Source organism: Chelonia mydas, chromosome 8 (assembly GCF_015237465.2).
Source record: "Chelonia mydas isolate rCheMyd1 chromosome 8, rCheMyd1.pri.v2, whole genome shotgun sequence".
Taxonomy (NCBI): domain Eukaryota; kingdom Metazoa; phylum Chordata; order Testudines; family Cheloniidae; genus Chelonia; species Chelonia mydas.
Genome location: NC_057854.1, coordinates 87,005,897 through 87,230,950, shown reverse-complemented (window position 1 = coordinate 87,230,950; position 225,054 = coordinate 87,005,897). Strand labels below are relative to the sequence as shown.

Here is a 225,054-nt window from a genome sequence, read left to right as displayed (position 1 = left end):
GGGTCGGGCTCCAGTTGGCGCTTACCTCCAGCAGCTCCTGGAAGCAGCAGCACGTCCCCCCACTGGCTCCTACGTGGAGTCGCAGCCAGGCAGCTCCCACTGGATGCAGTTCTGGGCCCATAGGAGCTGTGGAGGTGGTGTTTGGGGTTGGGGCAGCATGTGGAGCCCCATGGCTGCCTCTGTGTGTAGGAACCAGAGAGGGGACATGCTGCTGCTTCCGGGAGCTGCGCAGAGCCATAGCTGGAGCACCAGAGTGGGGCAAGCCCTAGACCCTGCTCCCTGGCCGGAGTTCGAGGGCCAAATTAAAATGTCTGAAGGGCCAGATGCGGTCCCTGGACCGTAGTTTGCACACCCCTGCTTTTGGGGCATCATGCTGCATATTGCCTCAAGAATGCCTCTAATGCAAATAATTTTTTGCAAGAGGGAAAAGGACAGCATTCACCCGGACATTGCTGAAGTTCCCTAGGAATAGGCTTGTGGGCAGCACATTAAAGCTGCTGCTTCACTAAGAGACACAGCATGCAAATAAAATTTTCTCTTTAAAGCACAAAAATGTTTACAGTATGGAGCCTTCTTTTCATTTTCAATCCAATGCGGTTTGTTTATCAAGATTCACCATTCATATTAACCAGCTTTGCTTATGTGTATTACACTGTTAAAAGTTTTCAGCCTTTATCAAAATGTCAAAGTACTTTACAACAGTACCATTACCCTCATTTAAATAGAAGGGGAAACTGAGGCATAGAAAAGTTAATTGACATGCCTAAGGCCACACAACAAATCTATTGTACAGCCAGGACTAGGAGATCAATTCACTAATACCCTACACCTCCTGTAGCCATTTACACCAGTGCAGAATACACAGGGGGTGTAAAATGCCACCTTCTGATTTACTAGCATTTTAAGACTGACTTTAGTCTGGTACAAATGCCTGCACAAGGTGCAAGGCAATGGTGATCTTACCAGGGCACTAGACCATGTTGCTATAGGATCTAGCTTGTTCAGTAACAAAGTCAGAAAGATGCAAATTCCCTTTTGAGCGCACCTGTGATGGAGTGGACTAGGCCCAAAGGCCCCCAGCTGGAGGCCTCAGGGTTCTGCCACACCCATCGCAGGGAAGGGGCAGTGGAGGGATCCTCCAAGCAGGCTAGAATGGCTGCAGGGGAAGCTGGCAATCAGGGCCCAGGAGGGCCATATAAAAGGAGCTGCAGTGGAGCATAGTAGTTAATTGCTGCTTGGAGCAGAAGAAGGACTGCAGGACTGGCTGTCTGGAAGAGCAGTGGGCCCATGAATGGTTTGCTAGTGGGGACTGGGGGAGCATTGAGGGAGCTCCTGGCTGGTTGCTAGAACTGTGTAGGGGCTGAGCCTGGGGAGGGCTGCTGGAAAATAGTGCCTCTAGGAAGGAATCCTTGGAGATACAGCCCCATGTCAGGGCTGGATTACTTAAAGACCAGAGCCCAGGGAGGGTGAGAGAGAGACAGGCTCCAGTGGACCATCTACCCCAGAAGGGGTTTGTGCTGGTTAACAAGCAGACAGTGTGACTTGGCTGGAGTGCTGTGTCACTGACAAACCAACCTGAGAACCACCAAAAGGCCTCATCAGAACTAAAGAACGCAGATATGCCCAGCCAGAAGGGGGCATCCATGAGGGATGGGTGCCAACCCTGTTATAGCACCTCTGTGTAGTCACATCTTAACTACAAGAACTAAATGGTAAAATTATAAACAGCAGCATATATAATAAAGAAAAGCAGATCATTATGATTGACTTATAACAAAAAGTCATTAGTTTACTGAGAGGAAATAACTTCCTTCTAATGCACACAGTCAAGAACTAATTGTTTTAAATGGAGGTGCAAGCTGGGTGACCTCAGATGATATGATGGAATCTTCCCTAGTGAAGGGCAGTTTTTGTACCATCCTAATTACATAGGTTGGAAACTGTTACAATTAAAGCGCTACAACCCTTTAGTGCTGATGCAGTTAAACTGTCATAGCTTATCCCATACATTTGAAAGCACCTTTATATCTGTGTACGGCACCTTTAAATGGGCATAACTAAAGGTGGTACTGAATTAACTATTTGGGTAAAAAAGCACACCCCCTAACCAAAACATTTAAATCAAAACAAAAACTGAATTTGGGCTAGGCCTTAGGAGCACCAAGCTTTATTTTAAAAAAAAAATATACTGATAAAGAGAAGACAGTACTAAGGGTGAGACCCCTTCCCCTCCCCAACCTCAGCTCTTCTTTATTCCAGGTTAATTGGTGGAGTGGTATAAAGGAATCCTGAAAATCCTGATTCCAGCCAGGGAAGGATTGCCTTAGCACAAGGAATGCAGAGCACAGCCCCACAGTTGCCTTTCAAGCCCTGCTCTGGTCCCAAGAACTGTAAAGCAGCCTCGGGGTGGGGAGCCATAGATATGGTTTAACGCCACCGTTAGGCCTTCCTTGCCCTGGGTTGTGAGTTAGTGGAGCAGAGTGGAATCGTGCCCTGATCCTGCACCTAGACAGAACCCCATTCACTTCAGTAGGACAGTGGCTCGAAAGGGGCCCACATGGAGCTGCTTGTAGGGATGAGGCATTGGAAATGAAAAATGTCTGCTTTCTGATTGTCCTCCAGGTCAGACACATGTCAGCAGCTGGTATGGAATCAGGCCCCACTCCTGCAAGTTACAACATTGAATTCAGGGAGATTCCACACAGATATAGGAGTCTACACACATGAAGCCCTATGGACATCAGAGTTATAATGTGCAGGATTGGGACCATTGATTGTTTAGGGGAAATAACTCATGTATATAAATATTTAAAAAAAACAGAAGCAAGCAGATACATGTATAGAAATTCATGTACTTTGAAAGCCGAGTGGGAGAGAGGGGAGCAAATCCTGGTCAAATTTGGGACTGGATTACCTAGATACTGTCATTTTAAAACCATTACCCATTTTAGCTGAGACATGTGTTCCCCAGTTAGGTTCATTTCTAGTCATGTCTTGTACTAAGAACCAGAGACCATTTTAGATGCCCACTCCTCTGGAAGGTAGCTGGTCTTCTCTGTCAGCAGTATATGTCATTATTTACAATATATCCCATTTCACAAGATGTTATAGATATTGCCAGTAAAGTTGTGCTTTAGAGGCAAAATTCATCTGACGTGTTTAGGGACATCTTATAAATTAGGTTCTTGTCTCCCCATTCAACAGGAGCAAATACCCCTGTATAAGCAAACTAGATTCCAAAGGGCGATTACACATGTGATATATAACAGGAAGTACCTAATTTTCATGGAGATGCCCTCCACTGCTGTTCAATTTCTGGCTTCTGAGTCCTAATGGATCAGGATATGTTATGCTTGTGGATCGCAGCTGTACAGCACAGTACATTTCTCCCTCCTGCACTGAAAGACCTCATCTGACAGTCCTTTGGGGTCATTCAGTTAAAGAAACACTACCCAATAAATCCAGCTCTGCAAATCTGAAGGAAACCATAAATCAAATATTGCAGATGGAGATGGTCCTACGGACACAATTTGGCTGTGGTGCCCTCTTGGAAGTCATAACAGTGGGACTGACAGGGGCAGCAATAAATTAAGTTTCTCTTTTTAAAAGAAAATAGAGGATGGAAGGGAGTCAGGAAGAATCGTGGGAGCTTCATGGGCGAGGGAGGGGCAAGTGGTGAGATGAAAAGAACTGAGCCTGCTAACTGATTCTCACTGCTCCTCTAAAGATACAGTTAGACTTGCCCTGCCTGTAGATAAATGGCTTCTGTCTGGTCGCTTTGGTGAAGACTTTGACCCCTTAAGGAGGTTATAGTCTGATGCGAAAAGACTTCTGAATTCTAAATGTTTGTTATAACAAAAAAAATCTGAATGCTAGAACTAAATTGATTTTAAAAGGGTTAATTTGTGTGAGCTGCAGACAAGAATTGCTCAGTAACTGTTAAGGAAGCTGTAGTTTTGTTTTTGTTTTTAAATTTAGTATGCTTTGTGCTAACAGCTGTATCTTATCCCCACCCTCCCTGCTGTGGGAGGCACTACAGAACTAATTCATGCAGGACTTCATCAAACCAGTAGCTATGTTGTTTGAGAGTGTTACAGGCGACCATGGTAGCAGAGTGTTGCAAAGTATAACCAGTAGCCGATCTAATCAGGAAAGGGATTGCAACATTTTCCTACTGCAAGGTCTCTTTTTATTTCAGTTTTTGAGTAGCAGTAAAGAATGTGGCTTGCATCCCACCTCTATGTAAAGGCAAAGAGTCTTTAAATGTAGTTCTAAGACACACTGTATTGATTTCTAAAGTCACACACATGAAAACAAAAAAAGTTATATGGTAAATGTATGTCTTGAAAACCCATCTGACATCAGGTACTAGCATCAGCCTCAAGAGCTTCAGGAAAACAAACTGGCTCTTGTAAGTCAGGGAAGTAATACCAAAAGGCATTAGAAAACTTGGCTAACCCATTGGATTACAAGCCCTTAATGCACATGCATTACAACTTTTTTTCTAAAGCCCCTAGAGAAAGAGGGATTTCCCTTAATTATAAGCTTTGCATTCTGGCTTTTTCTGTTGGCAGCTCCTAAAAAGCATGATTTCCCCCTTTCCTATCATAGCTGAAACACACTGCTTCTTTCCCTTTATTCACCTCAGGGCCGCGGTCACATGTCTCTAACCAAGTTTAAGGGCTTTTTTGTCTTGTTTTAAAGACTTCTTATGAGTTATCTCTCTGAATCTAACTCAGATAAATGTTCAAACCAAGCAAACTCAAAAGAAGAGGGGAAAAAATAATAGATTTTCCCAACATCCCTTGGGACCACCTGGTGGGCTCTTTAAAAGAGTGAAGGAGGCACATGCCTGAAACTTGGGAGGGGAGGGGAGGGGGGTCCTTCCAAGCTGCCAAAACTTCAGTGCAGCTAGTGTCTGTCGCAGGTAAGAAAAATTATCTTGGATTTCACTCCTCTTGTTTTTATTGTATGGCTTGCTTTTTAGTTCAGAATGTGTACTTTCTACCAGAACTGTTGGAAGTAATAACACTTCTTTTGTGTATCACTTTCCGTTTCTGAAAGGTTTTACAAACATCAGCTAACTAATCCCCCAGTGTGCCTGGGGATAGTCAAGTATTATCAGCCCCACTTTTTAGAAAGGGAAGCTTTGACTCTCCATGCCTTTGTTGCTTGTGTCTATGGTAACAGCTGGGGCTAGAACTCAGGTCTTTCTGGCAACCAGTCCTGTGCTCAGGTTACTATGTCATGTTTCTACCCATAGTTTCTTCTATTTATCAAATCTTTATTATATTTCTAGTTCGAGAAAGGTGTGTGTGAATGAGAGAAAGTGGTGTGAATGAAAAGGGCAAAACAAAATAGAACCACTGTTTTTCCACCCACCCACAACTCAGCAAGTATGTTTAGTTTCCTTTACACACTCAGGGCAATGGTTTTATAATGCTGACATGATAGTCGGGGAAGAAGTTCTGGCTCTTTTTTAAAGACTAGATAGGAAAATGGTTCAGATATTTTTGAGGTAGAAAGTAGGGAAATATTATTCTTTATTATAAAAACAGTTTTAAAACATTCTACAGTCTGAATCAGAGAGTTGAAATCTGGCATGGAAGTAGTTTTTTGGAATGTGGTTTTCTTCTAAATTCAGTGTGCAGTTAAGGCAGTCAGTGGTGCAGGGGAGTCTGAGGTTTATCCAGCAGCACCTTGGAAAAGTGAACTGAAGTTGGCATGAGTTGAGGGAAGATCTCTTTGCATGTCCTGCCCTCAGTCTAATGGTTGAGGGGGGTCCTCTTGTGGACCTCTAAGTTTTGCAGAAGAAGCAAGAGATGAGCTGACTATATTGAGGAAGGAGGGTCTTGGGATACTATTGATAGTGAGAATGGACTTCAGTGGAAAACATTTGTGCCTTTATGTGCTGGGATCAGAGAAGTTTGAATAGCACCAAACTCTTGGTTCATGTGGAGGAAAAAAAACCCAACTTATGTAGGGTTTAGAGTTTTCCATGCAAATCCACTTTCAGTTTCAATGGCCCTTACGCTTGGGCCCCAGTCTTCTTCCCCCTAAACTTCTGTCGCTGCAGACCTGCTTAAGAACACAGGAGGTTCTTGCTTTTTGATAGCAAGCCAGTGATTGAGGTTGCTGTTGTTGTTTGGTGCTTGTAAGCTTGCTCTGAAGTTTGGACCTCTGAAAGCAGGTGATCTATAGCTCCTAATTCTCTCAAGATAGAGGCTGATTTCTGTACAACCGCACCCAAGGACCTATGTATGTACTCAAGTATCCAGCCTGGGCTGCCACACCTTTGCTGCTGCTCTTGTTAGAGCTAGCTACAACAAAGCTAGCTCAGATATGTCTGATTGCAGAGTGGACCTACTCTTAGGAGGCCTGCAAATGTGTGGGGCAAGGCCTTTCAGGGGTGACTAGCAAAATAATTTCACTTTCTGGAATTTCACTTTCCTGGGGGTGGAGGAGAAGAAATTCCATTAAAAATGTTGAGTGTCTGAAGGTTGCACATTTAAGTGCACTAAATACCAGGAATGAAAAAGTTAGTTACACATTTACTCGTTTCATCTGAGAAACAGAAACTACATCGGTAGGTAGAAGTGGCTTCAAATTATATTGTACCAGAAGAGAACTATAATTATTATTTGTATGTCAATGATCTTTGGAGGCCTTAATGAGGACTGAGGTCCCAGAGTGCTGTGCTTTGTAAATCATATAGAATGTCATTGTCCCTGTCCTAAACCCCAATCCTGCAAGAGGGGCTGACCATTCTCACAGCAGGATTGAGATCTTATGAACAGTACATACCTTTATTCATATGAGCAAAGCTGCTCATGTGCATAGGTGTCTGGTTAAGATGCAAGAAGTGAGAGTAACAGAACGGGGGAGGGTGCAGAAAGATGAGGGTAGCAGTAATAAGATTATGCAGTTATTTATGGACCAGCAATGTGCACAGCCTGAGTCTATGAAATAATTAGCTTTCTTTACTGTTTAATTAAGCCTTTGCTTGTTTCAATTGTTTTTAAATCTCTGCATATTTCTATTTTTAAATAACTTTGTCAGTGAGCGAATATAATAAAAATCTTAAGCACAATTATCAATAAACAGAAATCAGATATTGGGCTGATTAAGGGACACAGCTGGCCCTTGTCACTTTAAATATATATCCTTTAAGGATAATATCCACTTACCCTCTCCTGCTAGAGGAGCAGTGAGGAATTCAGAAGAACTCAGCACCCCAGGTGTGGCTACTCGTTTTGGTGCCTATAGGGGAGATTAGGTCTCTTGAAACTTTAGCTATCAGTCAAGAAGTAAGAAGATGACTGAGCAAATAATAGCCAGAGAGTCTGAACAAGGGAGCTTCTGGTGGGACCTCCATGTGGTCTCAGCTATTTAAGTGCTATGGTTATGGCTTCTGTACACTGTAAGTTTCTAGCAGTCTTTTGTCTGCAGGGGCAGGGCCATTTTGTGCCGCAGGGCTTGAGTGTACTGCTGGCATGTACTGTAGAGAGGGGGAGGCGTTGGAGTTGTGCTCTCTTTGGAGACTTTATTTTATTCATTCTTGTTTGGTTTGTTTCTTTTAATCTCAAAATAGGTCACTCAGATGCAAAATATACGGTTGTTCATTATCCATGGGGGAAAACCTAGCCCTTCAGGCTGCAACTAAGGTATGCCAGAAACTTCAGGGAATTAATGGAGCAGCTGCGTCCTGAATAGGAACTTTGTGTGTGTAACAAAGTGACAGTAAAGGGGGAATTGGAAGAACTTTCTATGTCAGGGATCAGCTTTGTGTAGGTTTATGATGATAGTATAAAACATCACAGCTCTGCATAAGAGAAATGAATGTTGTGAAGTGTAATTGAACAATTCAGTTAATATTTGTGTGCTCTGCTTGGAAGTCAATTAGCTCATTGTACTGACATACAGGGATGAACCAGAGACACCAGAGACTGGTGTCTGTCAGGTTTCATTTTCATAAGCTCTTAGAAGATACCCAGCTTCTATCATTTACATACAAAAGGGGGTGAATTTCAAATACACTGTGAAACATTATTTGTACTTCAGACCCCAGAAGCTCGAAAAGGTCACGCTAATCAAATCCGACACCAGTTAGGCAGGCTGGGTGGCTCAGTTGATTTACATTATATAGCCTTTACTGTTTTATGTTCAAACATGGCAGCATTTCTAGATTGTAGAAGTGTATTTTGAAGAGCTGTGTTTCCAATCGACTGTCTAATCAACATCTCCCTGGCTCTGTAGTTTGAAGATAGACTTGGATAAAAGGGTTCTAGTGAGGATGTTTTTTCTAGCACAGACAATAACAAATTAGTTCATATTACAGAAATCATTTGAAACAAGCTATTTTTTTTGAAGTACCACTTTAGTCAATGGTTTTATACCAACCTAGATAGTTTCTTTTTAATTCTTATAGTGAAATGTAAATCTCATGATCCACAGCACACTAAATGCCAAACTAAAGTCCCTTGCCTACAGTAATTTATAACCCCAGGCAAATTAATACTAGTCTGCAGAGTAGTACACATATCAGAATGCACAAATGGTCACTAATCGTGAGAAATCTGTTTTCCAAGCAAATGGGGAGGAATCATGAAATCTGCTTAATTACAGCTTCTCATGTCTAATTAGACATTCAGCACGTAAGGCCTCTTTCATAAAGGTTCTGATTTTTGTTTAAACTAGCATAAATGTATGAGCTTATTTTTAGTAAACATTTAAGTTATGGGTTCATGAAATGGTTCTCAAACCTTGAATGCTAATATGTAAACAATTAGTTGGCTACCTAGTTATTTCCATTAATATTATGAGATTTATTTTTGCCATATCCTGACTGGGGATGAAACTGACGGACTTAAGCTTTATTTAGCAAATCCCTCTCCATTCAGAATCTAAAGCTCCTTGTACTTGGCAGTCAGTGTCCAGAAGGTACCTTGTCTATGAAGCCATATGGGGAGAACCACTGGGAGCAAATAGAATAGGAGGAGCCAGGCATGCACAGGCTACAACAGGGGCCTGTCACGTGTACCTAAAGCATGATTTTATTTTCAGATATGAGTAATGTATTTTTATGACTCATTTTCTTATTTTGCAGTCAGTCAAGCTTAGGCTGCTTATATATAAGCTGCAAAAGTATTTCCTTAAGGGTCCAAATGAAAATTCAAGCACTTCTACTATCCAAATGTTAGTAAATACAGTTTTAAAATATTGTGAAATCCTGACTTGACAATAATTACAGCTAAGCTACTTTAAAAGGGTGGCATGCTGGCAGGGCATGCTCTGTGCAGGATCTTTGGGTTTGGATTTGGGTTCAGTCCATCAGAGACTGGATTTATTAACTTTATGGGCATTTCAGGAGGAGGCAGGTGGATGGGGTTGTTAATGGGCTTCCTTGTTTAAGGGGTTAATTTGGGGCAATCTGATGAATGAGTTAGTTTTAAATTTTGTTATGAATTATTGTCTTAAGTTTTGTAGAGCACCCCAAGTGCAGGAGGATGTTTAGCTAATCTGACTCATGCATGGATTTTAATAGTATTTATTTTAAAAAAAAATTGTCAAAGAGCAGATTAAAAAAGTAAAAATTTGGTTGAAGCTATTTTACACAGACGGGCACTCATTCAGTGTTGTGTACTGCATGTTAGGTCCTGATCCTGTGAGATGCTGCACATCTGCAACTACAAGTAGAGTGAACATGAATTGCAGGTGCTTGGTACCTCTTGGGATCTGTCCCTAGCCATTTGTTTCAAGGGTTTGGCACTGATTGTCCTTGGTGTTTAAAAATCCATACAATAATATTTTGCTCTTATTCAGTGCTTTTCATCCATAGTTCTTAAAGCACTTTACAAAGGAGGTCAGTGTGATTATCCCCATTTTGCAGGTGAGGAAACTGAGGCACAGAGAAGGGAAGTCACTTCCCTGAGGTCATCTAGCAAAGCAATGATAGAGCCAGGAACTGCCCCAAGGTCTCCTGCGTCCCTATCCACTAGGCTACACTGTCTCCTCTGTAAACTAATATTGGCATTGCATTCTGCTAAAATAATAAGACTGATTCTGTCACCTTCCAGTGCCCTCCTTAAACTAATGTAATAAATGCCAAAGTAATATGGAGACCACTGTAACTTTCAGAAATAAAATTCTGACACATTCTCCCAGGCTGCTTCTATAACTCTACTGACAGTAAATATAATGTATTGGCCTATTACCCAGCATGGGAGACAGGTTTGCAGTAAAAGTCATGCCTGTTTTTACTTGTTTAGAAATATTGATAGGAATATAAATCCTGCAAAATAAGGTACCATGTGTTTTATAGAGAGAGCAATAGGATATATATTGTAGGACTGAATTTTCCAAATTGGAAATATAGTCACACAACACTGAAACATCACTTGTGCTAAATGGTGTTCGTTTAAAACAGCTGTAATTATTTCAAAGGTTAAGAATTTAACAGTTTGGCTCTGCAGACAGGTTTAACATTTTCTGTCCTGTTAAACTAAGTGGAGTTGTATGGAACCTATACCAGGGACGTCCCACTGGTTTTTAACTAGATCAGTTTAATTTTTTTGCAGTCTGTATAGTGCATGGAGAGTTAATTTGCATATTTTAAAAATAAATGCAAATACCTTTTTAGTGCTTACTGAAGTGCTCAGGTATTTATACAGACAACTATGTAGATGTTAGGGGGTGTGTGTGTGTGTAAATCAAGATAAATGAAGGTAGGTAAATAATAGAAAAACGGATTTGGTATGGTGTGTTGGTTGCACACAGCATAAGTGAATTAATGAACTACTGCAGTGGTTCTCAGACTTTTATACTGGTGACCCCTTTCACACAGCAAGCCTCTGAGTGTGACCCCCCCCTTATACATCAAAACCACTTTTTTATATATTTAACACCATTATAAATGCTGGAGGCAAAGCAGGGTTTGGGGTGGAGGCTGACAGCTCGCGACCCCCCCCATGTAATAACCTCACGACCCCCTGAGGGGTCCCGACCCCCAGTTGAGAGCCCCTGAACTACTGGCATTTTCTGAACCCTTTTGGAAAAATACAGGTACCCATGATGATAAGGTACCCATGGGTAATTTTACTTACGATAATGAGCTGATAGTCAGACAACACACCTGGCATAATGGGGTGGCCTGTTCAGAGGAAAGGTGTTAGGTCACATATGCTGCATACACAGTAAACTGATGTAACCAGATGAAAGGCCATGAATGCTGGATGCAGTGAGCTGACCTGTTTTAGGAAAAGGCCACGTAGGTTTCAGGCACAGTGGGCCAACCTATTTAGGGGAATGGCTGCCGAGGCTAACCTTCTAACAGCCCTTTTTTTGAATGCTCTCCTCACCTGCTTAAATACCCCCAAAGCTTGTAAAAGTGTTATCTAAGTGTGTCCCAGCTGTACAGGTACACCACCTTGGAATGGACATGGATACAGAACAGCTATCAAAGCACATGCAAGGCTATTCTTACCTGCTCACATGGTGTATTGCCCATGGCTTTTTTTTTTTCTTTTTAAAGAACACTTAGTTGTAGCATTAGTCTTCCAAGTTCAAAGCCAATCTTTGACATTTCCTTCTCACCCTTCCTCATATTTAACTGGCTGCCTTGATAGCATCTTAATTGCTTTCCCATTTTAATTATTATATAGAACCAAAAAACATTAAATAAAGCAGCCGGGGTAACTTTAGACCGCACTGAACTCCTGTAGCATTTCCAAAGGCAGCATCAGCGGAAGCTAGATACTGTAAGAAATGAGATGCGAGAGCCATAAGCTCTTCAGGGCAGGGATGGTGTCTTTGTATGTCTCTTTACAGTGTCTAGTGAAATGGGGTCTCAACTCGGATTGGGGTCTTTGGATGCTGGTGCAGTATAAGTTCAGTATTATTTAATATGCTCGTTATGATGTTTGTGTACTTGTGATGCTTTCATAAAATGCAGTGCTCAATAGTTCCCAATTATCAGTGCTGTAGTATAATCCTATGATACACTGGGCTATGATCAGAATGTCTTTGTATGGGAGTCTAAAGCTCACAACCTCCTAAAAGATTGTAGTTACTCTACCCCTCTCCATTTGTTCATTTAAAGCATGTCTATCCTGCAATAAAAGATCCATCACGTGGCTGCGGCTGGCTTGGGTCAGCTGACTCAGCTTCACAGGGCTCAGGATGCAGGGGCTAAAATTGTGGTGTAGACATTTGAGATCGGGTTGGAGCCTGGACGTTGAGACCTAGTGAGGGATTTGTGTCTCAGAACCCAGCTCCAGCCCAAACCCAAACGGCTACACTGCAATTTTTAGCCCCACAGCCCAAGTCAATTGACCCAGGCTTTGAGACTTGGTGTTGCAGGTTTTTTTTTACTGTGGTGTAGATGTACCATTTCTATGTCTCTGAAAGACTAACTTCAACATGGGTGTTTCTGCAGCCACATGTGTTGCCAGTAACCACAAGTGTGTACTCCAGAAGGTGATAAATGATGATTGAAGTGCTGCAGTGATGGGCAAAGTATGCATTATCTGTTCATCCCAAGAAGCACTTGTGATGCTCTTAAATGCACAGATATCTTTTTGTAGAATCATAGGTTTATAAAAGCAGCTGTGCCTTTGAACTGAAAAGAGAATAAAATGGGCACATTTAACAGGGGGCAAGAGAATGACAAGTGCAGTGTGACATGTTTACCAGAACCTAAAATATAAATGGATTTTCAAAAGCTGGCCAGACTCCTTTCCTTTCCTGAGCCCTTGGTGATGCTACCGTCCGCTTACAAAGTGTGGTGAATTCAGTGCAAACTGGTGAGCCCTGTGAAAGTTTTATTTAACTGGGGTTCATGTGGACATTTTCTATGGCATCCTCTTTTCTTCCTTTGAAGCATGAGTTCCAACAAATTCAAAACGAAACAGTCAAAATTGCTGAGTCAAGCCAGGCTTTGATACTTGATCATAAACCAGCCAAGTTTATGCAAAAACATATGCAAACACTTCGATAAACTTCATCTGAGTTGGTAACAAAACCTGAAAGTGGGTGAACCTGATGTGAGGTTTGGGTTTGGTTGTCAATGTTTCATACAGCCACAGCGCTGAGTGATTCTCTGTTCCTGGGGCTGGGTACCCATCATAGAATATCAGGGTTGGAAGGGACCTCAGGAGGTCATCTAGTCCAACCCCCGGCTCAAAGCAGGACCAATCCCCAACTAAATCGTCCCAGCCAGGGCTTTGTCAAGCCTGACCTCAAAAACCTCTAAGGAAGGAGATTCCACCACCTCTCTAGGTAACCCATTCCAGTGCTTCACCACCCTCCTAGTGAAAAAGTTTTTCCTAATATCCAACCTCAACCTCCCCCACTACAACTTGAGACCATTACTCCTTGTTCTGTCATCAGCTACCACTGAGAACAGTCTAGATCCATCCTCTTTGGAACCCCCTTTCAGGTAGTTGAAAGCAGCTATCAAATCCCCCCTCATTCTTCTCTTCTGCAGACTAAACAATCCCAGTTCCCTCAGCTTTTCCTCATAAGTCATGTGCTCCAGCACCCTAATCATTTTTGTTGCCCTCCGCTGGACGCTTTCCAATTTTTCCACATCCTCCTTGTAGTGTGGGACCAAAAACTGGACACAGTACTCCAGATGAGGCCTCACCAATGTCGAATAGAGGGGAACGATCACATCCCTTGATCTGCTGGCAGTGCTCCTACTTATACAGCCCAAAATGCCGTTAGCCTTTTTGGCAACAAGGGCACACCATTGACTCATATCTAGCTTCTCATCCATTGGAACCCCCTAGTCCTTTTCTGCAGAACTGCTGCCTAACCATTCGGTCCCTAGTCTGTAGCAGTGCATGGGATTCTTCTGTCCTAAACGCAGGACTCTGCACTGGTTGAACCTCATCAGATTTCTTTTGGCCCAATCCTCCAATTTGTCTAGGACACTCTGGACCCTATCCCTACCCTCCAGTTTATCTACCACTCCTCTCAATTTAGTGACATTTGCAAACTTGCTGAGGGTGCAATCCACACCATCCTCCAGATCATTAATGAAGATATTGAAGAAAACCAGCCCCAGGACTGACCCTTGGGGCACTCCGCTTGATACTGGCTGCCCAACTAGACATGGAGCCATTGATCACTACCTGTTGAGCCCGATGATCTAGCCAGCTTTCTATCCACCTTATAGTCCATTCATCTAGCCCATACTTCTTTAACTTGCTGGCAAGAATACTGAGGGAGACCATATCAAAAGCTTTGCTAAAGTCAAGGAATAACATGTCCACTGCTTTTCGCTCATCCACAGAGCCAGTTATCTCGTCATAGAAAGCAATTAGGTTAGTCAGGCATGACTAGCCCTTGGTGAATCCATGCTGACTGTTCCTGATCACTTTCCTCTCCTCTAAGTGCTTCAGAATTGATTCCTTGAGGACCTGCTCCATGACTTTTCCAGGGACTGAGGTGAAGCTGACTGGCCTGTAGTTCACTGGATCCTCCTCCTTTTTCTCTGTTGTCTTTTATTGCCAAGTTTATTCTCTCAACTCTCTGCATATTTTGTATTTACTCTTTGTAATATTCTTTAAATGTAGCAGGATTCCTGGAGAAAGTATTAGAAAATGGAGGTTTTAGGTTTATTCGAGGTTGAGTTCATTGTCCAATCAATTCTTTAGGGTGAGAGGTTAAAGATTTCTGAGCTTTTACAGAGAATTTGAATTTTGATTTTAGTTTTAAAAAATAGTTGATTAAATTTAAATTTTGTAGGTGTTTTGGTGAGTGAATAAAGTAGAAATGAGTGGCAGGATGGCCTTCTGGTTCGGACACTGGGCTGGGTGCCAGGAGATCTGGGTTCACTACTTTGTCTTTGCCACAAATTTTCTGTATGACCTTGGGCGTACAGAAAATTGACCAAAATTGAACCAAACTGTAAACCCTGTATATAATGGAAAGCACTTCAAGCCAGAGGTGTGGTACCATGCCCAGCACCCCTAGCTGCAGTACCTATATGCTCAGGAATGGGGAAATTAAGTGACATTGGGCAGTCACTTAATCTTTCTGTTTCTCAGTTTCCTTTCAATAAAATAGGGATAATACTTCCTTTCTCCTCACCCCTCCGTCTGTCTTGACTACTTAGATTGTAAGCTTGTGGGGTATACAAATAACTGTGCCACTCCTCTTTCCTTTAGGTCAATGTTTCCACACTGCTCAGTGGATCACTTGCTGGTAATCTGCAGGTGCTAACTCCTTATCTCCATCTGCTACACGGCATTCATAGACAGCTAAATATATTCGGCATTCGTAGACCGCTTTCCTAATATTCCTTGATTTGTGCTGTGGTTGCTGCAGAGTTGTCATTTGTTTAATGGAAGGGGAATGCTCTCCCTATTAAAGTGTGGTCAAAAGTTTTGGGAGCCGCCTCTTTAGGTTTCTGTCTAGGGGTTGGGAGGGCAGCTTTTCTGTCTGTAAAAGTCAAGGAAATCGTCACCAGCTGAGGCAAGTGGAGAGAGGTCCCAAAGCAAGCCATTCAGGTATGCATATAAGACCTGGAAGATCTTTACTGTTATAAACTGTCTTTTTTTCTTCTACCTGTTTGTTTTTCATGTGTTTTTTTCCCTCCTTTTATAATGAACCCTGTGTTCATTAAATACAAAGACCCACCTTGTTGGTGAAATTCTAAGAGAGCAACTCAGAACACTTGCACCTACTGGGGCTGCACTGTATCAGGCAGATGGCATGGCCTAGGGGTATCTTGGAGTTGGTCAGGCATGCTGAGACTCCCTCTCCCAATCCATCCCTTATTTAAACAACTTTTGGCATTTACAGTCATTGTCCTCTCTTAACCTGAGACACTTAGCCTCAGTCAGTTTATTTAGTTAAGGCCCAGGTTCTGTCCCAAAGACCTTGCATTCTAAGACCTTAATTCTGTAACATGCTTCCTGTGGGCAGACCTCTGCACCAGAGCAGATTAATTATGCAGCACTGGGCCAAAATCTTTGCCTATCAGTGGAAGGAAATGGCAAGTACTAATGCTCCAGGTGAAGACGTGAGAGATTTCTCCCTTTTGCTGCAGTTGTGGAAATGGCATATTTGGCACTAAGGGTATGTCTTCACTACCCGCCAGATCAGCGGGCAGTGATCGATCCAGCGGGGTTTGATTTATTGCGTCTAGTCTAGACGTGATAAATCGACTCCCTGAGCGCTCTCCTGTTGACTCCTGTACTCCAGTGCCGCGAGAGGCGCAGGTGGAGTCGACGGGGGAGTAGCAGCAGTCGACTCACCGTGGTGGAGACACCATGGTAAGTCGATCCAAGTACGTCGACTTCAGTTATGTTATTCATGTAGCTGAAGTTGTGTAACTTAGATTTCCCCTCCCCTCCCCAGCCGCCCCCCCCTCCAGTTTAGACCAGGGCTTAGTGTGGGGGAATTGGAAGCATTTTCTTATTAGCAAAAATTCCTTTTTTTTTTTTTTTTTTTTTGGGAAGGGGAGCACATACTGTGTCAGATACACATCATTAGGTGTGTCAAGAATATAACCTGTATAGTACCAGTAACATGTCTGATAACTGCTCTACAAGTGTTAAATCTCTCAATCATCTCTTCGAGTGTGTGCCTTTTTTTTTTTTTGGAAAGGTTAAATACTCTCCTGACCCATCTGACTTGATTTAAAATTGCATCGCAGAAAACTACTACGGAGACATTAAAGCAATGCACACCATGACCAGAGAAAACCTGGGATAAGGATTGACTCAGGTACTGGAGTGATGGGTGCCATAAAAAATCCAGAGGTAGCTATAAATGACAGAGACATTCATGAGAGGTAGCAGTTTGCTTCTCGAACAGAGAATGCTTTCCCAGTTCCCAGTATCAGACTCAAGTGGCATCCTGTAGAAGGACAATTTCAGAATGCTTGGCAGGGAAAAAAATAAAAGCTGCTTGTTTGAGCATTTCACACACACTACTATAATTAAGAGATGACTCTGATAACTGCTGAAGCTAATACAGGTTGTGCTTCTGTTTTTAGGGGAGGAATACAGGTTGCGCATGCTGAATGGCTGCAATCTGTTGTCCGTAGCTTTGTTTTTTCCCTCCCCCGACCTCACCCCTGAAATTCTCATGCATTTCCAGCCTGATCTGAGAGCCCCACTCCCTTGTGTGGGTCTTTTGTTTCCTCTTTTTAATGGCAATTCCCTGCCCTTTGGCTCTGAGGCTCTTCATGCGAAATTAATTCCAAGGCTATCTTGAAGGCGGTCTGGATGAAATTTCTTCTGCATCATCCTTTTGGGGATAATTGTTTATGATGTGACGTCAGTCCAATTGATTTTCTCTTGAATGGCTGAGAGAGAAGAGGGATCAGCAGACACTAACGTGAAGCAAAGCTACAGCCTCTGTTTCAGAGAGATACAGAAACTGACATTCTGAATGCACTGCTAGTATTAGAATGTAATTGCTACTGAATGGAGGGAGCCATACAATGCTAGTAAAATCTGATTATTTATTCAGACTTGATTTTTTTTTAGCAGTCTTGTTTATGTGCACATTTCACGGCAGAGCCCTCTCTTAATCTGACAGTGGCTGATAATTAATCTTGTTCACCCAGCTGCTGCAATAGGATTATAAAGAGGGGAAGTGCGTCACAAGGTACAAAAAGGGGTTATGCGTTTGGTGAAAGTGTGGGGGAAAATAGGAAACGGGTTCTTGTGTTCTGGAGGGGTATTGTGTCAGGAGATGCAAGCATGCTACCATGTGACGAGGTACAGAGCTGGAGGGATTGGCTGAGACGCTGGCAGCCGTGTGAGCCAAGCCAGCTCTCTTTCTCTCCCTTTCTCTTTCAGCATCCTTCTGTGATCCTGTAGGTGATATGGATACAGCAGCATCCATGGCCTGTTTTTTGCCTTAGCATTCTTTTTCGTTTTGCTCTGGCTGATGTACAAATCAGGGATCTAAAGCATTTATTTTAAGGACTTACCTTAAGCATCTGGTAACTGGAATCGTATTTTCCTGTATTTTTTCAGGCTCCTTGGAAATTGAGGAATGCAATTCTGCCACCATGATGGAAGGTAGGTTATTTTCTGAGTGTGTCTTGCAGTATTCCTAGAGTTTTAAACGCATTAATGGGGGGGGGGGGGCAGGAAAATGTACTGTGTGGGTATGTGTGTGTGAAGGAATTTGTATATGTTTCTCCTAAAAACCGTCTGGAAGCTTTTCAGAACTGGCATGTTGCAAATGATGATATAATATACAGCATGTTTAGATTATTGCAGTCAAATCCTCAGTACTGTGTGTGGTGTTCAAGGTGTGCACATTTCTATTTAACCTGATCCTCTCAGGGTGATAAAACAGAAGCATTCACAATGGTTCATAGTAGCGTAGAAACGTCCCGATCACAAAATAAATGTGAAAATGGGGTATTTTGCATTAAGCTCATTTGATTAAGTGTTAATTCATCACTTACATGGAAATTCACTCTCTGAATTTGACATTGACACAAGGCTGGTCATTGAAAATGTTGCCCAGGCCAGATTCTGTAGGTTTTCTTTAAGATTTATCAGGATAGGATTTTGTTTGCCCACAATCTAGTATTGAGGGTATGCAGCTGAATTGTTTGAGGGGGACCAAATGCATTTGAACTCAAGGTGATATTTGCCAGGAAGTGTCTCTGGATTGAAGATGCAGGCTTTTTAAAATGATTTTATTTATTTATTTATTTGAGACTCGGAAAGAAATGAAAGGGCTGCAAGGGAAATGTGGCCTGCTGGGGCACATAAGATACTTATAGGAATGTCGTAAGGATGCAAATCTGGGCACATATGGCAAAAGCCTCCTGTTGTTTCTTGAACATATTTCAACCAGTCATTTTTTGCTCAACCATATAGAAAGCTGTTTTTATGCTTTATTGAGCAAGATACTAGGAAAAGGAACTATAAAACAATGGAGTAGATAGTTCGTGGTCATTAAAATCAGATTCTTCTTAATCACTTTACAGTCCGTTGGATAAAGACAGGAAGGGACCACCTCCGATACTGTAATGTGACCAGGAGACATATCGGCAGCTGTACTGAGACTGCAGTTCTTCTGGTTTTCACACCATACAATGGTGTAAAAATACTGCCCTCTCTAAAGATGACAGGCAGGATTTTGAATCTAGAATAGGTTTAACTATAAAGATTACAATCTGCTATGGTACGCATATCAACTATGAAAATAGTTGTGCAGTTATCCTGCATATTGAACAAGGATCTTGAGGATTGATTTTTAAATATTTACTTTGAAATTTACAGAAATTGGATGCTATAGTGCATATTGATTTGCACATAATAATTATTTTGTTCCATAACTTTTTGGGGGGGTATTTAGCTATTAAAAGAATTAAGGTTATTGCTGTCTGATTCTTTAACTTTAAAATATAGATACAAACTAGTATCAGGTATAATTTTCAAAAAAATAGTCTTTAATGGCCTGAGGCTCAAATCCTTTCCATTAATTCTAATTAATCAATGGGTCGTTGGGTTTTTTGTTTGTGTTTTTGGGGGGTGGGGGGAAGAGGTGTTTGGTAGCGAGACACTTAGGCTGTTACAGGATTGAAAGAAACAGAATTGGCCCCGTCAGCACTGGTTCTCCACTTATGAGGTAACTCCCTTCTCTTTGTGTGTCAGTATATTTATGGCTGCATCTGTAATTTTCACTCCATACATCTGAAGAAGTGGGGTTTTTACCCACGAAAGCTTATGCTCAAATAATCCGTTAGTCTTTAAGGTGCCACCGGACTCCTTGTAGATTAAATTTAGATCATTTGCTGTTTACAACATATGTATTTCACAAAAGTGTGGCTTAATTTCAAGAAGAATTCATAGAAATAAATGGAAGTTGTTCAGTTTTACTACTTTCATAGATATTAAGGTCAGAAGGGACCATTATGATCATCTAGTCTGACCTCCTGCACAATGCAGGCCACCGAATCTCACCCACCCACTCCTGCAATAAACCTCTCACCTATGTCTGAGCTATTGAAGTCCTCATATCATTGTTTAAAGACTTTTCTTGTACTGTTTAGCAAATCTCGTGATTGTCTTTTCCCCCTGGGTATTTATCTAGTGAATTATATGGTTGAAGTGTGTTCTCTGGAGATGATACACTAATGTAACCCTTTGATTCCCCTTGCAGTGTAGTCTACTGTGTCATCACAGACTGTCAGTTTGGTCCATTCTGATAAGCTTATCAACATGCTGCCTAAACTAAAGTGAGGAATTAAATGAAGGCCTGTATTGAGTTTTATGGACAGCATTAGTATGGATTTAAAAGATGCATCCTACAGAGGTTGCTACTTTGTGCCTTACAGAGAAAAGAGAAATTAAATGGTAAATATTAAGGGGCTTTTGTTGACTCTGTTAAGAGAAGAAAATAACCTTTTATAAAACATTTCTGCATTTAAAAAAAAAAGGGAATTAAAAATACAGGTTTCCTATGTTGGCTGTTTGTGACTCCTTATGAGATTGCTTACTGTGTTTTTCAATTATCTTAATGCTTCAGGGACTCAAGAAAGGAAGCAAGACAATAGAATTAGTGGATAAAATCATTAACAAGTTTGATTAATTTTTAATAGTTTAAAACGAGTTCTGTTTAAGGACTACAACAACAATACAATCAACACCTAATTCTGAAGACCATCATGTTGCAAAGACTCATGTCTTGGTACCAGAACATTCTTAAAGTGTCACTGTCCGGTGAAACTTGACCTGAAATTTAGGTTTTATAAAAACCTACGACCAAGCTGTTTCCTTAAACTACAACTTTTAAAAAAGGTCTCTTAAGTCCTCTGCAGTGTTTGTCACCATGACATTGAGATACTGTGCTAGTGCCTGAGAACCTGAAAGAGAATTTAACTAGAAAGAAAAGTGAAATTTACTAATCTATTTTCATTATCCAAAGTGGGAAAGGGGCCGAGAATGAATGTGGGTCACCACTAGCTAATAGCCCCTAGATTTAAACATCTGGGAGCCTAATATTCTTGATGGATGTTCCTGGGCGGATGTTTTCCTCTACCAGTAAGATAGAACCTAATTCTATTGACCTTTTTTGGTACTGTGTCAGACTCCTCTTCTGACTCTTGAGTGGGTGGCTTGCTGGATTTTTTTTTTAAACAGGCAAAAGTTGTATTTCTATATTTTTAAATCATATTTATTAAATTCTTGTGTGTGTGCCTGACATGTAATAGGGTACATTTGCTATATCTAAAAATACCTGAGGAAAGGCACGTATATTTCATAGTATGCTTAAAAATCATAATGAGCATCTTAAAAAGCAGCCAAAAAATCCCAACATGGTAGCTGCCTTCAGAGAACAGTGGATTCTGAACATATGCCATAGAATGTCTAGGATAAAAGAAGTAAATCGGACTGAAGAAGAGCTCTTTGTGGCTCGAAAGCTTGTCTCACTCACCCACAGAATTTCCAATAAAAGATATTACCTCACCCACCTTGTGTCTTTAATACCCTGGGACCTACACGGCTACAAATACACTGCATACAGAAGTAAATCAGTCTTGAATTTCACAATAATTAATCATAGATTCATAGGACTGGAAGGGACCTCGGGAGGTCATCTAGTCCAGTCCCCTGCACTCATGGCAGGACTAAGTATTATCTAGACCATCCCTGATAGGTGTTTGTCTAACCTGCTCTTAAAAATCTCCAATGATGGAGATTCCACAACCTCCTTAGGCAATTTATTCCAGTGCTTAACCACCCTGACAGTTTGCTTAACCACCCTGACAGTTAGGAAGTGCATATATATTGTTTAACTTGTATATTGCCTTAGTGCCTACTGGAGGCCAACCAGGCACTGTACAAACATGTAGGAAAGGACAGTCTCTTTCTCAAAGAGCATATAATTTCCTGTAGTTTTAAAACGTTGAGAGAAAACACACCTGTAACAGAATTGTATCATGCGACACAACTAGGACTTGCATTCAAATGACTAAAAAACAGATATGAAATTCCACCTTCTCAACAGTCTTTGGTATAATGGCTTGTTCTAGAGATTTGGATCTTCACACTGAGTTGTCAAGTAATTCTGGGCCTGATCCTGTAACCCTTACTCAAATAATCTGATTGGTTGGCATAACAGAGGTAAATTGTGTGCTCCCTTTTCTCCTAATACAAGAATAAACAGAATTAACCCGTGGAATTCTCTGCCACAAGATATTATTGAAGCTAATAGCTCAGTAGGGTTCCAGAAGGATTAGGCATTTATATGGATAATGAACACATCCACAGTTACATTAGACTGGATAATATTTTTTATAAGAGATAGAAAACTTCGTTCTTAGGAGCTGGTTTATTCCCTGATCTGCCGGGAGTTAGCGAAAAACTTCCCCTCTGGACATGTTGTTCCATAATTGTCTACTGCAGACTTTCTTGCACCTTCCTGTGGCGTCTGCCACTGGCCACGGTCAGAAATAAGATAACTAGAGTAGATGGATGGATCCAGTATTGCAAATCCATTGTTCCATTGACTTCAATGTGTTGCATTGAACTCTATTATTGTCATGCTGAATATACAGAATTAGGACTGCAGGTAATTGGTAGTGGTTAGTAAAGTCTCCCCTTACCAAGAGGAGAAGCAAGAATGATGCTTTCACTATATTCTTAGACATTGATGCTTTATTGTTCCATACATGAATTTCTCAGTACTAGCAATCCTAAGCCTTCTTACATGGAAGTGTTTTTAATGTGCGTTTTTTTGTCTTATGTAGTTTTCTGAGCACAGCCACTGGTAGGTTTGGGATGATGATTGATGCAAAAAGTTCACTTGTAGTTATGCATAGTAAGATATAAAAGGAATTTTTCTAGCTTGCGAGTGCACAATTGATAGGATCTGCAGTATCAGTCTCTAAAATTTCATAAATACATATTTAATAGTAATGTTGTACACTAACAAAACATAGAGTGCCGAATGTAGCCTCAGACAAACCAAAAGATCCATCACCCCTTGATTATGGGAACGTTTGGAAGTGGATCTGTATCCGGAATTTGTTTCATGCTCATTCATAATAGCATTGAAAAACAATTCTGTTCACAACTATTATATCTGTATTTTAGCACCTTACTGTTGATACAGAATATTGTATGTTACTCCTAGGTCTTTTACAAAGATATTAGAGAATCACACTATACTTTTAGGGTTATGCATTCCAAGCAAAATCTTTGTTCCATGTTAATGTGACATTGAATCTGTGTGACCTCTCTAAACTACTGCTGGGTTTTTGTAAATGTACTGGCTGTTTAAAACAGCCTTGTAAACAATATTAACATTTTGACTGCTTGTGAGCATGTGGTCTATGTTGTTTCCCAAATGGTTTGATCAGTCACTATCCAAATTAATAATTAACCATCGTCTGCAATTGATAATTTGGTCCATCGTCTGTTCTTTTGGAAGGGATGGTTAAGAGATGTATTGTTTTCACTTCCATGCAATGAAGATGCTGCATTTCTAGGTAGATACCACACCAACTTGAAATGTAGGTATGTATGGCTCTTTTAGTCATCGCATCCCTAGGGTCAACTGTGTTCAACAAAATATATCCAGGATGGTCTCCAACACAACGGACAAACTAGATTAGATTAAATAACCATGAGATTAATTATTTAATGTCCAATCTGAATCGGAGCATCCCCATCTTGGGATGTCTTGATGTTCTGAGTGGGTCTGATATTAAGAGGCACTAGGCTTGAGCCAGGCATTTGGTGTGAGGGGATGGCTAGTTGTGATATTCTGTATCAGGCCCAACTATGTACAGTCTTGGGGAAATAACATAAATTTCCCTATATAAAATAATTCTGCTTCTAGGGGTTACCCAAGTGAAGTAAACTGATTTTCCCATAGCTTGTAAGGAAAAGGAAAAGCCAACTTGCAGGTCCTCTCTTACATAGATAGTTGAATCCTTTCACTGTGTTTTCTGTTCCTCTCCAAATCAAAGTATTGACCCTTCTAGCTAGACCAGTAGCTTGGCAGATAGTCAACCTACTATGGTAGGGGGAACACGTTGATTCATAAGCAGCATTATTCACCACATTGGCAGAGAATGTGAGCTGCTTTTGATGTGGGATGGAGCAGTTCTGTTTGGATCCTCATTTCCACTCTTCCCTCCAGCCCCCATGCATGTACGCACCCCACTGGCCTTCGCTGCAAGGATAGTGTAGTGCATGTAACTCATGGCTGCGGGGGGTGAAATGGATGATTTGGCTACAGAGTCATGAAGAACCCTCAGATAGCTTTTAAATCCCACAAGCCCTGTCAGAATACACAACTGAGACCCTGATTTTTCTAAGCGTTGCCCACCTGCAACTCCCCTTCACTTCATTGGAAGCAGCTAATCCCCAGCACTTCTGGAGATTATGGGCAAGGTGGTCACACACAATTAATGAACACTTCTGAAAACATTTGGCCTTAAGTTGTGTGACTGTTACAGTTCTCCTGTCACTTACAGTTTTTTAGTCTATGTGCATAAAATCTTCCTGGTGGGTCTAGGGCAGGGGTGGGCAAACGTTTTGGTCCGAGGGCCACATCTAAGTATGGAAATTGTATGGCGGACCATGAATACTCACGAAATTGGGGGTTGGGGTGCAGGAGGAGGTGAAGGCTCTTGAGTGGGGCTAGAAACAAGGAGTTCAGGATGTGGGAGAGGGCTCTGGACTGGGGTGGGGGTTGGCATGCGGGGTGGGGGTGAGGGCTCCAGCTGGGGGTGGGGCTGGGGATGAGGGGTTGGGGGTGCAGGACCGTGCTCTGGGCTGGGACCAAAGGGCTCAGAGGGCAGGAGTGGGATCAGGGCTAGGGCTAGGGCAGGGGTTGGGGTGCAGGAGAGGGTCAAGGGTGCAGGCTCCGGGTGGTGCTTACCTCAAGCAGCTCCCAGAAGCAGCGGCATGTCCCCCCTCCAGCTCCTACGTGGAAGTGCAGCCAGGGAGCTCTGTGCATTGCTCCGTCCACATGCTCTGTGCATTGCACCGCCCCTGCAGCTCCCATTGGCTGGGAACCCCGGCCAATGGGAGCTGCACAGGTGGCACTTGGGGCGAGGAGTGTAGGAGCTGGAGGTGGGACATGCCGCCGCTTCCGGGAGCGGCGTGGAGCGGGGAAAGCCCCTGACCCTGCTCCCCAGCAAAAGCTTGAGGGCCGGATTAAAATGTCTGAAGGGCTGGATGTGGCCCCCGGGCCGTAGTTTGCCCACCCCAGTCTAGGGTTATCTTCTCCCCAGCAAAACATTATATTTGTTATATTTCAAAGGCTTCAGAAGAACATTCATGAGGAAGGGATTAAAGTAGGTCCGGGCAGGTATGGGCTCACCAGAGAACAGGGGGATAACTTCCAGGACAGGAGGAGAAATTCATCCCCAATTCTAACCTTGTTAATTCTGCAGCTACCTTGATATTTATCATAGTTGTTCAGATAGGTGAATGTATAATAATAAATCTGACTGACTGTTAAAAATATCAAACAGTGGGTCAAAAATGGATCTGGGACTGGCAGTTCAGGAAAGATACATCTCTTGCTGGTTAAATTCGGTATTTGTGCCAACATGCTGCCAATTTATATACCTAGGTTGATGATTTAATGATTTAAACCCCAAAATATTAAGACAGCAAAATCTCTTCAGTATGCATTGCACCTAAAGAATGGATATGGTGACAGAAGCAAGCGGAATGCAGCAAAATCCATTGTTTGTCCTTCAGGCAAGACAGCATTGTGCAAAGCGAAGGTAATGCAGCTGACAGTATGTAGTCAAAATGGATAGTATCTCTCTTGTAGTGTATTCTCTTGTCCAGCCAAAATGGGGCTGTTACCAGTGATGAGCTGGCAAAAGGTGAAGAACCAGTTCCTTCAGTCGCTCCGGGTCTTCGGAGGCACTGAAGGACCTGCCGCCGAAGTGCTGCAGACGACGAGGAGCGACTGAAGGATCCGCCGCCGAAGTTCCGGAGTGCTGCCGGGTGAGTAAAAATTAAAAAGAGAGTCTCAAGGGGAGCCTTCCCAGCTGAGAGCTCAGGCGGGCCGGACAGGATGGTCCCGCGGGCCAGAGTTTGCCCACCTCTTTAACAACTGGTTCTAAACCGGATTCAAAATTTAACAACCGGTTCGCGTGAACTGGTGCGAACTGGCTCCAGCTCACCACTGGCTGTTACCATATCTTTATTTTCTATCCTTTGTACAGCATGTCGCATGTTGTTAATTTTAACCACCAATCGTCAATTTTAAAGGCTTTGTGTCCTTCTAAAGCCTGAGGGGTTGACTACTGTTAGAGGTTGGGTAATGGACTTGATTGTCCAGTTTTGAGCAGTGTCCTTATATATAACTGAGGCTGGCCTAGACTATACTTGATTCTATTCACAGCCAAATAAGATGGAAACAGTATGACTGGTAAAATTCATTTGGAGGGATCTAGATTCTTTATAATAGCATTCAACACTATAGTATCTGAGCAGCTCAAATACGCTGATGAATCTAGTCTCTCAATACTCCTGTTGTGAAGTAGTAAAGTTTTAGTACCATTTCATCATTGGGGAACTGAAGCTCAGAGATTGTGACTAGCTCAAAATTACACGGGAAGCTTGTGGCAGAGTCGGGAATTGAACTCTGATTGCCTGAGTCCCAGACCAGTGCCTTTACCCTATCCAAGACTAGCTTCCTGAATGCTTACAGCTAATTTAAAAATGAAATGACCACTGATTTTGGATTCCCTCATTTTAGTATTCCTGACTTGAGTTTCAGATGTTCTGAGCCTTATTGGCTCCCATCGACTTTAGCTGGCATTGTGGGGCTTAGCACTTCCGAAGATCAGGTCCAGAATATCTTAAATTAGATGCCCATAAACTGGCATCCCCAAAATTAGTGGCCCCTCTTGAAAATGTTGCCCTTTCATGGATTAGGTGAAAATCCAGATATAGGACTTCCCATGTCATTTCAACACTCTGGCCAACTTAATCTGAAAGCCAGGTAGAATAATTTGGTCTTGTTTCCTTCTTTGAATTTCCTCTCTGCACCGTTATCTGCCTCCCTGGCAACTTATTCCAGGTTGTACCGATGTAGAACTATGTGAAGTACGATCTTGGTAAGATGGTGTAAAATTTTTAATGAAAGATTTGCTGTGCCTATTGATTTGTATTTGTGTAACAAGACAAGGGGCCCTGCAAGCCTAGCATGAAGTCAAAGAATGAAGGAAAAACAGCTCATTTCCTCCATAGTGATGAAACCGGTCAGATGCTCCAGTAAAATGGCATTTCAGAGGGAGTAATTTCCAAATACAAAGCATTTGATCTTCACAGTAGATTCCCTATTGATCGGGGTGCTGGAACTAGCGGTTTTGGGGGTGCTGCTGCACCCCTTGGCTTGAAGTAGTAATAACAAACACCAAGTATATGATTTCCATGGTTTCCACCGTCAGCACCCCCCTATAAAAATTGTTCCAGCATCCCTGCTATTGATCATAATACTTGAACACATCTGCAGTGAAGAGATAAAGATAGAAATGAAAACTCTGTTTTGCATTTGCTTTAGTCTATTGTTGAGAGAGTTACATTTTGTATAATGTGAGCAAAATCACAAACTACCTCACTTTTAAATAGTGGGACACACAAAAGCTGCTACCTACAAACATTCTTGCCGACTTATGGACACTTAGGAAAATGACGCGGTTTGCTGTGTTTTGTTATTAAGAGAAGTACCATTTTCAGAAGAGGACATTTTCTGGGATTTCTCATATTGCCAGTCAGTTGGAGTCTTGTAACACTATAAAAATGTATTCAGGATTTTCAGTGGTGGTGCTGTGCATACAGGAAAGGTAGACATATGGCAGTGCTCAACAATGGTACAGATAACAAAATATATGCAGGCTTATAAGGACCATTTTGTTTGATAGTTGGGCCCAACCAGAACTCTGCTTTTGGGCATGTCTGGTTTGGATCCAAGCTTTAGGGTTTGGGTTTCTCTGCAGAGTTTGAAGGCTCCTGCATGCTCTCAAATTTCTTTGGCCTGATTTCAATTTTAGTCACTTTGAATATGTTACTGCTCAAAATGATTATTTTTTCCTATTTATTTTAATCATGTGAAAAGTATAAAGAGTCAAGTAAAGGTGGATATTTAAAAAGTGAATGTGTATAAAAACAATGTGGACATGTACCATAGTAGGTGTAGAGTAGTAGTAGTATACAGCTCTAGTTTGAGTTAAGCTGTATCTTACTATTTCACACTAATGTCTGGGATTCCTAGTCTCCAATTTCAAATATTAAATAAACATAGAAAAGCAAGCATAATGCATCTCCAAAACACGTTTGGTTCATTTATTTTGATTAACTGCAGTTTGGTTTTAATTATTTAGGGAGACATTTTGAAAGGCACAATGTCAGCTATGGGACTAGCTCCCTTTGAAAGTCAGTGGAAATTGAAATTCAACTAACTCCTTTGTGTGCCTTTGGAAATTGCTAGTTTTGTCCTACCTCTCAGCTAAGATTTAATAGCAGATTCTGTAATAAACTCATATTACTAATATAAAATGAATTATTTTTGCAAAATAATCTCCATCAGCATAGGGTGAAGTATAAGGGAGCAATTTCTTGAGCGCAGGGCTCATAGAGCATATGAATTGGTAAAGTGCCTCTATACTCTAATCATACAGATCCAGGAATAAAAACAAAATAACTTCAGCCATCTTTTCTATCTTTAGGACGATGCTGCCTGAAAATCTTTCAATTTCTCTGCAGTACGTCTTTCAAATCTTTTTGCAGACTTTCATTTTATTAGACCAATATATTTGAATTTCAACAAATGGAATAACAGCAACCAAACCACGTTACTGATCTGATATTTTGTTTTTGTTAGTTGAATATATTAATGGCATTCCATTTCACCCAGTTTGCTTAGTAATCTATTGAGCATATGCCTCTATTTCCTTTATGATTACATGTTTAATTTTACGGACGTTCAATCACTGGCTGATTTTTGTTTAATACTAGGCTGCCCTGGCTTGAGTATGCATTTTGTGGAATGGTTACAGGTTTTTTTGTTTGTTTTTGGGGTTTTTTTTGCATTTAAAGCCTCACAATACTAACAGGATGGCATTTCTTTTAATTTGAATGTGTTTTACAGATGCTAAGAACAGCTATTATAATAAAGTCCTATTTTAAACTAATGTATTTAGAAAAAAGGAAGGGAGCAGGAACCAAATGCATCACAAAGGTTTTTTTTTATTGATATAAATTGGCACAACTCTACTAAACTCAACAGAGCTGCACCAATTTACAGCAGCAGAAAATTTGGTCTATTATCTACAGACCTGGAATTATAGAGATCCTGGCCCAAACATGGGAATGCACTTAAGCATGTTGGCATGTTTTCCTGAATTGAAGCTCCTGTCTGTAAATTCTGGTCTAATTTATTGATGTAAATTGACTTGCTTCCAATGGTGTTACTCCAGATTTAAACTAATGAGAGATCAGAATCTGGAACCCTCTTTGACAGACATTTTATTTACTGAAGCGCACATGGCCATTCAGAGAAGTTCTATCTGAGAAATGCAAATACAGTATGCGGTGTTGCTGTAGGCTCCAGGCATGCAGTTCTTGTACCCTAACTGCTGGTGGAATGCACATATTTTTTGTACTGAAAAGTGGCATGCACCATAATCTCTAAAATGCACAATGCACACCACTTATGTGCATGTGGAACTAAAAGGCTGAAATGAACACACAATCACTTATAGGATCACATTCTAGTTTTGCAAAACCACCCCTATTTTGCTCATTAAACCTCATTTGTGGCTTCTTGTTGTGACAGCTTTGTGTATTCCTCATTAAGGAACATTTTCGGTGTTGATGTGCACATAATCCCTTTTCCTGCAGTGTAGGCTGTGGCTAGAAAGATTGTTTAATTTGAGTGATTATGAAATTCTAGACCAGTTCATAGATCCTTTTTAGTAGATGTTTAACTGCGGTATTGTCAAGGTATGGATTTCAGTGCAATTGTTTTCAGCAATCTGTGTGATTGATTGCTCTATGAATGTTCCAAGTGAAGAATGGCAGAAGATAACAAATTGTTTCCAAAAATTAGGAAACTCAGAAGGGGTGGGGTGACCTCTAGATTTGAATCCAATTCAGGTTTCACTGGCTAATGCTCTATGGCAGCGGTTCTCCAACTTTTTTTAGCAACCCGAGGACCCCCATTTTAATTTAAAAAAAAAAAAAAAAAATTCTGGACCCCCAAGACCCTTACTCAGCCCCAGACCCTGCCCCCACTCCACCCCTTCCCCCAAAGCCTCCCCCTGCCCCTCCTCTTCCCTGCCTCTTTCCTCTTCCTCCCCCAAGTGTGCCCCATTCCCGCTCCTCCCCCTCCCTCCGAGCACCTCCTGCACGCTGCTGTACAGCTGTTTCCCAGCCTGCAGAAGGCACTGGGAGGAGTTGATCAGTGGGCCAGCAGCTCTGGACATGATTCTGCCCCCTCCCCCGAGCGCGCCCCGTCCCCGCTCCTCCCACTCCTTCCCAGTGCCTCCTTCATGCCGCTGAACAGCTGTCCCCTGGCGTGCAGGAAGAGTTGACGGAGGGGGAGGAGTTGATCAGTGGGCCCCTGGAGTATCCTTGCAGACCCCCAGGGGTCAAACACTGCTCTATGGAAAGTGGCAGACACATCAAAATGGATCCTGTTACCAAAGTAATTAATATTTTTTATTAGCTTGTATTCTATAAAAGGGCACAAATATCCAGATCCAGAAATCTTTGGGGGAAATACAGATGCAGACCCATATCCCAACTTTCTGTCTGTCCCCATGCCTGTAAAGGACTAATGTATGAAATCTGAACTCCAGGGAGTTTAAATATGAATCTTTGTAGTTCAGGCTGAGTTTTCCCTTCTTTCCTATAGCGTCTCTGTATAAAATTCATGTCACTAAGTTTTCATACACACCTTTTTCTGCAGTAGCTTGCCTGATCAGAACTGTAACTTGTCATATGTTTTAGAAGCTCAGGTTCTTTCTGCCCTCACTGATTTAATTTTGTACAGTTAGGGACATGTATCAGGGGTGTGTACCAGGTGATCCTGTTATCAGAAAGAGAAATAAAGCCCCCTCCCCCTTTTTTTAGCATGTTCAGCCTTAACTTTTAAGGCTTGAGTTAATTTGATTGTTTCATAAAGGCCCTGATATCCATAGCGTGTTGTCAAATGCTAGAGCTTCTCACTAGAGTTGTGTGAAACCTGCCGGGATACAGTTCACTAAATACGCTCCTGTGTGTTCATTTGGAGGCTTTAAGTTTAAGACTGGTTGCAAAGCAAGCGGACATTCCGACACTCTTCCCATTTCCCAAATAGACCCTGGAGCCCCTCTATCATCTACACAATGGCCTCCCCCTCTTCCCAACTACCTCTTGGGTTTGTTGAGCCTTCCCTGGGTTTTCTAGGGGCCTGAGCACTATCTAAATGCTCTCCTGCCTTTTCTTTTTTTGGAGGGGTGGGGCTGCTAGGTGAGGTCACTTGTCTCCCTATTCCCTTATCTCAAGGCCCTTCCTGGCAGGGGCTAGGAAACATCCTGACCTCCCTAGTGGGGAAGAGAGCTTTTCCTCTAAGCCATAAAGAAATGTATTGCTCCATAAGGCCTGGTGAATCTTTAGGCCTCACTTACAATCACTCAATAGAATTATAAGGCCCCAATTCCATGGTTGCTATGGTGCTACCAGGCCTTGTGGCTCAGTTAAGACCATGACAGTGGGAGAAGACAGCCAGCTTTCTTCTTCCACTGATCTTTGGGGGAACAAGACTTGAAGCCATGGTCTGACCGCAGAAGGCCCGTAGGGGTGAAGGAGCAATGGCTTTCCCTAATGACTCTCTGAAAATAAACGGTGTGGGAGAGCAGCCAACTGGTACGTCCAAAGATTCAGGTTGAGGGGCACTGCACCAAATAGAGCAGAGGAAAGGGAAGAAAGCTACAGGGCATTCCCTCCCAGCGGTAAGAATAAATAGGGGTTGGAGGTCTTGAATGCTGGGGGTGGGAGGAAAAATGGGTTTTAGTGATATCTGTGACATTCCCAACTCTGCCAATTTCCTTCACTCCCAAGATTGGCAAAACGTGCTGGACCTGGAATTTAGGGTCTAAGTTCTGTACGAAGGTCTCTCTCAACAATACAGACAACTTGACAGAAATGACCAGAGTTAGAACTAACTGATGGGAAGGAAAGAAGCAGCAGCAAACGAAAAGTGACAAAGAATTTCTAAAAGCTCTGACACTTTGGGATTTACATTCTTTTTTAATAGAAGTACAGTCTGAGGTGGTGAGTGACTGGGAGATACTTTGAGGGTTAGGGTTTTTTTTTTTTTTTTGCTTCTCTTTTAAACCTCAAATTAATAGGAACAATGTGGAGGGGTGGGGGGGGGGGCGAGGGAAAATGTGAACAAACATCTGCTATAAACCTCTAAATGTTTCAAAGATTGCTCTGTTTTTTTTCATTTTGCAATTTATCCCAGATCCATTTTATGCTCAGTAACTGCCGGTTTCCATTATCCTCCGCAAAGTGGCTGTTAAGACTTCTGATAAAGCCTTTGGTGGCATGGTGTTTTTTCTGAAGAAAAAGCCATCTTGCAAAGGATAACATTTGACAATTTTAAAAAATAATCAGAGATTATTACTGCTTAGGCCCACAGCAGTCAGAAAAATTATTGCTATTAAGGGCAACTCTTTTTGTAGATGAGTTTTATTGAGAAAAATACTCTTAAATCCTAAACCTACATGCTGTAGGGAACTTAAAAAATCAGCTTCAGAATTAAGCTTCATCAAGCGTGGGATGTGTTGCGAATGTGTTCTGAGCACGGTTTGAAATAGGCTGAATTAAGGAAGAACAGCATCCTGTTCAGAAGGAATATGGAAGTCATTTAAAAATTGTGTGAGTGCAGCATTTCACATCTTTTTCTCCCACACCCATTTGCAGTTGTCAAGCAGGCAGATTTAGGATTTAGCATCCTGACCAAGGAACCTTTAAAATTATGATCTGTAGACGCAGGATGTGGACTCATTAAGCATGCACACTGATATGCTGTTCAATAAATAATACACATGCACGCAGTTAAAGCATGCCATTCATGTATAAATGTGGTGTTCAGTTTTGTGATTTTCCTAAAACAACTTTGAACATTACATCTAATGTAACACAATTCATATAAATTTTATGGTTTCTATACATAAATATTTAATTACTTTAACCATGTTCCATTCAGTGTAATTTTCAGTTGTTCTAATATTCGGTTTCTTCTGAGTGTCTTCACCCCACCCTCCTACCACCATACCACTCTCTCCGTTATAATAATTGAGAGAGTCTTCCTGGATAAATAGTCTTGTTCATAAATAGTCTTCCTGGATATTTTTGACAGTCTCACCTCCAGCTTTTATATCACCTGAAAGTAAAGATAGACTGTGGCATCATGTGACAGTGCTAATAAAACATTGAAGCCTTTCCAGAAGCATTCAAAAATCATGCTGTGGCATGGCTGGCAGAATTGTGTATGGAATTGAAAGGTGGCCTCTGGATATTTTATTCTCTCTCTGCTGATGAAGACTGAGCCTCTGATAAGCTCTACAGAGGAGCCGGTAGACACTCCTCTCTAGTTCTGCTTTGCTCATTACCAGCATGTAATAATGGATGTGTAGGTGGCTTTAGAGATGTGGTAAGAAGTTTTTTTTTTCCCTCTGTCTTCTTAGCTATTCTTAAATGCCTGATTTAATACACCCATTGAAATAACCAGAGTTTTCATCCTGAAAGTTTTACTCGGTGCAAAACTTTCAATGTATTAAAATGGGATGAAGTTGATGTGGGAAGAAAAATAGTGACCACCTTATATTGTGGAAAAATCTCTGGCAGTGGCAGAAGCCCCAGCCCTTGCATTCCTTAAATCTAAACTGGAAAAAGAAGATTCTGTGAGGATCTGTGATGACAGGGTGATGAAATGCACAGTTGGGTGAAACTTCTGGCTGAAACTTGTTTTGCCAAAAATGCAGATTCAGGCTGACTGAGACATCTGATAAATTTCTGTTGATTTCAGTAAATTTCCAGTTAAATAAATTCACAAAACAAGAGGAGGAGGAGGAGGAGGTGCTCCTCCTCTTATAGACAGGCCAGTGGTTAGAGCACTCAACTGGGATGTGGGATGTCCCTGTCCAAAGTGAGGATTTGAACCTGGATGGTTAGTATCCTAGCCATTGGGCTCTTGGGTATAAGGTCAGCTCCTCCTCCTTGGTTTTGTGCATGTAGCCCTTCAATTTCTACTTTCATTCACTGTTGTTAATAAAGGGTTAATGCCCCTAATGAAAAAATTCAGACTTCTCAGTTTGTGGAAGAAATTCAGTTTCTGGCTGACCCAAAACAAACAAACTTCTCAGAACTGCCAAAAACTCGGTTATTCACACAGCACTAAAGAGGATAGACAAGAAGATAACTTAACAGGTCTCTTCTGTCTCTAGCTTTTATAACTTGTCTCCCTTTTATGTCTTCAGTCCATTAATGTGACTGATCAATAAATAAATAAATTCCCTAAGCATGAATTCTTAAGAAATTTTTATTAAAAATTCTTTCAGATTAAAACAATTCCTCTAACAATTGTTCTGAGTAGAGCCTTGTCCTGTCAAAGGCAAGGAAGGGGCCAGCTGTATCTATAACACACTGATTTGGGATTTTCACTTGCATGTTCCTTATCCGTCTCTAAATTGTGGGATCTAAAACTCACTTCAGACTGCTATCTGAAGTAAAGGAAAACCCAGGAAAAGCTCTGTATAGTTTATTTGGCTGGTGTATGGTGGCAAGATTCAAGCACTGCTTCTTTTTTAGAAAGTAACAGTCACAACAATTAAAAAGAGAGCAGGGCAAATAATTCATACCAGTTCATTCCAGTTTTGTTCAAAATTATTTGGGAAATGATTTCTGTGAATTATTCATACTGCTTAGGTGTTCACAGAAGTTTGTTGCAAATATTGAGTATTTGCACCTTTTTGATACCCACGGGTCAAAACGGCATATTTCTGTTCCCTGCTTGGATGAGTCTCTCTCTCTCTCTCTCTCTCTCTCTCTCTCTCTCTCTCTCTCTCTCTCATATATTTCTGGGGTGGATCTGACAATTGTTCTGCAACGTTTGCTTAACATTTAGTAGTTTTGGTGAATGTTCTTTACAGCAAATTAACTAGCACACTAATATAAAGTAAACATACAGGGGGCGTGAATGCAATAAAAGAAAAATGATTTTTAAAAAAATTATGGATTTTTTTTTTAGTTGTAGTTTTTCTCTCAGCTTTGGCTAAAATCTTGTTACAGAACATGAAAAAGTGGCTTCTTTTGCATTAAATATACAGCATCACATTGTATAATTCTACAATGCGATTATATAATGTAATAATTTGCATTTATAAATTTCCTTTCATCTCAGTATCTCAAATCACTTTAAAAGTTGGTAAGTATTCCTACTCTACTGGTGGGGACATGGAAGCATAAAGAGATTTATTAACTGTTCTGAGGCTACGGAGGTATTTAGTAGAGTCTGGAACAGAATCCCAGTCTTTTGACTCCCAGTCTCCTGCGCTATTAGTTAACTTAAGTTTAAAGCATCAGTGTTATTAGGGAATTGGTATTTGAATTTGATGATGGTGGAAGAGGGGCCACTCAAAAGGCTTCCGAGGGGAGGAGGGACAGGCCCACACCACACTGTCTTGCAGGAAGATACAGAAGAGCAGAATTTTGAGTAGAATATTCCATTACGTTATAGTGTAAATAGTGTTCAGTCATCACAGAAATAATGAATAGCCCTGAGAGAAAGCTTACTAGTGGCCTACCAGTGTAACACTGTCCCCTAAGGACTAAACCCTTTTAGAATAACAATGTTAAGCCCAGATTTTAAGGCTATTTGGGCATCTGTGCGCTCAGTGTTGCAATGCTTAACTGATTTGAATATGAGATTTAGGCTCTTAAAAGGGATTTAGCCTCCTAAATCAGGTAGGTGTTGCAACACTGAGCACAGCAACACCTAATTAGCTTTAAAAATCTGAGCCTTAATGTCTTGATAACTCACTACTTCCTTTAGTCTATAACCACCCAAGTTTATTGGTCTTCAGGCTGTGCTTCAAGGTACATGTCTTGCTCATATGGAGATGGTGTGGAATGCTGGGTGTTTGTTTGGGAGTCAAATGTTTCTGCTCATGTTGTTGCTGGATTATTTGACTTGCTCTTGGGGTAACTGACAGGTTTGTTGTTTTACATATATTTTCAAAACTTTTTTTTGTCAAGGGCAACCATAGTTATCAGATGGGCTCTATTATTGTAGAAAACTAAGAGTCTAAATAGAAATGTGTGACCTCTGTTGCTACAGAAGGGTGAATGGCACATGGATGTGGAGTCAATGCTTCATATATCTATATATTTATTTCACTTTATAATAACTATAAAAAGTCCCAACCTCTGGGCACCCTTGACAATATACATGCACTTAAATAAACAGAACTGCCCCTGGCAGCAACAACAACTTCAATCTTACAGTGAGATTCCACCCAGAGTTGACTTTCTCTAGTGCAATGGTTGGCCCACATGCGGCCCACAAAAAAAGTCCCTGATTAGAAACTGGTCAGAAACAAGATGGTGAAGGAGCCATGGAAAGATTTGGATGGAGGGCACTTCAAAAATTCTGTTTTTATCATGCGTTATTTTTTCAATTCTACTCTGTAATTTTTTTTTTGGCTTTTCACCTTCACAGCCCAGCATAAAATGCCGTTTATATGTACAAAACCTTTGATCCTTAGAAAATAGTCCACAAACCCTGTTAACCCAAATACAGTTCAATTACAAATGTTCATCAGCATAATAGTACAATTTTTTTGTTTTGTTTTAACGTAGGTTTATTTTAATAAAACCCACATTTCTTTATTGCCGTGAGACTACAGGGAGCATCATAGACATTTCTGCTGTATCTAGCACAGAAATTGATTTTACAGGGCAAGGGTGTAAAATAAAAGAGAGAGTCTGTTAGACCTTGTGACTAGCCAAGGATTCCAAGTTTAACAGAAAGAAATAGTACATAAGAACGGCCATCCTGGGTCAGACCAAAGCTCCGTCTGGCCCAGTATCCGGTCTTCCGACAGCATGCTCCAGAGGAAATTAACAGAACATGTAATCATCAAGTGATCCATTCCGTGTCACTCATTCCCAGCTTCTGGCAAATGGAGGTTAGGGACACCATCCCTGCCAATCCTGACTAATAACCATTGATGGACATATCCTCTATGAACTTATCTACTACTTTTTTGAATCCTGTTATAGTCTTGAAAAATATTGAAGTATTTGTATAGTATAAATACTAAGACTTCTAAAATAACCAGTTCTGCGTTCATGATACACTGTGAAATTATCCAATCTATTTTTAATCAATAATTTTTAAGGCTATTCATTGCTTGGTCTGCAGTACATGTATGTAAAGGTGAATGTGTTGGGTTTGTTTGTTTTTTTAAGCAGTCATATCCCTTAAAGCTATGCCATAACAAAAGAGTTACTTTTGGTTATGAGTACTGTGGAGAAGATTACAAGGACACTATTGTGTAACCCCAGAAGTAATGTTAAATCCATTGAAAAAGAAATGAAAGGTTTGCAGCATTCTTTTAAGGAGTTATTGGCATTCAGAGTATAATGTGCGTGGGTGTCTGATATATTGTGTGCAGCAAACCGCTCCTCAGAAAACAGGCCAAATAAAAAAAATTGTGTTGCAGCTCTTCAGCAATCTGCTGAGATGGCGCACAACTCAGTTCCCAGAACTGCCTCCCAACAGAAATGTGACCTGCTAAAATCTCAGCTGAGTATTAGTGATTGTTTCCTGTTAGCCAGGGGGGCGGGGGAATATCAGCTTTGTCCAGTTAGGGTAGAGCAAAGTTAGGCTGACGTTTTCTCACTTGGAAAGCTCCTTGTCTTTTCTTTAACATAAATCTGAAATTTTTTAGAACTTGATCCTTTCCTCTGAAACATGGATGTGCATTGTTGTGCACCTAAATCAGCTGCATCACAGCTGATATACCAAGCAATGCGGTGATAGCATTTGTACCTGACGTTTTACAGGTACTTAACCTTGGGTGGGGGGCAGAGAAGCCGTGCCTAGCGGTTAAAATAAAGGACAGAGAGCCAGAACTCCTTGGTCCCATCCCTTCTGTTTTTTCTGTTTAACTCTGGAGTATTGGCAAGTCACTTAGTATCACCTTTGCCTCAGTTTCCCAAGCTATAAAGTGATCTCACAGAGATGTTGTGTGTTTAACATTTATAAAGTTTTGAGACCTTCACAGGAAAGGTGCTACATTGCTATTCGGTATTGTCTCAAGTGGTTAATTAGTCAACAGGGAAGAACAATAAAGTCAGTCTTGACCAGGAGCTATTTAAAGGAGAGAGATTGTGTTCTATACTATTACTGTTCTGGGCACCTTTCTAAATAATAACACACAACCTTTGAAAAAGGCATTTGATCTCTTTTATGCCAGCAGTGAATTAAATTGACAAACTTTATCTAAGTCCAACTTATTTTCCGTAACGATTGGGTCACTTCTTTCTCTTGCAAAAAACAGGCAGGGGAAATCCCTTGGTGGTTGTGTGTACATACTGTAAAACTTTATATTTAAATAAAAATCTAATCTGCATTGAAATCTGGTAGTGAGCATTTGATATAATTACATTATTGAAGTCAATGAATAAAAGATGGGAAACAATTTATATTCTTATATTAAATGTTCTTTCTTTATTTAATGCATTAAAACATGAAATTAATTGCAGCCCCTCTATTGTTCACATAGGCTGCTGCTCTTCTTAATTCTCTGCTAAATCTTATAGTAAGAAACAAAAAATCAGATAAGCACTGGTTCCCCACTCCAGCTTAGATCTGCTTCCTCTAGGGACCTTTAAAAACAGATGGTAATATGGTCTTCAGTCAAAATATAGCAAAGGACAAGTATAAATCTTCAATGTGTAATTCAAATGTGTTTGATTACATTAAGATCCCAAGCTTTCATAGATTTTAGTCAAGTGAATCCAATTCAGCTCCTCTGAAAACAAGAAAAATGCTACCCCCTGATGCCAGCCCTGCACTTGTGACCCCGTGACCCCCGATTGAGAAACACTGATTTAGATGAGTTGACATACCCCCCTGGAAGACCTCTGCGTACCCCTGGGGGTACATGTATCCCTGGTTGAGAACCACTAGTTTAGGGGGTAGGGAAGCATTTTAATCCTAGAAAGCAGAACAGACACTACCAGCATGGATAAAAATCAATGATTTAAAAATTAATCCATTTTTATTGAAATTAAATTAGCTTTATTCTTTTAAAAAAAACATTTTAAAATTACATTTGAAATTGGAACTTATGTTTGGGCCTATACTTACTACAATCCATTAAAACTACTTAATATTTTTGTATTAAATTTAAGTAGTACATGTTTGGCTACTTTTTAAAGAAAGTCAAACCTCTGAATTGGTGGAAGTTACTGGCTAAGTACCTGGAACCAGAACTTGCTGAAGTGTTAAATCAGCTTTTGACAGCAGTAACCACTTCAGCAGATGCAGAGAGATTTATTCTACATTTTATTCTACAGTTCTCTGAAAACATCCACTCAATGTGCAGCAGCAGTCAAAAAAGCTAACAATGTTGGGAATCATTAAGAAAGGAATAGATAATAAGATAGAAAATATCATATTGCCTCTATATAAATCCATGGCACGCCCACATCTTGAATACTGTGTGCAGATGACCCCATCTAAAAAAAGATATATTAGAATTAGAAAAGGTTCAGAAAAGAGCAACAAAAATTATTAGGGGTATGGAACGGTTGCCGTATGAGGAGAGATTAATAAGACTCGGTCTTTTCAGCTTGGAAAAGAGACGACGGGTTGGGGGGGAATCTGATAGAGGGCTATTAAAATCAATACTGGTATGGAGAAAGTATATAAGGAAGCGTTATTTACTTCTCATAACATAAGAACTAGGGGTCACCACATGAAATTAATAGGCAGCAGGTTTAAAACAAACAAAAGGAAGTATTTTTTTCACACAATGCACAGTCATCCTGTGGAACTCTTTTGCCAGAGGATGTTGTGAAGGCCAAGATTATAATGGGGTTCAAAAAAGAACTAGATGAATTCATGGAGGATAAGTCCATCAGTGGCTATTAGCCAGGATGGACAGGGATGGTGTCCCTAGCCTCTGTTTGCCAGAAGCTGGGAATTAGCAACAGGGAATGGATCACATGATGATTACCTGTTCTGTTCATTCCCCCTGGGGCACGTGGCATTGGCTACTGTCAGAAGACAGGATACTGGGCTAGATGGACCTTTGGTCTGACCCAGTATGGCTGTTCTTATGTTCAGTTTACTTAACTATCTCAATTCAAACTTGTTCGTTTGAAGTTAAGAAACAAATTGGAAGCTGAAAAAGCAGGAAGCCTTGTTTTCCTCTCCAATCTATGAATTAAAAATTTAGGTGTGAGAAGACAAGAGCTACTTGTTTCTGGTCACCATGTCTTTCAAGATTTTAGAACTATCAGCTCAATTCACTAACGACAGATAACACTTCCTTTTGTTTAATACATCAGTTAGTTTGAGTGTGAAACGTGTGTTTATTTTTATATAGAGAATATTTTATTTACTAAAATACAATTGTTTTTGTGCATTTTAATTGAATTTGTATTTCCATCAGAATGAAGCTTGACTCAAATCGTCTAGTAAATAAGAAATGTGTCATTCACATTTTCTAAAATAATAAATTTAAAAAATCAGAATCTAAATAAATGTAAGTTAAGCCATAAAATTGTTTAAGTAAATGTGTGAATTTAGTGAATCCTTCTGGAGAGCAAAAGGAAGCACCAAATTTAGTGTAAAGGCGACATTTAATTGCAAAGTAACATGTTTTAATGATTCCCAACTAATGATAATCAACCTTTCCTTATTAATATATCTAAAGTACAAATGCAAAACATGATTAAAATTGATGATGTAAATCAGTCCACCCTGATACCAAAGTACTGTGGTCTAAACCTGCCAGCTGTGGAGTGTTGAGTGACTATCTGCTAAAATTCAGTCCAGGGATGGACCCAAAGTGGTGAGGCACCAGCAGTTTGTGTGTGCTTCCCAGACTCAGAAATGGCATTTCTGCCTAATCAGAGTTCATAGATAAGAGAACACAAAATATTCAGTCTTATTTCCACTCCCAAATGCAGACACAATCCATTCACAAAACCCTCATGATGCCTTTTGGCACTAGTGCAAGTGGCATGTTGTCTTGAAAAGAGTAACATCTAGAGGAAAATATCCGAGTGGGATGGTTGAGCCTGTGCCACTTTTCATTTGGAAAGAGTTGCTTAAGATTTAGTTGTAGGACCACACCTTCCTTCCCCTTCCCCCGCCCCTTGGTTAGCAACTGATACACTAGAAGCTTCCTTTTCCTCCCCCCACAAATGGATATGCAGTCTTGGTTGATCCAGTACGAAAGTAAATTTTAAGGGGGTGGCTTGGTGTCTTGCATATTAAATCTGCAGCCTCTCAGCTCACACCTCCAGTGGAGATGCTAGTTGGCACTAATATTGAGGTTTTGTGATGTGGATCACTGGCCATTGGGAATTGGACTAAGACAACCTACTTGCTTCATGTAGACTGCCATAAAGCTGTATGGAACAGCTCTTCGTTCTGACCTGATTTGGTTTTGAAACATTGACCTAGTTCCATTAGCTATCTGGGTCCTCTCTCACCCTCCAAATCCAGGTTTGTTATAAATTGTGTTATCCTAGTTTACGCCCTATAGAAAATGATTGTTTAGACGTTTCATGGTCTCCCATTTCTTCTGCTTTTTTGCTCTGTCATGCACATCCTAACCATTGATTTGAATTAATGTAATACTTATAACAGACATTCGCCTCTGTAATAAACTAGCTTTATATGTGGAGGAACATAAACGTTTCAGTGTAATTTTTAAAATCTTAGAGACAAAATAATGTAGACGCTAACACATGTTATCTAACAATTGTTAAATATTCTTTGTGTGCCATATAAAAAAATCCCAGAATATGAACATTTTCAATATTCTCTGTAAATGCTATATAAATTAAAAAGAAAAAAGATGAGTTCATAATGCATGTAGAGTGCAAATGAAACTATCATAGTTCCATTTGCATGCATTATGGACTATCTAGATAGTACATCTTAAATATTTTAATGTAAAGTTAGGGTTGACAATTTATACAAAAATCACAGTGAGAGGCCCACACCAAATTAACTCTCTTCTGTGCATATATGCCTTATAATAGGTATTTTACCATATAGTCATGTAATGTGTATGTAGTGGCACAGCATGCTCATTCGGTAACATTGAATGCATTACTCAGATACATGCATTCACACGGGGCGTGCACAAGGGGAGCCAAGCAGGGCCCATGGCAGGGGCACAGAGATCCTCCAGCCCCGAGGCCATGGGTGGGGCACAGAACGCGCCCCTCCAAAAGCGGTCAAATTTAAATTCTTGTGCATGCTCCTGCATTCACATATACAAAAGTTCTTGGTGTTAAAGCTTGTTTTGTGGAGACATCTCTCCCATTTCCTCCAGCACCACTTAAACCCTTGTTGTTTTGGTGTGAGGGTTGTCTTTGTTGAGATGGTTCTCTGGCTGTTTTGCTGCAGTCAAAAGGTGATGAACTTTTCCAGTGGCCCTGCTATGAAGCACTAAAGGATAAGCAATTCAGGTGCATGAAACTGTGCTGGGTATCTGTGGGCATCACTACTTGTAAACATTTAGAAAAGAGCTGCTTCAGCAGTTAAGGGCTCAGATCCTGCCCCCAAAATGGTGTGCAAGGAGTTACTTGGACTGGATTAGACCTTCAAAACTTCTGGCTCGGTTTGATGAATAGACGAAGGTTTTTACTTCCATTCTTATTTTCTGAGTGAACCAATGTCCCTACTTGTAATGCATAGATGCAATGTAAGGAGTTAAGTCTCATATCTTCACTGAATATATCCTATCCTGATTTCTTAGCACTTAAATAGTTTACCTTCACTTTGTACCAATGAATGCTTTGTGCTTTTGTTTTGAAAAGGAAAGCAGAGAGATGGGGGAGAGGGAGGGTAGAAAATGCATAACCCCAAGCTGGCTCTTTACCACTGACAAGTTCCTGACTCATCTCTCCCCTGAAGGTGCCAAACCATTCTAAATCTGAAAAGTGAATGATGAAAAATAGACTGACTGTGATAAATGTAATAAAGAGATGGGGGTAGAAGTGTAAGCAAAGCTGCATAATGAGTGCTATGGGAAACTGAGTAACAGCTGATGTCTGGGGTATACAAGATTAATGTATTTCTCATTATTATTTTTTCCTTTGTAGTCTCCCACATGGTACAGACAAGGCTCCTGTCAAGGTTCCTTTCCCACTCTGAACTCTAGGATACAGATGTTGGGACCTGCATTAAAAACCCCCTAAGCTTATTTTTACCAGCTTAGGTTAAAGCTTCCCCAAGGTACAAACTGTTTTGCCCCTGGACTTTATTGCTGCCACCACCAAGCGTCTAACAAATATATAACCGGGAAAGAGCCCGCTTGGAAATGTCTTTTCCCCCAAAAAATCCTCCCAAATCCTACACCCCCTTTCCTGGGGAAGGCTTGATAAAAATCCTCACCAATTTGCATATGTGAACACAGACCCAAACTCTTAGATCTTAAGAACAATGAAAAAGCAATCAGGTTCTTAAAAGAAGAATTTTAATTGAAGAAAAATTAAAAGAATCACCTCTGTAAAATCAGGATGGTAAATACCTTACAGGGTAATCAGATTCAAAACATAGAGAATCCCTCTAGGCAAAACCTTAAGTTAGAAAAAGACATAAAAATCGGAATATACATTCCATTCAGCACAACTTATTTTATCAGTCATTTAAACAAAACAGAATCTAATGCATATCTAACTAGATTGCTTATTAGCCCTTTACAGGCGTTCTGACCTGCATTCCTGCTCTGGTCCCGGCAAAAGCAACACACAGACTGAGAGAACCTTTGTTTCTCCCCCCTCCAGCTTTGAAAGTATCTTGTCTCCTCATTGGTCATTTTGGTCAGGTGCCAGCGAGGTTATCCTAGCTTCTTAACTCTTTACAGGTGAAAGGGTTTTTCCTCTGGCCAGGAGGGATTGGTTCCCTTTATATTTATGACAGCTCCATTTTGTATAGGCTGTGAGCTCAGATAAGATCTGACACAATCCGTGGTGCTATGGCTTCAGAAAAGTGATCTTGTTCTAGTTTTTGTTGGGGGAGCAATTGAATTAATAGATTCTAAGGTCAGAAGAGACTTCTGTGATCATCTTGTCTGACCTCCTGCGTGGGGTTTCCCTGAATGAATTCTGCGTCAAGTCTAAAAGTTGTGTTTGAGCTAGAACAGTTTTTAGAAAAACATCCGTTCTTGATTTTAAAACGTCCAGTGATGGAAGTCCACCACAACATTTGGTAAGGTGTTCCATTGGTTAATTAGCCTCACTGTTGAATGTATGTGTGAAGACGATAAGGAGTACAGATTCCTTGTGATGAAGCTAAACATAATGGTTTAATGATTAAGTTTACTGTCTAGACAGTGATTTTATTGTTGCCTAATATCAAGTATATAATACTGCAAAAACCAGGAAAAGACACATTATGCCATGAGCCCATTCCACTGTAGATGTTTTTAAGGTTCTGCAAGTCACATTTATTTTTAAAATTACTTTTTGCACATTTTGGTACACCTTAAAGCAATTAACTTCCTTCGGGTGAGCCCTATAGACCTCACAAGAGCTTTCTCTCATTCTAAAAATATATCAGGAGACCCAAGGCATTGTGACCTCAGTGCTACTTGATCTGCGTCCAGGGCAAAAGCAGGATTAATTGATCTTAGGTGGCTTGTTAATGGTCCTGAAGTTTTTCATGATGGAAAATGCCTGCAGCTAGTTTTTATGGGAAACAGTACATAATGGAACAACTGACCAACAAATGAGGTTTAAATTTAAGTGTGGAGGCCAGAAAGTCCTATTCAAATGTTTGCAGATTTTACTGAGGGAAGTTACCAGAAGTGTTCTAAAACACCAATAGGTTATGGCCAGTCCTGGAGAGTGAGTGATCCTTACTATCAGTTACACAGATACACATGTTGCCCCAGTGGTCTGCTACACTGGCTGGTTCCCCGTTGAATACAGAGTCAAGTTCAAGATCCTCGTTATCATCTGTAACACTCTCCATAGTACTAGTCTAGGCCATCTAAGCGCTTGGCTATACTTCCAGATGTAGAGCGCTTTGAGTTAAATCAGCCTTCGCAGAGCGCAGTAGGGAAAGTGCTGCAGTCTGTTCACACTGACAGCTTCAAGCACACTGGCGTGGCCACATTTGTGGCACTTGCAGTGGCATTGGGCATGGTGCATTATGGGCAGCTATCCCAGCATGCAAGTGACTGCAACGTGCTTTTCAAATGGGGGGGTGACAGGGAGTGTGTTGTGTGTATGTGGGGGGGGAGAGAGTTGGTTTTGGGGGGGCCGAGAGCATGTCAGCATGTTGTCTTGTAAGTTCAGACAGCAGCAGACCTCCCTGCCCCGCCCCCCCCCCCGGTGCCCCTCTCTCTCTCGCACAGTATTCCACACTAATGGTTGCTTTGTCTCAGAGCAGATAAGCATGTCGGCTGTCAGAAATGGAGCTTTCAAAGGGCAAATCCGCATTCCTACAGTGATTCAAAAACAATGACAAGAGTGGCCACTTGACTTAAGGGAATTATAGGACATTTCTGGAGGCTGATCAGAGCTCAATAATGCATCACCTTGTCCACACTGGCGCCACGGCGCTCCAGCGGGGGCGCAGCAAACATTATTCCGAGGTGCAGTACCAGCCGCGCTGTTGCCGTGGAGTCCGAGTGCTCTACTTGCCTTGCCAGTGTGGACGGGTAGTGAGCTCGTGCGCCCGGGGCTCCTTTATTATGCTGTAACTCACAAGTGTAGCCAGGCCCTAAGAGACTACTTCTCTGAGCCCATTGTTTCCTGGGACAGCTAAGGAAACTATCCTCAGGAACTATCCATTTGTGTGAGACTGGGGACACTACTTTACTGGTAGCTCGTCCTTCAGAAGCAGGTTAGAATGGCCATGGATCTCTCTGCTTTCCAAACAAAGTGTTAAACAGCCTGCTTTAGCTTTCCCACAATGATCAATATAAACAATAACAAAAAAGAGAGGATGCGGCAGAGCATGGGAAATGGGGAGAAAAAGAAGGAAATTCCTACCACCAGGAAAGGAGAGAGGAAACTGGAGCACATGAGCAGCTTTATGCTTTGCTTAAATTAATCTTTACTAAAGACGAGTACTGTACAATGTCCACACACACATGCACATACAGTATATCACATCAGAAATGGACTCCCTCATAAAACTGCAGTAAACTTTTAGAAAATCAATGTACCTTTCTGAATACTCCTTATTTTTTTTCTCTAAAATGTAGCACAAGCCACTGATTTTTAGCTCTTTGTTAGGTATTGGGAAAGAACAAATATGTCTCAACCTTAATTTTCTTGGGATTTGCTGTATCTATTAGCCAGAGCAATGTTTGCTTTAACTGTTAGCAAGAGCAACGTTTATTCTTGCGACCTACTCTCTAAAAATTCACTAACACATGAAAAATCTCAGTTTGAATATCAAGTCTACAGCCTATTTGATGACTGTATAAACTAATCAGGCAGCGGGATGTGTGAATTTCACAGGGAAGACTTGCTTTTAAAAAACATCACATTTAGTATTTTTGAAAGGTGCCAAATTGAGAGGCTTGGAGATCACATTCCTTCTACTGGTTGAGCAATTATAAGCTTCCTCTCACTGTCCCATTAATGTGCCGGTATCCTGCATGGGTCACCTGTAAAAATACGGGAGTTAATTCAGTTCCTTCCAGTCTTTGACCTCTCAGATGAGACCGTGAGCCAGGGTGTGACTTATGATCCTTTTTGTGATAAGAGCACTTTTTTCAGTAGTTATAAGATTGAAACCAGTAATCCATTTCATGCAGGGACATCTTTCAACTGATTTTTTCTTCTTCTTCCTTTCCCTTTCTGTCTCCACCCCCCACCTTCTTCTCCTCCCCTTCCCCCCCAAATATGACTTTGGCTTTACTTTGCCCTCAGATCTGAACTGCTGAATCTGATATCTGGAATAACCTATGCATTAGGGAGCAGCCAGCAACTTCACTGCTAAACTGCCTAGTTTTTTCAATCCTTCAAGGAGCACAGTATTCCAGATCTGCATGTTTTCCACATTTAGACTTCCACATAGATTACTAAGACGGAAAAATCAGCATGGAGTGACAAAATAAAGTAAAGTTATTAAAGCACACAACTTTTCTTGTGCTATTGTTTGAAACAGGTGGACTTGGAAGAGTCCCATAATGCTTGTATTCAGTGACTCTTGCTAATAACATGCTCTGTCTTCTTCAGCTCTGTAGTCGACATGAAGTCATCTGTTTGGATTTTTTAATATTTTTCTATCCATTACAAAAATCCAAAAGCTTTCATTTCAACCAGCTTTAATTAAACATATGCTTCAATCAAGTTATGTGATGTGGCACAGTGGTTGCCTGAGATATCAGTTGAAGAGAAAAAACAACAAAGAGTCCTTGTGGCACTTTAGAGACTAACAGATTTATTTGTGCATAAGCTTTCGTGGGCTATAACCCACTTCATCCGATGCATGGAGTGAAAAACGCAGTAAGCAGTATATATATTACAGTACATGAAAAGATGGGAGTTGCCTTACCAAGTGGGGGGTCGGTGTAACAAGGCCAATTCTCAACAGTTGACAAGAAGTGTGGGTATCAGCAGAGGGAAGACTACTTTTTGTAGTGACCCACTCCCAGTCTTTATTAAGGCTTAATTTGATAGTATCCAGTTTGCAAATTAATCCAGTTCTGCAGTTTCTTGTTGGAGTCTGTTTTTGATGTTTTTTTTGTTGAAGAATTGCCACTTTTAAGTCTGTTGTTGTCATGTCTTTTCAAATTCACTAATGAAAATTGCAGGATTCCCATTCTAAGGTGAAAAAAGAAGAGGTAAGGAAAGCAGCAACGCTCACTTAACTTTGCATCTTCCAGCTGTTGCCCTGACTTTCCCAATCTTCCTAAATTTTCCACATTTTAAATTACAGTATATCCTAGCAATGTATCGTGTAACTTAAAAGAGAAAGTGGTGAGATTAAATTTGGTAAAACCAGTATATAACATCCTCTACTAGCAACTTGGTAAACACAAGTCAAATTTCAAAAAGGTCTAAGGCCCTTCTTCAGATGTGATTTAGGAGCCTGACGCTCACTGAAAGTCAGTGGGACTTAAGATCCTAAGTCAGAAAAATGTGACCCTGGTTCAATTTAATGTAAACAAATGCCCTGACTTAGATCATACAAACTGTATTGCTACATATGAGCACGTTTTTATCAGTATTTACTGATTTCATGCCTCCTCTCTAATTCTAGGTTTTGTGGTAGATTCTAATAATCAAAGTGCAGAACTACCCGTTAGCTAAGGGCTTTATGAAAATCTGAGATGTGGGGTGTTTTTGTTTTTTTGGGGTTTTTTTTTTACTCTTTTGTTTTCTTAATTTCTTTAAGTACACAATAATTAAAAATTCCCCAACCCCCTACACGTTTCTCACTGCTCTCTTCATGTCGTCTGTCTGCTCCTGACTCAGCACCCACATCTTTCATGCTTCCCCTTGAACAGTTTCCCTCTCCCAGTGTACCAGGTTCCTTCCCTCTATTTTTTTCAACTCCCTCCTGAAAATCCACTTCTTCCCCAACGCCTGCTCAGGTTAGAACTTGACAGCCTATTGCCATCCTATTTCAAAACAAAAATTATAATTTAACCTGAACAACCTCAGTCTCTTCTTTGATTCTTAGACTGTAAGCTCTAGCTACGGCACTGGTTCAGTACTTACTCAAGAACACTTGCACCTCTGTGGTCACTCAGTAACAGACTTAAAGGTGGCAATTTTGCAACAGAAAAGCTTCAAAAACAGACTCCAGTGAGAAACCGCTGAGCTTGAATTAATATGCAAACTAGATACTATTAACTTGGGTTTGAATAGAGACTGGGAGTGGCTGGGTCATTACACACATTGAATCTATTTCCCCATGTTAAGTATCCTCACACCTTCTTGTCAACTGTCTAAATGGGCCATCTTTATTATCACTACAAAAGTGGTTTTTTTTCTCCTGCTGATAATAGCACATCTTAATTAATTAGCCTTTTACAGTTGGTATGGCTACTTCCACCTTTTCATGTTCTCTGTATGTATATATTATATCTTCTTACTATATGTTCCATTCTGTGCATCTGATGAAATGGGCTGTAGCCCACGAAAGCTTATGCTCAATTAATTTGTTAGTCTCAAAAGGAAGAGTGCCTAGAGAGAGATGGTGAGCGTATGTAGCTCTCATTTAATTCAGTGAGAGGGCTCATCAAATTTCAGGATCAGGCCTTAACAGCACCACTTCCTGCTGCACCTGAGGCCTTATTGCTCCCAGCTCCTATGGGATATGAAGAAGTCCCATTAACCACAAGTAGTAATGCACATTAGTTGTATCCTGCAATGGGACAAAAGGACCCCTAGGCTCTCATTTAAGGAGTCTCATTTAAGTTTTGCCATGCCCTGACCCTGCTTAGTTCATGAAATTTGAAAGGTTACGATCTTAAGTGAAAATTGCATGTCTGTCTCTTCTCCATCTTTGTTGCCAAAAGACAAATTGGGGACATTATGTGATAGCGCTGCTTAGTGATTCATATTCAGACAGGCTTAACTTCTTTGAGAATTGCAGTTTTATTCTCACACTTACCAGTAGATTAATAATGAAATTCCACTTCCTTCATTACCAAAAGTAGCCTTCATTCTCAAGCCATATGTACAGCTGAGTCACATCTGAAGTATTGATCATATACATTACTACTTGAAGCTAAAAATTAAAAGTCATTAATATGCCAACAAATTGCATAGTCATGTTGGTCCAATTCTCAGCAAGTGGGCATTGGTGCCATAGTTTTTACTGAAGAGAAATTTTTCAAACTAAAGAGCCTGCTGACTTTCAGGCTTCTTAAGAAAAAGGTGTTCAGCTTCTTTGACTAAAGAGACTCCACAGGTGAAAAGTGGGCAAGCAACGAACACCCCAGATCTCTCCAGGCAATGCAGCTTCCTGCATCCCAAACCAAATCTGAATACTTGACTGGCCAGCATTGCTTCATTCTTGTACTGCATGGACCTTCAGAGATGCTGTACACATTTGAGCTATACATTCAAATGTTTTCAGCTCTCATCTTGCCAGCATTTTATAAAACTGTTGATCAAAAGTAAGTGATCCCTACAGGGGAGAAAGATGGTGGAGGTGTGTAAAGCTCAAATTGTTGATTGCTGTTATGCCACGTAGTTATACTTGCTGCAGTCTTTCCACTAGATGGTAGTCAATAACATAATAAAAGTTTTTAAGGGTTCCCCCGCATTGGTGTAACATTTTATAGCTATCAAAGTAGTAAAGGTGTTTGCAAGAGTGAGTCTAAAGGTAAGTAGAAGACTGTGGCTTCAGATACCATGGTGATGGGCATGGGATGAATAGAACAGGAATAGTGGTCAACAAGAATAACCCACAATGAAAAATAAATTACCACAGTATGACTTGTTTTGGAAATTTTCCCCTTTAGATTCCCTGTTGGGAGGTGCCTTGTAGAATTCTACTGCAGTAAGTGATAGGGCAACCCTGAAAGATATACACTTCTATGGCTTTAATTTTTTGCTGGTAGCTAATCCCAATCTTTCAAGGTGCTCCATGGCGTCAACTTCCGCTGAAATGAGAATGGTTAATGTCAGATAAAATGTAAGTTGACGTCACTGAGCATGCTGGACCTTCCTTCCCTCTACCTTCTCCCCCCTCCCCCCAGGCTTTAGCCTTGAGGATGGATGTCACAAATATATGACTGCAGTGTTAGTTTTGTTCTCGTCTTTTTCTTTGTCAAAGAACAATGGTCTAGATTTTCCTTTAATACTTGTTACATTTTTATAGACTGCCTCTATATATAAGAATCAATAGATAAATTGTAAAAACTGTGCCCTTTTTTTTTTAACGTTTAAGAGTTTTTAAAGCTGACTGAAAGGGGTAAAATTCAAGAGTCCTCCTCTGAATGCTCATCAGTTGATTTACAGCTGGTATAGGTAGTGCACCCAGTCTTGAATAATTCAGGTGATGGAATCAGGAAATCAGGTAGAAACGCTCAGGTTAGTCAAACCATGATACTTAATGTCACATCTTCTCAGTGCTTGTCATCACAGATCAAGTGGAAAAATCCTTGTTGCTTGATCAGGGAAAATCTAGAAGTCTTGGCACATACCCGAACAAATTTCACAAGTATGAGTGCTCTGGTGGGCATATGGAGGAAGCCTATGTAGGTGATGAATTGTTGCACTTACTGGGACAAGGAGTTTGAATATGTTGTGGGAAAGAATATAAAATAAGTCTAAATGTGGTAAGAAAAGGAAACTTTGAGAATGAAGGGAAAATTGAACAGCCAGTCAAGTCAAATGAGACCTTTTTAAAGTAGCTCCTCAAGGGGATAACCAAGGTAATTATTGACAGAGAAGATAGACACTGGTAAAAAGAAATGTAATGAATTATTTATTTCAGTCTTCACAGAGGAAGGTAGACAGCAAATGCCAGACCTATTTTCTTCTTCCTTGACTAGGACATATATCAGAGGAAACCAGGATCATGCCAAAACAAATGGGAAAATATTTGAAAATTCTGAAGCCTGATAAATTCAATTCAGAGACATCTCTGAATTCTTACAAGTGACAAAACAAATTGGCAGGTACTGGGGTTACCATTAAAAAGCCCACATTTGCCAACAGTTACCCCACAATGGCAGCTGAGACTCTAACATTTTTAATTATACTTAGAATATAAAATAACTGTGGCAACAGTGGTGGCAACTGTATGTTGATTGGCACTGTAGATCTTTTAATGAGCAGTGTATCCTTGAAATCTGAAAATGTACTGAATGACGCTAAGGCAGGTTGACTTAAAAAGCAATTTGCCCATAGGGAATATCCAGGAACTACAAACCGATCAGTTTGGCTTCAGCAATGATGAAAGAAACTGGAAGAACTCATTAAGTGCAGAACAGAGGAATCAGCTGCATGTAGTGATTTAATACAGTTTTGTTGAACTGTAGTTTCCATAACACAATATCTGTTGCTGGTGAACCACAGGAAAGGCAAATAGTTTAGTAAGACAGAGAACATGCCTCTACAATTACATAACACTTCTTGAGAGTGTAACAAAAGAGCTGATGAGGGGAGGGGGAGCAATGAACATAGTGCACCTAAACTTATAAAAGCTGAAGCATTACACAAGGTCAGTGAGACAGACTGGAATAAAGAGTGAGCTGCTTGAGTGGAGAAAACTACAGACAGCTGGATGTATAAGGTAGCGACTACGTGTGACTAGAGAAGCAGACTGAGCTGGTCAATAGCTAATATAGTGCTACAAATGTTAGGATGAATTTTTGGTTTGTTGGAGTCATTTAGAAGAAACATCATGAAAAAAGGTAAAGAAATTTGATGATTGTCTCTAAATGGTGGAGAAGGGAGGGTAAGCGTAGTAGTAATCACAGTGATAGTACTTGTCACTTCTGTAGGACCTTTCTCCCCCATGGACTCCGAACACCTTGTTAACATTAATTAAATCTTCACAAGTTCAACACTCCATGAACTAGGTAAGCATTATTAACTCCAGTTTGGGGAAAAGGAGGCACAGGTAAAACCCACGGCAGAGCTGGAAATAGAGCCTAAGTCTCCTGACATTCTGTTTTCTAATCACTAACCTCGGGGCGGCGAAGTCATTATTTAAGCATTTCAGTGTTGTATAAGGTGATAGGGTTCAGAACTCTTCAGAACAAGTTGTGGGGGGGGGGGGGGGGGGAAGCACTCTTCATGTGGTACTGATACACTGAACTGGGAGAGAATCCAGGAGATAAGAGGCTAAAACTAGTTTGATGGCTTTGGTGTATGTTTTAACCCGAAATAATTTAAAATATGGAAGTAAACCCAATCAAATAGCTTAGATAAGTAATATTCCAGATTTGTATTTTCATATTTCAGCCTCCCTCCCCCATCCCATTCTGGCATCTGTGTACTGATTTTTTTATGAAAATGGTGGATTTTTTTGGTTAGAGGATGGTGATTGGGGGAAAAGACTAATTTGATAGCAATTATATGTTATATATAAAAAGAAAAGGAGGACTTGTGGCACCTTAGAGACTAACAAATGTATTTGAGCATAAGCTTTCGTGAGCTACAGCTACTCTGAAACCTGTCATGTTATATATAGTATGTACTTAGGCCCTGGTCACGCAAAGAGATCTGCTTACAAGACTGGGGCTATGCACAGTATATGTCAAATGATATATTCAGGTTGCATGTATGTCTGTGCACACTCACACACTCATGCACACAATATCTTCCAAGTGCATTGCTCAGGTAGAATTCTGAAGACTGCTCAAAAACTTCTGCCCATGCAGTCAAGCCCTGATCTGTGGTTTTAGATGAATTCTTGACTGTTGATCCATATTTCTTGTCTATGTGCACTAGAAAATGTAACTGAGATCACACACTCATTCCAGTGTTTTTAAATCATCTTTCTTTCTCTTACCCTCATTGTGTAACATCTGCAGTTATACTTGTAAATGAGTTCAGTTATAAATTAATGACTGTATGAAGTTGCCATGTTCGCTGTTTTAGATCCTCATCGTATTTTTTCAGCTAATAATAAGCCTACTGAAGACGTCTGGTTACATGATTTGATCCAAGGGTTGATATCAATCCATAATGTGCCATGTCTTTGAAAACTACTGAATGTGTACATCATTGTGCTATTTAAATTAAATTATAAAACATAAAGAGAAACTCATAAAAATTGAGGGCTGCAGTAACTTAATTACTGAGACCTTGGCTTTCCACCCTTAGACCCTGAATTAGGACGACCAGCCGGGCTGTCTTCCTTGCTACAGTATTTGAAAGTCTGCTTCCAAAGTGAATAGGACATGTCCACTTTTTTCAGACATAATATGTTTGTTAATCTAGAGCCTAAACTTGCACTGGGTGTAGAATATGTCATGATGCAGTCCTTTTCTGTGCTGACCTATAAAATGCAGGTTTATTAGACTGCAGTTAAGGTTATTTCCTAGATGCTCAACAGGGTGTTTGTGGTTTTTGTTTCATTTTCACCATTATCTTTCTTTAAATATGATATAACTCTTGATTGAGTGGAGTTTTGATTGAGTCTTTCTTTTTGGTTTAGCAAACTAAATATTTTTCAGCAAAGCAAGCTAAAAACAAACCTAAAGACTTGTGGTTTACAATAACAATAATAGGTGTTACTTCAAATGATTTGCACATGTCCATTCCACTCTAGGTGTTTGTGTGCTTCAGCTGCCAGAGAGTTTTTACCCTTAGTGGTATCCATCGGGGTGGCTCGAGTACCCTCTGCTGTCTCACGCACACCATGCAGTCACAAAGGAACGAGCGGCCCCCCTCCCGAGTTCCTTTCTACTGCCCATAATGGTGGTGGTAGCTCCCTATCCTTGCTTCTGCAAGTCTTCGCTTAAAACCTGTAAACGGTACCTGTGTATAGTTAGTGTAGTTGAGTGGCTGGTTGTTGGTTAGTAAATATAAACAAACAAAATCAGTTGTATTTTGTGGGGAGGTGGGTGGTTCTGGCACCCAATTTGGATACTGCCCCGGTACCAGAGATATGTCACTCCCTCTTGGTTTCAAGCCCTGCCACCCATGTGGTAAGGCAGTGCCTAATAGTGACCCTCAGCCTCACTGCTTTAAGTGCTTGGGGGAGGCTCATGTGAGTGACAAGTGTGGCATCTGAAACGGCTTTAAGCCTCCTTCTAAAAAAGACAGGGCAGCTAGATTAAAATAACTGCCGATTCCATCAGCAGAATGTCCTCCATCTGAGCCATCTGCTTTGGTCCCAGTACAGAGTACCATTGGGTCAATAAGTAGTGCACCTCTAGCAGTTCTGGTCCCAGGAGGCAGATCGGCATCACCAACACCAAAGAAGAGACATCGGAAAACAGACTTGATCCTGGGATTGTCAAAAGACACACGGAGAGTGAGCTCCTCTGAAGACTCAGAATGATGTTCAAAGAAGCAGCACTACTCAGAGCACTCCTGTAAACAGCAGAGTTCATTCAGTCCAGAGCTCAGTGCGGGCCTGTTGAGACTGGCTCCCAAAGCACCTTGGTCAGCATTTCCTCGCACCACGGTACTGCACGAGGGTACCAGTTAGGCCAGTAGTGTGTAAGGGAATGCCACAAATGGTCTCCCCAGCTCCCCTTTCTTCGGAGACTGAGCCTTCTTCACTTCTACTGACCGGTTCGGCGCTGCCATGGTCAGAAGGAGAGTGTTTCTTCAGGAGACTGTGAAGTGGGATCCTGTGTATACTGACCTAGCTGGTCCCACCAGGGGGATATGTCACCTGCCCACCCTGGCTTCAGCCTCAGTTCTAGCAGGGCTCTGTTAGAAAGAACTCTCTGGTTACACATATTAGGGGGCTTGGACCCTATGGGGCTTCTCCCTCAATCAGAAGTGCCCCCACAGCCAACTCAGCTGGCTTCATCTACTGGCCATCAGGAGCGTCGATGCCACAAACACCGTGGTAGAAAGCCCAGCACCAAGCAGAGTCAGGATCCTTCTAATGAACAGCCACAAGAGAAGCAGAAACTGGACCAGCCCCCAGTCCTGTTAGTATCCTTTTACCCGGATCACACAGTTGTGGTGGAGCCTATTTCTCTACCTCTGATGATTTTAAGACTCATCAGGAGTTGAGGAGAATGGCTAGAGCCCTATACCTCCACCTGGAGTTGTCTGGGAAAATCCATTCTGACATTTGTGGTTCCAGCTAGAATAGTTTCATTTTAATTGGGAGAGCTATCTTAGAGCCTACCCCTCTAGCAAATCCCAGTTTCCCTGCTTCTGACTGCATGAAGGGTGGAGAGATTATACTATGTCCCCTCCCAGGGGTTTGAGCACCTATATAACCATCCTCCTCCAGGCTCTCTTGTAGTGGCAGCAGCCAATGAAAAGGAACATTAGAGGCACCAAGGATTAATCCCCAAAAATAACAGGACAAGAAGCTGGACTTCTTGGGGAACAAGCTTTATTCCACAGGTGGGTTACAGGTTCATATTGCAAACCTGGAAGGTTTTATGGGGAGATACAATTTCACTTTGTGGGATACAGTTTTGAAGGTCAAACACAAGCTCCCAGATCAGGTGAAACAGAAGTTCCATTATTTTGTAGAGGAGGTTGCCAGAATGGGTCTTGATGCAGTGGATTCTGCAGCACACAACACAGCCTCTGCTATCACTATGAGGTGCTCATCCTAGTTACATTATTTTGGCCTCCCTCCGAAGGTGCAACAGACAGTCCAGGACTTACCTCTTGAAGGGCCATCGCTCTTCTCAGAAAAGACAGACGAGATTCTGCATAGTATCAAAGACTCTAGAGCAACCATTAAATCTCGTGGCATTTACACTCTAGTAGTAAAGCAGAAGACGTTCTGCCCTTATTAGTCCGAGCACTTTCAAGGGGTTTGCTCCTCAACCCCAAGACCTGCCAAGGAGAAAAAGCAGAGGCTACAAATGAGCAGCACCACTACCCTCTGCTTCCACAGCTGGCAGTTCATCAAGGCAGGCAGCGTCTTCCAAGAACTCATTTTGATGGAGAGGTAGAGAGCAGTCTACCAGTTCCAAGAGTTTTTCTTTTTCCAATTTTTGAAAACTGTCTGTCCCACTTCTGTTGTGCTTGGGCCCAGGTCACAATAGATCAGTGGGGTCTAAGCACAATGGAAATGGGATATGCACTTAATTTTTTATCATCCCTCCCCCCCGCCCCATCTCCCTTCCCTGTCCCTGTTCTGGGATCCCTTTCATGAGACAATATTACTGCAAGAGATGCAACACAGCTCCTACAAGAAGAAGGGAGAAGAGGTCCTTTCTTTGTTCGGAGGAAAGAGAATTTACTCCAGATACGTCCTGATCCTGAAGGCAAAAGAGGGTCTCAGGCATATTTTAGATCTAAGGTAGTTAAATAAGTTCCTTTAAAAAAAAAAAAAATCTGAATTCTGGGTAGTCAGTCTAGCTTCCATTATTCCTTCCCTGGAGCCAGGGAACTGGTATGCTACTCTTCACTTAAAGTGCTACTTTCACATTCATCAGAGCCACAGAAAATTTCTTGTTTCACTGTCAGTGACTGCCATTTTCATTTCAGTCCTCCCCTTTGGTCTCTCAGCTGCCTCAGGTGTTTTTACAAAGTGTGTGTCAGTGGTAACAACATTCCTCTGGTGGTTAGAGGTCAATGTATTTCCTTACCTGGATGACTGGCTGATAAGAGGTTGAGCCATGTTTCAGGTGGTGGTCAGCATTCACGTAATCTGATCCACCTTTGATGCACTAGGACTCGTGATACCAGAACAGAAAAATAGAGTTTATTAGCGTGGTCCTGGACTTGACAATGGCTAAGGCCTTACTATCTCAGGCAAGGAGTCATGCAATGTGTAGCCTCATTCTGGACTTAAAGGCTTGTCCTCTTACCACGGTGAGAAACTGTTTAAGGCTTCTGGGACACATGGCATGCACTTATGTGGTCCAGTACACCAGACTGTATCCCAGACTTCTTCAGGGGCTGGGTGGCAGAGATGTATTCTCCAAGAAGGCACCACATAGACATGTTAGTGCATGTACCAAGTCACATCTTATCCTCCCTAGATTGGTGGATAAACCTGACCAATGTCTGCAAGAGAGTTTTTTGCCCCTCTACCTACCTGGGGTGGAGGATTTCACCTGGGACCCCTGCGTACGAAAGGTCCCTGGTCTCTCCCAGGTCTCAGTCTACACATAGCCCACAAATCCCTGATGTTTAGCTTGGATGGGGTTCTTTCCTCGCATCAGGGAAAGGGGAGTATTGGTGCTGACCCACAATACGAACACCATGTTTTATGTAAACAAGCAGAGAGGAACCTGGTCCTTGCTACTGTTTCAGGAAGCAATCCTGCTCTGGGACTTCCGCATTAGCAACTCTATACTTCTGAAAGCAGTCCACCACTTGAAGCTCAGAATATGCTTGCAGATCATCTGAGTAGGTTATTGATGGATCACCACAAGTGATCCCTTTGTCCAGGCATATCAAGGCCTATTTTTTAGCTGTGAGGAGCTCCCCAAGTGGATCTTGAGCACACACCATTCTTACTATACTACCAAACGTAGATAGCTGTCAAAAATGTATCTAATTCTATATTTTAACCTTCCCCTAGAATGAGGAAGGTAAAGGTAAATGAGACAATTGTTTAACAGAAGGTTTAATGTTAATTTGTTCTGACTAACTGCTGTTAATATAGTATTTATGTAGTGTTCAGGGGAGTCTGAGATTCACAAAGATTGCACCACTTGGAGAGGGGGTATTGTAGTGGCTTTAAGCCACCTTTTGCATCCTCCCAGTCATGGGCTGCTTTGGGAACAGAAGTGGCCCTGGGCCTAACTTAAATAGCTTCCTTTGAGCCATAGTATGGGCCACAGCACCCGCTCTACACCAAGGCTGTAAAAGAGTCCTCAGGATGAAACCTTATGGTTATTTTCCTCAGTGCCTGCACCAGGGCGTAGTCTTCCCCTGGCTGGAATTGGGACTTTTAGGTCCCCCTTATGCTGCTCCCAGCCTTTTTTGTATGGCATAAAGAAACCAGAGCAAAGATAAGGATCTCAGTCATCTTTTCCAGACACATCTGCTAAATTATTTTTACTTACGTTGCATGATGGGGCTAGCCCAGAAGATGCTCTCTGTTTTGAGTTCTAGTGTCTTGCTGCCAAAGGTTAACAGTTGATTCTTTCTTCAAATTTTTAAACTCTTTGAAAGTGTGGGTGGGTCCACGGATGCCATTGTGAAAGCTGAATGCTAATGAAAAGTCCTGGCTGGCATTTCTAGAGAGTGACTCCTCTGTTTATATACCACAGTGATCAGCACAGCCGGTCAGAGTGCAAGCATCCACAGGCTGTTCCACTGATGCATTTCAGACCGACATGTGATGGGCCACTTCTAAGAGAGAGTGGGTAACCCATCCTCTGTGGCCATTCAGATTCTTTGTCCCTGTGCTGAGAGAGCTGTTAACAAATATAGGGGGAAAAGCCATGATATAATTTATCATTTTCACTTTCTCAGTAAAGATACTGTATAAAAAGAAACCTAAAGAACATTAACCCCTCTTGGTCTTGGTGCTGAGGGGTTGAATGTTTTGCTTCTGATGTCAAGAGGGCAAATTTCCAGGCCTTGAAACTGATCATGTTTCTTGTAGGAACACACAAAAGAATAAGATTCATATGATGATACTCATAAACCTGAAAGCGGAGCTGTTTGTTGGCTTATCAGTCATCAACAGTGACTTGAGATCACCTGCTGAAAATAATGCCCCTCAGTCTCTACCCTATAAAGCAGGTCAAAGAAAACCCTAGCTTTATAGCAGGACCTTCAAATAAAGCTCACCCAGACCCCCAAAATAAAAAAAAACAAAACTAGAAAAGCAATATATTCAGAACATAGTTACTGAAATTATAGAATAGTCTTATAAAAATGATCTGAGATCTTAATTGCAAGTAGGTGTTTTGGTCATGGAACTGCTATGTACTAATATTTGAATAATGATCTGTAATGATGGTATGAATATTGTAATTGACCTGATCAGTGAGGTAAAGTTGCTGTATGACTCCAGAGGGTTATTAGAATTTCCTATGTGAACGTACTGTAGGGTTCCCAACCTCCAGGAATTACAGATTAATCTTTAATTAGAGATTATGTCATGATGAAATCTCTAGGAATCCCTCCAACCAGAATTGGCAACCCTAATGTATTGATCTAATTTAACAGGGGGCTGTGGGAAATGCAATCAGGAAAGCCATACAAGTTATAGAGAGGCAACCCCAAGCACATGCTTAAAGAACAGTGGAGCAAGCCATTAGTTTCAAGGATCCTGTTCCAACCAGCTGCAAACCTAGTTTGCCAGGCTTGGAGGCTAGAGAGCAAAAGAAGATTAAAGACTTAAAGTCTCTCAGAGGCGGAAAAGGAGGCTTCACTTATCAGGAACTGTCTGGTGAGACAGACAACAGAGAGTGAGAGGCTCTCGGAGGAAATCTAAAGAAGTCAATCCTTCCCAGATCCAAGGAATGATAAGCCTTAGGGAAAAGCTTAGGGGTGCTGGGGGTATGGCAGCACCCCCCTGGCTTGAAGTGGTGTCTATCATGTACAGGGTTTACAGTTTGGTTCAATGGCTTTCAGCACCCCCACTATAAAAATTGTTCCACCAGCACTGGAAAAGCTAGATATGTGTACAGTTGTTTTCATCGTTTTTTAAGATGTTTTCTCTGAAATGTCACCATGCCTCAGGGGGTCACAGCTGAGAATACCAGAATACTGGACTAAATGCTGAGAAAAAAGGCAGACTCACCCCAAACTGATGGTTATTCATCATTAGATATGTCAAGCCAGTAACAAAAGTAAACTTCTTTCTTACCACACTACTTAACAAGAAGTCAGAGATGCAGTCTCCTTAGACACTCCAGCCTTCATCTCACCATCAATGAAAAATCAGTTTAACTATATAGAGGGTCCTTCTAATATAAAGAGATCAGCCACTTCGCCAGGTCAATATAAAACTCAGATTTTACCCTATAATCACGCAGCTGCCAATCCTTTAGTAACGCAAAGCTAAAGGTTTATTAATAAAAGAAAAGAAGTTAAAAATGGTTAATAGATCATATACATACAATAATTACAAAGTTCTTATCAGGTTTGTAGCAGTGATGTTATAGACTGCTGGCTTGTAGTCTCTCAGGTAACTTCTAAAAGATTGGAAGGTCCGCAGCCCGTAGTTCAATATGCTCCTTTTAGTTGTAAATCCACAGTCTGGAAAATTAGGGTCGGAAAGAGGAGAAATGGAGACATGTCAGAGTTCTTTTATATCCTTTGCCATGTGCCTGGAAATTCACTGGGTCAAACACAGCTCACAGCCTCTGTTTGTGGAAAGTTACTGCTCTAAGATGGAGTACAGGGTCACAAGAGCATACCACATGTCCTTACAGGCTTTGATGACTCTCAGAGGCAGTCATTGCCCATATCTGTGCTGAGCCATCCGCAGGAAGGCTTCTCTGGGCAGAATGAGTTTCTCCTATGGCCTGTGGTTAGTGTGAAGTGTTTTTAATGGGCCATCCAGATTGAATAGTCCATTCACAAGGTGCTGGCTAGACTGGCTGTAAACTACCTTGTGGGAGTTACCCCAGGAACAAACATTTTGAGATACAGGTATATAGTCAATATTCATAACTTTGGATACAGTGATGATACATAGCTTTAAAGAGTATAATCTTATTTAGCACTTCATAACTTTTCCATGGACACCTTACATGACATACCTTATACAAGAGTTGTTGCAGTTGTCTAACAGTGGCAATATCAATGATATACGTGGTCACATTTCAATCATACAGCATCACAAATGCCTTCACTCTAAGTAAGGAATACTTTAAGGAGGCTGTTTGATCACTCTGTTAACTACTGTCATTACTCTCGGAGTGAATAGAATTGCAGGATCTGGACATAAGTCAGACTTGCTGAGATAAATTACAGTTGATACTAGAGCTGTGCAAATAAGTGCATTTTCAGTTTGCTGGCCAAACTGGAAAAGCTCCTCTTAACCCCAATAAATAAATAAAAAATTCAGCTCAAATGAATAGTTCATTTTCAAGGTTTTGACTTTTTTTAAAGTAAATTTGAAGTAAAAAATGTCAAAACAAATCAGATTTTTGGAGAATTGTTTGAGGGTCGTTTGTTTTTTTGAGTTAAAGAATTTGGTGAATTCAGTACCAATTTATGAAATGGTTCAGTTGACTTGAATATACATTTTTTTGGTGAGAAGTTTTTTCTGAAACATTTTGCCCAGCTCTTGTTTATGTACAAGGAACTGCAACCTAGGGCCTGGTCTAACAATGGGAGAATCACATGATTCTACCCTGAGAGACAGTTGAATGCTAGAGGCCTGAGTTCGAGAAAGGTGGCGCACTCAGAGACCAGGGGAGGTCAGAAGTTCAATTAAGCTAGTAACTGTGACAGTATGCACATGGCAACATTAAATTGACCTACCTCTGTCACCACTGAAATAGAAACCCTAATTTAAACAGTTGGGTTAACAAGCTGTGTATGGTTTGAAGAACACATGCATAACTGGAAAATAAACCGACAAAAGCAAGTTCCTTCCTCACCGTCAAGCAATGTTTCTTTGAATATCAAAGCCCAAACATAGGCTACAAAATGAAAGATATGAGATGAAGGTCACAGGAAAAATAGTGCAGGAAGCTTTAAATGATGTAGAATTAACTTTCTATTACTCCCAGATAACACTAGCTATAAACTTGCTTTCACAAATAAGTATTCTTATAGATTCTTTTTTATTTTTTTTATTCAAATAACAAATACACATAAAAACTGCCAAATAAGAAGATATGGATTTAAAAAAAAATATGTACCAGTAAAGATTTAAACCTCCTCATGCTAGTGTATCTCAGTACTGCCATTATGGGGCTGTTACTGCTCTTAAATTAGCTCTGCTGGAGAGAGAGAATTAAAATCAATGTCCTGATGCTGGCTTAGTGAACGTGGTACTTGGTAAAGAAAGGTGAGGAGTAGGTGCCCTGCTTTAGACAAATATGACTTTAAGTGTCTGTGTAGCTGAACTTTTAGTTTCTCTGAACTGGGGAATTCAGATCCTTGTTTCTCTGTATCAGGATCCCTCCACTCTCATATATCCTTCATTCCCTTCTCTTGTGTCCCTTTTCTGCCACCCAAGTGCCTTCTCACTTGCCACCACCTTTTCTGTCTTAGCAGTCAGTTCCTCACCGCTGTCTACAAGCACCCTCCCAGAACTGCAGCATTTCCAGTGTATCGGGGATGGTGTTTTGCCAAACTTATAAAAATGGACACAGCCTTTTTCTTTTAATTTGATGCATTATAAGGATGAATTTTTAGGAACTGTTTAACTCTACAATTCTTCAGCACCTCAAGCAATTAGGAAATGAGATTGGAGACTTTCAAAATAAAATATAGAACTATATTACTGTCCATATATTTCAACCTCTCAAATGACTATCTGTCTTTTCAAAGACAGATATGACATTCCAACAATTATCCTCCCAGTAAAGCCAGGGCTTGGGTGAGTTAATCTCAGAATGTGTAATCCAAAATGAATCACTATTTTAGCCTTCTTCCAAATGGGAAGATCATAATGCAGACTCCCATTGGACCTCCTTCATTATATTTTTTTAATTCCCCTGAATTGCAAGTGGGACAGACTGACCCTGTTCACTGGAATTCCTAGGGTTCCCCTTCCCAGTAGCTGACCATATTCCCTGGGACACTTGACATGAGCAGAAGAGGAGCCTGTGGGCAGCAAATATCTGTAGATGACCTACCTCCACTGCATGTTTGTATTTTTCTCTTTTCTGCAACGGTCATTAATGAAAAGAGCTAGTCTTCAGTTTCTCCTGCTACCAGTCTCAAGCATTGTTACTTTACCATATCTAAAAAGGTTGCTTGTCTGCTGTGAAGGTTTGAACCAAATAACGGTGCCAGAAGCAGGTGACAGTTTAGTGCTGCAGCAGAAAACCACATGGCCTGAGGCCTTACCTCAGTCAGGAATAACTGATTAAGTAACCTCGAAGTGACATAATCAGTAGAATGGAAGGTGAGTAGCTTAAAATACCTTCATATAGCTAATCTGTATGATAGCTTTGGCATAGGCTTTGAAAAGGGAGCCACCTCCCTGCCTGCTGGACCTGCCTTCAAGGTAACCATGCGTCGAAACAGGTGTCTGTAGCAAAGTGGGTAAAATGAAAGCCCTACATTGTGTGTCATTACAGATAAGACCTATTTGGGAGGAGGGACTTTAATGGGTCTTGCATTTTCTATAGAACAAATAAGATCTTAATGTCAGGATAAACATTAAATTGTTGTGAGGGGAAGGAGGCACAGACTGTAGCCTGTAAGGATTTGACAGGAGATTTCAAATTAAAAATAGCTAGTTTGTGACCAGAAATAACATAAAATGGGGAGGGAGAATCAAACAAATATGGATTTGTCTCAGCATGCTGTCTCCTGAACAGGTTGTCAAGTAAGGGTGGGGGGAAGGCATTAAAAACATGTGCTATAAAAATAAAGTTTAATTAGAGAACATGCTTCAACAATGGACATTTCTTCAGGCTGTGAAGACACTGTCTCCAATGCCATTTTCTGTTTTAGTCTTTCATTTCGTAAAACTTTTTTGCTAACCTTTATCATTTTATGCAGACTTTAAGATAGTGAACCCATTATATAACTGAGCAGAACACTTATTTGGTAAAGTCAGTCATTGAGGTCTATCTTGACTAAGAATACAGATCACTTTGCTAAAATTTTTTTTCTTTCCAACCTTTAATGCATAGGGGGTAAAGTTATGCTTTGCAGTGAGATCCTTGTAGGTCTCATCTAGATATTAACATACTCCATTATGAAAGAAGTTGTCCTAAAACCAAAAACCAGATACGGTATAAACAGTGCCTTACACTGAACAAATGTACAAAATCAAGGAAATTGAGTTGAGGTTGCCAAAGCAACTGTAACAGTTTCCTTTATCCAACTGTGCCTGTGTTCGGCATCATACCTGGTGTATGTAAGATCACCCTGACGTGAGAATCTCTGCAGCCCTACCTAATCAAACCCTTACGTAATATTGTCATTACAGAAAGATGCAATAAACATGTCTCAGAATGACTGACCCAGACCCAGAAGTAATTTTCTATGTTTAATGGTGGTATTATTTTTTAAAAATACAACTATAGGTACCCACCCTGTAGAGAACAATCACAACATAAAAGGACTGCCCATAAATATATAGGTTGTATCCCATATGCTCCCCAACGAAGAGTGGGAGAAGGGGAAAAGAGCTTTGCAGTGTGCCTATAACATTAACAAATCTGGACCCACAGCAGGTGCAATTTCCAAAACTGATGACCCATCACAGGCAGTCCCCTACCAGCAGCTTCTTCTCCTTTAGATACGGGGCCAAAATGTTTTGTATTCAGAATAGTTGTAATTATTTGCAAAATATATTAATTCCTCTATAACTTTCTAGTCCTATGTAAAGAGGTGTGTTTATGAGAGCCTCTTCTTCCTCTCTTTTTTTGAAAAGCTCTCTCATGCCCACGTTCCTACCTTAGGCAAAACCTACCAGTGTGTGGTTTCCAGAAGCAGTAAAGAGATTTATTTTTCCTTTCACAGTAGAGAACACCTGTCACAGAAGTTTCACAGTTAGTAGGATCAATAGGCATATTCTCAAGCTCTACTGAATTACTCCTCAGAAAGGTGTTCTTCATTGTACTGCGTATGAAATGAAGTTCTACTTGCTGGCCTTTCTGTTCTTGTAAACAGATGCCTATTCTATTCATTATTAGTAACTAGGGTGACCAGATAGCAAGTGTGAAAAATTGGGACAGGACTGGGGGGTAATAGAACCATAGGGTTAGAAGGGACCACAAGGGTCATCTAGTCTAACCCCCCTGGCAATATGCAGGATTTGTTGTGTCTAAACCATCCAAGAGACAGATGACTATCCAGCCTCCTTTTGAAAACCTCCAGTGAAGGAGCTTCCACAACTTCCCTAGGCGGTCTTTTCCATTGTCCTACGGTTAGGAAGTTTCCCCTGAGATTTAATCTAAATCGGCCATGCTGTAGTTTGAACCCATTGTCTCTTGTTCTGCCCTCTGTGGCGGGAGAGAACAACTTTTTCTCCATGTTTTTTATGGCAGCCTTTCAAGTATTTGAAGACTGCTTGTATGTCCCCCCTTAATCTCCTCTTTTCCAAACTAAACATACCCAGTTCCTTCAGCCTTTGCTCAAGGGCTTGCATTCCATCCCTTTGATCACCTTTGTCACTCACCTCTGGATCATTTCCAGTTTCTCTACATCATATCTATACATTGGTGACCAAAACTGAACACAGTACTCCAGCTGAGGCCTAACCAGTGCTGAGTAGAGTGGTACTATCACCTCCTGTGACTTGCATGCTATGCCTCTGTTATTGTAACCTAAAGTTGCTTTTTTTTTTTTTTTGCAACAGCATTGCATTGATGACACGTTGCGGTTATGATCCATCACAACTCCCAGATCCTCTCAGCAGTGCAGCTTGCCAAGCCAGTTATCACCCGTTCTGCATTTGTACATTTGTCTTTGTTGAATTTCATTTTGTTGTCTATAACCCAGTTCTCCAATTTATCCATATCCCTTTGAATTTTAGCTCTATCCGCCAAAGTGTTTCCAGCCCCCGGCCAGCTTTGTGTCATCTGCAAACTTGATCAGGATGCTCTCTATTCCTACATCCAGGTCATTAATAAAGATGTTAAATAACACCAGACCCAGAACAGATCCCTGTGGAATCCCCCTCGAGACTTCCTTCCAATCTGACATCATTCCATTTAATAGTTACTCTTTTTTTGCATCCGATGAAGTGAGCTGTAGCTCACTAAAGCTTATGCTCAAATAAATTTGTTAGTCTCTAAGGTGCCACAAGTCCTCCTTTTCTTTTTTTGTGGTGGTTTAACCAATTATGTATCCATTTGATGGTGGTTCTGCAAGCCTATATTTCTCCAGCTTCCTTATCAGACTGTCATGTGGGACTGTGTCAAAAGCCTTGCTAAAGTCCAGGTATGTTATGTCCACTGCATTCCCCCATCCACCAAATCAGTTACTCTGTCAAAGAATGAAATGAAGCTGGTTTGGCATGATTGATTCTTAGTAAATCCATGCTGGCTACTTAGTGCACTGTTGGAGACCTGGATTCAAAACCTGATATAGGGGTGGTTGTTTTCTTAAAAAAACCAACCCCCCCCCCCCAAAAAAAAAAAAAACACCACATGTAGTATCATAGTACCTATTGTTGCTGCTTTTGTTTCACAAAATGACTACAAAATATTTTATTTACCCCAAGGGTAACTTAATAAAATCAGGGTGCCAATGTCCTCCCTATGTGCTAAGCAACTGTCTCAATGGGGGCCCCCCAAAAGTCCCCTCTCTCACACACAAATATTGAAGGACTTTATGGATCAAATAAAGCCTTTCCTTGTGCCCTGAAGGCTGACAAACTCATTCTGTTGGATTAGAAGGTGCAAATTCCATAGATGAGATCCTTCAATTTAAGAAATCCTGCCACCATTCCTGGAAATCTGGGTTGTGGGCATCAGCAGCAAAAGGCCCTGAGCACATTTTAACTTCCATGGTGGGGCACTGAGGATAAGGCAGTCTCTCAAATGCCTGGCAAAATCCATGCTCCATTGAGTCAATGGCAAAATGTCCACAGACTTCTGTAGGTGCCAGGATTTCAAACCAGAGTTCTAGACCTTTCAAGTTAGCACAAAACTTAGTGGCTCATATAGAGTAGTACTAAAGGTGTGGTAAATGCTGTTTCCTGTAATTGGTAATGATGCTGTGTTTTTAAAATGTTGAAACTAGGCAGATTTTAATACCACTACAGTTCTTGAAATCTGTCACCAAGAGGGTACTAAGAGAGTAACTTAATGTTTCATTTTGAGGATAAAAACCAAGCCCAGTGCTAGCCCATGTGATTTTGACATTATGCAGAGAAAACTAGTGTTTAGACATACTTACTGAAACTTGTAACAGAAACTATCAACAAGTGCAGAATGTTTCAGGAAATATTGAAATGAATTGCAACTCAAGGACACATTCAAAGTAAGCAGAGTAGAGAAACATAAAGCATTAATCATATGAGTTGAAAACGAGCACTTTGGCTTGTAGAATAAACATAATAAAAGCATTCCTTGGCTGGCTCTGTGCGTTGTCCTCTGCACTAATTTTGTCATTTCAAATACTTAAAAGATTAGATAAATTGAATTTGCTTCCGCAGAATTATTGTCAGTCCTTTCCTTACAGAAGAACATTATGTGACACACACAGAATATTTGATAACTGGATATGAAGGAAACAGTATCAAGAAGGGTAAATAAGATGCTAGAGTCTTTGTCTATCTGACTGTAGCCAGGAGAAAAACATTTTATACAAAGAAAAGAGCAAGTGGAATTTTACTAAGGTTTAGGATTTCTCCTGCATGCCATTCATTTCAATATTTGCACAAAAGGACCTGACCAACGGCCATTTTTTAGTTCTCGGTTTTGTCAGCTATAACATTATTCTTAATTCTCATAGGTAAAATACCACAAATATGCGCAGTGTTTTACAGTAGAAACTAAAAGAAAATGTTCATGCCCCAAAGGGGAGTTAGTGTAGTGAACTTTACCAAGATTGAGGGGGGAGGGGAAAAAAAAAAGAGGTAGCGTGCCTAAAGTTAGGTTCCTAGATCTATAGTCAAGCATATAAATATGTGACCAGGTTTTCAAAGGGAACTGTAGGATGCTCCGCATTTTTGAAATGTGGCCTCATATTTATATGCCTGAATGTGGAATTAGGGGCCTACATTTCAGGTCTGATCTTTTAAAATCTTAGCCTATCCATCTAAGAGACCTGGCAGTAGTATGCAATGGGAAGTACAACTGGCTGTGTCCAGTTATGGCACATGCAGTGTGGGCTGTGACTTTACTACAGTTCAGGTCTGTTTGTTGGAACCCGGGTTGTGCCACTGTGTGTATGTTAGGGTTGCCACCTCTGAGATTCAAATAACCGGGACGTCTGGGACAATCCTGAGCCCATAAAACTGGACAGCTGACCGTGTAGACTGAGCACCCTTACAGATTTTCCCAGGACATCTTCCTCAAAAAAGGGATGATACTGGGAAAACCTGGAGAGGTGGCAACCCTTGTGTGGGTGTGTGTTACCTCAGTGTCTGGTAAATCTCTCGATATGAAGTCAGCAACATTTATTAGAATAATCCTGTAGTTATGGCACAGGACTGGGAATCACGAGATCTCCATTAAATTTCCAGCTCTGCCACAGATTTCCTGTGTGACCTTGGGCAAGTCATTTGAACTGTGTACCAGTTTATCTTCTGTAAAATGGGAATAATAGTTGTATACCTCACAGGAATACTGAGAGGTGCTTGGACACTATGATTGTGGAGACTCTCAAGTACCTAAACAAGTTGACAGTCTGAGTTAAGACATGAGGAGGAAGGGTGGTGAGTATTGGTGTAGAAACAGAAAAGACAAGAGTTTACAGCAATAGGACTGTGTGATTGCTTAAGCTGGTAATAATACCATTCAGAGTTGTATACGATTTAACTTTTTGTGTGAATTAATTTTGAAGTCCTCTATTCTTTTGTGAACATGATTCTGCATATGCACAAATGACTGATTTATTTTTGCTGACAATGTTTCAGAACTATTTTACTACCCAGCAAAGCGGGGTATAATTATGTCCCCATTCATTATGTGCTGTTGGATTTAGCTTCAGTTACTTAGTTCCCAAAGGTGATCATTATCATGTCATTTCCTATTTACTGGCAATAGCTTAGGTATTTTTATTATTGCTGATGGGAATGAATTAGTGTTGAATAGCATTCTGCTACTGTGGGGTCCAAACATTTTTCATGATGTCAACCTAATTTTCTCTGGGGCAATCTCTGTATCAATACATGCCCTCCTATTTGCCATCCCATAACATTCTCGTGCAACTATAGCAATTACTTAGAAAAGTAAAGTTAGGGGGAAGCAGAGAATATATTTATCTGTATTTTAAGGCATCTTAGAGGCTGGAAGTAAGGAGGAAGAGCTAACTCCATGTGACCAGCTGCTTCTCCTTTTGACTACAGTTTGTGAATCTCTGCTCTTCTCCATACTGATTAATACTGATGCATGTATGCACTGTGTACGATACCATAGAAAATATACCAGTTATGTAATTGTCTAAAATTGTTACAATATGAATAAAAATAAATATGCAATTTCCATATTATATCTTAGTTAAATATAACTAGTACTTAATTAGTGGAATACCCAGCATTTCAGTCTTTCCTGATTAAAAATACCAATCCTCAATGAATGTTTCCATACTAACACATTGCATTATCCTCACATAAATTTGTCCATTTTGCATTAATGTAGTGAAATGTTTGAATTTAATTCCTGAATCTTTAAAAAAAAAATCTGCTTTTTAAAAAAATCAATTATGAAAACTGGTGGAGAGTTTTGATTGAAATTGACTTCTAGTGGGAAACGAAAATGTTTTTGTTTTCAATAAATGTTAAGTATAGACCTGATGTACTCTGGATTTAATTAGTGTTAGCAACTACAAATAATAAAAGGAAAAAGGCAATTGGTATAGGGATCAGTTTTCAAAACAATTAACCTCTATACTGAGCTGTTTTACACACTAAGGGGTATGGATAATTTTCATAAAAGGATATGTGTTGTCTCTACATCTAAGCCAGCATAGGTATATTGGAGTAGAAAAGAAACAGGTCTGTTAGGATGATTCCTTTTGATGCTACTGGATCTAGGCAAAACCTTATAATTCCCTCGCTCGCTAACTAAACTCAGTTTGTGCTGTCTGGAGTCACCAAACGAGGTCTCTGAGTTGTGGCATAGACTAAGCAATCATATCCATGACCACTGATTGCACTACAGGTTTGACCAGCAATGTACTTCATCAGGGCCTGAATGATACATAGATAGTGACTTCCAGCTGAGACCACATTTAACATGGGTCAGGCTCATCTGGCCAAGGAGAAAGATCTCCTTGGCCCGACTAGTAGATCAGCTAATTTTGAAGCTTGACCTAATGCAGGAGTGTGCAGCTGCCAGGTGGGGGATTCAGCTAATTGGCAGTCTGCTTTAGTACCTAGCCATCACTTTAAAAGCTGCTGCCTGAAGATTAAAGTGGTCTCAGGAAGTGTCAAGTCTGTCATTGCCCAAGGATGGAATTTCATTACTTAGTATTTTTTTTTAAAAAATGTTTGGGACTGGGACAGCTCATTAAAATACATTTACGGTGCCAGGACTTCCTTTGTGAAAGGCAGGAAGCATTTCAATATGAGATGATAGAAGCAGGGTCAATGCCCAGGTGAAAAGATAGTCCTGCAGTGCTGAGTGCCTTTTTCAACCTGCATAGAGAGGCCCATTGGGGATAGACTGTCACCAGTGACCTAGCAGAGGCTGGCATCTCATGGTATTCGCAAGCATCAGGACTGCCCAAGCCATGAGTTATAAACTCGAAATAAACCCATGACATGTATTTTCAGCCTGAAATGCCCCAAAATCTATTCCCAGTGCACGTCTGCAACATGATCATTGCAGCGCCATTGGGAGTAGCAGTCAGCTCTGAAAAGAGTAAGACATTCACAGGCAAATACTCCAAGGTGGTGATATCACAGCTACCACTTTGTAGAACATTGCTTGTGCTGTCACCAGGCACGTTATCCCGTTTCTCCTAGCAACAAAAATAATCCACATCAGCAGAGTTGTCAGTTATTGCCTTGATCTGTGACTGGGTGTTTCAGACTGGTTAAAAGTTAGTCTTCTGCCCTTGCTGCCTCTGTGATGTCTGATACCACTCTGCATAATGCTACTGGGCAAAGGGCATAGACTGTATCTTTAAGTACTAAATAGGGGCAAAGCAAATTTAATGTCCCATAAAAGAGAAGTGTCAGTGCAAAAGTTGACGAAGCACTACTAGTTGCTCTAGGGGTTTTTTTATGTGCCAAATGCAAATTTATATAAAAGGCTAAGTGTGGGACATCACTGCATATCATTAATATCTTAGAATTGGAACTGGGACTCCGTACATGTATGATACCTTTAAAGGTGAGTCAAATAAACATGACAGTGATGTGGAAGAAACACCTGTTTTAGCCTAATGATCTTAGAGAAAATATTCAGGAACAGTACATCTTTCCATGAAGATTACCCCTGTAATGCAGAAGAGGTCAGTATTTGCATGGATTAGCTGTTTTGTAATTCCTGACTGGTGTATTAAAGCAGCCACTGCTGAGCTTTATTTCTGCATTTAAACTTCCAAACTAACTTTTTTATCTTTTGAATCAGGCTTGAAATTCTTTGTTGGGGATCAAGTCTGGCTTAAGGATATTTCAGGTCTCTAGTGAAGTTATTCTTGTGGGGAGGTGAGGCTGTCCCTCAGTTTCTTTCCCTTTTTCTTTCTACCCTTTCTTTTCTGGAGCTGGTACCATGTGTTACGATCCTAAGCTAATGAAGGAACTCATCAGTGTGCTCAGACATCCCACGTACTTGGTGATGTTCTCTATCTTGAGGGTGACCCTCTGCCCACAACTACAGGTTTTGCAGGTCCCAAAAGCTTGCTCCATTCACGATGGTTAATTCCCTGTGTTCTCCATCATACCTTCTTTTAGGCTTTGTGTTCTAATCCCCATCACCATTAACACTATACTGAGAGGTTAAGTTTCTTGAGATAATATAAAATATACAATTAAAAAGTTCTTTATTCTAAGTATTTTTTAGTCTTCCCAGGCTTCTGGAGACTTCTGATACACATTGGGTATGTTCATCTCACACATCACATTTATTAGCATAAGCACTCAAGGACACTAATTTAATTCACATATTAGCAACATAGCTAGATTCTCAAAAGAGCACAGTACATTGGGTGCTGAGATCTTCTGAAAATCTATCCAGAAGTGTTGCCATGGGAACAATTGGGTGTTAGTACTTTTGAAAATCTGGCCCATAAAACTATAGAAAAGGCGTTTCAGATAACCATCTGTTTCGATGTGGTCTTTGCTAACCACCACTCACCCCATCAGTGGCCTATTTGCAAATGTAAAAGTAACAGATGGTAGGTATTTAGGTATCTTAAGTCTTTAATTCAGTGTGTTTCATCTTCTTAAAAACAATAATTTGGGCTATCACCCCTTTTGATCTTTTCATCTCTTCCCATCTATTCTCTTCCTCCCTTTACCTGCACATGCTTCCCTACTCCATAATCGCTGGTTCCCTTTTCATGCTGCCTGTTTTTCTCTCTCCTGCTGCTCTGGTCCTCCTGGTGACTCCTGGCTCCTGGTCCTCTGTGACTCTCGATCATGGATGCCACCCCCAGCCATGCTGGTGGGATGGTGGCTCAGAGTACAAACTCCTGTAAAAACAGCTGTAAACAAGGGAGAGCAGTTGGCACTAAATGACATACCAGATCTTGGTGAACCACGAGCAAGTGCTCCATGTATCACCAGATGCCCATGGGCCCCAGTACGAGAACCACTAGTTTAACAAATCCGTGGACATCAAGCATAGGTGCTGAGTTTTTCTTTTCCTCAGAGGGGCTCCACCCCTGCTCCGCCCCAAGGCCCCACGCTCGCTCTGCCTCTTTCTGTCCCGCTTCGTCCCTGCCCACTTGCTGCTCTCCGCCCTTCCGCAAGCCCCTCCCCCAGCCACCAAACAGCTGATCGGGGTGCTGCCAAACAGCTGTGGCTGGTGGATGCTAAGCACCCACTATTTTTTTTTCCCGTGGGTGCTCCAGCCCCGGAGCACCATGGAGTCGGCGCCTATGCCACGAAGAACTTCATAGTTGTAACTACTGCGTATCCTAGTGAGTCAGAACTTTAGATATACAGGTCACCAACCACATGAGCTAAAGGAAAATCTCTTCTAGAATGTATGATCTGTAAGAGACAGCTGAACAATTCTGATGCTAGCCTTGCCATTATTCTCATCACAGAATGGATGAGTATTCTTTTGCCTGTTCTTAAACACCAGTTCATATACAAGTAAATCATATTAAATAGGGAGGTTATATCACATATTACTTACTGACTTCACAATAGGCATAAGGGACTGAAGGACAAAAGGCCTCAACTTGCACAGTCAAGCTATGAATCTCACATTTTAGCAAATTAATTTTGAGGAATGTGCCTGAGAGCCAGATGGCCACATTTGTAAGACAGTGGGTTGAAAAATACCAGCTTAACCTGCTAACAGTAGTGGACAAAATCTTGCAGTCCTTCAAAACTCTTGTTTGAAGTTTTGAGATTTTGTGTAAGGACTCAATGGGGACCTTGTGTTTGGCCCATAGAAAATAGGAGAGATTTTGTTAGATCTGAAAAGTACTTTGAGATATGACATCATATAAATAATGTAGGGAGTGAAATTCAGACTGGGTGATCTATATGGCCTTCTATAGCCCTCCTTATCTATGGATCAAATCTGGAAACCCTAAAACTGCTTTTGCTCCATCCTGACTCAGAACTCATTGAAGTCAATGAGAATTAGTACTAAGTAAGAATACACTAATGATTTCAGGATTTGGCTAAGTGCATTTATGACCACACTTCACAGCTGCTATTATTTTTGGTGCTTGGAATGGGCTGTTTATATTTTGGAAAGATTGCCATTCATTTGCCTTAAGGTAAAGATTACCATCACAGCAGAAATACTGAATGGCTCCTGTTTTGAATGATGGAGACTAAGATGTGTGCAATAAGCTAGATTCCAGAAGGGAGCCTGGCATGCAATTGTTTCATGCTGAGATGTTTGAATACATTAGAAGGGTGTTTTACTTACAGTTAGATAGAAAGGACCACTTGAGGTGTAAGTTTCTCTGCAACAGGTTTGACTAGCATTTCAGTGCTCCAAACCAGCACTTGTAACTGCTTTCTCTGCTTCACCCCTCAATCCTCTGGTAGCAGTTGCTGTTACAGCACCCTTTTTCCAGCAAGATGAGCAGATTGCACAGGCACTGCTTTGTAGATAATCCATCAGGGAATATTCAAGGAGAAAGGTGAAGGAGCACTTTGTGTCCAGGGGTGGAATGAGGGGTATCATTGTAGCAACAGAAGTCTGAGTACAAGAAGGTAGAAATTTCTCCCTACCTAAAGTATCCTTCATACAATGTGGCAGGTTGGATACACAAACTTGTTTTTTTTTCCTTGATGGCTAATTTACATTCTATAATACTTATAATACAAGTATCTACTGTACACAGTGCTTAATTTGTGCCAGGGCTTGCCGGGGCTCAGCCCCAACATCTCTCGGCTTGGCAGTTCATAGTCCCGGCACCTCTGGGCTTTCTGTGGCAGTTATAAATGTAAAAAAAAATTACTTGAGCCCCAGCACCTCTTGCATTACAAATTAAGCACTGACCATACAGAATGATATATAGTATATTTGTCTATTGGCAAGGCTGAAATGGTAATTGCATATGGATGTTTTTGCTTCCAAGTGGCTTAAAAAAAAAAAAAAAAGCAGACCCACCTCCACACAGCCCCTTCGACGCACATACAGTTGTATAAAATGTTCCTCCGGATATTTAAAAAGCATGATGTTGGTAGAAGTATTGTGTGCTCTTCTGAAGTTTTGACACAAGCTAGTCTGAGCATTTTACTCCTTAAAATGTATTTCAGTGGTCTAATAATCTGTCTTGGTGTACTGCATTTTTTAATGAAATTGTCTTAAAACCAAAAATTAATATGGATGATTAAAACTATTGACCATAATTACTGAGTGACGTGATGTTCAATAAATATGGAATAAAGTAATAGATATTTTTAGATGAACTGGTAAAAGGTATGAGCGTATGTATTAGTTATAAAACCCTATCTGTTTTTAATTACAGCTGCTAATGGAGCAGGTGACCTTTATTCATGTTTTATTTTAGCATGATATTAATATCTCCCTCTGAGTCATCTTCATTTTGTTCACAGGATTGAAAAAGCGTACCAGGAAGGCCTTTGGAATACGGAAGAAGGAAAAGGACACTGATTCCACGTAAGTCTGTGCAATACAACTTAATGCATTTGTGAGTGGCTGAAATGTTTATACCAGGACATTATAGAAGAGCTACATACACTTGACACATGTAGCATACATTACTATTCAAAACTGGCAGTGCAATATTCAACAATACACTTTAAAATATTTCCCTTAGCTAAAGGACAATGTTGGCACAAGAACAAATGGGTATAATCTGGCCATGAATAAATTTAGGCTGGAAATTAGAAGAAGGTTTGAGGTTCCAGAACAGCCTTTCACTAGGAATAGTGGGGTAAAGCAACCTAACTAACTTGAAGGTAGACCTGGACAAATTTATGAACAAGGATTATATGGCAGGATTGCCTGCAATAGGAAGAGACTCAAGGACCCAGGAGATCCTTTCTAATCCTGTGTCCTATGTTCATTTTAATCTAGTAGCCAAACGAATGTGATCCTTGTTCCCCGTCTAATGTTGTAGGGACAATTTAGTTTCATGCGCGTTTCCAAACTGTGGTGGTGATGGTGTTCAAATTAGAGAAATATTACTGCTGTGAGTGTCTCTGTCTAAACCACCAATTTGCATGTGGTCTGCTGAGAATCCTCTTTTGATGCACCATCCATTTAAATATGCTGTTTTAACAGGTCAAGGCCAGTCTTTGGAGTAGTAAAACACTCAACTGGCTTTGTGTTTATGTGCTTTCAGAAGTAGTTATGGCTCAGGGAGAGAATCAAGGTGATGTTTCATTGCTGGGAGTAGATGATGATCATGCATAATAGGATTACCAATTCTTAAGGGTTCTCACTGTTAAACTGGCTTGTTCTAAGTACTGTTTTACTTTCATGGAAAACATTCAATTTCTGCAGTCACTGCGAGGAAGAGGCATATATTTTAGTGTACTCTTTTTCAAGTATATGATTTTGTCCTACTGCTGCAGCATGCTGTGGGGTTCTTTGGTAAGGGATATACCATTATAATAAGTGTATTTTGGAAAAGTTTTAATTGAAAACATACCTTGTCCAGCTACAATCATAAAAGAAAGAGCAACAGAAGAAGACTACAGAAAATGTCACGTGCTGTACAATTGAGCGTACAGCAACCTCTGGAGGAGTGATATACATATGGAAGAAAGGATGGGTGGGTGGGGGTAGGGAATTAAGGCTTCTCAGTTGTGTTTAGCTTTTGACAACGCAGAAATCCATATATTTTTTCCAAGAAAAAATATGCCACATAAGGTTGCCACCTCTGAGATACAAAAAAATAAGGAACACCTGGGATATTCCTGAGCCCATAAAATTGGACAGTTGGCCATGTGTACTGAACATCCTTACAGACTTCCCAGGATAATCACCTCAAAAAAGGGATGATCCTGGGAAAACCTGGACAGGTGACAACACTAATACCAAAGTCATGTGGTTGCTAAATTATCTAATACCGATGTGACTGTCACTGGAGCTCTGTGAACATATCCAGCATTTCCTGGACAGATTGTGCTTTTGACTACACCATCCTCCCTCTGACTTCCACCTAGTGAGGACCATTTTAATCTGCAGTTGAGGCGCCATAGGAACCCTGTTGCTGATGTCTGCCCAGCAGATGCAGTGATTCAATGCATCCCTAGCTACCCTGGCTATGTCCCCTTTTTAGCCACTGTCATCTCTTTAGGTGGTGCTGACCAGCTTCCTTTCCCTTTGATGAAAGGGAGGTTATGTATAATTAGCGCCCTTTGACCAGTCTGTCCAGAAGACAGTTTACAGAATCTAGCCCTTGTTTGCAACAGAAGTTCTATAGGTAATTAGCGGGCTCTGTGCCGCTGCTGGTGTTGCCAGTTCTCCACTTCTGCTTGATGTTGCTGTGTCTTTGAGATGCACATCAAAATGTGGCTAGTTGAAGGATTTTGCTGCCATAGGCAAAGTGGAGAATAATATGTTGTTTCCAATTACATTTTGATGCCGTAGGCAATGGCCTCTTCTGCCTTCAAAAAGAGGTGAAATTCCCGTACATCTTCATCGGTAACCTGAAAATGCCTGTGCAAGCTGTTAATCCCTGGAAATACACACCTGAAGCAAAGCGAAAAGGCCTGTGTTTTAAAAAAAAATGAAAGAAAATTGGGCCATTGCATCAGCAAAATGGTAACAACTGTTATATTGCAACCTTTGCTTGTGAATGGGTTGCTTAGCAACAGGTACCACAGACTTAAACTACTACTTGAACTCGTTGAAATTGCCTAGGGAACAGCATGTGAGCCCCTGAGCTGTCTCAAATAACAGCTGTCAGGCAGGTGAGGCAAGTTGAGAAGAGATGGGATGAAAGCAAAGAGATGGGGAGGTAGATGACGATAGTGAGAAGGGGAAGGGAACAGACAGATGGGAAAAAGCAAGTAGCCATGAGGTGGTAGAGATGGATTGGAATGGGTAGACCAGAAATAAAAGGAAAAGGCAGTGAATAAAAAGTGGATTGGAGTCAGAAATAAGAAAATAATATGAAAAATGGTAGAGGGGTGGTTTAAAAACACAGAGAACCTAAAAAACAAAACCTGGAGTAATTTAATAAGAGAACATGAGATGCATACTTAAATGCCTATTTGTCAGCCAGCCAGACAACAAGACAGCTAAAGACACCCACGTAGGTCATGTGCAGTTTCATTTATAATTTATCATAAAGATAGAGGAAACAAAGACCATAAATATTTTTGCTTAAAGAAAATCAGTGAAACAACATCTAGTTACTACCTTGTATCTAACCAGTTGCACAACATAATTCGAGCAATTCATTTCAAATGATGTGTTTTTATAGAGGCTGTAGGAACGCTGATGAAAGAGTTAAGATAACGAATCCTGAGGAGGATGTTTTTGATAATGAACTGGTAGGAGAGACTATATTAGGGAAAACACTTTAATTAGCAAGCTACGGAGGTGGCTTATCTTCCTGCTTTGATGGGGTGGGTGGGGTGATTTTTTTTCCTTTTATGGGGTGGGGAGGAGGATGAGGGTGCCATAGCATTGACATTAGTAGGATGGAAACAATGGCAACCATAAGCAGTAATTTTGCTAATTGTGTCCATTGTAAAACTTAGTAGTGCTAATACTTGAGCAAAAGGAGAATACTCATTAGCTTGCAGCTGCAGAACCACAAATATCTGCTTCCTTGGCCTCCAACCACTAGAAGATGTGGGACTACATATTTTGTCATTCACTACTCCCCACTCCCTCCCTTCCTTTGGGTTTGTCTTCCAGTCTAGCCTTTATTTCATTACGTATGCATGAGGCCCTGCCCTCAATAGAATCTACCCCAAGATGAGATCCTACAAGTGTTCTCACACTCTGCCTTTCCTTTTCGTGAGTTGGCTGACTCCCGTGCATGGAGCAGTAGGAATGTACTACTGCCATTGTGGCAGTTATTGTGTAGAAAGAATAGTAAATATGGCAGGCGACCAGCTTGGCTTAACATTGAAATCCTTGCTGATCTTAAACACAAAAAAGAAGCTTACAAGAAGTGGAAGATAGGACAAATAACCAGGGAAGAGTATAAAAATATTGCTCGGGCATACAGGAGTGAAATCAGGAAGGCCAAATCACACCTGGAGTTGCAGCTAGCAAGAGATGTTAAGAGTAACAAGAAGGGTTTCTTCAGGTATGTTAGCAACAAGAAGAAAGTCAAGGAAAGTGGGCCCCTTACTGAATGAGGGAGGCAACCTAGTGACAGAGGATGTGGAAAAAGCTAATGTACTCAACGCTTTTTTTGCTTCTGTCTTCACGAACAAGGTCAGCTCCAATGGAGAGGAGGTGACCAGCCCTCTGAGGAGAAAGAAGTGGTTCGGGACTATTTAGAAAAGCTGGACGAGCACAAGTCCATGGGGCCGGATGTGCTGCATCCGAGAGTGCTAAAGAAGTTGGTGGATGTGATTGCAGAGCCATTGGCCATTATCTTTGAAAACTCATGGCGATCCGGGGAAGTCCCGGACGACTGGAAAAAGGCTAATGTAGTGCCCATTTTTAAAAAAAGGAAGGAGGAGGATCCTGGGAACTACAGGCCAGTCAGCCTCACCTCAGTCCCTGGAAAAATCATGGAGCAGGTCCTCAAGGAATCAATTCTAAAGCACTTAGAGGAGAGGAGAGGAAAGTGATCAGGAACAGTCAGCATGGACTCACCAAGGGCAAGTCATGCCTGACTAATCAAATTGCCTTCTATGATGAGATAACTGGCTCTGTGGATGAGGGGAAAGCAGTGGATGTCTTGTTCCTTGTCTTTAGCAAAGCTTTTGACACCGTCTCCCACAGTATTCTTGCCAGCAAGTTAAAGAAGTATGGGCTGGATGAATGGACTATAAGGTGGATAGAAAGCTGGCTAGATTGTCGGGCTCAACGGGTAGTGATCAATGGCTCCATGTCTAGTTGGCAGCTGGTATCAAGTGGAGTGCCCCAAGGGTCGGTCCTCGGGCCAGTTTTGTTCAATATCTTCATTAATTATCTGGAGGATGGTGTGGATTGCACCCTCAGCAAGTTTGCAGATGACACTAAACGGGGAGGAGAGGTAGATACGCTGGAGGGTAGGGATAGGATACAGAGGGCCCTAGACAAATTAGAGGATTGGGCCAAAAGAAATCTGATGAGGTTCAACAAGGACAAATGCAGAGTCCTGCACTTAGGACGGAAGAATCCCATGCACCGCTACAGACTAGGGACCGAATGGCTCGGCAGCAGTTCTGCAGAAAAGGACCTAGGGGTTACAGTGGACGAGAAGCTGGATATGAGTCAACAGTGTGCCCTTGTTGCCAAGAAGGCCAATGGCATTTTGGGATGTATAAGTAGGGGCATTGCCAGCAGATCGAGGGATGTGATCGTTCCCCTCTATTCAACATTGGTGAGGCCTCATCTGGAGTATTGTGTCCAGTTTTGGTCCCCACACTACAAGAAGGATGTGGAAAAACTGGAAAGAGTCCAGCGGAGGGCAACAAAAATGATTAGGGGACTGGAACACATGACTTATGAGGAGTGGTTGCGGGAACTGGGATTGTTTAGTCTGCGGAAGAGAAGAATGAGGGGGGATTTGATAGCTGCTTTCAACTACCTGAAAGGGGGGTTCCAAAGAGGATGGATCTAGACTGTTCTCAGTGGTAGCAGATGACAGAACGAGGAGTAATGGTCTCCAGTTGCAGTGGGGGAGGTTTAGGTTGGATATTAGGAAAAACTTTTTCACTAGGAGGGTGGTGAAACACTGGAATGCGTTACCTAGGGAGGTGGTGGAATCTCCTTCCTTAGAAGTTTTTAAGGTCAGGCTTGACAAAGCCCTGGCTGGGATGATTTAGTTGGGGATTGGTCCTGCTTTGAGCAGGGGGTTGGACTAGATGACCTCCTGAGGTCCCTTCCAACCCTGATATTCTATGATTCTATGATTGGAATTTAAAAAAAACATGCTTATTGTAAGTGTAATGAGTGCTTTTTGGATCACAGTGCAGAGACAGCATAGAATGGGAGTGGAAGACACACTTATTTGTTGGGCTCATTGTAACGGGCCTGGCACCCACCTCTCGCAAGTGCCCCCTTCTGATTGGGCATGTCTGCGTTCTTTTAGTCTGGAGACCCCTTTCGGTGGTTCTCAGGTGGGTTTTCAGTGACTCAGCCCTCCGGCCGAGTCACACTGTCTAAACATTAGCCATCACAAACTCCTTCTGGAGTGTAAAATAGTCCACAGGGGCCTATCTCAGTACCCCTGTGGTGGTTTCTCTGTCTAGCCCTCCTTGGGCTTTAGTCTTTAAGTAGTCCACCCCTGATATGGGGCTGTATCCCCAGGGCTTCCTGGAGACACTATCTTTCTGTAGCCCTTCCCAGGCTTAGTCCTTACTCAATCCCTAGCAGCCAGCCAGGAGCCTCTTGGTCCCCCGGTCCCTGCCAGCAGCATTAGCTGTCCATAGTCCTGCTGCTGTTCCAGGCAGCCAGGCCTGCAGTCCATTCTTCTCCGCCTCCATGCAGCAACTAACTGCTGCTCTGTTTTGCAGCTCCTTTTATATGGCCCTCCTGGGCCCTGATTGGCTGCTTCTTCTGCAGCCACTCTAGCCTGCTTGGAGGAACTCTCCCCTGCTCCTTTCCTGGGATGGGTGTGACAGAACCCTGAGGCCTCCAGCAAGGGGCCTTTGGGCCTAGTCCAGCCCGTCACACTCATGCAGTTCTAGACACTATGGTACATTCTCTACTTCTACTTGTGCACTGGTAGCTGTTACTGAAAAACATAATAGTTTGACAGAAATTTTAAGGCAAGGAGAAGGGCTCTCTATTTATAGAGTCAGTAACAGGCCTTCTATACTTAGTCATACACTCACTATTAAGGACTGTCATATTTGAAGACCCAAACTCTATCTAGCTAGGGTCTTACATTGGTGCCCATCACCATAGTGTCTGAGCTCCTGAGTAAAAAACAACGACGACAGAGTCAGTAGTGAGATCAAGTATTCCTTACAGACATTAACTAACAGGTTGAGTCTCTCCGTCTGAAGAGTCTAATTATGTCTGTAACTACTTTGAAAACATACAGAATCAGCCATGGGCTTTGGGTTTGAACAACTCAAGCAAAGTCAGTGAAAACTTGGATGAAGATGCCAACTCAAAATAGGCAACTTTAGTATTAACTAAGTTCAGCAGTGCTTTAGTAATCCAATTTGCTTTATCGTGCTAGTTTTCTCTGTAATTATAATCAAGGATTAATAGAATGAAATTTATATTTATAGCTGGATTTATTATAAAAGAATCTTGTTAACATTTCTTAAATTTAACTGTGGATTGCGAACTGATAATTAGTTCAGTCTGCAGGAGCACAGGTAACAGTGCACCAGGGGACAAAGAGCAGGTGGCTTGACGGTGGCTGCATATGCTGAAATAAGGAGGAAAGTGAAGATGTCAATCAACTCCAAAGTTTCCAAAAGGGAATGAAGCCATAAAAAAGAACAAACTCAATAAAGTAGAGGTGTGGAGAGGAAACTGAACAGATTGCAATATTTTAAGCTGAGGGCAGAAGGGAGACAGGAATCTATTGGCTGTATTGACATTGAATTCTGCTGTTGGTGTCGCCTATTATTTTATTGAAAGTGAATTTTGTAATGTTGTATTACACCACTGTGGGTTCGGCTCTGGCGGCTACAGTTTCAAGTTTAACAGAGTGCTCCTTGCTCCAGGGTTAAACTCTCTAGGAACACATAAAGACCAAAAGTAGTGACCACACATACATTCACAAGTACAAGGTCTAGACTGTTTTACAAGTTTCATTAAAGTTATGATCAGCTAAGTATACAGAAATTCTATACAGACCTATGCACAACTTACAAATATGGTTATACTCGCATCCTTAACAACAGTATTAGGGTCTGATGGGTCTCTCATGGCTTGATCATCAGTAGAGGGATGGTTCCTGCTGGAGTCTCTCATAGGAAAACTGAGCTCCCTGTCCTGGGCATCCCCTTTTTATAATGTGATTCTGTCTATACCTACATTCTGCGCATGTCCACAAAAGCACCAACCCTCTTTTGTCTTATTGGTTTGTGTCCCTGGAATCTTAAGGGACCTCAATTTTTATAGGCTGTGTAAATTCCCTTTATTCTCATTAGCATTGACACACAACCTGTATTCTGTTGTTAAGACACATGTTGGAGACAGATGTACCTTTACAGTATTTTTATGATCTAATATTAATCTTCTGGGTAATTTTTTGCAATCTTACCAGTTGGTACCTCTTTTCTCAGAATCCTAGAGCATCGGGTTATTTTCTGGTCACTTGTGTCATCATTTCTTGTCTCCAAGGCCCAAAATAGCTAAGCTAAAGTCTTGCAGGCCTCAACCTACAGGTTCTTGCATTTCAGCTTGTCTTACTCATGTCTGATACTTTGATCAGTATTTAGAGGAACCATCGTATACTTTTATAATCCTTCAAATTAACTCTAATTAACATACAATAAATATATGTAATATAACATGTTAATCATAACATCACACAAATAAATAATAAACTAAAATAATTGGCTACATTAGGCAGGAAGAGATGTAATTTGGAAGAACATACAGGAATTGTCCATTGGAAGAAGCTGCAGCAACAGCACTGATTCTCTTACCATAGCCACATCCCAAGAACACCTATGCACATGTCAGCAATCAGTCATGATGCAGCTGTCACAGTTTCAGGATAATTGCATTTGTGTTTTCCCCCTTCGTGGTCCCTGAATGGTACCTACTTACAGATTTCCAGTTCCCAGCCATCACCTCTCTTGGGGGCAGACCCAGGCCTCACTCCCTCCTCACCAGAGGTTTTAAGACTACACAGCTCCCTGGCCTGCACTAAACAGAACAGTGCCTGTGCTTTGCTTTCTCTGAAGGCTAGACTGATCTATTGCCTGCAGTTGTAAGTTGCCACACACCTCCTTCTAAGCAAGCACATTTATTTTTAAGGTAAAAACATTACAGAGAAAATATATTAAAACAATAAAAGAACCTACATGCCTGCTAAAAAGTTTAGCAGAGGTCACCCCAACCTCTCGTAGTTTTCAGTCCTCCAAAAACCACCACTGGATTTTTCCCCATAATTACAAGTTCGTATCTTGATACTTTGTTCGTATCAGAACAAAGGCTGGGAAGAGCAGCCGTTTCTTTATACAGATTAGGTTTATCGGATTATCAGCAGACAAAGAGCCTCTCCTCAGAGCATAGCTTCAGAAGGCTGGGTTTTCGCATAACCCATAGTTAGGTAATTTTCATTAACCTCTCCCTAGGGATTCCCCAGGAAATCCACTTAACACTTATTGTCCCAAAAGTCTATACTTGTCTGGCACATTTTCAGTATAGTCTTTTGAACTCCCAGTTTTGTCATTGGTCTCATCTACCCCCTAGAGAGGCTACATACAATCCTGACCCACAATTAAATTTGTTTTATACAATAAGAGTTTTCAAGGATACTGCAGAAAATTGCCATATCTGTCTCAGCATCCAGCGAAGGTACTGATGCACAGTGAGCTTACATAGAGGTCCAGAATTAATATGAATGGGACAAGTGAATTCCTGGAGAAGAGGAATTCTGAAATAGCACAGATGTAATCCAGAGGAATTTGCAAAGCCTCCACATTCAAGAGTTTTAAGCTAAAGCAGAGAATGCAAAGGAGATGGTCACAGACCCAGGAATCCAATGGGGTGCCTTTGAGGCCATCAGGTCAGAGATCTTTGGAAACCAGCACAGATCAAGAGAGCAGATGAAAAACCTACAGCAGATGGGAACATTTGCTTGAATGAGTGAAGGGAAATTGAATTAGAGGGAATTCTGAGACCAGGAAAAAACTCTAAAGTTACTTACTCAGTTGATAAAATAAGCTACTTGTCTAATATTGATATGCATAGTGTTAATCATCCTGAGCTAATTTGAAAGTCAAATTTGTTTTAATTGTAAATGGGGAATCATCATCAAATGTGTGTGTTTCTAGCGAAGTCCTGCAGGGATTGGTTCTTGGTCCTACACTATTTAACATTTTTATCAAGGACATGGAAGAAAACCTAAAATCATGACTGATAAAGTTTGCAGTTGACACAGAAGTTGGAGTGGTAAATAATGAAGAGGACAGGTCACTGATACAGACAGATCTGGATTGCTTGGTAACCTGGGCACAAGCACACAATATGCAGTCCACTAATACCTCGGAAGGAGGAAGAATTGAGCCATCTCTGCCGGGATTCAAACATATGGTTCTAGGGAGTCTAAATATTCCCTACCCAAAACCAAAATCACTAAGCTTAAGGAACACGTGTGGAATATGGAATCTTATATTACGTCTGCTGCTTTAGAAAAATATTTTGGGAACCTCATGTAATGAGTAAGATTTAAATATTAAATCATAGACTAAGAAAAGGCAAATACACAATAATTATGGAGTGGTTCAATGAAGGACATTGGTGTGTTTAATTATACTTGAGTTGGCAGTAGCTGCCTGTAGATTTTCTACAATGTCATAAGTCTTGACCATCAGTCTTTGGAACATCTGTAGCACTAGATGAGACGGAAGGATGTGGAGGGCGTGGGAGAGGGAAGAGTGGGGGCTGGATTTAATAATTACTTATCATTTCACTCAACACTTTATCATATTTATATAATGCTAAATAAACATGACTGCCATATCTCTAGCTGTTCCATGCTTGCTATAGCTTAAGGCCCAGTTCTGCAAACATTCTTAAGCATAGTCCTTTATATGGTAACTAGTCCTGCTGACTTCAGTGCAGCTACTACTACTCAGAAGAAAGGACTCTGTCCAGTAGAAAGTATTTGCAGGATTGGGCCCTAAATTGTCAATGTATTTTCTATTTCTACTGTGTCTTCTAAAAGAACATACAACACGTCTCACGTAAGGTTTGAGATTGTTTTGGGAGAAATGAATATCAGAATGTGAATGTAAAGAGCAAACACTGAAAACAGAAGTCCACATTTCTCCATCAGAAGGGTACGGTGTACAAATCCCATGGAAGAGATATTGAGACCTTTGAAAATGTTACCACCACAGCAGTCCTGTGGTTCTTATCAGCAATTGGAAGGTGGGTGACAGTAGCTGACCATAAAAACCACAGCTCGTGTGAATTAGCTGAGAAAATTGTTTACAAAGGTTAAACAGAAAAGGCTGAATTAGACTGTTTTTTGACTAATATGTATTTTATCTTTGTTGTAGAGGATCACCAGACAGGGACGGAATTGTAAGTACTGAACTCTTCTTATAAAATTATTCTTAATGGCATTCAGTCTGCGTCTGTCGAAAAGCATTGTCCTCTGCAAATCAGCATAAGGAAGGTCTTACACTTTCTCTCTATTTCCATTTAATGTAGTAAATACATTAAAAATTCTCTTTATGAGAGAGCTGTTTGTTTAAATCAGAGGAATTCAGTCTGGGAAGATTGTTTATTTGTCAAAAATAAGCAGTCAATATAGTTGCAGTGCCAAAATCATCTCTGTTGTACGTACAGCCACTTTATAAATCCTGTATAAAAATAGTTCAAAGGTAATGTTAAATAAAATCAAGAATTTGAAAGCTGCCTTTTTATTATGAATGTTTACTTTTTATGGGAAAATGTTGTACAGCATTTTCTGCACAATGGATTAATAATCTGAAAGGTTATGAAGAAATTTGTGACAAGTTTGACTATTTTCTGTGCAATTTTTATTTTCTATATTAAATTGAAAATAGGAGAGTGGTTACTTTTAAATTATGGCTGCTTTAACTTATGGTTTTAGGAATGAATGTCCCTACTAAAATTGGATTTTAGAGGGGTCTTGATTCCTAAATTTCAAGTTTGCAAAGAAGTATGTTGGGTTCAGACATTGATTTTACTGTAATTTGTTTTTAAAAGAGATTTTGTACTCAGATTTAAAAAGCTCATGCCTCAAATAAAAATCATGAACGTATTCAGAAGGAAAACTGGTGCAGCTGGGAAACTGTTTGTAGTTACTCTGCATCATACTCAGAGCTCTGGAGTGGAAACTAAAGCAGTCATTAAAAACATCATATGTGTCTCCCGTAAAATCACACAAAAATTGGAATGCCTAATTACTGCTTTAAGAGGCACAAGTCTTTGTCATCTGACCCAAGATCCTTAGCTTCGTGATAACCCTGCACTCATAGAGCCCTTTGTCGTTAATTCTTAAGAAATGTCAAGAAATGAAGTTCAGAATACTAAACTTTGGGTAACACTTTAATCAAGGCTCTATTCATCAGAAAGAAAAGAAAAATGTAGCTTTGCAGATTACATGAAACTGTGGAATGTACAAATCTGTCTTCCCTAGTCTTCAGCCTCTACTTCTCCTCTTCTGCTCCTTTTCCTTTCCTTTCCTGTCTGCCCTTGGACTCTTCCTCCTCTCCTCTGCTTTCTGTTCTGCTGCTCTCAGACTCTGTTTCTTCTGTCTTTTCTATGTCAGCTGCAGTCAGGTGTTTGCCTTATCTCTTCTCTGTGTGCAGTACTCCTCATGTTTCAAATGCAGTGGTACTTTCCTTTTCTCCATCTGCAATTTCTTAGACCTCCTGTAAATGTGACACACTTACCCAAAGGTCATGATATGTGGGGGAATTCTGTTCATCTTTGTGTCACGTATACAGACATAACCACACTGCGCTTCTTGAAGCAAGAAAAAAGTGTAAGGTGGATACCCCCCGTATACGGAGTCTAAGAATGAAGAGTTACCTAACAGATTAAAGACCTTCTGAAACCAATGACAAAATTACTGTTGATTTCAGTGGTAGCAGGATTGGGTGCCAAAGCTGTGGGTAGCTTGTCAGACCACATCATGGCTTTTTTTGTTGTTGATGCTAAAGAGTAGCAGAAGTAGCAAATTTTGTTGTTAGATCTAGTACTACAGGCACTCTTCAATAGCAAACTGTTACCAGTTTTATTGTCAGTGATAACAAGTCATTGAGCTAGAGAGAGATTGAGAGAGCAAGCATGAAAATGACTCTGTAGCCTCCTGATTAGAGCCCTCACCCTGGATCCAGTCCCCCGGTCCAATGACTCTTTACTTATTTATCCACAGTGGAATGGCTTCAACGTAAGAGACTGAGGGAGCCCCACATAATCCATAGGACACTCACCTGAGAGGTGGCAGATCCCTGTTCAAATCCGTTCTCCCCCTCAGGTGGAAGGGGGACTTGAACCAGTGGTCTAACGCACCCCAGGTTTGCAGTGGCGGATTAGCTGCAGGGCCAGGAGGGTCTGTGCCCAGGGTCCCACCCAAAATGAGCAACCCCACGCCCCATCCTGCTCTGCCTACCCAGCGCTTCTGCAAGGGAGCAGGGGAAGCGTGCGACCCCACTCCCCAGAAGGAGTGTTGGGCTGGGGGCGGGGCAGAGCAAACTCCCACACCCTGATCCCATTTCCCCGGCAGGAGTGCTGGGGGACAGCCGCGGGGACTGCAGGCAAAAGGGGTGAGGAGGGGCTCCCCACTTGCTGTGGCCCAGGGCCCCACAAACCCCTAATCTGCCTGTGCAGATTTATAAACTAATGATTGGGCTAAAAGTTATAAGCACGGTCCTTCTTCTCCCTCTTTCCCTGCCCCCAGCCTTTTTGCATGAGCTCTCTGATAAGCAGCCTCTGAACACTCCTAGTGGATTGGGTCCGGCAAGTGAGTTAGGCAAAGGAACACCTTTCTTCTCTGGTTTGTGCATCACATTGGGACCTAGAGAGAGTACATGTGCAGAGGCAGAAACATAGGCACCTAGTAGGGCCGCCAACTTTCTAATCGCAGAAAACCCCACCCCCTACCCTGAGGCTCCGCCCCTGCCCCGCAGCCCTCCCCCACTCACTCTGTCCCCTTTCCCTCTGTCGCTTGCTCTCCCCCACCCTCGTTCACTCGCTCATTTTCACTGGGCTGGGGCAGGGGATTGGGGTGTGTGGGCTGCGGGTGCAGGCTCCAGGGTGAAGCTGGGGATGAGGTACTTGGGGGTGTAGAAGGGAGCTCTGGACTGGGGCAGAGGGATTTGGAGTGTGTGTGTGGGATGTGGGATTTGGCTTGCAGCTGGGGGTGCAGGCAGTGTGGCAGGGGGCTCAGGGCTGGGGCAGGGGGTTGGGGTTGTGGGCTCCGGGCGGCATTTACCTCAGACAGCTCCTGGGAAGCGGCCAGCATGTCTCTCCAGCTCCTAGGGGGAGGGGCGGCCACAGGGGCTGTGCAGTTCCTGGCCAATGGGAGCTGCGGAGCCGGTGCTCAGGGCAGGGATAGTATGCAGAGCTCCAGTGGCCACCCCCTAAGTGGAAAAGAAATGTCGTAGCTTCCCGGGAGCTGCACAGATCTGGGTAGGAAGCCTGCCTGTGCCACCAACTGGACTTTTAATGGCCTGGTCAGCGGTGCTGACCAGAGCCACCAGGGTCTCTTTTTGACCAGGTGTTCCAGTCGAAAACCAGACACGTGGCAACCCCTAGCACCTAGGGAATTTTTACTGCGAAAACTTAAGCACCGAGCAAGTTTAGGAGGCTACAGGGTTTGACAGAAGCTGAGTGGGCATATTGTGAATCCAAGTGAGACCTGATGCTGGAACTTAGGCACCTAAAGTGACAGTTATTCACGTAAATCCTGTTGTGAATCTAACCCTTTGTGTAACCTCCTACAGTAGCTGTCTTCACGGTACGGTCTTGAAATCCCAAACTACAGAATCCCAACCATTCTGACTGTATCAGTTGTTGGCATGTGCTGATCCTTTTTTATAGAGCAGAAGTTCTCGAGTTGTGGTCCGTGGACAGTTGGGTGGCCAGATGGTGCTGACATCCCCTTCCCATTTCTAGCTGCTAACATGCATTAATAGACAGACATAGTGTAGTAAATCCCTTCCTAATATGACCTTTCCCTGCAAGCAACTGCTGTAGTTGCCACAGGAGTGATATGGTGATTGTGAATGGGAAAGAAGGTAGTCTGTGGATCAAGTAGAGCAGAGGTGTCCATGAGACAGTCAAAAAGGGATGTTTATGAAGAAGGAGTACACATTATGAAAAGTGTGAGCTCTCCTGATACACTACCTGATTCTTCCTGCTCATTTTACAGATTCAGGGGCTAATCCTGTGGAATCAGGCCCTTTAAGTGCTTGCTGAACCAGGAATACGATCTGATGCGTCCTTGAGATACGAAATACCATAAAGCCTCTGTAGCCCAATATCCGCCAACCCTATTGTCTGGTGAATAGAGCCCTGGTATGAGTCCCAATGTTTCCTTTACATTTAAAGGAACCAAATTTGGCCAACCCTCTTTGTTTCACTGTATAGTATGTTTACTAACACCATGTCATTCTTTGTATGTTTAAAACCCTCCCAATACTTTAACACTTTTTCTACAAAACCAAAATCCATTCCAGCTTCCCAGTCCTCATCCTCATGAGCCACCCTTCAATAACAAACCAGAGTGTGCACGTGAAGGAGGAAAAAAAATTTCGGTAAGGAAACAGATTTCAGTTTAAAGCTTCCAAAGGGTTATAAAAACAGTGAGTAAAACATGTTTTTAAAAATTGTTGAAGAAATTAGGAAAAATACCTTTCAGACTCCTATATAGTGAGAGAATTCTGATATGTTAGCTATAAAGACAAATTTACTACTAAAAATGTTAAGATTAACAACTATGCAGAGCACATTCAAAGCTCAGTTTGTATTTGGCTCTAAAATAAGGTACTCAGTTCTGAATTTAGGTGCTTTGATACTATAGTGATGAGCATGGTATAAAAATAGAAGGACTTAGGGCTTGTCTACATGAGCAGTTTGCACCAAGTTGGGGTGTGACTCTACCCCCACCCCCCCTGGCCTGCCATGGACTATCTGCATGGACCCTCTGGACACATTAATAGTTTGTTGATGTGCTTTGATTAGTCCTGTTTCAAAGGGGGTTAGTGCAAAAGGCATTAGAGAACTGTTAATGTGCCTCAGCTGGTTTGCAGGAGGCTAGTGCAGGGGAGCGTCACACACAGCAGCTTGCTGTGAACTAAATGTTCATGTAGACAAGCCCCTAGGTGATTTGTGGCCTGGTCCAGCTCCAACTAAAATCAATGGGAGTCTTTCCACTATTTGAGTGGAGGTTGGATTGGGCCCTTAAATTTGGGTATTTGAGTGCCCTGGTGCTACTGTTAACCCAGTTCCATTCTGGGTGCTGTCTAATTTAGTTGCCTGAGTTTGAAAACTGGGCCTATATTAAGTATATAAATTAGAGGATTGTTTAAACCTATTTAGTGCCTTAAGAGTAGCCTGACATGTTTAGCATGCATAAGTATGGTTAGTTTGACGTCTCTCAGATTGGTAAACAGCTTGTTGATTTGAAAAGAGATTGCTGCACGTATAGTACATTTTAATTGTAGAGACTTCATTGGCATGTTTTATTGTGTGGTGAACAGACTTTGCTTTAAGATGAACCTAACCATAGTGACATCAGTAATGCAGTGCAATTCCTGTCTGAACATTATAGTGGTCTTCATCTGCGCTGCTCTGTGGAAAGGTGCATTAGTGTTTCTTTTATAAACTTCTTTGGGTAAACGTTTTATAACTTGGCAATTAAAATTTACATTGAGAGTACAAGTTCTCAAGCTAAGGACAGAACTCTACCCAGCTATCGGTTTTTGCTTTTGCTAATTAACGGATATTGACAAGAGAGCCATTTTCGCCCCGGGTGGGGTTTGTGGGGGTGTGTGTGGTAAATAATAGCAGAGTTTGACCCTAGATCAATCTGAGCCTCTTTAGACTTTCAGCACACACCTCAGGTGGACAATTAGTCACTTTTGCTGCACCATTTGGCACCATTTCTGCACTGAATACAGTTTACTGCCTATAAGAAAGCAACATTGCTTTCTGCAGAAACCGATAACACCTGTTAGCGTATCATGATTTCTTTTTCCAGAAAAGACTAAAGCAGTGGATGATGACTAAGCAAGGAGGCTCATTGTATAAAACACTACTTATGACCAGGCTTTCTACATGTACACATACATATATGTAACCCCACAGCTACCTCCATTACAACCTGAAGAAAGCTATGTGTACTCAATAAGTGAAGGTGTTGTGGAAATCTGTCCAATACTTGGTGGCGATGAACCTATAGCACTATAAATGTACTGAAGTGTCTCAGCACAGCACAATGAATTCATAATTTTGCTTCCCTTCCTCACAGGATGATGGGGATTTCAATGAATGGTTGTTTATAAAGTGCACTGAAATAGGGATGTGGAAGAGTCTACAGAAATGCAAAGTATCATTTATTTGGTGGGCTATGGATTTTGAATTGCCCTATTTATAACCAAAAATCAGTCTTTTACATGATTTTAAAATTTGTATTGTTTGTGTGAAATAGCTGCTTAGGGACATCACAATCATCTGACCGTACTGACCAGTTTCTTTAGAGGGTTTCTAGTCTGGCCATTCTGTGACAGATTTCAGTAGTTTGCTCCAGATAGACATTGTGTGATTCTTAGCTCTTCAATTTAAAAATTGTAAATTTGTTCTCAAATGTATTACAGAAGAAAAGTAATGGAGCTCCAAATGGATTTTATGCAGAGATTGACTGGGAAAGATACGTAAGTATCTGGATGATCCCCTCCCTCCGTTTTTAATAGATGTCAGTGCTATGTGATGGGAAATTCCTATACCTTCATATGCTGCAGGATTATGTCAGTCTGGTAGACTTGATTGTTTTCACTGATCCAAGTGTGTTTGCTTCATATACAGAATCCTCATCTTCACTTCACTCTCTCCACTTCAGAATGAAGATCACATCCTGGAGTATTCACAACTCCAGCCTGGTTCAAATGTTACCATGTATTTCAGGCAAAGACTCCGTTTTCCTTTCCACATACTTTATGTGGAAACGACTGTTACTAGAGCAAGCTGAGGGTGCGAGGGATGTCATGTTGCAAGGCACACTTCCCTCAGAAATTTTTTGCTTGTTGTTACGAGTTACTCCTAAGATTAGTGGAACTGGCAGTGACTAATGAAAACAATATTATCTCCAGTTTTTTGTTTGTTGACATGACTTTGACAGTGCTTCATGTGCAGTCAATTTAACTATAGGTCGTTTCCCCTGTTTGTATATCGTGCAGCAACAGGGGTGAGAGAAAAACCTGCAATAAAAATAGAAAAATGGAATTGTAAAACCACAAAAATTGATATGAGGGAACTAATCCATTTTTTCATGCTGTGTGTCTATTTAAGTGATAGAGTAAATCTTACTGTTGAATCAAAATTGGCAATTGTAAGAACGACATCACTGTGGAGAAAAAAAATGAATTCAGCTATTTTATCACCCTGCAAATGTGTAGTTGAAACCTAACCTTACTCTGAAATATATTTTATATCTGCATGTTAATTAGATTGTGTAAAATTATCTAGATACTGGATAGCTCAAATTACCCATTAAGTACCAATTACCCTGAGTAATAAGGAAAGGTCTGTTTGAGACTGATTATACCATCAATATGGAATATGTCAGAGTTAATTGGAAAAAAAAAATTTCAGTTGAACATTGAGAGCATTTACCTGCCAAGAAGCTAATGGTTCAAAACTATGTTAAATGTAGCACTAATAACTTTTGCCTTCACTGCCTATGGATCTGATTCTATAGCCTGTTCCACAGGCTCAAAGGCCTGCAGGGTCGAATGCTCTTCTGGAGCGTATGGGCCCTAGAACGATTGTGTTTCTGAACTACATGGCTTCTTATTTTTGGTGCCTGCCTTCCATTGTTTCCATCCCTCTTCCCAGCACTTTTTACCTGCCTAATTCTGTGGACCATAGTTGCAGTAGTTTCTGCAGCAACCCAGCAGAGACTGTTAAAATCCTGTGCAATTCCTACAATCCTGCCTTTCTTTTCTCTCCAAACCCTTACACTTGCCAGGTCAGCTCTGTGCAGTGGACTTGATTGACACTGCCAGAGTTAACAACAATATCACTTACCTTGTCATGGTAGGGTAGTTTATAGATATTAACCAGTGCAGCTGCAGCCATGTTAAGCCTCCTATAAACAAAGGCTTCTCTTCAGCTTGCTCTACTTTTTCTAATTTTGGGTAAAGCTCACTATTTAATCAGCCCAGTGTTTCCTTTGACATATCCTCCTGATAGAAGAAATCGCTTAAGTTGCTCTTCAGTGAAATGTTTAACAAGAACTTAATTACTTTGCTTTGTTTATGCCCCACCCAGAATTCACCTGAACTTGATGAAGAGGGATACAGCATCAGACCAGAAGAACCAGGCTATATCCTTTATTGTTAGCCTTACATCTCAGTTTGCAAACTGTAATATGATCATGGGTTCATGGAGTGGTCACTGAAATTTTTCCCTTATTTTTCTGTACACTATTATTCCTCAGCTAAAAGTGAAGCCCAGTGGAGAATCACCTGATACAGAACTGCCTTGTTTTATTCATAAGAAATTAACAGAAAGGAGTAAGTGGATAGGAAGCACACTGAGAAATAATTACGTTCAGTGCATGCCACTAAAACAGATGTGATTATAATGCTTGCAGTGAATCAAAGCAGATTTCTAGCCCTTTTCTCTGGGTTGGCAGAAACTAGAAGGGTTGCAGAAGCAGTGTGTTCATTCACTGGAGGAAAGAAGCAGTTTCCATCTCTCTGCAAAACGCCTTTGGCCTTGTAAGAGAGAATTAAAACTAGAGGAGCTGAACAAATGTTACATTTATGAGTCTTGAAAAGTAGGAATCCTCATCTAATGGTCAGAACCCAGATCTCTAGATTCTCAATCCTGTTTTCAGCACTGCCATAGACTCACTTAGGCAAGTCACCTAACTGTTCTTTAGTTTCTCCATCTATAAAATGGGGGTGCTACTATTTTGCTTCTCAACGAACTAGTGACACTGAGTGTTTATAAACCATGTTGTGAAGTTAATATAGAAATGTGCAAAGTATTGTATTTAATCTCAAGCTTGTTTATGCTGATCTAATCGCTGAGTAATTGTTGACAATGTTCCTTTCATCCATTTAAATGAATGTAAGCAGGAGCAAGAGGAGACATCTTGTTTTTGTAAAAGCAAATCGAAGCAGAAATGAATTTGCCTTTTGAAAATCACCATCCATATACAATGACGTGTAAGAGGCTTTGAAAGTGTAGATACATATTTTATTTAAAATACATTTGTCTAGGGCAGGGGTGGGCAAACTTTTTGGCCTGAGGGCCACATCGAGGTTGCGAAATGGTATGGAGGGCCAGGGAGGGAAGGCTGTGCCTCCACAAACAGCCTGGCCCCCATCCCTAACTGCCCTCCCCCAGAACCCCACCCCCTGACCCCCCAGGACCTCACCCTCTAGCCAACCCCCCCTGCTCCCTGTCTCCTGACTGCCCCACCCCAAACCTCCCCCCATCCAACCGCCCCCTGTCTCCTGACTGCCCCCTGGGTCCTCCTGCCCCTTATCCAACCTCCCTCCCCCCTGCCCCCTTACCATGCCGGCAGCAGGACAGGCTTTTTAGAAAGCCTGGGAGGTGGGCGGGCACATGCGGTGGTGTGCCTGCAGGGGAGGGAGGACAGCAGGGGAGGGGCTGGGGGCTAGCTTCCCTGGATGGGTGCTCAGGGGCTGGGCAGGGCGGTACTGCGGGCCGTAGTTTGCCCACCTCTGGTCTAGGGTGTGATAGGCACCATGGAAAACCCTTAAGATAGCTATAAATTTTATTTACTTGGTACAGAGGAGCCATAACATTTTAGATATTCTCAAAATGTAGAACAATATATACACACTGGCCCATCTCCTCCACTGTGACTCTCAGAGCACAGGTATGAGGTGTGCATATGAAGGAGGCTTAAAGCTCACAGGTGGTCTCCCTTTATCCTCCTCCTGCTGGTCAGGATCTCTGTATTTTGTTTGAACAGACTGAAGAACTCTCTCTTATCCCAGGATGTAACACACAGCTGAGGATTGGCACAATGAAGGGATATTGTGGGTATGTCCCCTTTCCTCCAACCACACCCTCTATCCCTGTTGCAGGGAAAGTTAGTGGAGTAAGATTTGGTGCTACTACACCCTTTGCACTGGGGTGATCTCCCTTACTGGCTTTGCTAACTTTATAGGTCATCTGTGTCAATGGTGCGATACAAACCAGCCATGCTGCAGACAAGAATCTGGCCTGTGCAGTGAGCTGCCTTTAGTAAGTAGACCGTGGGAAAATAGGCTCATAACTTCCTCCTCTGCTGCCACTGAAACTTCCTGGTTGCGTATTCGTGTATAGAGTGTAAACTGGTACAGTGCTGAGTGGTGGGAAAAGAGTACTCCTAAATTAATGCTATCCCACAGTGCAGTTTTATCTACTTTTATGAGCAGTCAGCAATTTACATCCATGCTATTGTGTGTGTGTGTATGTGTGTATATATGTATATTATGTATCTGTTATATACAAATATGACAAAATGGAATAGAAGTGACAGGATTGGCAAAAGTGTGTGACCTCTGTTACCCATTTTTGCAGATGTACAGTTGGGGTAAAATTTTCAAAAACACCTAAATCCCATTTTCCAAAGTGACTTAGGAAGCTAAATCTTACTGGAAAATCAGAGGGATTTAGGCTTCTAAGCACCTATGTCACTTTAGAACATGGGCCTAAGGCACTTTTTGAAAACTTGACTTTAGGAGTTTGAAAGGATGGGGAGGGAGGTGGTATTTTGCCTCCACTATGTATAAAGAGCCTACCTCTGAGCAGAACAAAAAATTCTTTAACTGTGATCTACCTACCAAAGGAAAGCACTTTTATTCCTCAAGCGAATCAGAAGAAGAAGAAGAGTCACACAAGAAATTTAACATTAAGATTAAGCCTTTGCAGGCTAAAGACATTCTTAAAAGTGCAGCAACTGTAGATGAATTGAAAGCATCAATAGGCAACATCGCACTTTCTCCATCTCCAGTGGTGAGTGCCCTGTGTTTTAATCTTTTACAAAGTTGGGAGAACAATAACATCCTATCCTGATTAATTGTTAGTAGTCAGCAAGTCTGTTAATTGAGCGTCAAACTGATTCATAGTTAAATACAATTTTTTTGCACGTTGTCTAGTTTAGACACCATTTCTTAGTTTAGTCACCCAGCAGCCACGAATAGCTCTTGGAGATTCAGTGTCATGATTTTTAATAGATATTTTTAGTTCAGAATGTGCTGAAATATCATAAAGTTTCCTGAATGTGTTAAAATACTATGAAGAGTCTTATAACTTCTTGATGTACTCCTTTATTTTAGTGAGTTTCACACATCTCCAAATGATCAAAACCCAACATGTATACTTTTTTCTTATTTTCTTATTTAAAAAAATTAGTATTTGCTATTACAGTAGAATCTGCACAATGCAAACTCCAGTTATCTGAAACTGCCATTATCCAAAACAGGGTCATGTTCTCCTCATATCTGTTAATTGCGTGGAAATTTCCCTCCGATATCAAAATATTCCCTCCGATATTATTAGGGTCTGATACTGCCAATCTTACATTGGGCAGTACCGCACAGTGAGTCACCTTATTGAAATCAATGGGATGGATAATTCATGTAAAAAATTACTACTCAATATGGGTAAGGGTTGGAGAATTGGGCCCTCAGTATTCTCATGACATTTGAGTAACTGAGATTGTCTCTTGTTGGAGTCTGTATGCATCCGATGAAGTGAGCTGTAGTTCACGAAAGCTTATGCTCTAATAAATTTGTTCGTCTCTAAGGTGCCACAAGTACTCCTGTTCTTTTTACGGATTCAGACTAACATGACTGCTACTCTGAAACTTGAGATTGTACTGTAATAGCAGTAAGACAATAAGGCGAAACTCCTCTGAAGTTGTCGATGCTACAAAATGTAAAAATGGCAAAAGTAAGATCAGAATTAGGCCTCGTGTATTTCCCTGCTTTTACCTTCCTTCTTTCGTCCTCACGTATTAATTTTAATTTGTTTCATTTTCTGCTGTACATAAAAATCCATCAGAACTACCTCTTGTTCTGATCTGTTACTTTCCAGATCACAATAACACCTACACATCTTTGTAATAACACTGATATACAATGTTACATGTGCATCCTTAATGAAGAAATAAATCCAGATTTCTAAAAGGAAGGACCATATTTCATTAAACCCTTCCTCTTTTTCATTCCATTAGCACGTATCTTTTTCAAGGCTTACCAAGATCTCTGACTTGCTATCCCAATCTATTCAGCTGTGCAAAGCTCTGTGATTTCTCTCTATAGGTAAAGCTTTTTGTTTTTTGTTTTGTTTTTGAAGTTGCATGGATTTGCAAGTCTGGCATCTTGCTTTGAGTTTGGGCTGAGAATACACCCCAAAAACTCAAAGTGAAAATGAACTAAAACTGCAGTCTTCCCCACCCCCCTTATTTTAGGCCAGTGCAACATCACTAAGTTATGTGAGTGTCTAAGTAAAGCCACCCTGAAGTGGGGAGTTTTACATCTGGGTTGAAACCCAAACGCTGGTGATAACCTGCCTGTGTGGTGTCTCTATGGAAATTTTACTTTGATAATTGGCCCATTTAGTGATTTTTAAATGCTTTCTCCTCATTGTGACCAAGTTGCTTCCTGGAGTTTCACATTCAAAGCCCAGAACCTGTATTAAAGTTCCTAGGATCATGCAACATCATCTAAACCAAATCTGTTCGTGATTCTCTTTACCACATCACAGCCACAGTAATCCAATGTGCATATATCTGTGTGTATCTATCTATAGACAAAGATATCATTTTGTGGGGAGAGGAGAAATACTGGAAAATTTAAAAAAATAGAGATAGCACTAAAAATATACCAAAGGGATCAATTGTGCACTGTCAGGTGCAGAGATAAGGGCGAAAAGATCTAATAGGCTTCTTCAATGTCTGATATCTGCTTCTGGGATTAAAATAGTTATCCTCATCTTAAGCAGCAGAAACTACTGCTATTCTTCACAAATAGCAGGTGCACTATGTAGAATTTGAAATCTGTAAATTGGAGCAGTTAGCCCACAATGCATCCCCCATTCTGAGGTCCTTCACCCTCACTAATAACTCATATCTCCATAATTCATGACTGGCAGATGTGTGGTACTAACTCATCAAGTAATTCTGTACTTTGGTCATCTAATTGCCCTAAAGCTTATGAATTTTGGGTTGATCTCATGCTGAAGAATATTAATGACCATGAAATATGTTTGCAGGTAAATGAAGATAAGAGAGTATCAAAATTTGGTCGGTTCTTGGCAAACACATTTTTCTTAGCTGTTACCCTGTTTTAATAATTTTGAAAGAAAACTTCCATGAAGTAACATAAAAGGAATTCGGCCCATGTGGCCACTTGCTGTCTTGTGCCTTGTGTTCCTGAAATTGAAATAAGAAAAAAAACAACTAAATCCCACAGACCTGCACACTCTACTAAATACACTGCAAGGTCAAAGCCTATTTTCACTTACAAATTAAATGAGAATATCTGTTTCCTAGTTTCTGTGATTCTTTTGCCACCCAATGGAAGTTTTGCCTTTGACTGATATGGAGCTGGATTTAGTCCCTTTGCAAACACATTCATGTTTGTTAATTTGCTGCTGCATGAAGCTCTTCCCTTTTGCATGCAAACGTGTCAGAGTTTGGTTTGTGGCTAGTCTTTGTTCTAGTGAGCTGACTTGTACAGTTATGAAGTCGTAAAGATGCTGCAGCTGGCCTGGAGGCAGGACAGCAGCGTATTCTGTTGCTGTGTGCGGAAGCTAGGCTCTAGAGTCAATTTGGGACTCTCATTTCCTGGGCTGTGGGAGCTGTGGGGACTGTAAATCATGCAGACTGATGGCTTTATTGTTCTGTGAAGCATGTGGCTTCCTGATCCACTGACACTGCCTGGAGGAAGTTAGACTTGAGGCTAGTTGCTGCAGTGCTGATCACAGAAGGGAAATATGTGAATTAGAAAGAAACATTAGGCAGAGATGAAATGGGAGAGAGAAAGATACTAAGAGCCTGATCCTCAGCTACTGTAAATCAGCATAGCTCTATTCAGTTCAATGGAGTTACACTAGTTCACATCAGCTGGAGGATCGGACCCTAAATATTAACATTAAATTAACTGGATTATATGTGGTCTGTCTGAAATGAAGAATCACTCATGGAGTTATCTAAGATAAAGGCATAGGTCCAGACTTGTGGACACTCCCAAAATACATGCAGCAGAAGTCAAGGAGCAGTGTGCACAGCTGGCATAAAACACTCCTTTGTGCTGCTCTGATTCTGGTGCTATTTTTAGCAGCTACCACCATATGTTGTGTTAAACTAGCCTGATCTTACGTATATTGGCCTATAAGAACCATGAAGGGGTGAATACTTGGGCCAGGACTGGATAGCAGATATGTGTTCTAACTATGTCCCCCTTTCCTGATACACTGAAAAAGGAAGGCATGTGTCATGTAAACCCTGCGTTGGATGTACCCCACTGCAGGATCAACCCTGCACACTGGTGATCTTCCCTGGCTCGCTTACTCAATTTCTGCAATCTTAGTACAGTGACAACTTGGCACAAAGCAGACATAGTGCACCTGGGCATCTGGCCCATATAGCTGAAGCCAATGTCACCAGCATTGAAGCAATGATCCTCACACACCAAATTTGCTGGGGTGGACATTGTGTGCGGATGCCAGACGCTCGCCTTCCAAAACAAGCCCTCTATTCTCAGCTCACCCTGGTCAGAGATCCTGTGGTGATCAGAGGACATGCTACAAAGACACGCTGAAAGTGTATCTCAAGAAAACTGATGCGAATATCACAAGATGGGAGGAGCAAGCCACCAACTGACCTCAATGGTGCCACATCCTTCATCAGGCACTTCAAGGAGAAGTGCCTTGCCCTCCAAGCTGAAAAAAGAGAGCGAGAGAGAGGAGGAAGGAAAAAAGAAAGAACTTTCTCCCAGCAGGCAGCTGACCCACCAGGAAATGCCTGTACCTACTGCAGGTGGATCTGTGGTTCCAGGACCGGGCTCCTGAGTCCTCTCAGAACCCATCTGTAAATCTCAAATTGAGAGATCGCTGATGATGACGACCTGGGGATCTGGTCCATGTACTAGAGCCCCTTCTGGTTCAATAACTAGGTACACTTCCTTGAGAATGTAGCTTTATTTACGAGATCATATTGACACAAGCATAGGAGCTGATGCACCCCCTAGCATGAAGTGGTTTCTATCATATACAGGGTTTACAGTTTGGTTCAATGGCTCTCAGCACCCCCACTATAAAAATTTGTTTCAGCCCCCCTGAACACAAGTGCATTTCCACAATACAAAAGCACAAAGTGAAAGGATTTTAGCCTGCAGTCAACCAAACTATCTTCCTTTTAATCTCCCGCTACAACTTGTCTGCTTCACTCCCATGGGAAAACACGATATCGAATTCTGTCAGTGCAATTCAGGGAAAAAAACACTGTCAAGTTAAAAATGCATGTATTTTAAAAGTTTCCTTAACAAGGTTTGTTTGTTTTTTAATAGTTAACTTAGAGCAGTGTGGCCTAGTGGATTGAGTTCTGGAGTGAGACTTATGAGACCTGGGTTCTATTCCTGACTCTGCTACTGGCCTGTTGGGTGACCTTGTGCCTCAGTTTCCCCATCTGTAAAATGAGAATAATGATACTGCTCTCCTTTGTAAAGTGCTTTAAGATCCACGGATGAAAAGCCTTCTATAAGAGCTGAACCTGTAGCACTGCATCCTTGTACAAATGGATAAAACCCGTATAGTGACTAAACAAAAGTAAACGAACTAGTCTATTTTCCTTGTCATAGAACCATAGGGTTAGAAGGGACTGCGAGGGTCATCTAGCCTAACCCCCCTGACAAGACGCAAGATGTGTTGTGTCTAAACCATCCAAGACAGATGGCTACCCAACCTCCTCCTTTTGAAAACCTCCAGTGAAGGAGCTTCTACAATCTCCCTTGCTCCAAACTCTTAAAGGGACAGGATGCAGGTTGATATCCTCCTGACAGGATGTCAGGGTGGTATTTACTGTCAGGATGGTATTTACCTGCATCCTGTCCCTTTTAGCATTTGGAGCTCTGCTGAAATGGTCTAAGGGGGTACAGTGGGAAAGCAGGAAGTGGTCCCAGGAGGGTGACCCCCTCTGAATTGGGAGGGTAACAAATGCACTTTTCCCTGTTTGTGCAGCTTGTTTACTTTTTGGATTTCCCTCAGTTTGGACAATGAAAATAGACTGGTTAGTTTACTTTTGTTTAGTCACTGTAAGGATTTCATCCATTTTCACACCCCCGTTTCCATTGGAATTTAAAAACCAAAGTAATGGAATGCTCTGGGCTTAAGTTTTGTGAAAGCTGTTGTTCATCTCCTCTCTTCCCAAAAATTGTTTTTTCAACCAAATTTGGCCTGACAGTGTCTCTTCTGTTTGTGAAAGCAGTGTTATAACTGATCATGCAATATTTCTGATTCTTGTACCCCTTGTCCAGCTCACATGCAGAAATGAAGCAGACTGCAGTAAAAAGGAGCCATATCTTTCCCCCTGTATGTTAATCCTTTGTCTGCATGTAGGGCAAGGTTGTGAGCAACAGTCTGAAACAAGCCTCAAAATGAAATGGCACACATGGTTCTTGTTAGTACAATTCTAATCGTTCCATTCTCTCATAGAAACAAATAAACTTATGTACTTTGGTCACATTAGGTGTAGAGATGGAAATAACCTTGAGAAATTTCTTATGGAAGGGATAGTGAAAGGTGGTCATGGCAGGGGACAACCAGTGAATGGTGTGTGGCAAATGACTGGAAGGTGAGCTGCTGAGTGCTCAAAGTTAGCAATGGATGTTGAAGGCTTCCTAAAATTCTGCTACGGTGTCACCGATATTCAGACATGAATAAACGGATTTACTTTACTAATTCTTAGCAACATTACATTTGTTTCTCATATAGCTATCCTTTGCCCATAGGTGTGTGCCCTATCTCACTCAAAACCCATTAAGTTAATTACCTTAACCATGGTTCTAATATTTTCTTTTCAAAAAGATGGATAGTGTCTAGAAGGATGATGGGAGATGCCCGTGTTTACGTGCTTCCTACTCTTGCCTCCCTTGATCCTTTGGGGCAAAAGTTATGACACTTCAATTTAAAGATGTCTGAAAGAATAATTAGACTTTTCTAGAAACATAAATATAATCTATAGAAATAAAAAGAACTGTGCAGTTACTAGGGAAGGAAGATGGAAAGTGACTTGCCACGTTTTTCATAATAAAAAATAAAACTGCAGCTACTCAAGTAGTTCTAAGACTGTTAAATATGCTGCTTTGTGGTGAGAATCACAGATTTTAACAGTGGAGTGGTGTCCTGTCAAAGTCAACTGTATCCTTACAGAGAGGCCAAACAAAACCTTCCTTGGCTGAACGTAGCAGAGATTAAACCTCTGCAGTTATTTGGTGAGAGAACAGCTGAGAGCCTCCTGTTAAATTTTAATCACTCTGTTTTGTCAGATTACCAGAGGAACTGTTCTATTTGAATGTATGATCGCTCAATTCTGTTTTGTTAGAATCTCTCAGTACATAAATAAGGTCAGATAGATGCTTTTTTTCTAGCTTGCTTGAATACACCTATTCTTTCCTGTTTAGAAGTAGTTTAATTTGTTTCTTTACTTGTTGGGGTAGTTCATGATGATGGTGCAACCTGACGACATCAGATGCACCAGAGTTTTACATCCCCAGCCTCCTTCCATTTTTTTTTTTTTTACTGGCAATCCCAGTTTTGTGCTATTTGTACAATGGAAAGTCCAGCCCCAAGTAGGAAGGGTTTTTTAGTGATCTTAAGCAATGTTTGTTTATGCTAAAATGAGTATATTTTATAGTACAAGTTAGGGTCCTGACCTAAGTTTATGCATGCATGCTTGAAAATGATAGAATTCTGATTCCATACTTCAACAACTAAATAAAAGTTCAGAAGTGTTGAGCTCTCACAGATTTTATAGACGACCATGGGATGTGCCGGCGTTCCCCACCTCTGAAAATCATGTCACTTTTATTTAGGTTCCATGGCCTTTTGTCCAAATGTAGAGGAAAAATGACCTGAATAAATCACTTTTTTCTGAACCTAACATCCTGGTAATATTTAGGAAAACCGGGACTAGTCAGGGGTAACTCAATAAAGGTATAATACATTTTTACAGGAATTGTATTAACTTTTTGAAACTGTCAAAATCATTAGAAAACTTCTGAAATCATTATTTTCAATTGCATTGGAATCTTCAGATCTTTGTAAATGAACTGTCTTTGCTAGAGAGAACTTGTTAATAAGCCCAATGTGCTCATATGTTCTCAATGAAAGAAAAATTCACCATTCACTGTAAAAGTTAGCTTCTTGATTTATAAATTAAAACTCAACCATAGGCAGTATTTCTTCTATTCCTTGCACAACTGACCTCTGAACTTCAAGGTGATAAAAAGGTGACCTTTTTGGTGCTGTAATATAACCACTCATAAAACCTAACAGCTCTGGTTGCCTTTGCCAGAGTGGCCACCAATCAGATACACCCAGGCTGGAAGACAATACCTCATTTAGAGAGATGAGGGTTTTTTCAAAGTGTAATTATGTTTCATAGCTGCTGCAGTGGCCATAGTCATGGCAGCACATACAGCAGGTTCAGTTGTTTCCAGTAAAGATTTATTTATGACAAATAAATAAATGTGTATTTTATGAAAGGTTGGGGGAACTTAGAGTGCATTCTCTGATTTCCTCCATGGAGTGGCCATACAGATAAGTTCCTCATGGGTTAATAACTGACTGACAGACAAGAAATAAAGGGTAGGAATAAATGCTCATTTTTCAGAATGGAGAGAGAGAAATAGTGGTGTCCCCCCAGGAATCTGTACTGGGACCAGTGCTGTTCAACATATTAATAAATGATCTGGAAAAAGGGGTATGCAGTGAGGTGGCAAAATTTGCAGATGATACAAATTACTCAGGATAGTTTAAGTCCAAAGCAGACCGCAAGCAGGGCCGCCCAGAGGATTCAGGGGGCCTGGGGTCTTCGGCGGCGGGGGTCCTTCCACTCCAGGTCTTCGGGGCACTTTGCCGAAGACATGGAACGGAAGGACCCCTCGCCGCCGAATTGCCGCTGAAGACCCAGAGCGGAAGAAGCAGCGGCGGGTCCTTCACTCCAGGTGTGTTCGGCAGCACTGAAGGACCCGCCGCCAAAATCTCTTGTGGGGGCCCCTGAAAACTCTCGTGGGGGACCCTGTGGGGCCCGGGGCCTGGGGCAAATTGCCCCACTTGCTTCCCCCTCCCCCCCGGGCAGCCCTGACCACAAGGAATTACAACGGGATCTCTCAAAACTGGGTGACTGGGCAACAAAATGGCAAATGAAATTCACTGTTGATAAGTGCAAAGTAATGCACATTGGAAAACAATACATACAAAATGAGGGGATCTAAATTAGTTGTACCATTCAAGAAAGAGATCTTGGAAGAATAAGTTCATGGAGGATAGGTCCATCAATTGCTATAGTCAAGATGGTCAGGGATGCAATCCCATGCTCTGTGTGTCCCTAGCCTCTGACTGCCAGAATCTGAGAGTGGACAACTGGAGATGGCACTAATTGCCATGTACTGTTCGTTGCCTCTGAAGCACCTGGCACTGGCAATTGTTGGAAGACAGGAGACTGAGCTAGATGGACCATTGTTCTAAAGTTTGTGAGCAGCACCATTTAAATCTCTCTTTCTAACTAGCATAGCAGCTGAAGCTCACTATGGGATAGGATTCGGAAGACTGCTGAAAAAGTGGGAAGTTTTTTTAAAAATGGAAGAGCTTCTGATAAAACAGAGGCAATTGTGGTCACCTCCCTTGAGTCACATGGGGCTCTATTTCTCCATCCCCTGCCTAAAATGCTAGAGTACTGAGCTTAGGTGCAATATTTTTCTAGAAGCCTGCAACTTTCTGAGATTGGATCCTTTCATTATTCTTGCATTTGTCAAAGCTTGTAGAGTATGGCACTTTATTTTCCTGTCATATAAACCCTTTTAAGAATTTAAACTTTTAATTGAAAAGTAGCTTTGAGTATAGTTAGAAATAGCCAGCTATGCCAATATCCTGCAATCATTTCTGTAAATGGCTTAAATAAAAGTGCTGTGTTGTTCTATGCTATTTTTCACTGTAATCTTATGTCTACCTGAATAATATTCAGACTGTATAAAATATTACCACTTTGCTGTCCGTTTAACAGGTAGGCTTTTAATGCTGCTTTTCATAGATGTAGATCTTTTGTTTCTCCATGTGGTAATTATTTTTAGAAAATATCTTATTTTCTCATTTTCTTTTTTTATTTTGGCTGCATTCTTTTAGAGGAAAAGTCCGGTAAGAAATCATTTGCTCTTTTTCTACCTTTTCATAACTTTTTTTTTTTAACAGAATACTTTGCTTTGGTGTTTTTCTGTTTCCATTTTTCACTTGTCTGTAGAACTGAAATGTAAAATGCAAATACTGTGTATCATTGTTTACAAGTGATGGCATCTATTCTTTCTCCTGTGGATTTAATTCAAAGGTATTTTTTAAATGAGCTAGGTTTCGCTTCCATTAAATTTAATTATTTTCCCCTTTGGCTTGCATGAGAAGAGGAAAGTTTGAGGGTGTTTTTTGCCCAAAGATTTATGGGATGAAATCCTGTTCCCAGTGTAGCCAATGAAAGTTTTCCCATCAACTTGGGTGGACCAGGATTTCACCCATGGTATGTTTAATGCACATTACATTGCATGTCCAGTTATCAGATGATGCAGAAACCAATAGTTCTATAGCATAACCTTTGCTGCTATAGTAACATTAACAATATGAATGTATTCTTGCCAAAGAGTTGGTTATAAATGTTCATGCCATAACATTGTGCAGGCCTACACAGAGTTTTGAACACTAAATGAGTTTTGTGGTCTGAGCACCAGATCTCAAGAGAGGAACTTCTAAATTCTAGTCTCATCTCTTATAATTACTCCTCCTGTTGCCTTGGCCAAGTCACTTGAACTTTCTGCCTCAATTGCCATCTGTAAAACAATGATTTTCCTGACAGTCGGGAGTCTTGTGAGGTTTTGTTGGCTAATGTTTGGACTGAGAAGGGGGTTGTAAAATAAGCTGAGTGATAAGTTGTAGTTATTTAGGCATATTAGCTATATGTTCTGAAGCTGAACTCCCCTTTCTTCACTCTGCTACCTTACAGTACCTCTTATTAAAGTTTTCTTGTGGTATATGGTAAATATTTTTTTCTTCCAAAATAGTTTTGAATAGATTTGAAGTGAAACAAGTGGACTTTTACTTTATCATTAAAAGAAACCAAATGTTGAAGAAATTTTACAAAGTACCTTGATTTTTAATATGGAAGAAAATACTACCTTGATCAAATAAATAGATTATAAGAGGACTTGCTAACTAAGAAGAACAATATGCAAATTGACCTTGTAATTATAGAAAAAAAAATGTAGGGCCAGGTCCTTAACTCACCTAACTCAGTAGCGCTCCACTGAAGTTGGTGGAGCTATTGCATGTTACACTGGCTTTGGTTCTGGTCTATAAACTTCCCACTATAACAAAAATACCTTTTTAATTCATTTTCTCTATACCACTGCAACTTCAATTTGAAGTTAATTAGTAAATTTTATGAGGCGCTTTTCTGCAGTGCATCTGTATTGCAGGTGGTATTGGATCTCGATGTGGCTTTTGTTTCCTCTTCCAGAAATATGGAACTTCTTGATCTTAGCTGTCTGCATAACAATTCACAAATAACAGTCAAGTTTTATTAGAAAATCTAAATCAGAATTTGAATGCTCTCCTGGCTTTTAAAAAAACACTCATACCTTTAATTATCTAAGGTACTTTTGTTTACCCAGTGGCCAATGGACTTTGTCACTGGTCTGTTGAATTTCACATAATTTTTTTCCTGCTTTACTTATTTCCTTTGCTGGGCAGTATAGACAGCTGCATTCATGTACATAAAATGGCCTACCTGCTGCAAAATGAGAGATGACTTGTCCCATGGTAGGCTAGATGAGCTAACCAAAGATACAGAGGTCTGGTCTAGTCTTCATTGTGCACATAACTCCCATAAACCTTAATGGAAGTAATACATGCAGAACAAGGGGAGAATATGGATCAGGGCAAAGACCAAAATATGAGATGGCACTGGGATAATGGGGAGTGGAGGGCTAGGGGGCTGGAGAATATGAGAGATATGCAATTAAGGTTTCAGTTGAATCTGACTGTTTGTTATGTAAAACTACTGAAGTGCTCTGTTTTTTAAACAATTAAAATTCTTCTCAAACTTACACAAATACATACAATTAAAAGCCTCATTGGATTAATAAATTTATCACATCTACTCCATTAATGAAACATTCTTTATCTGATCAGATTCCTGGATTCAATAGAAAAAGGACTAACCTAGCAAAGACTATCTTGAGTGGAACTGTCAACTATTCATTAACAAATATCACAGAGCTGAGGGAAAAGTCCGGAAAACATCAGCTGAACAGTCCTGTATTTATTGTACATCAAACTGACGGTGGAGCTTTGAGAAACAACAGGAGTATGCCCATGGCAGTTGTGATTTTGACATGTCTGACTGACAGCATGTAAAGTTCCAAAACCCGACACCATCTGTCTGCAGAACACCTAGATAACTGAAACACAACTCTGAGATATGTCATGAGTAACTTCAATTTTGAATGACACATACATGGTGATAGTAAGTTGCAGTTGTTTATTACAGGAAAAAGATTACCAGTTGGCTACACCAAAGGAAAAAACAAAAAAATCCTCAAAGGCAGATTAGGAGGTTCCTTGGAAAACTGTGGAAAAACAACATGCATCCCTTCATTTACTTTCTTTGTGACTTTGACATGACTGGCCATGATGGCACATGTACCATGGCTTTTCCAATTTTCTTTTTTTCACAAGAATCTCAAACACTGAGAAATGTGAACATCTCAAATCCCTGACCTTATCTGGCAGAGAGGTTGTAAGAACTTGTATGGTTCTTGATTTGGAACATCACCAGTTGCTTCTAAAACCTTATATGAATGTAATTGTTCTTGATTACAGATTATACATCCCTGAAAAATTCCCCCTCCATTTCCGATGTGACATTTGACATTAAGAATGTGTGTGTGTATTGGCAGGGAAAAGGGAGATGTCCTTGCCCCAGTTCAGTAACTGTCAATTACTATTTGCAGTAAATACACCACAATTCAGCTTAGTATTTTCTTCAAAAATGGATAGTACTTTGGTATCAAATTCGTTAACCCAAAGACACTGTCTCTTTCAGGTATTTGTGCAGGTGTGAGAAGAATATTAATGGTTTTGAAGAATATGTAGTACCTTACTCTCAACTTCGTCACTGATTTCATGAAACTTAGTTTTATCCATACTTTTTAACTTATCTCTGCTGTAACACACACATGCTGTATATGTATATACATTCAATTATATACAAGCGCACACAATGGGCCATATGTTCAGCCTTTCTCTGGTTGCTTTGCTTTGCTTTGCTCTGACAGCACAGAGCAGCCCAAAACCCTGCCAATCCAGCCCTCTGTGGATTCTTCCAGCATAGGAGGAACCCCTATGTAGTAGCTCTAGGAGATGTGAACAGGAACACCAGTGTGCTCTCATGGTTCCCAGCTACTGGTACAGCACTTAGGAGTCATAGGCAGCTAGAAGCAATTTAAAGGATATCTGAGGTTGCTGGAGTTTCTAACCCCAGGATCAGGGAGCTGCAGAGTACCTTAAAGCAGACCCCACCTCCCACCCACTGCACCAAGCTTGTCAGCTGCAGCTGAAGATCTATGCCGGCATCTTCTTTATTGCTTGTATCAGCATGTAAAGTTATAGCGATACCAAAGCGAATCCAAGCCAAAGAAATAACATCCTGTGTTGTCCAAACATGGTCCGTGAAACTAGTAACATAGCTGATGGGTGCACACATAGAAGGTTCTCATTGGGACTTAGTGTCCTTTTAAATAAGGAAGGGATTTTCATAGAAACGTAGAAGTTAATCATAAAAAAGTAGGACTCGAAGGGACCTCAGTAGGTCATGTAGTCCAGTCCCTGCACTTAAGGCAGGACTACATAATAACTAGACCATTCCTGACAGGTTTGTCTAACTTGTTCTTAAAAATCTCCGGTGATGGAGATTCTACAACCTCTCTAGGGCTTTCATATTCATTGGAAGACACTTAGGAGAGAATACTGATAACTCCATGAATATGCACAGCTTTCTACCTCATTATACCTCTGAAGCATACACCAAGGTGTTGGCTTATTATATTCTTTTCTTGTTCTGCTACTGAGTTACCTTCTTCTGTACAGTAGTAAGGACACAGGAGTACCCAGAACCACAAGTTCAGACTTTTTTTGGCTGGGGATGGGGGGTGGGGGTAATTGCTACCTCATAATCCTTTCTTCTTGTGCTCCACCTCTGGCTGAGTATTCTCACTCACTCTTTTTACATTGGCTCACATTAACAAGTATTTTTCCTTATCGATAATACAGTCGTCATTTTGCTGGTACAGCATGTTCTCAAACCCCGTGATTTTCATTTCAATGAACTGAAAATTTCCAAGGAAATATTTTCTCTTTCTGTTAATGGCAATTATTCCTCTCCTGAAAATAACCTTTTGTAGAGCTTTTTTTTTTTTAACCTCATTGTTACCCTGGCATTCAAAACCAACTGCCTCTCAGTCCAGTTCTGTTTCTCAAATGTATATATAATGTACTCATCACCATGGTATTTAGGTGCCGTCTATTTGAAATAGTTGCTGGTCTATTGCAGTTTCTTTATCCTCACAAGATTTGGGTTTGAAGAATCTCTTCCCAGGGGAGGTCTGTGGCTGGTTTTCGGCAGTGTTCTCAAAGTTTAAAGACGCCTCCGGGTGAGATTACACCCTGCATAGATTGCATAACCCATTAAACTGCATTGTAGAGGTGGGTGAGAATTGAGGTGTCTTTAAAACATGTGGGCTCCATTTGACACCTGACTTAGCACCCAAAAATACTTAATTTCTTTTAACAAAAGGCTTCCTGTAGCCTGGTAAATTAAATATATATTTTAAATGGTGCTTCAAATATTTTGGGTTTATGCTTATATTAATATATCTTTTTTAAATCCTGGGTTTTTCCCCTCCTCATGGAAGGGTCCTGTGAGCTCCAATGATGCCTCCTCCCTGACTTTTCCTCTTGAAGAAACTGTCATCTTTCAATTATCTATCAAATTGCTTTGTAGCATTTTGTGATTTACAAATGTGGATTAAAATTAAACCAGCCAACTGCTGTTCGCTTTGAATCTGACCTGGGCCTTGACTCCAGGTGTCTTGAGGTGGAAGGCTAGTGCCCCAAGCTAGATAATTTTTATAACTTATTTTAAACTTAGTACTTCAGTGGATTGTTAGTCAGAGATTTGAACTGTGACATACAAGTCCCTCTAACTCTATCTTATTAGTCTCATGGTGTAAGAGAAGCTAAAGTGGCTGAAAATTGTGCAGACACAATTCCAGGTGCTACAGGAACAAGGAACAAAATAAGCTTATTCCTATAGAGATCACTAGGACACCCTTCGTTGTTTATGGTAGATATTTTTACTGTAAAAAAGCAACATGACCTGGTGCTTAGTTCCTGGGACTTTGAGCTTGGGACTACTGAGTTCTAATAGCAGCTCATCATGACTCTGGGCTAATCACGTGCCCCCAGTCCTGCAGTGAGCTCCAGTGGCTCTAATATTGGTAATACCTAGCATTCTTACATCTCAGCTCAGAGGGAATTAAGGTTGCTCAGCACCTAAGAGTCATGTCCTTAATCCTCTATCTCTTTTTATTTTCTTCATCTGTAAAACTTGGATAAGAATATGGTACCTCCTTCCCAGATGCACTGAGCATTGACTGTGAAGCATTTTGAAAAATGTAATATTTAAAACACTCTTGAGGCTTAATATATAAAACATGTTGAGTATTCGCTATCCCCTGTAGCCCTAATATTACTATCTCAGAGAGAGAGAGAGAGAGATCTATATGTCTGGACTGTACCTATCCTAGAGCATTGGCTTCTTGGGACAAGGACAATCTGGAATGCGTTGTACACACCAGTGTTCAGTTCTCACTCTCCCTCTCTCTCTGTAGTTGTGATGACCCCCAACAATAATTAAAATACTGCATTTGATCGTTTTAATTTGCCTCTTCCTGAAAAATTATCCATTGACTTAGCTTTATTTTATGGCATGATCCTAAAGAACTGAGGAATTATTACAAAGACAGAACAAGAGGAAGGGAACTTGATCTTGAGATCAGATGCATACATGTTAAGTCTCCACAGGTTGGATACCATCTCTCAGGCTTCCTCAAGAAATCTTCTGTGTTTTCTCCCATGGTTTTTCTCTTGAAACTGTTTATGTGGGTGGGTTCAGACAACTCTTCTCCATTGTGCACTCTCCCAGCACTCTCCCTCTGCTCTTCACAAGCTGGTCATATTGTGAGGAGTATGGTAGCTGAGAACAGAGGAGCCTGGAGGACAACATGAGCCATGCAAACCAGCCCATCTGCTTGCCCAGTACTCCTGAGAGAGGAAAGGTGCTTGTAAGGGGGTTTCTAACTTCAGAACTGAGTTGTGAGGAGGGGAGAGCTCCAGTGCCACAGGAATGAGGGGAGGGAGAAGATGCTTGTAGAGATGCCTGAGGGATGTACTTATTACATCTAAAGTTGGGTACTTCAGGCACCCTAACAGACATCTTCCATCCCACTGTGATTCTGGAGCCTAATGTTTATGTAGTTTACCCCCAAAATTCCTGACAGCCTTGTAACTCTCTAAAAAGGGTATATAAAGCAGGTTCAATGTCATCACCATTAATGAGCAAACCCCAAATTCGGGTAGGAGTGGGGGTGTGGGAGTTCACTTTTCAAAACACTGTATCTATTTAATTAGAAAAATCTCATATTACCCAAGTCTGTTTACTGATCTGTCATTCTCTGACTAGGTGTCTGTTCTCTCTTCCTTCTTGCTGATCACAGAGGCGCAGCCCGGTAAGAACTCTTACAATTTTGTAGTCCTTACATTTGTTGTGAAAATGGCTGACTGGTTGTTGGGGTCTGGTTTATTTAGCCTTAAATCATTTTTTCCCTAGGTATCTGTAGTGAAGTAAATGAAAGTAAACTTTATTTGGTGTAAGGTTTTTTGTTTTTTGTTTGTTTTTAAACCTTCTGAATGATGTATCAGAGAGAAGTCAATATACATTTTCTTTGTTCAAATACATATGTATTTGTATTAGTCACTCAGGGTTCAGTCCAGCAGCGGTGTGAATGAGTTATAGTTATGAGAGCAGGCCTGAGCCATCAGTGCTTTGTTATTGGGCTGCTGAGCATGGTGTAGTGTTGTTCTTGCAGTCCAAAAGGGTGAAGAAAACCGAAGGGAGAAGGTGCTTCAGGCTAATGGCAAGAACACTGTGCCCAGCACACACGCTAAAGCATTGAGCATCTTGTTGTGGGAGATGTTCCATGAGACCCTTCTGAGGTGTTCTCCCATGGCTGCCCCTGCCCTGTTGCTTAAGAGCTGGCCTTAAAAGAACACAGGAATAGGTGCTACCCCAATAGGTGGTTGGAATAAATTAAAATCCTGAAAATGGCTGCCATTCATATCAATTGCATTTAAGTACCTATTCCTCAACCATGCCCTATCCTTGTCTCCCCTGCCATTCTGTCCCCATCCCCCACAACTCCATTGCTCACGTCAGTGGAATTAGAGGTTTGCTGACCTTACTGAACACTGTCCAGGGTAGCTAGACCACTGCCCTCCTCACTTTTCTCAGTAGTGCTCTGTAGACTTCTGGATAAACCTCTGCTCTATGCAATTCCACTGCTCTGCCTGATGGCTGAATGGGACCAGCAGCCCTCAAGGCAAATGTGAATGAACTTGTAGAAAACATGATGTTGGAGGGAGAAAATATGCCCTTCCCTCAAAATCAGAAACTTTCCTAGAGCAGCTACTCCCCCATCATGCATGGGGAAAAAAGGCTTCTCCTTTGTGTCGTGAAGGTAAGGGAAACCCTTGCATTAAGAAATGTCACATAGAGCTGTGGCATAGGTAATTTACTAGGTTATTACCACATAACATTGCACCATGGTAACTGCATTAGGAACAACCATAAGCATGATAACTTTGCTGTATTGTCTCATGTTGTTGTTGACAAATAACCACCCGTCACCTCTGATGTCCCCGTCCCCCTCCACCGGAGATGGGTATTACAAATACATACTGCATCTTCTTTTCCCCTTCTCTTTTTTAGAGGTCGGTCTGTTGTATATCTGATTTTTTTTTTCTCCTGTTTTAACAATTTCTACTTCTAAGCGTCTTCTGGATTCTTACTAGTTCACAAGCAGCCTGAATTGTTCCCTAGGTCTTTCACTAGCTTGCCAGTGTGTTTAAAGTGTGTGTGCGTGTGTGTATGTGTGTGTGTATATATATATATATACACACACACACATACACACTATATGACACGGTTTAAAATACTGAAAGTAGGTCACTTGATTTAGACCAATTTATAGACCATCAAAGTTCAGGATTTTTTAAAGGATTCATCGCAATTAAAAAATGACTAATCAATTTGCAATCAAGTCAGCTGTAAACACAACATTCCCAGGTAATGGGTTTATCTGGCTCGAAATCCTTTTAATTATTTATCTCTGTCCTCCTCAAATCAGGAGCAAAACTGATTCCATAACGTGTACATGTGTGTCATAAAGGTAATTACCAGTATGGATGGTGGATTGGAGTCAAATTTTATTTACTCCTTAGTATTGATGCTTGTCTTCTCAATCAAATTGAGATGTCAGCTTTTGTTACCTGTTTTACATATAAATTATGCTCACCTGGTCCTAAACCTTAGTGTTTGTTTCTAATTCCAGGGCGCAATTAAAAGGAATTTATCCAGTAAGTATATTTTTTTTGGCTTGCAGGAACAGATAGTGTCTCAAGAAGATTGATTCTCTCATGAACTTTAAAGAAGGCAAATTTACTTCAAAACATGCTTCTCTATGTAGTTTTCAAAGTACACTTAAATTTTCATTTCCCAAAGAGTAACTCTTAAAGGAGAACTCTAGGTACTGTATTAATGGTTGAGTCCTTGAAATGGATTCGGGATGCAGTGCATGTGCCATTGAACTGCAGTACGTAGTGTTCCACCATTCAAGAATGTGTTGCTTATAAAATTAACTTAGTCCAGAGGTGGGCAAACTATGGCCTGCGGGCCACATCTGGCCCATGGGACTGTCTGGCTCCTAAGCTCCCGGCCGGGGAGGCTAGCTCCCGGCTCCTCCCCTACTGTTCCCCCTCCTCTGCAGCTATGCTGCCGTGTGGGCAGCACTCTGGGCGGCGGGGCTGCACGCTTATGCTGGGCCGGGCAGCGTGGCTGCCAGACATGCCGCTCTGAGCGGCATGGTAAGGGGGCTGGGGCCGGGGCCAGGGGGTTGATGGGACAGGGGGTCCCGGGGGATAGTCAGGGGACAGGGAGCAGGGGGTGGTTGGATAGGGCAGAGGTTCTGGGTGGGGAGGGGATGGGGAACAGTGGTGGCGGTTAGGGGCGGGGGTCCTGGGAGGGGGTCAAGGAGACAAGGAGCGGGGGGGGGGGGTTGGATGGGTGGGGGGTTCTGAGGGGGGCAGTCAGGGGGTGGGAAGTGGGAGGGGTTGGATGGGGCGGAGGCCAGGCTGTTTGGGGAGGCACAGTCTTCCCTACCTGGCCCTCCATACAGTTTCACACCCCAATGTGGTCCTCTGGCCAAAAAGTTTGCCCACCCCTGACTTAGTCTATTAATGTGATATGATGCCTCTAAAGTCAAAAGGCATATGGAGCATTCTAAGTTGGGGGTACACAACCCTGTTCAACAGACTGTTTCTTAAACTGTCATATAGTCCCAACCACACAATTTTTAATAAGGAGGAATGAAGAAGGCAAAGCTAGTGCTTATGCCTTTGTACTCTCAAGTCAGAAAAATTAGGTAGCACACAACTAGATTCTGCTTTCTCTGCAGACAGCTATACAATGGGCTTGGTATTGGCAACTTGCTGAATACATATATTTGTATATCAAGAGATTAATATATTTGTACGTATTGAGGAGCTGAATTACACTTCTTCACCTTATTATGGGTTGAGATCACACAGCCTCTTACTTCTGTGTCAGTGACCAAGTTTAATTTTTAGTATGAAGTGCATGCTAGTTTCATGTAGTTGATGTGACCCACATCTTTGAGTAGTTCATGTGAAAAATTGAGATACAGAACTCAAGTGAAAACTAATCTAAACAGAACTATCATATGTAACAGGTGAAGAGATAGCAAGACCTAGGCGTTCAACACCAACTCCAGAACTTGTAAGGTCAGTATGAAAGAAATTGTAAATTAATCTAGATATTGCACAAATATTAGTCTGGGATCCTTGCACCAAAGGTAGAGATGAGCAGTTAACTTATTACCTAACCCACAACTACTTTGGGAGTGGATACCCTGTTAGTTTTGTACATGAAAATCTGTAAAACTATCTAGATTTGATACCATTCTTGGTAGCAACTTCAGGAAAAAAGCATTTCTTAAAAACACCATCACTTCATCTTACTTCCTGGAACCAATCATAATTTTAAGAATGATGTAAAAAAGTGGAAGTGCCCTCCATGATGTAAACTAAATTTTATCAATATATTCTCCTGCCTACTGGGTCAAGATGACTCAGGGTATGTCTACACTACGAAATTAGGTCGAATTTATAGACGTCGTTTTTTTAGAAATCGTTTTTATATATTCGAGTGTGTGTGTCCCCACAGAAAATGCTCTAAGTGCATTAACTCGGCGGAGTGCTTCCACAGTACCGAGGCAAGCATTGACTTCCGGAGTGTTGCACTGTGGGTAGCTATCCCACAGTTCCCGCATTCTCCGCTGCCCATTGGAATTCTGGGTTGAGATCCCAATGCCTAATGGGGCTAAAACATTGTTGCGGGTGGTTCTGGGTACCTATCGTCAGGCCCCCGTTCCCTCCCTCCCTCCGTGAAAGCAGCAGCAGACAATCATTTCGCGCCTTTTTTCTTGAGTTACCTGTGCAGACGCCATACCACGGCAAGCATGGAGCCCGCTCAGGTAACCGTAACCGTATGTCTCCTGGGTGCTGGCAGATGTGGTACTGCATTGCTACACAGCAGCAGCAACCCCTTGCCTTGTGGCAGCAGACGGTGCAGTAGCACTGGTAGTTGTCATCGTCATGTCCGAGGTGCTCCTGGCTGCGTCGGCCAGGAGCGCCTGGGCAGACATGGGTACAGGACTACATTAGAAGTGACTTGACCAGGTCATTCTCTTTAGTCCTGCAGTCAGTCCTATTGAACCATCTTATGGTGAGCAGGCAGGCGATACGGATTGCTAGCAGTCCTACTGTACCATCTTCTGCCAGGCAGGCAAGAGATGAGGATGGCTAGCAATCCTACTGCACCACCATCTGCCGAGCAGCCATGAGATGTGGATGGCTTGCAGTCCTTCTGCACCGTCTGCTGCCAGCCAAAGATGTAAAAGATAGATGGAGTGGATCAAAACAAGAAATAGACCAGATTTTTTTTGTACTCATTTGCCTCCTCCCCCGTCTAGGGGACTCATTCCTCTAGGTCACACTGCAGTCACTCACAGAGAAGGTGCAGCAAGGTAAATCCAGCCATGTATCAATCAGAGGTCAGACCAACCTGCTTGTTCCAATAAGAACAATAACTTAGGTGCACCATTTCTTATTGGAACCCTCCGTGAAGTCCTGCCTGAAATACTCATTGATGTAAAGCCACCCCCTTTGTTAATTTTAATTCCCTATAAGCCAACCCTGTAAGCCATGTCGTCAGTCGCCCTCCATCAGAGCAACGGCAGACAATCATTCCGCGCCTTTTTTCTGTGCGGATGCCATACCAAGGCAAGCATGGAGGCCGCTCAGCTCACTTTGGCAATTAGGAGCACATTAAACGCCACATGCATTATCCAGCAGTATATGCAGCACCAGAACCTGGCAGAGCGATACCGGGCGAGGAGGCGACGTCAGCGCGGTCACGTGAGTGATCAGGACATGGACACAGATTTCTCTCAAAGCATGGGCCCTGCCAATGCATGCATCATGGTGCTAATGGGGCAGGTTCATGCTGTGGAATGCCGATTCTGGTCTCGGGAAACAAGCACAGACTGGTGGGACCGCATAGTGTTGCAGGTCTGGGACGATTCCCAGTGGCTGCGAAACTTTCGCATGCGTAAGGGCACTTTCATGGAACTTTGTGACTTGCTTTCCCCTGCCCTGAAGCGCATGAATACCAAGATGAGAGCAGCCCTCACAGTTGAGAAGCGAGTGGCGATAGCCCTGTGGAAGCTTGCAACGCCAGACAGCTACCGGTCAGTTGGGAATCAATTTGGAGTGGGCAAATCTACTGTGGGGGCTGCTGTGATGCAAGTAGCCAATGCAATCAAAGATCTGCTGATATCAAGGGTAGTGACCCTGGGAAATGTGCAGGTCATAGTGGATGGCTTTGCTGCAATGGGATTCCCTAACTGTGGTGAGGCCATAGACGGAACCCATATCCCTATCTTGGCACCGGAGCACCAAGCCGGCGAGTACATAAACCGCAAGGGGTACTTTTCAATAGTGCTGCAAGCTCTGGTGGATCACAAGGGACGTTTCACCAACATCAACGTGGGATGGCCGGGAAAGGTACATGACGCTTGCATCTTCAGGAACTCTCATCTGTTTCAAAAGCTGCGGGAAGGGATTTACTTCCCAGACCAGAAAATAACTGTTGGGGATGTTGAAATGCCTATAGTTATCCTTGGGGACCCAGCCTACCCCTTAATGCCATGGCTCATGAAGCCGTACACAGGCAGCCTGGACAGTAGTCAGGAGCTGTTCAACTACAGGCTGAACAAGTGCAGAATGGTGGTAGAATGTGCATTTGGACGTTTAAAGGCGCGCTGGCCTTAGACGTCAGCGAAACCAATATTCCCACTGTTATTACTGCATGCTGTGCACTCCACAATATCTATGAGAGTAAGGGGGAGACGTTTATGGCGGGGTGGGAGGTTGAGGCAAATCTCCTGGCTGCTGGTTACGCGCAGCCAGACACCAGGGCAGTTAGAAGAGCACAGGAGGGCGTGGTACGCATCAGAGAAGCTTTGAAACCCAGTTTCATGACTGGCCAGGCTACGGTGTGAAAGTTCTGTTTGTTTCTCCTTGATGAAACCCCCCGCCCCTTGGTTCACTCTACTTCCCTGTAAGCTAACCACCCTCCCCTCCTCCCTTCGATCACCACTTGGAGAGGCAATAAAGTCATTGTTGCTTCACATTCATGCATTCTTTATTCATTCATCACACAAATAGGGGGATGACTACCAAGGTAGCCCAGGAGGGGTGGTGGAGGAGGGAATGAAAATGCCACACAGCACTTTAAAAGTTTACAACTTTAAAATTTATTGAATGCCAGCCTTCTTTTTTTTTTGGGCAATCCTCTATGGTGGAGTGGCTGGTTGGCCGGAGGCCCCCCCACCGCGTTCTTGGGCATCTGGGTCAGGAAGCTATGGAACTTGGGGAGGAGGGTGGTTGGTTACACAGGGGGTGTAGAGGCAGTCTGTGCTCCAGCTGCCTTTGCTGCAGCTCAACCATACACTGGAGCATACTGGTTTGATCCTCCAGCAGCCTCAGCATTGAATCCTGCCTCCTCTCATCACGCTGCCGCCACATTTGAGCTTCAGCCCTGTCTTCAGCCCGCCACTTACTCTCTTCAGCCCGCCACCTCTCCTCCCGGTCATTTTATGCTTTCCTGCACTCTGACATTATTTGGCTCCACGCATTCGTCTGTGCTGTGTCAGTGTGGGAGGACAGCGTGAGCTCAGAGAACATTTCATCACGAGTGCGTTTTTTTTTTCTTTCTAATCTTCACTAGCCTCTGGGAAGGAGAAGATCCTGTGATTATTGAAACACATGCAGCTGGTGGAGAAAAAAAAAGGGACAGCAGTATTTAAAAAGACACATTTTATAAAACAGTGGCTACACTCTTTCAGGGTAAACCTTGCTGTTAACATTACATACATAGCACATGTGCGTTCGTTACAACGTCGCATTTTGCCTCCCCCCACCGCGTGGCTACCCCCTCAACCTTCCCCCCTCCCCGTGGCTAACAGCGGGGAACATTTCTGTTCAGTCACAGGCAAACAGCCCAGCAGGAACGGGCACCTCTGAGTGTCGCCTGAAGAAAAGCACCCTATTTCAACAAGGTGACCATGAATGATATCTCACTCTCCTGAGGATAACACAGAGAGATAAAGAACGGATGTTGTTTGAACGCCAGTAAACATGCACTGAAATGCTTTGTTGTACAATGATTCCCGATTACGTGTTACTGGCCTGGAGTGGTAAAGTGTCCTACCGTGGAGGACGCAATAAGGCTGCCCTCCCCAGAAACCTTTTGCAAAGGCTTTGGGACTACATCCAGGAGAGCCGCGAATGCCAGGGCAAATTAATCCTTTCACATGCTTGCTTTTAAACCATGTATAGTATTTTAAAAGGTACACTCACCAGAGGTCCCTCCTCCGCCTGCCAGGTCCGGGAGGCAGCCTTGGGTGGGTTCGGGGGGTACTGGCTCCAGGTCCAGGGTGAGAAACAGTTCCTGGCTGTCAGGAAAACCGGTTTCTCCACTTGCTTGCTGTGAGCTATCTACAACCTCATCATCATCATCATCATCTTCGTCCCCAAAACCTACTTCCGTGTTGCCTCCATCTCCATTGAAGGAATCAAACAACACGGCTGGGGTAGTGGTGGCTGAACCCCCTAAAATGGCATGCAGCTCATCATAGAAGCTGCATGTTTTGGGCTCTGACCTGGAGCGGCCGTTCGCCTCTCTGGTTTTCTGGTAGGCTTGCCTCAGCTCCTTAAGTTTCACGCGGCACTGCTTCGGGTCCCTGTTATGGCCTCTGTCCTTCATGCCCTGGGAGATTTTGACAAAGGTTTTGGCATTTTGAAAACTGGAATGTAGTTCTGATAGCACGGATTCCTCTCCCCATACAGTGATCAGATCCCGTACCTCCCGTTCAGTCCATGCTGGAGCTCTTTTGCAATTCTGGGACTCCATCATGGTCACCTCTGCTGATGAGCTCTGCATGGTTACCTGCAGCTTGCCACGCTGGCCAAACAGGAAATGAGATTCAAAAGTTCGTGGTTCTTTTCCTGTCTACCTGGCCAGTGCATCTGAGTTGAGAGTGCTGTCCAGAGCGGTAACAATGGAGCACTCTGGGATAGCTCCCGGAGGCCAATACCGTCGAATTGTGTCTACAGTACCCCAAATTCGACCCAGCAAGGCCAATTTAAGCGCTAATCCACTTGTCAGGGGTGGAGTAAGGAAATCGATTTTAAGAGCCCTTTAAGTCGAAAAAAGGGCTTCATCGTGTGGACGGGTGCAGGTTTACATCGATTTAACGCTGCTAAATTCGACCTAAAGTCCTAGTGTAGACCAGGGCTCAGTGCCTGCCTGAAGAGTTCACTGTGTGCTTTAAGACTGATAAGAAAGCTTTATTTATCTCTACTTAGCTCCTGACCTGTGACAACTTAGCTGTCTGGTTATCACTAGCACAGCCACCTTCCATTTCACAAGTGGCTTTGCTGTATTTCACTGATGGGTGTCTAGTGTGTAATCAGACTTTTGCCTGTCTTGTTTGTAATCCATTTACCAAGCTATATTATTTGGGACCTTTGGTTGAAAGGTCAATCAAATGTTATGTAAATGTCAGTAATGGTATTTATTCATGATGCTTCCTCTCATGCTCACTATAACAACTTTGTAAGGCTATCAGATGCCACAGTGATAGGCACTATATCAAAATCTTAATAGACAGAGAAGCATACCAACAGCGAATGCAGAAATAAAGACCTGTTGAGGCCATTTATATTAGTTTTCTTTATTCATGTTGGGATGATGCCATGATATTATAAAACAATCAGGTCTCTTCTCATCTTTGGAATAAAGCTATGGAATGAAACAGAAAAAAGATAGCCAAGCCAAACATTTAATGTTAAACATCCCCCTCAGGGTTATGTTCTGCCACTGATGTGCAAGTAATTCATATCCAGAGTAATACTTGTTTGTATTAACAGGAGTTATCTATGTTATCTGTCTATATTAGTGCCTAGCTCCTTGTTTAGTATCTAAGCAATCTAATGGGTCCATGGCACTAGCAAAGATCCTTGTCACCTGAACTAAAGAAGAATCTTCACATTGGCTGTGTCTGCAGTGCAACTATGGGGGGGAGGGGTGTGAATCGCAGCACACATCGAAATGCTGCAATGCTCTGTAACTGCCCTGTGTGGACACTGCAGGCATGAACTAAAAGGTACCTAGTTTGCATTAGCATAGTCCTCTTCAAACTGGACAACTTTAACGCGAACCAGGTACTTTTTAGTTTGTGCCAGCAGCATCCACCTGGGTCAGTTACAGCACTTTGGTGTATGCTGCACCTCACACCCCTGTAGTCCGACAGGGCAGTACAGACAAGTTCTCGGTAAACCTAAGGGTTTTCTTCTTCCCTGTGGGTCAGCCACTAGCAGGCTGTTTAGTCGGACACTTGATCAATGCTGGCAGTATCTCCAGTAGAGAGTGTGGTATGCATACACGCTATAAAACTTTAATACCACAGGTAGCACTGAGAGGCTAACACCGCAGAACCTCTTTATCTTTTAAGCCCATTTACAGTTTGTTCCTTCCATTTCTTATGCTAATATTTGTATTATCCTGCAGCAAAAAAGCCCCAGATGATCCTTCAGCCCTTGCCCCACTGTTTGGCCCACCACTGGAGTCAGCATTTGAGGAACAAAAGTTGGAAGGTATAAAAATCGACAGGGGGTGGGTTGCTTGCTTGTTTGTTTACTAGCCTGGCCATTTTTAAAAAATGGGAACGTTAGTTTGAAATAAGCCTTTTTAAAAAATAAGTTCTATAATAAGGTCTAATGTGCAACAAGTCTACTTGATCACTCTCCCGGCCATTGAGACATTGCACCCTGGCTAACTCCTTCCTGTGCAATATATAGAAACTGGCACAGTCTGCAGATTATAAACTGATGATAAACATTTAACTAGCAGTTCCAGAGCATGCAAAATAATTACCCTCTCACAAAATAAAATTTAATCAATGATCAGTTTTGTAAGTAACTTACACTTCTGATACAAACCAAACCATAGTCACAGGGGATATCATATGCTCCTGGTGTAGGTCCTTCAATCCAATATAAACAGAACCACGGGGGGATATAATTTTCTGGAGTATCTCTCTGTTGAATAAAGAAAAGGAGTACTTGTGGCACCTTAGAGACTAACAAATTTATTTGAGCATAAGCTTTCGTGAGCTACAGCTTACTTCATTGGTGAGCTGTATCTCACGAAAGCTTATGCTCAAATAAATTTGTTAGTCTCTAAGGTGCCACAAGTACTCCTTTTCTTTTTGCGAATACAGACTAACGTGGTTGCTACTCTGAAACCTCTCTGTTGAATATGTAACATCCTGGCATTTTCTCTGTGAATGTGATTTTCTATGTTGGGCAGATAGACCAGGCTTTTGAAACCCTTTTAAAAGGAACATCAGCTCCGGCCAGACAATGAGTCAGGGAAAAACATGTGCCAATCCAAGTACTGATGGAATGTTTGTATCTTCTGTCTGGTAGAAACTGGTACTGATAATTAATTAGTGGATTCTATAATTGAAATTAAATATTTTGTATTGCTTTGGTGTATGTGATTTATGTTTGTGTTCTTAGCTCCTTTAGATCAGACAGAGATATGGGGCTCTGTCCAGCCAGTGAATTCCAGTTTAGACTCTCCAAAGCTACCAAGACCTTTTCCAACTGGAAGTAAGTTAAGTGTGGATTATCAGTCTGAAAAATTTATCTGGGCTATGGTATACTATGAGATTCTCTAACACTGTAATCATGTGGCAAGTTAGTTTATTTTTACTGGACTGACTTTAACTGCAACATACTAGAATGGAAAAAGGAGACATTCGTTTAATAATGTATTGGATGGATGGCTTTCAGAACAAAGGAGACAATGCACTTCATCCCTGGGGAGAGACATTACATGCAGAGGATTATCTGAATTGGCAAGGCTAAATTTGACTCTGTTTATCTGAAGGAAGAGAGAGATCTAGGAACAAATACAGCATATGATAAATACTATAGCGCCAGCTTATCTCAAAAAAAGATCCCGCTATCCTAAATTGGATTCACAGTTATATCTCCAGAGGAAATCATAGAAATGTAGGACTGGAAGAGCCCTTGAGGTCATCTACTCCAGCCTGCTACACTGAGGGAGGACCAAATATACCTAGATATCCCTGACAAATGTTTGTCTAACCTGTTCTTGAAAACCTCCAGTGATGGGGATACCTCAAGCTCCCCTGGAAACCTATTCCAGTATTTACCTGTCCTCAATAGTTTGAAAGATTCTTCCTAATATCTAACCTAAATCTCCCTTGCTTCAGATTAAGCCCATTACTTCTTGTCCTACTTTCAGTGGACATGGAGAACAATTGATCGTCGTCTTCTTTGTAACAGCTCTTCATGTATTCAAAGATTGTTATCAGGGCCATCCTCAGTTGTCTTTTCTCAAGACTAAACATGCCCTGTTGTTGTTTTTTTTTAACCTGTCCTCATAGGTCATATTTTCTAAACCTTTTATCATTTTTGTTGCTCTCCTCTGAGCGCTCTGATTTTTTTCCACATCTTTCTTAAAGTGTGGTGCCCAGAACTGGACATTGTACTCCAGCTGACGTCTCATCGGTGCTGAGTAGAGCAGGACAATTGCCTCTTGTCTTATATATGACACTCCTGTTAATACACCCCAGAATTATGATATCCTTTTAGTAACTGCATCACACTGTTGTATCATAATCCATTTGTAATCCACTGTAACTCCCAGATCCCTTTCAGCAGAACTACTGCCTAGCCAGTTATTCCCCATTTTGTAGTTGTGCATTTGATTTTTTCTTCCTAAGTGTAGTACTTTGCACTTGCCTTTATTGAAGTTCACCTTGATACAGATAGTGGTGATGCACACTAATTGTCCTATAATCATCATTTAATTATGCAAGGATTTTAAAATAATCTACCCTGATAAAAAGTCATAGTCATTATCTCTGTACTGAATCTTGGGACACGTGTGCAATTAATCTTTATCAACTCTGCACCTTCAATGGCATTAAAAAGAAGACACCCTGAACAGGAGGAACCTACAAAGAATCAAACACACCATGTTTTATGAGCTTAATGCATCTCTTGAATTTATATTCTTTCCTCTGACCTGTTTTTCAGCACCTCCACCACTTCCACCAAAAAACATTCCAGCTACACCACCTAGGACTGGTTCTCCCTTAACAGTTGGAATAGGTAAGAATGAGGCATTACGTTTATTAGCTCATGAAATAATACTGCATAAGATATATACCGTGCATAACTGAGCATGGTCCTGTAACCACTGACTCCAGAAGCCCCCCACCGACTTCAGTGCAATTTATGCACGTGTAAATGCTTACAGAATCAGGTCCATTCTGAGGAAATCTGCATAACGACCACGTATTTGAACGTACTTGTATATGTTTAACTCACATGCATTTTATGTCTCCTTTTTATTTTCGATGTTTTGACATCTATTGTGTTCAAAATTATACCACCTAAGTCCTCCATACAGAGCCCGTGATTTTTTGCAATGATTTTGTCATCTTTACTATCTATTGGTTTATTTCCTCTCCCACTTTTTGGTACTGAGCCATTTTAGTAAAGAAATGTGACACTAGTTCCAAAGTTATACCTGAAACTGTTATAGTAGCTCTTTAAATTGGCTTTTAACTTTCATTTTGAATGTTTTTTAAGGTTCAATTCTTATGAAATATGGGTGTAAAACTAATGTTTCTTTTTCTAAGAGCAATTCAGGGTCTGATCCGGTCATTCTTGCACCCCAAACTCCTGTTGCTTTTCAAGGGGAGGCTTGGGTGCGAAGTTGGGATTTAATTTAGAATTAGAAAATCTCAGTGCTGTTCATGCAGAGGTATGCCAGAGAGCTATGTTAACTCTAATACTTGTAAAGATCTATGCTGGAAGAAAGCTAGGCTATGTGGAATGCAACAGGAGCAAATGAGGTACTTATAGCATATGTTGCTAGCAGGCACAAATTTATCAACTAACATCAGAACTGTATGTTTAAATAAAGAAATGCAATCGTTCTTTGATACAGATGCATTGTATGAAAAACAATAGTTACATTATGCAACATGAACATACAATGCAAATGTGGTATATTATTGAGCCATTTAGTCATATAGAATCTCTATGCAATGAACTTAGTGCTCTATTCATCAATATCTTTATTCATACTCGCGTACCTTCATTTTTCCATTTTATATATATGCAGTCTGATGGCAGTTGTCTACCTGCATAAAATAGCATTCATCAACAAGAGCAAATGAAATACGCAGCCATGTGTGACAATATATAGGCTGGCTTTTGGCTTGCAGCATATTTCAGTATGTATATCAACTGTGGTAAAACAGAAAGGTCTCTTTTTAAAATTGAACATTTTACACCCTAAAATACAGCATGAGTTCTCTATGACAACAGAGCCGGAAGATGGTTTTCTAAAATCTAAGAATATGCAATAGATGTACACAGGAGGATATGTAGTCATAATAGTAGTGGTGTAGTGGGTATAGCTGGAGACTCTTTGGTTCGACCATCTTTTGCCACTGACTGTGTGACTTTGGACAGATCACTGTGTTAATCGGTGTACCTCTTCATTAAATAGGTATTACACAACCTCCCTGTGATGTGGTTAGGCTTGCTTAACTTTGAGATCTTCCATAAAAGATGCTATACTGTGTAAGTGTCCAGTCTGATCATCAGTATTCCACAGTAAGGACAGACAAAAATATGAGTACTAGAGGAATATGTGAGGTTTGTTTCCACTGGCTGCAATACAGCTGGGTTGATGAATTCTATTTCCATATTGGTTACAAGGCTACATTTGCTCAAAAATTAACAACAAATGGTGCGTGATGATTCAGTTCATGAGTAAAGCCTTTAAAAAACCTTGTATCCACAGTAGGTTACAGCTGAAACACGTACACGCTATATGCTACAATATACTGCATGTACATTGCCAGTATATTTTATAAGTGTTCCAAAATAGTATATGTGCATGTATAAATATGCAGATTATCTCAGGTAAATCTCCGGTTCCTGTGCTGTGTGTGTATTTTTAATATTTAGTAATAACTCACAATCTTAAGTTATTTAGACCATACATAATGAACATCACTAGCCAATTATATATTTCAGTAGGATGCAGATATAATGTAAAGTAATATACAAGAAAGGTGTATATATATGGTATATAGTGCATGCTTTTTTCATATAATGTATATATTTTAATCCATATATGTTTTTGTACATTGTGCATAACCGTATTATGTAGATATTTTCATGCACATGAACTATGTCCCCAAAAGCTGGTAAGAAAACATGCTTTTTAAGTATCTCTGCTGGAATGTAGCTGACTTTGCAAGCCCCATATAAATGTAGAGTATAGTGCAACTTCAGCTATACCATCAATATTAAAGTTTAAAATAAACTACTTTGACCACAGGAAGTGACCAGACAGCAACAGAGGTCAAAAGTGACAAACTACCATCAATCAATGACTTGGACAGCATTTTTGGCCCAGTATTATCCCCCAAGTCTGTTGCTGTTAACGCAGAAGATAAGTGGGTCAATTTTTCCGATCAGTCCCCGGAAAACATAACAGCAGAGTTGACTTCAAGGGAAAAAGTGGTGTCCCCACCTGTGGCATCAGAAATCCCAGCTGAATCTCCAGCTGTTGAAACCTCCCGCAATGTTCCATCACCTCTCAATTTAGAAGAGGTTCAGAAGAAAATTTCTGAGCAAACCCACGTTAAAGATGATAACTTAGAATCAACAGCATCTCCTAAAGATTTTGGGTTGGGACAGAGAGCTACACCACCTCCCCCTCCACCACCTACCTACAGAACAGTGGTGTCATCACCTGGACCCAGCCCCATCAGTGGCACAGGAAGCACCAGTGGTATGTCTTATAGCTTGAGTGTGCTTCAGTGTGCCCATGAATGCCTTTTTGCTGCAGTGTGAACACAACCTTTTAGCTGCTCTTAGTTGGCTTTTAAGCATCAGTCATTCCCTTTTGTTTGATTGTACTGTGCCCCCAGTGGCGTATTCTTTTCATCTAATGCTCTTGTGGTCCAAGTCGAGCTTGTACCCTAGATATCATGTTTCCTTTTACCCTGTCATTGTTGAGTGTCTGACATTAGAGGGGGAGTTGTGACTCCGCAAATCAGACTCCAAGGTGTAAATCTCGACAGCTTTTCACCAAAGATCATGGTTATTGCCTTAAATAAGTACACGTGCTCAACAGTTTGAACTTCTCTCCCAGATATCCACCTGTGATACATGTGTATTTGCAGGGCCCCAAGCTGCTGGCAGCCCCAGAATTTGGCACAGTTGCCAGCCTGCCATAATATCCTCCAGGAACTGCAAAATGAACAAAAATAGTGGAAAAACAGACAAATCTTCGCCGACTTTTCAGAAAACAAAACTGTCACTTTTAAGTAAAGCAGGAAATTCTTTGAATTCACTGTCAGTTCACATGACCGCACATGTGCAACCAAGTCACCTTAAAGGCTAACAAAGCCAAATAAACAGAAGCACTGCAGATATAAGTTGTAATGCAACAAATTCAGTATATCTCTACTTCACCATTCTGAGAATGTCCTTGAGAATCCTAGATTGTGCGAGGCTGAACTAGGCTTTGATAAATGGCTTTTTAAAGTAAACACTGTAGAGTAAAACATGGATTTGTTTGAAGTTTGCTGGTTGATTGACTTCACCAGTTTAATTCTAAATTGGTATATGTCCTTTAGGTCAAATGACCTCGTTGGAGGTTGGTTTTCCCAGTGTCTTTCATGTCATTCTGAAGAGTGGTACAACTTGATCACTTTATTTTTAATGACTAAAGGCTTGTCTACATGGGGAAATTTACTGGCAGAACTATACTGGTATAATTATACTGCTGTAATTATACCAGTACCTGTCTCCACATGGACATAGCACTATAAGCTAAGCCAGCAAAAGGCACTCTTTTCTTGGAATAAGAATATCCACCTGGGAAGTTAAAGCAGTATAACTATAGAGGTATAATTATACCAGTGTAGTTCTGCTGATCAACTTCCCCATGTAGACAAGCCCTAAGCAAGATAGAAGTTACTGGTATTTGGAGAAAAAGAATCCCATGTTTTAAAGTGAGCACTGATGCTAGTGTTGAACGTGTTATTTTAAAATTCTTTGTTTGCATTCGTGCATTTCCCAATTAAAACAGATATTTTCTGATTACTTTAACTAGGCCATGGTTTTCATTTTATGTATAAGCATTTCTGTGGTGCTCAGCATTGTAGTGTCTGAGGAAATGAAAAACTGGAGAATGCTCCCAAGTTAGATTTTTCATCCTTTTCGCATTCTCATCTTCATGTGGCAGAATGTAGCTCTCAGTGAAATCCCCCAGGTGGGGAAGGGTGGGGTTTTTTTGTTTAAACTAATCCTGACTTCTGCCTTAGAGGTGAGCATTTCAGTGGTGGGTAAAGTGATTTTTCTGTGCTGGGTTTGTAAAGTGCTCTGTACTGTAAGGTACTGATCACACTTGATGTCTGTTGGAGTTGAGGGTGCTCCGCACTTTGTAAGAGAGGGACCCTAGATACTGATGATATTTTTGTTTAGCACCAGCTGTTTCCTGAGTTCTGTACAATGCACAAAAATACAGATGCTCCCTGCTCTGAAGTGTTTGCACTCTAAAAGCAGGCACACAGAAGATGGAGCACATTAGAAAATTCCTAGGTGGGGCTACCTCCTGTAATAATTATAAACCCCTTATAAACACTGGAGAAGAATTGGATTTTTAGGATGGATTTCCCTGAGGAGAGGGGGTGGCTTGGGGGACTGGGATAAAGAGGATGTTCCACACATTGGGGGGAGGGCACAGCATGGAACATACTATGCAGATAGAAGTGAGAGAAACTTAAAACCATTGTCATTTAACAGTACCCAGTGATGACCATACTACTATGGGGTAAGGTGGAATTCTGAACATGCTGTATATATGGTCATTAAACGAGGTCTTCCTTCATTTTGCTGTGTTTTTGAAGATCCATCCTCTTTTCCCTGATAGCTGTGTGTTGGCTTTTGTGTGTGTGTTTAACTGACCACTGATCTTGTAGCATGTGATCAGTCAGCATATGTCTGACCTCCTTGATAATGCTGCTGTGGGAAGCCACCCTACAAGAATGTGGGATGCAGAATGCCTTGCGTGACTTTTAAAGGGCCAGCAGTTGGGAAGATTACCATAGGTGGAGGGCAAGTTTGACAGTTTGGGTTTGTATAAGTCCCTTCCCTACTCATTTCAGCCACATCCTTGTGTTCTCCTGACCTGTGCTATAATAAATATCTCTCCAGACTCAGAACAGGCCTTTCTGCCACTTCATTCCAAATCCTTTGGTGATATTCTTTTCAGTTACCTGGTCTGCTAGGCTCCCAGTTAGCTGGGCATTCAGGTTCCACTTGCTTTGGGATGTTCTCAGATCAGAGCTGTCCCGAATGTGTTGTCTTTCTATTCCTGGGAAGTCCTGGAAGCTGTAGTATTTGAATACAGCAGCAGGGACTGCTGGTTCTGCTCAAACACAAAAATGGAAGCCTGTTGGGGGGTCATAAGAGGAAAAGATGGAGAGGTCCTGGCCTCAGCCATCTAAACCTTAAAAAAAAAAAAATCAGGATGGGGGGGAGGTTGGGGACAGGGATTTGGCTTCTGATCCTTATTTGAGGCGCATGATTGGGTTGGTTCTTTTTGTTGCAAATTAGTTGGCTAGTCTCTAATTTTTAACCCTTTCAGTAGCTCATTAAGGAAACACACATACATGCTTATCCATGTCTGTTATGCATATCTATTTTTTAGTTTCTCCTTCTGCTTTACTTTTAAGTAGAGTGATGTTAGTTGGATATGTTCCAGAGCTATAAAATGGTTTGATGGCAGAACATTTTTTTTAAGGTAAAGAATTCTGTAGTTCTTCAGCTATAATTGGATTTTGCAAATGTGGGATTACATTCAGTTACAAGTTGATTAGTGGAATTCTGCTGCATATACTTGGTTCAGAAAGTGGTATAGAAGTGCAGTGGAATTCAAGGGATCCTGAATGTTTCAAGAACAAATATCGTCCATTTTAAAATTCTTACATCTAGAACATCAACAGTTGTTGCTTCTCTAACTACTTAAAACATTAATATGGATAAATACAAGTTATAATCCTGTTCCGTTAGAATTTCTGCAGTCCTGTTAGATAATTTCCATTAAATAATTCCCTTCTTGTAGGGCAATAAGTTTTTTGGGTTTTTTTAATGGGCTGAAGTGGAAAATTTTCAAACACAGGTGCCTCAAATTAGTCTCCTAAATCCAATTTTAGGCTCCTAAATACAAGTGGCTTAATTTTCCAAAGTACTGAAAGTGGTGTCCAAGATTTTAAAAAAGCAGAACCTAACCTTTGACCCAAGATTTTGTGTAACATGGGGCAAATTTTTCATTTCATTTTCAAATGTCCATGTTTTTAAACCAAGCCAGTGTTAGATTCTTACGGCAAATGATTCTGTTTTAAATGGAAAAATGAAAAACCAAGTACCCCATCCTAGTATATAGTTAGAAAATTAGACAGTACAATGCCAAACAGAATGTGCTTTCAAGTATTCTGTACAACTTGTTAACAACAGTCCTGAAAGAACCAATGTATATATCCTTACTCTTAGGTCTTTTCTATTTAGAGGTATTGGTAAATCTTGTTTAGGGGTTGAAGGAGTTTTAAAGATATTTTTTGCACAATACACTATAAAATGTACTTTTGTAGAATATCAGTTATTGCTGAACTTATCCCGGTATGTTAAATTTTCTTTGTTACCTCAAAATAGTATGTCCAGTGTTCTGTTAAGTACCCAGTCCCATTCCTTTTCATTAAGTTGCAGCAAGTTGATCTTCACAGCAAGGTGACAGGGATCAATGACAGAATGAAACATTTGAGCTTCGCAGTTAGCTACTTAAAATTTGTCTTTTATGGTAACTATATTTTTTAAATAATTTTTTAAAATGGATTCTTTAAGGCTCCCCAGAGACCTTATAACGTTCTGCCCTTTCCCCATTCTGGTCCTCACTCTTGTTTAATGATTGGATGCCATCTTACAATAATAGGCAATGAAATTAAAATTAAAAGAATTGTGCAAAGTTTGTCCCCATCATTGTAAACCACTTCTGCCAAGGACTCTTTGTTTTGTTTTGTTTTGAAGCCATTCAGGTATTCATTCAGAGTCCGTTATCTTAAATGTCGTCTTTGTTAACCTCAGCCTCTGTATCAGCTGCATAACCAGGATTGGATAGAACCTCATTGTAATTTTGTAACAAAGATCATAAAGGAACAAATCCAAAGTAAAACTTGAATATATCATGTATTCAGCATCAAGTATTGAGTCCAATCTTACAAACCATTACTGCTCACCACAGTGCCTACTGCAGTTATTTCTATCCCCTTCATACTACTGCACTTACAATGAGAAAAATGAATCTCTCCAGCTATAAAACAGGATAAATTCTTCCCAGTCAGTTATGTTCTGGCCACCGTACTAGCAAATAATGCTGGCTGAAAACATTTTTTTAAAGCTGTTTCCCCTCCCACTCACTCACCCTCTCAGTGGTTTGGACAGTGCTATTGTTTTAAATGTTCAGTGAATTCTAAGAAAATGTCTCTCTCTCCTGTCTTGCATTTACAGTCTTTCATGTAAATCCATGAAGATGTCTGAAATAACAAATGTCTTGTACCAATGATAATGCTTGAGAAAAGCAGGCCTACTGCACAGTACATATAAAAATAGTTTCCTTACTACAGGAAATATATTAATAAATGTCAATTACTGAAAGTTATTTTTCCCTCATCCAAAAAACATGTGATTGTATCAACATTATGAATTTAAAACATTCAGAGGTAGAGAAGAGAGACTTGCATACAAATAACCAGAAGAGAAATCAGGGGCTAAGGGAAGAGATTGTGAAAGTTAAACTGAAAAAATATTGTAAAGCTATCAGTAGTTGCCTCTCATAGTAATTCGCTGCAATAAACAGAAGTACAAAGTAACCACTTGCTACCAAACTGTCAGCATGTAATTTACAGACATGATACTGGTGTTCAAGAGAGAAGATTTAAAACTTCTGATACTTTAAATATAAAAATAAAATTTTTCACCATGGAGCCAATTTTAGCCTCTGATTTTGTGTTCAGAAAATCACACCAACAAAGTCTGCATTACCATGTATACGTGCAAATTTAGAGCTTGGTATGAAGTCAGCTCAAACCAGAACTTTCATACTGTAATTCCACAGCAGATCATTGAGTTTTGGGTTTTACTATGGCCTTCTTGCTTATCAGCTGTAACTTACTCTTCCACACTGCCACGATTATAGATTGACTTGCAATGCGGTAGCTGTGAATGTGAGTTGGAAGCTGGATCAGTGTTTGTTTGCTTGATAGCACGCAGTGCGCTGTGCGGAGTTCGGTGTTGAGAGAGCAGTTTGAGTTTAATCTTGTATTTATAGCCTGTGTTTATTGCAGGTTCTTCATCTCCGGCTCGTCCAGCGACTCCACTGGCTGCCTGCAGCAGCACCACCCCACCGCCTCCTCCGCCTCGGCCCCCATCTCGGCCAAAACTGCCTCCAGGGAAGCCTGGAGTTGGCGATGTGGTATGTTCGCCCTCTTCATAACCCCTAATGAGAAAGGGATCTCAGAATGAATCAGGAATTTCCTGTTTGTTTGTTTCCAGTCTGATAAAACAAGTTAATAGAACTGAGCAAGTAATTCATAGCAAATAAATGAGTCTGCAAATGGTCCCTGACCAGTTCAGTTTTCTATAATTTATTCATCATTGGAAATTACACACGGGAGAATTTCTGTGAATGATTCTTGATCTGCTGATGGCTTGCTAACAGTTCACTGTGAGTATTCAGTATGTGCAGTATGAGCTGTTCGCTAGTTTTGATTGGACGCAGTCGACTGCCCGTTCCCTGATTTGGATAAACCCCAACTCTTAGAATCAGGATTTTTGGTGCAAATTCTCATGTTTATCAATTCAAGATTCACTTTCCTCACCTATTTTCTAACATTGCCTTAAAATATGCTAGTTGTTGAAACATTCCTGCCACTAAATTTGTTCACTAGACTGGTTGCAGAAAGCCGAAACAAAAGGGACACCAGTGCAGCTAAAGTGAATTATTTTTGAGTTAATATTTTTTCCAGTTAATTATTGAGTCCCACAGGTTAAAAACCAAGAGTATCCTGCAGCAAAGTGTAGATTTAAATAATGGAAGATGGCACAGTCGTGCACACATTTTACATGTCCTAAAACTTCCTTTCATCTGAAAATCCTCAGGAATAATGATGTGATTATAACAGGTTGTGGCTCTTGTGCCAACAGAATTAGCAAGTATTCTAGTTTGCAGGGACTTAGTATCGTTCTACAGTAGTTTGCTTAAGTGTCTTGTCATAGGAACACTGGGAAATCCTGCTTGGCTGGTGCGGAGGGGAAAGATGTGTTCTAGTCTTGGTGGTATATCACACCACAATAATTATCCTGTGTCCCCATTTTTAAATGCTGTATAAATAAGAACAAAATGTATCATTAAAATGGTATGATTAGTAATACTGTAAAATATCGCTACGAACCTTCTGTATATTAATGCATTGTGGAATTAAGGCCCATTCCTGAAAGCACTATGCACGTAGAACTCTTAGTACTGTTTAGAACTCTACTAGCCAGTGAGAGTTTTGCCTGCAGAAGGATTCCAGAATCATGCCCTGAAAAAATAATTTTCTTTCTTTCTTTGGATTTATATGTATATCTTTTCATCACAGTGGGTTGGCTCCTCTAGGACCTAATGCACACTTACTGCTTCAAGTGGGTTATCACAAGGTTTAATGTGTGTGAATCCAGCCACAAGTGGCAACTCATTAAATATTTATTTTGTGTGATATTTACCCATAACATACCATCCATCCTGCGTTTTCTAGTCTTAAATTGCCATCTTGTAGTTACATGGTGTTGCAGGGTCTGAAGCAAACGCTGGGCCTTCCGTGTCTAGAATTCTCTCCTCTCGCTCCTGTTTGTTTTAAAATTTTATAGCACTGTCAAGTTTTTGAAAATTGTAAAAATATTTTATGGCCCGAGAGGATAAAACAGACTTAGACTTGCAAGACAGAATTTTACACCGATTTTCCGAGACCCTATCTTCTTTAAAGCCTCATTTGTATTAAAGGTGTGACACCCATTAAGATCCACATTATTTACTGTGCGTGACACAAGGATCCCAGAAGAAGATATTAAGATTACTGGTGTATATAAAGCCTTATGTCCTGTGTTCAGAGGCATCTGTTTATATTTGGTGTAAATGTTACAATATGTATATTTTTAATCTTGCGTTATTTTGTGTTTTTCTACAGTCCAGGCCTTTTAGCCCTCCTATTCACTCATCCAGTCCTCCTCCGGTAGCACCTTTAGCCCGTGCTGAAAGTACTTCTTCCATATCATCCACCAATTCCTTGAGTGCAGCCACTACTCCCACAGTTGGTAAAAACCACAGGTTTCTTTTGTAATCTTTTATAGAGTTGAATGGCTTTTTTAAAAACTTGAGTTTCTGAAACCCTCTACTTTGTTATATCATTTTCTAAATTTTTGCTTTCATGTTCATATTCTTTTAAAGCAGTTTAAGTGAAAGAGTAATCCAGGTATGAAATATTAAACGGATACCCAGCATATACATGAGTTTTCTTGTTCTGTTGGATATAAAAGTGTGTTAAGAGTATGGGTATTTGGTAACAGTAGAAGATATCACCAATGAAGTATGGTTTTAGTATTAATCGATATCTATAAACTTAGTCAAAAGAAGAATGGGAACATTTTTCTTTTCCTTTTTGGCGGGAGGTGGGTTACGGGGAGCCAAGATTTGAAATTGGATGGTGGCATCCTGGAAACAATTACTCCTAAACTGTGTCGAGTTTTCAATGTGATATTTGCCTTTAAACTAATAGATAGCAAAACTTTGGGGTCTTGCAAAAGCTTTAGAACTTTTCAAAACAATTAGGGTTTCTGATACATCTTACAACTTGGAAAAATGGTGCAGTTTCCTTCTAGAGGAAACTAAAACACTCTTTAAAAACTTGATTCACTTGCTAAGTAGATAAGGTAACATTTTCTGTAGTGGGAAAAAATAAATACAAAAAATATTGTAAGGCTGACAGCTCCTAGGTTTGGATGTTTTGAGTCATGGCTTTCTTCCTGTGGGGCTCCTCCCGTCTCTTTCTCGATACAGGAAACTCTTTTATTCTCTCTGTCTCTGCCTCTTTCTCATTTACGAGGTTTTTTGCTCCGTATCCTCTTATGGACTCTTATCTGCTGCAGACTCCAGGTCTCTTTTTTTCCCCTCTCTCTCTCATATTCCCTCTGTCTTCATCAAGACACCTCTCTCTCGCTTCTGTAGATCTTCAGTCCCTTCTTTGTTCCAGGTGTTCTCCTCATTTTCCATTGTTTTTGCCCCTTATCTCTGTCCCACTGTCATCGCTGTTTCTGACTGAACTACGTCTCACCAGTTTTCCTACCGCTTGCTGCTTACATTCTCCATTTTCTTTCAGGACCATTTTCAGTTCAATTACTATATGGGATTTGCTTCGTGGGGGAAGGGGACTTGCACTACCACTGAAATTGTTTTTCCTGGCTAGTCTGAAATAACCAGTGTAGCTCTCCCACATGGAAGCCAATTTGCTATTGTTAAATGTTCAAACCCAGGACATCTGAAAATCAAAATTAATTAACTCAAGTGTGTGTGTTGTCCCCACTTTGATATTGAATGGCATTACGTTTGGAGATCCTTGAAGTATAGTATTAACAAACAGGCTTTATTCCTAATACAAAGAGAGGATTTTAGGAATTGTTTTTGTTTGTTGAAAATGGAGGTGGTTTGAGTCTGAAACCTAGATTCAACCTTTCTTCTCAAACGTGAAGAAAGTCTAGATCTGAATGTTTGCAGTTTGCATCTGTCTCTGGCTAAAACCCAAGGGCATTTTCATTTCTTTATGTATTGTTTGCTGTAGCTTTGATTTATTAGGTCTCCGTTCTACCATTTTTTCATTTTCCAGTTGCCTTCTTTACGTTTGTATCCTCTGTTCCCATTTCCAGGTGGTCACCATTACAGCAGTAGCATGTCCCTGAAATAAATGCATTTCAACCAGTCCAAATTAGGATGTATTTTCCTCTAATGCACAGAGGACTGTGTTCATCAAGGATCTATACTCTGTATTTGCTAAATGTCATGAGGACTAAATGGCAAAAAATGTGAGATTTGTAATTCTCATATAACATCTCTGAAATTGGTATTCATTAACATAGGTTTTCATTTAATATTTGGATCCTTATCAGTGAGCACACTTTGAAAATAGAATAGCAGATAGCATAAAGAAAGCAAGTGTAAATAAAGAACACGCTGATTTGTGTTTCAGATATGCTGTGAAAAGTTTGAATGAAATTTAGATGAGTCTCCAGGCAGGTCTAACTGTTGAGATAAATATGCCATGTTTTGCCAACACTTCAGCATTCGTGTTATGACTGGATTGAACAATCTTTTCCAATGTAAGAAAAATAAAAATGCTTCCCCTCCTTAATCATGTTGAATTCCTTTCTACCTATTTAATTTCCTGGACATATATATTTTGTCAGTGGAAGGAAAATCTCTCTACTTCTCTCATATATGATTTTCATTCCATTCCTTCAGTCGGTATAGAATGTACCAGGAGGAGAACACAAGACAATGTTGCAAAAATACTTCCTTTAAGGTTCTATCACAAAAAAGCAGCTACTGGTATTTAGTTACCCTTTTCATTGTTGGATTGTACTTTTGGGGGATGAAAGCAATACTAGTTGAGGTGAAGGTTACAGCTTTAAGCATCAGATCAAGGTTATTGGGGTAGAACTTTGGTATAAGTGAATTACTCTGAGTGATAGGTGAACTGCAAAAGGTTCAGAGGTTTGATCAGAGCAGCATCCAAAAAGGAGATGCTTATTATAATAATCACTGAACTATCTAAACTTCTTTTGTTTAATTGCTAATCTCACAAGAAGTAGGTAGCTTTTGTCTGAATAAGGGGTTTAAGATCTGATCTTCCTAATTATACTGAGATAGTTCCCACGTCAAGATAATAAATTAAATTGTTCTTGTGCAGTAGGAGCACACAGTACAATTACCTTAAAAATGAGAGAGCCTGCACAGCTGCATATCACAAGATCTATGGAATGTTCTATGCGTGCCATCTTGAATTTGTTCCTTCAGGAAATTAATCCCTGCGGCTGCTGCTTAAGCTTTTAAAGTGTTGGGTTTTTTCAGTTTTATTGGATGTAGGCAATGCTTCCAATAAACAATATTTAAATTGCTTTGAAGATGCACCCTTCTAAAAGCTACCTAAGTGACCCTGGTCACCGACACTTCATCTGGAGCAAATTGAAAATTGTGGCTCCTATATTGCCCTACAAAATTCCACTATGTCTTGTAGGATTTCCACCCTTTTGAAGAGGTAACAGTGCAGGGAAGCTGCTTCCTTTTTGGTAAAGCAAGTGCAGAAGGTACAGTTCTATCATGACTCTTCCCTCCCTTGCCCCTCCCATTTTTTCTAATGGCCCCTGTGTTACGTTGAATCTCTAATTTGAAAGAAGTAATATTTTTGCATGAGGAAGTATACATACTAGAAAGGGCAAGTCTAATTCCTTCCAGAGGGGCTCACTCAGCCAGTCGCAGTATATCTCTATATACCATGGCATCATTACAGGGTTCCTATTTTAACACAGATGAGTTATTACTGAATAAATTCTTCAATGCACTAGCCACAGACAGGCTTTTCTTTAGCATCAGGAATGAATGTCTTCTCCCTTCATCTTTTTAGTAAACAAGTGTATTTATTGTAGCCGTTAACAGGACAGCCATGCACTCCATTTCACATTCTAGTTCCTCTGTGTCCATATGAACCCTCTTCCTGAGTAGTGTTGGAGTGTGGGAGCATATTCCTCAGATATATCTTTGTTTTGCCGAAGTCCCCCTTCATTTGTCCATGTCACAAGCCACATGGGAGTGCTTACTGCTTTCTCCCAGAAGCAGAGTGGTTCTGAGGGGTGATTGAAATGACCAGTTGATTTAGAATCGAAATGTATCCTTGTCATGTTACCTGGAAGTGTGCACAGATGTTAGCAGAGAAGGCAGAGGTAGGCGGTTTTTTGAGAGGTATCAGCAGTTCCAAAGCATTGGCAAACTTTCATGGATTATTGTGTTATCGTTTCATATAGAGGTAATTCAAGTGCCACTCAGAAACCAACAGCAACCCACCCCATGTGTAGTGGGGCGGCTGCCCCACTCCCACAGAATTGGGGTTAAAGGCAGCCCTGGAGAGGGCTGCGGCTGGGAAATGGAGTGAGAACAGCTGGGGGAAGCTGTGGGGAAGCAGCCACAGCTGTGGCCAGCTCAATTAGGGCCCAGCTGGCCCTATAAGAGGTCTGAGGGCCAGAAGCTGGAGAAGCTGCTGAGGAACATACAGTACCTGAAATGGAGCAGCGCTGGGGAAGGGCAGAGGGAGCTGGGGAGCTCCAGCCTGGTAAAACCTCAGGCTGCAGGCCTTGGTGAAGGCCTACAAAGGTACTGGGGCTGCAGAGGGGCAGCCCAGAGGTAGGCAAAGGCAGCAGGTCCTGACCCCTTGCCAATGATGAGTGGCCACTAGACTGCAGTCTGCCCCAGTGAGCGGGGGCTAGATGATGACTGGCAGTAGCCACTGAGGCAAGGTGGGTCTAGAGGGTTGGGGGTTCCCTGGGAGGGGAGACCCAGAGTGGGGGTCCTGCTGGGGCAGAACCCCAGGGAAAAAGGCACCAGGGTCCAGGAGGGACACGGGGCCAGCGGCAGGCGAGACACCGGCCTGCAGAGGGTGCTCCAGTGCTGGTGAAGAGCTAATTCCCTGGACTACCAGCAGGAGGCGCCGCATCAGAGAGCATTGCCCCGCTACACCGGGATTCCCCAATGTAATAGAAAGGTTAATGTGTGACTCTCTCTATGTCCACTGAATATGCCATTGGCTGCTTCCATTTTAACCTGATGTTGATTTTTTGCTACAAATTAATGGGGACAGAGGCCGCGGGTAGGCCTATGCTAAAGCAAATAAAGTTGTATGTTTTTGCTGCCAAAAGAGTGTTGAATAAGAACATAAGAATGGCCATACTGGGTCATATGAATGGTCCGTCTAACCCAGTATCCTGTCTTCCGATAGTGGACACTGTCGGACGCTTCAGAGAGAATGAACAGAGCAGAGCAATTATCAAGTGATTGTCCAGTCCCAGCTTGTGGCAGTCAGAGGTTTAGGGATGTCCAGAGCATAAGCTTGCGTCCCTGACCATCTTGGCTAATAGCCATTGATGGACCTATGCCTATCCTCCATGAGCTTATCTAATTATTGTTTTTTAGCCCGGTTGTACTTTTGGCCTTCACAACTTCCCCTGGCAATGAGGTCCACAGGTTGACTGTGTATTGTGTGAAGTAGTACTTCCTTTAAGCTGCGGCAGAGAGGCAAGCAAACAGTGGTTGGCTTAAGGCAGCTTTGTGTCATTAAAAGAAAAGAGCAGTAGTTGTGGAACATTCGTAGCTCAGAGCCTACATTAGCAGTGACTCATAGTCAAAACTACATCTGACCACTCCTGAACTAGCCTCTTAGAAGGGGATCTCTGTACTTACATTTGACAACCCCACAGGTTTACCTTGTGGCACAGTAAGTGGTCTTGTCTTTTTTTTATATTTTTTTGAATTTTTTTAAGCGTATTGGACTTGCATTGTGTTGAGGCACAGATGTACTGGCTGCTCTTTAGACTTATATAGTCATAAAAAAGACATTCCCTGATCATTTGTCTGTCCATTTGAAATATGTATCTGTGCCTCAAGTCCAAATATAGTAATGAACAGAGCTTTTAACTATCTCCACTGTGCTGTTAGAGATTTGTTTCCGAGTTGCAAAGATTATACCATTTGATGGACCTTATCCAAAAGAATATTGAACAGAATGATTTTATTTGTCTGTTCTTGTGATTTGGTTTTCTTTCTTTGTTGTTGCTTCTGCAGTTTGAATAACACAAGAAAAAGACTCCATCATTTTTATTTCAGTGACCTTCAAATTATTTTTCTCATTTAAATTCTTATGTTTTGTTGATATAGTACACTGCTTGATTTCATTTGGGATTTGTGTTTTCATTCTTTTGTCTTTTACGTTTCTTTTGCTCATGGTATCAGAAGATGATGCTTTTATTGACAAACTGCCCTCGTTTGAAAGGCGCTGTGAAACGCCTGCAGGTACTGTATTAGCAGAGTGGTTTCAAGAAATCAGGATTAAAACTCCCAAGCCATTGTCTCATAAAAATGCCTATAAAACTTACGGACATGCTTTCTCCTCAACCACCATGAATGTCCAGTGCATATGACACAGGTTTTAAAATGGAACTTGTACCACAAAAAATAGCAGCACATTGCATGACAGTTTCTCAGTGACCAAAAAGATTGAGAGAGGGGATATGCTACTGCTTTGTGAATTTAAATTGAAGGAATAAATTTAACTGCTCAAAAATACATTTTCTAATTATTTCAAAAGTACGTAATATCTATGATGTTTGTTCTCCAATCTTCTCAAGTTTCTTCTCTACTTTCAAGGTGGTGTGAGTCCAGGTAAATTGGTAATTCTGGAGGGAAGGGGACAAAATTCAGTTAGACACCTTCTACTCCAGGTGCTCCACCTGGAATTTTATGTCCTAAAATACAATTTTAAAAAATACATACATTTTACAATAAAAATATTTTTAACACCAACAGACAATGCAAAGTACAGCATCCTGCCCAATACAGTTTGCTAATCCTATTTAAGCACCATAGAGACACCACTGGAGATGAAGAGCATAATGCAAGTGACGAAGTTTGTCAAAACAAGTGCAGTTAAATATACTAACCCAGCCTGCATGAACAGGAAGCCTCTTCTACTCCATTCATAGGCAACTACTATCAAGCGGGCAAAAACACCCCTCCATCTAGTCTTCCATAGCTTGCTTTTTGCTTTCTGTTTTCTAAACCAAAAAACAGAGTTAAACACCATCCCCCTTTTCCTTGCACGTTAACGGCTTGCAGTGCCTCTTCCCTCCCCCATAGTGAGATAAGTTACCTGCTCTGTGACTCACACTGTGTCCTTCTCTCTCCCTCTCCTTAACCTTTCCCATCCCGCTTCAACTCCTGGCCATACAGAGAATGAACAGCCTTCCCTCGTTTGGTTTGACAGAGGAAAGTTTTATTTGACTTTTGAAGGTAAGTAGTACATAGCATATCAGCTTGTAACTTACTCCCCTTTGCTCTTACTATTTAAGTCCTACGGTTTACTTCAAAAGTTCCCTTCTAACTTTTTGTATGAAAATGCTATGGCTACTTAGATGACATCATATCACAAGTTCAACAAGGATCATTTAAATTTGATTTGTACATTTGTCTCCCTTCAATTAATTTTTTTAAAGGACAAAAAGAGACTATTCTTATGTAAATCATGAATATATTCTACAGAACAAAATCACTTATATTGCCAAGGAACTTGACTCTGTCAACCAGGGCTTCTTTTTACACTCTTCTGCAAACCACTTGGTACACTAAATGTATCGCTACACAATATGATAACTGAAACCTAAATTACTATTTTATTTTCTATTGGCCTTTACCCTCTTCTGGGTGATTTAACTAGCATTAGCCCACTGCCCATTTTAAACTTCCTAGAAAACCTGTGACATACTTAAGGTATATTGGAGAGTAATGTGAAAATAACATCTGTATGATTATCTTGAGGGTACTACTTATCATTTTGTAAAAGTAGGAAATCAGGAAATGTGCCCTACAGCTGCTGTACAAAATTCATCAGCATCTGCATAATCCCAGCATTGTATCTAATTAATTTTCAGTCAGTCTATAAAATTGAGTTATCCTTCTGAATTAGTGAGCTGTCCAATTAGTCTGTTCACTTTGAATTACACGTAACCTTTACCAACTCTTGTATTATAGTGGAGTCTGTAAAGTCTGTTCCTTATAAATTCTTGTTTTCAGGGATTTATTTAAGTCAATTTTAAAAACTCACTTGAGGCTAAAAATGCAATCATCTATCCTGGAAACAAATTAAAACACAATCTGTTTGACCTTTAAGTTTTAAGTGTGTGCAAAAGAAAAAAAGTCCACTTTACTGTCTGGGTGGTTTACGTGAGTTTATTGCTAATAAGAATTACCAGGTTGACAGCACTGGAGACTGAAGTCGTCTGTGTATAAAGAGAATAGGCACCGTGGGCAAAAGTAGTGCAAGCTGCCCCTCCCCACTCGGACCTCGAACTTGACCTAGGGGGACTAACTTTAAGAGGTGAAAGAGTAATTGAGTCTCCATGCCCATTCAGTGTTTAGCCTGCCATTAGAGATGACTAGACAAATCTGATCGTGGCTTAGTGAATTGGGCACCTGTCTAATAGAGATTGGACTGAGACCATCAATTTTCCCATAGGCAGCAGATTAGCTATCAAATGGTGGTAACTGTAGGACGCTAGCAACTTAGACAGATGGTGTATCTATGGCTAATTTGAATAGAACAGGAGTGAGTAATCTTCTAGGCCATCCAGTTCCTCCGCTTTTTGATATTTAAAAAGTTTTGGCTGAGTTATTAACATTGGAAAATCAGCTGCTGTTTACCCATCGTGCCTGTTTTACAGTAAGGCTATAAAATACCTGTACTACAAGTCTTATGGTCTATTTGCCTACTTGGATGAGGGGAGTCTTAGTGCTTTTAAATTGTGCTGCAGAGATGTGAAGCTTATGTTGTGGTGTTTCGGGAAGTATATAGATTATATTTTAACATTACTTCTTGAGCTAGAATGTGGGTCAGGCAGATGGGCAAGGAGGGATAAAATCTGATTCCTAACTTATGGCAAGCTTCTCAAAATTTCCAGGGTTTTAAAATAAAATTTATATAGTACTTATACACAGTATTTGGGAGGAGTTATAGTCCTCTCTCAGCATTTTAGAGGTGGGTATATTCTATCCAGGACTGAGTCCAATTCAGGAGCTGTAAGGCAGGCAAAGGGTGGTAGACAGACAATGGACAGTGCTTCAATAACCTCAATAAATCAATTTGGTTTTAAATAAAAACATGAGTATCATTCTTACAATCTTTTCATCTGAATATCCATTGGAAGATGCCAAGGTTAAACTCCCTTAGGGTTTTACAAAATCTGTGATGGAATTATTTCTTTCCTTCTTGTCATTGACTTTATCCCAAAGGTTGTCGTATCAGTGGATCTGTGAGATCTGGCATCTTATTCTACAGTTGTTTCCAACTGTTTGGATTAGAAGATATCCAGAGTGAAGATGTGCCAAGTCTTGTTTCTTAATTTAGAATCCTTGAAAAAAGGATAATAAGGAGGAGGCAAATCATAGGAGTCTCATCACTGTCTTGCTATCTGAAGTCTTCTATGATTGTGCTTATGTTTACTGCTAGTTGCTTCTTTGGATGCCCTAATTCTTAAACAGATCTTTTCATCATCAAGGAGCCAGGTGATTTGGGGGACTTACTACTTTTTTTGTTTGTAGATAACTTAGAAAGTTTTCCTCTGAATCAGAACCAAAAAAGCATTCTTTTTCTTTTCCCTCTAGTAAAAGTTTCCCAAACAGAAAACTCTTTGGCTTCTGTGTGTACTATTTCAGGTTTCTTCTATAATAACTCTATTATGGGTAAACAATCCTAGAATCTGCTTTCATCACTCAGCATTTAGATTGTTGAACACATCAGCTGGCTTTCAGCATCTTCTGTGATTAGAGTTATAGCTGCCAAGAATTTCCTTTGAGCTGCTAATATCTTGAATAATCTGACATGGCTCAACTGAGGTAAAGTGCCCATATTCCATCTCCTACCAGATATTTTTCTTAGGCTTCATTTAATGAAGTTGTTGCCAATATAATGCCAAACTGGTTCTGAAACAAGGAGGGTGTCTTGGAACAGAGTATTCAAGAACTGGGGTATGGGTTACCCTCTTGACTAAGATCAAGTGCAGTATACAATCACTAGACCACTGGTAAAAATTCGGGCAGACTGATTATCAAATATTTGTAACAGATCATCCCTAAATTGCACAGAAAAAGGTTTTTGATAATTGTGATCTCTTAGCTTTGATGTTTAATGACATTCTTACTCTAGGTAACAGTTCTGTACTGGGAAAGGGAATGGACACAATACCCTGATGGGACTTTCTTGATTGATTTCTATGATAAAAACAGTTACTCTCTTCTCTTATATGAAGACTGACTACAAAGTTCTAAGGTGTATATTCTACCATTATCATTATTTATTTAATCCCAATTAGTTTATTTTCCCCCACTTTCATTCTTAACCTTCAGTATTGCAACAGTTTTTATAATCTGATTTTTGTGTGCTTTCTTATACTATTCCAACAGACTTTTTCTTTCAATGAATTTTTACAAGTTAAACATAAAATTGTAAAAACAAAGAATATTATTGCTGTCACAAATACTATATATGTGGATCAGTGTAATCTCCTAATTGGTTTATGGAGACCACATCATCTGTTTTTTCCCTTAATAGTACAAAAGCAAGGGGATAGCCAGTGAAATGGAAAGGCCATGCATTTAAACCTGCATTTACACAAATCTAAAGCCAGAATGTTAAAACCACCGTCAACTGACAGGGTTTAGGAAGAAATTTCCCTGTGGGCAGGTTATTTCATAATTGTCCATAACAGGAGTATCTGGCATCTTCTTTCAAAGCATTTGGTATTGGCCGCTGTTGTAGAAAGGATACCAAGCTAGGTGTACTAAGTTAGAGAGTGAAGAAGAAAATCCTGTACCTAGCTCCCTCTTTGGATAGACATGTCTGCAGATGCAAGAGAATTACATATTCCTTCAAAAGTTAATTGTTTCTAACATTCATTAAATTGGCTCAGCAATCCCCAGATTAGAATGCAATACATGACTCAGCCAAGTATGTTGGGCCATCTCATTTTGAGATAATACATTGGCCATTGTAGACACAGCGGATGTGTAGGCTTGAAGATTCACATTTTGAAAAGCATGGCAGAGTTCTATTGTTAGACGTTAAGTACTGCCGCCAATCCTATACACACACAACCATTCAGTTACTCAGGTAGTCATGTCTGGTGGAGCTGTTCTGACCAGTTGACAGTTTGCTGAATATCAGCTGCCTCTGTTCAGAATAGTCAGATCGTGTTTACTGAGAGAAATTTCCCTCTGTTTCATCGACAAAGCTAGATGTGGCCCGGTCATGGAGTTGGGTTTCACTGGGATTCGTGTCTGGAGGAGACAATTGGGATTTCTTCTCTGGAGTGATTTGGCAGATTTCCTCACCTTGGTTCTGAATGTGCTGGGGGGAACCATAGTCTGTGGCCTGTGAGGTGGACCTATACTCCTTGTGGCTTGTGAAAGCAAGTGAGGTATTGGATCCACTGATGTTAAACAGAGTTGGCTTTCTCAATCTGTGTGAGGAAGAAGTGAGCTTTGGTTCCCCAGATATCCTCAGAAGGCCTTCAGCAGGTAGGCCCTAAGATTCTGCTCTGTCTCCTGGACTCTTGTTCAGTTTCCTATCAGCAATCCCCTTCCTCAAAGAGAAGGTGTTGGTGGCATGGATGGAGGGGCTTTGTAGGTATGATAGTACTACCTTAGGCAGTATTGTATTTTGCCAGAGATTCTCTGCTGGTTGTCAATAGGAAAAGCATGTACAAATGGTATACCCATCCCCCCCAGTCCTTGATTCACTCCTTCTCAAACTAATAGGGTGGCAATGTCTCAGCAGCAGCTGACCCACCCTTGTTCACCCCACCCCTGTTCTACATGCAGATCCCCAATGGGTAATCTGGACCTTTTTGTATATCTTGATGAGTACATGCTAGAAAAATTGTGAGACAATAATACAGGTTGTTTGAAATGAATACAGTTGAATAAAGCAATTGCACTTCTACATATTATAACTCTAATTTTGCAATATTCCTTTATCTATCCTTAAGTTTTGGAGTCCAGATTTATTTTTGGATTTGACCTATGAGTTGTTCTACAATGGTATAAAAGGAGATCTACAGCATTTGGAATTTGTTAGCACTATTAACTCAGTGAATGATACACCAGAAAAATGGATTTCTTGCTAAAGATGAAGTCAGCTACTGTAGATTTGGGAATCGGGTGATATATGGAAGGGTTCTGCATGATTTTGTTCTGATGTTATGCCATCTCAATGTTTGTTCAAAGTTGACTATATTGAACTATCCCGTCTGGGGACAGTATATATTCAAAAGTATGTATTCCAGTATTCCAGCAATTGCAAGCAGTGGTGCGGCTCAGTCATTCTTACCTATGTGTCATGAAAACCCATTTTCACTACCACTTACAATGTAGCTACCAAAGTTGCAGTTGTTGAAGGTTTGAATGCTTCTTTTTGCTAGTGTAGACAAGACTACGGGAACAGAGAGAGGGAGAGAGAAGAAACATGTCCGATTCTTTTGGAACTTGTATGGTGCTGGTATACTCATTGGATGAGTGTTGACTAGATAGGGAACATGACCTTCTGATTAAGGCTCAGGAATTGGTGTTGGGACATCTGGGTTCTGTTTCTGCCTGTGTCATGGATTTCTTGTGTGACCTTGGCCTAGTCATCTGAGCATCAGTTTCCTTATTGTAGAAAGTGAAATAACAATATTTAACCCTCAGAACACCTCTGTGAGGTAGTTAACTCATTAATGTTTGTAAAGTGCTTGGAGACCTGTTATATCAATTTAGACGGAATATATTAGTCCCAAAAGTTAAAGGTGTCAATATGACCCTGTCACTGTCCAACATTAAACAGTGTTAAACAAGTTTCAGGGTTTGGTACATAGGGACTTTAGCCTGCTTAGTTCCATGGGAAACACACCACTACAAAATCTTTGTGACCCTTTATTAAAGATACAAAAAAGAAGGAAAAACAATTAAAGCTTTTGAAATGTAAAGTATTAAATAGGACTTTCATTTTAATAGCAGCCCTTGTTCCTTTAGATCAGGGGTCGGTAACCTTTCAGAAGTGGTGTGCCGAGTCTTCATTTATTCACTTTAATTTAAGATTTCGTGTGCCAGTAATACATTTTAACATTTTTTAGAAGGTCTCTCTCTATAAGTCTATATATTATATAACTCAGCTATTGTCATATGTAAAGTAAACAAGGTTTTCAAAATGTTTAAGAAACTTCATTTAAAATTAAATTAAAATGCTGATCTTATGCCGCCAGCCCGCTCAGCCCGCTGCCATCCTGGGGTTCTGTTCACCTAGGCTGGCAGCAGGCTGAGCGGGGCCTGCGGCCGGGACCCTGGCTGGCAAGGGGTTGGCAGCCAGAACCCCAGACTGGCAGCAGGGAGTGGGGCTGGGACCGGCGACCAGCGCCCCAGACCGGCAGTGGGCTGAGCGGCTTAGCCTGCTGCCACTCAGCCCGCTGACGGTCTGGGGTCCCAGCCCTGCCCACATAGAGTGGGTACCTACCTTCTCCCTGGTTCTAGCCCATTCTCTTCCTCTGCTCTGCACTGAGCTGAGGATGGGAGTGCACTGAGCACAGGGGTGGGGGTGAAGGAGCAGGCTGGGGGTTGGGGTGCAGGGTCTGGCCAGGAGCTAGAATGAGGGAGGGGGGTCATGGTTGGGGCAGGAGGTTTGGGGGTGGAGCGCTTACCTGGGAAGCTCCCATTTGGTGCAAGGGGTGCAGGTGGGAATGTGGGGGGGTGGGGAGGTGCAGGAGCTCCCGTATGGTGCTCAGGGTGGGGGGTGGGAATGTTAGGGGTGCAGGAGTCAGGGCAATGGGTGGGGGGGGCTGGGTATGTGTGGAGGGTGCTGGAGTCAGGGCTGGGGTTGTGGGGGGGTGCAGGGGTCGGGAGGAGGCTAGTGTGTGGGGCGTGCAGAGGTCAGGGCAGAGCGCTGGGTGTGTGTGAGGGGGTGGAAGGGTCAGGGCTGGGGGTGTGTGGCAGGGTGCAGGGGTCAGGGCAGAGGGCTGGGTGTGTGGGCTGGGGTCATGGGGGTGCTCCCAGCCTGAGCGGCTCACAGTAGGGGGCTGGAGGGGATATGCCCTGATTTCACCCCACGGCCCCGTCCCCATCTCGTCTCTGCCTCCTCCCTGGAGCAGCAAGTGCGCTGCGGCTCCGCTTCTCCCCCTCCCTCGCAAGGGCCATCAGCTGATCAGCAGCAGGGAGGGAGAGGAGGAGGGGCAGGAACCCAGCAGGCTGGGGGAAGAGGCGGGGGAGGAGGAACTTGCTTGCTCTGCTGCAGCAACCGGCAGGACCAAGTTTCTTCACCCTGCACCGGAGAAAAGTGGGCTGGGGCGGGCAGGATTTTTAATGGCACGCTGCTGCCTGCCAGGGTCCCGGCCTGGGTTCGGCAGCGGGCTGAGCGGGGCCGGCGGCTGGGACCCAGCAGGCAGCAGCGTGCCATTAAAAATTGGCTCACGTGCCACAGGTTGCTGACCCCTGCTTTAGATGGAGAGAATGTTTAGAAGGGGAGAAGGGGAACCTCGTCTGACAGTCTCTTCGATGACCATAAAGATGGTCCTTTCGGGGAAAAGAGAAAAGTTAGTTGAGCTGGGCTGGAGCTGTTGCTGTTGTTAAAGACCAGTCCTGTTTCCTAGAAGGCAAAATAAGACAAAACACCCAAAAGGGAAAAGAAAAGAACAACAAAGATAGAAGCTGTATTTTCTGTCTCTGGTGTTGACTCTCACTTGCAGCCTTGCTTCTGGAAAAACCCAGACTGTGCACACAGTCTGATCAGCTAGTCTGAGACCTGGCAAGCTTGGGCTGGCGTCGGGCTATTCAAGATGTTGCGTTTAGCTGTCTTTCCTGTTCACAGGCTTACAGCAATGTCCCCCCCCCAAAACCCAAACAAACAAAAACAATTTTGGCCAGCTAATCCCTACTCTTATTAGAAAGAAGGAAACAAGAGAGAGATAAGAACTAGGGAAGGAAGAGACAAAGTCTCACATCCAGATGGTGTTTGGGATTGAGCTGGTGAAGGTGGCAGTGCCATCTGGCTCTTGCTCTGGTCTGGTCTGGTCAAGACCTCTCTCAGGATTAGAATGAAGAAGGTCCAGGGTCCCAGCAGATGGTGGGGGTGAAGTTCACTGCTTCCCCTTCTTTCAGTCTACCAGTGTCATGATAGCCTCTGTGCATTCGTATTTTCCCCCCTCCAACTTTCCCTTTTTTTTAAGAACCCCAAAAGGTACTGATGGGCATAATAGTCTGTCCCCTTGTTATTTTGTCCACCAATTAGGCCTGATTTCTAACACACCAGTTTTGGTTCATTAATTTCCAGTCCCACACTTTCCTTGTTTACCATGATCTTAACACGGTCCTTGAGTTACATCAGTAGGCTGTTTTGGTTGGATTAATTCAGTCTTTCTGTGTTCCTTTATCGATCGACATGTGATGTTATACTTTATAAACTGGTGCTCATTTTTTACAGCTGAGCTCACAATTAGGTAAATTTGTTGGCCCAATTATCACAACAGATGCTTAGATGAAAGGTGCTGTGTTGTGTAAGTACAAAGTTTTATTATTTCGTATCCAAGGTAGTTAGACCAGCTGTCGTTTTTAAATGTTTATTTCTCCCTGAGTGCTACAGAAAGTTTGTAATAGTTTTGTTATGAAACTGGCATGCTAACTTGCAGATATACACCAGCATTTTTTAAAGCAACATTTACTACTGGCAGCATTTTATGCTAAGATGTGTAGCATCTACCACCACTGCTGTGATAAAATCAAATACCATGGCATGGTAAGTGCTTGTTTTGTGGTGCCTGCCATGCTGCCATCAGTCTAACGTGGTTTCATTCCAGGAAGCAATATATCTAAATAAAGATTTTTTTTTATCACTTCCACATATGAAGTATAGCATCAAAACAGGGAAAGAGGATGAATGTTAAAATAGATTGCATTGGTTGGATAAGACAATTGGCAAAACACCAGATTTGGCTTTTGTCTAATATAAAACCTAGTTTAACCTGGCCTAAAAACCCAGATGCATCATTTCCTCTGTGTACCCAAGGGATGGTTAGAGATGCATTAAAGTCTAGAGTTACACTCAAGTTCAGGATTTTTTAAAAAGCAATTGGATAACCTAGCAAGTTGTTTCAAGAGATTGGAAACTGATCTACCAAACTGATGGTGCTTAATATGACTTACATCACTAATTTTCCTTTGTAAGTTACCATGTATTCCATGGATTACTGAAAAATGTAGCAAGGTAACATAGGCAGAGTTTTATCATTTGGGCAGTAAGCTGAAGCAAAGCCACAAAAGGCAATAAATAAAAATGCAGTTTTGATACAGACGTGACAAAATCAATGCTTGGATCATCATCTGCGCAAAAAAATTATATAAAAAAATCAACAAAGGTGTTGGATACCTCTATGTTAAAGGAGAAAGAATAGACTAGACTTTTTTTAAAAAGTAGCAGTAATTCATCATTCACAGTGGAGGTTTTTAATTGGGGAAGGTGCACCATGAATTTAAAAACAGGTACTTTCTGTCCTCCTTGAATTTATAGCAATAAAATGAAAAACTACACTGTTATTTAGTACAATAGATGGGTCTTTGATAAAATTAAATGGTTAAATCATATTAAGAGAATTAAAGGAGGCACTGAACTTGAAAAATTCACAGGCTACATTTGCTGCTATATAGATTCAATTTATACTGTTTCTTAATCCATTAATTTTTTAAAATTTGCCTATTTTAATAAATCTCAATGACCCAAATGCTGGTCCAGAATAAGGCAATATCTCATTATGGTATTTCACTTGATATTCTCTGTGCAATGACTATAATCTACCCTATCTAGGTCATTTAATTTAGTATGCATAGGTTCAATTGCTATGCTGCTTCTCAGAGAATTGATAAGGAAAGCCAAGGGACAAAAGAGAAATCTACAGCCAGCAGTTAAGAACAATAAGAAGGAGATTTTAAAATATATTAGGAACAAAAAGAATCCTGACAATGTTATTGGTCCATTACTAGACGGAAATGGTAGAACTATCAATAATAATGCAGAAAGGGAAGAAATGTGCAATAAATGTTTCTGTTCTGTATCTGGGGAAAAAACAGAGACCATAGTCTCATCATATGGTGAAGACAGCACTCTTTCCATTCCACTAGTCTCTCTAGAGGATATTAAACATAAGCTACTAAAAGTGGACATTTTTTAAATCACCAGGTCCAGATAACTTGTATCCAAGAGTTTTAAAAGAGCTGGCTGAGGAGCTGGCTGGAGCTTAATGTTGATTTTCCATAAGCCTTGGAGCACTGGTGATGTTCCAAAAGGGCAAACAGGATGACCCAGATAATCAAATATCAGAGGGGTAGCCATGTTAGTCTGTATCCACAAAAACAACAAGGAGTCCGGTGGCACCTTAAAGACTAACAGATTTATTTGGGCATAAGCTTTCATGGGTAAAAGTGGGGTTTTTACCCATGAAAGCTTATGCCCAAATAAATCTGCCAGATAATCAAGTCAGCCTGATATCCATTCCGGGCAAGATAATGGAGTGTCTGAAACAGGACTCAGTTAATAAGAATATAAGGGAGAGTAATGTAATGAATGCAAATCAACATGAGTTTATGGATATATTTTTTATGACATTCAAAGTTTGGTTGATAAAGCTAAAATACTGTATTATTGACATAATATACTGTAAGGCAATTGACTTGGTACCACACAACATTTTGAGTTAAAAATTAGAATGAAATAAAATTAACATGACACACATTAAATAGATTAAAAACTAGCTAACTGTTAGGTCTCAAAATGTAACTGTAAATGGGGAATCATCATCAAGCAGGTGTTTCCACTGGGGGGCCCACAGGGATTGGTTCTTAGCCCTATTTAACATTCTTATCAATGAACTGGAAGAAAACATAAAATCATCACTGATAAAGTTTGCAGATGACACAAAAATTGGTGGAGTGGTAAATAATGAAGAAGACACGTCACTGATTCAGAGCGATCTGTCGTCTGGATAGCTTAAGTAAACTGGGCACAAGCAACCGATACGTGTTTTAATATAGCGAAATGTACACATCTAGGAAAAAATAACACAGGCTATGCTTACAGGATGGGGGATTCTATCCTCAGAAGCAATGACTGAAAAAGATTTGGGGGTCATCCTGGATAATCAGCTGAACATAAGCTCCCAAAGTGATGTTATGTCCAAAAGACCTAATGTGATCCTGGGATGTATAAACAGGGGCATCTCAAGTAGGGGCAGAGAAATTATTTTACCTCTGCATTGGCACTCATGTGATTGCTGTTGAAATATTGTGTCCAGCTCTAGTGCCCACAATTCAAATAGGATTTTGATAAATTGGAGAGGGTTCAGAGCCGCGGGAATGATTACAAGATGAGAAAGAAGCTTTACAGTGATTGACTCAAGGAGCTCAATCTGTTTATTTTAACAAAGAAAAGGCTAAGGAGTGACTTGATAGCAGTCTATAAGTGTCTACATGGGTGATGGGCTCTTCAACCTACCAGAGAAAAATATAACACTATCCAATGTTTGGAAGTTGAATCAAGCCAAATTCAGACTGGAAATAAGTCATAATTTTTAACAGTGTGAGTAATTAGCCATTGGAACAATTTACCAAGTGTCATGGAGTATTCTCCATCACCAACAATTTTTCAATCAATATTGGATGATTTTCTAAAAGATATATTCTAAGAATTATTTTGGGGAAGTTCTAGGGCCTCTGTTGTACTAGACTAGATCACAGTGGTCCCTTCTTGCCTTGGAATCTATGACAAGAAATTAAACGTAATGCTATGAAGTCCTACTAAAAATGGAGATTTTTCATCTTCATTGTCAGATCATCCTGCCAAAATGAAAAGTTTATAAAATGTGGACCCTGAAGCAACAATTAAAATCTCTGTAAGGGACGCCACAGTACGTATATTAGCTCGGCCTTCCCGTTAGCCCCCAGTACATGAGTGCATGACTGATGTTAGTGCTGAAAAAATAAGTTAGAGCATCATTAAATTTGAACCTTCTTACATAAAAGCTGTTAGGTATCTCAAGTCATTAACAGAAAAATCTTATAGATTTGTATACAAACTAGTAACTTTTAAAATAATCCAAAATAAGAACCTTGAATCCTAAACCCATTCTGTGAATCTAAAATCTGATGGAACTTATTTTCTTGTTCCTGTTCAGATGCACTTGAATTCAAAAAAGGGGACTGTTGTTCTGAAGAGTATTGAGCAGATAATTGTGGAAATATGAGAGGAGCTGATTTTTATGTGACTTTCACTCTTCAAGATGAGTAAAGTCTCATAAACTCATAAAACTGTGTGGAAATCTCGTGAGGTTGGCTGAAATCTTGGGAAAACACCTCATGAGATTTTGGCACCATCAAACCTGAGTCCTCGTTCTGATTTGGTTTCAGACCCAGGACCCTAGCCTAATTTAGATGCAGTCAATGGGATTTGACCTCTTAAGTGCCTAACCATTTTTGAAAATGAGATTTAGGCTCCTAAATCAGTTAGGTGTTGCAACAATGAGTACAGCAATGCCTATGTATTTTTAAAATCTGGGCTTCCCTGCTCAGTCCACCCTGATTTTTAAACCAAATGTTTGGGAACACTGTTGAGGGCCCAGTCCAGCAAATAGTAACAGGAACGAGCAGTACTCCTTTAAAGGGACAATTCATATGCATAAGGGATTGCAGGATTGAGCCCCTAAAGCAGGAAAATGTTTCCAACTATTTTGTGACAAGTGACTTGTGACAAGACCCAATTTGAGGATTCTCTGTGCCTCCATCTACAGTAGATGAGGTCCCTGAGTGCAGGGACAGAGAACTTGGCAGCTAAAAGGCTTTGTTTCACCTTTAAGGAAAATGCATCTTCTCTGGAGAATAAAGTTTAGAAAAAGAAAAGACATACACTGTCTACCTATTAAGGTAATTATGTATGTCTCCGCACTTTAGTCTCTTATAGATGTATACAGAATGCAATATATAACCTGGAATGATTAAACAACTGAGGTGTGCCAACAGTTGGTTGATAGAGAAGATTATCAGTGAAGGAGGACCAAAGTATCCCTCCTGTCCATAAAAGAAACACATACATGCTTTCTGCAACCTGGATTTACCTATGGCATGGTGTGACTCACTTAGATTCCTTTAGATAAACAAAGCGACTTTTGGTTCTTCTAACCACACTAGGAAGAACATCCTCTATGATGTGATAGACCCCGGCCAGTTGGGTGTAGCAGAAGGGAGTTATACTGGCCACTGGATTAACAGTTTTCTGTTCCCTGACTGACCAGAGCAGGGGCTGCTCCAGACTAATGAGAACGCCTGACTCCAATTAACCTGCAAAGAGTCAGGTGAGGCCATTAAGCTAATATGACCACCTGACTCTAATTAAGGCCCCTCTGATCATATAAAAGGGCTCACTCCAGTCAGGCAGAGAGGAGTCAGGGAGCCAGAGGAGAGGAAGTGTGGCTGAAGGGCTGGTTAATGAAGACACCCTCAAGTCATTAGTAAGGGAGCCCTAAGGTAAGGGTGAAGAAGGAAGAAACAGAAGAGCTGTGGGGAAGCGGCCCAGGGAAATGTAGCAACTCTGGCAGTAAAAGGTTGGCTGCCAACAGCTGCTACCATTAGGGTCCCTGGGCCGGAACCCGGAGTAGAGGGCAGGCCTGGGTTCCCCGCAACCCACCACTACAGAAACATCTCCTGGGACGGGAAAACAGGCCCCTGTCAGGACAAAAGGCTAAACTGTTTTGGCATGAGGTCGTAGGAGCAACAGAGACTGTGGGAATTCTCTCACCAACCTCCATTGCTGGCTTATGATGAAAAGGGCTCAGTAGACTGTATCCCTGTCCCTAGAGAGAGAAGGGCTACGTGGAGGGTCATAGTGAGCCTCTGAAGCTAGCATAAACCACCTGGAAGCGCGGGACCCATGGGGACAAGGTCAGAGCTCTGCCACAACAAGTACATTGTTCCCCAACTATCCTGACTATCGTCCAGTCTGCTCAAGTAAATGTCAGAGACTCCTATTGCAGAGTTTATGTGGAAAGCAGTTCTCGTTAATTATAGTATGTGATTATATAATCTCCTCCTGCACTGCAATTTACTAATGCCTCTAGGACAGAGGTGGGCAAACTATGGCCCGTGGGACACATCCAGCCCGCAGGACCATCCTGCCCGGCCCCTGAGCTCCCTGCTGGGGAGGCTCACCCCTGGCCCCTCCCCCACAGTGATGCACTCCTGCTGTTCTGAGCAGCATGGTAAGGGGGCGGGGGTTCTAGGGGGCAGTCAGGGAGCAGAGGGCGGTTGGATGGGGCGGAGATTCTGGGGAGGCAGTCAAGGGACGAGGAACAGGGAGGGTTGGAAGTGGGAGTCCCAGGGGGCCTGTCAGGAAGTGGGGGTGTGGATAGGGGTCGGGGCAATCAGGGAACAGGGAGCGGGGGCGTTGGAGAGGAGGTGGGAGTCCCGGGAGGGTCTGTCAGGGGGCAGGGGTGTGGATAGGAGTTGGGGGGCAGTCAGGGAGCAGGGGGGGTTGGATAATGGGGTGGGATCCTGGGGGTCAGGGGTGGGGGGGGTCCCGGGAGAGGGCGGTCAGGGGACAAGGAGCAAAGGGTGGTTGGATAGAGGGTGGGAGTCCTGTGGGGGGGCTGTTGGGGTGGGGGTGTGGACAGGGGTCAGGACAGACAGGGAGCAGCGGGGGCTTGGATAGGCAGTGGGGTCCCAGGGGGCAGTTAGGGTCAGGGGACAAGGAGCGGGGGGGGGGTTGGATGGGTTGGGGGTTCTGAGGGGGGCTGTTAGGGGGTGGGAAGTGGGTGGGGGCAGATAGGGGTCAGGGGCCAGGCTGTTTGGGAAGGCACAGCCTTCCCTACCTGGACCTCTGTACAGTTTTGCAACCCCGATGTGGCCCTCGGGCCAAAAAGTTTGCCCACCCCTGCTCTAGGATCTGTTGCCTGAGCAGAATCTACATGCTACTTAACCCATTATCTAACAAATCAACACACACTAGTTTCCACTGTATGTATGTAAACCCTCAGCACCAAAGTCTTAAAAATGTGCAAAACCTTACCCCTATTTAATTTTTGGTGTGGTTGATCACTGAAGGTTTGGTGGCTTGGTTATACCCTTCTTGGCATACGCATTAATTGAATTACTAAAATAGATGGTCAGATAAATTACTCAAAAAATCCTTATGCCATTAATTACCAGTATGTTGCTTCCCAAGTGCAGATTGTTCTTCTTCAAGGGATAACAATTGCATATCTTCTGCTTCTTGGTGGTTAGAGAGCCTTAGTCCCTCTTTTCCTGTCAAGATATTTTTGATGTTTCTGATTCTGAACAGTATCTGCTATTTTGAGCTCCCATATACACAATTGAATGCCGGCATCTTACTTAACCTCCAAAGAATTAGACTTTAGAGCTAGCTTCTCTAAAAACAGAAAAAAGAATTGTGTCCCTACCAACAGTATGCTTTCTTTATTATCAAGTGTCCGAATCTTTGGAACAATCTAATATTTACCCCAGGCTTGAGAAGATGCCTGATAATATATTTCAACGGTGTATCATATTTGTATAAATATAGTGGGGACGTTTGCACCCACCTGGCTATTATTCTTCTATGAGGTTTTACAACTTACTGCTGTTGTCACTGCTCCAGTTTTGAGGGACCTGGGCTAAATTTTCTGATTTCAAACAGAGTAAGAGTTCCTCTATTAGTACTCTTGATTTATCCTGGGTCCTGTGTCAACTTGAACAATAAGTGAATTGTTCCCTGCTGGGTGTTTGCATGAACATAAAGTATAACAAAATAACAGCATCCACATTCTACAACCCTCTGGTGGCCACTACTGCCTAAAATTAAAATGTTTTTGTTGATTCACTGTTGGGTCTCTGCACCTTTGTTATCCAAAGCTCTCTCTAAAAAGGGAACAATAAAAGCAGTAGAGTGGGTGGTGGTAGAAAGTGCTATATCAGTGTGCAGGCTGCTAATAGAATAAAGATAAGGATCAAAGCATGTTGGATATTGTCAGTAAAGATCACAATAATGTTTTGACCAGAAGGTCATCTTGCAGAATAACTTGTAGGTGGACTGGAGTGCCCATAAGGGTTGGTAATAGATGGCCCTTGTCATAAATATAAAGGGAATGGTAAACACCTTTAAATCCCTCCTGGCCAGAGGAAAAACCCTTTCACCTGTAAAGGGTTAAGAAGCTAAGACAACCTCGCTGGCACCTGCCCAAAATGACCAATGAAGAGACAAGATACTTTCAAAGCTGGAGTGGGGGGAAACAAAGGGTTCTCTTTGTGTGTGTTGCTTTTGCCAGGACCAGAGCAGGAATGCAGGTCAGAACTCCTGTAAAAAGTCAGTAAGCAATCGCATTAGTTTCTGTTTTGTTTAAATGGCTGATAAAATAAGTTGTGCTGAATGGAATGTATATTCCTGTTTTTGTATCTTTTTGTAACTTAAGGTTTTGCCTAGAGGGATTCTCTATGTTTTGAATCTGATTACCCTGAAAGGTATTTACCATCCTGATTTTACAGAGGTGATTCTTTTACTTTAATTAAAATTCTTCTTTTAAGAACCTGATTGCTTTTTCATTGTTCTTAAGACCCAAGGATTCCTGGGTCTGTGTTCATTTGGGTCTGTGTTCACCTATGCAAATTGGTGAGGATTTTTTATCAAGCCTTCCCCAGGAAAGGGGGTGTAGGGCTTGGGGGGATTTTGGGGGGAAAGATGTTTCCAACTGGGCTCTTTCCCTGTTATTTCTTAGACACTTGGTGGTGGCAGCAATAAGGTCCAGGGACAAAAGGTAAAATAGTTTGTACCTTGGGGAAGTTTTAACCTAAGCTGGTAAAAATAAGCTTAGGGGTTTTTTCATGCAGGTCCCCACATCTGTACCCTAGAGTTCAGAGTGGGGAAGGAACCTTGACAGCCCTACGCTAGACATGTCACACATTTTGTCGGACATTGACCGTGTCATGAGGAAAATAACTGCAGCAGGCAAGTGATCAATTTTATGGACAAATGATAAAGCACAACTGGACTTGCCTGGGGGAAATTGTATTGTGGATACTCCTGCTGAACTGGTTTTGAGAATTGGTAGAGAATGCACCAAGTTCACCAACGCATATCAGTCAGAGACTAGTGTTACATCATTTTTATATTTAGGGACTGCTGACGATCCAAACATAGAAATATGTAGCTGTTACTCTCAAATTCACAAAGCATCATTTGTACTTAAAGTCAAAGATAATCTGGTTTTTATCAGACTTTATCATTTTATACATGTCCAAAGCTATTCTAAAGATATCAAAATTTCATTTCCAGGAAGTTTAGTTCTTCAGCTGTAGTATCAACGCAAAAATCTTTTTCCTAGTCTCATTTCTTCCTCCAGCAGAACTTTGACTGTTTACATTACGGGACATGTTTACATAAAAGCTGTGCTTTGGAAGTTGGAATAAATAATAAGGGATTTAAAATTAGAGATGCAGAGATGTTAAATAATTTCTACCGGTTGAAATCTAAGATTTTGGAAATACAAAATTAAGTGCTATCCTTGTTCTGTATTTATCAGAATATATGGATGTGGCTTCCTTCCGCCAAATGTAAGCGTAACTCTTCTTCATATTGCAGCCCTTCAGTGTCCCATCAGTTATTCTACCTGTTTCATCCCTATTCTAATTGTTTCACATGAGCACAAAATAACTCTCTGTGCTGCCTTTGTGAATGTCATACCAGATACTTGCCTAGCATGATGTGGATTGATGCAATGCCCAGTTCTCTCTCTTCCTAGGTATCTGGGAATTAGATTATCTTTTTATTGCTTGTTCTTCGTTTCAAATCCTGTACTGTCTATGAAAAGAAAATGCTATTAGTAGACATTCCTTCCTTCAGGTACAAGGGATCTTATGATGTGTCAGCCCATCTGCTTTCCAGAGCTAGCTACTCTCTGTGATAAGGATGGGGTCTCATACATTCACCTGTGACCTTCTGTTCCAAAAGTGTTGCTCAGTGCAGAGATGCCAAGTTGGAGATGTGTGTGTGATAGTGTAGGGAAGCTGGAGATGCCTCCCACAAGATTACTTTATCAGAAATAAAATATCTGCCTTTAAAATGAATTCTTCAGTCACAGGCTCAAAATAGTGTTTGGGTCTGCAGAATGCTGAAAACTAGGGAATGTTTCCTCATGATCAAGAAAGGTTTAAGCTTTAAGGATCTAGCTCAGGGGTGGGCAAACTTTTTGGCCCGAGGGCCACATCAGGGTTGCAAAACTGTACAGAGGGCTGGGTAGGGAAGGCTGTGCCTCCCCAAACAGCCTGGCCCCCGACCCCTATCCTCCCCCCCCCCGTACTTCCCGCCCCCGACTGCCCCCTCAGAACCCCCAACCCATCCAGCCCCCCTGCTCCTTGTCCCCTGACCTCCCCCTCCCGGGACCTCTGCCCCTAACTGCCCCCTGGAACCCCACCCCCTTATCCAACCCCCCCGATCCCTGTCCCCTGACTGTCCCCCCTGACCCCTATCCACACCCCCGCCTCCTGACAGGCTCCCTGGGACTCCCACCCCCTATCCAACCCCCGTGTTCCCTGTCATCTTATTGCCCCCACCCCTATCCACACCCCCACCTCCTGACAGGCCCCCCGGGACTCCCACTCCCAACCCTCCCTGTTCCCCGTCCCCTGACTGCCCCCCCGAACCTCCGCCCCATCCAACCACCCTCTGCTCCCTGACTGCCCCCCGCGCCCTTACCATGCTGCTCAGAGCAGCAGGAGTGCGTCGCTGCGGGGGAGGGGCCAGGGGCAAGCTGTGGGGGAGGGGGTGGGAACTCAGGGGCCGGGCAGGACGGTCCCATGGGCCGGATGTTGCTCGTGGGCTGTAGTTTGCCCACCTCTGATGTACCTGCTGTTGTTCAGACTCTCTTTCTCTAGATCTAGCTGCAGGGATTTCATCAGGTCTGTTACCTGCTGGGCTGGTATTAGGGATGTCTGGAGAGGTACAACACATCTGTTGACTTCAATAGCGCATCAGTAGAATATGAAGGTGCAGAAGTGAAATTTGTGAGAGTGCAAGAGGGCTTGTTTAATCTGCACAGCAATCAGTTTCTGCATCAGTTGTTCATCTCTTAGATAGCATGTTGTCACACAATCATGCACTCTTCACTCTGCATTGGAAAAAGCCACTCTGTAGTTCAGTATGATGTGCTTAGGAAATCAAATCTTTTGTTGAATACTTGTGAATATATTTGCTTTTAGGGATGAATTAGCTTGTCCAGAAGGGGAAAAGCTGGGGATTTTTACTTAGACCTAATTGTGGACTCAGGTTTACATGGTGGATCTCTGAAGTTTGGGTAAATTCATTTAAGGAGCTTCTCGCGCCTTTGCATTAAACTGTGAATGCACTTGTTTTCTGCCCTCATCCTAAAAGAATCGTGTTCATATGTGTGTTTGTGTCCTTCTGCATGGTGCATGTGAATGTATGCGTGGTTAGCAAAAAGTGGGCCAATTATCCAAATGTCTGTTCTGCTTGTCCTATAGACTGAAACAAGTTGATCTGGTGCAAATTTATTGAACATCTTTTATTTCAGACCTTTTGCTGAAATAACCCACTTTCTTGAGCCTCTTCAAAAGTCCAGTCGAAGAGGAGATGCCTGGCTACCTTAATTTTTACACACTTTTAAGATACATTAGAAATTAAAAGGGAAAATCCCAGCAATCAAAATAAGCAACCGTCATTTGTGCATGTTACTTAGCTACCTGGTGATGTGCCTTAGGTACAGGGTATGAGAAAGAGGGGAATGTTTAAAATGTCTTAATATTTTCTTATTGAAGATATATTGTCTAAACTTAGATATTTGATGTTTCATCCAAAATTCACTTAATTATTCCTTTAATGCTAATCTGTTACTGTACTATTCTGATCCAGGTTGTACTGTCAGATTTGCATAAATATCCAGATTTGTGGGGCGGGGTGTAAAATAAATATATAATCAAACCCATGTTAAAAAAATGGAGTCGATCATAAATGTTTGAGAGAAATGTGGTCATGATGAAAACCCCTGCTCACATCCAGATCCAAGGACAATCAAAAGACAAAATGAAGGTATAAATGTGATTGCTTATATAGAGGTTCTCGACTAGATATGACAATGAATGATATTTTAGAAGCAGTTGATAGATCCTTGAAAACTTTTCACATACCTTTCTTCAAGAAGGACAGACTCAGACTCTAAAATTATTCCTACAAGGAGAAAAAGAGCTCCACATGAGACTAGCGTATAATCCATTCTCCCAAATTCCATATCCTCACTCAGTCCATTGAATAGACAAGGGCATTGAGCCTTACAAAGACTCCACAGTCTCCAGTTTTGAAGCAGCTTTGTTCTCCCACTTTTTTTGTTTGGTTGATTTTTAGTCACAACATTCTGATCTTTCTCAACAATGAATATGCCTTTCAGTTCAAAGTCTGGAATAAATCTGTGGAGGTGTAACCATTTTTAAGATTCAGAAAAGCCAGGGTAGTGAGTAATAAATATATCAGTTGATCCCTTGCTGTACACATGCTGTGGCCAGACCCACTGTACAAGCAAAGGGGCTTCACCCTTTTTTGTGTTCTCACTGATAGTTAGATATCTGGGCCCTTTTCATGGGGAAGAGATCTAAAAGCTACAGCTATCTGATCTGCATTTCCCTTACTACTGTTGCTTCTGCATGGGTTTGATCCTTTCTCTCTTCAAGAACTCTAAGTCAAAATGCAGCAGGAAGGATAGTTGTCACACATAGATGATATAGGCATTTCAGTGGCAGTACCATAATCAGACCTGTACCATATTAGGATGCTTAAATCTAGTGCTGCCCCCATTTGTCACTTTATCCCTATACCTCAGCATCTTTGCTCAGTAAGTTATGGGTGGATTGAAAACATCCAGAGATTTGCTGCTGCATTTACACTTGCAGCAGGTGAATGAATGACCTAAACCATTCATCTTTATTGCATCAAGGCCTTGGAAGCTCGAATAAACTGAACTGCATTTGCAAAATTTGTTAATACCAGCAGTGCACAAACTTTGTACTGCAAAATAAAAGCCCCAGGGTTTGGTAGGCATAGTTTGACATCTATATTTTAAAATCCCATCTCTAAAACACAGCCTTTCCTTTGAAATAATCCATATTGTTTTTTGTTTCTGGGAGAGATTTAGCCAGACCAGGAAGGGCAGGATAGAGAACTTAACAGGCTGGTTTTAGTTACAAAAATACAAAGCCTGCTTTTAAGAGATGTGCTGAGCACCTCTAATTCTAATTAAACTAATGGGAGCTGTGACTGCTCAGTACCTTTGAAAATCAAGCCAATGCTACGTTCCCCATCCCCATGCTCATCCTTAACCTATTGATTTGCATAGTCTACCACAATACGGATTGAAGGTTTGAACATGCATTCAGATTCCCAGAGAATGAATGAAAGGTATAAGTCATTCATTATTATTGTCTCAAAGCTTTAGTATGTCATGCCATTGGTAAATGACTAGAAATTAATCATTCTAATCTATTAGAATTTCCATTAAGAGAGAAACTAGATCTTTGCCAAAACAATATTTGATGCCAAAGGCACTTGTTATTGGGAATACTCCTTTCTATTGTTGTTTCCAGTAAACAAGGCACCTCCTTTAGCTGTCAGTGTGGAAAGTAGTGTGTAAATTTCCCACATGCCCATATTTGATTTATATGCAAATTCTGAATTCATCTACTCTTTCCCCCTAATGTGACTTTATTCAGTTTTTACCCCTTTGGTGCTAATTTAGGATTTCTTACACAGAAGCAAGCTCATTGCCAGCAAAGGAAAAATCAATGGCTGCAAACACCCAGGGGTTAGTTATTTTAGTGTACATGTTGAGTATGCATGGTGGCAGCTGCATAGAATCTCTCCATTACAGAACATGCAGTGCATGATTGGAGCAAATATCTTGGTACTTTAATCCCTGCAACCCTCCCATTTCTTCTAATTATAGGACTCTCCTGAATTAATTGCTGCGGGTTTGCATCCCTGAGTTTCACTCTGAATTTAATTTAAACCCAAAACTCAACCTGAACTGCCAAGTTTTCTCTGATTCCAGATTGAATTCAGAATTTCTCGTGGGTTCGTTCTGAAACTATAATTTACACTAGTCTTGCTTGTAAGTGGGCTTACCCATGCTGAAAGGTTCACAAATCACCCAAGCCAAATTGTATCTTCCTATGTGGGGGAGGCGCTGGAAATTCCTTGAGGTGAATGTCAAAGGCCCCAATTCAGCAAAGCACTAAAGCATATCCCTATTCAATGTCTTCAGCAGGACTTAAATATGTGCTTAACGTTTTGCTGAATCAGGGTCAGAGTTTCTTTGAAACATTCCCAGTATTCCCACAGATCTCCAAGATCCAAAAGGAAAAGAATCCCCATTGTCATGGAAGCTTGGACCCCTCCATTGTTGCTCTAGGTTACCCCTCCTCTGTTGGCCATGTTCCTATGAGAGCCTGGCTGCAGCTGGGCCAGCAAACAGTGCCTGTACAAACCTCCATCTCAGAAAGGCATGCAGGTATTTAGTCTATGTGAACGCTGCTTGGAGCAACATTTAACTTAGACACAGATATCTGCTACCTATAGAGGAGAGAATGTGGCAGACAGCAACAGCTCGGTTTGGGTGAAGGGAAGAGGGAAGGAAACTGCAGAGCCAGTGCTGCCTTGGAATAGATGCAGAGGTTTGTGCTTCCCATCGGGCACAAAATCGAAAAGAAGGCCTTGGGCCTCATCCCTTCCAAAAAAACCCGGTGCCAAATGATTTACTGTAAATTGTGGGGCGATGGAGTGTTTTGGTTAAAACATCACCCAGCTCTCTATTGTAGAACACAGAAGTGTACTGCACAAACTGTCATGCAAAGACTGCCTTATTCATTAAGCATCAACGTTCCTACGGACGTGTGCCGCTACCTGTGGGTTTCTGCTTTCCCGTGCTGTTCATAGTAAAGAACTTAAATTACTGTGGTTATACAGAGAGTAAATGACCATCTGTAAACACATTCAGTCCCATTCTGAACACCCAGGGGACTTTTACTGCTCACAAATAAAAGCAAAATGCCAGACTTGACTTTTTATTTTCAGTAAATGATTCTTTATTCCCCCACCTCTGGTACAACTGGCTTTGAGTAATTGTAATGTTTTATATGCACATAACAAGGGAAAGTTTTTCCTCTGTTGCAGGCTCTTCTAGGGGACCCAGTCCTTTGACGATGGGGGCCCAGGACACCCTCCCTGTAGCAGCAGCATTCACAGAAACTGTTAATGCATATTTCAAAGGAGCAGATCCTAACAAGTAGGTACCCCCACCCAGTGGAATAGTCAACTTCAGGTACAAATCTTTTCAATGTAATGTTTGGGTCATTAGTCGTTATTTCCAGAGGTCTCCCAGGGCATGAGTCAACCGAAACATCTAGCAGGGCTCAAACGCCTCTGGATGTGTGTAAGTCCCGTCAGTGTTAAAGGAAATTATAGGTGTGAATCAAAGGAAAATACCTCCTTTATTGAGTGTTGTCCGTAAAACGTATCCGTTTTTGTGAACGCATCTTATTGTTCAAACCCACTAGTTAGCATGTGAGGTTTTTTTTTTTTTAGAGGTGGGTGAAGAGATTGAAAAACTCAGTGCAAACCATGCATAGCAGAGTGGAGTGGTGTCATGGTCTGAGCACAGCTCTAAGAGCCAGGGACTCCTGAAGAGTGCCAGCACTGTCTCAATAACATGGTCGACTCTGACACTGACTCGCTGTGGGGCCTTGGGAAAATCACTCAACCTCTCTTTCACTCATTTTCCACACCTGTAAAGTGAGGAATATGTTTGCCTGCCTGCCTATTTTACAGGGGTGTTCTGACAATTCAGTCTGGATAGCATTTTAAAGGTCATGTTTTATGTAAGAATCTTGAGTGTGCGCTGCAGGTGGTCATCACCTGTCAAAATCAGATTGTAAAGTTCTACAGGTAGATAGGTGCTAGGTAGAGCTGTACTCAAATAGCCACGTTCAAAAAAGGATTTGGGTCTGGATGTGTCTGAATCTTCCCCAAAATCAAAGGGCATTCAGCTCTGGGGTTATATTTTGTGCCCATCTCTAGCTGAAAGTATTCCCATAAAACAGAAACACCCAGTTCTTGAATGATGATTTTATTAGCTAGACAGGAGTTGCCAAAGTTAAAAGGTCTTGGGTAAAATCCTATTTTAGCAAAACTATTGATTTCAGTGGGGCCAGGATGTCACCCCTAGTATCTGTGTCTAGAATAAATTTCCCACTGATAATGGAGATTTTATACAGCCTGTCTATCCTGTAGACCGAAATAGACCATCTTGTACGGTTGCTCACACTGTGAGATGTGTCTGCTATTGCTTTCATTTCCCCAAAGGTGGTGCATAACTTTTCTTAAGTTTAATGGGAAATCTTCTACTATTCCTGAAAACCTGAGGAGGTATCTCTCTTCTTTATTGTGGGCAGTGAATTCAAAATCAATTTCAGTTTCTCCTGTGCCTAACTCTTTACTGATGTTTCTTATCGCAGTGGTTCTCAGCCAGGGGTCCGGGGCCCCCTAGGGGGCCGCGAGCAGGTTCCAGGCGGTCCACCAAGCAGGACCAGTTTTAGACTCACTGGGGCCCACGGCAGAAAGCCTAAGCCCTGCCGCACAGGGCTGAAGCCCAGGGCCGAAGCAAAAGCCTGAGAAACTTAGCTTCATGGGGGCCCCTGTGGCGTGGGACCCCAGGCAATTGCCTTGGTTGCTACCCGTTAACGCTGGCCCTGGCTTTTATATGCAGGAAACAGTTGTTGTGGCACAGGTGGGCCATGGAGTTTTATAGCATGTTGGCAGGGGGGGCCTCAGAAAGAGAAAGGTTGAGAACCCCTGTCTTATCGGGTTCTCATTTGGCCCTTTGTCTGTTTCCACCAGACAGGTAAGAGGTGGGAGCTCCTGGTATATAATGCTTTTTAAAGGGAAAAGCTCTTGAAGGACATCAAATGTGATTCTTTAGGAGAAGAGAGGGTCAGGCTAAATGGTTGCTCTTAGCTTCTGTGATTCAAGTCTGATTTTTCAGCACAAATGAACGCTGGCAGGGTGGGGGTGGAGAACAAAAATGAACACTACAGGAAAGAGAAAAGAACAGCAAAAGATAGGAAAACTTAGCTTCTGTCTCAGAAGCTCACAGTTTAATTTCTGGGAAACTGCAGGCGCAACTCATGGCACACAACCTTATTAGCCACTCTGTGTCCAGCCAAGCTTCTGCTGCAATCAGGCTGGTAAGACATTGTGTATAGCCAGTCTCCCTCATCACAGCAAAGCGTCGCATGGTTAGACAGAAGGATAAAAAAGGCAGGGGAATAAGGATGAGCTAGAAATGTATATGGTCATAGAGACAGTGATGTAATCTGGTTCCCTCATCTCATGTGATGCTGCCCGAACATCTTTCCGAATCAGGGAAATGACTTACCAGTTATGGTACTCCAGGTCCTGTCATGCTGGTCAGTGTGGTAGTACTAATGTTCCAGCACTTTGCTATTCTCAGAGTTCACTGCCATGCTCATGTGTGTACGTTGCCAAATGTTCCTCAAAAAATAAACGTGCGAAAGGGGCAGAATTGCTACCCTACCACATCAAAACTACCCAATCAAAACAGGCTTCTGATGGTCCCTGAATGGATGGTTCCTCTCATTTTAAGAAGGTTCTGGTCTGTTATGACTATTTTGTAGCCTCACCAGAAGCCTTGAAAACCCCTGATCAACAATTCTTTTGGCTCTAACAAGCTTAGTTTAACACTTCTCTGTCTGTTTTGTGATAGTTTAACAACAATTCTAAATAATATGTTTGCAAGTAAATATTACCTTTCTTCCACCTTTCACCCACGTTGAGCAATTTAAAAATTCAACCTGGAATAGGGTTTAACGCAACAGGTATAACTTAGTAGTTTTAAATTCATTATTTAATTGTTTTATCAATATCATTTATGTGGGCTAGTTTTAATGTACTTATATACTATGCACATTAAATATGCAACACTGGTTATAAAAGATCTTACAGATATGAGGGAAATACTTTTCTCTTCTCTTAAGGGCTATTCATAGGTTAGAGATGCACAGATAGTTAATAGGTTTGATTTGCTGATGGTAAAATAATTACCAGTTTTCTCATGCCCACAAGTAACTAGAGAAAAGTTCTGCTTCTGTGTGTCAGGCTTATCTGTTTTATGGCCTGAAAAATTATTTTTAATTGACATCTATTTCTGTTCATCAAGGAATTAATTTTAAATGTAGTTACAGAGAGCGACCAGAAACTGAGTCTGTAGAGTTTATTGTGGGAGTAATATACCTATAATCTGCAATTCTTCTCTCCCGCCCTGCTTTCTGGATATTGCATTCTGAAAATCTGACCTGATGCTAGCTATAGTGTGGCTATACTAATCTATTATCCCTCCTACACAAGTACGCTGGGCCAAATTCTGTTCTCATTTCCACTGGCATAAATCCAGCATAACAACTGAACTTTCCATGAAAGTGATTTCTTGTTCTTCAAAGCCCTGCAGGCATTCAGAAACCAAGATTTACTTTGTCTATACTTCCTGCAACCATAGAGAACTACAAAGAAATGCAAAAAGAAAAGGAGTACTTGTGGCACCTTAGAGACTAACACATTTATTTGAGCATAAGCTTTCGTGAGCTACAGCTCACTTTATCGGATGCTGTAGCTCACGAAAGCTTATGCTCAAATAAATTGGTTAGTCTCTAAGGTGCCACAAGTACTCCTTTTCTTTTTGCGAATACAGACTAACACCGCTGTTGCTCTGAAACCTACAAAGAAATGGATGGACTCAAGGCCTGTCTTTATACTTGGTGATTATGGTTGATTTGCTCAGGATAGTGGGTGAGTTTCTGAGAGGAAGGTGATGTATTTAGGGTTGTTTTTTTTAGCTTTGGTCTGTATTTTCCGATGTTTGTGTTTGTTTGAACCTTATTTGCCCTTATCAGCTTTAAGTGCTTGCAGTGAAGTTTTTGTATGTTTGAGATTTATGAATTAAGCTGAGTATTATTCTGAAGTGCTTTGCAAAGGAAGGGATCACATATCATCATTCCCATTTTACAAATGGGGAAGCGGAGGCACAAAGAGGTGAAGTGACTTGCCCAGGTTTCCTGATTTCCAGCCCTGTGGACTTGTTACCTCCCTCAGCGGGTAGCTGATAGACACAAACTAATACCACTAGAAGACCATTTCACTCATCAGTCCTTCCTTTGATACAGCAGACACGGTACTGTACTAAAAGACATCTCCTTGCCAGAATATCCTTAGATATTGTTTGCCACTCACTGAAGAGACGGGGATTGCCCTATTCATGTTAGTAATCAATGCCCTCAACAATTTTTCTGCAAACATTAAATATATATGTATGTATGTATCTCCTTCAGTGAGCGTAGATTCTCAGCCCTGAGTTTAGAGTCAGGGCAGCTGAGAATGAGTGGCAAGATTCTGGGCCAAATGGGGGTTGAAACAGCCTGTGGCATAACTCTACACTACCCGCCAGATCGGCAGGCAGCGATCGATCCAGCAGGAGTCGATTTATCGTGTCTAGTCTAGACACGATAAATCAACCCCCGAGCGCTCTCCCGTCGACTCCTGTACTCCAGCGCCACAAGAGGTGCAGGCAGAGTCGACGGGAGCAGCAGCAAACTCACCGTAGTGAAGACACCACGGTGATTAGCTCTAAGTACTTCGACTTCAGCTACATTATTCACGTAGCTGAAGTTGCGTAACTTAGATCGATCCCCCCCCCCCCCCCCCCCCCCGCCGCCAGTGTAGACCAGGCCTTAGAACAGCCTAACGGTGCCACATAGACCATTGCATTAGGGGGGTGCAATGGTCCTATTTCATTAGGAGAGTGGTGAAGCACTGGAATGGGTTACCTAGGGAGGCGGTGGAATCTCCATCCTTCGAGGTTTTTAAGGCCTGGCTTGACAAAGCCCTGGCTGGGATGAATTAGTTGGTGTTGGTCCTGCTTTGAGCAGGGGGTTGGACTAGACCTCCTGAGGTGTCTTCCAACCCTAATCTTCTATGATTGCACAACCAGAAACTGACAGCATTCCATGTACTCCCCTCGCTGTCCCCCCACCCCCGAGCTTCATGACTGCTTTGCACTGGTAAGATCTGAGTGTTTTCAGATGACAGTACTTGAATTTGAAGCAAGAAAAGTCACATTCATGTTCCATCTGTATCTTTTCCCTGCTATGACTCTCTCTTAAACTTAGATTTACAGCATAACTTTGATACACAGCCACACACTGTATTTTCAGCAAAGAAAGATATACTCCAGTTCATTGGCACTAATTTTTTTATTGCATGCTATCTGTGTAAGAAGCCTGGAGATATAACATGATCTCTAAAAGATACAGGAATATAAATTCAGAAACTATATTTTGAAGTGATAGGTCCTGTAAGAAAATTGCTGTCAACACTTGGATAGTCTGCTTCTTTGTGCTAATGTACATGGATCAGCAATAAGCAAAGAATGAATAGTGTGATCACTGAATTAGTCTGAGGCCTAGAAACAACCAGTAAGCAAGAAAATAAAAATGGCAAAAATCAATGCGAGGGTTTCCCAATTAGACTATATATTATATCCAGAGTGCACTTCATCCACCACCTCCTATTTATGGAATCACTGTTCCATGAATACTGGAATCCTGAAACCTACTACTTCATTATTAAAGATGCTGGCCTCAGTACAAACGTTGTCACCTTAGCACTAATTCCAGCAGTGCTGTGGGCTTACCATGTATGTATAAACCTGGCATCAGAAAGCACTGAGTGGAATGGGTAAAACACAGACAAGGCGGGGCATGTTGGTTTTATTTGGTAAGTTCTCTCATTGATTTTTGCAATCTGACTGCCAGAAAACAACTCTTTCCAATATCTTCTGTATTCCTCTTTCAAAATAACTATCCCTGCATTTTGCACATTCATTACATCTGAATTGGACGCTTTCCTTTTCCTTGCTGATCCACTGGGGGAATGAGCTGAGCTGGAGCTGCTGCTAGTGAGGGTGCTGATGGCTGCCCCCCACCCCCACCCCCCATACAAGCAGAGACACTGAGATCCAGCACAGACACTGAAAGTTGGCTGCTTCTACAACCACAAGACAGCAGTCAATATGGCTGGATCAGGACCGGCAATGAAATTACAGCTCAGTTCCAGTTGCCTGGGTCAGAGAGCAGAAAGCTAGGGCTGTCTCAGGCAAAACTGGGCTGTTGGCAACTGTTCAATTTAAGACTGTTGATTTTGTTTTTCTGTTCTGAAGAGAAAAGCAGATCGTTTCTAGAAGCAAGTCTGGAGGAGTTCACAGAAAGATCACATTTTCTATTTGTTGCCCAAATACCAGAATTTTTCTCTATTCAGACTAATGCTGTTTTAGGAAGAAGATGATTTTCTTTCCAGTATAATAGGGAAGGAATGAAATGTCACCATCTCCATCATGCCTAGCTTGATCCAGATGATTCACTTCCCAGGCTATATTTTAAGCTGCTTTCTTTCTTCTCTCCCTTTGTCTCCTTTGATTTGATTTTGAAGATGTATAGTGAAGATAACTGGAGAAATGGTGCTGTCGTTTCCTGCAGGAATTACCAGACATTTTGCCAATAATCCAGCCCCATCTGTTCTAACCTTCCGTGTAATAAATTACAACAGGTTAGAACACGTCCTGCCAAATCCGCAACTTCTCTGCTGGTAAATATAATTTTACAAAAACTTTGTAGAGATTTATAAGAAATGTTACTCTGTAGCCTCGTTGGAAGAAACATTTCAAGGGAATAAAATACTGTGATCCTATGGAGGTTTAAACCTTGATCTGCAGAATTGTTCACAAAACCATCTCTCTCAATATTATTGAGAATAAGGCTGAATAGGATGCAGTCAATTTTAAAATATTTTAGCTTGAATTTTTTAGTTGTTCAAATAATGCCTAAGATCAATGAGTCCTCCATTTCTTGTTCATTTGCTTTGTGCATTTGACAACACTTAGTTTATAGTCAATTTGGCAATTTATCCTGGATAGTATGGATCAGATTCTGAGATCTTGGCAAACTGCAGTCTATGCAGGATCCAGCCACCTCCCCGCTTCCCTAATTCTGGGGCTGGCTACCAACCAAACTACCCCTCCCCGCCCACCCAGGTTTCATTTAGAAGAGCCTCTACACAATATTGTGGATGTTAAACCAATTTAGTGCTATTGGTTGGAGACTGCATATGGATGAAGCATTGTGATACTGCATTAGGCTTTCACCACTGGTTATGTGTTCAAAACTTTAAAGCAAATTCAGGGGTCAATTATTAAAAGCACCTAGATGCCTAACTCCCATAAAAATCAAAGGGGGATTAGGAACCTAGGTGCTTCTGAAAATCCCACTAGGTGCCTTTCTGCATTAACTACCTAAGTGACTTACTATGAGACTTATGTTCCTAAGCACTTAAGTCACTTTTGAAAATAGAATGTGAGTTCCTAAGTCACTTGGGTACTTTTGAAACTGTTACCCTCCATCTCAGGTCTGGCAATGCTGCAGTTCTCTCAGGCACTAAATTCACTTTGGATATGTGTCCACTTTGAGCTGGGGATGTAATTCCCAGCTCAAAGAGACATACTCCCACTAACTCTCATCCAAGCTAGTGCGCTAAAAATAGAATGTAGCCTTGGCAATGCAAGCTGCAGGACAGGCTAGCCACCCCAAAGACATACCCGTCCGACAGCTGAGTAGAATATTTCAAAAGAGCTTTCTCTCGCTATGTCCAGCTCTAGCCAGTGCTTATTAGGCCCTTGTTCTCAAGAGAAATTAATTTACAAAGTTATATATATAGAATACATCTGTGGAGCTGTTTACAGTTGAGGCCAAGGTAGAGTTTTCATGGAGTATTTTAAAAAATGGAAGAACGGCATTGTTTTGTAAGTGTAGAATTAAATCCTGTTATACAGCATGCCCAAGATTATGTCCTCTGATCATTTTGAGAAGAACTTCCTTTTACAGATTCTGTTTATGAAAATAGCTAATCCTTTACCTTTTTGTAAACCCACAGTGACAGTACACAGACTGATGCCAACACAAAGGAATTCTGGGTAAACATGCCAAATCTGATGACACATCTAAAAAAAGTGTCTGAACAGAAACCACAAGCAACATATTACAACGTGGACATGCTCAAATACCAGGTAAGCTCTCTTGCAAAGTAAAATTTTTCAAAAATGCAATTAACATTGTAACATTAATAGAACCTGTCTCTAGTACAGAAAAGTAAATTGCCTGAAATAGTCTGCTCTTTAGTACAGGAATTACAAGAAGTTTTGCACAGGTGTAGCCTTCTCAATACCACTGGAATGGGTGTGACTTGAGTCCCTTTCAAAAACTTACTGGGGAAGTGCGGGGAGTTCTCTGCTCTAAAATCAACAATGATTTTATATCCATAGATGCAGATTTCTCCCTCTATCCCTGTGAAAACTAAATATTGTTTTTCTGTCATTTCTAAGGTATCTGCCCAGGGTATTCAGTCTACTCCATTAAACCTTGCAGTCAGCTGGCGGTGTGAATCTACAAGCACTGACCTTCGTATTGACTACAAATATAATACAGAGGCAATGACTACACCAGTAGCTCTAAACAATGTCCAGTTCCTAGTTCCCATAGATGGAGGAGTAACGAAACTTCAAGCTGTGCTTCCACCTGCTGTTTGGTATGAAAGTCTAGTTCAACAAAGCCATTCCCTGTTGTTTGCCATCCCTGTCACTTTCGTGATTATAACAGAACTTCATCCCCAATAGGTATAGAGACATGCTGATATTTATAAGGCTCTAGCTGAGGCATGCAGGATCACAATGGGTATGCTAGACATTAGAATCTACTTTTTGTGGTAAAGGAAGACATGAAATGCTACTGTGATTTTTTCTGTCATTTTCAGAAATGAATGGTCTGATCTTAACCAGCATGCATTAAGGTGAAAGTCACTTCAGTAATCTTAATATTAATGATGCTTAGTACTTAAAGTGCTTTTCATCATAGAACTCAAAGCACTTTACAATCATGGGTAGGCATTATTGTCCATATCCTGCAGATAGGGGAACTGCTGCATAGAATTTGTGATTTGCTCAGGGTCACAGAGTAAGTCATTGGCAGAGTTGGGGCTAGAACTCCGGTCCTCAGATTTTTCAGGTCTGGTCCCTATCCACTTCACCAGACTGCCTTCTATTAGTTTATTATTAGTATAACTTTTTGCATTTATCTGAATTAACTCAGCAGCTAACACTGTCCATCTGTGACAGCAACAGATAACCGCCAGAATGGCACTTACATTTGTTTTGGTCCCAAACCTAAAGCAAAACTAACGCAGTACGATCTCATGAGACTCCTAACCAGGAGGAAGCATTTTCAAAAAATTTGCACTGCTCCCACTACCTATTCTAGAATGCAAATGACTCAGAAGGGCTCTTTCATTACCTACATTGTCTCCTACAGTTACACTATTTTGTTCCTTTTTTTTAGGAATGCTGAACAGCAAAGAATATTGTGGAAGATTCCTGATATCTCGCAAAAATCAGAAAATGGAGGTAATAATGCAAGTTTACATTTAATTGATCTCAGTTAATTGTTTTTAATTAGAGACATTGACTAGTTTATCTTTGTGCACATCCATCAACAAATCAATTCCTGATGAAACTTGACATTATAGGGTACTGTTCATAGCACAGGAGCAAATTAGCTATGTAAAGTGTGAACAAGATCAGCGTGACTGGTCACACATTTTTCTGCCCATTTTAGAAGTGTAAAGAGAGATGTGTAGTGGTTTGGGCTTTAATTTCATCAAAGGAAAAACCAGTTGATTTCTACAATTGAGTGTCGTCAGCCCCATGGAGGTCCTACAAGTCTCTCTCAAAGATTGAGTAATCCCCATTATTTCCCCCCATAACATTTTCTATTCTCAAGGTATCACCTTGGGCCAACTGCCCTTCAGCATGTCATACTGCACATACTAGGAATCCAGCACACTTGCATGTACTTTCTATTTGGTGTGACTCCTGCAGTTTATTTGTTATCTGATTTATATCTCTAAAGTCTGAAAAGATAACAGTTTGCTGAAGTCTGATTTAATGAAACGCTCACATTCTTATCAATGTACATTTGCTGCCATTTATATAACTTGGGGAACCAGATTTATTTCCGGGCACTTTTGGAATAAAGAATGTTATTTACTATTCCATTCACTTGGATTCCATGCTAAGAGCCATTCCAGAAGCATTGTATGTGTTACTCTCTTGTAATGATCTTCTGAAATTCTTAATCCGAAGGTGTGGGTTCTTTGCTGGCAAGATTCCAGCTTTCTGAAGGACCAAGCAAACCTTCGCCATTGGTAGTGCAGTTTACGAGTGAAGGGAGCACTCTCTCCAGCTGTGATATTGAACTTGTTGGGGCAGGATACCGGTTTTCACTCATTAAAAAGAGATTTGCAGCAGGTAAGCATGTCACGAACCCCTTCTCCTCAACTGCGTGGGGACTGTATCAGTAAAAGTAACAGGTGCTGGCCACTTGCCATACATTTATCCCTGCAGTGAAGAAAGAGTTTGCAAGATAAGGTACTAAGAAGAGGGGATAACTCCTGTACATAGGGCTCTGATAAAAGGTGTCCATATAAAATACTTATTGTTTTACCAAAAAAAAAAACTGTTTTGTGCCTTTAGCAACAAGAGTTCACACATGCACAAAGTACAGTACAATCTACACTAGGGACCATCCCCAAAAGCTACCCCTTGTCTTTAGAGGCTGCTTTAAAGTTTCATGAAAATTTCTAGAACCATTTTGTTCAGGGTTTAATTAATCACCTCTTCCAAGTGATTGATTTTTGTTGGTCCTTTGGATGACTACTTAAGACTGGTTTTACTGTATCTTCCAAAGGTCTGTTTAACTGGACATGAGCTATTAGAAATTAAACGTTGAAGAGACATCACTGCTTTGCCAACTGAGTGAGAGGCAGATATTGTTCTGTAAAACTGCTAATATATCCTGCTAAAATTCTTCAGCGTTTTGCTCTTGGTACATATGTTACTGACTCTCAAAGGCATGAAGGACAAGATTGGAAGGGGATGCATGTGTGCGAGCGCCTGTGCAGGGGAGTGCTGAGGTATAAAATTTTGATGGCTCTAGGAGGGGCACGTTCTGTGCCCCCGCCACAGCCCTCGGAGTTCTGTACCCTCATTGATTATTGGGGGGGCATGCCCCTGCTTGCCCCCCTCCTTGTGCATGCCTCTATGTGCATGTATGTCTGTGTCCATGTCTGTCCATCCAGGGAGCAGACTTCATGCATGTACATATTAAAAAACAATGATTGAGTATTTTTCACTATTGTTGCCTACACCTAGTGTAAGTAAATTCTGGCCTAACGTTTTGATTCACTCTTGCAGGCACAAGGGGAGGGTTCATCCCTAAGAGAGGCAAGCAGTGGTATCACCACCGGTCTCCACTGGGTTTTACGCCAGGGACAGCCGTTTTAAGTGCCATCAAGGGATCTATAGGCGTTTCACTGGCAGAATTTTCACAGGACATGTATTGAATAAGCACAGCTCCCAGCCAGGCTGGCCAAACCCCACTTCTTCCATGTTTGTGAATAACATTGTCTGGGTTCAGGTCCCTTGTTGGAGTGGAGGGGGAAGGTAATGTGCCACTGGACCCCTGCTCTCAGTGGACGTCCCGCATCTGGGGTTGCAGGGCCTGGGCTCCTCTAGGACAGAGAGAATGAGCACCTGTGTGTGAAATGTGGCATTTGGTAAATGGGTGAGACAGATGCATATTCAAAAAACACAATCAGGGTGTGATTTTGCAGTGACCAGTGTAAAACCAGGACTATGTCACTGTGGAACCAGGGGGAGATCAAGTATCACTGTTTAACTTTGCTATGGATCTAGTTACAAAATAGACGGGGGAAATCATACGCTCAGTAACCTGTTGTTTTAACATATTCTATTTATAGGAAAATACTTGGCTGATAACTAATGGAAGCTTATGCAAGTATATGGAAAATCCATATAACCACGGACTGCTGTGTGGAACAGGTTTGAATTACGGTTTAAGGGAAATGAACTAAATTCTGCACTTGGGGTACTTCTGTTGGAAGTGTCAGCGACTTTCAGCATTTTTTCCTGAGAAGACCACTGTCTTGACCAGTCCTACAGTATTTACTTCTAGATGTAACATTGTTAATGGTTTTAAAATGTAATTATTGTATTTGTAAATTGTACTCATTCCAGTAAGGCTGTATTTTGGCAGTTAGACACTTGAGTTTTAGAATTTTACCATTCATGAAATGGATGTAATTTAAACTGTGGTATACAAATTTAATAGTAGTACTGTTGAATGGCACAATGCTTACAGAGGTAGATTACATTTTGTCAATATATATACGATTTAAATACAATACTGGTAGCTGTTAAAAAGGGGGTGCCTCATGAAAAAAGAGAGTTGAGTAGAACCTGCAAACTGATTTACTTTTTCTTCAGTCCTTAGTATGTCTTATAATAGTGCTAAATAAATGGTCTATCTTCAATTGTTTAGCTGGTTGAACTCCAAAAGAATATTTTAATAAATGTGGAGGTTATAACTTATTTTCCCCCCTTCCCTCCCAAAAACCCAACCAACCAAAATACAAAAACCCAATGTCCATATTTCTTAAAATACTTATTTCAAACTTCATAACAAATAATGCAACTTTTCCAAACACGGTCTTCTACTTTTATGGACTCTTGTTTCTTCTCAATATTCTGACACTTCACAAATGTGTAGATTATTAAATAAGCAGGCAGTTTAAGACATTCAGTGATGACTCTGTATGTCCACAGACTGTAATTGTATTAAAGGGCACATTTTCAGCAACCACCTCCACTTTTGCAGTGCTGTTTGTTGGGGGATTTTGGAGCACCCTATGTAAGATGCTTCACAGACATGCAGAAAAGTTCCTTGTCTCAATAGTAAAGAGCCTAAGCAAGCAAACAAAACCCCCCCACAAAGATAACTGGAGAAAGATTGGTTTCAGAGTAGCAGCCGTGTTAGTCTGTATCAGCAAAAAGAACAGGAGTACTTGTGGCACCTTAAAGACCAACAAATTTATTTGAGGAGAAAGAATGTAATATAACCCTATTATGTAGCCCTGATACAGCACTTTTTATCCATAGATCATAAAGTGCTTTATACAATTGAAGAAGGATTTAGCTCTGTTTTACACATAGGGAAATTGAGGCACTGAAAACTTAAGTCCTGCACAAGGTAACAGAGTTGAGTCAATGACAGAGTCAGAAATAGAACCCAGGTCTCCTAACTCGCTGTCTTTTATCTTGTCAACTGGACAATTTTGTATTGTGCAAAGACTGAGTAGTTAGAACATTTCAAATATTTTGAACTGAGAGCACTAACTCCTGGTGTGGTCCATTATAGACACAGTAGAACTAGTAAAAACTTTCTAACCAGTAAAAACTTTTAAAGTGCTCCCACTGTATATTTGTCACACAACTTGTCAGGTCTGTGGTTTTATTTATTTTTTATATTTATTTATTTATTTAGGTACTCTAGCATTTTTTAACACTGAACTATAATGTGAGCTAAATTAAAAGATTAGAAAGTGAAACATGAAAATGGGGTTAACTGTTAGTTTGGCAGCTAACTGTGCCCATTGTCTATTTTGCGTGCACAATGTACACATTTGTACATGCAGGTCTTATACCCAGTTTTGTCATTTGCATTAGAAAATAGCTGTACTTGGAAAAATAGTTGTATGCATAAAAGTGAGTGCTTAAAATTGGAGTCTGTGGCTGAAAATTTGGCCCTATATGTTTCTTCTGAGATTGTCATAGTCAATCTCAATTCCACTATACTACGTTGTGTTTGTGGAATTGAGTTTCATGCATGTAAGGAGAGCAGAATGTCAACCAAGATTTTCTGTGTGGCTCTAAGATGAGAAATTTTTCTTTTGGATAGGAAACTATTTTAAAGAAAACTTCATGAAACTGCAGACTTAACAATGTGCAGCCTAATAGGTGAGCCAGTCTTCAGTAGAAAAAGGACGTTACGTTTGTCTTCACAGTTCTCTTGAGTTCTGTCATACTAGGGTGTGCTAGAATAATAATTTCACAAATCTTCATCTGCTGTGATAAACCAGGTGTCTATATCTTGCCTTTACACTTTGAAAAGTCACTGAATGAGGAACATGTCTCATCTTGGATGAACTGCAAAATTAAAGATGGGCCTGAACCAAGCCCTTGATCCAAACACCCCCAGCTCTAGACAAAGTTGGGATCCAAATGCAATTTACATTTTGTGACACAGACCCATTACTGTGTGAAATGCAATTGAAAATTATTTTTGAGGTAAAATTGGCATGTCTTAGCCTACTGCTGGCAAACATAGTGATGTCATTTGTGACATGTCAGCTGAAATGGTAGAAAGGTAGTTTCTGTTCTGTTTTAATGTAAAAATTGTGCTGTGTGAAAATGAAATATCTGTTCAAAATTAAACATTAAAGTTGTTCTAATGTTGAGGTACACAGAGAACTACAAGATCATCCATTAATTATGATGTTGGGTATTATAGAAATATGTGTAATACCAAATAATGCTAATTTTCAGTCTCTAAATTCATTCCCCATATCATTAGTGTCCCAAAAGTTGCCAGCAACAGGCTCACAAATGTCAATCAAAAATAAAAGCATGATTTTCATGTACGTGTCCCAGATCATACATATAGATAAGTGCTTATTAGCAGCTGAACTTTGAGTGCTTTTTTTTTAAGTACACCTTTCTTTTAAAATTACTGAGAGCAAATAAGGAAACCTAGAAATAATGAAACTCTGAGCACAGTCCTAGATTAATAATTCAAGATATATGTTAAAGATGATCAACTTTGGTTGGTGTGTGCATGTTCACAAAAAATAAAATGTAACAGGGTAGAGATTAAAATACAATTGTTTTAAAAATTCATACATCCTCCTAACATTTAAAAGTGAACAAGACAGTATCCCTAAATAGGGGATTTGCCAGTCTGGTTTGATTTTTTCCCCTGATTGGAAATATGACTGTATTGACTATATAACCAACATCTATTTGAAATAGGAACTGAATATAGGGCAAGTAATTAAAAATAAAAACTACAAAAAAGAGAATTCTTCAAATCAGTTTATGAAATATACAATACATAATTTGCAAAACCATGCTTCAAAAATTGTAATCCATACAAAAATGTTTTTTAAAAATGTAAATATTACTGGTACACATGTAACTCACTTTATATTTTATGTTAAGGAGATTTAGAACTTGATAATGATTAACACAAATTATGGCAGCTTTTTAAAATGTTGCAAAAAAGAACCTGTTCTATTTATACTGTAAAATGCCCACTTAAAAAAACTGCATAGCCTCCCTGATGTGAACTAAATATGAATAGACCAGATGGGGTACATAGGTACCTGTATAACTATACACCTCTATTACATCGAAAGTAGTAAATACTAGTAAAATACCTCTTTGTGGACAGAGGTTATCCATATATTGTAAACTCAGTTCAGGAAAACTCTCATAGCAGAAGAATCTCCTACACTGACTCAGCTGTGGTGAGGCTAACAGGACATTTTCATAAAGAACAACAAGTCTGTGCAGTAACAATAACTTTGTTTCAAGAACTGAATGACTGATTTAACCAAATCTACAATTACATCCATCACTACAATTTTCATTATTAAAAAAGATCATGTAACTAGGAAAGTTCCGTTGAAAAGACCAGTCTTATACATTGGAGCACTATTCTGCCCTAGCTTATGTTCAGCATATCTCAGATTTTCTGCTCTTTGAATGAGTGTCTTTAGCACTGTGATAGGCTGTCCAAAATTACATTATTTAGCACTTATATAGTCCTGTCCTTCAAACCCCTTTTCCAGCATCATGATCTGATTTCTAGCCTTTGAGTAAGTGCGCATTTGCACCCTTGTGCATACATGGCTAGATACTGTAGGTGAGCTTTGAACCAAGTGTGTATGCATGCAATTTGCATGCATATGTTCAGATGTGTGCAGGCAAAGTATGGAGACAGCAAACTGGGCCCTTAATCACAATCCTCACAGTGTGAGGTAGGTAGAAATGCATAAAAATTCTGGGCTAGATGGATAAGTCTTCTTTCCTTGAATAAAAATTAAACAATTCTGTCTTAAGAAAACAAGGGTACATAAATGTAAAGGTGCTCCAGAGTTTTATACATTAGGTCTGTGTTCTGCATCTCTATTTTATAGCATCAGACTCTCCAGCCCGTTACTCTGCTTTGAGGTGCTCCAGTGGAGCAAAGCGTATTTAAACCTGGCTTAACTGTGTACTTGAATTCTCCAATGCTCCAAGGCTTCCATAGTGGTACCTAAATCACTCACCTTCCTGCCCCACAGTGAAGGAGGCACATAGGCTCAGGATCATCCTGGCTGATCACTAGCTGCTAGAACAGACCCTGTGGGCTGTTGGCAACTGATGTAAAATAGAGCAGCCTAAAGTCTGGGGACTAGGTCAAAGCTCCAGGATCAGAGAGCCACAGCGATGGTTTAACATCATATTTGCTTACCCATCCCAACCCCTGACTTGCATCAAACACGGCATGGCTGGTTGGAAGGATATGGACCAGAGTATCAGAGATCACCAGGTTCACCCGTGTACTGGCAGTGTAATTGCCAAATGAAGAAATTGTTCAAGAACAGTTTGTCAAGTATGTTAAGGACAAACAGGTTTTTCTTCAGTATCACTTACTTGTGTCTTCTCTTTCCATCCAAACACATCAAACCCTTTAGGTTCTTTTGTAAGAAAACTCCATGCCTTCTTCTGTCCCTGTTAGCGTCTCCTCATAGTGACAGTAAGAGACTAGCTTCAGGTCTTTGTTTGTCATTGCAGTTGAGGCAATTGGCAGACTTTATTACTCTTCCAGCAGTGGTCCTGTTCAGGGTGGAGGAATTTGAATGTGTCAGTCTGTTATACCAATAAAATAAAAACCAGCAGGATCTTATTAAAGGGGAAAAGGCAAAATGCCACATTTATTGTGAATACAGAAAGAATCATAGTAAGCAGTTATAGCTATAACATTCCATTCAATTTCATATTTATTCACACATTCATTCATACACACACACAGAGGTTCTGCAAGGTTGTTATCATAGTTACCAGCCTTAGAGTTGCTCATGCCAAGTCACTGGCCAGGTGGCCTGGACATGAGGAGGGAGCAGGGCCTTGTCAGATGCTCCTGGAGGTTGGTTTGCAGAATCAGACCCCAAAGTTCTCACTTTCTAGAGTCCATTTTTATAGGAATTTCTTCCTTTGCCAGTCTATGGGAATTGCTTCATCATACTGTTGCTGAATCAATCAGCAGATGGCACATTCCTGATGGCTCCGTGCTGCCAGATGTTATCTTGTTCTTTGATTCTCCCATTCTTGAGGATGTTGGGTGGATTCCAGTCTGCCTTCCGGGGGTCCTCTGGTTATTTCCACTTGACGCCTTCTTCAGCCGATGGACACTGGATTGTTAGGCTGGCACCCCCTGATCATTCAGTTATTAACCACACCAAGCATCCATCCACATACATCCTCTATCTCTATTTTAATCACAATTGTTAACAAAGCTAGATGAATACAACAAAAGGGCGAGGAGTCTCTGGGTGCTGTTTCTGTTGTTACAGAGTATTGTTTTGAGTCTCTCTCTGTGTGAGTAGTTGTTGTTACAAAGAATTGCTTTGAGAACAGACTCTGTCTTAGAATGTACTAACGCAATTAGCAGCTTGCAAGTTTCACACACAGAGAGAGAGAAACAGTACCAAAAACCAAGAGACCTCTTAATTAGTAATACCCTGGAATTTAAACTATGGGGAATCAAACTCATTTGTGATTTTAATACAGAACTTCTTTAATATGATCCAACAAATCCTATCTTGATATTTCACACTTAAGAGCACATGACCTTCTCCCACGACTTGAGTGTGAGCTGACACTAACAGAAAAGGATGTATGGGCAGCAGATTTGGGGACATTAAATGCCAATATTGAGCACCAGGAGCATGAGAAGAGTATAATAGTCCTACCACCTGATTCTCACGTTACATTAGCAGCTAGTGGAAGCTTCCTCTTCATAGCAAGAAAGTATACAGTAAGATATGACATTACCTTGTATGGTCAAAAGAATTCAAAAACACCAAACTCCATCTCAGAAGCTGGTGTACAGTTAAGGTGTTCTTTACATATGCGTACCTCTTGCACCATTCAGGAAATACATTCTTTTTGCTACATACAAGATCCTTGGAAGAACATGTGTGAACATAAGATTTGTTTTTAAATAGTATGATTTAGTTTTCAATAACTAAATAGCATCCACATTTACACACACTTATTAAAATATGTAAAATATATATAAAGTATAATATTTTTGTCTAAAGGTGAGCTGAAGCTGCAAACCTTGACTCTGATTTCAAATATCCCAGAGTTACAACTAGGAGTAAAGTTCTTTCAAGTTCAGCAGCACTCATATCCAGGATTTGGTTTGGCCCATTGTGAAGACAGTGATCATTAGCAAAATTCAGATCTGGATCCAGGTTTGGATTTGGGCCCATCTCTTTTGTCTGGTTATGTAAAATAGTTAGCAGAAGTAGACTGTCTTCTTAAAAGGATGTACTCAACTAGTTGTCACTGCATGCTTTTTCTTCCATTGTTTCTGATACCCTCAAAGGCCTGAGCCTGCAAAATCTCAATGCAGGCAAGACTCCCATTGAATTGAACTGGAGTTTTTACCTCCACGATGATTGCAGACTTGGGTCTTTTAGATGTTAAGAATATTCATTCTTTTCTTTTTCAGTTTGGTAATCATTGTGTGTGAATGTGTCACTCCAGAAGCAAACAGGGCTCTATTTCTAGTTTCCCTTGTATGGTACATAACAGTATCAGAAATGGAGATTTTGCTAGGTAGGGTTTTTTTTGGTGGTCTCACCTCAAAATGAAGTTTCCGTTCAATTCGTAATGACAGAGTTGTGTGGTTTTATTTTTTGAAATAGAACTGGGTAGCATTCATCACCAGAGTATATGTCTAAGGAAAGCGAAATATTCGTCCTAAAGAGGTGGACTGTGGACACACATACTATATCAATTTTCAGCTCACCTATATTCCTCCTTATGTAAGACTTTTTTAGGCCACCTTTATGTGTTTCTTAATAGTTATGTAAAATCATTCAATATTATGAAATAGTACCATATTATAAGTACCTGACTCATTTTTTGATTATTTTTCTTCTTAAATATCACTTTCTTTCTGTGTAGCTTTTTGTTTTAAGGCTACTTGCCACAAAGCTCCTATTTCTGCTCAGATCCATTAAGGTCCCTTTGTATAACCTGTGGAACTTAAATGACACACAAAATATTTGTCCCAGAAGCATAGCCTTGCAGACAGGGAGTTATGTTCACCCAACCAGAAAGTTATTTCAGCCTGCTAGAGACAGAACTGGAAGAGAGCCTCTTGGTAGGGATTGACATTGCAAAAAAAAAAAAAAAATCAGGATTTATTTCCCTTTGCCATCTGTTGGTAGGATGATGCAATATTTGCACTCTGGGCTGGAGAAACTGTCATTAAAAATGTATAACTGAAATTATGTACATCTGTACTTTTGACAATGAAGGTCCAGCTTTTGCTTTGTTTTAATGTTATTGAAGTAAATATTAGATATTTATTTTGAACTTCTAGTGCTCAGTTTTAAAAACTGGTCGCACTCATTTTGCACTTGCAGTTTTATACTCATAAATAATTGTGAGCAGAATTAATTGTAGGTGCACATAATGGCATTTAGGTATCTACATACCCACAAAAATCAAGTAGTTGAGCATTTAAATAATATAATTTGGGTTCATAAAGGGTGCACCTGCTGTCCTCTAGATAAGCAAAATGGAAGGCTGGCTTGAGACCCTTAAAAGATTTTGCCCTTAACGTGAAAAATATATTTTGGTTTTTTACAACACAATTCTGGACTAACAAACACCTATTGATGATGGCATTCTGTTGAATTGAAATGCTAATGTTAAAGAGCTGCACACAAGAAGACACTGGTGAATGATCCTGCGCAAATGTTTTAATGGTTCTTTCTAAGATCTTTTCAGCATAAGCATAATCTGAACAATCACTGCTTAATGTTTTGTATCAAAGACATTTTTAAATGGCTGGATCACAATAAACAGTAATTGTTAGACAGCCTGAGAGGAACAATGTGACACATCTTTTACTGAATGTTTACAATGCAACATAAAAAGGTAATGATGGTTTTCCTCCGATCTGTCATCCCATTCTTGTTCCTCAGTTTTCTAGCTATACAGTAACTTGATATTAAGTTGAGTACAGTTCCTGTCTGTATGCACTTCACTGAAAGGTACTCAGAATTCTGCATTTACAGAAGAACTCTGAATAGCTTGACAATTTCCTAAATACAGTACAAAATATTGTCACAAACTTTTGACATCTATTTTGGCATAGACTTAACAGAACCAGTTTGATATATGAAATATAGATTTATTTCCCCAACACTTATTAATGGGTATTGTTTTTACATAAGATGCTTTGTTTAAAAATCTTCATTTTAGAGCTTACCATGACCAAAATATATAATATCACACAAAATGCTATGTTCCTGAAAGGAAATTACTCTCTCAAAAGACTCCATTCCAAAATCAGAGTTTTTGTTTCCTTGAAAATTTTCTAGGAAGGGAATTCTTGTGGAGTTGGATATCTTTTTATGCTAGTAAGTATTTTAGTTATTGTACCATTAAACATGGCTAGAAATGAGCTATAGAAATGTAAGGCAATGATCTCTCCCTGTGTGATTTCCCCCTTTATCTTTAAGAGTGGGAGTACAGATGTTGCTGTTTGATCAATTTTTCTTGACAATTTCTAGTGTTCATATGGTGATGTTATTCAAAGTTTTACATATAAGCAGGACTTCACTACAGGCCGAGCAGTATGTGAAAAGTCAGTCCAGAATCAGCTTTTTTAATGAGAGGGTCTAGAATATTATTGATCCTCTGTTTGAAATTAACTTACTTGTTTCTTACAAGTTGCTTGACAAATCTTTGTGTAAATGAGGTATTGCAGTTTAATTCTTAAGCCAAATGTGCACTGTTTAAAACCACATCTTCCACCCCACCCCACCCCCACCACTGTATACCTAAGAAAATAAAAATCTTATAGGCATCTTAGAGGAAGTTCAAGTTTTTCCAAAGATAATTATATCAACCAGTTACTTCAGGTCAGAGAAATTCTGTCAAAATGTACATTGTCATTGGGTGGATTGAGTCAAAATAATATATTACAGTGTAGAGCCCTAAACCCTCAAACATTTATGTTCGTGTCTTCAGTGGAACTTCACACATGCTTAACTTTCAGCGTGAGTGCAAGTATTTACAGGATTGGGCCCTATTTACTAACTCTTATGTTGTTAGTAATGCTCCAAACATCTACACTAAGTCCCAGAAGTGAATTGGATTTCCAAGTGTACTACCCTATATATTGTTTTATAAAATACCTTGTGTACAAAATGTTTAAATATGTGGATTAAGTTTCACAAGTATATTTTTAAGATTTAAGTTAAAAAGTTAGTCTGGCCTTTTTAGCCTACACATGCAATTAAATATACTGTATCTTTAGTCTATGATGCCCTAGTTACTGCTTAGTCTGTGATGAAAACTTTGCTGCTTACCTAATGTCCTCAGAGAAAAACTGTAAAAGATACAAAGATTTGTTGCATTTGACATACTGCAGCAAAGCTTTGTATTTGACCACTGGTAATATGAATGTGTTGTATTGACTTGTTGGAGATAATCATGAAACAACATATTTTAAATGTTACTTGCCTTATAGATTAGGATACAAATATGTGGATATCATTTTTGTAAATAATGTTTTTTATAAATATCTTTCCTTCATGATATTTCCCAATGACCCATTTCACAAAATCCTGAATATGCAATTATTTACCATATAGACTATTACAACAAATAAGGTCCCAGTTCCAGAACAAAGTTTATTAATTCTATACATAAGAACAAAATTAAGTACCTGATTAAGTTGTAATTTAAATGTGACTTTTTTTTCTTGAAAATAAATGAGAAACATTAAAATACTCTATTTTTTTGTTTTGGATCAGTTTCCAAATGTAGTATTTGCAATGTTATTACCACAAGTTTAAACATATGACAATGAATCAGAATTGTCTGCTGTTATCCTTGGCACCATAAATAATGAATAATGCTTCCCCCTGTCAAAACATTTATATGGTTTTATTTTAGTCACTTTTTTGCTAATTTAGTGCTGAAGAAAGGTAAGGATCCTCGGCACTGCCCTGTGTCTTACATATATTATAGGTAGTGATCATGCAATCAGATGTGTGTGATAGTTTTTGGTAATGTACTGGTTTGTTAATACCAATGTATATGTAGCATTTATAAATGTTTAACATTTATCATATGTATGTGGACTTGATTTTGAGGTAAATGTGTCACTAATGTGTAAATAACTCGTATTCAGGAAGGATATTATGGTGTTTATATTATGGATAAGGCTACGTTTTAGTCATGGGCAGTAAATAAAAAAAAATCTGTGCACTGCCTCTGCCAAGAGCGCCAGCTCCGTAACTCCCATTGGCCAGGCACCACGGCCAATGGGAGCTGTGAGGGTGGCGCCTACAGGCGGAAGCAGTGCACAGAACTGCCTAGCCAGGCCTCCACCTCGGACCTGAGGGAGGGGGATGTCACCACATCCGGGGAGCCCCCCTGAGGTAAACGCTGCCCAGAGCCCTCTCCCTGTCCCATGCCCCAACCCCCTCCCCCGTCCCACGCCTAAACTCCTGCTGCTGCGGGGGGGAGAGGGGCACGGTGGCCCGAGACCGTCCCAGCAGCGGCCAGTGCAACTGGCCAAGGGGCTGCCTGAGCTGCTCAGATGGCCTCTGGGCCAGGCGCACAGGCTGCTGCAGAAGTCAGAGGTCACGGAATCAGTGACTTCCATGACAAACTAGCAGCCTTAATCATGAAGTAATGACTCCATAGTTAAGTTTGAATTTTGCACTTAACAGAGACTGAGTCCCTGCTTTATGTGTGAAAAATACAGCGCTCCCCCCTCCCCCGCAAAAAATACAGCACTTACTCTTTTTGAGTACAAAATGAATTTTCTTCTCAGAATTCACAAGCAACTCAACTAGCTTTAGGAATTAAAATGATTTAAAAATGAGTCCTTCATGAAATTTATCACCCAGCATCAGACCAGTTTTTCCCATACTGCTCTCAGTAACAGAATAACACACTCTTCATTCAATCTTTCCATGTAGTTCAAACTCATTGGAAACTTGTACATAGGCTACATTTGAATAATTTGTTTAGAGTTATTGGTCATTTTTTCCCACTCTTCATAACTGAAAGTTTTTCCTTCATCAGGGGTTCCTACTCTACTCCTGAAGTGTCCTGCAGCACTTGTAAGGGTAGAGTGATAGTCTGTGTGGTGTTGGCATATAGGGGTATCACTGAGGGCAGAATTAAGGTTGCAATGTGGGGGTGGTATGTATCTTAACTTTTTATGTCATGGTTTTCAGATATTTAAGTATGTGTTATCTTAACTCTTTGTTTCCCAATTTTCAGAAGCTTAAGTTTAGCCATTCCCCACATTCTGGAAGAGTACAAGGCAGCATTGGGCAACCTTAACTCTGTGTTAATGATGTTTCTGGGCCATTAATTTCCTTGTTTTTGTTTTTTAAATATTTTCTCAGCATTCTTCTCTTCCACAGGCCAACTCTGCCCCTAAACTCCCTCAGGCTCCTTGGGAATGATTACTCCAGCTAGAGAATGCACTTGGCTGGAGTAGTCTCCTCACTGCCTTCCAACTTTTTCCTGCACTGCTCTGACCTCCCCTTTATCATAGGAACAGCAGCAGTGGAGGAAAAGGGAGACCTAGATCCCGCTCCATCAGCTTAGTGGAGCACTCATGGAGATGAACTGTTAGGGATGAGGGGTATTTGTAGGAAAAGGTGGGAGGGAAGGGCAGGAGGGCTTAGATGGCTCCACTTCCTCTCCCCCAGCCAGTATGTCACTGCAGAGGAAGATGCCCAACTTTCCCTCTGCTGTCACCGCTTCTGAGTTTCCACAGCATAAAAAGGCCCTTTGATGATGATCTGAAAAAATGACATTTTTGAAAACCCAGGTCGTCATTAAAGATCTAGTCATCAAACAGGGTTGCTGAAATTCCTTATATTATTGAGGGGCATTATCTAAGGGTGTGCTGCCCTCTCAGAACTCAGCATCTGTGCCAGCACACAGCACGGAGGGGCAAAAGTTGACAAAGGGGCAGCAGTACCCCCCATATCCTTCCAAACTCCCTTTACTGTTCCAATGGCCCCTGTACTTCCTTCACTGCTAATTCCTCTGCCATGCCCATTGCTTTTGACCACTCCACATCCACTGCTACTGAGAGCCCATTCACCCCAATACCAGTCACCTACCCGGTCCCCCCTCCTCCTTGCCTGGTAAAGTTGGTGGTGCTGTGAGGAGTTCATGTATCAGCTAGACCAGGGGTGGGCAAACTTTTTGGATCAAGGGCCACATTGGGGTTGCGAAACTGTATGGAGGGCCAGGTAGGGAAGGCTATGCCCCCCGAAACAGGTTGGCCCCTGCCCCATCCGCCCCCTGACTGCCCTCCTCAGGACTCCCAACCCATCCAACTCCCCCTTCTCCCCTGACCACCCCCTCCTGGGACCCCCTAATCACCCCCCTGGGACCTCACCCCCTATCTAACCCCCCCGGCCCCTGACTGCCCCTACCTCTATCCACACCCTCACCCCCTGACAGGCCCCCCGGGACTCCCACGCCTATTAAACTGCCCCCTGCTCCCCGTCCCCTGACCGCCCCCCGGGACCTCCTGCCCCTTATCATGCCGCTCAGAGCAGCAGGACTGGCTTATTGGAAAGCCTGTGAGGTGGGCGGGCGCAAGCCATGCTACCCACTTGGGAGGGGGAACAGCAGGGGAGCTAGCCTTCCCGGCCGGGAGCTCAAGGCCAGATAGGATGGTCCTGCGGGCCGGATGTGGCCCGCGGGCTGTAGTTTGCCTACCTCTGAGCTAAACGCAGGACAGTTTGGCTAGTATGTGGAGAAGAGGCTATGCACTTCACTTTCAGCACAGGAAGCTCAGAGTTATGAAGGAGACCATTAATTTCAGAGAGAGATTCTCAGCTGAATCAGAAAAATGCAACTAGAAGCACTAAAGCTTTTGTAATGCAACGACTCTTTAAATACTTCTAAACTGGTCCTTGTTACTGTTCAATATTTGATCTCGGGACAATCCATGCTATAAATTTCACACTTAAAAATTATATTGAGCTAGCTGCATCTATACTAGGGGTTAGGTCAAACCAACTACAGAGCTCAAGGTGTGGAATTTTTCACAGCCCTTGGCAATGTAGTTAGGTCAATCTAATTTTTAAGTGTAGACAGTTGATAGGGTTTTTCCCCCCTATCTCTGCACCAAAAAAGTTATTAGAATCTGAAAATGTTATGGGAGCATCTTATTTTAGGGGTGATTGAACAAATGACCCTAACTCTTCAGCACACACCCCTCTTTAGGAATACTACTTTTCAGGAGCAGTTTGATTATTAAAATCAACTCCTTAGTGGGAGACTATATCTGAGGAACCCCTTAATCAACAGATCCCCCACCAACTTTTGTACCACTACCACCACCCCCATGACAATTTTTTTATGGTGTTTGCCATTTCCTTCAGACCCCTTTTCACAGAAACTACAGTGCTCTGAGGGAAGAAACTGATGTTTGACCCTTTTGTTTTGTGTATAGAATGAATTCTGGAAACTGAAATTTGTTTTATTTTCCATGATAAACTTAAGTTACTGCTTTGACTGAAGACAGTATGCTAGCTCAGTATTAGTCAATGTTGCTGGCTCCTATAGTCTTCCATCTTCCTTCTATTTAATGGTTTCAGAGTAGCAGCTGTGTTAGTTTGTATTCGCAAAAAGAAAAGGAGTACTTGTGGCACCTTAGAGACTAACAAATGTATTTGAGCATAAGCTTTCATGAGCTACAGCATGCATCCAATGAAGTGAGCTGTAGATCACGAAAGCTTATGCTCAAATAAATCTGTTAGTCTCTAAGGTGCCACAAGTACTCCTTTTCTTCTATTTAATGTTATTTTCTTTGACAGTACTTCTAAAGTAAAATTGTTGTACGCATGTCATGCCTGACCAACCTGATTGCCTTCTATGATGAGATAACTGGCTCTGTGGATATGGGGAAAGTGGTGGACGTGATATATCTTGACTTCAGCAAAGCTTTTGATACGGTCTCCACAGTATTCTTGCCAGCTAGTTAAAAAAGTATGGATTAGATGAATGGCCTATAAGGTGAATAGAAAGCTGGCTAGATTGTCAGGCTCAACAGGTAGTGATCAACAGCTCGATGTCTAGTTGGCAGCTGGTATCAAGCGGAGTGCCCCAGGGGTCGGTCCTGGGGCCGGTTTTGTTCAACATCTTTATTAATGATCTGGATGATGGGATGGATTGCACCCTCAGCAAGTTCACAGATGACACTAAGCTGGGGGGAGAGAGAGATACACTAGTGGGTAGGGATAGGGTCCAGAGTGACCTAGACAAATTGGAGGATTGGGCCAAAAGAAATCTGATGAGGTTCAACAAGAACAAGTGCAGAGTCCTACACTTAGGCCGGAAGAATCCCATGCACCGTTACAGGCTGGGGACTGACTGGCTAAGCAGCAGTCCTGCAAAAAAGGACCTGGGGATTACAGTGGATGAGAAGCTGGATATGAGTCAGCAGTGTGCCTTTGTTGCCAGGGAGGCTAACGGCATATTGGGCTGCATTACTAGGAGCATTGCCAGCAGATCGAGGGAAGTGATTATTCCCCTCTATTCAGCACTGGTGAGGCCACACCTGGAGTATTGTGTCCAGTTTTGGTCCCCCCACTACAGAAAGGATGTGGACAAATTGGAGAGAGTCCAACAGAGGGCAACAAAAATGATTGGGGGCTGGGGCATATGACTTATGAGGAGAGGCTGAGGGAACTGGGCTTGTTTAGTCTGCAGAAGAGAAGAGTGAGGAGGGATTTGATAGCAGCCTTCAACTACCTGAAGGGTGGTTCCAAAGAGGATGGAGCTCGGCTGTTCTCAGTGGTGGCAGATGACAGAACAAGGAGTAATGGTCTCAAGTTGCAGTGGGGGAGGTCTAGGTTGGATATTAGGAAACACTATTTCACTAGGAGGGTGGTGAAGCACTGGAATGGGTTACCTCAGGAGGTGGTGGAATCTCCATCCTTAAAAACCATTAAGGCTTGGCCTGACAAAGCCCTGGCTGGGATGATTTAGTTGGGGATTGGTCCTGCTTTGAGCAGGAGGTTGGACTAGATGACCTCCTGCGGACTTTTCCAACCCTAATATTCTATTATTCTATGTGGATTTTAGAGCACTTTGAAGTATCATCTCTTAAACCAGAAAAAGCTTTGCTCTCTCAGGGCAAAACTTGTAAAAGGTGCCCTGGGGGAATAGCACGCAGACAGCAAATAATGTTAATTCATAAATCAGTTAACTGTTACTTGTAAAAATTAACTTTGTGCTCAAAGAGCATGTTTGCTGTAGTTTGGGGGGAGGATGTGCTTTATTTTTCATATATAGCAAAGAATTTGTATCTTTGCTACCTTCAACATGCAGGGCTGTAACATACACATTTACATGTGTGGTGTATGGAGGTGGGAAGTATGAGATTGTAATTAAAGTTATGTGTAAAGAAGATGGTGCTACAGTAGGGCCAGTCTTCAAGGCAGCTCTACCTTCACCTCACCCAAACTGCGAGCTAAGGCCTGGTCTAGGCTACACAGGGCAACCTAAGGTAGCTTACATGGACCTAATTATACCAATATACACACTACAGCCTTGCTCCTGAAGATTTAAGTGCCCTACTACACCAACAATAACTCCACCTGAGGCTTGCAGGAGTAATCAGTTATTTTTTGTCAAGATATAGTCAAGGTCTAGACTCCAGAGTAGATAAAGAAACAACGATAAGTAAATAAAAAGATTTGGGGGTCCATTCAAAGATATCTGGCGGTCTGGCTTTGGCCTGTGGTCTGCCTATTGACTACCCCTGCGGCATAGGGCTTATGTGGGTGTAGTTAGGATGACCCAGTGTCTCTGTAGATACTCCATTCCTTACATCAGCTGTTGGCTGTCTTGTCAATTTCACAGCTCCAGCAGAGCCCTGAAAGTGATAAGAAAGCCAGGCTCAGGGCTCCCCCAGGCCAAGCCACTCCAGGCCAGGCTGCCACCCCAGCTCACAGCTTGGGCTGCCGGCCCATCTGGGCTCACTGCTGGGAGCCCTACTGCCCGCAGGGGCCCTGGCTGGCCTCTCGGCTCCCCGCTGGGAGCCTGGCTGCTGACTGGACTCTGGGTGGGAATCTTCCTGCTGGAGCCCCAGGCTGGGATGTGAAGGCGCGAATCCCAGGGGGCAGCTGGGGTCCCTGGGGAGCTGGGGCGAGCCGAGAGTCCTGGCGGTTCCTTGCAGCAGGAGAAGGCCGGGAGGGAGCCCGCCAGCCACAGAGCACGGCGGCCCCTGCCAGGGCTCCACGGGCGCCCTTCCGCGCCCGACAGACCCTCTCGCCGAGGGCGTCGCCGTGTCCAGGGCCCGGACGAGCGCAGCCCGGGCTGGAGCCCTGTGCCTGCTACGCCGCGCCGCTGCCTGCGGAGAGAAACTGGGGAGCGTGAGGGGAGACGGCGCGGACCTCCCCAGGCCGGACCCGCCCGAGAGGGGGGGAGGCGGGGGGCCGGGCCGCAGGGTGGGGGGGAGGGGTGTCACTCCAGAAGCCCCGCCCCCTCCCCCAGCTGCCATCCAATCAGAAGCAGAAGGGGGCGAGCCGAGCCGGCCCGGAGAGAACCCGGCTCGCGCACGCTGCCCCCGCCCCGCTGGCCGCGGTGAGCCCCTCTCCGCGCCGTCTGGGCCGGGCCCAGGGTGGGAGCCGCCCCCGGCAGGGGGGGGGGGGCGTGTTTGGCCGTAACCTTGGAAACCAGCCGCCGCCGCAGCTTCTTTGGCAAGGGGCGCTGCGGCTGCGGGTGGGGGTGAGTGCGGGGCTGGGTCGGGGGCGGTTCGCGGAGGGGAGCTGGGGGTGTGGCCGGGTTAGCTGGCGTGGGGTGCGCCGCTGGGTGGGAAGCAGGGCAGTGGGCCTGGGCTGACATCTTATCTGCAAACTCAAAAGAGAGGTGTCATTTCGTAGTCAATGATGCCCCAGTTCAGTTGACTCTGGTAGGGTACATGGAACAAACTTTAGGCCAAGGGTTACTAGTTCACTATGGTATTGTAAAATCTCCTTTGGACCGATCAGTTTTCGATAGCGCACAGACCTCCGTATACTTGACTTGCTAAAATATGTATACTGTTACTACGGCCACCTGTATGTTTCAGGGTCTCCATCATTCTGTATAAATTCTCAGATTTAATAGGCATGTCAGACATAGCTAAGGATAAGGCAGCGCGCCTGTTAAAGAAAAGAGGCAGCGTATCCTCTCTAAGCAGCCATGAAGTCAGAGCAAAAGAAATCCTTGGAAAAAACAAAGAGTAAGTAATTTTTCTAATTTGGATTATAAAATAATGTAAGGAAAATGTTGCCTTGAGAAATAAAAAGGGTAATGGATGAGGGGATGCTTTGAATCTAACTCCTGTTTCTGAAGCACTATGAGAAAGCTTCTTTGCATGGTAATTACAAAGGAAAAATGTTCTGTCATTCAAGCATCACTGTAAGAGTGCTTTTTCTCCTCATGATTACTTCACTAAATCTGAGGAACCCATAAATGTTCGGGACCCCTTTAGTCTAAACCAACAGTCATAAGCAACAAATTTAATGTTGGTTGATGTAATTGTTTTGGAGATTACTTGAAGAACTAGTTCTTGGTCATGGTAAAGGTCCATCCTTAGCCCCAAGTCTCATCTTGAGAGGCCCAACAAGCTGCTTAATGCTCTGGCTCCAATCCAGCAAAACACTTTAAGGATATGAGTAGTCCCACTGAAGTCAGTAGGATTACTCACATTCTAAAGTTAAGCAAGTGCTTAAATGTTTGGATCAGGGCCTGTATGCTGAGATCAAGCCCATGGAGAGCACCCATTTAAAAATGTTCATTGTAACTGGGTGACTTCCTTGTTTTTGCCTGGGTGAGGGAGGAACTTCTTAGAGGCTTAAATTCTTTTTTTTTAAGATATTCATATTTATAGCTCCCTCTTAAAAACCTTTCCCTCTACCACCTTTAAAGGGAAGGGGAAAAGTTCATATTTGGGATATCACTCTTCTAATTAATCCTTTGGATGTGCATTCTGAGCACAGCTTCTGTTTTCAAAACTAATGTGCATTTAAGAAAAAAACAATTTGAATTTGCTATCTGTGACGGGTTGAGTAAAGCAAAACAATCGCTTTTTAAACATTAATTTGGTTTTACTATAGCAAACACAGTAATGAAGCCCAGAATTTAGAATGGATTTAGAATTTAGAATGCAGTGTTTCTCCAGTCACTTTCATAAATGCATCTGATGGCTGCTAGATTACATCTGATGGCATCTGTCGGAGATTGAACCAGGAACCTCCAGAGCGAAAATCATGAACTCAAGGGTGGAGGCTATAACAACTCATATCCCCCATGGATTGGCACAGAGGGGAAACAATAACACATTTGCCGGTGGGTTCCATTTGGAACCAGAAGGTAGATTTCATCGGACTCCTTGTGAAATATTCTAGAGTATTCCTTTTTTAGGGGACATCTCAGTCCACAGACTTGTTTGGCAGTAGTTTGGATACAAAGAAGAATGACAAACTGTTTACCAAAATTATATTTTGTAAAGCTGTAGTTTAAGGTGAATTTTGCCTGTTTCTTATATTGCACCAATTCTGTGGTATCAGAGTTCCTATCAGATTGATTTTTACTTATCTCCATCCCACTCCCCCACCATCCTACTTAAAATTGAGTAGTTGGCCACCGAGCTGCTTCTAAATTCTGGGCTTCATTACTGTATTTCTGTTATAGTAAAACCAAATTAAAGTTTAAAAGTTATCATTTTGCTTTACTCTGCTCAACCCCATGCAGCTAGAAAATTCAATTTTTTTTTCTTAAATGCACCTTACTTTCCAAAACAGAAGCTCTGTTTTGAATGCAGTTTGGCAAATTAACGCATTATGTTCTTTGAAAACAGTTAACCTTACAAGAAAGAGCAGATATTTTGCTTCCACTACTCTTTAGTGTTTAACTGAGTGTAATGATGTGTCCCACTGAGTGGCAGCATATTTCTTTAGCGCCTAATGTCCTGAGAAAAGGCATTCTTAACTGGTCCCATTTTGACATAAATAAGTCCAAAAATTATTTTAACATTTTCTGAGAGAAAAAGCTGTGTGTCTGTACCATCTAAAATTTTGCAATTTATTTTTATCAACATAGTTTTCAATATACACTAGTTTATACAGTCACTTTTTGAATTATTTTTAGCTCCATGAGTACAGTGTCTTATATGGATGAACCTGGCCATGATATTCCTCGTCTTGCCATTCAGTTGGAGAACACTTATCAGCTGGGTATGGAACACTTCCTCCTCCATCTCACACTAAAAAAAATAAGCTCAATACAGGTGATTGGGTGAAATTTAATAGTCTGTGATATATTTATTAAACTAATTGCTCTAATGATCCCTTCTGGTCTTAAACGCTATGAATCCAAAATGTAAACTGTATAACTCAGATATTGCCTAAATGGGGAAACAGTCAAAATGTAGTCAGTTTTGAAAAGAATTCAAACTTCTGTCATTTCTATTAATACATTTGCCCATGAGGCCTCTTTACCAGTTTTTGTGGTTTTACAACACCTCTCCCTGTTTTTAAAAAACAAAAACAAAAAAAACCCACCACATCACACCTTTCCTTGCTGTGTAAAAAACCTACAGGGGAAAAACACTGAAATAGACTAGATGCCAAATTGCAGTTAAATGCATCAAGTTATCAAATTAACAATTTAAAATTCAGAGAAAAATGTTTTTCTCTAAACTTTCAGTTATTATAATATTAGGTGCAATCTGTAACAATTGTAAGTTGAAAATTTTCAGGGAGAAGTGGGATTTTGAAGTTGATAGTTTCTCTTTAAGATAACTTTCTTTTATCAAGAGTGCTTCTCTTAATTTGTACACTGGGAGGCATAGTAATTTATCTGTTTAATTTATTTATATTGAGGTAATACTAAGGGCTCCAGAACAGGGCCACTCTGTGGTAGGTACTGTACAAACTCATAACAAAAAGACTGTCCCTGCCCAAAATTGTTATGGTCATAATGGCTCCCGATAAAATAGCTTTATCATAATAGAGTCTCAGCACGAGAGAATATTGGGGATCAACATTTGTCTTAGTTTAGAATCGAAAACCACATGATGTATATTTTGACTGAAAACAAAATTTAGTTGTCTAAAGTTTGGCGTGTGTAAGGTACTACTAATCCAGATAATAGCAAGAAAAGGAGTTTATCCTTTTTGGCCAAAGGTATAGGAGCAATCAGTTTACAGCATGGTAGATGGATAAAGCTTGTCCACTTCATGTCCTTAGAGCTGGGTGGAAAACAGTTTTCCCATCCCAGTAAGATATTTGAGATTTAAAAAAAAAAAAAATCCCATTTTGAATTGGGACAAAAAATTGCAACCTTGAAAACTTTCATGAATTGACAAACCAAAAAAGATTTCAGTTTGGGTCAAAATTTTGTTCTGATAATTTCAAATTGTTTGTTAAATTTCAACCCTTTTTCATTTTTAATCTTTTACTTCTTTTTTGATTCCCATCCATCAGCTCAACAGCAATGATGCGCTAAATGAAGTCTTTCCTCCACTTTCTATCTTGAACAAAGCTATGAAGCTGGTACATCTTTAAACATTTTTGTTCTGTCATTCTTCACTACATTTATCCAATGCATCCTCGGTCTTCCTCTTTCTAGTTCCATGCACGCTGGTATTTATTGCCATGTATGGTATCCTTTCTGAGTCCATTCTTGATATGTGTGCAAACCATCACAGTTGTCTTTTTTGAGTCTTCTGTACATGTGTTATATCATGCCCTAGCTGTTTTCTTCTCCATTTTTCATTTTCTGCAGTCTTGAAGCTCAATATTCCTCTCAGCCAGTTCATTTCTGCAGTGTAAAATCTTTTGTCCTTCAGATTTCCTCATATACCAGCATTCCAATCTGTATAGCAAGTGTCAGCATGACAGTTGTCTCATATACGTTGATTTTTGTTTTTATCAAAAAGTCTTTAGCCTTCCAGATCTTTCAGTTTTTCAAATGCAGTAGTGGCTAGTCCAGTTCTTGTTTTTATATCATCTTCACAATTCCCATTCTCTGATACTCTTTCCCATTCTACCTTGTCAGTTATTCTCTGTAAATCCTCCTTAGTCAATTCTGGGAGGTCCATGTCATCTGTGAATCTAAGACTCCTCCCTTTTCGTCTCTCAGTGCTACAGCCATTACTGCTTCCAGTACCAAGTAAAACAAATCTGGTGATAGCATGCACTCCTGTTCTTGTGCTGAACCATTCCATCAATTTCTTGTCTGCTCTCACTGCACTCACTGATTTTCTGTAGATGTTTTCTATCTGCTTGATCAATTTTGGGGGGCTGCTATACGTTGTCATAACTTGCCATAACCCTTTCTGCTAAATGAAAAGCCTCTTTAAGTCTATACAGTTGTAGTAACAGGTTCGGTTGTGTTCTGTGTATTTCTTTGATATTTGTTTTATCATAAATAACTGATCTGTTGCACTTCGATCTGGTCTAAATCCAGCCTGTTCCTCTGCAAGTGCCATTTCCTCCTCTTTCTCTTCTCTAACCTCTTGGTGAATGCTTTCCCTGGTGCTATTTTACTGTAACTAACTTAAATGTTTCAAAACGGGAAACTGCAAATTTTCATTTCTAACATTTGAAACAGAACATTTGATCAATTTTGAAACTTCTTGTTCGAGTCAAGAAACTTACTGAAACTGACCTTTTCCTGCAAACAGTTTCACTGAGGACTAATCAAATTTTTTCAGTGGGAAGATGGTTTGCTGAAAAATTCCTGATTAGCTGTACATGGCCCACTTGTAGATCTTGCAAATTATCTTCCTGTAAGGCAATCTTTTCTACTGAGACTTATGCATAAGAATGTACTTAGAACACTTTATAGGACCAAACAAGTGTACGTTTCTGCCACACAACTGCGTGATCCACAACCACATTTTCCCAAGGAGATGATAGAGTACGATTGAACTTCGAGGCAAATGAGGGATTCTGCTGCCTATAGTACTTCCAATACTTTGAAGGGTATTGCATCCCCATTCAATAGATTTCAGCGTGCAATAGGTATAACAACCTGTAGGTATTTTTTGTGTGCACCTTAGTTGGTTAACATCAAAAAACACTCAGATACTGTGGAAAAGAGGTTAAAAAAACCTTAGATCAAAATAAACCCAAAAAGGAATTGTGGGGAAGGGGTCACAAGGTTATTGTAGGGGTGGTTGCGGTACTCCTACCCTTACTTCTGTGCTGCTGCTGGCGGCAGCGCTGCCTTCAGAGCTGGACAGGAGCCCAGCTCTGAAGGTAGAACCATGCCAGCAGCAGCGTAGAAGTAAGGATGGCACAGTATGGTATTGCCACCTTTACTTCTGCACTGCTGCCTGTAGAGCTGGGCCCTTAATCAGCAGCCACCACTCTCCAACTGCCCAGCTCTGAAGGCGGAAGTGCAAAACTAAGGGTGGCATGGTATGGTATGGCCACCCCTTACTTCTGCACTGCTGCTGGCAGGACGCTGCCTTCAGAGGTGGGCGTCTGGCTAACAGGTGCCGCTCTCCAGCTGCCCACCTCTGAAGGCAGCGCAGAAGTAAGGGTGGCAATACCATGACCCTCCTAAAATAACCTTCTGACCCCCACCCCCCACAACTACCTTTTGGGTCAGGACCCCCAGTTTGAGAAATGCTGGTCTCCCCTGTGAAATCTGTATAGTATAGGGTAAAAGCACACACAAGACCAGATTTTATTGTGGGAGACCAAATAGCATGGTCCGTGATGCATTTTTCATGGCTATAAATTTGGTAGGGCCCTTGTCATAGCATTTGTTTCAAGTGATTGTTAGCAGATCACAACTAGCCATATATTTACTCTCCAATTAGAGAGATCCATTGATATCTTACATTGTCATTCTTGTTTTACATGTCAGTTTAATATTCTGGTAAAAATTCTGGAGGGGAATGAGAACAAACAAGGAATCTCATTAAAAATTCCCAAAGTGCTACAAACTTTAACTTGTTTATACTTAATTTCCTGGTAAATCTATTACAAACTTGTAGTTAAAGAGAAAAAATATGATTTTGAAGGTGCTGTATTTTCCAGTAATAAAAATCGCTCTTTCTCTGTTTAATTTGTGGGTGAATTAATGTTCTTGAAATGAAATATTGTAATAGCACTGGCTAGACCCAGAGATGCTGTGCAAAGTTAAACGAAGCACCTCAGTCTTGATCTTTAGCATCCCTCCTGTTTCAATTCTGGGTCTCTTTTAAATAGACTTAACCCCATACCAAATTGTGTGGTAGCTTTATATATGAGATCATAAAAATATTTTTAGTTTCCACCTGATCCAGGATTTGAATTCAGGTCTCCAGAGAGACACATAACTAGTGTACTAGTTCACTGTTCTAGTTAACCCCCTTTCTTTGGTCATTTTGATTAGTTGGGTTAAAAAAGCAGTTTACAATGTGTGTTCAGTTATTCTCAACATGGACTTATAAATTAAAGCACTATAAAATATCTACATATACCAGGTCCTGCAAAACGTTTTCCCGTGGTCACAGTAAATAATATTTTGAAGGATGTGCTGACTAATTATCTTCAAGAAGAAAAATATGAAGCAGAGCTATGCAGACAAATGACAAAGACCATCTCTGAGGTATAAAAAATAAATTATTAGTACAATTAGGCTTTTTAAGTAAACTATGGATCAGATTCACCCCCTTCTCAAATCCATGCATTGAGGGGTCTTTCATGCACAGTCTCCCCACTTTCTCTGGTAGACCTTTTTCTGTATGTCTGGGGGATGCACTGGGGAGGGGAACAGGACTTGTCAGGCTTGTGACAAGTGGGTGGTCCAGAGACTGCATATCATCCTTCTTCTGTTCCTCAAAATTTAGCCAGAAAATGGACCAGTCCCAGGCTGTTGTAACTTTTGTGCATAGCCCCCTGCATGGTCACAGGGGCTACTGTGGCCAATGGGGAGTGGTTCCATTTAACTTGTCCTCCCAAGGAACCATGTGAGTGGGCATTAGGTGTACCAGAGGCAATGTGGGAGAATTTTGCTAGCTCTCCTTCTGTGGATCCCCAACCAGATTTTGGGATAGGCAAATCCTGTACCCCGACAGGACAATGCCTCTGATTTTTTTCCTTTTAAAATCTCCTTTCCTTGGCTTTTCATTTTGGAAGAGACAATATTAGTAAGTAGAATATAGGGCTTAGGAAAATTTAAACGAGTGAACTAAAGGTTTGAAGTTAAAATCTATTAAATCCCTGTGTGGATGCTCTCATTTACAAGTTAAGTGGCCTCAGTTCATTGTAGCTTAATCCTCCAGAAACAACCAAAATAGCCCCTTCGTGATACTTCTGCATTTGTTGCAGATTCTGTTTGGTAACACATGTGCAAGTCTTCAGTGAGTTTGCTTAGGTGTACTAGAGTGGAACTTGGGTATCATCAACAGATTTGTTTGAGAGAGAATAGCATGTGCAACTTATTCTTTTAGCAAAGATGGATCTGTAAAGCTAACAGAAGTAAAAGGCAGTAAAAACTTGTGTGTTCGGGTATTTTTGTTTATTTGGTTTTATACATTTTAGTCAACATAACAACTGAATATACATATGGAGATGATCTAAGAGTGAAGGTGCCATCTTTTTCATAGACAGTTTTCATATTTGAACTGTGCTTTGCTCTCTCTAACTAATCAAGAAGATGCCACCACTTTTTAAAATGCAACTCCTGAAGTTAATCCTTTGGGGATATGGCATTTCCAAGAACTGATATCACTATCATCAGTGTTGAAAATACTGATTCATTGGTGCTGTACCTCAGTCTGACATATTCCACCCTCTAATGGTACTGGAATACTTACAGGATGATGTTGCAGGTCTGTGGTTAGGTGATTACCAACAAGATTCTTGAAAATGTTTAGTAATACTATACATAACATGTTTACTGTATCAATGCAGTGATTTTTTCCTGTGAACCTACTGTAGAAAGAATAATTTATCTGAACATGTTTCTCTGTTTTAGGTTATTAAGGCTCGGGTAAAAGACCTTATGATACCAAGGTACAAAATTATTGTGATTGTACATATTGGACAACTAAATGAACAGAGCATGCGAATTGGAAGCAGATGCGTTTGGGATCCTGCAAGTGATACATTTTCATCGTATGTTTTCAAAAATACCTCACTATTTGCTCTTGCAAATGTCTATGCTGTTTATTTTGAATAATGAAAAGCTCTAGTTTATTAGTGGAAGAAAAATATCTAACTTATCATGTTTATATTGTAGAAAAACTGTTAGAAGACAGGTTTCAGTGGTAGCCGTGTTAGTCTGTATCAGCAAAAAAAATGAGGCGTCCTTGTGGCACCTTAGAGACTAACAAATTTATTTGGGCATAAGCTTTCATGGGCTAGAACCCACTTCATCAGATGCATGAAGTAAAAGATACAGGAGCAGGTATAAATACATGAAAGGATGTGGGTTGCTTTACCAAGTGTTAGGTCAGTCTAACGAGATAAATCAATTAACAGCAGGATACCAAGGGAGGAGAAATAACTTTTGAAATGGTAAGAGAGTGGCCCATTACAGACAGATGACAAGAAGGTGTGAGTAACAGTACGGGAAAAATTAGTGTTGGGGAAATTAAGTTTAGGTTTTGTAATGACCCAGCCACTCCCAGTCTTTATTCAGGCCTAATCTGATGGTATCTAATTAATTCCAGTTCTGCAGCATCACATTGGAGTCTGTTCTAGAAGGTTTTTTTGTTGAAGAATTGCCACTTTGAGGTCTGTTATTGAGTGACCAGAGAGATTGAAGTGTTCTCCTACTGGTTTTTGAATGTTATGATTCCTGATGTCAGATTTGTGTCCATTTATTCTTTTGCGTAGAGACTGTCTGTCTGGTTTGGCCAATGTACATGGCAGAGGGGCATTGCTGGCACATGATGGCATATATCACATTGGTAGATGTGCAGGTGAATGAGCCTTGGATGGTGTGGCTGATGTCGTTAGGTCCTCTGATGGTGTCCCTTGAATAGATATGTGGACAGAGTTGGCACCAGGGTTTGTAGCAGGGTTTGTTCCCTGCGTTGGTGTTTTTGTTGTGTGATATGTAGTTGCTGGTGAGTATTTGCTTCATGTTGGGGGGGCTGTCTGTAAGCGAGGACTGGCCTGTCTCCCAAGGTCTGTGAGAGTGAGGGGTTGTCCTTCAGGATAGGTTGTAGATCTTTGATGATGCACTGGATAGGTTTTAGTTGGGGGCTGTAGGTAATGGCTAGTGGCATTCTGTTACTTTCTTTGTTGGGCCTGTCTTGTAGTAGGTGACTTCTGGGTACTCTTCTGGCTCTGTCAGTCTGTTTCTTCGCTTCACCAGTGAAGTCTGTAATGGGCCACTCTCTTACCACTTCAAAAGTTATTTCTCCTCCCTTGGTATCCTGCTGTTAATTGATTTATCTCATTAGACTGACCTAACACTTGGTTAAGCAACCCACATCCTTTCATGTACTTATACCTGCTCCTGTATCTTTTACTTCATACATCTGATGAAGTGGGTTCTAGCCCATAAAAGCTTATGCCCCAAAAAATTTGTTCGTCTCTAAGGTGCCACAAGGACTCCTCGTTTTTTTTTTTTTTTTTTGTTAGAAGACAGTCAGCTTACATTTGTTTTAAAAAGGGTGAAATAAGCCTTTCAGTGGTAAATGTAATAATCATGCACACTTAAACCATTTTCTACTCTTGCTACTTTCCACAGGAAATGATTCATACTAAAATGACATTTTGCAGTTGACTCTAATTGTTTTTTAGAACCACATATCACTGTATTAGCTTGTATCATTATTTGTTTTTGTTTTTCAATGAGAGGATTTTGGCTCTTAACTAGTAAGAATTAAGAGCTCTGAGGAAAATCTAGATAAGTATCATGACAGATAATAACAGTTCATTATGTTTAGAAATGTTTTATTGGACTGTAAGCAGCAATGTGTCTAATCTGTGGTATGTATATGAAATTCCGTTTCTATTTTACTTATAATAAAATCAATTAGTTAAAACTGCACTGTGCAAGAGTTGGAATTAATGTTTTTAATTAAGGTGGTTTTATTTCTTTATAGTTTCTGGATTAATATAGAAATCCTGTTAAATCCTTGTCTACTCACCTTTATCTTTTAGGCTGTGTCTACACTACAGACCTTACAGTGGCACAGCTACAGCCATACCAGCCATGCCACTGTAAGGTCTCCTGTGTGTAGCCACTCTATGCCGGCAGGAGAGAGCTCTCCTAGTGGCATAATTAAGCCACCCACAACAAGCAACGTTCGCTATGTGGGCAGGAGAGCCTTTCCTGCCGACATAGCGCTGTCCACACCAGCACTCTTGCCGGTGAAACTTATGTCAGTCAGGGGTGTTTGGTTTTCTTCACACCCCTGACCAAGAAAAGTTTTACCAACAAAAGTGGTAGTGTCGACAAAGCCTTAGTTTCATAAAAGGCTTAAACTGTGCTATCTGTTTTGCTCCTTGTCATTTGTATACCTACAAATACACACCTTGAAAACAGTTGATAAGTTACCTAGAAAAATTGAGATGACAACTTCAGAATAGAAGAGGAAACACTTTTGTTTAAATAGCATAAGAAATTTGACATATTGCCAGATACCATTTTCTGCCCAAATGTACCAAGTGATTTTTAACTGTTACATCAGGGTACCACTAAGGCAGAGCATGAGGTCATTTTAAATGCTGAAACCAAAATATATAGATATTAGGGATATGTGCTGCTCTGGATTCACTTATGGAATCCCCATTGATACAAAAAGAGTTGTGGACAAAGATGGAATTTATACCTCATACAAAACCCTTTATATTACATTTCTTTGGGCCAGGTTCCAAACTTCTGGTATAGGGAGATGCAGCATCCTTGCACCATAAAACCCTTTTCTTTTGGCTCTTGGGGACTCTTCCTGAAGGGTAGCAGGAGTTGCTTCCACCTCAGGGTAACTTTACCTCACAGAGAACATTGAATTGGCACACTCCCCGAAGTCATCACAATACCTTCTTCCCAGTGAGCACTGCCTATTCTCCTTCCTCTCCTCTGACAAGTCCTTATAAACTGGCATACGTTCTGGGTGAAGCTATCTTTCAGTCCTCAAATATTTGTGTCCTCCTTTCTCCCCCGCCCCCCAACCAAATAAATCGTATGAGAGTACTCTTGTATTACAGATGAGCCTGAACTCTCTTATATACTTCTCTGAATCTAACATAGCATGGTACAATAAATCCCCTTTTTATTTATTATTGGATGCATGTGCTATCAGGGAGGTGCTCTTAGAATGTTCTTTGTGTAGTATTTGGAAGCCAGAATGTTGCAGTTTAGAACCTCTAGCTATTCCTGCTAAGTTCTGTAATATTTGGTTTTGTATTACTTTAAACTCTTTCTTTTCTATTTGAAGAAATGTGGAGGAAGGGGGAGAAAAGTAGGAAATGAAGTTATAGGAATTAACACTGTCTGATCCCTGATAATGCTATCCAGATCTATGTCATAAGAGCTCTGATAAACTAGCTCTTAGGCACAGGGAGTTGTGGAGCACAGAATCCAGTGGAGGTCATTTGGATGCATGCTTTCACACCCCTAACCCCCAAGTAGCTGGGTAAAGCCCAATTAGTTTGTTTGATTTTGCAGAGGTGGGGTTGTGACTGGTTCGGTCACAGAGATCCCCTTGGGACTGTCACCTGATGTGCTGAGATTACCCCTGAGCCCGTTTTCCCTGCCAGCTTGGGACTCCGGAACCTGCCTTGTTGAGCCAGATACGCTAGCCTGCTGCAACACAGACGCAGGTCTGGTCCACGCCCACAAAGCTGCAGACTTTACAGAAAACTAGCTTAGCAGGTTACCTGCCTCCAGCACCCAGACACCCAGCTCCCAATGGGATCCAAACCCCAAACAAATCCGTTTTACTCTGTATAAAGTTTATACAGGGTAAACTCATAAATTGTCCGCCCTCTATAATACTGATAGAGAGAGATGCGCAGCTGTTTGCTCCCCCAGGTATTAATCACTTACTCTGGGTTCATAAATAAAATCACTTTTGTTTATTAAGTATAAAAAGTAGGATTTAAGTGGTTTCAAGTAATAACAGACAGAACAAAGTAAGTCACCAAGCAAAATAAAGCAAAAACACGGAAGTCTAAGCCTAATACATTAAGAAACTGATTATAGGTAATATCTCACCCTCAGAGATATTCTAATAAGCTTCTTTCACAGACTAGACTCCTTCCTAGTCTGGGCCCAATCCTTTCCCCTTCTACAGTCCTTGTTAGTTCCAGCAGACATCTATGGTGTTAAGCAGGGGCTTTCTCATGACTGGCTGCCCCCTCTGTTCTGCTCCACCCCTTTTTATAGCTTTGGCACAAAGCAAGAATCTTTTGTCTCTCTGGGTCCCCACCCCTCTTCTTAAATGGAAAAGTACCAGATTTAAGATGGATTTCATTAGCAGGTGACATGGTCACATGTCACTGTAAGACCCCAGCCTCCATTCTTCCTGGGCAAGTAAACAGAGCCATTTACAGTTCATTAATTCTGAAGCACCCTTAATGGCTTCCACTTAATATGTTTACATCAGTAATACAAGTTTATATCTTATTATATCTTCAGACATAGAAATAATACCTGCAAACAAATAGGATGAACACACTCAGTAGATTATAAGCTTTGTAATGATAACTTACAAGAGACCTTTTGCATAAAGCATATTTGTTACATCATATTCACATTCATAAGCATATTTTCATAAAGCATATGGAGTGCAACCTCACAGGGTTGTGGGAGGAGGAGGGGAGAAATGGCCTTATATGGTAGGCAGGTCAATTTCACTTGATTAAGTCCACCTTCCACACAGCTTGCATTTTAGATCTGTGCACTTCAGAGACCTGTGAATATATTGAATGGATTAGATCATATTCATGCACATATCGCTCCCATAATAAGCTTACCCAAGAATTTTCATGGAAGATCACAATATATCATGATTCCAAGCAGGTCTGTTTGGGTTTTAATTTTATAGTAGAAAGAAAATATGTAGAACATAGGTTTTAAATTAAGTGACTTTCTAAAGCATCAAAAATAAATCTCTCTTAGCATTTGAGAAAAATTGAGCTGGTTTCTATTTATTTTTATGCATAGAGCCATGTGGGTTTATAGTTAATGTTCTATCAGAAGTAGCTATGGTTTAGCAAAAGTGAAAATAGTACAGCCGCATCTGTAATATGAACCAACCGGTTTTAATGTTAAATAAACTTAGCTTTACAACATAAAAAAAAATCATATACTGCAGTTATATTGAACCGTAAATATATATATATATCCCATACCCAGATATGGCAGGGGATTCAGTTTTATCTTGTAGTAGAGTGTCCAGGCCCTAACTTTTACAGCACTGAAATGTCTCGTTGCTTAACTAGCTGATGTACCTTACTCCATGGATCATTTGCTTTTTTTGAGGCTTTCATCTCCTTTTTCTATAAGATGAAGCAGAGGTGTTTCCAAAAGATGGTAAATATCTGGTAAAAAAGCCTCTAAGACTTCTGTAGAACTAGGGTTCTCAATCAGGGGTATACATACCCCTGGGGATACACAGAGGTCTTTCAGGGGTACTCAACTAATCTAGATCAGTGTTTCTCAACCTGGGGTGTGCAGCCCCCCCGGGGTGGGGTCATTGGATGGGTTTAGGGGGATTGCAAGTGCAGGGCTGGCCTTAGGGGGTGGCAAGCAGGGTAATCGCCCGGGGCCCAATGCCACAGAGGGCCCCGCAAAGCCAAGTTACATGCTTCAGCCCCGCTGCCTTGGAGCTCAGGCTTCAGATAAGGCTCACAAGTGAAAAACAGGCTCAAGTATCACACTGAAATGTAAGTAAAATATTTATATTCCAATCGACTTAGTTTATAATTTATATGGTGAAAATGAGAAAGTAAGCAATTTTTAAGTAATAGTGTGCTGCAACACTTTGGTATTTTGATGTCTGATTTTGTAAGTAGTCTTTAAGTGAGGTGAAACTTGGGGGTATGCAAGACAAATCAGACGTCTTAAAGGGGTACAGTAATTGAGAACCATTGCTGTAGAAGATCTAAGGTAAGTACTAATTTTCTTACATTTATGAATATTTAATCTTGGGCCAATCACTGCTAATACTGTAAAGGAAAACTATCTAATATTTGATTATACATTTGATTATTATAAATGTATACTTGTAGATCTCTTCTGCGCCGGTATTGCAGCATTAGGTTTACTACTTAATCTTTAATACACGTTTTTTATGTTCTGAACTTCTCCTTGGTGCTATCTGTTTAAAATGGGTTGTTCAGTGTGTTTTGTTTTTGAAAACACTAGTTAGAAAAGCAGATGAGGTTTAATAAACCTCACCTCATTCTTATCCCTTTGCAGAACTTGTTCCAAGTGAAAGCCGTTTGGCCTCAGTGGAGCCCTGCAATTTGGCTCAATTCCTCTTTCTGTGCTCAGGAGAGTTTCGCTGCTAGAATAGCACAGATGTTACAGATCAAGGGCAGTGACTGAATCGACCATTGTGCCATATTGTCACAATTTAATGTCAGGATTGTCTGCTTGTCAACACTCCCCTGGTCCAACTACAACACAATTTAAAAATTGAAGGTGGCTGGAACCCCTCCTGGTTTCCTTATAACTGGGCAAAAGCTTTGAATAGTCTTAAGGCTTTGGCCTGGTTATGGGGGCATGAGGAGGTACCATCCATGCTACAAAATTTAATTGTGTTACAACCAGGTCTTCTGACTGGGTTATATTTCTAGCACCAATGGTGCCTATCTAACTCCCCAAGCAAGCACTGTTTTTTCTTCTATGTAGGAGCTATCCTGAGAGCCCAGCTGGTCCAGGGAGTTAGAGCTGTCTGTACCTTATCTCCAATAGCCAAGTCAGAGCACAGAAGTTAAGGCTGCCCCCATAGCTTATAAACTAGTTCTCCTACCATAATCTTAAATCAAAATGTCCTCAGGGTAAAATTTCAACAGCACAAGTATCTTAGGAGCCTGAGTCTAATTTTCAAAAGCGACTTAAGCACTTCAAAGCCTAAGTCTCTATGAAAGTCAGTGGGAATTGGGTTATGTCCACACTTCAAACAGTCCAAACAGCTGGGTCAGCCTAACTTTTTAGTGTAGACCTGGCCATAGGTTCTTAAATGCCTAAGTCACTTTTGAAAATTAGATTCAGGCTCCTAAGCCACTTGAGTACTTTTGAAAAACTTTACGCCAGATCTAATGATCTTCAGGGCAAACTGCCAGCCACCTTTTGTTTATTCAAGGAATTTGAAAGTGGGAGAGACTTGGGAAGCTGGTGAATTGCTGGAGAGGGAGGGTAATTCTTGCTTTTTGTTTGCTTGGCCTGCTGGTTTGGGTCATACTGGAGGATATAGCTGTGGTCCCATTGCAGTGGAGGGGTTTTGATACGTATTTTTAAGTAATATCCAAAATGCTTAGAGCTTTTGGATAAATGTCCTTTTTTAAGGTGCATAAAGGTAAAAAAAATATTTTGACTCTGGGATCTTGGTTGAAGTCTGCCTCTAGTTACAAGAGGAAATGTACCTCCTTGAGCTCGGAACTGTATCTTCAAGCTCGCTGTAAGAGGGCAAAGTTGACCTTGTATCCAGAATTGACCTTGTGTAGACTTTATTTGGAGAACTATTGGCACACCAACAGCTCACAATAAGATACAAGTATAAGGGCTACAAACCCTTATGCACAGGGCAAAAGCCAGCTACGAATTGATGGGGTTTTGAGGAAGAAACTTTGCTGATGGGCAGGTTATTCCATAATCATCCATTATGAGAATTCTAGCAACTTTCTCTGAAGTTTCTGGTACTGGCCATTGTTGGAGCCTGAACAATGGACTACATGGATCACTGGTCTGATCTGATATTGCAAGTCTGATGTTGTGTGTGGGTGCTTGAATCCAAGTTTCGTTCTGATACCCATATTGTAAAGGCATTATGGATATGTCTACACTACGAAATTAGGTCGAATTTATAGAAGTCGGTTTTTTAGAAATCTTTTTTATATAGTCGATTGTGTGTGTCCCCACACAAAATGCTCTAAGTGCATTAACTCGGCGGAGTGCTTCCGAGGCTAGCATCGACTTCCTGAGTGTTGCACTGTGGGTCGCTATCCCACAGTTCCCGCAGTCTCCGCTGCCCATTGGAATTCTGGGTTGAGATCCCAATGCCCGATGGGGCAAAAAACATTGTCGCAAGTGGTTCTGGGTACATGTCAGCAGGCCCTTCCTCCCTCCCTCCATCCCTCCCTCTGTGAAAACAATGGCAGACAATCATTTTGCGCCTTTTTTCCTGAGTTACCTGTGCAGATGCCATACCACGACAAGCGTGGAGCCCACTCAGCTCACAGTCACCGTATGTCTCCTGGGTGCTGGCAGACGCGGTACTGCATTGCTACACAGCAGCAGCAACCCCTTGCCTTGTGGCAGCAGATGGTGCAATAGGCCTGAAAACCATCCTCATTGTGTCCAAGGTGTTCCTGGCCGCCTCGGTAAGGTCGGTCAGGAGCACCTGAGCAGACATGGGTGCAGGGACTAAATCAGGTCATTCTCTTTAGTCCTGCAGGCAGTCCTATTGTACCATCTTTTGGAGAGCAGGCAGGAAATGAGGATGGCTAGCAGTCCTATTGTACCATCTTTTGGAGAGCAGGCAGGAGATGAGGATGGCTTGCAGTGCTACTGTACCATCTGCTGCCAGCCAAAGATGTAAAAGATAGATGGAGTGGATCAAAACAAGAAATAGACCAGATTTGTTTTGTATTCATTTGCTCCTCCCTCCCTCCTTCCCTCCCTCTGTGAAATCAATGGCTGACAATTGTTTTGGTGAGGTCTGTCAGGGGCACCTTGAAAACTTTAATGGAGATTCAGTCCTGTGTGAAATACCAGAGGGAGGGATAGCTTAGTGGGTTGAGCACTGGCCTGCTAAACCCAGGGTTTTGAGTTCAATCCTTGAGGGGGCCATTCTGTGTGACAGTTGTTTTTGTTTCTCCTTGATGTAAAGTCACCCCCTTTGTTGATTTTAATTCCCTGTAAGCCAACCCTGTAAGCCATGTCGTCAGTCGCCACTCCCTCCGTCAGAGCAATGGCAGACAATCATTCCGCACCTTTTTTCTGTGCAGATGCTATACCATGGCAAGCATGGAGCCTGCTTGGATCACTTTGGCAATTAGGAGCACATTAAACACCACACGCATTATCCAGCAGTATATGCAGCACCAGAACCTGGCAAAGTGAAACCAGGCGAGTAGGCGACATCAGCGCGGTGACGAGAGTGGTGAGGACATGGACACAGACTTCTCTCAAAGCACAGGTCCTGGCAATGCGGGCATCATCTTGCTAATGGGGCAGGTTCATGCGGCAGGAAACAAGCACAGACTGGTGGGACCTCATAGTGTTGCAGGTCTGGGACGATTCCCAGTGGCTGCGAAACTTTCGCATGCATAAGGGCACTTTCATGGAACTTTGTGACTTGCTTTCCCGTGCCCTGAAGCGCATGAATACCAAGATGAGAGCAGCCCTCACAGTTGAGAAGCGAGTGGCGATAGCCCTGTGGAAGCTTGCAACGCCAGACAGCTACCAGTCAGTCGGGAATCAATTTGGAGTGAGCAAATCTACCGTGGGGGCTGCTGTGATGCAAGTAGCCAATGCAATCAAAGATCTGCTGATATCAAGGGTAGTGACCCTGGGAAATTTGCAGGTCATAATGGATGGCTTTGCTGCAATGGGATTCCCTAACTGTGGTGGGGCCATAGACGGAACCCATATCCCTATCTTGGCACCGGAGCATCAACCCGGTGAGTACATAAACCGCAAGGGGTACTTTTCAATAGTGCTGCAAGCACTGGTGGATCACAAGGGACATTTCACCAACATCAACGTGGGATGGCCGGGAAAGGTACATGACGCTCGCATCTTCAGGAACTCTGGTCTGTTTCAAAAGCTGCAGGAAGGGACTTTATTCCCAGACCAGAAAATAACTGTTGGGGATGTTGAAATGCCTATAGTTATCTTTGGGGACCCAGCCTACCCCTTAATGCCCTGGCTCATGAAGCCGTACCCAGGCAGCCTGGAAAGTAGTCAGGAGCTGTTCAACTACAGGCTGAGCAAGTGCAGAATGGTGGTAGAATGTTGTGACAGGGTCAGGCCAGATGGCTATAGGAGAGTAATAGAAGGCAGATATATTAGCCCCAGGCTCAATAGGTCCCTTTTCCCTGGGTAAGGGAACAGGGAAGGTTCCAGAACAATCAGGAACCTTCTGGAGACAATTAAGACAGGCTGATTAGAACACCTGCAGCCAATCAAGAAGCTGCTAGAATCAATTAAGGAAGGCTAATCGGGGCACCTTGGTTTTAAACAGGAGCTCACTTCAGTTTGTGGTGTGTGTGTGAGGAGCTGGGAGCACGAGGCACGAGGAGCTGAGAGTGAGAACGCGGACTGTTGGAGGACTGAGGTGTACAAGCATTATCAGACAACAGGAGGAAGGTCCTATGGTGAGGATAAAGAAGGTGTTGGGAGGAGGCCATGGGGAAGTAGCCCAGGGAGTTGTAGCTGTCGCACAGCTGTTCCAGGAGGCACTCTAGACAGCTGCATTCCACAGGCTGGGCTGGAAACCGGAGTAGAGGGCAGGCCTGGGTTTCCCCCAAATCCTCCCAACTCCTGGTCAGACACAGGAGGAGTCGACCTGGACTGTGGGTTCAGAAAAACGGCCAAGCTGAGGGCTGCCGTGAAGCTCCAAGGTGAGCAAATCCGCCAATAAGCGCAAGACCCGCCAAGGTAGAGCAGGAACTTCGTCACAATGTGCATTTGGATGTTTAAAAGTGCGCTGGCGCAGTTTACTGACTCGGTTAGACCTCACCGAAACCAATATTCCCACTGTTATTACTGCTTGCTGTGCGCTCCACAATATCTGTGAGAGTAAGGGGGAGACGTTTATGGCAGGGTGGGAGGTTGAGGCAAATTGCCTGGCCGCTGGTTACGCGCAGCCAGACACCAGGGCAGTTAGAAGAGCACAGGAGGGCGCAGTGCACGTCAGAGAAGCTTTGAAAACCAGTTTCATGACTGGTCAGGCTACAATGTGAAAGTTCTGTTTGTTTCTCCTTGATGATACCCCCCACCCCTTGGTTCACTCTACTTCCCTGTAAGCTAACAACCCTCTCCTCCTCCCTTCAATCACCGCTTGCAGAGGCAATAAAGTCATTGTTGCTTCACATTCGTGCATTCTTTATTAATTCATCACACAAATAGGGGGATAACTGCCAACGTAGCCTGGGAGGGGCGGTGGAGGAGAGAAGCACAGGGAGGGGTGGTCGAGGAGGGAAGGACAAGGCCACACAGCACTTTAAAAGTTTAAAACTTTAATACTTATTGAATGCCAGCCTTCTGTTGCTTGGGCAATCCTCTGGGGTAGAGTGGCTGTGTGGCCGGAGGCCCCCCCACCGCGTTCTTGGACATCTGGGTGAGGAGGCTATGGAACTTGGGGAGGAGGGCAGTTGGTTACACAGGGGCTGTAGCGGCGGTCTGTGCTCCAGCTGCCTTTCCTGCAGCTCAACCATATGCTGGAGCATATTAGTTTGATCCTCCAGCAGCCTCAGCATTGAATCCTACCTCCTCTCATCATGCTGCCGCCACCTTTCAGCTTCAGCCCTCTCTTCAGCCTGCCACTTACTCTCTTCAGCCCACTATCTCTCCTCCTGGTCATTTTGTGCTTTCCTGCACTCTGACATTGTCTGCCTCCACGCATTCGTCTGTGCCTTGTCAGTGTGGGAGGACAGCGTGAGCTCAGAGAACATTTCATTGTGAGTGCATTTTTTTTGCCTTCTAATCTTCACTAGCCTCTGGGAAGGAGACGATCCTGTGATTCTTGAAACACATGCAGCTGGTGGAGAAAAAAAAAGGGACAGTGGTATTTTAAAAAGACACATTTTATAGAACAATGGGTACACTCTTTCACGGTAAACCTTGCCGTTAACATTACATACATAGCACATGTGCTTTCGTTTCAAGGTCGCATTTTGCCTCCCCCCACCATGTGGCTAGCCCCTCCCCCCAGCTAACAGCAGGGAACATTTCTGTTCAGCCACAGGCAAGCAGCCCAGCAGGAACGGCACCTCTGAATGTCCCCTTAAGAAAAGCACCCTATTTCAACCAGGTGACCATGAATGATATCAATCTCCTGAGGATAACACAGAGAGATAAAGAACGGTTCCAGGTCCAGGGTGAGAAACAGTTCCTGTCTGTTGGGAAAACCGGTTTCTCCACTTGCTTGCTGTGAGCTATCTACAACTTCATCATCATCATCATCTTCCTTATCCCCAAAACCTGCTTCTGTGTTGCCTGCATCTCCATTGAAGGAGTCAAGCAACACAGCTGGGGTAGTGGTGGCTGAACCCCCTAAAATGGCATGCAGCTCATCATAGAAGTGGCATGTTTGGGGCTCTGACCCAGAGCAGCTGTTTGCCTCTCTGGTTTTCTGGTAGGCTTGCCTCAGCTCCCTAAGTTTCACGCGGCACTGCTTTGGGTCCCTGTTATGGCCTCTGTCCTTCATGCCCTGGGAGATTTTGACAAATGTTTTGGCATTTCGAAAACTGGAACGGAGTTCTGATAGCACGGTTTCCTCTCCCCATACAGTGATCAGATCCCGTACCTCCCGTTCAGTCCATGCCGGAGCTCTTTTGCGATTCTGGGACTCCATCATGGTCACCTCTGCTGATGAGCTCTGCACTCATCTGCAGCTTGCCACGCTGGCCAAACAGGAAATTGAAATTCAAAAGTTTGCGGGCTTTTTCCTGTCTACCTGGCCAGTGCATCTGAGTTGAGAGTGTTGTCCAGAGCGGTCACAATGAAGCACTCTGGGATAGCTCCCGGAGGCCAATACCATCTAATTGCATCCACAGTACCCCAAATTTGACCCGGCAAAGCCGATTTCAGCGCTAATCCCCTTGTCGGGGGTGGAGTAAGGAAATTGATTTTAAGAGTCCTTTAAGTTGAAAAAATGGGCTTCGTCGTGTGGACGGGCGCAGGGTTAAATTGATTTAACGCTGCTAAATTCGACATCAACTCCTAGTGTAGACCAGGGCTAAGATTTTGATCTCCGAGTGATGCTATTAGCTATGTATACCCCCACCTTTGTAATCCTGCTGGGGGGTGTTCATAAGTGAGAAAGCACAATGAGAAACATACATGGTACATTGCACACTTTATTAAAATTTAGCCACAAAAACTGAAACTAGTACAATAATTGGACAGGGGAAAATATTAGCCCATGTGGTTTGAAATTTAACTATTTAAAGTATGTTAAATGCCTTGTACAAAGAGCTGAGCAATCATCACAAAAAGGCATTTCAAAGCTGCTTTGCATTATACTCTTTAAAATTTAACCTTTAATTCTCGGTGTGATACAGAAAATAAAGCTAGTATTCAAGAAACACAATTGTAATAGTCTAGTTTCAGACAGCTACATGTTGTGATTATTTTAATGTATTAAAGCTATTGGATATAATCCGTCCAGCATCTGATACATTTTAGCACAGTGAACTTATATCTCTTTCGCTGCAGCCGATGCTGCAGCAGGATGTAGAAAGTAGCGAAACCACTTCCCGCCTTTCTTGTATAGACTTTTGCCTGGTGCCTCTTAAGTCTCTCTCAGGCTGGGGTTTGATGTTAAGGGTTTCTTCCCTCATGGGTTCTGGATTCTGAATGCCATATTCCGAGGGTTCTGTTGAATCACTGTTTTCACGTGGCAAATGCAGGTGCCTCTCTCTGTCTTCTGATAAAAATTAGAAACAAACTAAAATTAGAGGGCATAGAATCCTTAGTATAGACTTTCAGCTCTAACAGAAAAGATAAATTAGTCTTCACCAAAGAAACCAAAAGGTCAAAGGTATTCTCACCTCATTCTGGTTCATTGTGCACGTCTATTGTGGTCTGAATGATTAGGATTTACCTGATCATTAACATTTATTTCACCAGAATTGTACTGAAACAGATGTCTGAGAATTAAAGAACCTATTAATATTCCATTAAAGAATCTGTAATTCTTTTACAGCTTGTCTGTGCAGCTGTTTAAGTGAGGACAACACATCTGTTATCTGTTGGTGCAGTTGCTTTGATGGCTGAAACTAACTGTACATTTGTTTCAAAGTACTAACAGTGCCGCTTCATTCTGACCATTACATTTAAAATCAACATACTGTACTATGATAGGGCAGTGGTTCTCAAACTAGGGCCGCCGCTTATTCAGGGAAAGCCCCTGGCCGGCCAGGCCGGTTTGTTTACCTGCTGCGTCCGCAGGTTTGGCTGATTGCACCTCCCACTGGCCGCGGTTCTCTGCTCCAGGCCAATGGGGACAGCGGGGAGCGGCACAGGCCAAGGGACGTGCTGGCCGCCCTTCCTGAAGCCCCCATTGGCCTGGAGCGGCGAACCATGGCCAGAATCTGCGATTGGCCGAACCTTTGTACGCAGTAGGTAAACAAACCGGCCTGGCCCGCCAGGGGCTTTCCCTGAACAAGTGGCAGCCCTAGTTTGAGAATCACTGTGATAAGGTACATTCCTTCCTGCAGTTCAAGTGCCATTGCTTTATGTATCAGATATGAATAGTTCCAAGATTTTCAAAAAATTATACCCTAGTATTGCAAATTGTTTCTCAGCTGTTTGTAATTCAGGTGCATTTTAAGGAATATTTTGAAGCTCTCAATACAATGTGGTGCGCTCTTTAAAAAAGAGAATAAGGATCATAAAGTACAGCAACATCCACTCCTTGCCTAATACAGAGTTAAGTGATTTCCCCATTTGGCCGGTTCTCTAAAATATTTTGCAGAAGTATTTCTAGCCAAACTTTTTTCTGTGCATGCAGCCATGAGTTTCAAGCTTTCACTAGTGTAAGAGTTTCAATGAAAATAGATGCTTGACTGGAAAACATAAAATACATGGAAAGAATGATTTCCTAAAACCAAACTCACTTATTTAATCCTTTATAATTAAGGTCCCAAATTTTGAGTCCAAATCACTAGCAATGTGTATTACATGGGTATGACTTTAATGTATATTGCTGAATTTTCTGAAACTTCCCAGTAATTTGCAAATTAGTTTGTACTGTAAAACATCTTGGGAGAAAGCCATGCCTCTTGAAGACAATGGCAAAACTTCTATTCACTTCAAAGGGGGCAGGATTTTCCCCCCTTGACATAAAAACTAGGGTTGAGAATTTCAAAACTAAGTGTTTAGCACACAGTTGGCTTGAAAATCTCAACCTAGACCCTTTTTTTATTTAAAAAAAACAAAACAAACCTAAGCTAGGTAAGTTTCAGAGAAACATAGTGCAAAGTTGTACAATTTCACTTCCTTGTCTGAAAGAAAGCTCCCACAATACGGACTCAAGAAATAAATGTTATGGAGATAAAAGAAACTAAGCATCTAATTGTACCCTTGGAGGCATCCAGGTGACACCACCCCCTGCTGAATTCAGTTAGATTTGTGAATGCGTACGAGGGAAGAAGTGAGCCAACTGCACATAACCCAACACTTACCAAATAGATCTTGTGGATCGTCAGTCAGATGCCTTCTCCATCGGGATCCCCCACATGTGAAGACGACAGCTCTTATGAAGTCTCTCCCACAAAGCTTCATATAATTCCCTTCACCTTTTACGTCAGAGACTGCTATCAGGAGAGAGATTAAAACCAAACCCAGGATTGCACCCTTCATTTTGCGGAACTAACGCCTGTTGGATCAGAATTCAGTGGGGAAGAAAGAGGGCCAGCAAAGCCAAGATCTGAGGATTCTGCTGAATCCAGCCTATTTATATACAATGTCCATTGACTCTATAGGGCAAGGGCAATTTTCATGAGGCTTTAATGTTTGTCAAGCATGTGAGTTAATCAGCTGTTTCTGGTAACATTTTAAGTGCTTTAGGATTTCCACTTGGATTCTGAGCAAACAATTATTAAAGGGTATATTTAGGTAGCACTATTGCTTAACAATGGAAGCATATCCAGTAGTGCGGCATATTTATGGAGCACTAGCTTAGATCAACACTACTAATGAGTACTTTCTGCAAAAATGAATGGAAGTTTTATTGCATGTTTCACACATTTAACTGTGTATATTGTTTTTGATTGTAGAAAAGCTCAGTCTATAGCAGCCAATTTCACAGCTGTGCTAATTATGACTATTTAAATAGAGATCTGGTCATTTCTGTTACTGAAAATCTCAAGCTGCAGAGCGATTTAACTTTTTTCAGTTATTTAGTTCTCATTTATTTAATCATATGCCTATTCATCATTTTTGCTCTTGCTAAGTGTTCCTTCATGTAATTTGGCAATTGTGTTTAAAAATATGGGCCAGATTTTCAAAGTTAGGCACCCAGATCCATTTCGCATTCTGAATTTATTCATGTGGATACTTTTTGTGCACCAGTAAATCAGGTATTTGCACATGCACATGGCAAAATAGGCACCTAATTTGCTTCTGCACACAAGATATCTTTATGCAATCAACTAGATGGTGCACATGTGTATATGTGCAGTTGTATGTGACTAGTTTTGAAAATCTGACCCTGTAGATGTATGGTGTTAAAAGGCAATTTAAATTTAAAACAACAGGGAATATGGTGGAAAATGAATTATTTCCACATGCTCAAAACAAACTGCAAAATAGCTATAATTATTCTATCAATTTTTTTCGAACATAATGTAAGAATGGCCCTACTGGGTCAGATCAAAGGTCCATCTAGACCAGTATCCTGTCTTCCGACAGTGGCCAGTGCCAGGTTCCCCAGAGGGAATGAACAGAACAGGTAATCAAGTGATCCATCCCCTGTCGCTCATTCCCAGCTTCTGGCAAACAGAGGCTAGGGTAGTGGTTCTCAGACTAGGGCTGCCGCTTGTTCAGGGAAAGCCCCTGGTGGGCCAGACTGATTTGTTTACCTGCCGCGTCCGCAGGTTCGGCCAATCGCGGCTCCCACAGGCTGTGGTTCGCTGCTTCAGGCCAATGGGGACTGCAGGAAGGGCAGCCAGCACATCTCTTGGCCCACACTGTTTCCTGCAGACCCATTGGCCTGGAGCAGCGAATCATGGCCAGTGGGAACCGCGATTGGTCGAACTTGCAGACACGGCAGGTAAAGAAACCGTCCTGGCCCACCAGGGGCTTTCTCTGAACAAGCGGCAGACCTAGTTTGAGAACCACTGGGCTAGGGACACCATTCCTGCCCATCCTGGCTAATAGCCATTGATGGACCTATCCCTCCATGAATTTATCTAGTTCTTTTTTGAACCCTGTTATGGTCTTGACCTTCACAACATGCTCTGGCAAGGAGTTCCACAGGTTGACTGTGCGCTGTGTGAAGAAATACTTCCTTTTATTTGTTTTAAACCTGCTGCCTATTAATTTCATTTGGTGACCCCAAGTTCTTGTGTTATAAGAAGTAGTAAATAACACTTTTTTATCTACTTTCTCTACACCAGTCATGATTTTATAGACCTCAATCATATCTCTTCTTAGCCGTCTCTTTTTCAAGCTGAAAAGTCCCAGTCTTATTAATCTCTCCTCATATAGAAGCCATCCCATACCCCTAATAATTTTTGTTGCCCTTTTCTGAACCTTTTCCAATTCCAATATATCTTTTTTGAGATGGGGTGACCACATCTGCACACAGTATTAAGATGTGAGGGTACCATGGATTTATATAGAGACAACGTGATATTTTCTGTCCTATTATCTATCCCTTTCTTAATTATTCCCAGCATTCTGTTTGCTTTTTTGACTGCCGCTGCACATTGAGTGGATGTTTTCAGAGAACTATCCACAATGACTCCAAGATCTTTCTTGAGTGGTAACAGCTAATTTAGACCCCATCAGTTTATATGTATAGTTGGGATTATGCTTTGCAATGTCGCATTACTTTGCATTTATCAACATTAAATTTCTTCTGCCATTTCATTGCCCAGTCACCCAATTTGCCTGGGTCTTAACTATCTTTAGTAATTTTGTATCATCTGCAAATTTTGCTACCTCACTATTTACCCCTTTTTCTAGATCATTTATGAATATGTTGAACAGGACTGGTCCCAGAACAGATCCCTGGGGGACACCACTATTTACCTCTCTCCATTCTGAAAACTGACCATTCATACCTACTCTTTGTTTCCTATCTTTTAACCAGTTACCAGTCCATGAGAGCACCATCCCTCTTATCCCGTGGCAGCTTACTTTGTGTAACAGCCTTTGGTGAAGGACCTTGTCAAAGGCTTTCTGGAAAATCTAAGTACACTATATCCACTGGATCCCCTTGGTCCACTTGCTTGTTGACCCCCTCAAAGAATTTTAGTAGATTGGTGAGGCATGATTTCTCTTTACAAAAACCATGTTGACTCTTCCTCAAGAAATTATAAAAAAAGAAAAGGAGTACTTGTGGCACCTTAGAGACTAACAAATTTATTTGAGCATAAGCTTTCGTGAGCTACAGCTCACTTCATCGGGTGCATTCCGATGAATTATGATCATCTATATGTCTAACAATATTGTTCTCTATTACAGTTTCAACCAATTTGCCCGGTACTGAAGTCAGGCTTACAGACCTGTAATTGCCGGGATCACCTCTGGAGCCCTTTTTAAAAATTGTCGTCATATTAGCTATGCTCCAGTACAGAAGCTGATTTAAATGATAGGTTACAGACTACAGTTAGTAGTTCTGCAATTTCACATTTGAGTTCCTTCAGAACTCTTGGGTGAATACCATCTGGTCCTGGTGACTTATTGCTGTTTATCAATTTTTTCCAAAACCTCCTCTAATGAATCCTCAATCTGGGACAGTTCCTCAGATCTGTCACCTAAAAAGAATGGCTCAGGTTTGGGAATCTCCCTCACATCCTCAGCCATGAAGACCGATGCAAAGAATTCATTTAGTTTCTCCGCAATGGCCTTATCGTCCTTGAGTGCTCCTTTAGCACTTCGATCGTCCAGCGGCCCCACTGGTTGTTTAGCAGGCTTCCTGCTTCTGATGTACTTAAAAAAAAATTGCTATTACTTTTTGAGTCTTTGGCTAACTGTTCCTCAAATTCTTTTTTGGCCTTCCTCATTGTATTTTTACATTTCATTTGCCAGTGTTTATTCTCCTTTTTATTTTCCTCACTAGGATTTAACTTCCACTTTTTAAAGGATGCCTTTTTGCCTCTCACTGCTTCTTTTACTTTGTTGTTTAGCCACTGTGGCTCTTTTTTGGTTCTCTTACTATGTTTTTTAATTTGGGGTATACATTTAAGTTGAGCCTCTATTATGGTGTCTTTGAAAAGTTTCCACGCAGCTTGCAGAGATTTCACTTTTGGCACTGTACCCTTTCATTTCTGTTTAACTAAACTCATTTTTGTGTAGGTCCCTTTTCTGAAATTAAATGCTACAGCGTTGGGCCACTGTGGTGTTTTTCCTGTCACAGGGATATTAAATTTAATTATATTTTGGTCACTATTACCAAGCGGTCCAGCTATATTCACCTCTTGGACCAGATCCTGTGCTCCACTTAGGGCTAAAACAAGAATTGTCTCTCCTCTGGTGGGTTCCAGGACCAGCTGCTCCAAGCAGCAGTCATTTAAGGTGTCAAGAAACTTTATCTCTGCATCCCGTTCTGAGGTGACATGTACCCAGTCAATATGGGGATAACTGAAATCCCCCATTATTATTATTGAGCATTTCACAGTCACTATCACCATCCTGGTCAGGTGGTCAGTAATATAGCCCTATATTCTTATTATTAGAGCATGGAATTTCTATCCATAGACATTCAATGGTACAGTTTGATTAATTTATGATTTTTACTTCATTTGATTCTACGCTTTCTTTCACATATAATGCCATTCCCCCACCAGCACGACCTGTTCTGTTGTTCCGATATATTTTGTACCCTGGTATTACTGTATCCCATTGTTTATCCTCATTCCACCAAGTTTCTGTGATGCCTATTATATCAATATCCTCATTTAATATGAGGCACTCTAGTTCACCCATTGTCTTATTTAGACTTGTAGCATTGGTATATAAGCACGTTAAAAACTTGTCTCCTTTTAGCTGTCTGCCATTACATGGTATAATTGAATGGGACTCTTTTTTTATTTGACTGTTTTTGATCAGACCCTGCCTGTATTTTATTTTGGTAACATCTGAAAGAGCATGGTTGAGAAGCTTTATGACTATGCTGCATAGACCCTAAAAGGAGAGATTTTGAAATCGGTGACACTGCTCTGTGATCTATCTGTATTATTTTGTTGGTATGGTATTGCTATGCCTGTCATGTCTGTAGGTCCCTAAAGCATTATTTTGCAATAACACATGCTTAGGAAAATTGCTGTGGTTTGGACAATTGAGGTCAGAAATTCACTATTTAGAAACAAACTACATGAGCAACCTCGATGATCTTTATCACTTCCTAGCATCAAAAGTGTTTCCCAGCACCAGGGTATTAAACTTTAATTGTTTTGCGTAGGGTGAATTACTGCGTGTTATGGGTGTGATGGAAAGGGCATTTCACAAAGGTAGTGAAAATGCCCTTTCCATCACACCCATAACACGCAGTAATTCACGGTAAGTAAACAACTATCTTCATTGATGAAAAGAACTGGTGTATTTTTTGTCAGATTTTTAATAATGATTAACACATGATTCACCTTAATGGTTGTTGTCTCAGAAACATATGTGAATTTGTTCTCTGTCAAGGGTCAAGCTTGCAGTTTTGTCATAAAGTGTGTAATGTCAAAGGAAATGAATGGTAATGGGTCTCTAAATGATGTACAATTTTGAGGTTGTCTTTAAACATTGAGCATTCACTGTAAAACAAATGAGACAGACTAAATGTTCTGTACATTTCAAAAATAAGGCCCTTTGCATAACAACACTCAAGGACAGAACAGATATTGCATTCATCAATTGACGGGCAAGCATTTCACTTCAAAGCGTTGATTATATTTTTCCTGTGTTTAGAGATGGATCTCTCCCTAACTGCAGATAACGGGCTAGAACTTGGAATAATATTGTTAATTGGTCACATGGGAAGATGATCCATTTTTATGGACAACCAATACCCCAAATCCTCTAGGATAATATAGTTGTCCTCATGTACGGATGCCCAGGTCCAGTATCATTATTCAATAGAACTAGCAGTGTGGTCCACAGAGAGTGTAAAGTGCCTCTGTACAAGGAATCCATGTTCAAATCTGGCCAGTCATTCGTCACTGTGGAATGATTTGTGGGGGTACTGTGTATCTGCCTTAGTAGCTTTTACTGGCTACTTGCTGAAGTTTAGTTGTAACTGCTTGAGGAGCTCTGCCTTTATCGTTAGCTGTGGTTTGAATGCAGATCGCATGGGATCTGAAAAATATCTTGCTCGCTCACTGTATGATAAAAAGAAAAGGAGGACTTGTGGCACCTTAGAGACTAACGAGTCCTCCTTTTCATTTTGCGGATACAGACTAACACGGTTGCTACTCTGAAACCTGTCACTATATGATGTATTCCCAGGCAAGAGAATGCCAGGTTGAGAGCAAGAGACGGTAAATTGACTGCTTCTTATGCAGATTTGAGGCAATGTCTTGATTCCCACTGTGGTGGCCTAAATAGGAGTTCTCTTCCAGATTTTTTTCTTCTTCTTCCTCTAACAAGTTAGGGCCTGACCAAGAGCCCAGTGACTCTAGTGGGTATCTTTCTCTTGCCTTCACTAGGTTTTGGCTCAGGCCCTTGATGTGCCATGTGGTGTTGTCAGGAAGGCAAGGCTGAGGGAGTATGTATGATGTTTGGACTTGAACATTGTGAGGTTCATTGTGGTTCCTTCAGGGGGACAGTTTCACAGTCTCAGGTCAGTCCCAAAGAAAGCCCTGTCTCTTGGATAAATAAGCTTTGTCTTTCAGGTCTGTTGTCTCTGAGCAGAGCTGTTGAGGTATTGAAGGATGAAGCACTACACTAGGTGTCCTGGACATAGGCTGTTTAGTGCTTTGAAAATAAAGACTGGGATGAAATCCTAGACTGAGGGTGAAATC

General features: G+C 41.4%; 3 protein-coding genes across 11 annotated transcripts; 2 read left to right on the top strand and 1 right to left on the bottom strand.

Moving 5' to 3' along the window:
* Positions 1-4,833: 4,833 nt before the first annotated feature.
* Positions 4,834-186,850, top strand: SGIP1 (SH3GL interacting endocytic adaptor 1). 4 transcript variants are annotated; one of them, XM_043520892.1, is made up of 27 exons: positions 4,834-4,927; positions 17,997-18,041; positions 75,769-75,832; positions 86,500-86,524; positions 92,794-92,850; positions 94,466-94,520; positions 96,999-97,174; positions 106,568-106,579; positions 113,260-113,271; positions 115,153-115,177; positions 116,569-116,620; positions 123,033-123,118; positions 124,046-124,138; positions 125,597-125,671; positions 127,923-128,378; positions 133,996-134,123; positions 135,877-136,003; positions 141,224-141,229; positions 141,738-141,797; positions 142,734-142,793; positions 165,778-165,889; positions 172,159-172,314; positions 173,656-173,788; positions 174,104-174,306; positions 175,113-175,177; positions 175,916-176,080; positions 177,592-186,850. In XM_043520892.1, exons 1-27 carry the CDS (start codon positions 4,849-4,851, stop codon positions 177,612-177,614), a joined length of 2,550 nt encoding a protein of 849 aa, XP_043376827.1. In that variant the 5' UTR covers positions 4,834-4,848; the 3' UTR covers positions 177,615-186,850. The 4 variants fall into 4 exon arrangements, with proteins under 4 accessions (XP_043376827.1, XP_037763544.2, XP_007063483.1 ...); XM_007063421.3 differs by lacking the exons at positions 4,834-4,927; positions 141,224-141,229; positions 141,738-141,797 and adding exons at positions 16,781-17,622; positions 90,655-90,732; XM_043520891.1 differs by lacking the exons at positions 4,834-4,927; positions 141,224-141,229; positions 141,738-141,797 and adding exons at positions 17,711-17,735; positions 90,655-90,732.
* A 7,709-nt stretch (positions 186,851-194,559) lies between these two features.
* DYNLT5 (dynein light chain Tctex-type family member 5) lies at positions 194,560-203,404 on the top strand. Of its 5 annotated transcripts, none has more exons than XM_043521334.1 (5): positions 194,560-194,620; positions 195,137-195,260; positions 197,171-197,256; positions 201,504-201,628; positions 203,000-203,404. In XM_043521334.1, the coding sequence occupies exons 2-5, from the start codon at positions 195,148-195,150 to the stop codon at positions 203,201-203,203; spliced, it is 528 nt and encodes a 175-aa protein (XP_043377269.1). In that variant the 5' UTR covers positions 194,560-194,620; positions 195,137-195,147; the 3' UTR covers positions 203,204-203,404. The 5 variants fall into 5 exon arrangements, with proteins under 5 accessions (XP_043377269.1, XP_043377268.1, XP_037763793.1 ...); XM_043521333.1 differs by lacking the exon at positions 194,560-194,620 and adding an exon at positions 194,627-194,758; XM_037907865.2 differs by lacking the exon at positions 194,560-194,620 and adding an exon at positions 194,627-194,764.
* Positions 203,405-216,222: 12,818 nt separating this feature from the next.
* On the bottom strand, positions 216,223-218,811 carry INSL5 (insulin like 5). Of its 2 annotated transcripts, none has more exons than XM_007063455.3 (2): positions 218,563-218,811; positions 216,223-216,803 (listed from the first exon to the last, which is right to left on the bottom strand). In XM_007063455.3, exons 1-2 carry the CDS (start codon positions 218,738-218,740, stop codon positions 216,559-216,561), a joined length of 423 nt encoding a protein of 140 aa, XP_007063517.1. In that variant the 5' UTR covers positions 218,741-218,811; the 3' UTR covers positions 216,223-216,558. The 2 variants fall into 2 exon arrangements, with proteins under 2 accessions (XP_007063517.1, XP_043377347.1); XM_043521412.1 differs by having other exon boundaries at positions 216,258-216,800; positions 218,563-218,789.
* Between the last annotated feature and the right edge of the window lie 6,243 nt (positions 218,812-225,054).

What these genes read in the sequence shown, in the direction of transcription:
- INSL5 (XM_007063455.3), bottom strand. Translation starts at nt 218,740, where the DNA reads ATGAAGGGTGCAATCCTGGGTTTGGTTTTAATCTCTCTCCTGATAGCA. An exon ending in CGATCCACAAGATCTATTTG is followed by an intron (nt 216,804 to 218,562) that starts GTAAGTGTTGGG and finishes AATTTTTATCAG; the next exon opens with AAGACAGAGAGAGGCACCTG.
- DYNLT5 (XM_043521334.1), top strand. Translation starts at nt 195,148, where the DNA reads ATGTCAGACATAGCTAAGGATAAGGCAGCGCGCCTGTTAAAGAAAAGA. An exon ending in GGAGAACACTTATCAGCTGG is followed by an intron (nt 197,257 to 201,503) that starts GTATGGAACACT and finishes TACATATACCAG; the next exon opens with GTCCTGCAAAACGTTTTCCC. An exon ending in TGACAAAGACCATCTCTGAG is followed by an intron (nt 201,629 to 202,999) that starts GTATAAAAAATA and finishes TCTCTGTTTTAG; the next exon opens with GTTATTAAGGCTCGGGTAAA.
- SGIP1 (XM_043520892.1), top strand. Translation starts at nt 4,849, where the DNA reads ATGCCTGAAACTTGGGAGGGGAGGGGAGGGGGGTCCTTCCAAGCTGCC. An exon ending in AAGACCTTTTCCAACTGGAA is followed by an intron (nt 124,139 to 125,596) that starts GTAAGTTAAGTG and finishes CCTGTTTTTCAG; the next exon opens with CACCTCCACCACTTCCACCA. An exon ending in TGGACATGCTCAAATACCAG is followed by an intron (nt 173,789 to 174,103) that starts GTAAGCTCTCTT and finishes GTCATTTCTAAG; the next exon opens with GTATCTGCCCAGGGTATTCA.